Here is a 288,358-nt window from a genome sequence, read left to right as displayed (position 1 = left end):
TGCTACAGGAAAGGTAGTACGCTGGGGTGCTAAACTCTATCGAGATGCTTCTTTCCTCAAATTTGCGATGGAGGTGCGGCCGACCTTATTCATCGGTTAACCGATTACTGTTTTATATAATAACAAAAATGCCAGGCGGAACATCCATGCTCCTGTGGGGTTTTTGATTTCTATGGTGAACGGGAGTTGGGCATGCTTATGGGGATACGAGACAGGGTGACCTGGAAATTCATGCTAGTTCACTCCTCTTGTTGGTATTTCATGTAACGGTATCAATATACTTGCTTTATGTTTGGAATTTCTGTATTACTGTGCATGTATTGCTTGTGATGTTTTGCACTGGAATAAATAAAGAATTTAAAAAAAAAAAAAAAAAATACACATATTTGTATTCAGCAATGTCTCACGTGTAAAACAGTACTCCCTCTGCACAGGTTTTATGGTGTTTTGGGAAGTTACAGGGTCAAATATAGCACGTTACATTTTTCAGTTTTTTCACATTGAAATACGCCAGATTGGTTACGTTGCCTTTGAGACCGTATGGTAGCCCAGGAATGATAATTACCCCCATGATGGCATACCATTTGCAATAGTATACAACCCAAGGTATTGCAAATGGGGTATGTCCAGTCTTTTTTAGTAGCCACTTGGTCACAAACACTGGCCAAAGTTAGTGTTAATATTTGTTTGTGTGTGAAAAATGCAAAAAACTAATTTGAACCAATTTTGGCCAGTGTTTTTGACCAAGTGGCTACTAAAAAAGACTGGACAAACCCCATTTGCAATACCTTAGTTTGTCTACTATTGCAAATGGTATGCCATCATAGGGGTAATTTTCATTCCTGAGCTACCATACAGTCTCAAAGGCAACGTAACCAATCTGGCGAATTTCAATGTGAAAAAACTGAAACGCAAGCCTTGTATTTGACTCTGTAACTTTTGAAAACACCATAAAATCTGTACATGCGGGGTACTGTTATACTCAGGAGACTTCGCTGAACACAAATATTAGTGTTTCAAAACAGTAAAACGTATCACAACAATTATATCGTCCCTTTAAGTGCCATTTGTGTGTGAAAAATTCAAAAAATTTCACTTTCACTGACAATATCATCGTTGTAATACATTTTACTGTTTTGAAACACTAATATTTGTTAAATATTAATATTAAAATACACTTAGACTGGGAGGCTTCATCTTCTGCATCACACTGCAGGGACAGATCACATGGCACACAGCCAATATTTCTTTCTCTTATGTTATTCTTTTCGTTATTCCACTGCTATAATATGTTGATCTGCGGTCTCCTAATTATTCCCACAATGTTTTAACACTATAGGCATAAGTTTAAATTAACTTTTTATTTTCTCACCAGTTGTTCACTCTGACAATGTTAATATCTGCCTAACTAACATGCCTTGATTACACTGTCACAGAGGCCCACAGCAACCTGTTATGAGCCCCCTGTACCCTAACAGCAGAGTCTAAGCTAACGTATTAGTCCTATCATTTAAAGGAGCTCTACGCTAAAAAAAAAAATAAATAAATAAAAAAAAAAAATACACTTAGACAGTGTATGTGTATTTATGTGTATGTATGTGTGTGTGTGTGTGTGTATATATGTATATGATCTAAGTATATATAATGTTATTTTAAACTGTTTTAATCTTTTATTTTTTACAGGCACTCCCCCTGCTGGCATTGCTGTGGACCTCGCAATCACATGGCCCAGGAGGGCCGGATGGGCATCAGGGGGACACCCTGGGATGCCAGATGAGTCCCCCCCACCGCGATCGCCGACGTGGGATCACCTGTGACCGGGTAAGTAAATAGCATGGCGGGGACGTGCTATGCCGCCCCCCGACGTTTAGAGCCGGGTCCCCAAGGGGTTAAGCTATGTTCATGTTGGAATAATGTTATATATATATATATATATGTTATTTATATTGGGGTCATTGCCTTTTATATCTAACTGAAGGATACAGATGTGATGGGTTTTGGGGCAATCACCTGTTTTTTCTATGTTGTTATTACTATTTAATAAAAGCTTTGGACAATTTTGACCCATATACCCTAGTGTCCGTGTTTTATTGGGATAGGTATGTGGGGGGTTTGTCCAAGGTTCCGACTGCCCATATGGCGACTATACACCGGTCATGTACAAAGCTTGCATCTAGACATTGTTTTGTTGTATTGTTATCAAGAAAGAGTGCAGGGGGCGGGGCCGCCATGCTGACCGGTCGCATGGCGAAGAGGCTCCGGAGGAACCGGGTCTTTGGGACAAAATGGGCAACCTACAGCACTCAAACAGAGCCTGTAAATACTCACGCGGCAGTGGGAAGCGTAGTGGACACCGAGATCGGGAGTTTCGGACCCCCCAAGGGAGACAAGGGACTTCGGAGGCTGCGGCCTACTCCGGGTGGGAGCAGGGTGGACGGCCGCTGCCCTGCCGACCTCCACCCCACGCTGCCACAAGCTTGATGAAGGCTCACCGGTCCTGTTCTCCCCCCTCTGGGCCAGGGGGGACATCCCAGTCCACACTGGGAGGACCTCTGGCAGACTAAGGGGCGCCGGGTAAGATGGCGGAGGTGCAGCACAACCACATACCGCTCTGCCGATGGAGCTACACCAGACGCCTACACGACGCACTTTGCAGAGGACACAGTGACATCTCCTCCGCTGACCCCAGCCAAGGATAGAACGAGGAACGCCAGAAAACCCACCCGCAACGCGCGCTCCCCCTGGATTTGGAGAAGAACCGGAGGGGTTCGATGAACCCATCAACGCATGTTACAGCTGGCCGGGCGTCTAACTCGGCTGGCTACGAAGCAAAGGAAAAAAAAAACATACCAAGCCTGTCACTGCCAAAAGGCGACCCGCTGGCACCCGGAAAAGCTCATCATCTGGCTCCATGCAGAACTGCCCTACAAACCTGCCATGGACAGTAAATGACAATCTATGATCAATCTATATATGCCTAAGGGGGACAACAGATCCACACATGCCACCTAAGAACGGACACTTTTGGAAGAATCATACCTTTCTCCCTCCCCTTCTCCCCTCCGGGTCTCACAAGGACACATGTACTAGTATAGACTGCTCACTCCCAGTGGCTTTCAATCTAAGCCTGTTTCTCTTAAAATGTTGTTATATTTGCCTTCTTTTCTTTCAATCCAGCATAACCAGACTAGCTTGTAAACCTCACTTCATTCACGACTACCTAACTTGATAACATAAGCTTGTATCATAAAAAAAAAAAAAAAAAGTGGCTGCCTCGCTTAGGAGTACCATTTTTGTTATATGTTGCTCTGTAAGCTATTTACTGCCTGACTTAACTACTTAGTATAAAAATTACAATCTACAAACAGAAATAGATATGGAAAAACATAGTGTAATACGTTAAAACACCAGAAAGTGTGCTAATTCAAATTGCACTCACAGAATAAAAGTGCAATGTAGGCATATAACGATCTTGAAGACTTGACGGATATCTGTAATCTTCTTTTAAATCTTATCAGAGAAGGAGAGACACACAGGACATAGTGCACCAGTATAGTATAAAGCAAAATAATTTATTAAATTGCACTCACAAAAAGTCGGTTGAAATCCAGCATATCAATCACTAAAGGGGTTACGGTGTCGACATAGTGGATATAAAAAGCCGGGTAAAAAATACATAAAACAGAATAAATCAAACAACAAATAAAATAAAATAAAATAAAAGTTCAATAAAGTCCAATAAAGTGCTGTCGTGGTCCCTCCGCCCTACGCGTTTCATCCGAAACCGGACTTCCTCAGCGGCAAAATGAAGGTCTGTAGTTAGAAAGTTCTCCGTCCGTCTTTTAAACTGGGAGTTCATTCTCCCGCCATCTAAATAGCCAATCCCATCGCGTTATATTGGGTAATGCCGCCTGCATTCCATTCTTGAATTCCAAGCCTCTCTTGCATATTCGTGATGCGTGTAATCACTTCCGGTATCTCGTGGAACGCAAATATGCGTTCCACGATCGTATACCCGGAAAAGTCCCAAATCACATACGGAACAGGCACAAGAAAGAAAAAGATAGCAATCAGATCTTAGCCAAAACCAGATTATAATATGCAAATAACAACAAAAAAATCAAATCAAGACAATAGAAGAATGAGAAATAAAAAACAATTAATTATCTCATACTTAAAATTATTTAAAACAAATAAATCATTAAAGTCCACATATAAAAAAAGAGGGAAATTTGGCGTGGCCTGACCTCGAAGCAGAAAGGACACAAATCATAGCAGCTCCTGCTAAATACAGCAATTACAGCGAATTTTAAGGGCCAACACGGCTAATAAGCGAGACAGAAAGGCTACCCAGAGTGCGGGGACATCGGAGTGCACAAGTAGACACCAAACAAGCGACGAACAAAACCCCATACACCCAGCACAATGGTGAGGCCTACAAGCATGGCGGGCGCAGGAGGGACGGACGCTTTCCTGCAGCCATGACCGGCCAAGAATCAGGCCTTGGGCCCTCGTCCCCCCCCCTCTGGACCGGCGGGGGTTATCCTGGTCTACCCCCACATGATACCCCTACAAAGCGGTGGACAAACGACCACGATACAGAGACCCGCACCTCCCATCACAAAGGCCCCCAAAATGGCGGGTGCCGTCCATACAGCCTACCCACAAGATGCGTGGCTCACAACAGAGCTCTGGCTAAACCTCATCTTTTCCTCCTTCTGGAAGCAATTGAAGGCTCACATGCGGACTCCGAAACACAAGCCACTGACGGCATGCACTGCATCACGAAGCACCCGACGGAGTGAAGCAGAAGCTCCCCCTAACCCTGTACCCGCAACAATTCATCTCCGGCAAGGGACCACCTCGGGACCACACCTGAGCACCAGGGTGGGCAGCAAAAAAACAGGGCCTGGAGCCCTTGGGATACCCAAGAGAGGACCCCCACGGCACCCTCATCGAAGACCTGCACCGAGACTCAAGCCTCAACGGGGCAAGACCGGCCCGACACAGCGACTGAAATGGAGGGGCACAACACTCAGAGAGGCGAATGCGCTCAGAACGCACACAGGGAGCTGTCACAGCCCAAGACAGGTGAACCCAGCCCGGCACACAGATTGGAAGGCACTATACTCACTAGCCAACACCCCCCCACATGGCTCAGGGGCTCTAAGCTGCCTCGCACCGGGAGGACTGCACCAGCTGCAACTATCAACACTGGGGGCATGCATCAGCACTGGGGGCATGCCCGACTAGGCATCGGCTGACCCCAACGGGACTTGGACTCCAAGTCAGGCAAAATGCCCATTGTCACTCAGCTTCCTATGCCCCAACTGAACTTCCATGTATGTCGGCTGGCATCTCTATTTTATATATGACTTTGTTTTTTGAACTGCTCGCACAGGGGATCACAGGGGGGTATTATCCATAGTCCATCGATTAAACGCTAAGTATACCTATGCTTAGACTAGCCCATGTTCAAGCGAGTATTATACTCTTATGTTATATATATTTTTTGGGGCGGGCAATCTTATCAATATGCTGTTTAGCAGTTAGGTTTCCAGTGTTATAATTAATCTTTTCCCCACAAGCACTGCTAGAGTACTATTACAGTCTTGATCATAGAATGATTGCATTTGTCATGTTTCACCACTGTCACTATGTCACTCCTCTGAATAATCTTCTCTAACATGACCATACGTTTTACCAGCATGAATACTCTAATGTTAAATGCAAAAAAAAAAGAAAAAAGTGCTGTGAAGCTGACATATTATGTACGCTATTAGATAATCTTTCGTGATGCCCAGCGCAATGTCTCTGTTAATGTGTATATCCTGCAAAGCACCAAAAATAAAGAATAAAAAAAAAAAGGGAAATGTAAAAATTACAAATAGTAAATAAAGCTTGTTGTCACATAACAGTAAAAAACTGTTAAAAAACCCATATTTAAAGACTCCATATATAAATCTAAATAAGGGACAATTGGATGACAAAAATGAGAATTAATATATGTATCTACTAAATAAACATAAAAATGGTGATAATTATAAAAAACACACCATATCAAAATCGACATTAAGTCCTGTTGGGCTAAGGGTTTTCAAATTAAAAATCCAATAACCTTCTCTTTGCCTCAATTTTTTAACTAAATCTCCTCCTCTGTCATCCAAGGTCACTTTTTCCAAACCCGTGCACAGAAAAGTTTCTAATTTAAAATCAGGACAATTATTACAGTGGACAGGTACTGAATGGGTGGTCAGTTTTTTTCCTTATGTTATTACAATGTTCCATAAACCTAACTTTCAAGGCCCTACTTGTCCTCCCTACATATTGAATACCACATCCACAAGTTAAAAGATAGACTACATTAGTAGTATTACAATCCATATGTCCATTTATTTTGAACGATTCCCCTGTTATATAACTACTAAAAGATTGTGTTTTTTTAGGTAAAAATTTACATCCTTTACATCTCCCACATTTATAAAAGCCCTTTAGTGTTGTTGATTCAATTTATTTAGCCCTAAAGGTACTAGGGGCTAAAGCATTCTTAAAATTTTTACTTTTCTTAAAAATTATTTTAGGTGCAGATGGAATTTGTTTTTTCAATAGGTCATCTTCCAAGAGAAGAGGCCAATGTCTCTGTAAAAAAATTTTTATTTTAAAAGCTTGGGCATAGGGGGGCGTGGCCTGGACGAGCATGGTGCAGGACGCTCAGTAAATCAGCTCCGCACCCCTGGCCGAAATTAAGCTCAAAAACAGCATTAACACGGGTACTAATGGTCCGAACAAAGAAGCACCTAGCCCCGGAGACATCGGGGACCAACTCCCCGAGGAGATACACAGGCCCGATGGACGATTTTGTAGCTACACCGTCGGAGTCCAGGGAACCGCAGCATGCGGCCAAGATGGCGCCCACATCGCCAAGCTCAGTGAGCACAGGAGAAACGCTGACGGGAGACACCCAGGCAAGTGATTTTGCCCTCATCAGAACTGAACTTACCCGGATCTCTGCCAACATGCTCTCCAAAGCTGACAAGGGAGCCATAGTTCAGGAACTGCGCACAGCGCTTCGAGAGGAACTGGCTGGCCTCCGCACGGACCTTACCACGCTGGAACACCGCGTAGACGAAATGGAGACGGCGGTACAAGGTAGTGAGGACCAACACAGGGCCACGGAAGTAGCTGTGACAAGGCAAGGAAACATGCTCCTCGCCATCCGCAGGCAGGTGGAAGACCTAGAGAACAGAAGCAGACGCAATAACATCAGGGTCCGCGGCCTGCCTGAGGAGGCTAATGTACCGCTTCACACCTCGCTGACCGATCTCTTCCGGCAGATCCTGGGAACACAAGCCCCAGCCACCATACATTTCGAGAGGGCGCATAGAGCCCTGGGTCCAGCAAGGCAAGACGGGAAACCACGAGACGTGGTCTGCTGCATAGCCACGCCAGGACTCCGAGATAACATAATGGCGGCCGCGAGAGCGCTCCCTGCCATCAACTACCAGGGAGCGGAAATTTCCCTATATCAAGACTTATCCAGCCTGACGCTCGATGCCAGGAGAGCCCTCCGCCCTGTGACGAATGCACTAAGGGAAAAGAGAATCCAATATCGCTGGGGGTTCCCCTTTAGCCTGCAGGCGAGGCATGGCAACGCTTGGCTTACGGCCCGCTGGCCGGAAGATGTTCCGAGACTCCAACGGACGCTAGGCCTCCCTCAAGTAAGGGTTCGAAACTGGATCCTCGACGAAGCCGCTGCCACCAGGAGAGACCCGCTGGCTCCTGTCAGACCACCCGACACAGCGCCTGGCCGCATAGGGCAACCACAACGGAGAGGAGGCCCTGAGGGCCCTGAAGAGTAAAGTAGTCGGACCCTGACCTGGACATGGGGACTGGTGAGTGCTTACAGTGTTTTGGGGGATTAAGGGGTCCTACCGTGAATGGAGTTTGCAGAGGATTATTGAGGGGTGGGGAGACTCTTTGCAGGTTTATTGGGGAGGGGGACGGGACCTGTGAGGCAGAACCCAGAGACTCAAAGCAGGGACATAGCAGGCAGGGGAAGGGTCTGAGTTTGGAGCGACCTTGTCCGCAGGCTGTACCCCTCAACCCAGGCCGAAGCCAGCAGCCGTATTGTGTGGCCCCAATCCCCGGGGCAGGCCGTTTGGGTGGGGGGCTGCAGGGGGGAGGGGGGACAATCAATGTTTTATGAGACTAGGGATTGGGGCATGTAAGACGCACAGACCCCCAGGCTTCACAGAGATAAACACGGCTGTGTGAACGAGAAGAACTGACAGCTGCCCCGACCACCTTTATTACGGGATGGGCGTCCCCTCACCTCCCGGGCTGGCCGGGGTCATTTATCCGCATGAGGACCTCTACTTATAACGGATGCTCTGGGGGAGCAAAGTGTGGGACACGGGGCCCTGGGGGATGGGGGTGGGTGGAGCTAAGTTTACTAATGTTGTTGCTAGTTTGAATGTTTTTGGTATAACGTGCAGAACCGCCCAGTCCCCCGCTTAAGCAGTCTTTGGATGTCTATAGGGCCCCCTACCACACATGGACGGTTATGGAGAGGAGGTGACGTAGGATGAGGGAATGTGATACCGAACCAGGCCCTGTCATCTAGGGATACCCCGGAAGTTGCCCCCGTGAGACCCCCGGACGATGGCTGCCCCTGACACCCCCCCCCCAGGCGACAACTTGGAAATGCACCCCACCCCCGCCAGGGGACATACTAATAAGGGAGACGGGCCACACTGTGAGGGCAGGCTGACAGGGTTTGCTAAAGCAAGTAATAGATACACTGACCGTCCCCCTCGCCGACTCCGGGCGGAGGGCACTCCCCCCCCAGCCAAACGACAACCTGGTGGATGGACCCGACCCCTGGGACGCTGTTAGTCGCCCACCATCACCCGACAAATCCGACTATAAAATGTCTATACGGACCACATGCCTCCCGTGTCACTTACGCTCCCTCGGCCAGGGGGGAGGAACATTGATCACTTCCCCTAGGGACACGACACTAGTGATAATTACACCCTGATAGAAAGGGCTTAATACCCTGTAGTAGGATTTCTTAGTCCGCAGACAGGTATCATAACCACACCTAAGAGATCTCTGCAAACACATACCATACTCGTATACTGAACACTGTACCAGAGCCTAAAGGGCTACGTACCCCACTGACGGGCACCCCCTACCACTGGTGGGTGCAAGCCGGACTCTACCCACATAGAGACCCCGCACGACACCACCACCACAGGTGCCAAGTCTTTGTGAACCTGCTTCGAGCAGCTCACACTCCTTCCCTCTCTTCCCCTCCCTGACCTCCCTCCCCCCCCAACCCCGGGAATGGTGGGGACGGGGTTCGCTCCCGCTCCCCTCCGTGTCTGGTCGAACAATGCCCGGGGCCTGAACATCCCGGAAAGGAGGTCTCATCTCCTACGCTCCCTTTGGACAGAACGGGTGTCTGTGGCGTTCCTCCAAGAGACCCACTTTCGAGGCACAGATGGACCAAGCCTGAAGGACGCGAGATACCCGGTGGGATTCTTCGCTAATCACCACACTGCCAAGAAGGCTGGGGTAGCGATCCTGTTTGCTAGTACGATTCCGTTTGAATGCACAGCGACCAAAGCGGACGAAATGGGGAGATATCTCTTCATAAAGGGCAAAATTGCGGACAACACCTACACCTTCGCTAGCCTTTATGCACCAAACGCCCGACAATCTGGTTTCCTCCGCAAAACGTTGCGCAAACTTGAACTGTTCAGGGAAGGTTTCCTTATTGTAGCAGGTGATCTGAATGCCGCCCTGGAACCGAGAATAGATACCTCAAAGGGAACGAGCTCCCTCCCGTCTCGGGACCTCCACGAGTTCCGTAGAGCGCTCCAGGACTCGGGACTCATGGACAGCTGGAGGGTCCTACACCCGGACGAGAGGGATTTCACCTATTACTCGACGGCCCATAAGTCGTATAGCAGACTGGACTACATCTGCGTTGCCAGAGAACTACTGCCTCTGCTGCTAACGGCTGAGATCCGGCCCATGGGATGGTCGGACCACTCCCCAATAACGGCGACAATCAAGTCCCCTCTATTTCGACCCAGAGAGCGACAGTGGCGGATGAACGAGTCCATCCTTACTGATGATCTGGTTACAGCCGAACTCCGTTCGACACTAACAAGATTCTTCGAGGAGAATGAAACCCCGGAAATCCCAGCACTGACAATATGGGAATCTCATAAATGTGTGATCCGAGGAGAGCTGATCAGAATATGTACTCATAGACAGAAACAACAGCGAATGCGAATCGAGGACCTAACGTCCCGGATCGCGGCCCTGGAAACTGCACACAAAAACACCCAATCAGAGGAAAACTATAAGGCACTACTAGACGCCAGAGGCGCACTGAGGGACATCCTACAACAGAAACTCCAATTTACGATACGCAAATCGCAGCGCTTTTTTTATGAATACTCAAATAAATGCGATCGACTCCTGGCCAGGATGCTGCAAAAGCAACGTCGTAAGTACCAAATTACGAAAATACAGCATAGAACCCATGGGGTAACTCAGCTCCCAGATAGGATCACAGAAGCATTCCATAGCTTCTACAGTGACCTGTATAACTTACCACCTAAGGACGGAGATAGAGACCACCATCGGCAAGAGGAACGAATAAGTAGCTACCTACAACGCCACGTCACGGAAACCTTAAGCGAGGAGGTGGCAGACAGTCTGGAAGCCCCGATCACTCTCGAGGAACTTCAGGCGGCATTGAAGGGCTCTAAACTGAATAAGGCTCCTGGGCCGGACGGTCTACCGCTCCGTTACTTCAAAGAATTTGGAGAAGTGCTCTTACCCAAGCTTCTCATTGGCCTCAATTCCATATTAGACGGCGCAACCCTACCCAGAGATGCCCTTACGGCAACAATTGCGATAATCCACAAGGAGGGTAAGGACCCCACTAATTGCGCAAGTTACCGGCCAATCTCGCTCCTGAATGCTGATTTAAAACTATTCACGAAAATCCTGGCGACTCGAATGAAAGGAGTGGTGCCTGCTTTGGTCCACCCGGACCAGGTGGGGTTCATTCCAGGTCGGGAGGCGAGAGACAACACCACAAGGGCCCTAAATGTCATCCATGCGGCACGGAACTCCAGGCTGAGGGTCCTCCTCCTTTCCACAGACGCGGAGAAGGCCTTTGATCGGGTGGATTGGCGATTCATGTTGGCAACTCTCCGTGCGATGGGTTTTGGACCCCACCTCATAACGTGGATAGCGTCGCTATATACGATTCCTTCCGCTAGGATCCGAGTTAATGGAGCTCTGTCGGACCCAGTGTGGATCCACAACGGTACGAGACAGGGATGCCCACTGTCCCCCCTCCTGTTTGCCCTCTCCCTGGAGCCGTTCCTGGGGGCGGTCAGACGGGATGGGGGTATCAGGGGGTTTACCCTGGGAGGCCAGGAACATAAGGTGGCCGCATATGCAGATGATATGTTATTCTTCGTCAGCGAACCCCTGGCCACTCTACCGAACCTCCTGAGGGCCTTCGATGAATACGGGCAGGTCTCCAATATGAAGTTGAACACTGATAAATCGGAAGCCCTACCCGTTACAACTGGAGAGGAGATGACAACTCATCTCAAGACCCAATATGCATTCAAGTGGTGCCCCGTTAAAATCAAGTATCTGGGGATCTGGCTGTCCACCGACCTAACTCGGATGTATGCCCACAACTTCGAACCCATGATCCACAGACTACGGTCGGACATGATGCACTGGTCGGGTCTATGTGTCTCCTGGTTTGGCAGGATGAACGCAATAAAAATGAATCTCCTGCCACGACTATTGTACCTGTTCCAGACCATCCCCATAGGCATACCTCAGACTTTCTTCAAATCTATGGACACAGCCATTACCAAGTTTGTGTGGCAATCTAGGACCCCCAGACTGAAAAAGCAACACCTGCGCCTACCCAAGGCCCAAGGGGGAGTGGGGCTCCCCTCACTCTTAGACTACTACAGGGCAACCCACCTCCAACGCATAGTGGATTGGCACGTACCCAAATCCGATAAGAGATGGATACAAATGGAGAAGACTCAGATGGCTGGAACGCTACCGGCTGCGGTTTGGCTTGGGGACCCCCTAAGGAGCGTACACCTACGTGGCCACCCGCTCATTGGGGCGACCCTACGAACCTGGTATCGCATCAGGATCACCCTTACGCTTACCACCACACCAGGCCCACTAACGCCGATAACGCATAATCCGGAACTGGCGAGCGGCCTATCACCACAGGACATCGCGACCTTCGGCCTCTCGGAGTGGACGTATATGCGACAATGGTGTGGAGAGGACGGGATGAAACAACTCCAGGATCTGATGCCGGAACGTACCCCTACGGGACTAGACAGGTTCAGGTACTTCCAAACCAAAACATACTACCTAGCCCAACAGGGGAGGCGACTATTCCATAGAGCCCTCACGGAATTTGAACAAATATGTAAGGAATGTGCACATCTATGTAGAGGAATCTCGATCCTCTATGCAATGCTTCTGTCACCACAACAGCCGATACGCCTCACTCATGTGACGCGCTGGGAGGAGAGCACGGGTGTACAGTTGTCGGACCCCCAATGGACTAAAATCCACATCCTAACGCACCAGAGCTCCCTCTGCTCCAAACAGCAGGAGCTCAATTTTAAACTACTGACCAACTGGTACAGAACTCCTGCAAGGATCCACAGGATGATACCATCGGTTCCTGCAACCTGCTGGCGCTGCGGTGGAGAAGACGGCACGGACCTACACATCTGGTGGTCCTACAGAAGCGTAGCCCCGTACTGGCAACAGATACACCAGCGGATCACAGACATCATAGACCCGGATTTACCGTTCCAACCACTACCGATACTCCTGCACCACACGCCGGTATCCGTATCGAAGTACAAAAAATCGCTGACTAAACATCTGTTGAACGCCGCCAAATCTCTCATCCCTATGAAATGGAAGACAGTGACGGTGCCTTCTGCACAGGAATGGATGGCCAAAGTGGAGGAGATCCGCGGGATGGAACAGCTGACAGCATCACTACACGGAACCACAGAACGCTATCTTCAAACCTGGACACCCTGGCTAATGTACATATCTGGAAGGTAGCCGGGGTAAATGCCACCCTACGGCGAACAGTGTAGATAGGTTGAGCGACAATAGGAGATATTAAGCTCCTCCGAACGGAATGGGAAACCCGGGCTCGCTTGGCTGACTGGACGGGGAGATCTGGGGATGTAGCCCCGACCGCCATCACCCCGAGTGGAGAACCCCCCCCCTGTCCCAACCACCCCCCCCTTTCTTTCATTTCCCACCCTTACTTATGTACATAGAAACCCACATACTCCACGGTTAACCAGACCTATGGTAACCAACAATTGTATGCATAGCTGAGTTCCACGCACAACATAGTCCACATTGCATATGACTAAGGATGCGCAAATATCTCAGGCGCCAGGAAACCGCACACAGATGGACGAGGGCGCACAGGCTGAAACGGAGAGGCATGTCGAGTTCTTAGACCCCTAGGTCCGCAGAAATTTGGTAAACCAATATTTGTGCCGCACCAAATGGGCACTAGACGCCCGAGACATAGACAGTGACCCATCAGAAGCAGGACTACACCCACAGATACTAACACCTGACAAATAAGACCCCTTGTGACGCACTGAAATAGACTCCCATACCCCGGGAACAAAATCCCCACCCCGTGGATAGAGTACAGAGACTGAAGGCGAGGTGGCAGGACCTGACTTACCCAGAACAACTTCACTGTTTGTAGAAAAGGTACTCTCCAAACCCATGAGTAATGGATCCTCTTTTTCAATATAGAAATGTGTGGAGGTATTAACACCAATACGGACTAGAGTTGTTTGCCGAATGATTGCTATGTTCCAGTACACCACGATAAAGGGCTCACTCCCCATGCTCACACCATAATCTAGCAGTAGTATACAGGTTCCATACCACACTGGGGGGTAATGGGCTCATTCCAGCACACACATAAGACATAGAAACAAGCTCACAAAAGGTAGATACGCCTGCTGACCGAAGACAGGGAATCACGATACATACTCTGAATGTACACCTTATCCCAGAGAGGGAGAACGGACACGGGAAGTGGGCCCGGTAAACTGGAACCTTAGGGGATTGATGTATGACTTTTCTTGTGGGGATGTCCCAACTCCAGCTAGTAATGTCGAGCGGTGATAGAAAAGGATACGAATGACGGCTGTACAAAAGTATTATTATCATAGTTGCATACAGTATAACATGATGTATATTGAGATGGCATAATTACCTGTTCACTATGTGGAATTTGAACAAGCATAATTTAAAACGTGAAATTTCATGTATTCCCCCCTCCTCCTTTTTCTTTTATTCTGTACCCCTTGAAAACTTCTTAATAAAGAAAGATTGACTATAAAAGCTTGGGCATTATATTGGGTGACTAAAGACAAAGTAAAATCGCCATTAGAATTCTTATTTCTAACTTTATTTATTAAAAGATCATTCCTAGCGGTATTTTTACATCTATGTATTTCTTGGTCCAAAAACTTTGGGGAATAACCTTTTTCTATACATTTTTCTTTGAGAAATTTTGATTGATCTAAAAAACAACTTTCTTCTGTACAGTTTCTTTTTATTCTGGTAAATTGGCTTCTTGGAACTCCTCTAAGCCAATTAGGGTGATGTGCACTTTTAATGTTTATAAAAGAATTAGAATCTGTGGGCCCAAAGTGCAAAATCATATTTGAAGGATACCAAAAATCTTATTCAAATATTGGAGTGTGTTGAATGGAGAGATATATATGGAGTCTTTAAATATGGTGTTTTTAACCGTTTTTTACTGTTATGTGACAACAAGCTTTATTTACTATTTGTAATTTTTAAATTTCCCTCTTTTTTATATGTGGACTTTAATGATTTATTTGTTTTACATAATTTTAAGTATGAGATAATTAATTGTTTTTTATTTCTCATTCTTCTATTGTCTTGATTTGATTTTTTTTGTTATTTGCATATTATAATCTGGTTTTGGCTAAGATCTGATTGCTATCTTTTTCTTTTTTGTGCCTGTTCCGTATGTGATTTGGGACTTTTCCGGGTATACGATCATGGAACTCATATTTGCGTTCCACGAGATACCGGAAGTGATTACACGCATCACGAATATGCAAGAGAGGCTTGGAATTCAAGAATGGAACGCAGGCGGCATTACCCAATATAACGCGATGGGACGGAGAACTTTCTAACTACAGACCTTCATTTTGCCCCTGAGGAAGAAACGCGTAGGGCGGAGGGACCACGACAGCACTTTATTGGACTTTATTGAACTTTTATTTTATTTTATTTTATTTGTTGTTTAATTTATTCTGTTTTATGTATTTTTTACCTGGCTTTTTTATATCCACTATGGGAGGAAGGATGTCGACACCGTAAACCCTTTAGTGATTGATATGCTGGATTTCAACCGACTTTTTGTGAGTGCAATTTAATAAATTATATTGCTTTATATTATACTGGTGCACTATGTCCTGTGTGTCTCTCCTTCTCTGATAAGGTTTAAAAGAAGATTACAGATATCCGTCAAGTCTTCAAGATTGTTATATGCCTACATTGCACTTTTATTCTGTGAGTGCAATTTAAATTAGCGCACTTTCTGGTGTTTTAACGTATTACACTATGTTTTTCCATATCTATTTCTGTTTGTAGATTGTATTTTTTATACTTATATTAGGAAGATTAGAAGGTTCTTCTTACAATCCTACAGTTGGTAAATCTATTTTATATATTTTTAACCATTGGGGAGCACGTGTGTTGTATATATATTTTTTGTTTGACTTAACTACTTGCCTGATATTCTGTACACTGTGAATTTCTTGCCACAATAAAATAAAGAATTATAAAAAATTAAAGTGCTGGGCTTAACCTTGTTTATGATATATATTTTTTTTTTTGTTGTTGTTTTTTTAATTAGTTTGCTAGCAATCAGCAGTTTTGTCTGGCAGTGAAATATATGAGATTATTCCTCCCTACCCACTTTGGTGGTTAGAGGGGTTAATTGCCTGGACTGATAGTTGATCCTACCATTTGGGTGGTGTTTGGTTAATTGATCTGCTGTTAAAAGTCCTTTGTGTGAAGCTGCCTTATCTATAATTAAGTTCACTTAGTGGGGAGGAAACACTTAAGAAGGCAATATCATGCTTGTCATCCATTAAATCTGCTTTTCTATGTTGTCTTTTTGGATGAACTCATAAAGAATTCACTTTGGAAATATTATAGTTTCTGTGTGCCTTGGTTTCCATGGGTGCCAGGTATTATCTGTCTTTTATGTTAGAATCACCGCAGTGGTCTGCTACGGCGATTATGTCTGCATTGCATCCTGGGCACAAGGAAGCCGTATTTGTATGTATGAATTATATCATAATCCATATATGTAAGATAATACAAACATTTAAATACACTTTAGAATATTGCGGATAAAAATCTATAATATTTCACTAATTGACAGTGAAAAAGAGTAATATTTTTTACCAAATGTGCCTCTATGTAGTGAGCGTGAACTATTATGGTAAGTATTACCCAAATCTGACAGTCATTTTTTCAGGTCCAATTTAGTATTTGGTACCTGAAGCAATGGTAGGCGGCACTGGTTAAAATGTTGATCTTGTGAGCTGGAAATGTATGCCACCTTGACGTATGGTCACATACCCTTTTTTCTCCTAGAACCATGAGAACCCTCTTTTTCTTTAGTAGTTCATAAAGAACACTTGCCCATTTCAGGTGTGCTCGACAAACTTAACCGCAAATTATAATAGCGAAACAGGCATCTTACTCGTAGGAGGTGATGCCTTTGGACCACTGCCATATACCCAAGAGTCATAACACACAGCTGTTCTAAAATCCGAATTTAATGGCAACAATCATCTCATGTTTCCATAATACCAGCTAGCTCACTGGCAGACAAGGTTAGTAATTAATGCAATCATCATTGTATGATTTAGATAATCCGCTTAGTGACTAGCACATCTAAAACAATTATGTGATCTGTGAACATTTCGTAATTTTGCTAAATATGTTGTGAGAAGAATTGTTGTTACTTCACTCACCTCCAACACTAATTAATTATGACATTTAAATTAGTATGAGCAAATTGAGTGACTGGCACAAACAATGCTTTTATGTTCATATATAAAATTATTCTAAAAAGGAATTATTTGATAGTCGTTCAAGCTGAAAGGTATGCAGACAATTAGAGATTGCTGGATACTAACAGAAAATTTGTGCTAATACATTTTGCTTAGAAATTGTGTATAACAATCCATGACAGCAGACATGCTTAATATTTTGTTCTTAACTGTGTTGGACTTTCTGTTTAAAAGTAGCTCTGAAGGCAGAAAGTTCTTCCAGGGCACCGTAGTCAGAATGTGGGTGACACTACATATCAACAATTTAAAGTGGAGAAGTCACTTTCCAGATTTTATTTTGTTGAAGCACAGAGACGAAAACACTAGATTACATTTTTTAAATGAAGGAGTGAGATATGGAACTGTTTCGATGACATTGGACAGCTTCGATTAGAACTGGATGTCAGGTAATTTTAAAACAGTTTTTTCATGTCTTAAGGGGGGGCTAGTAGTAATTCCCTCTAGGGTAATGATATATAGTTCTAAAAAGGGTTGGAGTAACCATTTAACTTCCTTAGAGTTGCAATCCTGTTGTCAGCATTCTTTTTTTTTTTAACAATATATGTTACCATAGTCAGCGACAATTATAATAATAATAATAATAATATCAGCATGGATCCTAGTTTCTATTACAGGAAGTTAAAGACATTTCATTGGGACTGTGACGGTAGTAGTTTGTATCACCGTCCAATATTTCCTTTTTCCCCATAAAAGGATATTCCCAATAATCCACAGGAAAAAATATCGCTGGTATCGCCAAATAATCGACACATGAGCCAAAGCTTAATGCTGGAACAAGACTGATTTTTTTTTTTTTATAATTCTTTATTTTTCTCAGTGCAGAGTCAGTTACATAAGGCGATATTTGTCAATGACACGGCATGTATTGAACACATAAATGGCAAGATGTGCTGCACTTTTTTTTTTTTTGTAGTCACGAAAATAACAGGAATGATTAACAGGCATGTACAGTAATAGCAAATAGTTAAATAGCTAGACATGTGAGTTAAAGCATGAAACATTCAATAGGCAACTTATAGGCTAGTTTAAGGGAGAGGCTTCATTTGTTATATTTCTGTATGTCTTGCTGAGACGTTACTCGAAAAAGTAAAAGTAAACCACTGATGATAAGACTAGTCATTATAGTCTAACATTGCAGTGTGTCACTGATTTGTGGGGTGCAACATTACTATCAATAACGATCACGATTTCCTAATAGGTAAGAGAAGGGTGTAATGTGAAGTGTGCAATGTGGCAACCGCCTGTGCAGGTGATTGCGTTGTGCAGGCGTTAGGTCTAATACCAGGTTCAGCCTATTCCCCTGAGCATCAAGGGCAGAGTGCTGCCCGGTAAGTCTCTGTCCAGGAACAAGACTGATTTTAATGACCACACACTGGCTTTTATGCAAGTCCCCATGAAAGGGGACATCCCACAGGGTGGGACACAGTACAACTAATCACAGACAATACAAACAAAACACTCCCACAGTGACATCACAATCCCTCCTCTCTATCCTGGAGATAATTGGGAAGTAATCAAATTATCTCCCAGGACAGAGGCAAGACTCCATTAACCACATGGTTACAAAAAGACATAAAATTACACAATGTTACAATTACTACATAAAACATATACATGCAACATATCCCCAGATAGCTTAGATCTGAATGCACATTATTATTGAATGGTTCTCAGATCACATACATACAATTCAATCGCCATGGAACCAAAGTCTTTTCCATAATCTTTCGTTACACGAATAGGCTCCATGGCATAGCTATCTGGGGTAGCACTACTCACATACTGAAAGTCAGAAATATGCAGAAATACACAAAAAAACCTTTCTGCAGGGGAAAATACAGCTATCAGCACAGGGGCCATAGTCGGAAGGCAGGAGGCTAGCCAATAGTCCCCTCCAGGCACAAGTGGCGAAGGGCACTTCGTCACAGCGACCATAACTTCCTTTCACATTGGAGTAGAGGATGAATCAGTGGCGGATCCGGGGGGGGGGGTGCAATTGCCCCCCCCCCCCCCCGAGATTCTCCCCTTCCAGCTAATACAGGGCTGTTATTGTCCAAGTGCCAGCCCTGCAATGTTCCTGCGGATCGGGGAGGGAGATCATTGATCTCCCTCCCCGGTCCGCAGGCACTGTGCGGCAGCCGGCAGAGAGTGAGAGAGAGGACCCGGAAGCTCTAGTCTGCTGCTCCTCCAGGTCCTTCTCTCGCGAGTACAGAGCGTTGCCGCGGTTACCACGGCAACGCTCCGGATCTCGCAAGAGTGAACTCTAGACCTGCAGCTGCAAGCTAGAGTTCACTCTCACCACTGGACCACTAGGGATTCCCACTGGACCACCAGGGATTCCCACTGGACCACCAGGGATCGAGATATGTCCCCCCTCCTCCTCCTCAATAAAGGTAAGAAGGGAGGGGGGACATAAATGTATTAATTTTTATTAAATAAAAAATATTAGAAAGCCTTCCTACCCGCCTCCCCCCCCCCATAAAAACACTGCCCCATACACACACTGCCCCACAAACACTGCCACCCATACACACTGCCTCACACACACACACTGCACACCCATAGACACATTGCCCCACACACACACATACACTACACACATTGCCCTACACACTGCTGCCCCCCATACACACATTGCCCCACACACAACCCCCCATACATACAGTGCCCCCATATACACATTGCCCCAAACACACATACAGTGCCCCTCTTACACACACTGCCCCACACACACATACAGTGCCACCCATGCACACACTGCCCCACACACACATACAGTGCCCCCCATACACACACTGCCCCAAACACACATACACTGCAAGCCTCACACACTGAAACTCTCACACACACACTGCCCCCTAACACACACACTGCAACCCTGACATACACTGCCGCTCTCACGCACTTCACCGCTCACACACACACACACACACACACACTGCACATTTCACACACACTTCACCCCTCACACATACCACTGCTCCTATGCCCTATATCCCAGCATACCCTAGGTAAGTTGTCAAACTGTTCTTCAACGGTTTGACTACTTACTCTGGGATGGGATCCTGGCACTACTGGCACCATAACTACTACACTGAGCTGCAGTGGTTATTGTGCCTGGATTATTTTTTTAAATAATCTACAAGTGCCCTCCCGAGATCAGGCTCTGGATCCGCCACTGGGATGAATTGATAACTATTTTCAGCTCTAAAACAAAATGCCCTAGTGCTAAAGATGATGTGCCCTCTGTAGTCATGGTGATAGGCGCCGAAGGCACCTTGGGTCCTGGTATTTATGTAGATGTTACTTTGACACGTATCACCTGCCTAGAGATAGTTGGAAACCACATACACCCCTTTATGGCAATGGTGTTTCCTGATGTCAGTGGCCTCTTTTAGTACTCTAATGCACCTTGCAAACAAATGTTCAGAAATGGTTTGAGGAACATGGCAAAGAGTTCAAGATGTTGCCTTGGCCTCCAAATTCTTCAGATCTCAATCATATTGAGCATCTGCGGGATGTGTAGAATCAACAAACTCAATCCATGGAGACTCCATCAACCTCAAAACTTGCAGGACTCAAAGGATCTGATGCTAGTGTCTTGGTGCCACAGGACACGTTCACACGTTCACAGGTCTTTTGGAGTCCATGCCTCAAAGTATCAGAGCTTTTTTGGCAGCACAAAAGGAACCTACACAATATTAGACAGGTGGTTTTAATGTTGTGGCTGATAAGTGCATACAATGCATTAAAATGGACTGGTCAACTCCAGCCTATTGCAAGGACTGGTACTCTGGTTACATTTACACATCCTATATTTCTTTTTTTTTTTTTTTATTGTGCAAATGATTACAAACGAGCTTGTATTGCCACAACAACATGAACAAGCCCTATTCCGTCATACATTTTGAAACAATAACATGGCAAGTGAAGGAACTGCACATTTTTAAAATATGACATGAAAGAACAGTTGAGAATAAACATATGCGGTGGGGGGCGGGGCCTGACAGCCAAGATGGTCGGACGTGTTTCCCATCAGCTCCTGCCTAACTAAACTAAATATAGGCTATTATAGCCCATTAAGACGGAAAACACCTTCAACAAGTGGCAGAAGGGCTGGAGGGACCACCTTGAGCATACCATATCACGCAGACACAGCCGAGAACAAGCGACGTCCGATCATGCGGCCTACCAAGCCTGACGGCCCGGCGAGGGGGAGATGCGGCCGGTCTCCCACCGCCGGGCCTGCATCAAACACACAGCCCTGCACCCCCCCCCCTATGGACCGGTGGGGGTTATCCCGGTCCCCGTTGAGGGAGTCATCCTTCACACAAAAGCAAAGTCTCCCTCCGACCAGCACACGCCGCGTGGCAAACCTAAGATGGCGACCGAGCCGAGGGCTACACTGTCTCCGGAAGGCTCGGGAAGCCGTTGCTGGCAGACACGCTTCAACGCTCAATTTGACCGGATCTGCCAGGAGTTTTGGGCTCGCATTGAAAACCGGGGAGCCCAAGAGAGGGTAACCCCCACACAGCGACTACACACCACAGGGGTCTCACGCTCCTTGGTGAACACACGAGCTCTGGGTCCTACTGAGCGGCAGCAGAGGGTCCGCCGTCCTGATGCAACAACCACACGCTGTAATAGCCGAAGGAGGAGACCCAAAGCATCAGCCGCAGCAGAGCCAGCTCACCTGGGGAGACACACCAGGTTACAACCCACTAGGTGCCCCACTACAACGATGTCGACAGCGAGGAGGTCTGCTGGACACTGCCGACTCAATCCTGATGCGACCCAATGGCACAACTCACATCCTCGGAGGGGCCACACATGCCGTACCGAAAAGCAACATGGAGGAACTTCGCTATCCCAGGTGAAGACTCACGCTACAACACGAGCTATAATTTACCTGAGCTCAACAGCAGGGACACCCAAAGCCTCGCAGCTCTCTAGGCTGACTGGACACTCCACGGATCTGGACTATATACAGCCACAGATGGGTATTGGCTAGCCACAAATGCTTCCTCAGCCATAGGCCTCCCTCCACGCTAGGCCACACATAGCAGCATTAAAACCAGCAAGACTAGCGTTATAACTACAACACTTGGCTGTGCAGGCACTTAGTGCACTTATTTTGTTTCATTGTTTTATTTAGTTTTATCTTGTTACCCACACGGCATAGAGTTACAAATAATTTCCTCTCACCACAGTTAGCCAGGGCCGCAACGCGGGAATTCCTATATCCCCATTCTCATATAAGTATAGATGAGCCAGTGGCATCATATCTTCTGTGTTAATCTTAGTATGGTATATTATGTATTTCTTCATTTTACTTTAGCTCCTACCTAGCATATACCATGTATTTCTGTAAACGTGTATCCACTCAGATCTTTTATTTAGATCTAAAAGTTAAGCTTGTTTTATCATAATTATAAAATGTGCACATTCCTCATATACCATGACACAATCTCTTGATGTACAAATGCATGTCGCTGCCGTCATGGCATCTCAAACCTGTATTTCATCAATGCACAATAAAAATAAAGAATTATAAAAAAAAAAAAAACATATGCGGTGAAGTTTGTAGCATAACACGCCATAAGGAACACCGCATTTGTTAAAGAAAATAATTAAAGACATCATGAACACAATTCTATGTGGGTGGTAATAGAGAGGATTATATACGCTATATAATAGAACTGTGGATATTAACATGGAAGAGACTTACCACTGGGTAATTAAAGTTAACTATGACGGAGCCTCCAGTAGGGTACACGTTAGATAAGTGTGTGTTATTAAGAGACAACCCTAGATATGCATAGCCTAGTACATAATCAAATTTACAACAGACAATTAAACTGAAGTAATACACGTGGCTATGGGGGATCTGCTGTGTTATCCCAAACCATCTCAGCAAATGCGAAACAGGTGATTGAACTCCAGCATAAGCAGATCCACATGTGTAGGGGGCATCAGGTATTTGTTTGTCGGAAAACGCCACACAATGTCTGCCTTCTTGTTTAGTAGGCCTCAGTCGTCTAGCAAGCGTGTGATCAGAAAAGTCCTTGTGAGTGGACCAAGGAGTACACCAATAGGGACTGGGATAACACCCGCTAGTCCAAAGGGGGAGGGGGGGCCCAAATGAGACTGGAACAAAATTTTGGCTGAGGATCGGCCGCGTCCTCCACTTTCAATCTGCCTCGTAGTCCCCAAGACAGTCCGGTTCGGTCATCATTGGCATGGACTCTCAAAACCTGGGCCAGGTACTCAGCAGGTATTCCTCCAGTAGCTAGAGTTCTGTCAAGCTAAAGGGTCGGCAAATTAGCTGTATTACAAGCTTAATCTGAGGAGCCTCAGCCATGTGCGACCTAATCGGTTGGCCTGCCAGGCCACGGCCCCCACGTCCTATATTTCTTACATGTTGCATCAATCGTATAGATATAATCACAATATATACATGCAAGATAGCAGCTTCTCTATCTTTCCTTATTATTATTATTACATTATTATAGCTGAATATATTACACTATGGGATTTATATCTGTATATCAGGGCTTACAATTTATTATTTCTGACTTGCGTATTTGTGACTAAATGGACAGAATGGCTAGTGTCTCATTTAGACATTGATACTTTTATAATTTGTTTAGAGAACTACTTCAATATTAATGCAGATTTTTATTTATTTTTTTAGCCACAGGAGAGTAAGGCGTTCGGCATAGTCCACAATAATACTTTGTTTCTGGCTTGCCGGCAATGAAGGCGTTAAGCTAACTGACCCAAATGATGCAGCCAGCATTTTTAAAGAAGCTCAAAATTGCTTTTTAATCCTGGCTCCGGAGGATTTCCTTTTGTTACCATCTGCTCTTCACCTTGGGTACACATTTCCAGAATTAGGTCTCTTTAAACATCAGCAACAGTATTTATGATTGTCCAATGTACCAGAAAACTCTGCATGTTTCACATATAACAGCACAGCGACAATGTGTACCATTGTACACGTACATTGTATCATAGTATTCGTATGAATGTATGAAAAGCATCTACTGATGGTATACATCATACTAATTGATATTTCTTTCTTAAATTAAAAAACAAACAACTTTGTCTCCTATTGCAATTATAGGTCCACATATTTTTCCAATAGAATAGACAAGAAAACCAATCTAAATCTACATAACAAAAGCCATAAAATTTTAAAAGCTGCAAGAATCCATTTCAAATGAAACTATGGGGGATCAGTTGTAATAAAAGTCCCAATACCAGAGTATATTATATGGCCATAGCCCATAATACTCTGTTGTACCAGAGTACTTGGTTTTATTATATGATCATAAACCAGAGCACCCAGTTATATAATATGGCCATAGGCCAGAGTATTCAATTACATTATATGGCAATAAATCAGATTACTAAGTTATATTATTTGACCAAATGTAAGAGTACCCATTTACACTATATGGCCATATTAAAATTGTACTCCATTAAACTATAAGCCAGAGTAACCCAAATATGGGTCTAATGTTGATAATCCTTTAAATATCTCTTGTCATTACTTCCAAATTTCACCTCCAACCTCTTGTCTCAACTCCTCATTTTAACCTCTAGTACATTGTATAAAAGAGCTTTAATGGCTACAACCCAGCTCATGGCCATGGCCCTCTTTACCCTTTGTATAGGTCTCTGTATATTGTACTAACGTTTTACCCAATCGTATAATGCTGTAGGATATGTTGGCACTTTATAAAAGCTAGGATTAAATACCGGGTGACCAGCGATGGCCAAAAGCCAAGACTGTCAGGAGAGATCAAAGGACTCCCCAACCAGCCTATTCACATTGCAGCTTAGAAGCATTAATTGATCCAGCAAGAGTATGAAAGCATTGGCGTTAGTTATCATGGCAGTGCTCTGATACTTTCTCAGAGAGGTACCTGCTTCTCCAGGAGCCCTCGGTTTTAAACCTGTGCGGACTATGAGTCTCACGGCGGTTACAGAGGAACTCACAGAGAGGCATTCATGATATCACTGGAGAGTCACGTGACCTTCTCCAGTGCCATCTGCTGACAGGTCTGCACAGAACCTCTGGCCTAGCAGCAGAGCGTTATTTTTAGCACTTGTGGCTCAAGGTACAGCAGACATGTATTTATTTATTTATTTTACCAGGATGGATACATTGAGTATTCTCTTGTTTTTAAGTATGTCCTGGGTCCACAAAACATTGCATTGTTACAATAGGATACAATATTACAAAAATACAATATAAAAAATATATATATTTATATATATATATATATATATATATATATATATACACACACATATCTAAATTTAATACACAACAGATAATAAATATATCTAAATTTAATACACAACAGATAATAAATATATTTAACCATGACAGATGCATTCTGTGCTGAGGTATATTGCCATAGATCTCTTAAAATATTTTAGATTGAATGAAGATTTGACTCTGTCCCTGAGGTTATTCCATAATTGCGGTGCTCTGTAGGAAAAGGAGGATCGAGCCACTTTATTTTTGTATTGCGGTATGCTAAATATCATGCTAGTACTGGATCGGAGGTTAAAGGAGGTGGGAACAGCCTGGGAGAGCATTCTTCTCAGGTAGGGTGGGAGCTTCCCAGAAAAGCTCAAGGCTGGAAAGATGAAGAGTGCGTTGGGATTCCAGCGACAGCCAGTTTAGCTCTTTGAACATGTCACAGTGGTGGGTAAATTAATTACAATCTAGTATAAAGTGGCAGAATTAATTATATAACGTATTAAGTTTATTAAGGTGGGTTTGCAGTGTGGGTGCATACACTACATCCCCATAATCAATGACCGGCATTAGCATTTGTTACACAATTCGTTTCCTTACTGTAGGGCTTAGGCGGGATTTGTTTCTGTACAGGGCATCTAGTTTTGGATAAAGTTTTGAAGAGATTTTTTCAATGTGAAGGCCAAAGGATAGATTGGGGTCTAGCAACACACCTAGATATTTAAAAGAGCAGATTACTGTCAGTGTGCCATTTGTTCTGATACACAGCTGCTGATTTTGTAGTTTACGTAATTTAGGTACAGTTCCAAAGATCATTGTAACAGTTTTGTCAGTGTGACACTTGTATTGTAAAAGATGCTTTTCACCAACATTTATGAACTTTAAATTCATAAATAAGAATGTTGCCCCCCACACACATATTTCATCCCCTTTCCATATTTACATACACTACACCACAAACAGCCTCCCAGCACAAATACTACAGTGCAAACAGCTCCTTCCACACACGCAACTCCACAAGCAACTTCCCCACAAAACAAGCAACCCCGCAGACGCAATATTGCATGCAGCCTCCCTACACACACAAAATATCACAAGCAGCATCCTTTCACATACACAACTCTACAAACAGCCCACACACACAGGCAGCCTCCAAACACATACAACACCATAGACATCTACACACCGCCCCCTCTCCCAGCACTGCCCTCTGGTGTCTCACTTATTGAGACACCAGAAACGAGTTGTCTTCAATCGCTGAGCGAGCATTGAATTTACTTGCTCTGTGCAAACACAGGGCAGCTTCCCCGTGTGAGAGCTCTTCAGCAGGGCTCTGCATACAGGCTGCACTGGAAGAGCATTAGACAAACATTGCTAGATTGGGTGTGTCATTGGTGATGACACAACATGCCCCCTCCCTGACCGTGACCTAAATTCTTGTCCTGACCCAGCCCTGCTCTGTCCTTCCATTTAGCATTAAATGGTTTTAAACGATTTGATACTAAACAAGGGTCCCCAACAACCCATCCCCTCTGTGCTGTTTGGGCTAATGAGTAAGCATTAGCCTAAACAGCAATGGGTGGCTGTGATTGGCTGAGAGTGTCAGCTGGTCACTTTCTGCCTATCACAGCATCCACTGCTAGTATTAATCAGTACGGCTACAAGACAGTGCACAATCTCTGCCTTAGCCATACCTCCAGTGGGGGTGGGGCTATTGGAATTAAGCCAATAATATATTTCCCAACTATTTGGGCATCCAGTGAAGCAGGGTAGCAATAGAAGGGAGTTAAGGGGGCCATGGGCTGACCCCCATAAAAAGGGGGCAGGTTCTGCCCGATTTACTGGCATGACAGCCTGGTGTGAATGCACATCAGGCTGCCTGCCTTTCATCTAGCCTTTTGTCCAGCCCACTGACGTAGGCACTGTTTCAAACTTCAATGCAGGTTCTTAGTGCCCCGAGCTTAGCACGAGCGCATCTAATGATGCCTTTGCAGCGCTATCCTTCTTGGGGACCGTTCGTTGGTGTTCCCAAAAGTGGGATACCAGGAAACAAAGTTAAGACAGCGGAACAGGACCCAAAAATTGGGACAGTTTTGAAGTATGCAATAACATTTCCTGACTTCAGCAACATTACTTATGTTAAAATATGGATTGTGATTGCTTTGACAACTACTGTATGATGCTGGAGGAAAGTCAGAAACATTATCGCGACAGATTTACATTTTCCACACAATTTGGACTACATGACAGTATTTTAATATATCATATGTATAGGCATTTTGCTAGAGTTGGAATTGCTCATAGCTTGTGTTTTGTAATTGTAGATGAGTGCCGAATTCCTTTTTTAGTTAGATTACAAGGTACACATAATGCTTTGATAATAGGCACCCCCTTCTCCACCTCAGGGCAAGGGACACTGTACATTGACCTCTTGGCCAATGATTACATTAACCATCCCTCCATCCTGCAGTTCTGAGGGATGGAGGGAAGGAGCTTGTGTCCTTTTCACAGCATATTAACCTGCTGTGCACAGATCAAGGAAAGGATGGATGGGGAGGCCATGCCATCAATTTCATTATCCATGCCAATATGGGTTTATCCAAAGAAATTATTGTTTGTTTTTTTAGTTTGCAAACTGGTCATATAATAGTTAAACATGACTCATCTCTTGCTCTGACCTTTAAGTGAACCACACGGCTCATATTTGCAGAATTTCCAAAGCTATAAGTAGGTCGCTTTGTTAAAACATGTTATATTTACAGTTCCGGTAAAGGTCTTTGACTAGCAATAAACAAATCCACTTGTATATACAAATCCTAATTATAATCACTAGTCACATTGATAGCTGTATTGCAAAGAAAAGCAAGAGCACATAATGAAAAAATAACAACTCACACAAAATACCCCCAAAACTAAACTCAATTATAAACTAAATCAGAGAGACAATTTGATCAAAACACAAATCTGGCAAAAACAAGACAAAAGAAAACACAACTGAGCCTACATATATTCAAGCGGAAAGTAAATGATTTAGTAAGCACTCACTGAGAAGTAGCCACGAGGTATATTTTAATCTGTTGATTTATCAGAATTTCACAGGTCACAGTGCTAAATGTTGAGAGACATTCCATGTTTCCACGGATATAGCCCTTTTTTTTTTTTTTTAGTATTTTGTCCCTGTTTTCTTTTTCTTTTTTATATAATTCAATGTTTATTGAGCATGAAATAATAAAGTTGTACAGATTCCACAAATGGTAACATTAGCAGATATAAATTTGTACAGACTTAACAAATATTATTATCTAAAAACCACCAATAGCTGTAGATGTGGCTACATATCTATTATCAGTTCAATGTAAATTAACACTTGTAATCTTTACAAAGCACAACAAAATACAAAATATTGCGATTAAAGAAAAGACACAAGAAAAGAAGAAGAGGAAGTATAGGGGGAAGCAGCCGGGGGGGGGGGGGGGGGAGGGCAAGGGATATATGGTAGCCACCATGGTGGAAGGCATGTATGATATTGAGTAGTGTTCAGATGGAGACCCACCCGGAGTCGCCAAAGAGCCCTGCACTTTGTGTTAGAGATGTGTGCAATGATCCCTTGAAAATCAGATTCAAGAAGAGTCATCCAGTGTAGCCAAATGGCCTTATACCGCTGATAAATATATGTGGCCAACAGAACTAGCTCTTTAATTGACCAGATATCCTCCACTCTCGAATTCCAGTACCTAATAGTTGGAATCAAGTCCCTTCTCCAATTCATCACAATCAAGCTACGGGCTGCATTAACAAGGTGTGGGAGTATTGATCTTTTGTATTTACATATCTAGTGTAGGTGAAAGGCAACTATTGACTCTCTCTATCCCTTCAGTAGGCAAAGTGTAAGATTTGTGAAAAGTGTAAAAAGTGTTAAATTCCAACCCAGTCAAACGATATACTGAGACAACATAAGGACTACGTTGTCTCAGTATTTTTCCTCTGCTTGACACTTCTTTCACATAACTGTGTGTTTGCAAGACTCTTTCTACAGACATGTTTAAAGAAGCTTTTGAAGATAATTGAGAAGATAATGTGACACTGATTCCAGAAGTAGTTAAATAGGGTAAGAAAACAGGTTGTAAGAGGGAGGGGTAAGACAAAATAGTGTAATAGGCATTAAGATTTATGTATGCAGCAACTTAAAGATGTAATCACACTTTCCTTCATCACTTCCTGGGTTTGATATTACAACAAATAAATAGTACTTAAAGGGACATTATAGTCACCTGAACAACTTTAGCTTAATTAAGCAGTTTTGGTGTATAGAACATGCCCCTGCAGCCTCACTGCTCAATCCTCTGCCATTTAGGAGTTAAATCCCTTTGTTTATGAACCCTAATCACACCCCCCTGCATGTGACTTGCACAGCCTTCCATAAACACTTCCTGTAAAGAGAGCCCTATTTAGGCTTTCTTTATTGCAAGTTCTGTTTAATTAAGATTTTCTTATCCCCTGCTATGTTAATAGCTTGCTAGACCCTGCTGTATGTGATTAAAGTTCAATTTAGAGATTGAGATTCAATTATTTAAGGTAAATTACATCTGTTTGAAAGTGAAACCAGTTTTTTTTTTCATGCAGGCTCTGTTAATCATAGCCAGGGGAGGTGTGGCTAGGGCTGCATAAACAGAAACAAAGTGATTTAACTCCTAAATGACAGTGAATTGAGCAGTGAAATTGCAGGGGAATGATCTATACACTAAAACTGCTTTATTTAGCTAAAGTAATTTAGGTGACTATAGTGTTCCTTTAACTTTGAATTAGCTGCTGTTCCCCTGTTTTGTTTAAATTTATTTTGTATGACATTTTCTTTGTTGTCCTCTTTGAAATATGGTCCTCTGCTCAGTAAATATTTCTAATTGTAGTGTTTAGAGATTATGACATCACGGTATTCTGATGACATCACACAAGTTGTGCTTGTTTGTTTAGGCCAATATCAAATTCATCTAAAATTGTTGTCTCTTCTGATCTGTCTTCTTAAAGAATAACTTAGTAAAATCATTTAGGACCGAGAATCTTTTCTTTTTGGTTTAGTATATTATGACAAGTCATCTCATCCATGGCAAAAATGAAATTAGATTTATGTTTTGATCCTTTTTATTAGGATTCCATTACAATTATAATGATTTCATTACACACTAGACTTGTGCAGGACAAAAAATGTTGCTTCTTTTGAAACACTTTGGGTTATTATTATTACTGGTATTTATAGTATCTCACAAAAGTAAGTACATCCCTCACATTTTTGTAAATATTTTATTATATCTTTTCATGTGACAACACTGAAGAAATGACACTCTGCTACAATGGAATGTAGTAAGTGTACAGCCTGTATAACAGTGTAAATTAGCTGTCCCCTCAAAATAACTCAACACACAGCCATTAATGTCTAAACCGTTGCCAACAGAAGTGAGTACACCCCTAAGTGGAAATGGGCTAATTATTACACAATATCAGTCATCTTTGCAATGCCAATTCAGAGTTGGCAAAATTAGACTATTATATATCTGTATAAAAGAGAATGTTAAGTGAAAGAGCTTTAATGATTTATTGTCATCTTTTTCGTTTTGCTTGTATTCGTGGAAAATGGGAGCAGGAGTCATTTCACGTTCAAAATAGGGGTTTTATTCAAAAATGAAAGGAAAAAGTCAGCGGGTAATTGACCACCCATTTACCTCTTCTACTCTGACAAGAACAAAGCTTTCCCACACATCCAGTCTGTAGCATCAGTGACAAGGGTTAAAGAAAACAGTGCCCTATCATCTCATGCCAACTGTGTCCGTGGTGGAGCAGGCACGTCAAGACTTAACGTGCATGTCGAAACCACTGCAATGCATGGTACTTGCAAAAAGGGAGAGCAGCAGCAGGAGTAATTTAATATTAGTTTTTATTTATTCTTTTTTGTGTGTGTTTGAACAAGGAGATGACCCCCAGCATCACATTTTAGAATATTTTATTTCCTACAAAGAGTTAAAAAAAAAAAAAAAAAAAGAAAGACCTGCCACACTAAGTGCAGGCAGGGTAAATGTGCAGTAAACTGCTGCCACATCCTGTGTATATTACTAAGGGAAGAAGCTTGCAATTTCTAAAGCACAAGCAGTGGCATGGAAGCACACTGCAAAGTAAATTATCTGTCTCTTACAAAGACAAAAACACACAAAAATACAAATCAGCAAAAGAAATTCTAAATCAGTGAATCAAAGTGGGTGTAAGTGACATTGGCAGTTCAGTCCAAAAGCAATCTCCAATTATATTACACACTGTCATTAAATATTTAATGGATAATTGAGAGCAGAGGAGACCCCCCACAGGTGGTTCTACTGCTCTCCAAAGCATAGCTGTGATTGCTATGGTAACTCCCTAGTTTGCTAGGGAGTATAGGAACAGAGTGAGTGACATGACTTGGTTCAGGCACGCATCCCTTCCAACAGTTCTGCCAGACAGTTCAGATTGGGAACCCATTTCTTTCTTTCTTGCGATCTGTTTTTTTTTTCTTTTTGGTATCTGACCCTAAGAGAAAAAAAAAATCCCTTTACAAATTATGCCTCCTAACTGCGTAATCCAGTCCTGGATACAGAAGCCCACAAGGCTAGTCTGACCGTGGAAAGAAGGGTTACATAAAACACGTGCAAGACTAAAACATACAGAATTATACATTGAATTCAGATTGTTGGTATCTAACTTGGCAATTACAAATAGCCAAGTTGGGTGATTTCAAAAAATTTCTTTATTCTGGCCTAAATGTGAAATTACCAGGTCAATACCCAACAAGACCCAGTCTAATGAATACAGTATATATCAGGTAAGCAGGTAAACATACATATTAGATCAAAAAAGTGTCCCTAACTAAAAAAAGAGAGGAACCGGAAATGTTGGAATTACCCTTGTGAATAGAGCATATTATGAATAAGTGGACCATAGATTCTGAACGTACAACTTCAAAAACTAATTACATATTAAGTATAGAAACACACAAGTTAGAAAAGGTATAGAGGAATCTTAAAGACAACACCCACACATAGCATAAAAAGAATTGGCCGTTTTTAGACTTCCTTAATATTTATTTTCTGTTTGTTTATTGTTTTATGGGCTATTCTTTTTGGGCGCAAGAGGTTATGAGGGTATTATATCCTTGACTTGTTTAGTTTGGATTTTTTGTGGGTTGTGTATTGCCGCATGGGCAGGGATTCTATATCCCGAGGGTATTGGCTGGTTGTGGTTTAGACAGGGTCTTTTTTTTTTTTTCATTTAGATTACGTAGAATTTTGATCTCGTAATTTTCGCACCCACATCCACCTTTCCTTTAGGTTTAACAAGTGTGTAGGGATCTTTTATCCCGAGGTATTAGGAGTGTCTGTCTGAGTTTACCTCAACAGCGTTTTACAGCAAATCCGGAGTAATACTTAGGAGTTTACTTATTATAGCATTTAGGTAGGATAAATTAAGATCCACTAAGTCTCTACGGTCTACTCTCAACAACTATCCAGCCCAGCTCCTAATCAATACTTTTTTGCAAGTTGCAACCATGTAATATCCAATGTTATTGGATGTAGTAATCAAGTAGAAATTTTGTTTCAATGTCATTATAGATAAAATAATCAGCCTTTATAGGGATTCTACACTAAATACTGTCACATTGATTTTTGAGAATTTTTCTAGGTGGCAAACTATATTCCCATTTTAGACATTTAGTAGGCATACCATTCCACATTTGTCCTAGCACCAAATACCGTATATACTCGAGTATAAGCCGAGTTTTTCAGCCCATTTTTTGGGCTGAAAAACCCCAACTCGGCTTATACTCGAGTCAAGGTCTGTATTATGGCAATTTACATTGCCATAATACAGACTGGGGGGAGAGGGGGGCTGGCAGAGCTGTACTTACCTGTTCTGCAGCTCCTGTCAGCTCTCTCCTCCTCCGCGCCGTCCGTTCAGCACCTCGGTCAGCTCCCAGTGTAAATCTCGCGAGAGCCGCGGCTCTCGCGAGACTTATAGTGTGAGCTGATAGAAGGAGCTGCACGGACGGCGCAGAGGAGGAGAGAGCTGACAGGAGCTGCAGAACAGGTAAGTTACAGCTCTGCCAGCCCCCCTCTCCCCCCCACTGAACTGCCACTGGACCACCAGGGAAGGAGAGCCCCCCTCCCTGCCATGTATCAAGCAGGGAGGGGGGACGAAAAATAAATAAAAATATAAATAAAATAAGAAATAATAATAAAAAATAATAATAATAATTAAAAAAAAATAATAAAAAAAGGGGGTATAAGGACCACTGTGGGAGGGGGGGGGGGTATAAGGACCACTATGGGAGGGAGGGGGTGGGATAAGGACCACTATGGGAGGGAGGGGGGGTATAAGGACCGCTATGGGAGGGAGGGGGGGATAAGGACCACTATGGGAGGGAGGGGGGGGGGGGTAAGGACCACTATGGGAGGGAGGGGGGGGGATAAGGACCACTATGGGAGGGAGGGGGGGTAAGGACCACTATGGGAGGGAGGGGGGGGATAAGGACCACTATGGGAGGGAGGGGGGGATAAGGACCACTATGGAAGGGAGCGGGGGATAAGGACCACTATGGGAGGGAGGGAGGGGGGATAAGGACCACTATGGGAGGGGGGGGATAAGGACCACTATCGGAGGGAGGGGGTGGGATAAGGACCACTATGGGAGGGAGGGGGGGAGAAAAGGAACACTATGGGAGGGAGGGGGGGATAAGGACCACTATGGGAGGGAGGGGGATAAGGACCACTATGGGAGGGAGGGGGGATAAGGACCACTATGGGAGGGAGGGGGGGATAAGGACCACTAGGGGAGGGGAGGGGGAAGTAAGGACCACTAGGGGAGGGGAGGGTAAGGACCACTAGGGGAGGGGTGAGTCAGGACCACTGGGGGAGGGGGGTGAAGGAACACGGGGGTGGGGAGGTAAGGACCACTGAGGGAGGAGGAGGGGAGGTCAGGACATATGGGGGGGGGCAAATATCCTTGCACCGGCCCTGCACACACTGCATTCATACACTGCACTCATACACACACACACTGCACTCATACACACACACTGCACTCATACACACTGCATTCATACACACACACACTTCATTCATACACACACACGCTGCACTCATACACACGCTGCACTCATACACACGCTGCACTCATACACACGCTGCACTCATACACACACGCTGCACTCATACACACATGCTGCACTCATACACACACACGCTGCACTCATACACACACACGCTGCACTCATACGCACACACTGCATTCATTATACACACACTGTAAATAAATATTCAATTAATATATTTTTTTTAGGATCTAATTTTATTTAGAAATTTACCAGTAGCTGCTGCATTTCCCACCCTAGTCTTATACTCGAGTCAATAAGTTTTCCCAGTTTTTTGGGGAAAAATTAGGGGCCTCGGCTTATATTCGGGTCGGCTTATACTCGAGTATATACGGTAAATGATTTTCCAAATAATATTTGCATTGGGGTGTTGTCTTTAAGATTCCTATATACACTGTATTAATGAAATGTTCTATTCATAAGAGACCTTGCACCTGACCACAAGACCTGACATCACTGATTGTGTAAAATGACGCTCAAGCCCCCCTTTCCACCGAGTAAACCTCATGCTAGGGAAGATGGCGCTTGAGCCCCCTATCCCCACCCGTGTCCAAAACAATACCACCTCTCGGTGGGTGGACACTTAGCTAACCACTTAGTTTTTGAGCCAATTAATTATATTGATAGGTGGACACTAACCCAGACACTTAACAATTAATCCAATTAATGATGTTTATTTACCGATATCTTGATAATCAATGATGACGCAAAATGCCTCTTAAAAGGGCCTGCGAGCCCGTTCTTGCTTCACTTGCCAATAAATTTCCTCGAAGTTATTTTAACCTGAACTCCGTGTGTCAGTCTGAATTACTTCAGCGTATATACGCAATTAAATTTTCTTTAATTTGGACAGGAACAGATAGACATTTAAACATCTTTGTTTACTGCTAAAAAATACCATAACAACTTTAGCGCCCAACGTGGGGCACCGGGCTATGTCTGGCCGGTGAGCCGTCCTAAGGAAGACGCTGTTGGACGGAGGAATCCAGGGGGAAGGAAAGGAGACTGATCACCTCCAGGTACACGGTAGAGACTTCTGCAGAGCCACCAGTATGTTCCGGCCCCTTTGATTGACCCGTCCACGTGTCTGTGACTGCTTCCCGGGAGGACATCAAAGACAGGTAAAATCTTGCCCGGTGTCTCGTTACTCACTTGTTTACCTGCATTTAGTCTATCTGTTGCCTGGGTGTGTTTGAATTGTTTGCTTGTTTCCCCCTTTTTGGGATAAAGGGGGGGTGGACCTGCGGGGGTTTTGCCTGGGGTCCTTTGTTTGCTTGTTTTCCCCTTTTTGGGATAAAGGGGGGTGGACCTGCGGGGGTTTTGCCTGGGGTCCTTTGTTTGCTTGTTTTCCCCTTTTTGGGATAAAGGGGGGTGGACCTGCGGGGGTTTTGCCTGGGGTCCTTTGTTTGCTTGTTTTCCCCTTTTTGGGATAAAGGGGGGTGGACCTGCGGGGGTTTTGCCTGGGGTCCTTTGTTTGCTTGTTTTCCCCTTTTTGGGATAAAGGGGGGGTGGACCTGCGGGGGTTTTGCCTGGGGTCCTTTGCTTGCTTGTTTTCCCCTTTTTGGGATAAAGGGGGGTGGACCCGGGGGATTTGCCTGGAGTCCTGTTGCCTGTTTACCTCTTTTAGGAGCCTCGTGGCTGTGGCTGTATGGAAAAAGAGGGGTGTTGGATCCCCCTTGCTTGTTTTCCCCTTTTTGGGATAAAGGGGGGTGGACCTGCGGGGGTTTTGCCTGGGGTCCTTTGTTTGCTTGTTTTCCCCTTTTTGGGATAAAGGGGGGTGGACCTGCGGGGGTTTTGCCTGGGGTCCTTTGTTTGCTTGTTTTCCCCTTTTTGGGATAAAGGGGGGTGGACCTGCGGGGGTTTTGCCTGGGGTCCTTTGTTTGCTTGTTTTCCCCTTTTTGGGATAAAGGGGGGGGTGGACCTGCGGGGGTTTTGCCTGGGGTCCTTTGCTTGCTTGTTTTCCCCTTTTTGGGATAAAGGGGGGTGGACCCGGGGGATTTGCCTGGAGTCCTGTTGCCTGTTTACCTCTTTTAGGAGCCTCGTGGCTGTGTCTGTATGGAAAAAGAGGGGTGTTGGATCTGTGGAGATTGTGTGGACTCATAGTTTCCTGGGGATCCTTCTGGTGTCACTTTGATAGCCTAGCTAGCCTCATTGTGCACATAGCTCTGCTTGCAGAGAGGTGGTACCCTCCAGCTTTGAGCGCTGAGCTGGAGTCATTCCAATTGTTATTTGTGGTGCGTGGATTCGGGCAGGCATTGCTGTCTCCATCACCACGGGGTAGTGAGACTTATGAGTGGGTTCATAGGGGCACTACGAGGGTGAGGATAGAGGTGGCCACTCTTAGTGGACTGCTGTAACGAGGGAGGCTTACGGATCTCGGACCGGTGTCAGTTGTTTTCCGTGGCCGCTGGTAGTGAGACTTGAGGAAGTCGTTCTCCGAGCGGAGACACTACGAGATTGAGGGAGGTGACCTCGGTCACACGAGTAAAGGAAAGGATTACTGTTGATTTTATTTGAACTGTGATGCATGCACTGTATTTCAATTGTATTGTTGTCTTGTTTGTTTAATTAGGAGTCATTCAAACTCCTGTGTCTGTCTCTAAGGATTTCTCCTTACCTTTTTACCTTCTCTACACTTCCTATATTATTACTCTATCCACTCCTATTTCTCTTGATAGAGAAGTGATTGGTCACACACTTCTCACCTCGCTCCAATCCGTGTCTACCACCCCGGGTAGGCGGATTCAGTGACTAGTCTACGTTTTGGGAAGACGCACTTGAGGGGGGACCCACCCTTCCTCGAGTGGCAGTCGAGCATTGTAGACGTTCTTGTTCATTTTCCTTTTCTTTCCCTATATCTAGGACGCTGGTGTAGGGGGAATATGGGACAGGAATTGAGTAAGCCCGGTAGGGGCTGGCTCGCATGTGATTTAGTTGAGGACAGAGAGGGAGAGGAGATGGTTAAAGGTGTTGAAAGAATTGCTAAAGTGTGTAAAATTGCTGTGCCTTCATGTGGTAGATTGCAGCCAGAAAGCTGGCGTAGATTACTGACAGAGAAGAAAGGCAAGCTTACAGATAACGATCTATTAAAGACTGCTGAAGCGTGGTACAGAGTAGCGAAGGCTATTCAGCAGGAAGGTTGGGTTGAGGAAGAAATAAATCACAAAGGTGTGAAATTGTTTGTGTACCATAATAATTGTGTTGCTGGGGTATTCCCTCAGCCAGCGCCCCAAAATGGCGCCCAGGGGGTGTCTATCCCCAAGGTTCAGTCAGCAATAGGTGATAGCCAGCTGACTATGTTCCCCACTCCTGATCCTCCCGATGCCCATCCCGTCACCTCCCCTGTCTGCCCAGTCCTGAATTCTGATGGATCTTTCTTTTCCCCTTCCCCATCCCTAACATTCCCATCATCCTCATCCATCCCTGCACTATCTTCTGTACCTAGTCCGAATATTTCCTCTGCTATTTCTTCTCTACACTCTCTCTCCGTTGATAACCCTACCCTCCCATCTGCATCCGCCCAGCTAACTAACCCCTCCTCCCTTGCTGCTGCCAATCCTACTACACCCGCTCCGGCTCCTCCTTCTACACCCACCCCTACCAATTCCTCTCCGTCCTCTTCCGTACCCGCCCCTACCCCGGTCCAATATCCCACCTCCTTCCCAAATCCCCACCCAACTCTCCTGCCCTCCCCAGCCTGGCCATACCCTTTCCCATATCCCATGGCCCTGCCCTATCCAAATTATCCATACCCCCTCCCCCAAGCCACTCCCCAGGTTCCGGTCATGCCCAGTCCGGCACAGTCTGCCCCGGATGTGCCCACATCCAACATGGCTGCCACTTCTTCCCTTAACCCTAATGCAGCTTCCTTTCACGCCCCCAATATGGCGGCCCCCAGTCATTCAGCACCCCTGATGCCGGTGCTTCCCGGTGACTACTTATCCCAAGACTATGACCCGCTAGCCACCCCCGCATCTGGGACTCCCTCCCATCCCCCGGTTCTGTCACCTCAAGCGGCCCCCTCACGTAGAAGGGCCCAGATCGTAGAAATAGAGGAGGAAGAGGATGACAGGGTATCCCAGGACTCATTGGAGGCTGCGGGAGCCTCAGCCCACCGTTCCATCGATGATCCTTTTGGACACAAGGGTCGGGGAGAACGGGCCCCTCCTAAATATGTTGCCTTTAACCCCACTCAAGCTAGTGCTTTAATGAAATCACTCCCTGACCCAGAAAAGCAGCCTATGCCTTTCTACCGTGGGATAGTTCAAATTCAGAAAACTTATTCCGCCGCATGGCGTGATTTACTGAGCATTTGTGCTATTAAAGCAGGGGATGCATATTGGCCCAGCATGGCCCGCCACCTCAGTACAGATCTGCTCACCAGTGATGTTGATTACCCCTCCGGAGTAACTTTTTGCAACCAATTAAGAGAATGGGCTAAGGACAAACTTGCAGATCAGGCTGCTGGCCTTACTGATGTTATACAAGATAAAGGAGAATCAGTGGAAAGGTTTCATGCAAGACTGTATCAAATGTTTACAGATTTGGGGTTTGATCTTACTGATAAGATTCATTCACAAATGCTGTCTGGTGCATTTGTCCAAGGTGTTAAAGACTCTATACGCAAGGGAATAATTGCTGCACGCCCTGAATATAAGGTTGTTCCTCTGGATACTTTACTCTTAGTTGCTAGGGGTCTGGAATCTGCCCAGACCCCCAGAAGGCCCAGTTCCGCTCCTCTTATGGTGTCCCGCACCACCCCCGTTCCCAAGGGCACCAAACTAGAGGATGGATATTGCTTTAATTGCAAGGCTAAAGGACATTTTAAAAATGATTGCCCAGAACCTAAAAGAGAGCCAAGAAAGCCGTTCAAGCCTGCCCCGGCCCCCAAGGCCGAGGCAACGGTTCCAATAGTTGAGGAACCTGATGATTAGGAAATTGGCAAGCCTGTGTCTGTAACCCCTGTCATGGCAGTGTCTACAGGGGATAAGGGGGGGCCACTTGCTACAGTGACTTTACCCATTGAGGGCCAACCAACCACATTTCTTGTTGACACAGGTGCAGCCCGAAGTGTTCTGCGAGAACAAGACCTGCCAGACCCATCTTTTCTGTCAAATATTGATGTCTCTTGTGTTGGAGTGGATGGCCAGCCAAGACACAGTCCTTTAACAACTCCTTTACGAGTTGGCACTAGCCTGCTTGCTCGTTTTGTGGTATCCTCCACATGCCCAATTAACCTGTTAGGCGCTGATGTCTTCTCACGCCTGCAGGCATCTATCACCTTCACTCCAGATGGACAAGTAGAAATGTCTACACCTCTATCTGAATCAGACACCTCAGCCTTGTGCTCTCTACCTCTGATGCTGCATTTAGAAGAACCCCGTAGGGAAGCTGCAGAACCGAGGTCCAATTTCCCAGATGTGTTAAAAACACAGGTGCCTGCTAAATTATGGTCCTCAGGCCCAGAGGACATAGGTCACCTAAATGTTCCCCCTGTGGTGGTGAAGCTTATTCCAGGAGCTAAGTTACCAAGAAAACCACAATATCCTTTAAAACCAGCACAGGCTGCAGCCATTTCTATTCAAATCAAAGCACTCTTAGAGAAGGGTGCTCTAGTGAAATGTAAATCAGAATGTAATACTCCATTATTTCCTGTGAAGAAGAAAACTCCAAAAGGTGAGCCAGAGAAGTACAGGATGGTTCAGGATCTCCGTGCTGTCAATGAAGCAACTGTCCTGGACACCCCTCTTGTACCAAACCCTCACACTCTGCTCTCTGGAGTCCCACCATCTGCAAAGTACTTCACAGTCATTGACCTGGCTAATGCCTTCTTCAGTGTTCCACTGGACCCAACCTGTCAATACCTGTTTGCTTTCACCCATGAAATGCAACAGTATACCTGGACTGTCATGCCCCAAGGGGCACACAATTCTCCAAGTCAATTTGCAAGAGCCATGTGCACCATCCTTGACCCATGGCAAGCTGAACACCCAGAAGTTGTTTTGCTCCAGTATGTGGATGATTTACTGCTCTGTGGAGATGATATACCCACTACTGAAAAGTGTTCAATTAGTCTCCTTTGCTATTTGGCAGAACAAGGATGCAAAGCTTCACTCCTCAAGCTGCAATTCTGCCAACCTTAAGTAATTTTCCTTGGTCATTGCCTATCTCAAGGTACCAGACACCTTACTCGGGACCGGGTAAGGGCAGTACTGGATATCCCTCCTCCAAGGACTTCAAAATCTCTTCATGCCTTCTTAGGCCTCATTTCCTACTGCAGAGCATGGATCCCAGAAGCCTCTCTGCTTATGCAACCTCTCTATGATGCACTCAAGTCAGACCCATTCTGCCTGACCAATGAAGCTCTGGATAATTTCAAATCCCTTAAACGTGCCATAGCTTCTGCCCCTGCCTTGGGCCTACCAGACTATACCAAACCTTTCAAATTATTTGTCTCTGAAAAACAAGGCCATGCTACAGGAGTTCTCACCCAAACTAATGACTTAAGAGGCCGCCAGAGGCCTATCGGATATTTCTCATGTCAACTGGACATTGTGGCCAGAGGGACCCCTTCCTGCCTTAGGGCTGTTTTTGCTGCAAGAGAACTCATTGAAAGAACTGCAGACCTAGTCCTTGGCCACCCTCTGGTTGTTTTGGCCCCTCATGACATCTCTGCCATTATCAACCAAGTCCAGCTCAAGCACGTGTCTCCTGCCAGACACCTGCGCCTACAATGTCATCTTCTTCTGCCTGACAACATTTCCATACAAAGATGTCAAGTTCTTAATCCTTCCACTCTTCTTCCACTCCCTGAGGGGGGTATCTACTATGGTTCATCACGGATGAAACCTACATCTACCTTCTCTGTGGGTGTATCAAGAAAATGCATCCAGATTTAACATTTTATGAAGAAAAGACACCTCTCTGTGAAGGCCCGGATTATGACTTCTGTACCATGTGGTACAAGCCAAACATTACTCCTGAACCTTGCTATGAAGATGAGCTTTATCACTGGATTGATGTGAAGCTCACTGCTCAAAATCTCTATTGTGACTCTGAAGGCAATAGCATGGTCCTGATCCAACTACCTCCAGAACTCAATTACCTGTACCGTCATTGGGATACTGCTATCCCACATATCCCCGTTACCAAGTTAAAAACCAGGTCATGGAATGATCTTGGGCCCATGGCAAAATTATGGGCCACCATGGATGAATTACAGTTACAGGAAAATGGTATTGCCAAATACCCAACAACTGATCTTCTTGAAGCATGGCCACGCCATTTCCTGGAAAAGGAATTTCAAGATCTGGTCATAGTGAATGATTATGACCCAGAAACACCTCATGACTGTTTTGAACAGATGAAAATGGAGACAGTGCACTTACCAACTGTGCATGAGAATCCATTACCAGATCCAGATTTTACCCTGTTTGTGGACAGTTCAAGGTATGCTGATGAAGAAGGAAAATACCATACAGGGTATGCCGTAACCACAACAGATGAAGTTATCAAATCATCATCTTTACCGCCAGCAATGTCTGCGCAAGAAGCTGAATTACAAGCCCTGACTTCAGCATGCAAAATTTCCGAAGGAAAACGTGCCAACATCTATACAGATTCAAGATATGCTCTGGGTGTGGCACATGACTTCGGCCTCATTTGGAAGACAAGAGGATTTCTTACCACCGCCGGTACACCAGTCAAACACAGCTCTGCAATCAAGGAACTAATGGATGCCCTCCTACTCCCTGAAGAAGTGGCCGTTTTGAAAGTCAAGGCACATGGGAAGTTGGATACAGATGAAGCAAAGGGCAACCATTTGGCTGACCAGGCCGCTAAGCAAGCAACCAGAGATTTGCAGGAAGTGGATGAAGAAGTGTCCGGACAAGAAGAAGAAGTTCCTATTTTCACTCTACAAACCCTTCCTACTGATTTAAGAATTTTGCGAGAACAGCAAGCTGCAATTACCCCTGAAGAAATCCAGAAATGGAAGAAGAAAGGAGCTATCCTAAAGGACGGAATATATTACAACAACTCTAAATTCTGCCTTCCCAAAAATTTATATCCAGCAGTTGTCCAATGGGCACATGGGCCTGCACACCTGTCAAAAGACTTAATGGCCGCCCTCATACAAAAGTATTATGAAGCACCTGGAATCACAACATTGATCAACAGCTTCTGCAGGGCCTGTGTCATTTGTGCAAAATGCAATCCAGGAAAACCAATCAAAGTGCCTTCAAAACACCTGGCAAAACCCATGTACCCATTCCAGAGAATTCAAATTGACCATATCCAAATGCCCAAGAGTGGGCCTCATGAATATGCACTAGTAATAGTGGACATGTTCTCAGGCTGGCCAGAAGCTTACCCAGTGGCCAATATCACTGCAAAAACAACCGCAAGACGCCTACTTACAGATATTGTATGTAGATTCGGACTTCCAGAAGTCATTGAAAGTGATTAGGGCCCAGCTTTTACAGCAACAGTGACTAAAGAAATTTGGACTGCTCTGGGGGTGACCCTAGCCTTTCACACCCCTTACCACCCACAAAGTAGTGGTAAAGTAGAGCGCATGAACGGCACTTTAAAAGCCAGAATGTTAAAAATGTCACAAGATACAAAGATGCCCTGGCCAGAAAGCCTGTCAATAGCTTTATTCAGCGTTAGGCACACACCTAGAGGGAAGCACTCATTATCCCCATATGAGATTCTATTTGGGACAGCTCCCAGACTAGGTTGTTATTACCCACAACAGTTACAGCTTCAATCAGATGTTTTAGTAGACTATGTAACTGAACTCGCAAGTGCCTTAAACAAAATACATGCCCAAGTTTTCTCTTCAATTCCAGATCCCGATTTGGATACAGGTACCCACAACCTGCTTCCCGGAGATTGGGTTCTGGTTAAGAAATTTGTGCGGAAAAATACCCTGGAACCAAGATTTGACGGTCCATTCCAAGTTCTCCTGATCACCGCAACCTCCGTCAAATTGGCCGGCAAGCCGCATTGGATCCACGCTTCCCACTGCAAGAAGTCTCCTGCCCCAGAGGAAGCAGATACCGCACAAGCATGTACCTCTGGTACATCATCTCCTTAATTAGTTCAATTAATGCCCAGCAAGTAGCCATCACCAAAGATGTTAGTGGGTACACCTTCTGGTATAATTCATCATGTACTCACGTGGCTACTTATACCTTTGATTATTGTGACATCGTAGAATGCCCATTCCCTACATCACAAATTCAGAATATCTATAGAGATATCCCTTATGCAAAAGACCCATATGTTTGTGTAGTTGACAAACAATGGGGGCACAATTGTGACCATTGGGGGGCGGCGGGATGGAATGCCGGGCCTGCCTGGGGTTACAAACCAAAAAGTGCCTTATCTAAAGTAGATGATCATGGTAGATCCCTTCTCCAGAGAATGACTTTGAGAAAGCCTGGGGGGGGTACACCAATGAAATTAATCCTTAACATTGAGCATCCAAGTCCAACAGATGCAGACCAATATGTAATGGGAATGTATTGGAAAAAGGGTTCCTACCACAAGTTAGGGCATTTCTACCTCAAAGATATGTGCAACTCTTCTGAGTGGCAAGGGGCCACCCATATGGTCCCTAACCCATTAAAACCACACATCCAGACCTTTCAAGACATGATGGCCATTGCTAACCCCACCTTTGAAGATACCATGGCCGCTGAAACAGGTTTTAATGATGTTAACCTATGGTTAGAATGGATGAAATATAATGCTAATAAGCATAACAAGACCGCATGCTATGTGTGTGGCGGTGCCCGGCCTCACCTGGGCACTGTGCCTTTAACCCTGCCGGTAGATATAGAAGAATGTGTTTTGAGTCTTTTTGCCTATCACTATGATTTCAACAGGTCCATATGTAAAGCATGGACAGTAGAGTATCCTCTTCAAACTAAGGATGTCAAACCCCCAGATGGTATTACAGTATATAAAGGTAATTACACTTGTTATGCTAATTATGATGGAATTGGTAAATTCTTGGGTAACTTCTCTAAGGGGTATTGTGCTACCTACAGAAATGTCTCCATGAACTTGTTGCAGTTTCATACTAGGTCATTAGGGGATATTTACTGGTTGTGTGGGGATTTACAGCTAAGATCCAGAATGGACAAAGAATGGTGGGGGGAGTGTACTTTGGCTAAAGCCATCATCAGAGGCGGCTCTCTAATTAGGCGGTTTAGGCGGCCGCCTAAGGCCTCGCGCTGTGTGGGGCCTCGCGGCCGCCTAAACCGCCATAGGGCAGACTGACATGTCGGGTCCTTGAGGACCCGACACAGGAGGGGGCCCGGCGGCTTCCCCTGTATGCCCCCGGGTGCGAGGCCCCTCCTGTCAGTCTGACCGGGAGAGCCAGCCTTCAGTCTGCAGCTCCGCCGGGTGTGAGTTGCAGACTGAAGTGTCTCGCGATCTCTAGCCAATCAGAGCGTTGCCGCGGGTTACCACGGCAACGCTCTGACTGAAGATCGCGAGACACTTCACCATGTGGTCCGCAGAGCCAACTGGACCACCAGGGAGTTTGACTGCCACCACTGGACCACCAGGGAGTCTGACACCACTGGACCACCAGGGAAAAAGGTACCTGCCAGCCCACCTGTCACCCCATCTGCCACCCCCTCACCCTGTCACCCCCCTCACTCAGTCACCCCATCTGTCACCCCCCTCACACCCCCCTCACCCTGCCACCCCATCTGCCACCCCTCACCCAGTCACCCCATCTGTCACCATGCCTCCCCACCTGTCACCCTATCTGTTGCCCCCCTCACCCTGTCACCCCATCTGCCACCCTGCCACCCCCTCACCCTGCCACCCCACCTGTCACCCCATCTGCCACCCCTCACCCTGTCACCCCATCTGCCACCCTGTCACCCCATCTGCCACCCAGTCACCCCATCTGTAACCCTGCCACCCCACCAGTCACCCCATTTGTCACCCTGCCACCCCCTCACCCTGTCACCCCACCCTGCCACCCCCTCACCCAGTCACCCCATCTGTCACCATGCCACCCCACCTGTCACCCCCTCACCCTGTCACCCCATTTGCCACCCTGCCACCACCCTCACCCAGTCACCCCATCTGTCACCCTGCCACCCCACCTGTCACCCCCTCACCCTGTCACCCCATCTGCCACCCCCTCACCCTGTCACCCTGCCACCCCACCTGTCACCCCCCTCACCCTGTCACCCCATCTGCCACCCCCTCACCCAGTCACCCCATCTGTAACCCAGCCACCCCACCTATCACCCTCTCACCCTGTCACCCCATCTGCCACCCCTTCACCCTGTCGCCCCATCTGCCACATCCCTCACCCAGTCACCCCATCTGTCAACCAGACACCCCACCTGTCACCCCCCCTCACTCAGCCACCCCACCTGTCACCCCCTCACTCAGCCACCCCACTTGTCACTCTCCCCACCCAGCCACCCCACCTGTCACCCTCCTAAACCAGTCACACCACCTCACACTGTTAACTCCCTCCCCCTGCCACCCACCTGTCACCCCCTCACTTTGTCACCCCCCCTCACCCTACCACCCCACCTGTCACCCCCCCTCACCCTGTCACACCACTCACCCTGCAAACACCCCACCTGTCACCCCATCTGCGACCCCCTCACCCAGTCACCCCATCTGTAACCCTGCCACCCCCTCACTCAGCCACCCCACCTAGCACCCCCTCACCCTGTCACCCCACCCTGCCACCCCCTCACCCTGTTGCAACATCTGCCACCCCCCTCACCCAGTCACCCCATCTGTCACCCAGCCACCCCACCTGTTACCCCCCTCACTCGGCCACCCCACCTGTCACTCTCCCCACCCAGCCATCCTACCTGCCACCCTCCTAACCCAGTCACACCACCTCACACTGTCACCTCCCTCCCCCTGCCACCCACCTGTCACTCCTCTCTCACCCTGCCACCCCACCTGTCACCCCCTCACTTTGTCACCCCCTCACCCTGCCACCCCCTCACTTTGTCACCCCCTCACCTTGCCACCCCCCTGTCACCCCCTCTCACCATGCCACCCCACTGTCACCTCCTCTCACCATGTCACCCCCTCTTACTCTGTCACCCACCCTGTGACCCCCCACTGTCACCCCCCTTACGCTGTCACCTCATCCTGTCACCCCACCTCACCCTACCACCCCACCTGTCACCCCCCTCACCCTGTCACCCCCTCACCCTGTCACACCCCTCACCCTGCAACCCTCACCCCCCTCACCCTGTCACACCCCTCACCCTGCAACCACCCCACCTGTCACCCCCTTCACCCTGTCGCCTCCCTCACCCTGTCACCCCACCTGTCACCCCTCTCACCCTGCCACCCCACCTATCACCCAGCAAACCCATCTGTCACCCCACCTGTCACACCCTCTCACCCTGCCACCCCACCTGTCACCTTCCTCACCCATTCTCAACATGCCACCCCACCTGTCACCTCCCTCTCACCCCCTCTCACCTTGTCACCCCCTCACCCTGTTACTTCCCTGTCACCCCTTCTCACCCAACCTGTCACCCCCCTCACCCTGTCACCCCACCTCTTACTCTGTCACCTCACCCTGCCACTCCCCAAACAATATGTCACCCCCTCTCAGCCTGTCACCCCACCTCACATTGTCAGCCCCTAACACTATGTCATCCCCTCTCACCATGTCACTCCACCTCAAATTGTCAGCCCCTAACACTGTCACCCCCTCTCACCAAGTCACCCCCTCTCACCAAGTCACCCCACCTCACATTATGTCACCCCACCTCACATTATGTCACCCCACCTCACATAATGTCACCCCACCACACACTGTCACCCCACCACACAGTCACCCCACCTCACACTGTCAGCCCTTAACACTATGTCACCCCACCTCACATTCTGTCAGCCCCTCACACTCTGTCACCCCCTCACACTCTGTCACCCCATCACACTCTGTCACCCCCCTCTCACAGTAATGTCACCCCCTCTTACTCTGTTACCCCCTACACAATGTCACCCTCCCTCTCACACTAGGTCTCCCCCTCTCACAGTAGGTCTCCCTCTCACACACTAGGTCTCTCACCTCTCACATTATGCCACCCCATCCCACTCTCACCCCCCTACACAATGTCACCCTCCCTCTCACACTAGGTCTCCCCCCTCACACACTAGGTCACCCTCCTGTCACCCCCTCTTACTCTGTCACCCACCCTGTGACCCCCCACACTGTCACCCACCCGTACTCTGTCACCTCACCCTGTCGCTCCCCACACACTGTCACCCCACCTCACACTTTCACCCCCTCACACTAAGTCACCCACCCTCTTATTCTGTCACCCACCCTCTTACTCTGACACCCCCCTCTTACTCTGTTACCCACCTTCACTATGTCACCCTCCCTCTCACTCTGTCAACCCCTCTCACTCTGTCACACCCCTTTACTAATGTAACCCTCTCACACTGTCACCACCCCTCACATTATGTCATTTCCCCCACACACTCTGCCACCACTCTCTAGGCACACTGACACCCCTCCATACACACGGTCTCTCCCTCCGCACACACGGGCACCTCCCTTCATTCTCACTGTCAACCCTCAACACTCTGGCACCCACCTCCATACACTTTGGCACCCTCCTGCTCTTTTACACTCACCCTGCCACAGTTACCCCTTTACTCACCCCGTCTCCCCCTGAAGGCAATAATTATACACACTGTCATAAAATAGCTCCGCCATAAACTCAGTGCCAAAGGCCACAGGCAGTACACAAACATACACATGCTCAGAGAAACATACATACATATACAAGGATACTCCCTGCCAGACACACATTCTCAGGCACACAGAGGTAGACAATGCAACAATGTATACATAGACTAGCTCTCTATATCCAGTGCTGCAAGCTCCCTCTTCAATATATCTACAGCTTCTTATACACACAAATCAACTGCTATTTTTTTCAATAATGGTGTTAGTGGGGGGCCTCATGTATGAGTCTCGCCTAAGGCCTCGCCAAGTCTAGAGCCGCCACTGGCCATCATGCCCATACACATTATCTCTGACACACACCTCAACACTCATGAGTCCAGCCACACTAAGGTTAAGCGTGAAGCCCCGGTGAAAGGAAGTTTTGATCCTCACGTTTATATTGATGCCATTGGGGTGCCTAGGGGGGTGCCCAATGAATTTAAAGCAAGAGAGGAAGTTGCTGCAGGGTTTGAATCACTTTTCACCATAGTTACTGCAAACAAGAATTTAAATTGGATAAATTACATTTATTACAACCAACAGCGCTTTGTTAATTATACCAGAGATGACCTCCAGGGATTAGCCGAACAGTTGCAGGCCACGTCCCAAATGGCCTTCCAGAATAGAATGGCCTTAGACATGATTCTAGCTGAAAAAGGAGGAGTATGTAAAATTTTGCCCGACACCATGACATGCTGCACCTACATCCCAGAAAACACAGGCCCTAATGGTAAAGTTACATTAGCCATAGAAAAATTAAATGAACTCTCTGAAGAGTTAAAAAGGAATTCTGGGATAAAAGATCCCTGGGAAAGATGGTTTGGTTGGATGACAGGATGGCAAAAGGCTTTAATGCATATTGGTATAGCAATACTAATTTTTCTTTTTATCTTTGCTCTTCTCTTTTGTTGTGTCCTCCCTTGTCTGAGAAAATCCCTCATGAAGACTGTTGACCAAGCGGCACCCACTTTCACATATCTCAAAGTTGATGACCAAGATTTCCAAGATCTCAACTCACCCTGTTTACCGCTGCAAACTATCCCTTTTGTTGATAAAGTGCGAGAATTCTAGGAAGGGACCAGCTTAGGGACAGCATCTGTCAGTGAATGGTAAAGACCCCGTGTGGAGAAGTGGTGGGCAAGCCACCATGGGCCACCCATGGGAGTGAAGTGTTCGAGAGCCATACTGACGATGAGTTAGCCTATTAGGGTCAGATTTAGGGACAGACTTGCACTTTGCATTAACACCTAGCTAGCGGCCACGGGGTTTCTGTGCCTTTGGGCTAACACGTCTTCTGGTATTAACAAATAAAGTTTATCTCTTAGAATCTAACATTTCATAGGGGGGACTGATGTAGAATTATTAAAAATCTTTATTGAACTTGTATTGAATTATTGCACTAACTCCATTTTAACCCCATACTGTGACAAATCCTCCATTTTGTCCTCATAACCTGACTTCTCCATTTTAAAACTACATTACATGACAGAATTTCCCAGCACATCTAACACAATGGACAAAGACTGTATCTTCTATAAAGACATGACTAACTCAGAAACTGCTGAATTTCCCCTAACTCGCAACATAGTATAATTTGAAGGCCATGAGAACACTGTATTAATGAAATGTTCTATTCATAAGAGACCTTGTACCTGACCACAAGACCTGACATCACTGATTGTGTAAAATGACGCTCAAGCCCCCCTTTCCACCGAGTAAACCTCATGCTAGGGAAGATGGCGCTTGAGCCCCCTATCCCCACCCGTGTCCAAAACAATACTACCTCTCGGTGGGTGGACACTTAGCTAACCACTTAGTTTTTGAGCCAATTAATTATATTGATAGGTGGACACTAACCCAGACACTTAACAATTAATCCAATTAATGATGTTTATTTACCGATATCTTGATAATCAATGATGACGCAAAATGCCTCTTAAAAGGGCCTGCGAGCCCGTTCTTGCTTCACTTGCCAATAAATTTCCTCGAAGTTTTTTTAACCTGAACTCCGTGTGTCAGTCTGAATTACTTCAGCGTATATACGCAATTTAATTTTCTTTCATTTGGACAGGAACAGATAGACATTTAAACATCTTTGTTTACTGCTAAAAAATACCATAACAACTTTATCCGCACATCACCTTGATCCCACTTAGCCCACATTTTCACCATTTAGGGGTAATTCTTTTGTAGGATGTCACAAAAAAACCTTCCTCCTGTTAAAGATTCAAGTTTTTAGATGAAAGCAGCATTGTTAGCCTTGGACTCACCCATGAGGTGTTGCTTTGGCATTGCCAGGTGAGCTTACACTTTGGAAGCCATGACAGCGATGCTATAAACCTCTATTATATTATTATTATTATGTTAAAATGCCCGTTATGGTTTGGGACAGGCTAAAAGTATTTTTTTGTTTGTTTGTTTATACATCATATACTATACTGGAGCTGCAGTCAGACCTGGGGTTCTATAACAAATATCTAACTATGGTTACCTACAGCCTCCCTGCCCTGGTTAATCCCCTTTTTGTATAATGATTGGGGAATATATAGCCATAGTGCTCTGCACAGCTCTAGGTTCATGTGTGTTACAGTAATTGTATGTGACAAATATAATAATTTTTCCCTCTACATATATTCATAGAGTAGACAACCTGCAGAACACCTGGGTTCACCTTTATTACCATAGCTAAGAGCTATGTGTGTGAGTGTGTGTGTGTTTGTGTGTGTGAATGATAATGCCTTTCCTGGGATGTTCTTTTATTTCATGACTGCTTCAGAGTGTGTCTTTATTCTATAATTGTTCCCTTTAAGCACAAGATGTTCTTTGGCGTGTATTTTGTCTCTGTAGGGAGGGTATAGCAGTATGCTATTCTCAGAGCTGCCCTGCTAACCATATATAATTTACAGATTCTGAGAATAATGTCTACACTTGGCTCCCATCTAGAACTGTCTGTAGCGATCACAGGACAATGGCACAAACACACAGAATCCATGTGTGCAAAATACACAGATCAGTCATGCAAATGAAAGTTGGCGATGGTTTGCTAGTATTTTTTTTATTTCTTTCTTGTTTTCGTTGTATTTTTACATGACAAAGAATGGCAGGGAAATTATCCCAAAATAACTTAAACACCATAATCACTGGTTTCAAAAGCAGGATTCTGAGTTACTTAGCTAAAGAAAGCCACAATTTGCTCTCAGCCCATACATCAGTTGCACAGTTAATATGCAAAAACGTTCCATTTTGTTGCTTAGACAGCTTTTCCGTAATGTATACTTAATAAATAATCATTCTACAGTGTTTTGTTTATGGAGTACACAATGAAATGCACGCTGGACCTTGTTTTGAAAATCACTCCTATCGCAAGGAAAGAAAGAACGAAAGAAAAACAGGATATTTGTGTTTATGTGCAAGCAAAACACATATACAGCAGAACAAATATCTCTATGTCACAGTTTCCACACACAGAACTGTGGGTATAGACTGTCACCAGTGGCAGAAAGCATGCCTTGGGGACCCATCAGATGGCCCATGCACTAAGGGCCACCCGATGGGTATTATTGCTAAACCCCCTTCCCCAGGCAGGTCTCATCAGGGGCCCAATTCGTAGCTGCAGCCTTTTGGCAGCGTGACCGGGTCCCCTTAATGTTTGCAGAGCAGGCTGGGAGGAAGTGATTGTCACTTTCTCCCAGACTATAGACCATGGGGGCTGGGAGGAAACACTGAGGAGGAGGGAGAGTACTGCATGCAGTCGGCTTCAAACTCCCATCAGCTGCTGCCAACCCCTACAAAGTCACAATGTAAATTGTGATTTTTGTGTATGTGTAAGTATGTGTGTCACTGTCTATGCTTCAGTGTGTATCTGTGAGTGTCAATGTGCTTCTGTGTGTGTGCCACTGTGTGTAGGTATATGTGTCTGTGTGTGTATTGTGCCAGTGTGTATGTGTAGGCAAGTGTATCTGTGTGTGTCAACTTGTATCTATGAGTGTCAGTGTGTATCACTGTGTGTGCCAGTGTGTGCCTGTGTGTGTGTGCCAGTGTGTATGTAGGTATGTGTGTATCTGCGTATGTGAGTGTATCTGTGTGTAGGTATATGTTTGTGTGTTTATCTGTGTGTGCCAGTGTGTATGTGTAGGTATGTGTATCAGTTAGTGTCGATGTGTATCTCTGTGTGTGTCTCTGTGCGAATGTGCCAGTTATGTGTGCCTGTATCTGTGTGACAGTGTGTGTATCTGTGTGTGTGTATGTAGGTATGTGTGTGTCTGTGTGTATGTGCGTGTATCTGTGTGTGTGTCAGTGTTTGTATGTGCCTGTGTAGGTATGTTTGTATCTGTGTGTGTGCTAGGGGCGGCCTAAAATAATCTTCAATCCTCTCTGCAATAGTTCCGCCACTGACTGTCACTATGGGCTAATTTTAATTACCTTCAAGCACCATAAACACAGCTACAGGATATAAGATTTGTTATAGCTGTTGCATAAATGTCATATAAACGTATGTGTCTTGTGAAGAAAACAGAAGTGCTTCAAAGTTTACCTCTAAATCCTAAAAACATTTTCAATAAACGTGAAAAGTTTTTTTTCCCACTTGATTCACTAGTGACTTTTATAAGCCTAAATTGCTTTGTTAGGCCTTGATCATAGGCACTGACGGAACTAATAAAAGAAGGCACTAGTACAATTTATTGGGGCTACAAAAGTGTCCAAAAGGCAGATCATCAACTGTATTACAACTTCTAGGATGCCATTCCAGCTGGGGACCTACCATTTGCCCATTCTTGTAGGGTTTGTGAGCACTGCAGTGTCTCTGTGTGAATGTAAGCATGTTTTTTAATGAAGTATATACGTGTGAATGCAGTTGTGTGTTTGCAGTGACAGGCCTTGGGTGTTTCTATTTTGTCCTCTACTCATAATTATAAAGATCACAGGCTTCTGCTACCAGTTTCTTTAACTTGGGAGAAGGGAGTACTAGAGACTATGGCTTTGATAGATTCCGGAGCTGCTGAGAATTTTATCAACCAAGCCTTTGCTACTAAACACACTGTCCCATCCCAGTTAAGGGATACACCCTTGGCCGTTAAGGCCATAGATGGTAGACCTTTACTTGAGCCTGTTATCTCCCGTGAGACTATACCCGTTAACTTAACTGTTGGTATCTTACACGAGGAGAACTTATCACTTATGCTCATTTCGTCCCCTTCGGTCCCCATAGTCCTGGGGTACCCATGGTTAAAAAGACATAACCCTATTATCGATTGGGAGTTAGGGGAGATACTCTCATGGGGTCAGGGCTGCCAGGAGAAGTGTTTACGCAGGGTTTCCCCATTGGCTGTAATAAACACACCGGGTAGTTCCACTCAGTCTACAGAGGGACAGATACCGTTCATCTACCAGGACTTAAAAACAGTTTTCGACAAGAAGAATGCCGATACCTTACCTCCACACAGGTCATTTGATTGTAAAATTAAGCTTCTACCTGGTACTATGCCTCCGAGGGGCAATGTATATCCTCTATCCACTCAAGAGAACTCAGTTCTAGAGGAATATATTCGTGAGAATCTAGAAAAGGGATTCATTAGGAGATCCGCTTCCCCCGCCGGGGCTGGTTTTTTTTTCGTTAAAAAGAAGGATGGTACTTTGAGACCTTGTATTGATTACCGAGGTTTGAATAAGATAACCATCAGAAATGCCTATCCCATTCCATTGATTACCGAGCTGTTTGATCGTTTAAAGGGCTCTAAAATTTTCACCAAGTTAGATCTCAGAGGGGCGTATAACTTGGTGAGAATCCAGCATGGACACGAGTGGATGACAGCGTTCAATACCCGTTATGGTCACTATGAATACACGGTTATGCCATTTGGTCTTTGTAATGCTCCGGCAGTATTTCAGGATTTGATTAATGAAGTTCTTAGGGAGTTTCAACATGATTGTGTCATTGTATACCTGGATGACATACTTATACACTCTATGGAGCTTGAGACTCACCACAGACAAGTCAGAAAGGTATTGCACAAACTTCTGCAACATGGCCTATACTGTAAATTGGAGAAATGCAGTTTTGACCAGTCTCAGATAGACTTTCTTGGGTACGTGATTTCTGGGGAAGGCTTTAAGATGGATCCTGACAAACTCCAATCTATTTTAGATTGGCCATTGCCTAAGGGACTCAAGGCTATTCAGAGGTTTATTGGTTTCTCTAATTATTATAGGCGCTTTATTAAGGGATACTCTTCTATTATTGCACCCATTACCAATATGACCAAACAAGGGGCTAATACTAAGACCTGGTCTACTGAGGCTCTTGTTGCTTTCAAGACGCTCAAGGAACTTTTTGCTTCTGCTCCAATTTTGGTTCATCCTGATACGACTCTGCCGTTCCTACTCGAGGTTGATGCCTCTGAGACGGGAGTAGGGGCTGTTCTGTCACAAAAGTTAGGGGTGGACAAACCGTTACACCCTTGTGGGTTTTTCTCTAGGAAACTATCTGGTCCTGAAAGCAGATATGACATCGGTGACAGGGAACTGTTAGCGGTTATTATGGCTCTTAAGGAGAGGAGGCATTTATTAGAGGGTACCTTACATCCTGTTACTATTTTAACGGACCACAAGAACTTGTCCTATATTGGGGAGGCTAAGCGCCTATCCGCCAGGCAAGCTCGTTGGTCCTTATTCCTGACTCACTTCAACTATGTGCTTACTTATAGACCTGGTTCTAAGAACTCCAAAGCCGATGCTTTATCTCGCCAATATGAACCGTCCACTATAGCTGAGCCAGTTCTTTCCTCGATAGTTCCTAAATGTAATATCATCGCTAACACGAATCTCAGGATTCATTCTCCGTTGCTTACCGAGATCATAAAGTTACAACATCTAGCTCCTAAACAGACTCCTGGGGATAGACACTTCGTTCCTCCTGCTCTCCAACTGGAAGTGTTACGGTGTTTCCACAACAGCAAGGTAGCTGGGCATCCTGGCATTCGTAAGACGTATGCTTTAATCTCCAAAGATTTCTGGTGGCCTGCTTTGCGTAAGGATATTAAAGATTTCATCGATACTTGTGAGGTCTGTACCAAGACTAAGCAACCTCATACGCTTCCATGTGGATTTCTGCATCCCTTAGAGGTTCCAGAGAAACCATGGTCCTGTTTAGCTATGGACTTCATTGTCGATTTGCCTATCTCTAAAAAACAGACTGTCATCCTCACCGTGGTTGACAGATTCACCAAGATGGCTCACTTCGTTCCTCTGCCTAAACTCCCGTCTTCACCCGAATTGGCAGAGATATTCGCAAGGGAGATTTTTCGTTTACATGGGATACCCTCCCAAATTGTATCTGACAGAGGTTCCCAATTTGTTTCCCGTTTTTGGAGGTCCTTCTGCTCTCAACTGGGTATCAAATTGAATTTCTCTTCTGCCTATCATCCTCAGTCTAACGGAGCTGCTGAACGCACCAACCAAAAAATTGAACAATATTTACGTTGTTTTGTTTCTGAACACCAGGACGATTGGGTTGGTTTGATTCCTTGGGCGGAGTTTGCACACAACAATCTCGTTTGTGATTCTACTCATTCAAGCCCCTTCTTCATGAATTATGGCTTTCACCCATCTATTCTTCCCTCGGCTTCTCCTTCCCAAGGGATACCGTCGGTTGATGTTCATGTTGCCAATTTGAGGAAGTTGTGGGATCAGACTCGACAAATTCTTCTGCACAATTCTATGCTGGTTAAGAAACACGCCGATAAACGTAGAAGGGCGGCTCCGGTGTTTGTTCCAGGTGATAGAGTATGGTTGAGTACAAGAAACATCCGTTTAAAAGTACCTTCCATGAAGTTCGCTCCTCGTTATATTGGACCTTACAGGGTTCTGACTCGAATTAACCCAGTTGCGTATCGTCTAGCTCTTCCAACTGCCTTACGCATCCCTAACTAATTTCATGTTTCATTGCTGAAACCACTAGTCTGCAACAGATTTTCCTCCACAACGTCCTCTCCTCGCTCTGTTCAGGTGGAGGGTCAGGAGGAGTATGAGGTTAACTCTATTATCGATTCTCGAATCTCCCGGGGGAGAGTACAATATCTGGTCGATTGGAAGGGATATGGTCCTGAGGAGAGGAGTTGGGTACCTCAAGAGGATGTTCATGCTCCTCGTCTCCGCAGGGCGTTTCACTCCCGCTTCCCATCTCGTCCCGGTTCCTTCCGCCCGGTGGGCATATCTGAGAGGGGGGGTACTGTCAGGGTACCTGAAGTCTCTACCTCCGAGAGAGGTAGAGACTTGGACGTCTATCCGTCCGGACGGGCTGTTTCCTCTGTTCCTCGCGGTCCACCCGGTCACGTAAACGCCGGCCGCGAGGGAGTCACTTCCTTTTGTAGCAGGACGTCCGGAAACCGACGTCATGACGCCAGTCCGGAACGACCTGTCACTCAATCCTTTAGAGACTAATCAGATCTCGTCGGAGGCGTGTCTATCCCTCCGAGCCAGGGTATTTAAACTTGCTTCTCCCATTTGCTCATTGCCCTGTCGTGGTTCTAGCCTGTCTAGTCACACAGTGCTCTGATATTTTCTGTTATCCCTTTGGTTCCGACCCGGCTAGTTTGACTTACTCTGTTTACCTCTGTTATCCTTGACCCGGCTTGTTCCTCGCTTACCTGTCCTCTCGTTCCCTCGACCTCGGCTTGTCTCTGACCATTCTCTATACTCTCCGTACGTTAGTCCGGCCATTCTAAGGTCCGGTATACGTATCCTGTACCTGTTTGTACTCTGCGTGTTGGATCCCTGTCCCGATCCTGACACAAACATATCCGGAAAGAAGACAGAAATGATAAGTAACCTGTATAAACAAAGTAATCTAACAACCCAGTATGCAACTCTCCAAAAGCATCGGGTACAACGTCTTTATGCAGATTTTCCTTTAAAAAGAGTAGAGAGCGTAAAGAAAATATAAAGCATATATAGCAATAATAAAACCCACATTATATAGAAAAAAAGCCTGAAAAAAAAAAAAAACCTTCAGCTCCACGGATTGCCTTATTTATCGCATGCAATGTTGTTTTCTGAGCCTTTGAAAAATGAGAGAACCTTAGACGGTGATTGTGATCTAATCAAAGATTCCTCTGCTTCATAGCTCCATTATGTTTACCTCCCTGAGAGATAAGGCAGACATTGCACTGCAATCTATTGTTCTCCCTGGGGCTTCACCTAACACAAATGGCTGGGGAAAAACAAAATCACACAATCTGCCTTTCAACAAACACAAAACATATAGAATGAAAAAAGTAGTACACAAGTAAAATGCAATTATCTAAAAGTCAAACTGCACCTGGGAACCACTTACTTCCACTTGAAAATTACTAGCAACATGTACATTTTACATCTCAATATACATCGTAAATATATCTTAAGTTATGACCTTGAGGGACTTTAGATAAAATTTAAAATAATAACTTGTTGAGAGGGGTTGGGGGTTGGGTAGCCATAAGATATAAATATATATTTATTTATTTTTTTGTTTTTGTAAATCTTTATTTTTGTGGTGCATTGTGATACAAAGGAACTCGCCAAGCCATGACAGCGTTCGCAAGTACAACATACAGTTGTTCCAAAATGCAAGCTCACAGGTTCAAATCCCGGCAGGGTCAACTCAACCCATCATCCTTCCGAGGTCGATAAAATGAGTACCATCAATTGGGTAATAATAAAAAAAACATCTATTACTATTCAGCTGCCAATTTGGTTAAGTCTGAGAGCTTGCGCTGAAAAGTGCTTTGAGTTCCACTGGGAGAAAGGTGATATATAAATACTAGTTGTTATTATTATTATTATAACATAAGAAAACAATTGCATGGCTTCGATAAAACTACACTTTTTTTTTTTTTAGAAATTAACACAGTCACATCAGGCTAGGCATACATGTCTAAATTTTCCAATAAAAGAGCTTTTGCAGAGGTAAAAAGCTAATAGTGTGCGATTAAAGTACAATAAAACCACCTGCTGCTGTGTCACTCCATACAACAAATACATACAGTGTACATAAATAAAAAAATAAAAAACAGTGCAGGTGCAAGGGCCCAGATTTACAAACACACAATACTCAAATTAATGGTAACACTACCCACTCTGGATATACAAATAAAAACATGTAACAAAACACAAAGTCACAGTTTATAGTGTAGAATGCCGAGCACCAAAAAACACACAATATACAATGAATGCACATCACTCACATACTGCTGAGTCAACCAAAGTTGACTCAGACTAAAAGGCAGGAATATGAATCTCCTCTGATACTTTCCAGGACCTTCCCCAGCTTGCAGTGTCACCTTAGTTGGTATTGTTGTTTCCCAAACAAACACCAAAAGAGCTTCCAATAAAGGTTCTTCCAACTTTATTTTGGCATGCAATGCAGGTAAAACAAATACAGGGGGGGAGTAAGAGTCCAACAAGAGTGAAATCACACAGGGTAAATTTGCACAACATTTATATTTCCAGAGTGGGTAATGTTGCCATTAATGTGGGCAATGTGCATTTGCACCTGCACTGTTTTTATTATTTATTTACATGTCTAAAATGCTGAACTACACCGAAAGTGGTAACCTGTGACGACCATCTAGACATGAAGAGTATAAGAGATAAAGCAGTGGGTATGTAGGAATCACAGTAAACTAACAGACAATACTAATAGTGATGAGTGAACATATATATTAAAACATAACATGGTTCATGCCGATTGTAGACCGCTGGGATCCAACCGCAGGTCATTTGGAGGAGAGCTGCATTGCCAAGGATAGTGAGGGCTCAATGTCCACAATGTCCGTTCCAGTCCCAGACCTGAGCAGTAGCCAGTACCTCTTTGTTTAGAATTTGGCAAGCCCTGGAGATGTTTGTAAGGCAGGAAACCGGCCACATCACCTATATCGATTCCAGGCACAAGTCACAGGACGCCTCTGACTCAGATAGGCACTCATATAAAGCATGTGCTTCAGTTTAAAAGGTGCCCAAGTACATTGTACTCAATAAGTGTCTGTGTCCCCGTAGAATTTGCAGGTTTTCACCCTTTATAAGGCAGATAATCGCAATTAGGTCGAGGAGCTCCTTCAACCCGCGTCCCGCTCGATCAGCGGTCAGGTCGTGCTGATGTAGAATTATTAAAAATCTTTATTGAACTTGTATTGAATTATTGTACTAACTCCATTTTAACCTTACACTGTGACAGACCCTCCATTTTGTCCTCATTACCTGACAGATCCTCCATCTTAAACTACATTACATGACAGAATTTCCCAGCAACATTCAATACAATGAACAGAGACTGTATTTTCTATAAAGACATAGCTGACTGCGGAATTATTGAATCTCCTGTAACATGCAACAAAGTATAACCAAGGCCAGAGCCAAGGCCATGAGAACACTGTACTAATGAAATGTTCTATTCATAAGAGAACCTTGCACCTGACCACAAGACCTGACATCACTGACTGTGTAAAATGATGCTCAAGCCCCCCTTTCCACCGAGTAAAACTCATGCTGGGAAAGATGGCGCTTGAGCCTTCTGTCCACACCCGTGTCCAGAACAATACCACCTCCCGGTGGGAGGACACCTAGCTAGTCACTCAAATCCCTGAGCCAATTAATAATATTGATAGGTGGACACTAACCCAGACACTTAACATTTAATCCAATTAATGATGTTTATTTGTTATTATCTGATATTCAATGATGATGTCATTTTGCCTTTAAAAGGGTCTGCATACTCGTTTTCTAACCAGATGCCATTAAATTTTCTGAAGTGCTTTTAACCTGAACTCCATGTGTCAGTGTGAACTTACTTCTGCGTATACGCAATTTAATCATCTCAGATTTGGACAGGAACAGATAGACATTTAAACATATTTGTTTATTTCTAAATTAATCTACATCAATTTGGCGCCCAACGTGGGGCCATTTAATAATATTCCCTGCGGCTCAATAACCTCCTGTACCGGGAGGGTAGTCCTTCCCTAACACGGGGGTATGGGTGTAGTGACACGGGAACCCACGGTTATTTAGGATTAAATCGGATTGCAGGCGATAACCGCACTTACGTGCCACCATAAGATAATTTTATATATGCACACATGAAACAAATTTATACATCTGGACTGTATTAGGTAAAGGCTACCTTCTGCGTACTTACAGCCAATAGCCCAAATGTTGGATTTGTTTAAAGTACCAAAACAACTTTAGGTTAAAGGCTTGCTCCTCCCTTACTCCCCTTAAAAGCATGAAAAACTGCACTTATTACCAGCGCTGTGGTGACATCATCAAAGCTGTAGTGGTTATTGTGCCTGGATTGTTTCTTTAAATAATCTACAAGTGCTCCTCCCGAGATTAGGTTCTGGATCAGCCCCTGAACAGTAGTCCATACTTTGTCTATATCTATTAAATTAGATGAATTTTTTCAAGACAGTATCTTTATTAAAAAACAATCAATAGTGTCATCCCGAAAGTGTCCATTTACATCCCTTTAAGGGAAAAATAATCTATGTAGATGGTCTACCAAAGACCAGTTCTGCTCGATTTAAAATGTATATCTCATGATGTTTCTGACCCTTAAGTTATGAATAGACATGTGCACCAGTGAAATGTTCGTTTCGTACGAATGATTTTGTACTAAATAAAAATTTCATTTGTCAATCCCGAATTTCATCCACAAACCATTCGATTTAGAACGAAATTCGTTAAAAAATAATTTGTTTTTGTCTATTAGGACGAAAAAAGCACTGTGAATGTGCAAAAAAAATAATTAAAAATCAAGGATGGAGCCAGCAGTGCTACCAGCTTCCTCCTTGTAATAAATAAATAAATAACTATTCCTATCCCCCCGCACCCTGCATTTAAAACTATGAGGGTCATTATGACCCCCATATTAATAAAAAAGGAGGTTAAATCCTCTTGCTTGCCCCTACTTGCGGTATGCAGCTGTCATTTTACACTAAATTAAAATCGGTATGGGGGTCACTATGTCCTCCATATTAATAAAAGGGAGGTTAAATCCTCATGCATGCCCCTACTCGCAGCATGCCGTGAGTAAAGGCATTTTGTCTAAACAAATTTAAAAGTACTAGTGACTGGGCAGCTATTGCAATAAGGGAGGACCTTACCTGTGCCAGCTCCCCTGCATGCCCCTACCTGTGTCTAGTGGCTGATAGAGAGCTACGGTAAGAGTACATGTAACCAAAAGTTATAGTAAAAACTATAACAATGTTGCAATATGAAAAAGTAGCTGTTTAGCTCTAAATAGCTACTTTTTAAATGTACTCTAACGCTTCTATAGAGGATACATTTGCATCCAGTTTTAAATGACAGCGAGCAGCCAGTGGCTGCTCGATGTCATAAAACTAAATGTAAATCAGTATGGGGATCACTATGACCCCTATAATGATAAAAGGGAGGTTAAATCCTCCCGCATGCCCCTACTCGCGGCTGCTCACTGTCATTTCAAACTACTAGTGACTGGGTAGCTATTGCTGCCCAGTCACTGGTGCAATAAGGGGGGACCTGGCACAGGTCACCCATTCCCCTATGGTGAGGAACACAAAAACTTAAATAGGGGGGACATAGTGCCCCCCCCCAGATCCCCACCCATGAGCGGTGGGTGGGGACCCTAATTAATTAAAGGGGGACCTGATGTCCCCCCTGATCCCCACCCATGAGCGGCGGGCAGGGCCGGACTGGGAATAAAAAGCAGCCCTGGAAAAATGTTATACCAGCCCCATCATAAATTGTGCCAGCTGTGACAGATATACAGTTACAATTATTTAGCCAACAAGAAGGAGCACACTCACAGGACTTAAAATAAACAAAAGAGCTGTTTTATTCTAATCAGATGTGCAACATCTTACTTCAACGTTTCATCCTTATCATTTTGAAAGGTCCAGTAATGGGAATGAAACATTGACTGAATGCTGCTGCACGTCTGATTTAAATTAATCTTATTTTGGTTAGTCCTCATTCCTATGAGTGCACTCTTCGTTGTATGTAGTTTGATACCAGGGAATGAAAGACTGAGAGAAAGGCAGGGTTATCCACTAAACTAATATTTTTGTGAATGAAAATGTAAATTGCTAAATTTAGGCTACAATAGTCAAGCTGTCACTATACCCAAGTTAAAATTTTGTTTCAAATCCGCTATTTTGGTTTAAATTATGAAATTTAGATTTTCACTTTTTAAAATTAAAACTATTAGTAATAACCATTTGGCAAATGTCAAACCCTTCATACATTATATTTGTATATATGTGTGTGTGTGTGTGTAATTTCCAAGTGTATTATGCATGAAAATATTATATATTATAAACATAATAATTATTAAAATTATGCTTGCGATTTATATACATACACACATATATATATATATATATATATATATATATATATATAGTGATATAATACAATTTGTGCATATGTATTTATGCAGAATACTTTCACAAATAACATAGATAAAGCAAAGCTATATTTTATTTTTTTAATTCAACATGTCATTTAAAAAAACAAAACAAAAAACAAAAACAAGCATAAACACAGATTTTTGATTAATGGATACTCACTGGCACGGACTGATGCCCACACACTCACATACACTGGCGCACAATGATCCATACTCACACACATACAGTGATCCATACTGACACTAACACAGTAATCCATACTGATACATACATTGATCCACACTGACACTCACACACAGTAATCCATACATTGATCCACACTGACACTCACACAAAGTAATCCATACTGACACATACAATAATCCATACTGACACTCACACATACAATAATCCATACTGACACTCACACAAACATTGATCCATACATTGATGCATACTGACACTCACACATACAATAATCCATACTGACACTCACACATACATTGATCCATACTGACACTCACACAAACATTGACCCATACATTGATGCATACTGACACTCACACATACAATAATCCATACTGACACTCACACATACAATGATCCATACTGACACTCACACATACAATAATCCATACTGACACTCACACAAACATTGATCCATACATTGATGCATACTGACACATTTGGCATCATCATGCAGAGGGTGAAGACTCTGAACGTCAGTCCTGCTAAGATGTAGTGACAGTCACTACAGGTGTCCCCTTGAAACAATGTAAACACCACCTTTTCAAAGAAAACACAATATTTACATTACTGAGAATCAAATCACTCCAATGGTCTGTTTATAGTAGGGTTTCTTGACCTCCGTATTAATATAGAATGGGTCCAAATATGTTTTTAGGATAGATTGGAAATGGCACACCATATTCATCAGGCCCCTCAAAACTGCCCACAATAGTTTTTTAAGCGCAATGGATTCCTCACTTGAGAAAGTTCTAATTAAAGGAGTGTATTAAAGAGAATGGGAGGAGCTTCCATATCAAAGCAGCCAATGATTATAGAACAATCGGAAAATCTAGATGTAATCGGCAACCAGGACAAGTATTGGTAATAGAAATGGAAGTATCCTATTGGCTAATTCATAGGAGAATGTAAAATAAAGAGTACTGCAATGGTAATAATCCATTAAGGCAAAAAAGGCAACAGATCACATAATAGGTTGCCAAGGCAATTAGACAAAAACTTAGTTTCCCAAAGATCTCCGGTGATTAATTGGAATAAAGGTAAGTAAATGTAACAAAAAGCTGAGTACATTAGTTAGATATCGGTTCATAAATTGTCACATTAAGTGCAGGTAGTGATCCAACATGCTCAGTTAAGGTAGTCGTGAAACAGAAAATCTAATGATCCCTCAGTGCTGAGAACCTTAAGTAAGAAACTTGATAATGAAACCAAGACATAATTGGTTCCAATTTACCCAATAACTGCTCTTAAAGGTGACAGATTTAATATATTAATATGATGATCAATGGGGGAAAACCCATAACAGTTAACCATGGCGACAAACAGGAGGTGTCTACCATTGGCAATGAAATCACAAAAAGAGGGGAATGGTCTCATTTAAAGAGTCAAGTACAAGTAATACTGTTTAGGAAACATCATACTAACTCGTTACTTGCACATGGTAATTGTAAATAATATTGTGAGATATCCATATAGGTCTACCAGGCAAATCAAACCAGTGCTAGAGACAAAGATATTCTACAATATACTTAACAATAAATATGGAAGAAGTCATGACTAGATTATACCAATCAGGAAGATCAAAAGTGGTAGGTCGCATAAGATTGCCATTATAACTGTCTGCAGATAGATATGCTGAGGAGATGTCGTCAATACTCAAAGAATTAGATTGATTAATATCTCAAAGAACACAGAATCTAGGTACCGATTTGTTAATTGTTGCAGAGGACATCAATAAGACTCAAATAACTCAAAATCACATAAATTCCAACCGGAAGGAGAGATTGCATCATGTATCAAAATTAAAAAATAATCAGTGTACCTAGAATAATAAAGAGAGTTGTTCGTAGAAAGATGGTAATGGGGATAATTGACAACAGTATTTGCAAAAAGTATATGTTCAATTTACTGAGAAGTAAATTAAATTAAATTATGTTCCAATTAAAGGATACTATAGGCAACAAGACAGCTTTATCTTAATGGTGTTAACTTGCTTTAGAAGTTTTTATCTCCTGCTCTGTAAATGTAACTTTAATCACGAGAGCCAGATTGCCACGCTGATCGGTCGCACAACCCAACAGCTCTGCAAGAAAACTCTAAGTAATAATCCTATTTGACGACTATTGCTCCGCAGTTGCAGATTTTCAGCAGCTGGTTACCTGGCAACCCGGGAGGACCCCATGGTTGCTGATCTAACTGTGATTCATAACGAGTTTGGCAGAACTGCTGGGAGTAGACATGCAGCCTACAAGAGGCCTACCCACAGATGGTGGAAGGGAGCCTGCCGATTGCTCTGCCTACTGCATACAAAACTCACGTGGTCTCCCCACGCTCCCTTCCCTGCACCTGCTACTCAGAGTGGGGGTGCCTACAAGAGGGCACCTAAGCTGAGTATACCCAAAAGGCATGTGCCATGGAAGCCGCGATATTGTCTGTGGAGGTGAGTTGGGAGACAATCGATGTTCTGCCCACCTTTGCCGTTGAGTACTGGAGCCCTATACATGCCGGGCACCAATACAATACTTGCATTACAGCTGCCTCTTACATTTATCACAATCTGGCTACTGCTCACCGCTTGACCCTGCGGGCCATTGGCAAGTCACCATCCTGCTAGACTGTGATGAGGGGATAGGTCAGTTGACTTGTTTTCCGGGTGTCCTGTCTCTGCATTTTTCCTCTCATGTGACATTGTCACTGTAGTCACTCATCCAATCTCAGCTTATGGTATATGTGCAAGTCACATGTAGGGAGGTGTGACAAGTGATTTACCTCCTAAATGGCAGTGAATTAAGCAGTGAGACTCCAGGGGCATGATCTATACACCAAAACTGCTTCATTAAGCTAAAGTTGTTCAGGTGCCTATAGTGTTCCTTAAATGTTTATTTGCTAAATTAATTTTGTTGTTAAATATATTATAAAATAAGGATAACTAAACTAATGCTATGTATGACATTTGACTCACTGTGTATTTATTGAGTGAATTGTCAAAGTCAGTTTAATTTTAAAATCTATATCCTAATGTATAAACAAATCCTAAAATGTTAAATTCACTTTGAGTTCCTGGCAATTCACTCTTTAATGAATACCTACTAATCATGTATGAAGGTGACTGTGTGTCTGTATGAGTGCGATAAAATTTGTGTAGGACCCACGCATATTGGGGTACTATTATTATTATTATTTTATTATTTATACAGCCCCAGCAAATTCCGTAGCGCTGTACAATGGGTGGACTAACAGACACGTAATTGTGACCAGGTAAATGGACACACAGGAACAGAGGGGTTGAGGGTCCTGCTCAATGAGATTACATGACGTAGTGGTGGGCTTAAAGGACCACTACAGGCACCCAGACCACTTCAGCTCAATGAAGTGGTCTGGGTGCCAGGTCCATCTAGGGTTAACCCAGCAGCTGTAAACATATCAGTTTCAGAGAAACTGCTATGCTTACATTAGGGTTAATCCAGCCTCTAGTGGCTGTCTCATTGACAGCCGCTAGAGGCACTTCCGCGCTTCTCACTGTGAAAATCACAGTGAGAAGACGCCAGCGTCCATAGGAAAGCATTGAGATATGCTTTCCTTTAGACTGATTGAATGTGCACTCGGCACTTGCCGTCCATGCGCATTCGGCGGATGACGTCGGAAGAGAGAGAAGAGTTCCCCAGCGCCGAGGGATCCTGGCGCTGGAGCTTAACCTCTTTAGCCCCCTAGAGCCCAGTGGGAGTGGAACCCTGAGGGTGGGGGGGACCTAAAGACCCTATAGTGCCAGAAAAACAAGTTTGTTTTCCTAGCACTATAGGGGTCCTTTAACACAATATGGCCATCTGATGGAACTGAATGGCAGCACCACTGCTTAGAAATGCATGTTCTGGGTGTGCCCCCAATTGCCGTTTTTTCTGTATAAGTGCGATGTCAGAGTGTGCATGTGTGGGTGGTGCTAGCTGACAGAATGTGCATGTGAGCAGGTGTTACACTGTATACGACAAGGAGGAAAATAGAAATGACAGACTGACATTCAAAGCTTATATTCACCTGTTATTTTAATGACAGCCATATGCTTTAGTACAAATAATTACCTACATTTTTAGGAATAGGAGTGTCATTTGTCACTTTGAGACATTTACAATTACATTGTTATATTATATATTAAAATATGTTTTATTAACACTGTAACAAAGGTTTGTACTAAAATTTAAATTTAATTAAAAATTTACACCAAACTAGGCATACTGAAAAAATCGCCACATTTTCCTTTTAACTGTTCTGGCCTTAAAGGGACTTTCCAGTGCCAGGAAAACACATTTGTGTTCCTGGCACTGCAGGACCCAGCGTGAGGACGTCCAGCGTAGTTCAAAACACTTTTCATGTTCTAAGAACACGGAAGTCCCTCCAGTGGCTGTCTGATAGACAGCCCCTAGAGGAGGACTTAACCCTGCAAGGTAATTATTGATGTTTATAAAAACTGCAATTATTACACTTCCAGGGTTAAGGGTGGTGGGAGCTGGCACCCAGACCACTCCAATGGGCAGAAATGGTCTGTGTGCCTAGAGTGTTCCTTTAAATTTGAAATTCTGAACTATCTACACTTTATGGAATAACCATTTTTAAAATGTGTAAAACTAGTATATGTGATAGCAGAGAGAGATAATGTATGTGAACGATCAGGGCTGAGCTGGTTAATAAAAGGTTTTAGCTGTTCATCTCGTGCTCACTTAGCAGGTACTGCACCTGGTTTCTGCCTCAGGTACCTTAGGGCAGGTACGCTTATTGAATCTATTTATGGTAGTGTGTGGGGAGAGCTCTGTTATCTATTTCCCATTGGGTGTATCATGAAACCAAGAGATAATTAGAGAATGTCAGAAGCACGGGGCCAGCTGTAAGAAGAAGAAAAAGAATCAATGCCACTGTGTGTTTTATTATTGGTTATTATTAGTATTACTTAGCAACTGCCTTAGCAGCTGTTTCTAAAACAAAATGGCGTTGCCTTCCAGATCATGCACTAAACTGTGAACTGTCTAGAACTGAGCTATTCACTTAAGTAAGAATTTTGAGGAATTCTAAGCAAAATTCAATTCAAGTCCAAAGTAGCAGAACTGGAAGCATTGCTGACTTAGAGATTTTTTCCAGTTTGGCCATTTTGATCTTAAATTTGAAATTCCCTTTGAATTTTAACTTTCGCGAATAAACCTTTTTAAAATTCTCTTTGAATTCCTGACAATTCTCACTTTAGTAAATAACTATGAATGAGTCATTTTGTTTTTTGGCTGCTTTCACTATGAATTGTCAGAAATTTAAGGGACACTGTAGGCACCCAGACCACTTCAGCTTATTAAAAAAAATTTATTATTTATTTAGTAAATAACTTTGTGAGAATATCTATGCTGGAATTGAAGACTGAGTTCCATGGTTTGAGAGATTACCATAAGACAAGCAGGACCTAAGGAGTATGAACAGCTGCTGGGAAAAATCAAAAAGTAAATAAGAGTGGTTTATGTGTGTATCTTAAATGTTTAAGAAGGGTGTGGGTCTAACAACGCTTTTTGATATCTCATTTATAAGAGGAGGCCTTGCATTGTGTCAGAGGACTTGCATAACAACTAATATGGACCACACCCTTTCTATATATAATATATAGAAAAGATAATGGTGTTTCATTTACATATAGTTTTAATATAATGGTGTTGTAAAACATATTGCAATTACTATGACACACTTTTTTTAACTAAGATACAGCAAAGCAAATCATGATCGGCATAACTGCAACACCAATCAGTTATTTACATGTTATTCCCATTTTATTATTATTAGTATTTATATAGCGCCAGTTTATTCTGCAGCGCTTTACATTAAAAAATCTTATCTCCATGTCCCTCCCTGGGTTTTCAACTCACAGGTTATTCACTAAAGCATACCTCCCAAAATGTCCCTATTCAGGTGGGACAGTGCCTATTTTTGGCCCAAATCCCTCTTTTCTGGGGTACGTGTTGTTAGTGCATCTAAGTGCATCACAGTAATGTTTTCTTTAAAAAGTTTAGAAATCAGACTGTGTAAATAAGGTACATTATTCTTATTATAATTTACATTTTGCTGTCATAAATTGTTATTAGTAAGTCACCTAAAATGTCTCATAACATCCCATCCCATTTTAGACATTATTATTTTAGTCCCCCTTCCTAATCGCTACAAAAAAAGAGTTATAAAATACTTTCTTACTTACCTTTTCACGCCCTCCTGACTTCATGGCAGACGTCGAACGGTCCAAAATTTTGGTCCACTTGGACCATTTAGCCAGCTCAGAGGGCATGTGCACTCAAGGGGAGTGGGGAGGGAGCCTTAAAAACTAAACGGGGGGGAATAGAAAGGTCAGTGGGCTGCTGGGAAAGGAGACATAAGGCTCTGCCTGCAAGAAGAGAATCAAATTACATCTGCCACTAGCATGCAGTGCGCACTGGCGACAGATGTGAAATATGCACAGAATTGACATTAGGCCCATTGGAACAGAGGTCTGGCTGCCTAAATTACATGTGCTGGGGCTGCAACGAGCCCTGGCACAAAGCTGCAAAGAATTTGGCTGTGAATTTCAAACTGGACCTCTTTCAAAGTAACATTTACAGGGATCTCATGAATGTATCATTTATTTTTCCATTGTTTATGCACTATCTGCATATTACATATATTACAAAATAGTCAGAACAAAGTAAATGTTTACTTCCCAAGATTTTTAATATTAGCATCACTTATCCCTATATATAACAAATGTGTATTTGTGAGGTGTGGAAAAACAGTATTTTTATTTCACCTCTTCATTCACAATGTTTGTTCTGGCTTTTCCTTGTCTGAACTGGATTATGTTGTCATTTGTTAATTCTTTATTATAAATCTAAAAGAAAACAGAGCACCATGTGATGTAAAAAAAAAAAAGGAAAAAAGGTTAACGCAGGTTATAGGTGATTTCCATTGTTTTAATCGACAGTGTAAATTCTAGAGAAGTGACAGTTTCCCTAAATTATTTTTAACTCAAAACTGTTTTCATATGATTTGGTTGGACTAGTTAACATCAAAGTAAAACATTTAAATAATACATTATGTTACAATCAAGCTACGTAACTACTAAGCTTTTAAATACATCTAAGAGTGCTTTATAGTAAATATAAAAGTCACTAACAGGTAAACCCACCTAGATTCACTTTCTTAACCAATATTTTACGGATTACATAGTTACATAATTACATAGTAATATAGGCTGAAAAGAGACACATGTCCATTAAGTTCAACCTTCCTCCCATTTGTTTTTTGCTGTTGATCCAAAAGAAGGCAAAAAAAAAAAACCCAAAAAACCCAGTTTGAAGCACTTCCAATTTTGCAACAAACTAGGAAAAAAATTCCCTCTTGACCTCAGAATGACAGTCAGATTAATCCTTGGGTCAAGAAGCCATTGCCGTACAGTCGAAAAATTTTACCATTGAATATTCTGTTTTGCAAGTGTGCATCTAGTTGCTGTTTAACTCTGATAAAACCACTTCTTCAGGCAGAGAATTCCACATCCTTATTGTTCTTACAGTAAAAAAAGCTTTCCTTTGCCTTAGATGAAATCTTCTTTCTTCCAGTCTAAACGCATAACCTCATGTCCTATATAAAGTTCTGTTTGTGAATAGATTTCCAAACAATGGTTTGTATTTGCCCCGGATATATTTGTATACATGTAGGGTTGGCCACTAAGAAAATCATTCTAGTGAACAGAATAGGGAATTGTAAAATGAAATAGCTGTGGCTGTAGTCAGAAATATGTTACTTAATATTCAATTGACTACAATACAATGATTAATTAATTATCTCCCGTGTATCCCAATTCTACTCTTCCCTTATCCATCACTTTTTCATAGAACGAAACCATGGTATATGTAGGCTACAAATTTAAACATTGTACGCATGTCCTCCTTTTCAAGTGATCTTTTATGAACCATTATTAGCACTGTATATATTTTGTTCAACAATAAAAATGGGTTAAAAGTTGAAAACTGGATTTCACGTTTCCTGAAATAAACAAAGATATAGGCAGTAATACTGCCAGTCCGGTTATTAAATTTTTCATCTGCAATTCACTACTATTCTATATTTGCAGGGTGTAATGCACCACGCAATTGCAAACTTTTCTCCAACATTTATTCTTGTCAGAGAGTATGTTATTAAATCTTTCATTTTCACACACAGATCAGGCTTTCTAAAATGCATGTTTGCTGTAGCAGAGAATTTAAATACGCAAATATGTGTTACACTTAACATTAACATGTTGTATATGACAGGACATAAAATTCAAAGTCCTATGCTACTAGTCAGGCCAAATGTTGAGCTTTGGTATATGGTATATATTAACCCTTTAAGGACCAAACTTCTGGAATAAAAGGGAATCATGACATGTCACACATGTCATGTGTCCTTAAGGGGTTTAAATGGAAAGTAGCATTAGGAATATACATCTGTATTCCTAATGCGATAGTGTTCCGTTAAAATAGTAAAAAATATGTTCATTGCTATTATTCAATTCACAATAAAACAAAAAAAATATTAATGTGGGAAAAATTGCTGTGCTCAATTTTCTTATGCCATATGATTTGATTGCCAACACAATTAAAGCCACACTCAAAGCACCACCCACCACAGCCTGCCATAGTGCTTATTATTATTATTTCTGGTATTTATATAGCGTCAGCACTGGCACGTGGCACTTTACAATATTATCAAAGGGGGAGATTTAACACTAAATGAGACAATTACAAAAACTTACAGGGACAATAGGTTGAAGAGGGCTTACAGTCTATAGGAGGTGGGGTGTAAAACCCAAGAGGACACTAAGTAGCAATCAAACAAAGTGGAATAAAGCAGAGCTAGAGGAGAGAATAGAGTGCTGCCCTTTAGGAGAGAGCAAGGGACAGGTATTTGAGGTAGAGGTTACTCTGGGAGGCCATAAGCTTTCCTAAAGAGAGGCTTTTTGAGGCACTTTTTAAATTATTGAAGACTAGGGGAGAGTCTGATGGCGGTAGGCAGGCTATTCCATGGGAAGCGAGCCGCCCGCAAGAAGTCCTGCGAGCGTGAGTTGGCCGTACGGGTGGTAGCAGCGGACAGGAGAAGGTTAGGGGCAGAGCGGAGAGACCGAGAAGGGGCATACCTATGGATCTGTGAAGAGATATAAGAGGGGCTAGAATTGGTCAGTGCTTTATAGGTATGGATTAGTACCTTGAATTGACTTCTATAGGATACGGGAAGCCAATGTAAGGACTGACAGAGGGGAGAGGTGTGAGAGGAGCGACAGGAGAGGAAAATCAGTCTAGCTGCAGCATTCATTACAGACTGTAGCGGGGCAATATGGCTTTTGGGAAAACCAATTAGGAGAGGGTTACAATAATCCATGCGGGAAATTACTAGAGCATGGACAAGCTCCTTGGTACCATCTTGTGTAAGAAAGGGGCGGATGAAGGCTATGTTTTTTTTTATTTTATTCTTTATTTTTGTTGTGCAGGTAGGTACATGACATTTCCAAACGCCACAATAGCGTACATATATAGTCATATAGATTGTGCAGTGGCATGAGTGCATGCACATTTTTTATTTTTTTAAATACAAACAATATAACAGGCTTAACATTGATGAATAGTTACTGCCATATAGTGTAGCATGTGGGTGAGTTAAGGTTGCTTAGCTGTACACTAATGCAGTAAAGTGAATGCTGGGACATACAAGTCTGCATGGAAAACAAGACTGATGATTAAATCGTAGGATACAGCAGACATGAGAATTTCTTGTTAAATAGATTAGGTAGGTAGGTAAGTGAGAAATCTGGCCACACTGAATGGCCAGTACAGTTAACCTCCAAGGCTTTACACCCTTAATCATAGCTGCATTATACGTGTTAACACAGGACTTCTAGCAACAACATTGTTGGAATCAGTATGATAATCAAAGAGAGGTCTTAAACTATGAATTGAAACACACAAAAAAGGAAACATAAAATACTTTGTCTGTTATCAGGCATGTAGATGTCGGAATAAGGGTGGCATGGTCAAACAGTCCAACGCCAACATATGCCCTGGCCTGGGGAGAGATAGAGGCTGTCCATGGGTTGTTCAATATTTGGCTGTCTCCAGGAGCTGTAGCTCAGTAACGGAAGGCACTGCGGTCTAGATCGAGGGTAGGGTGAGCCAACCGCTTGGGTAAGCCTGTGTGTCTGAGTCGCTCGGTGATGTTACGTACTGTGCCTGTCAGTTGACTGTCTCCCCGCGTACCTCGCCTCATGTGAGCCCGTGCGTCATGACAGCTTTGATCCGGCAAGCATTGAAGTGGTGTGTCGCGGAGATCCCTCCTGTCAAGCTGCCTCATGCAGGTATGTGGCTTCTGCCTTGCGTGTGTAAGGGCCTGAACCAGCGAGGGAGGAAAGATGGCTTGGTTCCCATTACGAGCTAGTGGATTTGCGTTTGCCGCCATTTTAGTGGGGCCTCGTGGTCTGAGTAGTGGGATCACTGGTACGGTAAGGGCTACAGTGTGTGGGCCGGGATCACCCACACTGGCCCAAGGGGGGGGAAACGGGGCCCTGTTTGCACATCCGTGGGAGTCCAGCACGATACCGTCGGGCGGGATAGCGGGGCAGCGGCCGTCCACCCCACTCACCACCTGCGTTTTGAGGGACTAAAACAAGAATTGCAAGCCTCTCCTCTGAGCCAGTGCTCCCTTGTGCCTCAGACCACAGCTGCTGGTCGTTAATCCGGTGTAAGATCTGCTTTTGTAGGCTTAAAGTTTGAGGGTTGCAGGAGCTGTTGTTGTGTGCGACCAGTGGCGTACATACCAGGGTCGCAGGGGTCGCGGCTGCGACCGGGCCCGGCCCACCAGGGGGCCCGGCCGCCCCTGCGACCCTGTATGTACGCACTGGGCCAGCCTCTTCTCCTGGGGGGCCCTGAAGCCGGCCACCTCCCCTGAGTGCTTCCTCTTCAGCTCCCTCGCGCACCGCACTGATACCGGAGCCGGAAGATGACGTCATCTTCCGGCGCCGGCATCCCTACACGGCGCGCGAGGGAGCTGAAGAGGAAGCACTCAGGGGAGAGTGCTCCCTCGCGCACCGGCCAGCCTGACTGCCCGCCTAGGAGCCCAGCAGCACCACTAGACCACAGGGAATCCCCTCAGCACTCCAAAAGGTAGGGAGGCTGGGGGGATTAAATAAAAATTAAAAAAAACATGTGTTAGTGTGTGTGAGTGTTAGTGTGTGTGTGTGTGTGTGTGAGTTAGTGTGTGTGTGTGTGTGTTAGTGTGTGTGAGTGAGTGTGAGTTAGTGTGTGTGTGTGTGTGTGTGTTAGTGTGTGTGTGTGAGTGAGTGTGTGTGTGAGTGTGTGTGTGAGTGAGTGTGTGTGAGTGTGTGTGAGTGTGTGTGTGAGTCTTAGTGTGTGTGTGTGAGAGTGTTAGTGTGTGTGTGTTAGTGTGAGTGTTTGTGTTAGACTGTGTGTGTCTGTTACTGAGTGTCAGTGAGTGTGTTACTGTGTGTCTGTTACTGAGTGTGTTTGTGTGTGTGTGTTAGTGAGTCTGTTTGATGTCTGTTAGTGAGTGTGTGTTTGTCAGTGAGTGTATGTTTTGTAAGTGAGTGTGTATGTATGTCTGCCGCTGAGTGTGTCTCTGTCAGTAAATGTGTGTGTCTGTTAACTAGTGTGTATGCATTTGTTCGTGAGTGTGTGTGTCTTCAGCACTTACCTTTCTCCAGCGCCGGACTCCCATGGCGCTGGGGATCCCTCCGCCTCTCAGCTCCGAATGCGCATGCACGGCAAGAGCCGTGCACGCATTCAAACCGCCCATAGGAAAGCATTACTCAATGCTTTCCTATGGACGTTCAGTGTCTTAAAATGGCGGAAGCGCCTCTAGCGGCTGTCAGTGAGAGCCACTAGAGGCTGGATTAACTCTCAGTGAAACATAACAGTTTCTCTGAAACTGCTATGCTTTCAGCTGCAGGGTTAAAACTAGAGGGACCTGACACCCAGACCACTTCATTGAGCTGATGTGATCTGGGTGTCTGTAGTGGTCCTTTAAGTGTGTGTGCATCTGCATGCACTGGCGTACATACTGCGGTCAGAGCCCTGCGACCAGGTGCCTGCCGCCATGTGTTGCTGCCCCGGCCCGCGTAGAGTAAGCGCGAGGGGGGGCCCACGGATCAATTTTCGCACCGGGGCCCCATGGGTCATGTGTACGCCACTGTGTGCGACCATTCAGGTTGGAGGTCAGGCCCCGCCCCCAGGCTATGTTTTTAAGATGGAATCTACAGGATTTGGTAACATACTGGATGTGAGGCTCAAAGGTAAGACCAAAATCAAGCATGACGCCAAGACAGCGCGCTTGCAAGGATGGACTGATGTGGATACCAATAACTTGAAGGGAGAGCGAAACAGGAGGATCAGTATTAGGAGGAGGAAAGACAAGCAGCTCAGTTTTAGAGAGATTGAGTTTCAGAAAGTGGAAGGACATCCAGTAAGAGATGGAAGAAAGGCAAGCAGTGACACGTTGGGGTCTCCAACCGAGACAGGACGGGGGGAGGAGGTATCATTAGAAAAGGAGACACTGAGTGAGCGTTGTGAGAGATAGGAGGAAAGCCAAGAGAGGACAGTGTCAGAGAGACCGAGTGATTGAAGAGTTTGGAGAAGTAGAACATGGTGACAGTGTCAAAGGCAGCAGAGAGGTCAAGAAGAATTAGTATAGAATAGTGCCCTTTGGATTGAGCTGCGATTAGGTCGTTAGTGACTTTAATAAGAACAGTCTCAGTAGAGTGGAGGGGGCGGAAGCCAGACTGAAGAGGGTTAAGGAGAGAGTTGGAGTTGAGGAAGCAAGTCAGACGGGTAAAGACAAGTCTTTCCATAAGCTTTGAGGAAAAAGGGAGCAGGGATATGGGACAATAGTTAGAAGGGGAGGACAAGTCAAGAGATGTTTTTTTTTAAGATGGGTACTACAGTAGCATGTTTCAAAGCAGGAACAACACCAGAAGAGAGAGAGCAGGTGAAGATGTGTGTTAAGGAAGGCACAAGACAAGAGGAGAGAAATCTGATAAGGTGAGACAGGACAGGATCAAGCAGGCAAGTGGTGGGTCGAGAGGAAAGGAGAAGCGCAGCCACCTCTTGTTCAGTAGCCGGGGAGAAAGTCTGAAGAGTAGGAAAGGCATGATCTAGGTGTGGTTGAGAAAGAGAGGGGCAATGTGGTGAGAATTCTTTCCTTAGCTTTTCAATCTTGTTGGTAAAGTAGCATGCAAAGCTATCAGCTGTAAGGTTAGTTTGGGGGGTGGCCACAGCAGGGCAAAGAAGGGAGTTAAAGGTATTAAAAGACGCCTGGGATTGCGGGAGCATGAGCTAATGAGGGAGGAAAAGTATGACTGTTGATGTATGACTGTATGACCTTTTGTGCCAGAAGTTACCTGGCGTGCTCCCAGTGTAATGTTTTAGACTGTTTTGAATGTGACGCTTACCTGGATCCAGCACGGAGTCAGGTCTGTTTCAAGTTTTCTCGCAATGGAAAAGTAATTTCTTTTTTTTTTAAAACCAGTACACATAAAGTGGCTGAGAGTGCTCAGCTGACACTCTCCACCAATAAACAAATGCCTAAGTCGACATCCAGCTCCTCTTGCTGAAAAACAAAACAAAGGCAGGTGTCTAGACCCAGGTAAGTGTCCAACCAAAAATAGTACGACAGATTGTTCTGGCAAATCCTGGCACCGTAACCACCACAAGGAGTTGTGTGGTTATGATGCTCTAAGTGGTAATCAAAGGAAAACAATAACAAAGGCTGAATGATGTCATAATCTCAAAAGTGACATCAGTGCAGAAGGATTATGATTTGAGGAGAAGAGATTCCACAGCTTCCAACATCTGAGTTCGGCATGTATTACTCTGTAACAAAGTACCCATCTAACTTTCACAATGGTTTCAATTCTTTAGGTCTGGGCATACCTCTGGCCCCAAAAGTGATAAACTGGGACCGTAACTTACCAGTATTTTTAAAATGATGTTTACGTATGTAAGACGTGTATTTATAAGGTTTAAACATTATTTATTAACTAGAAAGCTACAATTTCTGGGGAAATTGTGTGAAGTGTTCTTGCCTCCACCAGTAGTCTACAACTGGAGTGGGCGGAGTAACTGTTATTATTTATTTATATAGCACATTTAATTGCAACGTTGTTGCCCAAAGTGCTTCACAGTTACATTAAAACATCCATTTATAAAAACATTAGCAGGTGCAAAAGGCCCTGTCTATGACATCACTTGCTGCTCCAGCCTGGCACAGGTCAGAGTATTTTGGCGGTTGCCATCTTCAAACGGTCGTATTTTAAAAACTATAAATCCTACAGTGAAGAGGTTTATATTGTGAGAATCACAAGACCAAGACCAAGACCTATGCATAGTATGTCTCCGAAGTATTAAAAATGAAGGCACAGTCGCAGTTTAGAAATTGCCCTTCAAGTTTGAGCTGGCTAGAGTGGAGTTTCAATGAATGTCAATGGACGGCGTGAGTTGCAAACAAATGGTCATATTGTGAAAACTATCAGGACTATGGCTTAGCTGTGGACATGTTTAGTGGCAGCAGGGATAGCTGAACGTTTTTATATAAGATTTGTGTAGGTGGGCTTGAAAATGAGGGAGTGGTGGCAGTTTAGAAATCATGTCCTGATTTTTCAGCTTTTGCCAGCTCCCACTCTAGTTTTGAACATTTTGCCATTCATTCCTATTGGACCAATTTCGCCACAAGAACGACGATATGCGTGAACCATTCGGCAAAACGTTCCACAAAGTAATAGCACACCAATCGGGAACAATCCGCACGTTTCGGTATATTACTGTCTATGTAGTGTAAAAACTGTGGGAGGAGTTAGGGTGGTAAATTTGGCTATAATAAGAATAATAACATATATATGTGAGATAACAGTGTGTTCTTGCTATGCAAGAACACTTAAATATAGAAACCTACACCTCTGTATTCACCGCTATCTGTCCCTTTGAACCCCTCATTTCGAATAGGGAGCAGAAATAGAAAAAAAATGTATTAGCTCCTCCAATGCAATGTGTGCCCTCACTCGACTGGATACTGATATCACTTGCTAAATAATTAATGTTCATTTAAAATACAACACATAATATCACATTGACAAATAAAAAAGCATCGCATCATTATTATTTCATTATTTATATAGCGCCATCAGACTCCGTAGCGCTGTACAATGGGTGGACTAGATGACATGTAATTGTAACCAGAAAACTGGACGTACAGGAATAAACAAGGGTAAACAGTATTTATAGTTGTTTTGCAGTATGGCGTGCCTTGATATAATAGTGACAGTTCCCCTTTAAATGGCCAATACAGTGACCTGTATTGACTATTGGGGAACATTAATAAGGCCTGCAGTACCGGAGCCGCCCAGCAGGGGCGTCAGGTCTCTGCTAATGAATGTACTCAGAGATCACCTATTCCTTTAACAGGTTCGTTTCCGGGAGGAACCATAGACGCTTTGCTCTGTAACAGTAAGGCACCTCGTTACTGCGAAAGGGTTAACGGTTGTTTTGTTTTTTTTCACCTACACAACAGGTCAGTGAAGGCGTTTCCCAGAGGAACAGGTTTCTATGCTTCGATTGGATATCTCCCCTGTCAATCGCCGGGAATCTCCTTTTGAAACCCCGCCTCCTCCGTGTCATTGGTTGGTTATCTAGCTCCTCCTTTTGTTTCGCTATCACAGCGGTACCTTCCTCTTTCGTCCTCTCCTCTGCGCTGATTGGCTGTCGGTTAAGACGTTGGCGCTGGTGATTGGTTGTTGGTGCTGTCCGTCAACTGCGGCGTCAGGTGGCTGGGCTGCCCGCGTCTCGCAGCCTGTGCTTGGCTTGGTAGTCTGTGACTGGCTCGGGGGGGACCCGGTGGATTGCTCGCCTCGACCTGCAGTGTGTGTCCCGTGCTGGCCGTGGAGCTGTCCGTGTACTCAGAGCCGCCTGTCCCGGGAGGAGCGGAGCCTCCAGGATACCTCTCCCTCTCATGGTCTGGCTGCTCCCCCCCTCTGTCTGCTAATATTCATCCTCTCCCCAGCTCACCCCCCTTTACTGCTTGTTGTCAGTTTGGGCACCGGGCGCCTGGCCTGGGCAGCTGTCAAAACCTCATCCAGCCCCCTCCCCTTCCTCCTCCTCTTCCCATTCACACAGACTCTACTAGAAATCCCCAAAACATTGACATCAGAACCCTAAATCTTACTGAATCACCCCCAAAACATTGACACCAGAACCCCCAAATATTACTGAATCACCCCCAAAACATTGACACCAGAACCCCCAAATATTACTGAAACACCCATATATTACCAAAACCACTCCAACACCTTGACATCAGCTCCTCCAAATATTCTAAAACATTGACATCAGAACCTTCAAATTTTACTAAAACACCCCTAACACTTTGCCACCAGCTCCTCCAAATAGCACCAAAACACTCCCAATATATTGACATAAGCAACCCAAAGCATTTCCCCTGCCACCCAAAGCACTGACTCAGCCATAGAAAATTATTGACATCAGATACCCCCCAAAGCACTGCCATCAGTAACTTTAAACCTTACTATTAGCCCCCCTAAACATTGGCATCAGTAACTTCAAACTTTGCCATAAGCCCCCCTAACACTGGCATTTGCTTCTTCAAACACAGCCACTAGCCCCCCCATCTTTGCCATTAGTAACCCAAAACACTGCTACCAGCCCTATGCAACACCTGCCCTGTGCCACTTAGTGACTGTGTGTTTTTAGTGGGGGGGTTGAGCAGCCTCTGACCCTGGGTTTCAGGGACTCTCTCTGCCAGGTTAGAGGAGAATGTGGAATGGAAGGGCCAGGCTGCCCCTTATTTTGTAGATCTTGTAGCCTGTGGTTTCTTTTAAAAGAAGGTTGGAGGGAGAAGTCTGTGTATTCTTGAGACAAATGTAAAAACCAACAGCATGGGGTTTTAGTATTTATTATAAAACAGAGGTCCCTGGGGGGTGGGTGGGTTGGGTTGATTTTAATTGTGAAAAGAATTGTATAGTTAGAAAGAAATAGTTAATTTATTGGCACTAACATTCTGGTCTATTGACGAGGACAGGAGATTAGATTTATTATGAGAACTCTTTCCAAGCAGGTTTAGTTCTTCTGGATATTACATTTTAATGGCCCAGTAACAGGTTGGCCCATCTGTCTCATACATTAGAGGGCATTTCTGTGAATGTCTCTTTGTGGCACGTCTGCCAATGCAAAAATGATGGCAGCGTATAATGGGGGTACGTCAGCAGCGGCTGGGGGTCACCATCATCACCACCACCATCACCTGGCCCACTTGCCCCCTCCTCACATGCACCATCACCACCATCTCCATCCCCAGCATCATTTACACCCAGGCTCAGCTGCTGCTGTGCATCCTGTCCAGCAGCATGTGTCCTCTGCCTCCTCTTCCTCCTCAGCTGCTGCAGCTGCGGCTGCTGCAGCAGCAGCAGCCGCTATGCTTAATCCAGGCCAGGCTCAACCATACTTCCCATCCCCAGCTCCTGGACAGGCCCCAGGACCAGCTGCAGCAGTTGCCCCTGCTCAGGTGCAGGCAGCTGCAGTAAAGGCTCACCACCATCCACACTCTCATCATGCTCAGCAACTGGATATTGAACCTGATCGACCTATTGGCTATGGTGCCTTCGGGGTTGTCTGGTGAGTGTTTGTGGCAAACCTCCAGATATATTTTGCAACCGTTGCACTTCACTGTCATAAGGAAATGACACACATCTACATATTGTATTTTTCTTTTATTGGTTTGGATCTGTAGTCTGAACTTTGTCCCGCTGTCTTTTTGCCGTCTGTTGTGTATTTGTTACTGATTTAATATTGTGAGCATTATGCTGAAGATCCAATACTTTTCAGTCAGTTGTCTTGACCTTTTGTGAGCGTTTCTGGTTTATTTTGAAATGTTTTTAGCAAATTAATTCTTTAAGAATTGTAACTGTTTCTCTCGAATACACCTTCCCCAACCCTTTCTTCTCTTGGATTTTTGATAAAGTATCTTCAAAGAAATGTAAAGGTTTTGGATATACCTCTTAGCTGTTTGGAACAGTTGTGGGAACTCCTTGTAGTTAAACCTTGTGGAAGGTAAGTGTATCCTGTGTAAGTCATAGAGTGCAGAGTTGAAAGGTAACACCCCTCAGTGTAATCAATGATGCTCTAAAAGCATTAGGTCCAATTTCAACCGTCGGTTAAGGTGAGCTGAAGTTAAACTGCTTATAAGCAAACTCTTTTGGGGGTATTTCTTCAAAAGTGATATGTCCCTACTTCTAATAAGGCAAATATCCCCAGCGTAGTGTAGTTTAATTATGTCTCTTCTTCTTATACATGTACCTGCCCCAGTTTCCATTTTGCTGTTGTCGTGTCTGGACATCACTCTGAGTTCTCTTTGTAAATAGGTAGATTTATTTAAGATACATCAATGTTGGAGGAAAGGAACTGTACTGATGGGTAGTGATATATAGAATTTAAAGTTATGGCAATATACATGGGGTATTGATCTTCTCCATATCTAATCTACATATATATGGTTAAGAATTTGAAGTTTATATTTAACAATATCTATTCCTAGCCAGAAAAGGTAAAAAGCAGAAGAAAGCTAAAAACAGCAATTCTTTGGTCTGGACAAATGGCCTCATCAACACGCTAATGGTACCCCATCCTTAATATTCATTCCCCTTTCCTCACTCTCCACCAAATCTCCATGACATCTGTCAGGAATCCAGAAACGGTTCTTGAGGACAGATCAAATATAGTTATTAAATTCAGGCAAGCACAGAAAATGGTGTCCGCACATATCATACCAGGATGACATTAAAGAAAGAGCAATTTTGCCTTCACTTAGTCTGTCCCAGAATTCTTTGCGATTGTGGCAGAAAGCGAATGATTCCCGTTGGGATTACACAACTTTTGTATAGCATTAGTTGCTAACAAAGTAAAAGTGTCAGCGGTGTGTGTTTCTGATGTATGTCTTGTCTCTTCACACCGTATGGAGGTGGGAGGAGTGTGCGTGCTGTTGTTGTTGTTGGTTTTTATTTATATATAGTTTTTTTTTGTTTGTTTCTTTGGTGATGCAAACTATACCAAGCATTGTAAATATACTTAAATAAAAACTATTCTGGGCCTAACTGGAATGAGAGCAAGTGCCTGTGACATGAGCTGTGATAATTACCACTACAATTTTGAATGTGGAAATCCAGAGGAAGCGAAAGCTTTCATCCACCGCTGCGTGTAGCTTTTTATAAGAGAGCGAGCCAAAGCAGATGCTCTTTGTACTCTTGAGAAAACAGATGCAAGGTAGTATCTTGTGCCACAAGAAAAAAAAAAATCTATTTTACAAGACAAATAGAATAGTGAGGATTCTACCTGAAAAATTGTTGCTCTGTTAGAGCACAGACCTCCCAGCATCCTCTTGTGACTAATATTTGTCTCCTTCACTCCTCCACAGCCAAAATGCCCTTATCTATAAAAAAAAAAAAAAAAATCTTTATAAATTACAAGCACTGCAGCATTGTCTCTCCAACAAACACATAAAGAGATTTCCATGTTGGTTTTTAATCTTTGAAATAGGGATGCCATTTTTTTTGTATAGAGATTAAATAGTTGTTCGACTGTTTTGTTACAATCAAAATATGACTATTTAGTCTACATCAAGGGGTTTATTGATAATAATGCTTTTTTTTAGAAGATATGTAAAAAAAAAAAAAAAGCTCCATACTTAAAGTGCAAACTTTCATTTGCTGAACTCGTACCCATGATATATGAATGTTAATATTCTGATTTCTGCCCAGAAGCCTCTTTCACCTTCGTTATGGCTGATGTATAAAGCCTGATAATGTTTCCACCTGGTCAGCAAATTTTTAATCCTGTATGTTAGCAAAATTGTAGGCTGTAGGGAAGAGGCTGATCTTGAATTTCTCACGTTGCAGATATTTGTGTGAATCTGGACTGAATGTGGCTGTTCTCCTCCTTTTCAGAAGCCAGTTTTTTTTTTTGTTTGTTTTTTTGATAAATGTCTTGTACTAAATGTTTTCATTTAATGTTGGGAGTAATCAAGGATAAGACTGACGGAGTGTAGTTTGCAGACCTGTCTTTTACAGTATGTTTATGTGTATACAGGAAGCTGCATGAGCAAGTGGTTTATTCGATGCTGTCTGACTTTCATTCAGTGGAATTGTTTGAGTGCATTTTTGTCGAGTTTTTGACCAATGCTTCAGTCCAGCTAATAACCAGATTGAAAGCAGCTTTTCTTTATTTTGCATGGGCATTGTGATGGCACGTCTTTCACTGGGTCAGCTGATCCCCAGGACTTTCCACCAGAGTTGTGGATGTGCCACCCTAGAGAGGGATTATTGCCGAAACCAGGTTCACGCCAGCAGCTGGTGATACTGGGCAATCATTGGCCCTTCTGCCTATGCCTCTTTCCAGGTTGTGCAGAATAAATTTTAGTTCAAGCACTCCGGGATAACAAAAAATAGCAGTTTTTGGGGGCAAAAAACAGCAATGTTTCGATCCTACCAGGTCTTTATAAAGGAAGGGAGGCCTGGCCAGCTCTGGCTTCAGAGCACCTGGGTTACTTGGTGAGTGCGATATCCAGTATGTCTTTACTATGCTTCTTTCCAGGCATATATGGACCCTCTCTATATATGCTGTTTTCCAGGTAATGGATGGACCCAGCTGCCTGCTTCATTCTTCCAGGCATGCATTCCATCTACCAAGCTGCCTCCAGGTGCACATAGGGAAAACATTGGATTGGCTGAGATCGTCTAGGAGGCATGTGGGGGCAGGGCCAAACGCCAGCCTGGCTAATCAGCATCTCATCATAGAGGTGCAGTGCATTAATGCATCTCAATGAGGAAAGGTCAACCAGACGCTGCACACACTGGAGCACTGCCCCAGGAAGCACCTCCAGTAGCCATCTGAGGAGTGGCTGTTGGAGTTGTCCCTAGGCTTTAAAGTAAACACTGCCTTTCTCTCAAAGACTGTTTGTGTGAAAATGCATGCTGGGACTGACTATACTCACCAGAACAACTACAATGAGCTGTAGTTGTTCTGGTGACTATAGTGTCCCTTTAACTACAAAAAACTTTTTTTGTTTTTTTTCCTCACCCCAGATGTTCACTTTTTATGTATTTTTTTTCCTTTACCCCAGATTTATAATATATCTTAATTTTTTTTTTAAATATGAAATCATCATAAGTTGCAAAATGTAATTTTTAGAAGGGAATCTCCCTTTAAGACCTGACACTATAATCATGTCGATATAGACTCTTCTAGGTACTTTGCTGGAACTTTGGCTTTTGAGCAGTTTCAGATCTTCTGTAGAAATATCATGTTCCCCCTCAGCTCTCACTGACGATGGCTGGGAGATATGCTAAAACGTGACGGGGAAGTTCCGCCTGCAATAAAGTTTTGTCATTTGTTGGACAAATACTAAGAATTTTTTTAAAATAGTTTTTAACATTTTTATTTTTAGAAAATATTTGCCCCTTCCTGTGCCATGCATAATTTTCTATAAGTAAATATCTAAATAAAATCATTTAACACTAGCTTGGTGTCCCGCACTGGAGTACTGTAATATCGGGCACATACACCCATGCTTTAAACCACTGAATATTGTAAAGCATTGCAAAATAAGTTGGTGCTATATACATGCCAATAATAAGACCCTAATTAGCAGCTGTGGGGGTTGATACATTCATTGATTTTTTTTTTTTCTTGTGCTTGGAGAAAACTGTCTCTGAAAACACTGTAGCTAAACAGGTCAGCTTTATGCAGGCTAATGCAGGCTAAGATAATATTGCACTTATCAAGTACCTCCAATTCAGAAATTAGGTCAACACTACCCAGGGAAGTGTAATAAGTTTTTAGAAAAGAGCAGTACACCATGGTATTGGCAGTTTGCCTTTTGTTAACATTCTAAAGCTGCATGAAATTGCAGGAAGCACCTCTAGTGGCCGTCTGACTGCACCTAGAGGTGTTACAAGGCGGCAGTGTAAACACTGCCTTTTCACAGAATTTACATTGAAAAGCCTGAAGGGACATGCTATAGACACCAGGAGCACTACATTATACTGTAGTGGTTCTGGTGACAATAGTGCCCCTTCTAATTCATTTTTTTTTTTTCCTGAACTTTTTAAAACGTAACCCATGCTCTGAAACACTTGCTTGATAAAATCACTGTAGAAAGCTGCGTTATGCATGGTCTGTTCCAGCTGTTGGCAGTGACCTACAAAGGAAGCTCCCAGCTATGCGGCTTATTGGCTACAAAGAGCTGATACCAAGGAGCAAGATATCAAACTATTCCTCCCACCTTCCCCAAGGAAAATGGAGCAGCCATCTTTTTAGTGTAATGTAAATAAAACTGCCACGGCATCTTTCTTATTTTCCTCCAGGAGAGGAGGCTCTGCAGATGCTCATCATATTTATCGTGAGGCAAGTTTAAGAGCATAGCAAGAGGGACCCTGTCAAGTTCTTTGTAAAGTTAAAGGTGGCCCCAGCACAACTTGTATACATTTTATAACTTTTGGTACAAGTGGTTATGGGTGTACATATAATCTGCATTTTAATTATGCAATTTGAATTGGTGTTCATTGACTCTATGCTCTGCATGGAGGTGCTGCACGTTCCCTACAGGGATGCATTAATTTAAAGGGACCCTATAGTCACCAGAACAACTACAGCTTATTGTGTTCTGGTGAGTATAATCATTCCCTTCAGGCTTTTTTGGCTCACGGGGACGCCATCACTAATGTATGTGGAGGGGAGTGAGGGCTTCACTTGCAGGCACGCCTTTAGGTATGCTTGAAGTGTTAAGAATCAGATTACCTCTATTGCCAGCGAGTTGAGAACAGACATTAAAATATGCACAGAATTGACATTCGGAAGACCGGAGTTACAGGGGGTAAAAGCAGCCCCATGGCACAAAGTTCCGATGTCTCTGTATGTCTCACCCGTATGTCTCAATTCCAACTCTCTCTTTGACCCTCTTCAATCTGGCTTCTGCCCTATCCACTCTACTGAGACTGCTCTTATCAAAGTTACGACCTAATCACTGCTAAATCCAAAGGCCACAACTCCATACTAATTATTCTTGACCTCTCTGCTGACTTTGACACCGTTGATCATGCTCTGCTTCTTCAAACTCTTCAATCACTTGGTCTCTGTGACTCATGGTTTTCCTCCTGTCTCTTCCAACGCCCATTCAGTATGTCCTTTTCTAATATCTCTGTTGGAGACCCTCAAGGCTCTGTCCTTGGTCCCCTTCTATTTTCTCTTTATACTGCCTCTCTTGACAAACTTATTACCTCATTTGGATTCCACTACCACTTGTATGCTGATTACATCCAGATATATCTCCCCTCCCTGGACCTCTCCACTGCTGTCCTGCAATGTGTCACTGCTTGCCTTTCTTCCATCTCTGACTGGATGTCCTCCCGCTTTCTGAAACTCAATCTCTCTCTAAAACTAAGCTGCTTGTCTTTCCTCCTCTTTCGCTCTCCCTTCAAGTTAGTGGTATCCACATAAGTCCATCCCTGCAAGCGCGCTGTCTTGGCGTCATACTTGATTCCGGCCTAACCTTTGAGCCTCACATTCTGTAGATTCCATCTTAAAAACATCGCCCGCATCTGACCCTTTCTTACGCAAGATGCTGCCAAAGAGCTTGTCCATGCTCTAGTAATTTCCTGCATGGATTATTGTAACCGCCTCCTAATTGGTCTTCCCAAAGCCGTATTACCCAGCTTCAGTCTGTAATGAATGCTGCCGCCAGACTGATTTTTCCTATCTAGTCAGTCCTCTCACACCTCTCCCTTCTGTCAGTCCTTACATTGGCTTCCTGTATCCTATAGGAGTTAATTAAAAATGCTAACCCATTCCTATAAAACATTGACCAATTCTAGCCCCTCTTATCTCTTCACAGATCCATAGGTATGCCTCTTCTCGGTCTCTCCGCTCTGCCCCTAACCTTCTCCTGTCCGCTGCTACCACCCGTACGGCCAACTCGCGCTTGCAGGACTTCTCGCAGGCGTCTCCCTTCCTATGGAATAGCCTGCCTACCACCAACAGACTCTCCCCTAGTCTTCAATAATTTAAAAAGTGCTTCAAAACCCATCTCTTGAGGAAAGCTTATGGCCTCCCAGAGTAACCTCTACCTCACATACCTGTCTCCTGCTTTCTCCTAAAGGGCAGAAATCTACTCTCTCTCCTCCTGCTCTGCTTCACTCCCACCTTATTTGATTGCTATTTCCTGTCTTAATGTGTTTTATACCCCACCTCCAATAGACTGTAAGCTTGTTTGAGCAGGGTCCTCTTCAACATATTGCTTCTGTAAGTTTTCTTGTAATTGTCCTACTTATAATGAAATCCCCCCCCCCCCCTCATAATATTGTAAAGTGCTATGGAATCTGTTGGCGCTATATAAATGGCAATAATAATAAAAGCATTAAGCAGAAAAACTGCACAGCCACATTCCTACCGCCATGACCATTTCAAGAAGCAGAAGTAATCCTAGTGATTGGAGTAACCCTTTTAATGCATTATAAAAAGAATGGATCCGTTCCACTCTAGAGCATGCAGCAGGTTGTTGGCCATATGGGCTTACCATGGGCCCTTTTGTGATTTCCTCTGCCTTTTACTTATTTTACAGGAACTGTAAGGAGTCTGCTCTTATGTGCGCTGTTACTTAATCCGTTATCTGTGTACTGTATTTATTGACACAAAGAGGGAAATCTGTAAATATGTTTTGAAAAGGGTCTTATTATTGCTGATATATTTAAAGTTCTTGAAATGGTCTAAAAAGTGTCAGCTTTCTCTCTCTCAACTTTTTGTTTTTCTTCTCCAATATATATTTTTTGCGAAAAATTATAACCTTAGGGTGGCAGGAATAATGAAAAGAAGCTCTTATCTGGCATGAAACGTGAAGGAATAAAAAAAGAAATGGTTGCAAAAAAAAAAAAAATGAGAGGAATTGGAGAAAAAAAATATAATATATATATATATATATATATATATATATATATATATATATATTTTTTTTTTTTTTTTTACGGATTATTTTTTTTACATTTGCAAATCTGTCTTGATAGATCTCCTCCAATGTGTCTTTTCCCATCTACCATATAAACATTTAAAAAAAAAAAAAAAAAAAAAAAAAACCTGCTTTGGTTGAGGAATCTGAATAATTTTGAAAGCGAATTTACGTTGATGGTGACCTGCTCAATGCTGTCTTCATATATTGTGCTACAATGATTATAATCTTACACATACAGTTATAGAGGTCTGCGTGTATAGATGGAACACACAGAATGACTACATTCTGTGATCTGACCTTTTACATTTGTACTTGTAAAGTCTAAGTCATTCTCCTACTTGTTATGTTGTATAGCTGAACTCTGGAATTTGTATAGATCTATAAATCTTTCTAAATAAAATTGATTGGTCGGTCCCAAGATGAGTGCTCCTACTATACAGAATCTGTATAAAAAATGGTAAAATGGCTTTAATATACTTGCTTTAATTACTGTAATCTGAAATCTGACTTTTTTATTTTAAAGCTCATAATCTTCAGTTCTATGACACTAATTTATGCAAATAAAATAAGTCAATACTAGGAAAATGTATTTTTTTTTTTTCTTTAATAGTATATCAGTGTAGACAAGAGGCTTGATAATCTTATGCCTGGAAGGTTCATTTGGGGATAAGAGGCAAAGCCTCAGCAATTCTGCCCAATGCAGGATTTTCAATTTTAGGTGTTCTCTTTTTTTTTTTTTTTTTTTTTTTTTTATTTACCCTGTCCTTTTCTACATGTCAGTTTACTCGGAATGGAAGACTAGTGCTTTAATCAGATAAGGGTTATCTGCAAGGTCACTGTTTAAGAGGCTTTGAAGTTCCCAGTTTAAATAGACTGCCTATTTTCTGAAGGATACAATTTTACAAGTCGAGCTAATGACTCAATATTTCCATCAACATTTCAACCCACGAAGTAATAAACACAATATTCCATCAATATTTAATAATGCAAAATGCAATAAAAATTTTTTGCCTGTGTGTGTATATATATATGTGTGTGTATGTATGTATTTCTATCCTTTGAATAAATCAGTCTATTGACACTGATCAGTTTTATCACTGTAACCTTGTGTTATCAGCTGTTTTATATATTTACTACACAATGGGATGACTATCCTCTGCAAATTTCATTCACTCTAAACTATGCATTGTAGCAATTGATCTAAATGTCAAGATTTTGGCAAAAAAAAGCTGATCTGTAAAAACTATCCCCCAAAAAGTCACCGCTAAATTTTACCATTCACATTAACAATTTTAAGAATGCACCATTGAGGGATAGACAGATAATCCGTTCCACCGATATCCAGCATTTTAACAATAATCTGTGCCGGCCTTGTAAGTCGCCGATAACTTACTCTCCACACACTGTCTTCTTCTGGAAATTCCAGCTGCCGAACATGTACGTACTTGCATATTATGTGTGGTGTCCATGGCCTTACATAATATCTGTTGGAAACTAATGAAACTCCATATGCTAACTATTCTCCTCCTATAAAGGTCATTGTGTAGCTCCTTACAAACAGGCCATACAGCTGTCGTCAGAATTTACAAGAAAGAGGTCCTGTGCCCCAGGACCTATGTCTATAGACTTGGACATTAGGGTGAGGATAATGTTGAAAGGAGGTGAAGGTTTAAGGAAAATGCAAGCAGAAATGGATTGTTTTATGAGCTCTTACCGTAGGGAAAAAAAAAATATATATATATATTATATATTCATATTTATTTAAAATTCGATGTAGGTGGAATACAACATTTCTTGCTGGAAACCTCTAAATACAGCTCACATATTATAAAATGTGAATGGCAGAATGGAGATCTGTTGGAGTTTGTGGTGCCATCAGAATAGAGGAGGTGGAAATGTACCATCAAGGTACACTTTAATCCTTGTGGTTCCATTTAAAATAAATTCCTTACATCTACTTCCTTCAACAGGTGTATGTATACCTCTAAAATCATTGGGTACATGGCTATTTTGTTTCAAGATGTTAACTCTACATTAAAGGGTTACTCCAAGTGATTTAAAGTGACCATGGTCCTTGAAGCCTGTATGTGCAGGGTTTTGCTGTGAAATGCTTCACATTCAAAGATTAACCTCTGTGCCAATGGAGGCGTAACTCCACCCAGAATGTCATTAGCCAGCTTGGAATTAGAGCCCAGGGCTGGCTAATGTTTATTTAGTACAGCTTTCATTGTACAGTATGTAATTCATTCGCTGAGAGTTAACTGATGATGCTCTCAGTCAATGAATGTTGGCCACCATGGCTTCCGGCTCTGCAGAAGTTGGAAGCTCATCACTAGACCACCAGATCACATCCGAGCCCAGTGGGGACCCAGGTGAGGTATAAAATAGTTATAAAACATTGCCAGGGTACTTCTGGCATAATAACCACTAGAGTAGGCTGTGGTGGCTATGATGCTTGGAGTAACCGTTTAATGCATTTGTGAAATATCCTAAAAGATGGAGACTTTGACTGTCCAAATAAATGAAATTGCAGAGCACCATTCCTTACACCTTTTTAAGTAGACATTCTTATTGTATTTTTTATTTTTATTTTCATATAGAAATCCTCCCTGCTGCCAATTAATTTGCAGTAACAAATAAAATACTGTAGATTTGGTGCAAGAGCCTTTTTGTGTTTTCATTTATTTAAATTGGTTTTTTTTCCCCATATCCTGGTACACTTCCTTGCACAACTGCCCATGCCAGTATTCTTGTAACATGCTGCAATCCAGCACGTGCCACTGGGGAGATCCTGTGAATCATTTGAGGGGGCCTTTTGCACAGGATTGTCCTAGACATCTGTTATGTAATAAGGGGTCTTATGCATGCAGCAGTTGGCTGAATTTCTTGTGATAGGGGAAAGTATTTAATTTAATGAGGCTCTGTCACCGAAAATAAACTTTATCTAATCTACTTCTGTATAACTCCGTGTCTGAATCTTTATTTTTTTTTTTTTTTTGGAGCACTCACATTTTGTTGTTTTTGTCCACTGACATTTTTGAGATTTAGTCGACTAAAACAATTCAGATGACTAAAATACTACTAAAACTGCTTTTTAGTCAAGACTATGATTAAAACTAAATTGAAATTTGCTGCCAAAATTAACACTCATAAAAGAAAAGTGGAGAATACGTTTCCTCTTCAATTTGAGACAACTTAATGGGTGGAGCTTAAAGCATGGTTCCATTTAAGTTGCCAATCCAATTTACCCACAATCCATCAGTAAAATGAATCCCACAGAAGGACAAACGACAGATATCCTGCACAGAGGAGAACAAAATTGATGTGCCCCAGGCATTGAGATCCGGCACAAGGAAGAAAAGATAATACATTATAAATAAAGGCAAGCTGCAAGGGAAGGAGTTTATACATTTAAATAGAAAAGGCATAAGGAAAGAAAAATCAAAAGGAGGAGAGAAAAAAAAAAAAAGAAGAAATGACCGGGCCACTAAGAAAAACCTATAAAGGCAATTTTGGAAAGTGATCAGTGCCTGCTATTGGTATCTTTTACTAAAGCAGTTTTGCTAAATTACTAATTTACTAAAGCAGTTTTGCTAATTACTAATTACTTCTTAAGTGAGAAGTAACCTATACAAACTGCTGTTCTAACTACTCTACTTTAGCATTTTTGGGGCCGAGCATGCCTCTGTAAATAATATTCAAACCTCTGAAGAAAGATTTCTTTATTAACCCAGTGAGTATGTGATCGATTTTCTATTTTTGTCTGGACGGATTTGTTTATCCAGTAGACATGTGCCACAAGAGAAGGTAAAACTGGGTGCAATGCTTTTGTTGCAATGGCAACAAAAAGCTTATTTGGAGCATTGTGGTTTTATATGTTTAACCCCTTAAGGACTGGACTTTTTTTGCGATGTTGTACATTTGCGACCAGGCATCTTTTTACACTTTTGTGGTGTTTGTGTTTAGCTGTAATTTTCCGCTCTCTCATTTACTGTTCATATACAAATTATATATTGTTTTTTTCAGGACAAAAGGGGCTTTCTTTACATACCATTATTTATATAATCTCATGTAATTTAATTTTTAAAAAATGAAAAAATATGATGAAAAATTGAAAAAAATACATGTTTTTTGACTTTTATGTGAAAAATCTTTTATTCATCTACAAAAGTGAATGAAAAAAACTGCTAAATAGATTCAAAATTTTGTCCTGAGTTTAAAAATACCCAGTGTTTACATGTTTTTTGCTATTTTTTTGCATGTTATAGGGCTATAAGTACAAGTAGGATATTGCGGTTTCAAAACATATATTTTTAAAATGTATCAATAGTGACATTGTAACACTATTATCTGTCATAAATCGCTGAATAACACCCCACATGTACATATTTTTTTTAAAGTAGACAACCCAGGGTATTCAATATGGGGTATGTCCAGACTTTTTTAGTAGCCACTTAGTCGCAAACACTGGCCAAAGTTAGCGTTCATATTTGTTTGTGTGTGAAAAAAGTAAAAAACTAAATTGAACGCTAATTTTGGCCAGTGTTTGTGACCAAGTGGTTACTAAAAAAGACTGGTCATACCCCATTTGCAATACCTTGGGTTGTCTTCTTTCGCAAATGGTATGCCATCATGGGGGTAATTCTCATTCCTGGGCTACCATACGCTCTCAAAGGCAACGTAACCAACCTGGCCATTTTCAATGTAAAAATATTTGACCCATATATTTGACCCTGTAACTTTCAAAAACGCTATAAAACCTGTACATGGGGGGTACTGTTATACTCAGGAGACTTTGCTGAACACAAATATTAGTGTTTCAAAAGTGGAAAATGTATCACAACAATTATATCATCAGTAAACGTGCTGTTTATGTGTGAAAAATGCAAAAAAAGTCACTTTCACTGACAATATCATCGCTGTGATATGTTTTACTGTTTTGAATCACTAATATTTGTGTTCAGCAAAGTCTCCCGAGTAAAACAGTACCCCCCATGTACAGGTTTTAGGGTGTCGTAGAACGTTACAGGGTAAAATACAGTGCTAGCAAATTAAATTCTTTAGACTTTTGGCCTGGGTTGGCAGGCAGGTCCCTTAAATTGCAATCAATAAAATAACTTAATTATGTAAAAATATTACATAAATACGCACGTAGAATTTAAATATATATGCATATTTATATATTTGAAGTCTACGTGTATATTTATATAATTATTTATGTCATTTTGTATATGGACATATGAATAGTTCGTATTCTTTTTATTTATTTATATATACATAGATATATATACAATTTCATTCTAAGTGTATTTTGATATAAATATATATATATTAATATCAAAATACAGTTAGAATAACATTTCGTATAGATATATAATTTTTTTTAAATTTTTATTATTATTTTTAATTTTTTTAATTTAATTTAAATTATTTATTATTCGTATTTTATAATAATATATATATACAATATATATATATAGTTATTATATATATTATATATATATATATATACGTGTGTAAATTAATTATAAGTGTATTTTTATATTAATATATGTACATATTAATATAAAAATACACTTAGCATGACATTATATATATGATATATAGACATATATTATATAGGTATAATATATGTCTATATATCATATATATATATACACATATATAATAATATTTTTTTTTATTACCTTTCACTTTAATTTTTTTTATGATTTTACAGTTGCAGGGAGACTGCCTGTCAGCACAGACAGTCCCCCTGCAGGCAGAGACTAGGACACCTATTGTGACCATGTGGTCGCCCTGATGGGCGATCACATGGCCCCAGGGGTCCTAATCCGCCATGGGGAGACTGTCTGGGCTGCAGGCAGTCTCCCCACACCGGGAGCAACGCCGATCGCCGCCGGGGGAACGACGGCGATCGGGTAAGTACATTTTAAATTTAGGACGGTTCAGGACCGTCGTCGGTCGGCAACGCAAAAATGCCGATGACGGTCCTGAACCGTCTTGCGTCCTTAAGGGGTTAAAAATATTGAACAGTTTGTATTTTTTTTGTTTTTCCTGTAGTTGCCCAAGGACAAGCGAACTAAAAGACAAGTCTACTCTCTCTAGACTAGCGTGTCAGTTGGTGCCTGGAAAACTATAGCAACTCGTTAATTACAAGAATACCTTCCCACAATGCCTGAGGTTCAATACTATAATGTTGATGGATTAGCTATCTGTGTATGCACATCAGTCACACTGTTGAAGAATTTTTTTTTTTTTTTTTAAATTCTTTATTTTTGGTGCGTGTTGCATAATACAGATCATTTGTGGTCAAATAGTCAAAATCATACAATTTACATGGCATTCAATAATTTGCACATTTTGTTTTGGTTGGGCTGTGTGGTTATATCGGGGTGACCAATGTGTTTGTAGTGTATCCCCATAGTGAGAGTGTCTCCGTTGGGAGTTCTGAGTGATGCTTGTCTGTGAGTATGCCCGCTACATTTGTTTGTGGTGTGTCATGGAGATGTTGCTCCTTCCTGATGCTCTACTTGTCTACTGCAGTGGTCTCCTATGTGGGGAGCAAGTAATGAGTCGAACGATTTAGGCTATGTTGTGTGGGGTTATTGGTCTCCATTGGAGGTGTGACCCTTGCCTCAAAGGTCGGCGTGTAAGTGGTGACCTGTGTGTGCCCCAGTGATTTCTATCCCTGTAACCTAGGGAACGGGGGGGGGGGAGGGTGCATTTAAGTGCATCCCGTCAGGTTTACCAAACCCGTGTGTCTGGGTTCCGGGTCAGTGTAGGCTCTGACGCCCTACCGCGGTTTTGTAAGTGGAACGTGTCAGCAGGCGTAAACATAAAAGAATTGAGGAAAAATAAACGGTCAAATGAACATTGGTATTATAAAGTGAGTTCAACGTATAAGTCCCAGCAGCCTTGGCTTGCAACAATAAACAGTGCGTGGTGTTCTTGGGGCTCTGCGATTGTCAGCGTCTCTTCAGGTAGTGGGTCCCTGCTTCCTTTTTGACGCTAGCGTGGTTGACTTGGCATCCGGTCCGGGGTAAGGGTGTGATGTTCCCGGTGCTGGAGTTCCAGTAGCGGGTATGCCCAGCGCTGTCAGCAGGGCTGGTGCATCTGTCGGGGCCGTAGCTTTGAAGGATTGTCCGTCCTTAGTGACCCATAGGGTGTTTGGGGGTGCCCACCTGTAGGTCAGGTTTTCCCCTTGTAATGCCCTTGTGAGGGGTTGCATGCTCTTGCGCCATATTAAGGTAGCCCTGCTCAAGTCCTGGAAGAAGGAGATATGGCTGTTTTCAAAGTTATATGGGGATTTCCCTTTAAGCGCTGCAGTTAGGCCTAGTTTGTCGGCAACAGTTTGGCACCTGAGGATGATGTCTCTTGGTGCTGTGGCTGGGGCTTTAGGGGACTTAGCTATCCTATACACCCCATCAAACGTAAAGTACTTAGCTTGTTTCGCCGGTAGAAGGGATGCCACCAGCCGTCTCACGAAGTGCGGCAATTCTTCCAGGGGTATATTTTCTGGGACTCCCCTAATCTTTATATTTTTCCTCCTGCCTCTGTCGTCTAGAGTGTTTACTTGTCTATTTGTTTCAGTCTGGGCTGTTTGTATTTGGAGTACCTTGTCTCTTAGTGCCTGGAAGTCCTGTTGCAGGGCCAGTACGTCTGCTGCTGTGGCTTGGGAGCGTGCTGCGACCGTTTGAACCTCTGTGGTTAGTGTCGCCAGGTCTGCTTTCCACATCGCTTTGAGGTTGGATTGGAGGCCTGTGAGCATCTCCTGTATGTCCTGCTTAGTGGCAGGAGCCAGTGGCCCTGATGTGCTGGCAGTCACTTGGGTGGTCTGGAGTGGGCTTTGGGGTGAATTCCCGCTCTCCGGTTGCTGGGATGTAGAGTCTCTCTCTCGAGAGGATTCTCTGGAGTCTCTTGCTGGTGGCTGAGACGTCCACATCTGGCCTAATTCGCGCTGCGTTTTCGCGGCATTCACGGGTGTCTTTTGGGACTTTCTCCCCATTTCACTGCCCGGGAGGTAGGGTGGCAGCAGGTTTGTGAAGTCCAGGTCTCCCCAGTATTCTCCCGCGGGCACTTGCGGTCGGCCGTCTGCGTGGTAGGCCTTAGAGCCTCGGTTGCGGTATTTTCTGCCCGGGGCCAGAAAGAAAGGCATCGATCGAGACCGGATGGTGCCCTGAGTATTATGCCGCCTTCAGGTACGATGCGGCTGGCGAGATGTCGCTGATATTTGCCGTTTTGAGTTGGGCACACAGGAGCTGCAGAATATGGCGACCGCTCCTGTGCGCTGTTAGGCTCCGCCCCCCCGTTGAAGAATTTCACAGAGTTTAGGAACCATGGAAAATACTCCCAATACTTTGTGTGCTCCCTCTGTACCGGTGCACTCTGTTGGGCTTTCCCCTTTGTTCATTTATCGTTGTTGGTTAAACTAAGATGACCACTTTACTCTGGTTTGTTGTACAGGTTGGCATCAAACGCCACCACAGTGTGTATGTATATGTGAGTGAGGGTGTGTATGTATGTGTAAGTGTGTGTGTGTGTGTGTGTATATATATATATACACACACACACACACACACACACACACACACACACACGATTGACAGCAGCATGAGAAGTTGCACTTTATTTTTTTGGGGGAAGTACATAAACAGGCTTAACATTTTTATGTCTAAAGCTGCATCGGGTTAGGGCAGAGGCGAGGTAGTTATGGAGTACTAGACATATATGTTAGAAGTAGTGAGTGCGACTAAGATGATATAGACCGTGTACGAACAGGATAATAACGAGAGGGTCTTTGTGTCTGTCTGGTATAGCTTCATGTGACCACTTTACTCTTTTTGCTATTGCCTTTTTGTATGCTTTTGCATATATTTTTTAATACATATATATATATATATATATATATATATATATATAACTAGCTTCCGCCTCCCTCCATTCAAAACCTGGGAGAAATCCTCCCTCTTCCACTCACCTTGCCAGCCCAATGTGTGCGGATGTGCTCTAAGCCAACAAGTTGGTCCAATCACTCTTCTTGGATGGCTTCACAGCCAAGACCTGAAAGAGCATCACTGGAACAAGGTGTAAAATTACCATTACTCATAGGGCATTTTATAATGTATTCATCTTTATAGTTGGATAAGAAAAGGTAATAAGACTATGGCGTAGCTCCAAACTCTCAAGGTTTTTAGCTGTATAAAAGGAATGCACTTTCTTTTTCCTCCTGGTGTTGGTCTTAAAGTTCCATAATCTTAAATTGCCAGAAGTAAATGAGTGGACCGCACTATTAATAAACAGACTGCTTCACTGATGCAAATCCTTCAAAGTACCAGTTTATTTAGACAAATTTATAGGTGAACCGCATAGAGAATAAAATGTTTTTTTAAAAATCGAGTAGTGCGTGCGCAACGTATGCACAAAATACAAAGAACCCAAATACCTGCATGAAAGGGGGATGGCAAATGAAAAAACCTTGCCGGCCACGAACACCTTTCAGGTCTTAGACTGACTTTTTATCAACCGCAACCGTTTAAAGCGATGGATCAATCTATTAAGGGTTTATAGCGGCTGCTAACTGGAAAAAAAGATGCAAATCGTTCCAATGATATTAAAGTCACTATAAAAATATAAATCGCCCTGAATATCACTTATTAGAAAAGAGGTGAAATGTGAGGGGAAAATAAAACTTTGTTACAGGAATGACTTAACCGTTTATTTTGTTTTTCATTGCAAGAAAATGTGACACAACACATATTGCCTTTTTAATATGAAGCTACATTGTTCTTAAAAAGCTACAATTGAGTGTTCCAAAAAGAAGCTGTTATTGTCAACAAATTAGGTTTATTTTTAGGGTATTTGCCAGGGTCCTTGCCAGTACACTGCACGATGTTGGGCTATTCAGAACAGATTCAGTTCAACATACCGTTGTAGGGTAATGGGATTAGCAAAGGCACTCTTGCATAGTCTTGAAATTTTGTGTAACTTTTTCTAAAATTTTGCTTTTACAAAAAAAAGTTGTATGTGTGTAGCCTGATGAAAAGTTGACAAATTTGTATAAATCTGCAAAGAGGCTATAATCTTCTGAAAGAGTGTGGTTCTCTTGGAAGTTGTATCATTTTGCTGGATAACACAACAGGGAAAATGATTCTACATTATCCTGAGTGCCAGGCGTACAGATTTTGAGGTGGGGGAAGACCTTTCTAACATTACATAAGATCAGAGGAAAAAGGCTGTTCCAGAGGCAATAGTACTAGACATACAATATACATCGAAGCAAACATGAATGTGTGTACAACTATATGGATATATTGATAAAGTGAGTAAAATACAGCTATGTTGGTGAGGGAGCAGATGAAAATTGTGAAACCAACGGAAATCTTCACCATTTTGTGCTTTACATAATCATTGGTACTTGTACTTAAGGCTTTAATTTGTGAAGCTCATTCTGCTAGTTACAGAAAGCAAACTACAATTTGGTTACCATATAGTTTGTTCTTAAAATCCACTGAATCCCTGTATGATTGGTATTCAGTTGATGCCCAATTGCTGATTTAGAAGGCACACTCCTAAATCCTTCAACCAAATTTCAAATTTGGACAAGGTGTAAACCAGCTAGAATCTACATAGATTCTGGTAAAAAAGGGAAAATTTGTATATATATATATATTTAGCAAAGGAGCAAACTGTGTGTTTGTGTCCTAATCTTGTTCTGTGTTTTCTTCTGCATGAGTTGTCTATAAACTTGCTGTTGTAGCATTTACTAATCCTTAAAGGATTATTTTGTGTACGCATGGAATTGATGGGGGAAGTACTCGCTACCAGCAGCTCTTGATCCTTTGCCCTTCGTTGTTAAATGGAATAATTAAAACTGCCACCTATAGATGTCATAATGGATCTGTGCAAGAAAATCATTAAACTGTAAGAAGTAGAGATTGGGTTTTGAGGGACAGGTTTCAACATATTAAAGGGACACTATAGTCACCTGAACAACTTTAGCTTAATGAAGCAGTTTTGGTGTATAGAACAAGCCCCTGCAGCCTCACTGCTCAATCCTCTGCCATTTAGGAGTTAAATCCCTTTTTTTATGAACCCTAGTCACACCTCCCTGCATGTGACTTGCACAGCCTTCCATAAACACTTCCTGTAAAGAGAGACCTATTTAGGCTTTCTTTATTGCAAGTTCTGTTTAATTAAGATTTCCTTATCCCCTGCTATGTTAATAGCTTGCTAGACCCTGCAAGAGCCTCCTGTATGTGATTAAAGTTCAATTTAGAGATTGAGATACAATTATTTAAGGTAAATTACATCTGTTTGAAAGTGAAACCAGTTTTTTTTTCATGCAGGCTCTGTCAATCATAGCCAGGGGAGGTGTGGCTAGGGCTGCATAAACAGAAACAAAGTGATTTAACTCCTAAATGACAGTGAATTGAGCAGTGAAATTGCAGGGGAATGATCTATACACTAAAACTGCTTTATTTAGCTAAAGTAATTTAGGTGACTATAGTGTTCCTTTAACCTTTTGTGTGCCAAGTGAACGGTCAGTTGCATTAGGTAGAGAGTTACGCTAACAATTATCTTTTTCATAACTGATGAGTTATTTTTATATAGTTGTTTTGGTACATATTGTGTTCCTTTTTAGTTTTTTTGTTTTTTTTGGAGGGAGGGAGGGAGATATGAGCCGTGTTAGTCCAGTTAAAAAAGGTATCGCTGCAATACTCTGATATTTTGAAAATATATATATATTTTCCCCCCGCAGCCCAAAAAAAAAGTCTCCACCTGGATTTACCTAAGCAAATAGGTAAGAGCCTCCTATTGGATAGTTACTGCATGGGCGATTATCTTTCAGCTGGCAACAAGTTGTTCAACCCCAATTGATGCAATGAGTAGCTTCTCATTTCTTAAACAACCATGTCGAAAGACACATCTTGTGGTCGTGGAAAAGATGTTAGTCTGTTTGAGAAGGGTCAAATCATTGGCATGCATCAAGCAGAGAAAACCTCTAAGGAGACAAACTACTAAAATTGGGTTAAGAACTGTCCAACGCATTATTAAAAACTGGAAGGATAGTGGGGAACCATCGTCTCTTAAGAAATTTAAGAAGAGAGGCAGGTGCACTCATCATGCCTAGTGCCTACTGTACAAGCCTGTGGGGGCAGTGCTATGATCTGGGGTTGCTGCAGTTGGTCCGGTCTAGGTTCAGCAACATTATGTGTCCAAAGAATGAGGTCAGCTGACTACCCGAATATGCGCAATGACCAGGTAATTCCATCAATGGATTTTTTTCTTTCCTGATGGCATGGACATATTCCAAGATGGCAATGCCAGGATTCATTGGGTTTAAATTGTGAAAGAGTGGTTCAGGGAGCATGAGACATAATTTTCACACATGTATTGGCCTCCACAGAGTCCAGACCTTAACCCCATTGAGAATTTTTGGGATGTGCTGGAGAAGGCAGTGGTCCGACTCTCCCATCATCAATACAAGATCTTGGTGAAAAATTAATGCAACACTGGACGGAAATAACAGATCAGAGGTGAGAATTATGGGGAAATTGCTCTGACACCCGGAAATGAAGCACACTTTGCTCCTCCACTGGTCAGGCATAGGAAACCTCCATAAGACAAAGTAGTCCCTACTTTGTCTTATGTTTTAAAGGAAATTAGAGCAGAAATGAAGAACAGATCCTGACAGAGTGAGAGAAGAGGAATCGATTGGGGAAAGGTAAGTTCGGCATGACTGCCGCTTTAATGAAGCAGTTTTAGTCTATAGACCATATCCCTACAGGCTCACGTCTCCATTCTTTGCCATTTAAGAGTTATATCACTTTTTGTTTCTGTTTATGCAACCCAAGTCACACCACCTCTGCCTGTGACTGACAGGGCTTGCATGGAAAAAAAATGGTTTCATTTTCAATTAATGTTGATTTACTTGTTTGAGCAGGGTCCTCTTCAACCTATCGTTCCTGTAAGTTTTCTTGTAATTGTCTTATTTATATTAAATCCCCCCTCTTATAATATTGTAAAGCGCTACGTATTCTGTTGGCGCTATATAATTGGCAATAATAATAATTTACATAGGTTGAAAAGAGACATGTGTCCATCAAGTTCAGCCTTCCTCACATCTGTTTTTGCTGTTGATCCAAAAGAAGGCAAAAAAAAAGTTTTTGAAGTACTTCCAATTTTGCAATAGACTAGGAAAAAAATCCATCTTGAATCCAGAATAGCAGTTGGATTTATCCTTTGAGCAGGAAGTGATTATCCTAGAGTTAAAAAATATAAATCATTGCGTTTTTATCTCTTGCTCTATAAATTGAACTTTATTTACATACAGGATGCATGCAGGGTCTACAAAGCAATTAAACGAGCAGGAGATAAGAAATTCTAACTAAAATGAAACCGTATGCAATACAGTGTATACATTAGATCTCACTTTACATGAAGTGTTTAGGAAGGCTGTGCAAGTCACATGCAGGAAGGTGTGACTAGGGCTGCATAAACAAAGTGATTTACCTCCCAAATGGCAGAGTATTAAGCAGTATGAACACAGGGGCATGATCTATACAACAAAACTTCTTCATTAAGCTAAAGTTGTTTTGGTGACTACAGTGTCCCTTTAAATATAGAGATGCATAACCTTTTTAACCTGCAACTAGGGGTCTCCATCTAAGCTCCCTGTTAATCATTGTTATAAGCACTGCCCTTTGCACTGGTCTGTCACCATAGAGAAAGTATGCAAAGAAGAGGAGAATTGAAACAATGTTTCTATTTCTCCTTCTCATATGCAGTGTGTGTCCTGGTTATTCTTAGATTGAACTGGATTGGGAGATCATTTGCTTAAAGGGACACTCCAGGCACCCAGACCACTTCTGCTCATTGGAGTGGTCTGGGTGCCAACTCCCACTACTCCTAACCCTGCAAGTGTTATAAAACTGCAATAATCGCAGGGTTAACTCCACCTCTAGTGGCTGTCTACTAGACAGCCACTAGAGGACACTTCCTGGTTTGTAGCAAGGATTTTCCTTGCTAGAGCGTCGCTGGACGTCCTCACTCTGTGTGAGGACCTCCTGCGTCGCTCAAATCCCCATAGGAAAGCATTGAAATTCGTTTTCAATGCTTTCCTATGGGGAGCGCTAATGCGCATGCGCAGCATTGCGCGGCATTGCAAAAATAAAAATTCTAGAAATAAAACTTAAACAAAACACAGAATTTACACTAGTGCAAGTATCATCAGTGATTTGAAGTGGTCATGGTGGTGAGAGTCTGGATGTGCAATTTTTCATCTTGAAACACTATATATCCAGAGATATTGTTAATTGTGTGCTGGGGGATAGTTACACATGACATTGGTGTTCCGGACTGCCAAATATAAATTCTCTGTGCATAATTTGTTATTCTGCGCATGCTGCTGACAGACATTACTGCTTTAACCTTGCATATAGTGCCTGCAAGCGGAACCACAAACTGTGCTCTAAATGGAAGCTCTGATTGGATAGTTTTTTTGCTTGCATTCTATCTGACAAACCGGCTGGACAATGGTGGACTTTATATATGCTTTGATATTTTTATTTTTGGGTTTCTGAAGAAAGTATTTATTTTTAATATTAACGTGATCCAGTACAGATTGTGAGTTACAGCAGTAGTGCAACTCTAATATAGTACTTATCCATTGGCACGCTGCAACGTTTTATATATATACTGCTTGTGAAGATTACCGTCCGCAAATGTCTTTTAACAGCTGTAAAACTACAGATATGGCCTATTCAGTGCATGTAGTCTTATCCACTACTGCAGCCATCATGGAAACTTGTAAGTAAGCTGCAAGTTAGTGGGTTTAATGTTTGGTTTTATATAGTTGAAACCTTGAACATCAGTTAATTTAGGTCAATAACAAAATAATATATAAAAAAAAACTTTCGAACGCCATGAACAATTCTAATTACTGGGAGAAATAAGAATGCTTATTTGGCACTCGGTAATGTAAAAAATTCCTGACATGTAGTTTGGTTAAGAAGAATTTCTGCTATGTAGATCCTTGAGGGAAATAGTTTTTGGTGTCCCTGCACCGGGATGGGGGTTATTAACTCTTTAAAAGTGACATGTAGAGTACATTTTTACTTTTACTAAAAAACAGATGTCATTTGCTCAAATAAGCTGTTCTTTTGAGCTTGAACTTCAAATCTTTACTCAACCAATTTTCCAAACATGTCCTTTAACATGTCTCATTTATAACTGTATTATCCTGAAAGACAGCACAACAGGTGTTTGTTGGATTTGTAGTTGTCATGAGCTGTTCCCTAATCTACAATTCGTACAGACCTTTTTGTTCCACAGTTTTTGACATATGCCGATATTGAGAGGATCAAGGTTGAACTAGGTACTGGTTTGGTGAGAGCTTACTACTGAAGCTGCAGATCTGGGATTTGCATCAATTAATACAGGATCTTCAGGCGGTGACCTGGTGTTACCTTATATACAATGTTTTTTTTTTTTGCCTATATTTTTAAAGACCATCCATTGTGTATATAATGTATATGCATAAATGTTGTTCTGTGTCCAGGCTCCTGGGCATTGCAGGAGAGGAACAGAATTAATGAGTGCAGCATAATGCATAATTAATGGCTTTTGAGTGTAACTCCTTAAATCTCAGGCCTTCCTAGATGGTGTCAACTACCAAGATTATCTATTTGCATTTCACAATCTCTAGCATTTTAAAATTCAATATGGGGAAAACCAAATGTTTTTTTTTTTTTTTTCAATACAAAGTAATTTATAACTGTGTTAGCAGAATATGTAGCTTTAGAAGTAACAGTAAAGTGCTTGACCTTTGCTCTTGTTGTCTGGGGTGTCCCCAGAACCCCTCTATGCCATAACACACACACACAAACCAATAGCTATATAACCATGCGCATTCACACTTTTTCCTTAAAATGGTCCAAGCTCTATAAACACACCTGGCTGTAGTGGTTATGGTCAAGCCTAGACTCGCCCTCGGGCAACATGGACAAATGCCCAGTGGGATGTGATGGTCATGAGCAAATTATCTTGGCAGTCAGCCGATGAAGGGCCAACGTTCATGGATTGCTGCCCCAAAGAAGGAAATATTTCCCTTCAAAGGCCAGTGGGGAGATCAAAGATGTTGAAAGTGTTGCATGGAGCCTCCAGCGGGTGCAGACCTAGTGCTCTGTTACCTTGAGCTCTGGTTACTAAGGGCGTTGCTGCAGATTACCTTGGCAATGCTCTCACTCAGTAATGCTTACTCGACCACCAACATTTCACCCTCCCATGGACGTAAGTTACAAAACGGAAAGATATTTATTTTTGAATATTAAATGTATCTACTCTAAAGCCTCTATCGCTGCGTACACTGCGGCCACCAGATATACACACACCTACATTCACGTTTGTCCTCTGGTATCCAGCTTACCTCGACACCAGAGACTATTCACCAGTAAATGCAAAGCAAGCATGCCATCCTATTGGCTTCTGCTGCCGAAAACACGGGGCACTTTCTCCAAGCAAGAACAGAGCATGGATGCCATGGTCACTTTGAGGGGGCATGTGTGTCATTGGTGATGACATACTCCATCTCTGCCTAGCCCCCTCCAATATTGCTATGCTATCTTTAAATGCCTATCACGTTCAAAATTTTGTTTAAAGACTGAAATGTTGACCTTTTAAACCGCATTTAAGTCCCTAGAGTGCAGGTTTATTAGACTGGTGTATATTTTATAATCCCCTTCCAGTCCCGCCCTAGATATGGTGCTTGAAATATTCCTTTAAATAAATGCAGTGTGTTCCAAATACTAATTTATAGCAATATCTGATTTTCTGACTTTCTCCAGAAATTGATTTGTTGTAGGTTATGAAAGCCTATATTATTGTATACTATTTATTATGTTTTAAGAAAAAAGTACAACTTAAATTACAGGACATTTTGTGCTCTGTGAGACACCCTTTTACAGTTTACACAAAAATAACGTGTTTTTGTTAGAGAAACCCCTCCTATTATTCTAGGTGATAACAGTCAAAAGCCTCAAATTTAAAGTTAACATACCTAGTTTTCCAGTGCGGAGGTCAAGGCCAAGTTCTCCCCTTTTCTGTTACACATGCATTTTGGAGAAAACAACCTAGAGGGGATGAGGGGAGATACATTGATTTTTAGAAATTAAAGCCCTTTGCATTTATGTGTGAGTGCTCTCCAAATGTGGTATTTTATATAAACTAGCAAGCAAATGTTTTTGGATGTCTTGTGAACCTATTGTAAATCCAAATTTAGTTGTTAAAATAATTGCCAGATTGTTTAATTTATCTTCCACCCAGAATGTGTGTTTAAGTATATGTATTTAAATATTTGTGTGTATATAGTGTTACACATTTTAATGTTATTGTATACATGATTGTTTTAGTATGTTTGGTTTTCTACTTATCATCTAGTTAGTACCATTTTTCCATCAGAAAATCCAGTGTTCTACACTTCATTAAGGTGCAGCAAACAGTAATTATGCAAATTAACATTTTTCAAATGCCCTGTTCCACCTCACCCTGAAGGTGCTCGGTTAGCCTGATGTGGTGGGGACTGTGCAGATCAGTTCAGTAAATGAAAGTGTGCTGTGTTAATAGCATCAGATTGAATAATGTATGCGTTGTGACAGGGCATTGTCCTTCTAGATGTATTCATCTGAAAACGCATAGACCGTGCCAATAAAAGAATGCACATGCTCAGCAACAATGCTTTGGTATGCCGAGCATTCAGATGATGTTCAGTTGGTATTAAAGGATCTAATGTGCACCATTAATTCATTGTGCAGGCCCTTACACCACCATCACCAGCTTGTACGGTTCACAGAAGGCAGAATGGTCCCACAAACTCAATTTTATAACATGACAGGAGGCTTCGTATTTGCTTATGTCTCTCTTTACTAGAACTCCACAGCAGCACAGAAAAAACAACCAATCAGAAAAAAGTTAGGTACTATAAAACTCCCCTCCCCATGCATCATTTCCTCTTTCTTTGGTGCTCCGCAGACAGTACAGGTCAGAGTACCACTGCCTCCTGCTATTAGTTGGTGGCTTTGGGATTTATTATGATTTATTTTATTTTATTTGTCATGATGTTATATCTATATTATTTATATTGTGTTTAGTCATCTTTATTTTTTGATACCATGTTATTTTGATTATATATATTGTTTGTATATTTTATGCTATGATTTTTAGTTATAGCCTTTATCCTTTTCTTATGTTTATTTGCAGATTATTTAGATTATTTTGTTATTTATTTATTATTTTTGCTTCGGGATTTCTGCCCATTTTTTGCTCGTTTCCCCTGTGTCTTTGGGGATGTTTTCGTCATGTAGCGCTATTTGGGGGGTCTCTGGGGATGCCTGTCGGTTTGTTCCCCACTCCCAGGCGCCATTCTATTAGTTTCCCCCCCCTGTGGGGCTGCGGGCGCTCCACTCGGGGTGTCAGGAGACTAGCCGCTTGGCTGCCTCCTCTGACTCCCCGAGCTCTGGTGTGAGCCTGCCGGCGCCCGGGGTTTTCTCACTGTCAGACGCGAGCACCCTGCGACCGGGTCTGCTCACACACGTGGCCGCCTCGCCGCGGCCGTTTTTTTCAGCCACGTGCATCCGACCGGCTAGAGAAGGGGCGCCTGCTCGCGGTCCCTCCTCCTTCCACGGTCGGATCTCGGCGGTAGTTTGCCCTGCTGGGATTCCCCGGCGGATCTCAGCAGGATTACCACTATTCTACAGATATGACTGTAGTTTTCTGTCAGTGTATATCTCACAGCTTGCTGTGAGCTTTAGGGCATTTTATATAACAGATTTCTTTCATGTCAGACTTCTGGGTTTCTGTGACAGTTTTTTATTTTGCTTGCTGTGTGTTTTACTGTCAGTGTATATCACAGTTTGCTGTGTGTTTTAATGACAGTGTATATCGGATTGCTGTGTGTTTTACTGTCAGTGTATATCAGTTTGCTATGTGTTTTACTGACCGTGTATATCACAGGTTGCTATGTGTTTTACTGACAGTGTATATCACAGGTTTCTATGTGTTTTACTGACAGTGTGTATCGCAGATTGCTGTGTGTTTTACTGACAGTGTATATCACAGTTTACTGTGTGTTTTACTGACAGTATATCACAGGATACTGTGAGTTTTACTATCAGTGTATTTCACAGATTGCTGTGAGTTTGGCTGACTGTGTATATCTTAGGATACTGTAAGTTTTACTGACAGTGTATATCACGGATTCCTGTGAGTTACGGGTATTATGAACTCGGATTCATGTGCTTCACAGTGTATATTTTTTCGGGTCCAGCTATGGACAGTGAATTCACTGTCCATGGCATATATATAAGTTAACAGACCTGGATCTGGCTCAAACTGGTATGGGAGACCAGTGTACGTTGATATTATACAATATTTTCAGATATGATGATGGCATCGATATTTGTGATTGAAACATCAAACAGATCTGTGTGAGCATGTGCATACCAATTCACAGTTTAAGGAGAGTATCGCTCAATGTACCTTACTTTCGTGGACATGGTAATCACTGTAACAACTTCTGCTTATACCCAATACAGCTGGGATACCGCTATTTGCCTGCTGGGCATTTAGGGACTGCCAGTCCCGGTTCAAGTTATTCACACGGCATTACGCTGTCTAAAAGGGTTGATGTCTGGGGGCCCTATGTCAGGGTGCTCTGAGGATCTACGATTTTTGGGGGGGAACTCTACCCAAGCTCAGAGGTCCCCATTATTCATTCAAGGCCCATGGTAAAGCGCTGCGGAATTGGATGGCGCTATATAAATGACATATAATCATATGATATAATATACAACCCAGGATTGGCCTGCCATGTCTGTACCCCATTGATTGGCCTGCTATGTCTGTGCCCATTAGAACGGCCTGCTATGTCTGTGCCCATTAGAACAGCCTGCTATGTCTGTGCCCATTAGAACGGCCTGCTATGTCTGTGCCCATTAGAACGGCCTGCTATGTCTGTGCCCATTAGAACGGCCTGCTATGTCTGTGCCAATTAGAACGGCGTGCTATGTCTGTGCCCATTAGAACGGCCTGCTATGTCTGTGCCCATTAGAACGGCCTGCTATGTCTGTGCCCATTAGAACGGCCTGCTATGTCTGTGCCCATTAGAACGGCCTGCTATGTCTGTGCCCATTAGAACTGCCTGCTATGTCTGTGCCCATTAGAACGGCCTGCTATGTCTGTGCCCATTAGAACGGCCTGCTATGTCTGTGCCCATTAGAACTGCCTGCTATGTCTGTGCCCATTAGAACGGCCTGCTATGTCTGTGCCCATTAGAACGGCCTGCTATGTCTGTGCCCATTAGAACGGCCTGCTATGTCTGTGCCCATTAGAACGGCCTGCTATGTCTGTGCCCATTAGAACGGCCTGCTATGTCTGTGCCCATTAGAACGGCCTGCTATGTCTGTGCCCATTAGAACGGCCTGCTATGTCTGTGCCCATTAGAACGGCCTGCTATGTCTGTGCCCATTAGAACGGCCTGCTATGTCTGTGCCCATTAGAACGGCCTGCTATGTCTGTGCCCATTAGAACGGCCTGCTATGTCTGTGCCCATTAGAACGGCCTGCTATGTCTGTGCCCCATTAAAACGGCCTGTTATGTCTGTGCCCCATTAAAACGGCCTGCTTTGTCTGTGCCCCATTTATTGGCCTACTATGTTGGTGCCTATTTGCTTGGGCAACTATTCTGTGTCCATTCGTTTGGCCTGCTGGGCCTGTGCCCTTCTGACAGGCCTGCTCTATTGGTGCCGAACCCCTTTTGGCCACAGGCCTGGGGGAATATCACTGAGGAAAAGCCAGTGCCCACCAGTGACATGGAAATAGGCAGGTGTCCAGACAAGCACCATTGCCATACTATCCAAGAGGACACCAGTGTACGGCCATCTGTATATGGTGGGAAGGGTGAAGGCCCTAGACCTCATGCCTGAAGGGCAGGGTTTCTTATGAAGACCCCGAACACACATCTGCGAGGAGAACTTCGCACAGGCAAGGACCGGTGCTCAGACACCTACAGGAGAACGCGGTGTTTTCCTTGTCTTTAACAACTAACTCCGTATCTGCCTCCCGGTATCCATATAGGTATCGGTAGTTATTTCCTGCGTCAGGTTAGCTCCGGGCCCTGTTCAGTGGGACTTACTTGTCTTACCTTCCGGCCTGCTATTTGCCTTCTATCCGGGATAGAATTTTCGTATTCACTCTTATCTAGGTTTATTAATGTTTTGTTTTCGTGACTTCTTTTCCGTTCGCTCGGGTCGTCGAGAGGCCTGACTTGCGGAGAACGTCTCCAGCTTTGAGATATATATACATATATATAGTTTTAGTATGTTCTTCAGCATGATGTTACCTCCAGTTCAGTTTAGTTCTTTGTGACATTTTTTTTGTGTGTATGTAAAATAGTAGGTTTGTGCTTGTTAAATTGTATCTTTTTCTATTGAAAAAAAAAAAAAAGTTAAAGGACCACTCAATGCACCATAACCACTACAACTCAGTAGTAGTAGTAGTGGTCCAGTGGGTCTTTGAATGATGCCCCCCCCTCATTTTTCTGTTAAATTTTCCAAGTTGTCTAGCAAAACACAAGTCTCTCTCCTCCACCCCCAAAGCCTGGTACTTCTGCACAAAGTCTGAGTTGTCCATCTAACTCTTGATGGCAATGACAAGCTAAGAAACGCTCCAGACTGATCCTTTCCGGCGCTCTGCCTTTTATTGAGCAGATAATGCTTATGTTTACCTTTTTGGTATTAGATGTTCAACTGTGGAGGGTTTTGGTCAAACTACTTTTAGCATTCAAAGGAAAACATGGAGACCCAAAACTGTAATTATAGCCAGGGGTAAAAAACCTATTGACCGGCATCATAGTGGAGATTCCAGAGTGGGCAATTGTAGTGGTTTACAAATTATGCCAATATGTATCTCTTCAAATAAAATGCAGCCTGAGACTCGTAGAAGGAATAGCGTCCAGTGCCTAAAATGTCGTTGGAGTGACACAAAGGAATGGGCAGGAACACTATCTAGACCAACTAGAGTGACAGCGCCCAAAGGCTCATACCACCATAGCCACTACAATGTGCTGTACTCCTTCAGATGTTCAGAGTGCATCGTTAAGCATTCTAGTGGAAAAATATTTCCTGCTGGTTGTTTGAAGTTAGAAGACTGTTATTTGGTTTTATCGCTGTTAAAAGATGCTGAGCGGTTTATTCTGTATTGCCATGTGGTTGGGAGAGAACCCATTTCAGACTGCCTGTGTCTGTACTATTTCCTCTCTGTGCCTTAGATAAGTTTTAACAAAAACAAGCCATTCTCTGAAGTACTAGTGAAGGATTTCACATGGCTCCCTCTCTTCATCTTGATTGTTGATTTTAACCCCCTCCTACCCATTCCCTCAAATTCAACTGGACTTAAAAATACTAATCCAGAGGGACCTGTAAATCAGAAAATGTGCATGTTTGTGAGAGGGAGACAGGTAAAGGGGCAAACTTTTGCTAAGCTGTTTGTTCCATTACTGTGGAACCGGGCCAGGTTACTCCTAACATCATAACCACTACATACCATATGATGATAACCCATGATTGGCGTTTTGGTAAAAATTAAAATATTTTGGATGGAGACTGTAGTTTATTTAAAAAAAAAAAAAATTATATATAATTTTTTTTATTTTTTTTGATGGGGTTCTTCTGATGCCCTATCACTAGGTACGAATGTAATATTAAAGATAGCTTTGCTTATTATAACTTCTGTGAAACATAAGAAAAATACCTTGATTTATTAGCTCTGATTGTTGAAACGCTTAAAGGGACACTATGTTCACCAGAACAACTACAGCTCATTGTATTTGGTATGGCGAGTAGAATCATTCCCTTCAGGGTTTTTCCTGTGAAACCAAAAAACAATATATCTACAAAAATACAGAACACAACATAAAACTCATAGTGTTGTTTAGTACAGTACAGTTTTTGCTGTAAACACTGTCTTTTCAGAGAAAATGCAGTTTACATTACAGCCTAGTGATAACTTCACTGGCCACTCCTCAGATGGCTGTTAGAGGTGCTTCCTGTGGCAATGCTGCAGAGTAAGCAGCACTGCCATTCAGTGTCTCCACCCTCTGCAGGCAGACACTGAACTTTCCTAATAGAAATGCATTGATTTAATTCATCTTTCTGAGCAGATGCTGATTGGCCAGGGCTGTGTTTGACTTGTGCTGGATCTGCCTCCTTGAGTCTCAGCCAATCCTATGTGAAAGCATTGTTATTGGCTCAGGCCACCACTTCTGATGATGTCAGCAGGCAGAGGCAGCAGCTTCAGACTTGAATACATGTAAGATTTTACTATATTTAGGGAGGCAAGAGGGGTTAGGAGGGGTAGATGGTGGCTTTAACACTATAGAATCAGGAATGTGTTTGTGTTCCTGACCCTATAGTGCTCCTTTAATGTCAAGTATGTTGTGAGCTGTTTTAAAGCTAAATATTTGTAATAGTTTGTATATTTGTAGTAAAACCACTACCTAATAAATGCATTTGTAGAAATAAGAAGCAGGGGCAGAGGGCTGTTGAAGCACCATGTCTATATGGGCTGTAGGCATTTTGCATAGCACAAGCAAAATAAAAATGCACTTGCTGGGGACATTTCCATAGCATTCCCAGATACAGGACAAAAAAAAAGTGACCTAAAGCAAAACAAAGAAATACGCTACAACAGTCATGCATAAACCTTCAAAATACACAAAAAATTTGGAAACTGCTCACAAAATGTAACAAAGCTAGAACACACAAAAAAAATTACCTATACCTCGTATATCAGAAAAAAAGTCAGATTTCTTACATTTACATGAAAAACTGAAAATAATTCACATAGGGTAATACTGTTCTTAACCTTAATCGGTGAATACAAAATGAATAAAGTGCACACTCCCCGTACAAAGAGCTACAAAGAGTTAAATATTTTTGGCTCTAAGAATAAAGGAGGTCAGTGTATTCTTGTCCTTTCTCTTTCTGTTTTCTTGTAAAATGCTTCATCCACTGGATGGTTATAGTAGCTTTTTTATTATATAGGCCAAACAGCTGCCTGATTATTTTTAATCTCATTGCATGATGTAACATTAGATCATGCAGTAAAAATTGCATTATTTGATATCACTGACACAGTGCAACATGGGATCTACCAATCTCAAAGCAGTTCGGGGTCCTACATGTCCTGGCATGCCTGAGATTGATGGGTATCGTACTCCTGGGCAGCAGCCATTATTTGCTCTTGCTAACATTAAAGGAACACTGTAGCGTAAACCTGTATTCCTAATGCTATATTGCACCCTAGTTCCTAATTAGATTTAGCCCTCATCCATGCGCGATGGAAGAAGTTGGTTAAAAAAAAGTTTCACTTGCCATTTTTTTTTTGTCATGACTCTTGCTGCTTCCTGCTCCTCGTCACACAGTGTAATAGTGGAGGAGTTGCAAATGCAACATCAACGAATAGACACACAGTGAGTCATTGGTTATAATTAACCGTTATTTTAAATTTTTTATGTAATATGAACTTGGAATGCCTGTCATGTCCCATCGTATCCAATGTTTCTGAGGATTATCTATGCAATGTTATCTGATAGCCAAAGTTATTGGTATTTGTAAAATATCAATGACATTTCTAATAATAAAATAGTTTATAAAAAAAAATTACAATAACATGCAAGATGCATAATGTTGACGTATGAATTATAGGAACATAGTAACATGTGGCTTCTGTTATGTATCATGTGTGTTAATAAAAAAAGAAAGGAAATAACTGTTGTACAAAGAGGCCACTGATTCCCTTTAGAAGTTACCAAGATATCCAAGGGCATGAACCCCAAATATGTAAATACAAGAAAAGAAAGAATAAAGTGGAGTGGCAACTCCCTCCGCCAACAACGTTTGGATGTCCACTCCACCAATGATTATTTCTTTGAATACAAAATTTATATATATATGGTATAACCTTTTATTAAGCCGAATATATATATATATATGTACAAAAAATTTAAAAACTAAACCACTTTAAAAGTGATCCAATTTTTTCTGCTTTAGAAAGTAAGTTAAAAAATAATTTGGATAGATATCAGGACTCTATAAAATCCAGAAAACACCATAAATACATGAGAGATCTAAAATACTACGGTGTGTATCTGTGTGTGTGTGTGTGTCAAGGTGTGTGTATCTAGGTGTGTATCTGTGTGTGTATGTGTCGGTGTGTGTGAATCTGATACACACACATACAGTGGCACACAGATACACACACCTTGACACACAGTGTGTATCTGTGTGTGTGTATGTATCTGTTTCAAAAAGTGTGCATCTCTGTCTCAGTGTTTCTGTGTGTGTATCTGACACACAGATATACACATACACACTGGCACATAGTGGCACACAGCTAAGAATACACACACTGGCACACTCAGATACACACACAAACTCACTGATGCAGATACACATAGTGACACATACACACGCTGACACACTCAGACACACATACACTCACTGACAAACTCACTCTTTGACACACACACTCTCACTGACAGACGCACATACTCTTGGGCAGACACACATACAAACACACATACACTCTCACTGACTAGAACAGATACATCCTCACTGACAAACACACATATACTCTTTGACAGACATACAAACTCCCTAACAGAAACCCATACAATTTTTATTTATTTTTTTAAACCAATTTTTATTTATATTTACATTTTACTCCACCCAGCCCACCTACCTTTAGGAGTGCTGGCACGGAGTCCCTGGGTTCCAGTGGGGCTGCTGAGCGGCTGGCGTGCGGGAGGCGAGGTGAGGGAGCAGCGATCTCCCTGTTCAGCTCCCTTGCGCGCCTCTTAGTGATGCCGGAGCCGAAGTGACGTCATATTCCGGCTCCAGCATCACCGCTGTACGCGCAAGGGAGCTGAGCAGGGAGATCACTGCTCCCTCGCCGTCCGCGTCCGTTTTATTTTTTAAACTTTTGGCGGAACCCCAATTGGAAAACGCTGGTCTAGCACCCAGTTTTTTCAACTCTTAATATACCAAGAAATAAACTGTTGGCATTGTGAAACCAACTTGTCCGAGGTCACTGCATTCCATAATTTATTCCTGAGGCAATAGTTCATGTGTTTCCATTTGCTGAATGACAGTGAGATGACCTCAAGTAGAAGCTTATGACCTTCAACTCTTGTGCAGTTTGTGACATCTTGAAAAATAATATTGGCAAGAGGCAATCCGTGAAGACCCTGAAGGCTTTAATGCTTTATTCTGTGAAGCCTTTTGCATTGACTGACTTGTATTTACTTGTGCAAACCCAACAGAAATGGGTCTGCTGCTCCTTAAGTATAATTGAGATTGCTTTTATTTGGTGCACATAGTGCATCAATGATTAGCAACTGGTTAAAATGTTGCTGATCAGGTTTTACACCAGATAAAAGCATCCCCATATGGAGTATATGCAGTTCAAGTGCACCCTCCCTTCCAATAAGCTACTTGTCTATATACCGTATTTATCGGCGTATAACACGCACTTTTTCTCCCTGAAAATAGGGGGAAAATGATGGGTGCGTGTTATACGCCGTTATACCATATTTACTTACCTGTCTTGAAGTGTGGGCCGGTGTTCAGCGCGCACCGCGGTACTGGAACTTCAATTTCAGGTTCCGGTTTCCGGCGGGACTGAAAGGAAGTGTGCACACTAACTTTCAGTCCCGCCGGAAACCGGAACCTGAAATTGAAGTTCCAGTACCGCGGTGCGCGCTGAACACCGGCTCACGCTTTAAGACAGGTAAGTAAATATGGGACAAGGGGAGGGAAAGGGGGGGCACACTATGGGAGGGGGGGGGGAATACTATGGAAAGGGGGGGACACTATTGGATGGGGGGGAGAATACTATGGAAAGGGGGGGACACTATGGGATGAGGGGGGAGAATACTATGGAAAGGGGGGGAACACTATGGGATGAGAGCCTCACACTATTTTTTTTGCTTTCCCCAAATTTTTTGACTTTTTTTTTTTTTTTGTAAATTGCAATTACACAAATTGCGATTTAAAAAAAAAATACAAAAAAATTCAAGAGAAAATAGAGTAAGAGGAGCATGCAGGCTCCGAAAAGGTGTTTCAGCATTTCACATATATTTTCGAATAGGATCTGTTGTTAACCATAGTGTTTCATTGTTTTCACAGTGTTTTAAAGCGTAAACCATGCCGATCATAATACTATTGAAATTGCCTCTAGCTGCGTAAGCATCAGCTGTGAGCTGCAACTTTTTGAGGAGGGGGTTTCCCCCGTTTGGCTATCTGCTGTTAGGATTCACATATATCTTAAATCAACTGCCCACCCCTCCCCCCTTATTTAGGATCAGTGGGTTCGGTGTCTACAACGCGATTAATGACCCAACCCTCTATAGTGGGTGCTTGAGGCTGAGGATACCAGAGTAAATTTTTATAGCCTTTGGGTCGGAATGCACCTTTATTATAGCCACGTCTCCCTCCGCTCACATGCATGTGATCCAGGGGTGCCTATGTCTTTTTCTTGTTCTATGGTATGGTGGCATCCCTATCAAAGAGGGTGTTGCGGACCGTTTCAGCAGACAAGGGATAAAATCCGTTTAGGCGATAATCCCCTTTCCCATAGACCAGCAGCTACTGCAATCACCAATCTCTCGAACTGCAAACTGTACGAATTCACCAACTCCCGAACTGCAAACACACGAATCCTGGAATCAGCGGAACAGGAAAAGCATACAATCCGCTTACACTCCTGGCAGTCAGCATGCAATCCAATTCCCCCAAAGAACGAGACGACACATCGCTTTGAGGGTTAAGCAGGAACTGAGGTGCTGGCACACCCAGCCTGGTTTTTATTGCAGTTGTTACAAATACAGGTCCGCCCACAGGGAGGTATAAAACAACCACTCACACATCAGTTACATCCCACATATTCCCTCCCTTATCCTGAGAGGAAACTCAATTATACATACAGTTAAAACATACTTTCTACCCAACTTTCATAACTCTAAAACCATACATCACATTCACACAAAAATACATATCCACAATCAATCCATTCAGGGGAACAACATATTAAAAATATGGAATGAATCAGACCAGGGGTTCAAAAGTTGGTAAAGTATCTTTTAAAACCCCTGCCAGCATGGCTTTCCGGCTCAGACCGGTTTTAGAGAGCCCTCTATCCTGGAGACAAAGGAGAAGTAATACAATTACCTCCCAGGACAGAGACAGACTCCATTGAGCACATGGGGACCCAAAGACAGTAAAACACTTTAAAATACATAAAGTCACCTTTTACACATAACACACAGACATTTCACATATCCCCAGATAGCTGGGATCTGAGCACACAAAACTACCGAATAGCGCGCAGATCCTATTCACACAGTTCAATTGCCATGGAGCCGAAGTCTTTAACTACACGATGGGCTCCATGGCATAGCTATCTGGGTTAACACATTCACATAAAGTCGGGTCCATAGTCCAAAGGCAAGAGGTGGGCAAGCAGCCCCCTCCAAGGACACGTGGCGAGGTCGGTTTCGCCACAGAGGGATAAGGATGAAGAAGTTGAAGATAAGTCAAGGTGAGGAGGAGAATGTGAGGGTGGACGCAGGAAAAAGAGAGAAGTGGATAAGAAGATGTATAGTGGTGTAGAAGTGTCAAGTTGATGTAGAAAGGGACCTGAAGTGAAGTCACCCGTCTGCGGGCCCCGCCCCGCTCACCCCACTGTTCTGTTGTCCGGCATCCGCGTTATACCCACCGATCCCCATCTTGCCCCCCCATGTATAGAAACCATGGTCACCATCGTTCCACATGTGTGTTGCTCACGCTCAGCAAAACTGCCTTGCTCCAACAATTGTTCCCTGCTGGGGACTACTCTTTATTTCCCCAAGTTTAAAGAGTAATCCAGACGTCGACCACTTGATCACACTGCCTAGATGGTTATTGGCTACATCTCACTTATTAGGTCTAAGAAGGCCAAAACTATCGTCTGATGACCCAAGATGAGATAAAACCAGCTTGAAATCTGAGTGGGGACCCTCGACGGATCGGCTACTTGAACTGTTGTCCATTCTCAATATTCTCTTGAATTTTTTTTTTTTTTATGTTTGCTTTCCCTAGTGGCTGTTTCCTGCTTACATACTTCTCACTCCAAACTAAGGCCTGTTAAAATCATTACTTATGCTTCAAAGCAGCAGCTTATTAATACTGGCTGCACAGATGATGTCTGCGGCCATGAGGCATTGCACTGCACAAAACAATAGCAGTTTGACGTTCTGTACAGAATATAAAAACCTGCTGGAGCCACCAGCCCTAATCCAAGGACTACTCCAAACAGAGCAATACTCAGCATGCATATGTCGCAGACAGACTGATCGCTTTATTGGGGAATCTGATCACAATTAAGTTCTCTCTCCTCCTAATATATGTCACTGTGCACGGACACAGAAGGCAGATGATACATGTTAATCATAGCACCATTATTAATGTATTTGTCCCCTAACTTCTCTGTGGTTAACTTTTTTTTTTGAAGCAGAGGTCACATTTTAATACTGACTCATCACTTAATCGGAGGAGCTTTGCTGTGGCAATTACATTTTTGGCTTGGCTTGTAGCACAGGTCAATTTTGAGCCTTTCTATAATCAATGTGAACAATACTGCTCAGCTGAATAGGTGACGTCTCTGGGTACTGTTGAGAGCCCTGTTTTTTTGGTTTTTTTTGCCAAACTGCTCAAACTACTGTAACCTAACTTATTTTGCAATTAGGATTTCAATTCACCACAATTAAGAGACTAAGGAGTGAACCCCTTAGTGTGTTTTTATATATTTCTTTTCAAATACTCCATTCAAGTGACACTTCACAAGCATTTTTACCTGTGCCGCCATCTCCAACCCTAGCAAACTTAAGGGGATTTGAAGCACAATCCTTTCATTTAATACTTAAATAGTACAGCTACCCTGCAGTGTCTATTTAATTTAAAAATGCTCTTTTTCCCAAGACTGCGAAATGTTATATGGTTTACCTTGTGTTAATGTATATTGACATTTAATCTGTTCTTCGCGTGAACAGACGTAAATTGTATAGAACATATGGAGAGATTCCTCTAATGAGCCATTATCGTTTGGAAAACCTAAAAAAGCTACTGAACCGGGTGAATCACCCAATCCCTTGTCTTAACGGATGCCTTTGGGTCTATCTGGGAACTTTAACTCTCAAACAGCATACCAAACTGATGGGAGTGCACACATCTCACTAATTGGTGTAGCTGCAGTTTGTCGTGAACACAAACACAGCAGAGGTTTTGTAAGTTTCTGTATTCAAAATAGAATGCCTACTTATGTATGCAAATGCTAAAAGTTTTTGGCAAGTGCAGTGTAGAGGTTAAATGTTCTGGTCGATAAATTGCAGCTGTACTTTAACGCAGGGTGGTCCAAGGTGTAGACTATTAACGGTGTGTATATATTGTACATTTGTGCATCACCTGCATTTCTTAAACTGAACTTTGGAAAGTCCTCCCTGGGCACAGAAACTCGAGAGATCATGTTTCCACAACAATCGCAGAGTTCCAGATTGACGTGTAAATGAATGCTGACAGTCGTTGTGTTGCGTGTCAAGCTGGGACCTGGGATAGTTGTGGCAACATGGTTTCTGTGGGCACTTTCCAAAGTCTAATGTTAGATATGCAGGTGATGTGTAACACTAATCTGCTTATTTGCACGGTAGGGAGTTTTATGGTGGTTGGCCTCACCACAATTTTTTGGAACTTGGCTCTACACTCTCAGAGAGACTATACACTCCCAGACCAGAAATGGCACCATGTTGATAATTCTCACAAGTTTGAAACTGTACAGTTCACAGCTGGCATCTTTTTTGGTTGGTTTTTTTGCAGTGCAGTGGCATTTCAAAAACAGAAGTAGACTTAATTAAAAATTAGTCATCAGATTAAGTGTGATACATATGCCGATATATGTGCACCATTTAAATAAAAAAAAAATATATATATATATATATAATACTCAGCAGTGGTAAGGTTTTAAAACTCACAATGCTCAAAATGTAACTGAAAGAAGAAGGCTAGCATAACCATTTACTACTCTATTTTAGACATTTAGAAAATGCTTACAAGAAGGACTTTGCTGGTTGATTCAGGAAAGACTACTCGTGTGCAAATAACGGTAAAACAGTATAAAACAAGTTAAAAGCAGAATAGACAAATATCTATATGACAATAATCCTGATATGGTTATCGTGCCGTACAGTCCAGGATCTCCATTGACTCGATTGTGGTAAAAGGGGTGATACTGCGCCAATGAATAGTGGAAGTTTTGGTATTGATTTATGATGTTTTGGGAAATATCTGTGGTTTCAGGGAGAGTGATCCTAAACAGCTAGTCTCCTGCCGAGTAACAAAGGGTTTGTGGTTTCAACCCTAATGAGGGTTCCCATTTGAATCCTTGTTCAATTTCAGGGGAGTAAGACAAGTCCATTGCCTGAAAGACAGGCCCTGACTCCCCACCAGCTTCAGCCGAGGGAATGTCTGGATTATTGCACTCTGATGGTTTTGCAATCTGTGCCACCACATGGAGCAGAGTTGGTGAAAGACGTCTAAGAAATGGCTATGTGGTTGCTGAGGACCATCCTGTGCCTGAAGAGACTCCAGTTCCATCTTGGTCATAATATTAGTGAAGTACATAGATGTAACAAGATCCCAAATTGAACACTTAAAGGAACACTCCACTGCCCAAATTGACAAATATAAAAACAAAAAAAATCACATGAATTTTCCATGCATGTATTAATTGGGGGTATATCTTAAAATCTGAAGTGCTTTTGGGGTGTGGAGTGGTCCATTAAGTGCTGAGAAAGTCCCAATTGAGGAACACAGATAAGAGTGCCTAGTAATATATTTTATAAATAAATATCCTTCACTGGCAGTGGGTGGAACAGGAATCAAGGTTGCATCTGCAAACACTAGGGAAATTAGATTAGGATAGAGAGGTATGCTTCCTCCTCTTACTCGTCCAACTAAGTCTGCCTTAAAGGGACACTATAGGCACCCAGACCACTTCAGCCCATTGAAGTGGTCTGGGTGCCAACTCCCATCCCCCTTAACCCTGAGCATGTAATTGTTGCAGTGATAAGTCCTCCTCTAGTGGCTGTCTTACCAAATGTAAGAAGGGAGGGGGGGGGGGGGTATAAAGATTATTTTTTTTCTCTATATGTATCTTTACCACCCCTCCACACACACAGCACCCCTCACACACACACACAGAGCACTCCACACTCGTACACACTGCACCCCTTAATGCAGTGTGTTTATTCAGCGGACTGTGTGTGTACGTGTATGCAGCGGACTGTGTGCATGTATTGTATGTATGTACTGCATTTGAGATACTAATATAAAGTTTAATTTTATCTATAATTTATATAATTATTTATAGTTTGTATCATTGAACTTTCTGTTGTGTTCTTCTTTTAAAACAAAATATGTTAATTCGTTCAGACAACTGTACTAGTTGTTTTTTCTAAACTTAAACCTCTGTATTCGGTTTAATTGCCGTGTTGGCACTTTGAGGAAAAAAAAGTTGACATTTATTGCGGTTTGGGCACCCAGGCTTAAAAAGGTTCGCCATCACTGCACTAGAGGGACTTCCGGGTTATTAGACGACTTTTTGCTCATCTAAATGACCCCGGGGGTCCTCACGCTATGCATGAGGACCTCCAGCATCGCCAGAATCTCCATAGGAAAGCATTGAATAATGGAGAGATCCTAATGCGAGCGTGACCATTGCCACGCATGCGCATTAGGTCTCCTCCACTGCCACGCGTGGGCAGAGCTGAGCCAGGGACATTGGTGCTTGAATAAAGTATGTGACATAAGGGGTTATTAACCCTTTCTGCACCACGTGAGGGGGCCTTGACAGAAGGGGAAGCTACAGTTCCTGGCACTATAGTTTCCTTTAAACTAAGCCTTTGAGCTGTCCTCTAAGTTGATGCTCCCTGAGTGTTGCTCTTGATCCTACAGGGTTGTTGTTGTTTTTTGTTTTTTGTTTTTTATTTATAATTACAACCCATGCTAAGGGTACCTGCAGAAATTCAGAGTGAAGTTTGAAACACAGTCTGTCTGTGCTCATTTGCATATCAAGCTGAGAATTCTGGGATACTTGTAGAAACATGTTTTTTTAAGTTTGTGCCAGAGGGGGTCTTTCAAGGAAAAAAAAAAGTGTGTGTGTGTGTGTGTTTTTGTATATGTAGAGACTTATTTGAGATATCTACATTCTTCTACATTGGGCTAGATTTCTTACTAAAGACAAATATAAAGTATGCTGTGCCTTTAAGATTGTGCTCACAAACTCTTGTGTATTGCAGTCAACCCCGGCAATGTACAATTTCTCAATTCAGGAAAGTGCTTGTGCTCACGGTAAAACTGTGATTCCTTGTCATAAGAAACACTATTTGTACACAATTTGTGCAAACACACTTAAAACATGTGTGTACATATTTTTGCAATAAACCTCATTAAAGTGCATCACATTTTAAAAGTGCAATATTTATACATTATACTCTGTTTACAACCAATGTGAATGTGGGAAAAAAATTTATGTGCCAATAAATTTAGTATCAAACTCACAAACTTTAACAGAGAGTTGATTTTTCCACATGTAAAAAACATAAAAGGCAGTGTAATATTGCAAACACAATAGTATGTATAAAGAGAGAGATATGTTATAGCACTCACAAACGTTGAGCAGGTAAAGAGACTGCTCAGGCTATTTGCGCTTGTTCACTGTTATAGAGTGTGCCCAGGATCTATTGCCTTAAAAGCGATGGACAGCCGAAAATAAAGATAACCACTTTATTCCACTTAGTTAAAACAGCAGGTACTCAAAGCGTGGGTCCTTATCATCCCCGTCAATGCTTTGTGCAGGATAAACACACGGTTACCAGATACCGGTATTACTGGCATCTGAAGTCTCCTTGCTCGTATCGGGAGGCGGGGTCCACAAAGTCCTGAGTCATGACGCGTTTCGCCGCTATTGGCTTCATCAGATCACATGTCTCTGCTCCTGTCCAACTCCTTTTAAATCCACCTATGTGGGTGTGTATTGGTCCTTGCATATATCCTCTGATAGGTCCTATAGTAGACCTATATGTAAATTTGTCTCTAAGTCCACAAATCTTTGACACAAAATATTCAAGAGACATAGACCGAAGAGATCAATGGAATAGGCTTAAAAAACTAATCAAACATGTAAAAGCTTCTTACGTAAATGCATCTGAAAAATCACCATATAAAATTAGCTAAACAGACCCCTTAACCCCTTAAGGACCAAACTTCTGGAATAAAAGGGAATCATGACATCTCACACATGTCATGTGTCCTTAAGGGGTTAAACAAATGCTGCTAAGGATTTTTACAAAAAACATCTCATTTAAAGGAACATAACCTAAAAATATAACATAAAATTAAACAATCTCACTGTATGGTTGCCACCTCTCCAATACTACTTTACATTTTGAATCCCTAAAACATGAAGCCTCTTGGGTCCATGTGATGGTATTTTTTTCCCCCATATATAATCTTTTTAATTGAATTTTTCATTTTAGACATTAAGACAGTGATATGTGAGCGCATTCACATTAAAACAAAGGTAGCAGCCCATATATTCAGCGTTCTATTAAACACTTATTGTCTACTCTTGTCATATAACAGAGCAAGGGCCGAGACCCGAGCTGGGTTGTTTTGTGTAGGGGTGGTTCAGTGCTAGAATGTGCCATCTAAATGTGATGCAGTGCTCATTAACTTGTTACATGTTATGGTATTTCTTCAAGTGTGCTGACACACTGTGCTGCTCATATCCCTTCCTTATATTATTGACATGCTCCGCTATTCTTTTGTGTAGTTGGCGTATATTTTGTGTAGTCCTCCCCACATACTGGAGCCATCACGGACAGATTATTAAATGAATTAGGTTTCTAATGAAACATGTAATTAAATCGCTTACATGGTATTCCTCATCCTTGTATTTAGTTCTGAATTTCTTCATCCCTTTTAATGTAACTGCATTTGCAGCCAGTTAGTAGAAACCCTTCCTTTCTGTTAAAAAATTACCATTATGGTTTTCTCTGGATTCTTCTTTAGGATAAATATGGGTTAAAATACTTTAAAATTGGGTGCCCCCCTAAAAGTAATAAAAGGTCTATCTAGTAATATAGTATTTAATTCTCTGTCTTTTTTTTTAAGTGGATGCCTATGTTAAACAATATACTTCATTTCTTTAGAATTTTCATTAACGTCAAAAACTAATGGTGCTACAGTACCATCATTTGTCAGTGTTTTTTCATTATGCCTAAATCATCTTGACGGTACTTCTTTCTTGGCTCTGAGTACCAACTCATTAGGGTACTCTTTATGTTTACATTTCTCCTCAATAATTCCAACTTCTTCCTCATAGATCTGAGTACTGCTACAGTTCCGTCTGATTCTTTAAAAACGGCCCTTTGGGAATAGTGTTTAACCATACGGTGTAATGGCCACTGTTATATAGGACATAATTGTTGGCATCAACTTTTGAAAAAAAAATATTTGTCGTTTCATTGTTCTCTATATACACCTCCAGATCTAAAAAAAACAAAAAACCTGATATCCGTAGTACTGAACTGGCTGGTTAATGTTATACTCCAGTCATTCTGATTTACTTTACTTAAAAACATCTCCAATGAGAATACAGGGCCATCCCATATAAAAATCAGATCTATATACCAATGGTTTGAGACCAGGTTCGTCCCCCATTTCATGCTATCATATAGATTTTATTACAATCTCTAACCTGTCCTCTCTAACCGCCTTTGGTCCCTATTCACTGCATAGACAAAGGCAATAAGTGTACTGAAAAATGGGTATCTCAGTTTTTCAAGTCATTTAATATTGTTGGATAAGCTTTCAAAATGATTTATTATGAAAATATTTAAAATTTGTAGTTTATCCAAAAATATTAAACAATTTTTTGAAAAGCTTATCCAACAATATTAAAATGTGACCGTTATATAAACCTTTTTTTATTTTGTCTTAACCCAGCTGTAACTACACGTTTGTTTTTTTTTCTCTAGTATAGTTCTGTTGTAGACAGAACAAAAGGCAAATAAAGTCTTTGCAGTGAATGTCTTGACAGCGCCCCTCAGAACATAGTAAGATGGCAAGCATCAGAACATGGCTGTTAACACGGGATTTGTTTCCACACAGTGAGCAAGATCTCTTAGGGATAATACTGTCATGACTTCATGTAGGGAGATAAGATATTGGAATCTCTACCAGCAGACATTTTAAACACATTGCAATCTCTACTTTATATATAGGTATTCTAGAGCGGAAACAAATGTGTGTGCATATAATATAAATTGTAATTTTAAAGGACCACTATAGTGCCAGGAAAACACTCATTTTCCTGGCACTATAGTGCCCTGAGGGTGCCCCCACCCTCAGGGACCCCCTCCCGCCCGGCTCTGGAAAGGGGAAAAGGGGTAAAACTTACCTTTTTCCAGCTCTGGGCGGGGAGCTCTCTGCCTCCGATCCTCCTCCGTTCCGCCCCGTCGGCTGAATGCGCACGCGCGGCAAGAGCTGCGCGTGCATTCAGCCGGTCGCATAGGAAAGCATTTACAATTCTTTCCTATGGACGCTTGCGTGCTCTCACTGATTTTCACAGTGAGAATCACGCAAGCGCCTCTAGCGGCTGTCAGTGAGACAGCCACTAGAGGATTTGGGGGAAGGCTTAACCCATTTATAAACATAGCAGTTTCTCTGAAACTGCTATGTTTATAAAAAAATGGGTTAACCCTAGCCTAGCTGGACCTGGCACCCAGACCACTTCATTAAGCTGAAGTGGTCTGGGTGCCTAGAGTGGTCCTTTAACCGGCAGATCATTGTTGCAAATATTGTGTAGCACAGTGACCTGACAAATTACATATCCGTAGAAGAAAGTTTTTTTTTTTTTTTAATAAATATTCATATGAAATTTCGTCACATGTAACAACACACAATATAAATCTACTAAAATACACACTTGGAAGATGTGTTTGTGTATATAATGTGTGTTGGGAAAAAAATGCATTTACATTGATATAAACTGTAAAAAACATTTAGAAGGTGGCTTGGGTTAACACTGTAATTGCTGCCCTAAAGATGGGTCATGACTGGAGGACAGAGGAGAGGAGTTTAACCTTGTAAGTGCCGAACTTGTTGAAGGCATGGGTTTAACCCAGTGATGATTATCCAGAGGTCACCGGAATGAACCTGGCAAGCCGGCTTGCTGTCCTCTCTAACTGGCTTTGGTCCCTATTTACTGCAGAGATGAAGACAACAAGTGTACTGAAAAATGGGTGGCTCACGGGAAAAGACCACCAAGTGTTTAATCAGTATTATGCAGCTTTAAAGGACGACTCTAGGCACCCAGACCACTTCAGCTTAATGAAGTGGTCTGGGTGCCAGGTCCTTCTAGGGTTAACTTATTTTTTCATAAACATAGCAGTTTCAGAGAAACTGCTATGTTTGTGAATGGGTTAAGCCTTCCCCTATTTCCTCTAGTGGCTGTCTCATTGACAGCCGCTAGAGGCGCTTGCGTGCTTCTCACTGTGATTTTCACAGTGAGAGCACGCACGCGTCCATAGGAAAGCATTATGAATGCTTTCCTATGTGACCGGCTGAATGCGCGCGCAGCTCTTGCCGCGTGTGCGCATTCAGCCGACGGGGAGGAGAAGAGGAGGATCGGAGGAGGAGAGCTCCCCGCCTACCGCTGGAAAAAGGTACGTTTTAAACACTTTCCCCTTTCCAGAGCCGGGCGGGAGGGGGTCCCTGAGGGTGGGGGCACCCTCAGGGCACTCTAGTGCCAGGAAAACGAGTATGTTTTCCTGGCACTAGAGTTGTCCTTTAAGAAATGTAATAATAATTCTGTGTGATGAAACTATCAGTTGCAAGACGGCATATTTTGTCAATATTCTGCGATACACATATCTTATACATTTAATTTTGATTATTCGGCATGAGAGAGAGAGTGTGTCTTGACCCTACAAGTTAAATTTACTTAAATGTGAACTTAAAACCTCAATATAAAAAGTACAAAATGAAGACCCATACGCTTTAGAAAATTGTGTCTCCAAATTCTTTAGAGATAAGAAAACATTTGGCACTTACCTGTATACTGTATACTCGACTTATACTCGAGTCAGTGTCTGTATTATGGCAACTTACATTGCCATAATACAGACCAGGACCGCTGGGCTCATTACAAGACCGGCGGTCCTGTTGGGGGCTGGCAGCGAGCCGTAACTTACCTTTCCTGTCAACTCCCTTCTCTCTCCTCCGTTCTGGTCAGCTCCCTTCTCCTCCACTGTAAGTCTTGCGAGAGCCGCGGGGTCAGAGCGTTGCCACTGATTACCGTGGAAACGCTCCGTGCGGCACTCGGACCGCGAGACTTACAGGGGAGCTGACCGGAACGCAGGAGAAGGGAGCTTTCAGGAGCTGCAGGAAAGGTAAGTTACAGCTTGCTGCCAGCCCCCCTCCTACACAGCCCATCCACTGGACGAAAATAAAATTAAATAATAAAAAAAAAAATATTACAATAAAAAAAATTAAAATTAAAGTTTTAAAAAATAAAATAAAAAATGTAAATATTAAAATATATTTTTTTAAATATTAAAATAAAAAAATTAAAAGTAATAAAAATGCCCTCCCTCCACCCAGTTCACACACACTACACACACTATTTACACTCATACAAACACACACTCTGCATTATATACACACACACTCTGCATTATATACACACACTCATGCAAACACACTCTGCATTATATACACACACTCTGCATTATATACACACAGTGTATGTAATGCAGTGTGTGTTTGTATGAGTGTGTGTGTGTGTGTATAATACAGTGTGTTTGTATGAGTGTGTGTGTGTGTATAAAATGCAGTGTGTGTTTGTATGTGTGTGTGTGTGCGTGTGTGTTTATATAATTATAATAATCACAGAATTTTATAGCCCCAAGTTTTACCCTCGACTTATCCACGAGGCATAGCATATTTCACAATTATTGGTCATAAAACTGCACTCGACTGATACATGAGATCGTATATATACGGTAGTCTTGTGGCATAAGATGCCCACCGAGCCTTTGAGTTATATAATTTTCCCATAATACCCAGTTTACCATTTGTACATCAGGTGGGGTGTGTATCTCATGTATTCTGAATTAAAATGAATTTTAATATTCTGAAGTTAAAAAACAAATTTAAAAAAAACTAACACCAGGAATTGTTTTAATATTTGTTATATTCACTACTAAGTACAGTTTATAAAGCAAAAAAAATGTGGAACGGGAGGCGGTGCCACAGGTGAAGAAAAACTGATTATAAACTATACAAGACACTACATAAGAGAAAATGCATACAAAATAAAAAAAGTTTGAAATATAGATAATGAATAATAATCAGGAGTCCAAAAAGGAAGTCTAAAAGAGTCTATGCCTGATTAAATAGAGCAAAACGTCCAAATAAACCCTTGTATACGAAGTCAATCACAATCTTGTCAGGGGAAGTATTCCTCAGTAAGGTATGGGCATAGGATATTCATGAGATCCATATGAAAAAAATAAAAAGACATCAAATAATGGTGCAGTATATCCCAACAGGTACTAAGTACTATTTTGTAAGAGGTCTATATGGTCCTACTCGCGTTTTCCAGAGCTATAAGACTAGCTCTAGTGTTGATGGCATACAGTGGTACAATCCCCACTTATGGGATATGTGAAGTTTTGTAGTAGGTGGACATCTTGTTGGTATAAGGACCATATAAAATATAAAAATAACAATAATAGTGCTTATTGTATAAAAAACAGAGGTGAAATAATAAAATACCAAGTGGTTACTCACATTTTATTGAGCAGGCAGACTGCTCAACGGATAAAGTTTGAGTGGTATCATTCCCACCAAGCATTCTTTGGAGTAAAATTCTCATTGGTGTCAGGTAAAAATAAATAAGAGTAAAATGGCTGACTCACAAGTTGAAAGTGGACAAAATACCACAATGCTTTTCTCCCCTTAGGGCTTTCTCAAGTGGATTAAAACATGTGCCTCACAACACTGGCTTTATATAGGCCTCGGATTACTTGATTTTGGTACCAAAATGATGTCACGTTCACGTACCACTTTTTTTTTTTTTGTATAACTTTATTATAGAACATGTTTCAGCCATATTAGGGAGGGCAATGGAAGAAAGTGGAAGGAATGAATGAATGAATAAAGCATATATGACAAGTAGCAAGTGCAAATATGGTTACTCAGACCAGGTTTTTTTTTTGTATGTTTGTTTTAAAGCATACATTTTAAAATATGATGGTAGAAAATTATAATAAATATAGATATTAAAAGGTCACAGTAAATTACAAATGTCACAGAAAAATATACATGAAGATTTAAAAGAGCATATGTAATTATAGGGTAAGAATAAAATAACATACTAGTATACTTGTATCACATTATAAACAAAACAGAATATGCAAATTTACAAAAAGGTTAAAAAGATCAAAATCAACATTTAAACCTTCAGGGGCAAGCGTTTTAATCAGGAACACCCAATACATTTCTTTCTAACCCCAAAGTGTTTTTTTTTGTTTTTTTTTTAAATCACCTCCCCTCCACGATATTTTACATTTTTGAATTCCAATACATTTTAGATGTTTAGGGTTTTTAGCATGTTTGAGACTGAGTGGTTATGGTAACCTTTGATGTTCTGACTGTGCTCTGCCCGTCTAATTTTTAGGCATCTAGTGGTCATTCCTACATACTGGAAGCCACAAGGGCACTCCAGTAACTATATGACATTGTTTGTGTTATATTAGGTCTTTTATGGGATATGATGTGTTTAGTATTATTAGAAGTAAAGTGCGTGGTTTTTGACTTGATTTGTGGGTCCGTGGTTCTGCAAACTATGCATCTGTTACATTTAAAAAAAAAAAAAAAAAACTTTTTAGATTTGGTTAAAAACAATGAATTAGTGGCAGTGGGATCTTTTGTATAGTTTTTGGTAAGAATCGTTCAAAAATTAGGAGCTCCTCTAAAAATCACGCTGGGTTTGTCTCGGATGAGTGTCTTCAATATTTCATCCTGTTTTAAGATGTGGCTGTGTTTCTTGATTTTTATTTTTTATTTTTTATTTTTTTTCCTCCAATATCTGACTTTTGTTGTTAAAGTTAAAAATGACTGGCAAAGAGGGTGGATCTTTTTTATTCTTTGTTTTATATTCTAAAAGATTCTTCCTGTCTTTTTGTTTTACAGTACTTAGTATTTTATTCAGGTTTGCTGGTGAATTGCTGGTTTGCTTGGAGGGTTTTAGACTGTTCTTGAAAATCTTTATTGCGGGAGCAGTTCCTGAGAAGGAATGGAGAGGTGTGCTGCCTTATATTTATCTCTGTAATGTCTAGTACAGGTGTAGGCAACCTTTTAGCAGCACTGTGCCGATATAGGATTGTGATGTCCCGTAGCGTGCCGGTTGTTATGACCTGCAGTGGTTATGGTACTTCGTCGTTCTATTCCTTTCCCAATAGCTGAGCATAAGTGATTATAGCTGCAGCAGGGAGTAGAGGAATAGTGTAGATGAATGCAGCTTCCAAGACGATTCTCCCCAGCAAATAGAATATCCCCCAAACATGAGCCTAGACTTCATGAAGGGTGTAACAGGAATGAAGTTTATTGAAAACACACTGGCTTTTATGAGAAATCCTCCTGCAAGAGGACATCCCACAGCAAACAAAGACAATAACCAATCACCATACAGTTTTACAGTAATACCCGCCTTCTCTCTGCCTGGGAGATATTGAGATAAGTTAAGGAATAAACCAATTATCTCCAGGCAGAGGGCACACAATTTTTCCACAAGTTGGAACACCCCTTTACCCACAAGGTATCCCCACAAATTACATATCCCCTGATAGCCCCGATCTGGGGGACAAACATATCCAAATTTCACCCAGATCAGTTCAGGGGTTCTTAAAAAGTATGGAAGTCACATTTCACCAACCACACACGAGGCTCCTGCCCAAAACAGTTCCACGAATTCAGCGTGTGCGGTCGGTCAGTTCAGAAAAAGGTAAAAAACAAACAAAGTACCGAATGGATTCTCCTGGCTCATAGGAGCGATTGCTCCCCTTGTCCATACGAACAAAACTACCGAATAGCGCTCTCCTGGCTGTTCGGCAACTAAAGGAAGCAGGCTTTCGGTAGTTTCAGCGGTGGTTCGTGAGGTCGAGTGTCCGATTTTAGTTCCAGCAACTCGACGACCAAGTCCCGCTGACTCCCCTCGTGCGAACAAGATGGCCGCCGTTTTCTATTCCACTTGGCGTTCGGCTATACGAACAGCGGCCGCCCAGGGAGCACTTAATAGACGGTTCTTTTGAAGTTAATGAGCCAGGAGGTTGGTCGGTGTTCGGTAGTTTCAAACTACCGAACCAATAGATTCAATATACATGCAATACTTGTAGGAAAAAGAACAAAGAAGAAAATATTAAACAAAAGTCTATTTTCTTCACACCAGTCCTATTTTTTTAAATTGAGGTCTCTATGCTGCCGTTTTCTATTTATACTGTAATTGCTTTGTATCTTTATATTTGTGCGTATATGAGCTATTATATAGTATATGTTCAGGAGTAGTTTGTGGTATCGTGTATGATACATATGAATGTGGGCTGTGTATGGGGGCTGCTTGTGGAATTGTGTGTGTGTGGATGGATGTCACATTGTGTGCGTATGTGTGGGGGCTGTTTGGGATATTGCATGTGAGAGGCTGCATGTGTGGTTGTGTGCATGTATGTGGATTGTTAGCGGGTTACGTTTGTGGGGATAGTTTGTATGTTTGTATGTGGACTGTTCGTATTATTTGTATGAGGGGAGGGTTATTGTGCATTTCTGTGTATATCTAGAAGTGTGGGTGGCTTCCCTGGGTTCCAGTGGGTTCCAGTGGATAGTTATCTGAGATCACTTCCTCTACGTGCTGCAATGCATAAATTGAGGATTGTCCGTAAACGCCTTTTCGTATTAGCAGATATCTGAAGTTTCACTGGGACTCCTGATAGGCCAGAGCCTGTTTGGCTCTAGCAGCCTTGAGTGCCGTGCAAAGACACCTTGAGTGCCGTGCATGGCACTAGTGCCATAGGTTGCCTACCCCTGGTCTAGTATATTAGCGCTGATACTTTGTACATATAAGTACAGTTTATCCCTGTGCTTGTGTGTTATTTTTATAGAGCTCATTGTATTTATTTTGTTTTTAATTTATTCATCTGAAAATGATCATTATTATCCCTTGAAGATAAGGAATGTTCATATTCTGATTCCTTGCACAGATCTTAGTTTGGGCTTGGTTTCATTAAGAGGTTTTTATAGGCATTTTTTGCGTGTTAAATTCTTCAAAGCTGAAGTAACACATACACCGTATAATAAAGCATTAAATGTGGGTGTATTTACCGTATAAACTTGTGTATAAGTCGAGAAATTTTAGTCCTAAACTTCATTTAAAACGCTGAGTCGACTTAACTACTGGCCAGAGCTAGTTTTGTGCATTGCATGCGGGGGCAATGTCGACTCCTGAACGTCATTCTCCTAGCTGGTCGGGAAGTTGAACCGGTAGGAGTACAAGTTTCAAGCGGGGTTCGCGGGCTTGCGTAGTAGACTCAGAGATCCATGGAATCAACGACCATGTACCGCTGCTTGTGTTCGGGAGACAAGTTTGAGCACGTGCGTTCATATATACGAATGGTGGCCATCCAAGGCAATGTTTGTTTGTGGTTAACAGCCAGACGTGGTAGGTGATTACGAGGTGTTAACAAGGGGGACCACACAAAGTCTGTTCGGTAACCGAACAGAAGAGGAACCATTCCATTGGAATGCAGAGGGATATCAGATGAAACAAGGCACACATAAGGGAACACGTACCCTCGACATATCCACGAGTCATGGCATATTTCACAATTGTTGGTCAAAAAACTTCATTTGACTTATAGACGAGTATATACGGTATTTAATCTTTCCACGCAGTTTACCGGTTTTATTTGGCATGCCATGCTCTTTTTAAATGTTCACCTGTATATCCTGCCCCATATTTATTCCCCTGCACAAGTTTGTTGTTATTTATATAGTGCAAATATATTGCTCAGTTCTAGAATGGCAAATAAGAGTCAAGCTATAACAAGTGTTAAAGTGACTCTGCCATGGTGATATTGCTTCTGAATATTTAATAAAGATAGAAATTGCTGAGCGACCAGAAGATGAAATGGGTAAAGTTGGGACTTTTTTGTGTTGTGGTCAAGTTCCAACTTGAAAAATTTGACCGAAGGCAGAGTTTTAACTGTCCAGTTTTGTCAGTTCCCACAGACATCGGTAGCTCTGGCATCGGGTATGGTACATCTTCTCACAGATTGTGAGAGCTGGTCTGGAGAGATTCCCACAGACTCCAGACATTCCAGAGACTTCAGTATTGTATTCTCCACATGTGAGTACTGGTGGATGAAGTTCGCTTGAGGGGGACAAGTTCATGTGCACCTTTTGGCTGCTCCAAACACGCCACATGGAAATGTCGCCTTCAAGAAATGCAACCCCCCTGTCCTCTGAGTTGTATTTGGATTCTGCAATGAGAGCTAAACAAGGGGATAAGTCGGAATAATAGCGGGGTAAAATAGGGTGGTCTGGAGGAGGTACTGAGCGACAACAAAAGCCATATACCTGCGGTAGGTAACCTTTGGTACTCTAGATGTATCGAACTATATTTCTCCTTATGCTTTGCTAACTTTATGAGAGCATTATGGGAAATGTAGTCCATAAGATCTGGAGTGTTGAAGGTTGCTTACCTCTGTAGGAAATTATTAACTCCAAGGTGATGGTCTAGCTCCGGCAAAGGCAACCTTCGGCACTCCAGATGTTTTGGACTACACCTCCCATGATGCTTTGCCAGCATTTTGTGTGTAAGAGCATTATGGGGGATGTAGTCCACAACATCTGGAGTGCTTAAGGTTGCCTATCCTAGCTATGCAGGGGGGGGGGGGTGACTAGGGTTCATAAACAAAGGGATTTAACTCCTAAATGGCAGAGGATTGAGCAGTGAGGCTGCAGGGGCATGTTCTATACACCAAAACTGCTTCATTAAGCTAAAGTTGTTCAGGTGACTATAGTGTCCCTTTAAGTTCGAAATTCACTGGTAAATTCCTGTCACTTTACAGTTTACTGAGTAACCTTGGATCTGTTATCTTCAAGTGTGGGAGGTGAAGGTTTAGGCTAAATTTATTACAGCTCGTTAGATGAAAAATAATGAGCTTTTTTTTTTTTTACTGTCTTATGTAAAGAACATTTTGCATAACAGAAGTGCAGTAATAATTCAAAATCAGGAAGTTTGTCTGATATCATCTCAAACTGAGTGTTTTTAATCCTTAACCCACCCAAGTATGGACAGAATAAAAATTGATCATGTGAAAGTATAAATTCCTCATTAATATGGTTGAGAAAGTGGCACTGAGGACCTCCAGCGTCAAAAAAGAGTAATGCTTTCCTATGGGCGGGTTTGAATGCGCGCGTGCGCGCCTCTGGCTGCGCATGTGCATTTGGCTCCACTCTGGAGCTGACGTCGATGAAGAGGTCACCAGTGCCGAGGGAGCCCGGCGCTGGATTAAGGTAAGCAAATAAATCGTTAACCATTTTTTCGCGACAGAATGGGGCCCTAGTCACAGTTTAGGTGACTAGGGTTCTATAGCTTTAAAAATACATGTTTGTATTCCTAACGCTATAGTGTTCCTTTAACAACCAATCCGCATAGAAACCAGTGTAATGTGTCAACATTTAGCCATTTACACCTAAAATAGCACCTGTTTTCTCTTGAAAAATCTCCCTCTAAATGTCCTATTTTTCTCTATAGTTCGTTCGTGCCTGCCCAAATGGCTAACTCAACATCTGTACATTTGCTGTATATTGCTGCCTCTTTAAAATGACATTGAAATGTAGTCTATTGGATTGACTAAATCAGAAGATGACGTGTGTGAATTATGTCTCTAAAGCTGGTGAGGATTAGCTGCTTAACAAATGTTAAAGCAAATCAATGTATTAAACACTTACGTGGATCTTGGTTAATAATTTTGTTCTTCTTAGCCAGCTCTAATTGACAGTTACAGTTTAGTTTCCAGGCAGTTGCAATGATTTCAGCTTTAATTTAATGTACATCTGATATTCCTATGTCTGTCAGTATTAAGTGTTCCATAAATGGCTGCTGTATTAAAAGCCATCACAATACATGGCAGAAAAGGGCTTTGAAGAATAATGCTAAATATTGTCCTCTGCAACTTGTGTTTTTTTTTTTTTTTAGTTTTTTAGTCCTAAGTAGGATGCTGTGACAGTGATTACTGCTATTATCATTGTGACCAAGTTGTCATGATTACGTACGTAATTGCCCTTTAGTTTCAGATAATAAATAGAGGCACATTAGCCTTGCCAAGTAAATTGGCCTTATCAGCGATTCACAGGTGGGCCTATTTTATATTGTTCATAATGCTTTGCAACAAATTATCTTCATTAGCCAGTTAAAACGTTTTTTTAAAACGCTTTTTTTTGTTTGTTTCTGTTTTGCTGGTTTTAACTATCAGTGTTTCTCCTGCCCTATAGTGTCTGTGTTCATGTTTATTGGAGGCTCTGTTTCCTGTTTCATAAGGCAGCTGCAGCCTCTTCAAGTCTGCATTCTGCTTCCTGCCCTCTTGCTGAATATTCATGACCTGTTTGGCAGACACATCTCTTTTCTGTCACCAGCAGCTGCCATAGAGTCTGTATTGATGACGGACTGCGACCCTCAAGCTGCCAGTTTCAGGCGTTTTATAGTGACATTTTGTCAGTTTTATCACACCAATATTTTTTTTTTCTTTTTCTCTCTTTGACTTTGTGATAAATTGAGAACAATTCTACTCTAACGATTTTTGTGAATATGTATATATTTTTTTTAGTTGCATGATAATTGGTCCATTTCTATTATAATATGTTGGCGACTTTGAAAATACAATAAGTTTAAAAATAAATGTTTTCTTAACTCTAAAATAATAAATGCAAGAGATATATTCACAAAGATGTGTGATGAAGAATTTCCTTTTCTTCCCAGCTTGATTATATTGGCACAAATGCTTACATCTTGAGCAGGTCTTTTTCTAAGAAATGTTGTTAAATATTTCTAGGTGCGCTAGTTAATGCTAAACTTTTTTTTTTTTTCGGTTGGGGATTGAAATAAAGTTAGCTACTAGTGCAGAACTTGACAAATTTGTTTGGAATCTAGGTGCCAGTTTTTCTAAAAACTGATTTAAAGTTTAAATTCCAACGAGAAAAATACAATTCTTAAGGGACACTATTAAACCACTACAGCTTAATGTAGTTGTTCTGGTGTCTATAGCCTGTACCTGCAGACCTTTAATTGTAAACACTGCCTTTACACTGTGCAGCCCTGGCCAATCAATATCTCCTCATAGAGTTGCATTGAATCAATGTATCTCTATGAGAAAAGTTCAGTGTCTCCATGCAGAGGGTGGAGACACTGAATGGCAGTGCTGCTCACTGTGCAGCACTGCCCCAGGAAGCACCTCTAGTAGCCATCTGAGGAGTGGCCAGTGGAGTTATCCCTAAACTGTAATGTAAACACTGCATTTTCTCTGAAAAGACCCTGTTTACTGCAAAAAGCCTGAAGGGAATGATTCTACTCACCAAAACAAATACAATAAGCTGAAGTTGTTCTGGTGACTACAGTGTCTCTTTAACCCGTTGCGGACGTACCCTGTATCCTGACAAAAACAGTTGTTAACCCTGTACGTCTGCTGCAAATATGAGCGTTGGAAGCGTTCGTGAATGCTTCCAGCCGCTCTAAGGGTATTTGTCAGGGTGGCGGTCCGGTGCCCGGGACCCAAACACTGTCCGGGCAGCAGAGCGAGGACCGGGACCCAGTATGCTTGATGTTCAGAGTAGGAGTCACTGTGTGGAGGTGGATTACCAGGGTCTGGTGCAGGGTAACTGCACGCCCCCTGGTGTTGAGCACCAGTGTTTGTGCAGCCACAACCAGAACCCTGAATCGGCTTAAGCGGATCCCAGGAACTAGGAGCAGGAATTAAGAAGACCTCCCAGGAGCTGAATAGGGAGGCTCTGCAACAGGAAAGTATCCAGTACTAGAAACAAGGCAAGACTATAGATAGGCACCAAACATGAAAAACAAGACATAACTAATAGAACCCAGAACCAGAGAAGGATAGGAAGCTAAACCCAAAACATGTACACAAGACATGAGGGAAACATGAACATAACATGGGCATGACTGGACAGGACTGTCCATGGAGGGTATACAAACTAAAACAAGATAAGATAGGTAAAACAAGAGGAGAAATAACTGAGCACTATATATGACAATCATGGGGATTTAGTCACATTATATGATCATACATTGCATAAGCCTGCCAACAACGCCAATGTACCCCATATCTGGCAGGTCCTACTCTACCTAATGCAAGCTAAACCAACCAAAGAAAACACACAAAGTACTTACCTGCAAGAAAGGGCAGAATACTTGAGCAGCTGCCTGCAGGAACACAAACAAAAGGAATGAGGGAAAACAAACGGGTGTGGCAACATAAAACAAACATTTAAATGAATCCAAGAGACTGGGAAATCCAGGGACGGAATATAAGAATGAACCCAGAAATCCCAGCATAAAGAAAACCAGACATAGAATAGAAAACCAAAAAACCAAGAAAAACTAAACAAGAATTGTAAAAAGAGTACTGGATACCAGAAGCCATTGCCAGACATCTCCACAGAACAGAGCAAGATGTGACAGTATTGCAGCGATACCTCGATGTCGAGGCTACTGCAATACACCCCCTCGCCGCCGGGTCCTTGCTCCCCCGGAGTGATAAGTTCCGGGTTGCTCCACGTGGTTCCCGGCAGTGAGTCAGAGCATTGGAAGACATCAGGCAGGCTTCCGATGCTCTGTCTGTGTGCTGAGTGACTCGAGGGGTACTCAGTAAGAAAAATGACATGTATACAAAGTAGTAATAAAGTCCCCCCCCCCCCAGTGGAGAAGAAGACCGATTGCCGGCGGGGGATCGGGTAAGTAATATGTCTGATGTCCCGGTGGGGGGTTTAATGTGTGTGTGTGTGTGTGTGTGTATATATATATATATATACATGCACACTAAACCCCCCCAGGACCGTTGGTCTTCTCCACTGAGGGAACTGTCTGACAGCCCAGACAGTGCCCCTTCTGCTAAATAGGACCACATGGGCCATGTAATCGCTCTAAAAGAGTGTCCATAGTGCCTGCAGGCGGACTCCTAAAATCACGTGTGTGTGTGTGTGTGTGTGTGTGTATATATATATATAAAATTAAAAATAAGTGTTTTATGTTAAAAATAAGACTATATATGTAATTTTATTCTAACTGTTTTTTGATATTAATATATATTTATATCAAAATACACTTAGAATAAAAAAAAAATATTTATATATATAAATATGAAATATACATAATTACATTGTAGATGCGTAACAGATTTTGGGGGTCAAAGTGTTTTGGTTTTTTTCTCACATTTTTTTCATCATATTTTTTTTATATAGTAAATTATAGAGGATATGATATGATGCAAATAATGGTATCTTTAGAAAGACCATTTAATGGCGTGAAAAACTGTATATAATATTTAATGGCGTGAAAAACGGTATATAATATGTGTGGGTACAGTAAATGAGTAAGAGGAAATTGACAGCTAAACACCGCAGAAATGTAGAAACAGCCCTGGTCCCAAACGGTAAGAAAATTCCCAGATTTTAATATTAACATGACGTAAAGTCATTATTTTACTAATGATACGGAGGCTCATATTATGCATTCTCTTTCTATTTATTTCCCTCAGCAGCCAAGAATGAGAGAAAAAAAACTTTAACTTAAAAACATATAATGTAATACAATCAACTGCCTAGGAAGAGGGCAGCTAATCAACAGAGCGTATAGTCTATAAAAGTAGTGGTCCAATCCGTGAACTTCCTCTTTATTAAATTCCGCAACCGAAGACCAGGATATCATGAACTAAACTGATACCTTTGCCCGAGAACAATCCAGAGGAGGTCAAACTGTTGAGAGAGAAAATATATGGTAATATTTGTTTATATGTCTGTGTGTCACATAAACAAACATATACTGTATAAGCTTGTATTCCACAACGAACCATAATAAACATAAACCAGTCTTAGATATATACTAACTCACACTTACCGTGAGGTATCTGAAAAACACATACCCTAGTCACCCCGGTGGGAATAATACTCGCCTTAGTGTCAATAATAAAATCATGACTTTACGTCATGTTAATAGTAAAATATTGGAATTTCATTTATAAAAAAGGAGGTTCATATATTATGCAGGTTCAAAGCTGAGCTATCACCCGAGAGGAAATATGCTCAATCGGATGGAAATAGAAATTATGAAATGTAGAGTCTTTAGACCAGTCTGCAACTTTCAGAATGTCCTCCAATTTGCAACCCATGCCAGAAGCTTTGGAAGCCATAGCATCAATGACGAAGTGTGCCGAAAACAGGGATGCATCCACTCCCGCCAGTGCCAGTAAGTCACGTATTCAACGAGCTAGTGAAATGGTAGACACCGGGAAATGTGGTGAAGAGCTAGTGATGTCCATGGGGACGAATGGAGCATGTGCGTTCCAAATAGGATTTCACACACAAAACTGGGCACAATCCAGGCTTATCCAGAAATCCTGGATAAAGTACAGATTTAGTAGAAGACTTCGTCCTACGAGTAATATCGAAAGACATTCCCTCAGGAAGGAAAACCAGAGCATCCCAATCCAACGCTCTCACATCCGACACACGATTGCATATCAGGCAGAATAGCGTGAGTAGCTTCCATGAGAGTTGTTTGAGATAACGTACCATCTGGAAACAAAGATTCCAACAGACGTAACACCAAATTGACGTCCCAGAATGAGTTATATCTTGCCCGAGGAGTTCTTGAAAACTTTATTTATTTAAATAATCTACAGACTAGTAGGTGTTTCCCGATAGGGGATCCATCGATGCCAAAATGTAAAGCAGACATCACAGATCGGAAACCGTTTTCCGTCCTATAATCCTTTCCTGCGTCGAAGATTGAAGTCCGGAATTAAAGAACCATTTTCAGAGGGGTAGTAGCTGGATCCAGTGATTGTTCCAAGCACCAGCTAGCCTAAGATCGCCATGCAGCCCGGTAGGCCAATCTTGTGCCTGGGGCCCAAGCGTTCTGGATGAGTCGGAGAGTAGACTGTGGAACACCAGGGATAGTCCAGGTACTCCTGAAACCAACCAAGCCAACGAGTTGGAGATGACCTTGATCCACCAACTTGATTTCCCATCTGGGTCTGTCAGGAGCCAAGGTATGATCGGGATTAAACGTGGGAAATCCAGAGACATCTCCAGAGAGTGCAGGAACCATGGCTGAGTTTTTTTTTATAATGGTGTGACGATCACCAGAGAGCACCTTTTCCTGCATAGGTATGTCAGGCTCCGAGGAAACCGGTTGAACGATGGAAACGCGTAGAGCCGCTTGTCCGGCCATATCTGCAGAAATGCATTCACCGCCAGCGCGTTCGGATCCGGTCTCCAGCTGTAGTAACGAGGTAGCTGAGAGTTCAGTCTGGAGGCAAATAAATCAATATCCAGTAGGCCCCACAGGCGCTCGATTGTCTGAAAGACTGAAGCATATGCAGATGGAAATCTCCTGTGTCCTGAAAATATCTCGAATTCCAGTGAGTTATCCAATCCTGGAATATGTTCCGCTCTGACTAAAAGATTTTTGAGAAGGCAAAACTGCCAGAAGTCTTTCGCCAGGTTTGCCAATAGTTTTGACTTCGTGCCCCCTAAGCGATTGATATAGCTCACTGCCGATACGTTGTCCATCTTGAGCAGGATGCAGCATTTCGTCTTGTTGGGTGCCAGACTGTGGATGGCAGAGGACCCCGCTAACAATTAGAGTCCATTGCTGTGCATCGAAGATTCCTCTGCCGACTATCTGCCTCCGGTAGAGATATTGCCGGAACACGCACCCCAGCTGTGTAAGTTGGCATCTGACTCGATAATCATGTTTGGTATAGTCCCAGAGATTCCATACCGCCATGTGGGCAAGCCACCATTCCATTTCCTCCCGAGCTTCGGAATCTAGAGTGAGGCGCGACTCGTAAGAATGGTCTGACCTCAGGGAAGAACCTTTGATCCACTGAAGTGCTCGGTAGTGAAGTGGCGCCTGAATGAAAGAGGAGAGTAGTCCTATCTTCCTCACTAGCTGTCATACCGACAAGTCCTGAGCTCGGAGAGTACGTTTGATCTCTTTCCTCATGGTTCTGAGCTTGGTGTCTGGAAGGTAGAGGAACTGGGTGACCGAATCCACGTTGAATCCCAGAAACTCTATCATCTGGGTTGGGTGTAGAATAGACTTTTCCATCGCAGGTGGGTACGTAGACTCTGGTGAGTGCGACATGATGAAGATGTCGCCCAGATAAATGATCAGGCATACCCCTCGTTCTTGTAAGAATGACACCACTGGTTTAATCAGTTTGATGAAGCACCATGGAGCAGAAGAGCGCACGAATGGAAGACAGGTAAACCTCAATCTCCTTACACGCCATGTGAAATTGAGCAGGTCCCTGTGCTCCACTGCGATAGGTACCGTCAAGTAAGCATCCTTCAAGTCCAATTTGGCCATCCAATCCGAGGGCAGAAGGAGGTCTCTTAGACAGTGAATGCCCTCCATTTTGAAATGTGGGTACCTGAGAAAAGTAGGTCCATAGGTTGATAACTGGTCAGACACCTCCGCCTTTCATGGGAAACAAAAACAGATTGCTCGTAAATCCTTGGGAGTGGTATGGAACTACTTGGATTGCATTTTTTACGAACAATTCTGCCACCTCGGAAGAGATCAGATCCTCTTGATGCCTTGTTAGCCGGGGTTTGTGAGTCTGGTGAACCTGAAATGGGGAAGAGAGCAGGTCAAGATGGAAACCCCTGACAGTCTGCCGTAACCAAACATCTAAAGACAGAGAGTCCCAAGTCTGTGTAAACAGAGCTAATTTGCCCCCTACCCCTGTGGGGAAAGAATGGTGAAGCATGGTACTCACCGTATGGTCTGTGACTCAAGGAATATTCTCTGGGGCCACAGGACCACCAGGATCTTCTGCGTGATGGGAAGAAGGGTGATTTGCTTGGTGTCCTGGAAGACTTTATGTGTATTGAAGGAACCTCTTGACACTATGTGGGCCTCTCTATCTGTCTTAACAAACAAGCCAAGGTCTTTGATAAATGACTCTCCGAAGGGCCCGGCTCCTTAGCTGACATATCAATTAATCGGGGCTCTATCTTGATCAAAATGGCCTTACGCCGTTCTACCGACAAAGCCGTGTTGCCATTACCAAGAAGGCAGCTTAACCTTTTCACCCATCCAATGGCCACATCAAAATTGAGTGATGTCTTTCCTGCCTTGGCGGACTCAAGGAGCTCCTAGAGCTTTGCCTCTAGTCCTAGTGTGTGTCCAGGATCTTGTCCTGACATCTATGCAGGGAGAACTCCAGTCCCTTCCTAGGTTTCCAAGAAATTTATGATTTGCGGGTCCACCTCAGGGATCTTACAGGCTGCATAAGGTTCCGAAGGACGTGGGCATTCCACCCGCAGCTTACTGCGCCCTTCTTTAGATAAGGTGGTGCGCATCCTAAGTGCTAGATATTGGGCTATGTGTTCGGGGGACTCCCACTACATCGAACGTGGATGGCGAAGGTCGTCCGGATTAAACAGGGGGATACCCAGCGGATCCTGAAGTTTCAACTCTACCCCCATTGGAGACAGGACCTCTCCTCAAGACACTGAGGCATCACCTAGGGTAGGCATCACGTCCCGGGGTTCCCCAACCTCTGAAACTGAGGAATATTCAAGGTCCTCTGACCCGGACTCCTCACTCTGGTCGCTGTCCGACCCTTCCTCTTGGGCCCGTGCCTGTTTCCATTTTCTGGCCGCTTTTGCCCGACCATTGGCTCTTTTCTGGGACCGCATAAAGCGTGTCAGTCAATTGAGGCAAAGCCTGATTCATCGAGTGAGGGAAGATGTGTTTCATCTTGGTCATTGCTTTGCGAGCCGTTGGTGCCGACTTATCCGCCATGATAATAGTAGTAGGCGACCCCTGGGGTATAAACAAGGCTTGGGCAAGGGTCTACAAAATAGAGAAGAACAATAGCCCCTTGGGGATGGACCCTGCCATGATGGAGTCCAGGAGAGCCTGGAACTGCTCTGAGGGCATAACCCCTTCATCACCTGCTCTAGGTGGCAGTGGGATAATGGGGGTAACGGAAGGGCCTTCGGTCTCCTTGCCTCGTGCCTGCATGGTTAAAACAAGAGCACAATTCAGAGGTGACAATAGTGAAACTCAGGGTGCAGCAGCCACTTACTCTGGGGTGGTAAACTGACAGAGTAGCAGTATAAAACAATGGGAAGGTAGAATAACCCCTACACAAATATAGAAAATTCTAAATACAGGCTGTATAGGGAAGCCCCTACACCTAACAGAACACTAAGGAAAGGGTTGAGTAACCCTGAACAGAGAACCTGCAGTAAGAGATAAAGATGGGGTGCACCGGAGAACAGAGGAAGCCGCCTTCGTGGGACACTCACAAGAGCTGAAGTCAGGCTACCGGTGGTTAATTACCTCCTCCACGCGCTTTCTGACAGTGCGCTGAAACGGCAGGCTCCGCCTCCCCCAATGGCAAGCCGACCCAGCGGTGAGATAAAACGCCGTCCCCACCGTGGATCACAGCAAAGCCGCTGAGCGGGTCGCGGCACGCGACTCTTGGACAAAGAACAGGGAGGGGAGGGAGGCAATGAAGAGACAGGCTAAGCCGGCTCCCAGGGAGGGAGATCCTCGGCTCAGTCTGCCCAAAACAGAGGTGGTTGGTGCACCCCAGCCACTGACAGACATAAAATTAACAAATAATAAACGCTATAGAAAGTTAAATAAAATATCCACAAAAATACTTAGCTGGTCTGAGGGAGCAGCAAAGAAAGAGGAAGTTCACTGATTGGACCACTACTTTTATAGACTATATTCTCTGTTGAATGGCTGCCCTCTTCCTAGGCAGTTTATTGTATTATATGTTTTTAAGCAAGTTTTTTTCTCTCTCATTCTTGGCTGCTGAGGGAAATTAAATAGAAAGAGAATACATAAAATGAGCCTCCGTGTAATTAATAAAATTGAAAAGCGGTCTGGTCACTAAGGGGTTACCTGCAATCCACCGAGTCTTCCTATCTTTGGAAAAATTCGCTAACTCTGTTGTGCTTTCAGTTATGCTACTTTGGCCTTAAATTTTAAAATCACTTTGAATTCTCACTTTAGCGAATAACTCTGTAAATGTTTAAACATATTTACTTCTACTGGATGTTTTATTATTTACCATCCGTACAATCCTATTTTTAGAAGTTGCCTATTTGTGCCTAGCTCATAGTGAGTGGTGTCTGCCTACTTAACTGCTAATTGCAGGATATGCTCTCATCACAGTGAGATAAACATTTATTTTAGTTGTATGAGATCGACTCAATACGTTCATGTGACTATTTCTGTAAGGCTATGAGTGGCACTGTTTCTGTAAGGCTATGAGTGGCTAATAGCGGCTTGTTCATTAACTGATTTTTATCTTAACAGACACATTCCACAATGTTTTTTCCATTAGTGCTTGTGTTTATGAAAATAATACATTTAGAATGATGAGTTTAGTAGTAAGACGTCTGTCTCTCTTCCCTGTCTTCTCACATTGTAAACATTGTACTGTATCCGCATGCATTGCACTTTGATTTTAGTGGCTGTATTGTGATGCACTAGTAGCTACTGTTTATTTCTATATTTGAGGGAAGAAATATTATATGTGGATAACATGACTAGGGAGGACGCGACGGTATAGTGCCAGGAAAACCACTTTTATTTCCTGGCGTTATAGTTTCTCTTTAAAGAATGGAAAATAAAATGTTTTAACGGTGTAATAACTACAAAGTAGGCTAGTAAGTACTCACTGTCTTTATAATGCTAAGGAGAGATATTGGTCAGAATGTTCCCTGTGCAGTGCAGGGCTTTAATGCTCGTTGACGGGATAAACCCTCATGCATTAAAAGAACCAGACTATTTAAATCCCTGCTGGTACCAAGAAGCCCCAGATATCATTGGATACCTGAGGGTTAAATCTGAATCTTAAAACAGGGAGCCCCAGATATCTTTTGATACCTGTGGGTCTGCCATCTGAGGCCGCAATAGGTACCTGCAGACAGACAGATGAGCTATGTGCTGCGCTCAAGGTAAGCATTTAACGCCATAAGAACCTTGGACGTATCGGGTACGTCAGACAAAAAAATGGTCCTTAAGGATGTCCGCAGCGAATTAGAGCGCTGGAAGCGATAATCATCACTTCCAGCCACTCTATCGGTATTACAGCGATACCTCCCTGTCGAGGCATCGTGCAATAACCCCCTCACTGCCAGGCCGCTTGGTGAACGCAGTGTCTTTAAGACAATAGGTAAATACCTTATAATAAAAGTGTAATTTGTATAAAACTATTAGAGCAGAGATATGCTATACCCAAAGTGGCAATGTGCACTGTGCAAAAACACTATGTGTATAAATGTGAAAAAAACACTAATGAAAACTCCTTTTCACTCACTCAGGATTATCCCACTCTGCTTGTTTCAAGGTTCCAATATGAAATCTCAAAAAAGAGGGAAAAAAGGACAAACACATAGGGCAATATGTATGCATACAAAAAATAGGTAAAATAAAATGAAATACCAAAGAAGTAACATTTTAAACATGTTAAACAGTTTTAATGCCATGTATGAAACGTTTTCACCGCTTTTCTGGAGTATACAAAAAAAATACATAGAAGGAAAACGATATGTTTTGGTTCGCGGTATTCTTTGATACATTCCATTTTATCCAATGCAGATTGTCTCCATTTTTCATTATAAAGCATGCATGATGTTTTTTGTTCTAATTCCAGTGCTCACTATCATGCTCTTTGTTAATAAATCAACTTGATACTTAAAGATGATTTTAGATTTTATTTTTCTACCCTTGAAAGAGCCTTTTTGTATTGCATGTTTTGTTTTTGTTTGTTTGTTACTGGCTCTGTTTATTTTTTTTTCCTTTACATCTGTTCTACTAATACCCAGAGCCTACCTGTTACTAATCTGCAATGCCCTCATGATCCCTGTCATTGCCACTTACTCTAAGCTGCTGTTTGTGTCTCCTTTCTGTCAATCAAGTGATTTTAAAACCCTGTGCCATATTCCACCACTGACTTGAAGTCCAACGAGTTGGTTGGTTTTCATTACCATGATGCATGTCTACATTGTAGTTAAAATGCTGCAGTTTTATGTTGATTTGAAAAAGATCAGGGATATCTGAGGCTGAGTTTCTATATAAATAGAATTATAAAATGCTGCTTCATGTATTCTATATTCACAAATATGCCTCTTTGTCTTGTCAGTTCTAATGGCACAGTAGCTTGTGTCTTGGTGCTGTAGCATGGACTCCCTGCTGAGGAAAACATCCTAGATTATGGGACAGGGGTGGGCAACAGCTGGCATTGCACAGCCTCCCCTGCTGCCATTAGTATTCAGTAAAAACTACAGTGCCAAAAACGTTTAAATGAGAGCTGGAAGTATTACTTGAAATCAGAGGCCCGTTAGCATTTTGATTTGCACATTGGGTTCTTCTCTATTAAGCTTCCATTTCCGAATAGTAATGCTGGTCTGGAAATCCAGATGATGTACACAGTTATATTTTATTGTTTCATGAAAATGTAAGGTCAGAGAGAAGCCAGTGAAACTGTGTATCTGTACAGATCTACGAATAGCCCAAAATGTATTTAGAAATTATCTCTCTTGTGATCTGTACAAGCTGTGCTCAGTGTTGTGTGCCAAGAGTTTAGCCCTGAAACACAAGCATGCATCACAGTGTGTGGCGGGCCTATCCATACAATGAGTTCAACAAAAACCCCAGATAGAAATATTTAACAACCAAGTTTAACTGCTTAATATTTTTTTTTATTCCTACCTTTGATGTGTGCGTATTTCAGCCACAACATCACAATCACTGACAGGTGAAGTGAATAACCTTGATTATATTGTTACAATGTCACCTGCCAAAGAGTAGGATATATCAGGCAACAAGTGAAGAGTCGGGTCTTGAATTTCCTTTGTTGGCTGCAGGAAAAATGGCTAAGCACAAGGTTCGGAGCGACTTTGGCAAGCGCTAAATAATGATGGCTGGACTACAGGATCAGAGCATCCCCAAAACGTCAAGTCTTTTGGGGTCATCCTGGTATGAAGTGGTTAATACATACCAAAAGTCGTGCATGGAAGGACAAGCAGTGAACTAGGGGGTGTGGGGAGGGACATCACAGTTTGCTGCGTAGCTGCAGATCGATCAGAGTGCCAATGATGACCCCTGTCCACCACTGCAAGATCTTTCAATGGGCATGTGAGCGTCAGCCTTTAAATTAACTAAATCTCCATCTGATTGAGCATCTGTGGGATGTGCTAGAACAACAAATTAGATCCATGTAGGTCCCACCTCGCAACTTGTGTCTTGGTGTCACCTGACACGTTGACAGGTTTTGTGAAGTCCATACCTTCAGAGTTTTTTTGGCAGCATACAATATGAAGTCTTATGCTACTTAAAAGTTACTTGTCACTGCCTTACCCTCCAGGAGCAAGTAGATTTCTGCTTGCCAGGGCTAAATTGTAACTTGCCAATGGCTAGTGACTAGTGGAAATTTTGCATTGTGTGTATACCAAAAGATGTGTGTGATGAGGCCAAACATGACACAACTTCTGACAGTGAAAATACAAAAATTACTCTAATGCATCAACTTTATATCTCAAGTTAAACTGAGTTGGCCTTGGGCATAGAAACTTGAGAAATCATGTTTCCAGCTTGATTGGTACAGCTTGTTCATTGATAGTTTCTCGTCACTGATCCTTACGGATCATAGCCCATGCTTTGGCTAAACACACACTTAGAAAAGTTTCTGAAGTTTCTGTGCCTGACACGAACCGATCAAGGTCCAACTTGAGTTATGCAAGTGATGTATAACTGTGGGTGTGTGGGTGTAGTTTCTCATGGTGAAACATTGTTTTGGAAGCTGGTTGAGATCCAATCAGTGAGAAGCAGAGGCTAGTTGAGATCTGCAGTGGAATGTATTCGCAGTCGAGGGGATGCTAGTCCGAAGATAAGACTGAAGAAATAGTGTTTAGGTTTGCTCCCCCCCACCACCCTATCAAAAATTATATGGGACTTAAGTTCATATATGTTTCACTACAAAAAGAGTAATGGGACACATTTAGCAAGTAGTGTTCCTTTTAAAGGTGTGTTTTTTTTGGTTTTTTTTTGTATAAAATTATTTATAAAAAAAAACGGTTTATACTGTGCTCGTTCAATTACCACATTATCCCAGAATCTTGGGGGCTTATTTAAACCCAGTACATAGTATAACCCAGGTATGTGTATCTTGTAATGCATAGGTTTCCCAGTGTTTTTGCTAGCACAATGAATAAATACAATGTATACTTACCTGAAGTGAAATTTTGTCATCCTACTATCGTTGATTACAATTTCTCTTTAACATATACCTTATGTATATGTCAAGTTTTTTTAGGGTGAAAGAAAATGTTTTGTACGAAAGAGAAGTTATTCTTTTGACAATTGCATTTTTTTTTTGTCATTTCAAGGGACACTGTAGGCTAACCAGCCCACGTCATCTGTAATTGTGAGAATTCTTAAGCAAAGTATTAATTTTCAAAGTATACATCGTTTTAGCCATATAGCTAACGTGTTCAATGATTTACAAGGGTGCAAGGTTTGCCTTTTTCTGTTTTGTGCTAATCTTTTAAAACCTCGGGTGCCTGATGTAATCCTCTAACACAGCCATTGCGATGGCCTAAGGCTGGTGTTCGTGTTTGACAATGCTTGTATAGGTTAGCTGCCTCTGGTGTGTTCTTTGTTCTCCAGTGTAAATGCCCTTGACAAGAAATTATGGATAACATGAAAAACGTTAAAACTATGATAATCATTAAATATACAGGCTGTCATTTTTCTTAATTTACTCCGTCCATAAATGAATAGTATAATCATATAATCAGTTGCTGTTGTTGGGGGGGGGGGGGGGGGGAAACAAGCAATAGCCTTAAAATGGTTTTTTTTTTTTTTTTTTTTTAGTATACACTTTATTTTATGCAAATGGTGTTAAAGCAGAGCATGTTGGTTCTGCAAGCTTTATTAAAGGCATATGTGATGGAACGCCACCACTGAGTGCCATATCCCTATGTGCCCTCTGTCTATTTCTGTCTGTGATGGATGGCCTGATTTGTTTGGCGCGGACCACAAGCTTACGGCACCATTTTTGGGAATGTTTTACATGTGCCTGTATATGCAGCTGTGGGTCAACATCAGGTCCAATCCATATTCTGTGCAGATGTTTCGGTACACAATCCCAGCAACTGTGTATACTGTTCCTGCTAACATCTTGCATCTGGCTACTAGGTGCTGGACTGTCTTAGTGGCCTCTTTAAACTGTCTGCACCTTGGGTCTTGCCTGGTGTGGTAGACTCCAGCTTCCATTGATCTGTTGCTGAGTGCCTGTTTTTGACCTAGGGGGGTCTGCCTTGACGTTGGCAGGTGGGCTCATCCTCTCATTGCCATTGGAGGTAACTAAAAAAACCTCCATTTGTTAAAAAATACATAGGGATTAAGGAGAGAGCGCAGGTAATGTGTTTTTTTTTTTTTTTTATATATATTGGGGCTGATGTGTACTGTAGTCATTTGCAGCCACCCAGTGATGGGAGTGAGCGCAGGACTTATCTTTCTGCATTTGTATCCATTTTTTGTATCACTCAGCCTTGTTACAATGCAGCCGCCCATCCCATGTGTTCCCTATTAAAGGTTAATAATGTATAGGGGTGTATATTAAAAAATACCCCTTTCTGTCTCAGTAGAGATTTTTGCCAGAGGCTCGAGGAAGCAAGGTGAATGGTTAGAGTTAGGACCCACCTAGGGGGGTCTGCCTTGACGTTGGCAGGTGGGCTCATCCTCTCATGGCCATTGGAGGTAACTAAAAAAACCTCCATTTGTTTAAAAATACATAGGGATTAAGGATAGAGCGCAGGTAACTTGTTTTTCTTTGGTTTTTACTCAACATTTCAGTAAAACAAAGCAAACTTTCTTCAGGACAATGCAAACATAAATAATAACTTGTATATAAATATAAAGGCATAAAGATTCACTTACCCACCCTGGGAAACTGCCAGTTTGGTGCGGAACCCGATTCAGAGTGAGACTCTGCACAAACCAAAAGTGACCGCCCCCTCGCTTCTTAACATCTTGCTATGGTAAACCATTTTTGTAAAGACTCCTGAAAGTGAATGTGAAGAATGCCACATAAGGCTCTCACCCATATTGAATGAATAATAGTGAAAAGTAAACCCAAGCCCAATGTAGAAAAGAAGAAATACATGTTAAATACCTTATACTGACTCAAGGGATGAAAATACTGTCGCGCCAGGGAGGAGTAGAAAGCAAATATAATTGGATAAAACAATGCTATACTATTAAGGCAATGATCCAAGACCAACATCAACAATATATCAAATGCAATGGAACTGTGCCGTATTCAATGGGTTGGTCTACTAAGGTGTGCTATCATAGCTGAACCCTATAAAGAGACCTTGTGCTTTCTAAACACCCCCATAAAGATTACAAGCCAAGGCGGAAATCCAAATCATGAAATTGAAAAAAGTTAATCAAAAAGCCATATAGCATGGAGATGGCACACAAAAAAAATATAGTTGTAATATACTCAAACCAGGGTAACCTAAAATATAAAAAGGCAGGTGGATGGAGACACCAGTATGTATGTTGATATGGTCCATGGATTTAACCATTAATGAAGGCAGCACTAAAGCCATTAAAATAATAGCATATTCTCATTACAGACACATTATACTCTAGATGTATGCAACAATTAGATTTCACAAAACCAACTAAATATTACGTGTATACATGGACAAGTTAATTTGTACACATCAAATTTTGTGGTTAATGGTAATCCTTTGCTTAATCAAGAACTTCTGTCCTGTATGTGGATGTTGAAAATCTTTGGATGGAACCATGTGGCTACAGGTGACACTGCCTAGGCATCAGTAGGAGCATGCATTGGTTAGCAGGTTTACTTGGTTAGCAGGTGTTTTTGTTCCAGAGTACTGGATCGGTGTGGACAAGAATGTTTAGATTTTTGTATTTTTTTTTTTTTTTTTTAGCGAAGTATCACTGACCATAACTTAAACATAACATAAATATAACTTGTGTATATTGAGAGGTACACATTAAATTACAAAAAGGAACAGGGCGTCCAGGAATTAGGGATTGTTAGGGCGCCATAATGGACTCACTCAGTTCCAGGATTTAGATTAATACATGGAGCAAAATTTTGTTTTATCTTTCAGACTTCCCAACGGCTATTTAAACATAATAAATGTAAATTATTATTATTAAGTGTTCTTGCATAGCAAGACCACTTACTGTTATCTCACATATATAATTATTATTATTATTATAGCCAAATTTGCCACCCTAACTCCTCCCACAGTACTATACCGATCATATTGTGAAAACTATCAGGACTATGGCTTAGCCGTGGTAATTTTTTGTGGCAGCAGGGATAGCTGAACATGTTGATATAAGATTTGTGTAGATGGGCTTGAAAATGAGGGAGTGGTGGCAGTTTAGAAATCATGTCCGGAATTTTCAGCTTTTGCCAGCTCCCACTCTAGTTTTGAACATTTTGCCATTCATTCCTATGGGACCAATTTCGCCACAAGAACGACGATATTCCGTGAACCATTCGGCAAAACGTTCCACAAAGTAATAGCAATCCAATCTGGAACAATCTGCACGTTTCGGTATATTACTGTCTATGTAGTGTAAAAACTGTGGGAGGAGTTAGGGTGGCAAATTTGGCAATAATAATAATATATATGTGAGATAACATTAAGTGGTCTTGCTATGCAAGAACACTTAACTAGAAAAGCTAAAATTGCTGGGGAAATTGTGTGAAGTGTTCTTGCCTCCACCAGTAGTCTACAACTGGAGTGGGCAGAGTAACTGGGTGGAGTGGCTTGAGGAACTGTTGTGTGGTTGGAGTGTGGTTCACTCACTCTACAGCAAGGGCAGAGAAGAGCTTTCAAATCTTTCAAATCCCTCGAACATTCCATCAACTGCCAACAGGAACTAATAGATTTCAAATAGAGCAGAGAAGAGCGGTTAAAAACAAACTGCTCCAAATTGCTCACTTCACTGATGGTTGTCGTCTTCATACGGTCGTATTTTAAAAACCATAAATCCTACAGTGAAGAGCTTCATATTGTGAGAATCACAAGACCCAGACCTACATTTTGATGTCTCTGAAATATCAAAGATGAAGGCACAGTCGCAGTTTAGAAATTGCCCTTCAAATTTGAGGTGGCTAGAGTGGAGTTTCAATGAATGTCAATGGACGGTGTGAGTTGCAAACAAATGATCATATTGTGAAAACTATCAGGACTATGGCTTAGCCGTGGACAGTTTTAGTGGCAGCAGGGATAGCTGAATGTTTTGATATAAGATTTGTGTAGGTGGGCTTGAAAATGAGGGAGTGGTGGCAGTTTAAAAATCATATCCTGATTTTTCTGCTTTTGCCAGCTCCCACTCTAGCTTTGCCATTCATTCCTATGGGACCAATTTCGCCACAAGAACGACGATATTCCGTGAACCATTCAGTGAAACGTTCCACAAAGTAATAGCAATCCGATCGGGAACAATCTGCACGTTTCGGTATATTACTGTCTATGTAGTGTAAAAACTGTGGGAGGAGTTAGGGTGGTAAATTTGGCTATAGTTTTAAGAATAATATATATGTGAGATAACAGTAAGTGGTCTTGCTATGCAAGAACACTTAAATATAGTGATAAATGACCATAACCTTTGTAATCATGACTGTGTGTACACCATTAAAGAAAAATTGATGCACGTGTTCATGATCTTTTCTGACTTTAAATAATCTCCTAAATTGTTGTAAAATAGTTTATATGCGCCATAGATGTCATAACATTGTAACTTCCTGCAGCTTTTCTTTGGACATTGCTTGTGTCTTTACAGCTCTGTCTTAATCTGCTACGAAACAAGCTTTTTGACTACATTGCTGTTGACAATCGAGAAGAATGAATCTGATCTCCTGTAACTCCTAAATTCACTGTAATATTAGCCTCTCGTTGAACTCTGTACTGTTTTCAACCTTGAGACTGCTGGGATTGTACAATTTTTGTGTGTGTTTTTTGTTTTTGTTTTGTTTTAGCAGAGAACATAATGGTGATCTTATTTAGTTAACATGTACAAGAGTATAGCGTGAACAAAAAAGTATATGTGTGCGATAAATACTACACTGCATTTAAAGGGACACTATAGGCACCCAGACCACTTCAGCTTATTGAAGTGGGCTGGGTACAGTGTCCCTATTGCACTTAGTGCCGCAATGTAAAACATTGCAGTTCCAGAGAAACGTTGCAGCACTAAATCTGCCTCCCGTGGTTGTCTACCAGACAGCCCTTAGAGGGCTTCCTGGATTGAAACGGACCTTTGGTCCGGTATCTGATGCTTGATGTCCTCACACTCTGCATGAGGACATTCAGCGTCAGATTTTTACCCATTGATTCAATGCTTTTTTATGGGGCGCATTAGCGCTCACTGGTCGCAGGATGGAGGATGGGGCAGAGCGTCAACCCAGCGCCGAAGGACATCGGCGCTGGGATAATGTAAGCAAATAAGTGTTTTTCAGAGAGAGCATGAAACTGTGACTGCTTATCAGATGTGCTTACACTTATTTATATCAGTGTGTGATCTAAGCACCATAACCACTACCGCTTAAGTGTTTATTGTGTTATAATTTGTAGAGAGAATGTTTTGTAAAACCATTCCAAAATAGTTTCAAGGAAAGCTGGCATAAAAATGCATAATCGCCAATTTCCATTTTTAGATAATTTTCTTCCTTTGTAGCAATGTTTTTAAATATGGAAACTAAATATATTATTTTAATATAAATGAATCCCTTGTCTAACGTTGCTGCCTCCACCTTTTCACTTACCATGTTTAATGCACCTTCAGTGTGGTTCTTCCATTATCTGACCATTATCATAACTATCTCTGTCAATGAATTCTGTTCAAAGATGGACGGAATTGTAATTTATTTTAAAGTACCGTTAACCTGCGCTGAAGGTGGAGAGTCGAATGTGAGAAAACCTGAATATCTGAGAACTGAAACCAATTTGCTTATCGGGAAAAATAACCCATTAGGAAATGCTGAAATATGATGACAAGTTCTGTTTTTTTTTGTGCAGCTTTGAGTGGAACAACTAAAAAAAAAAAAAAAAAAAAAACTAACTCCACATGGTAACTTCCTTAGAGTTGGTTAGTATGGTGTATAATTTACTTTTACGCATGCTACTGAAGCTTTTTGTGCAGCCATTTTATTTTGTATTTTTTGTTTTGGTTTTCAGGGAAGAGGTCAGGGCAGAGATGCATGAAGAAAATGATGTTTGTAATAACAGTTTTATTGAAGCGGGCTTATTATGTCTATATTTTTGCATGTGCTTCAGGCAGTGTGATCTTTAAAAAACACGCTGATCCTACAAATATAATGTATAGGCAGCAGAATCCAGCACATTTTCCTGCCTTTCTTAAAGGTCACAAAAAGGTACAATCTAGTTCTACCTGGCAACGTAGCTCTATATACACTGTCGAAAACTGTGCCGATTACAGGATGAAATAGGTAAAGGTTACTGCTAATGTTTACGATTATTTATATAGTGCCAACATATTCTGCAGAGCTGTGCAGTATGAAAGACAAACATTTAATTCTTACAAAACATGAATGACCTATGGGAACAGTAGGGTCGGTGCATAGGGCTCTGCCCATATGACCTTGTTTAAATCTTGAGGATCATTTCTCTTGTTCTAAACCTACAGGAGATGTGACTAGATTACTTGTGTCTTATGTTGAATATTTTGCCTTTACAGACTTATTCTTCTCAAATGCTACTTGTTTTATTGGTATTTGTATTATTGCGTTCACAATACCTGTCCCTAGCAGCGCTGTGTGATCATGGAAGTGATGTCTCCTCTTTGAGATGCACATCGACTCATCCCTAGCATCCTGGTGTCTCATTATGACATCATATGACATGGAATGTTTCTATTGGTTTCCTTTTATAATGTCTGTCTTTGTGGTGCTTTTTAATGATGTGTACACACTTGTGACACCATGGCCCTCTGTAACCAATCTCAACCCAGTACAGGGTGTATATACTTCCTAGTTGTCCTTATTTTTTTGCCCTGTCGTGGTTTCTGTTTACCCGTGAGTGTGTAATAGTTTACTTACTACGTATTTTGACACTTCTTGATCTCTGTAACCCTGACCTTGCCTTGTTTCCCATTTCTGTGTACCTCTGTAAACCCTGCCCTCTGCTTGTTGACGTCTATTCTGTTTTTGCTTACAGACTTTCTGACTTTAATCTCAGTGCTAGGCAGGTTACCATAAGTATCGTTATGCACAGCTTCTTTGCATATACCTAGGGTTGTGTGTTAATGGCTAATCAGTGTATAGCTAGTAATTGTCTGGATTAGCCTGACCCTAACAGGTGAAATAATAAAAATTGCTTATTTTTTTACGATGGCACCTGTCAAAGGCAGCAAGTGAACAGTCATTTCTTGAATTTCATATGTTGGAAGCCGAAAAATTACTTTGACAATGGCCAAATCGTGATGGCTAGATAACTCGGTCAAAGTATCTCCAAAACAGCAAGTATTGTGGGGAGTCCCTGGTATGCATTGGTTAGTACTTACTTAAAATGGTGCACAGAAGGAGAACTGGTGAACTGACATCAGGATCATAGGCCAATTGGCAGACATGAGGAGCAAAGGCTAGCTAGTCTGGTTCGATCAGACTGAAGAGCTACCGTAGCTGAAATTGTTGAAAACGTAATGCTGGCCATGATAGAAAGGTGTCAGGAAACAGTACATTGTAGTTTGCTTTGTATGCTTTTGTCTGTCACTGCAGACCGGTCAAAGTGCCCAAAATGTCCCCTGTTCACTGCCAAAAGGGCCTTCAATGGGGACGTGAGCATTAGAACTTGACCATGGAGCAATGAAAGAAGGTTGCCTGGTCTGATGAATCCTGCTTTCTTTTAAAACAGGAGAATGGCCAGTTGTGTGTAGGTTGTTTAACTGGGAAGAAGGCGGGCCAGCGGAAGCAGTGTTATGTTATGGGCAATTTTCTGCTAGGAAACCTTGGAACCTGGCACTAATGATATTTTGACACGTACCACCTACATAGAGATTGTTGCAGTCCATGTACACCCCTTTAGTAGTGATATTCCCTGATGGCAATGACCTCTTTAATTAAGATAATGCATACTGCAAAAATTGTTCAGGAATGGTTTGAGAAACATGACAAAGAGTTGACGGTGTTGCCTTGGCCTCCAAATGGGCACCAGTGGGATGTGGTGGAACAACAAATTCGATCCATGGAGGCCTGATCTTGCAATTTGCAGGACTTAAAGGATTTGCTGTTAATGTCTTGGTGCCACAGGACACATTCAGAAGTATTGTGGAGTCCATGCCTTGACGCATCTCAGCTGTTTTGGCAGAAAGAGGGGAACTTACATGATGTTAGGCAGGTGGTTTTAATGTTATCTGATCAAGATGTTTTCTTTTGGTCACGGAGTGCCTACCCTTATGCACAACGTACTGCTAGAACTGTGCAGGATATCAGATAATTATACTAGTGAGGTTAAGCAGTTTGAAGCATGAAGCTACTTAAGGTGGAGATTTTGTCCTAGGAATTATAAAGAAAAAAGGAGGAGGGCATGGTTTGACCGCCGGGTGTAATGGCCGCTTAGACAGAGAGCTCCGCACTAGAGACTCCCACAACAGCCCAGTAAACTGCACGATTCCCCGCTATTACCTACCCAAGTGGCCGGGCATTCCACGTACATACTGCAGCTCCCGATGTCCGCCTGCAAGGCACACAAAAAAACTTTCAGCAGCACCTCATCGGTAGCGGACCTGCTGGCGGCGCAGAGGCCTTCAGCCATGCGGTCCGACGATGGTGGCAGCCCCGCGCGGTCAGCCTCCCCGGGCTCCTCTGATTCCACCTATCACGGCCGGGAGGAGACACCTAGTGCTATCCTTTGCTCCCCTGCAGAAACCAAATGCTTCCAGCAGCGGAAATTGAACAGTCCGGAAAGGACGACATTCTGGCTGTTGGCCTCTGCACAGACGCACTGGAGCGTTGAATGGAGTTCAAGCGCACAATGGGGCAGCCGCACTTACTAACACCCTCCTGGAAAAGGGTTACAGAGTTAGAGATGGAAATGGAAGATGCCTCCAACCGCTCAAGGAGGAATAACATGAGGGCCAGCAGCCTCCCAAAGACTGTAAGGGATGCTGAATTGGAGGCAGTCCTTCTGGGCCTGCCAGACATCCCCGACCACCTATGGCTCATAGACCGAGAGCACCTGAAAAGGGCCCACCACGAGATGTCGTCATAAGGTGGCATTTCTTTTCCACCAAAGAAGCCATCATAAAGCTTAGCAGGCAACGCACCTTCCAGCAAGCCGGAAAGGACCAAGACCTGGCAATGGCAGACCTCATAAGGCAAAAGGACTGAAACTCGCTCCTTTAAATAATTGTCTTTAATGGCCAAAATCCCGTAGTTCTGGTGCCCTCAGCCGACCCTTACGCGTTCCTACGTGAATTAAACATTGAGGTACCAGAGGGCCTGCAACTGGCTATCAGGGGCCCAAAAGATCTGGGACTATTGCATGAATGGATGGAGCAGGGAGCACGAGAGTGAGAAAATCTCATTATGCCCGGTGGACCGAACATGCAGTGATTGGAAGGCGAAATGCATTAACACGCAAGTTGACCTGAGAGAGACAAGCTGTCTAACTTAAACTTAATTTAAGCTGTTACTTAACCTGGTTTAACCTAACCCAACTTAAAAAGGGTATAATGGCAGCACAGTGGTACTTTGAACGTGCTTAGGATTCATGTGTTCATGGAATGTCAAAAATGTGTGGTGGAGGGGATCCAGGGATGGTCCCATGGGGAGGGGGGGCTTTAGGATAACTGAGGGGCTTTAGGATACAGAGCACCCGTAAAGCCGGGATGGACACCGACAGAGGCACATCTCAGGCATAGATGGCGACAGCAACCCCTAAGGGCAAAATTTGGCACTCTTCCCTAAACCCATGTTGGACAACTCAACCACTTGTTTAAAGGCGGGATCAAATTAGGGGATCAGATGGAGGAGGGGGTGGGACTGTTAATATAATTTAAGCGGGAATTGTTTATACACCCGGAGTCTCGACGGGGTGCTCGACAGCTGGACGTCTGCCCCGCACGTGGTGATTCCCTGACGGAGCAGACGGCCGGCGCGAGATAAGAGACCATGTTCTAAACCTTAACTAAAAGTGAGCTGCGATTGGCAGCAACTATTCTTTTTGATGTTTCTCATACCCTATACTTCCGGCTTTATTTACTTACTACTGTCCCTACTATCTCCTGCCTCCCTCCCCTCTCACCCTTTCCTTGGTGAGGGGCAGGGGGGAGAAGGGGGCGCTGGCCAAAATCTACTGACAGGACGGAGGTCTACGCGTCTGTGGTGGTGCGGCGTGTGCAGGTATGCGCAGATAATTGTCAACAGCTCACCAAGCTGTGCGGCCATGGCTCTTAGGTGCATCCTTCTTAGACAACTAAGGCGTCAAAAAAAAAAAACTATGTTGCGTTTGTGCAGAAGACTCGTATGCAATGCTCGTCCGGGGTTCAAATAGAAGATCATGTATACACCAGAGGTTACGCTTCACATGCCCAAAGCAAAAAGCACGGAGTAGAAATTATCTTATATAAGAGTTGCCCTTTACAAGTGCAAACCACAAATGCAGGCTCTGATGGAAGGTACCTGGTCCTCACGGGAACAATCCAAAACATCACTTAATCAATGTCTATGCGCCCAACAACCCAGATGCTGCTTTCTGGGCCCAACTCACTACCCTCATTGCAGGTCTTCCTAAAGGAATAGTGGTGGCAGGTGGAGACTTCAATGCGGCCCCGTGTTCGGCAGTGTATCGCAATGGTAGGGATGGACAACCGAGATCACAGGGTAAAGGGGGACAGGATAGACTGCTACAGAAATTCATCCATGATACTGGATTGCTGGACCCATGGAGTCTCCAGCACCCCAGTACAATAGATTATACTTTCTATTCAGCGGCCCACTCCACATATTCGTGTATAGATCTCTTCCTGATTAATAAAATGGGCATGCAATGGGTTCAAACATCGCAAATTAACCTAATCTCATGGTCAGACCATGCAGATATAGCACTACAGCTTAAAATGCCATGAGCCAGAATTCCCTGGAAATGGAGATTAAACCATCACCTTATTAAAGATCAAACCGTAGCTAACCAACTATGAACAGAAATCCACAACTATTTCAAGATAAACTCCACGCCCGATCTAACCGTATAAAGAAATAAAAGGAATTAAAGTGGCAGACGTTGAATTTGAAGTAGTCTCCTATGCTGAGGACATTTTGCTGATGCTACGAGAACCTGATTCCTCACTTCTCCAACTATTAAACCTCCTAGAGACCTACGCAAATGTTTTAGGTTATAAAATCAATCTGGACAAATCCATGGCAATGCCACTGGGGATGGCGGTGTTGGATGCAGAGCGGCTTTTGAACACTGGATGAGAGCTAGAGATTTCTGAGGAATAGAGGCCATAGGGGTGCAAAGACACTATCAAATGTACACGGACAACAACTCATTCCGGCCATTTGACGAACTAAAAACAATGGCACCCCTGACCACCAGTGATTACTTTCGCTATATTCAGCTCAGGGATTTTGCCAGGGACTGTAGTGTGATGGCAGCGGCAAAGGCCAAAATTAATTTCTTTGAACGTTTCAGAAACAGCACCAAAAGGACTAATCACTGCAATGTACACCCAACTCAGTGCCCAAGACGGAGACGCTTAAACACTTGCATACATAGATCACTGGGAGGTTGACTTCAAACACAAATTAGAAGGGGAGGACTGGGTAGACATATGGGAGGCTGCTTTCAAAAAGCTCCATCTGTGTAACTCTGCAGGAACAAACCTACAAAATGTTGATAAGGTGGTATACCACTCCCGTAAAGTTGCACAGAATGGGGAAATGTTGGAGGGAGTGTGGAGATAAAGGAACGTTTCTGCACATGTGGTGGACCTGCCCTATAATTACTTGGTTCTGAGCTAATGTAGGCAGTCTCATAATAGAAAAAAAGAAAGAAAAGACAGGAGAATCCAAAGGGTAATGGAGTGACTCCACACCCTTATAGAGGATGGACCTATCTAGGAGACCCCGTCCTGATGTAATGCTAAAACTTAACTTTTAATAATAGCCAAAACAATGTAAACACAAAGAAATAATATATACAATTAAAACAAAAAAGTTGTGCTACCACAGAAGAGTATATATAGGCTTGTGGAAAACCACCGTGAAAAAATAATTATATACACAGTCCACTATAACCACCTATATATATATAAATAAACTATAGAGATCAAAGCGTCACAAAAAGTGACTATTGGAGGGTTGGAAAAAGGGGAAACATCCTGGGAAGTCCTATGGGATACTAAAAAAATATATAAATAAGTATCCAGGCTGTGAGCCTAGAAGTACAAAAGTATCTAGTGCAAATGGCCACACAGTAGCACTAATAACAATTGCACATAGAAACAAAGGGTCAGCTGGAAGAACCCAGAACTGTTATGCAAGCCTGGAGGTGACCGAGTGTCGGGTGCAAAATACAGCAGAAAATCACTGATGGCTTATGGATATGAGGCAGAGTGATTCTGCAAACACTAAATCTCGGATAGCACCCTAAGTGACTCTGCAGACATCAGATCTCGGCTGAAACCCTCGCCCAGTAACATATGTAGCGACAGAGATCCACTACTCGCTAGTGGATATGAGGCAGAGAAACTCAGCAAGCTGGGATAAGTATAACAGCCGTAGTAACCTCCTATCTAGTGGATATAGAGCAGAGTAACTCTGCAGACACCAGAATCCGGTTGTAGCCCTCGCCCAGTTAAATAAATGTAGCGACAGGCATCTCCTCCTAGTTAATGGAAATAAGGCTAGGAGACTCTGCAAACATCATATCTCAGCTGACACCCTCGCACAGGAAACTAGTGCAGCGGCAGGAAACCCCTCCAACATAAACCCCCAGAGTCAAAAAGCTCAATGAAGCGGCTAAACTAGCTACGATCTCAGAGAGTGGAGCAACAGCTAACTCAACTACCTAACGCGCGTTTCGGCGCTTGATTGCGCCTTCGTCAGAGGTAAAAACTTTTTACCTCTGACGAAGGCGCAATCAAGCGCCGAAACGCGCGTTAGGTAGTTGAGTTAGCTGTTGCTCCACTCTCTGAGATCGTAGCTAGTTTAGCCGCTTCATTAAGCTTTTTGACTCTGGGGGTTTATGTTGGAGGGGTTTCCTGCCGCTGCACTAGTTTCCTGTGCGAGGGTGTCAGCTGAGATATGATGTTTGCAGAGTCTCCTAGCCTTATTTCCATTAACTAGGAGGAGATGCCTGTCGCTACATTTATTTAACTGGGCGAGGGCTACAACCGGATTCTGGTGTCTGCAGAGTTACTCTGCTCTATATCCACTAGATAGGAGGTTACTACGGCTGTTATACTTATCCCAGCTTGCTGAGTTTCTCTGCCTCATATCCACTAGCGAGTAGTGGATCTCTGTCGCTACATATGTTACTGGGCGAGGGTTTCAGCCGAGATCTGATGTCTGCAGAGTCACTTAGGGTGCTATCCGAGATTTAGTGTTTGCAGAATCACTCTGCCTCATATCCATAAGCCATCAGTGATTTTCTGCTGTATTTTGCACCCGACACTCGGTCACCTCCAGGCTTGCATAACAGTTCTGGGTTCTTCCAGCTGACCCTTTGTTTCTATGTGCAATTGTTATTAGTGCTACTGTGTGGCCATTTGCACTAGATACTTTTGTACTTCTAGGCTCACAGCCTGGATACTTATTTATATATTTTTTTAGTATCCCATAGGACTTCCCAGGATGTTTCCCCTTTTTCCAACCCTCCAATAGTCACTTTTTGTGACGCTTTGATCTCTATAGTTTATTTATATATATAGGTGGTTATAGTGGACTGTGTATATAATTATTTTTTCACGGTGGTTTTCCACAAGCCTATATATACTCTTCTGTGGTAGCACAACTTTTTTGTTTTAATTGTATATATTATTTCTTTGTGTTTACATTGTTTTGGCTATTATTAAAAGTTAAGTTTTAGCATTACATCAGGACGGGGTCTCCTAGATAGGTCCATCCTCTATAAGGGTGTGGAGTCACTCCATTACCCTTTGGATTCTCCTGTCTTTTCTTTCTTTTTTTCTTCTTTACGTATGTAAGGGTTACCCCCTTTTAGGATTCCCCAGACACACTCCCAAGCGGGCTGCTTTAGGCAACTAGCTTTTTTCTTAGTCTCATAATAGAGTTGCTGAACTGACAGGTGAACCTGGAGCCATGGTCGTTCCTACTATCCAAACCCAGTGAGGGCCTCACCTCTCGAAACAGAAACTTTATAATAAATCACTCTGGCATCAAGACGCGCTGCAGCGCAGTCATGGCTTAAGACCACAGTACCCACATTGGATGAAGTTATAAAAAAAATAAAATACAAGATGTAACAAGGTATGGCAACTGTGGGAAGACTTTGTGGCCCAATAATGGACACCTGCCCATCCCGTCTTCCCCCTTGATGGTGCGTGGGGAAAATCGTGTACAGAACCTAGTAATCTTCACCAATATCTTCTATATTAAACTCCATATCCATGGTGTGGTTTATACGCTCCTGTCTTGAATAAGCTGATAACTCTGTATCGTTACAATTGTACTGTTACCCATGTGCAGATGGGAAGCCATGAAGGAGAATTGTTTGACACATGAGACGTGAAGGACAACCATTTGTGATCTGGATTACTGTGTTTTTGGAGAGCGGAGGAGAAACAAGCCACTAATGAAGACAGTGTAATGATAAACAGGGGAAGCTCCTTGTGCTACAAATTCACCTTGCTTTGGAAATGTCACGAATAGTTTCCTACTGCACTCTATAAACAGTATTTTATAGACATTGCAAGGGTTTATGGGAGTTGTAGTTCTGTCAGGTTCCCACTACACAAATGACCATAGTGGGGCACAAATGGAGACAACATCGATTCAGATGGAGGACAAGACACATTCTTCAAGATTTAATAAGAAAATAAAAGCAAAAAATCCAGAATTTAACTAACTTAATACACACATTGTACTAAAGATGGATGGTTGAAGTGGCCTTTTAAATATCTGAATCTGGTGTTATGGTTATTAATAATTACATTAAAAAAAAAAAATACATACCCGTGTCAACAATAATTCAGGTCTCTAAATGATCCTTGGGTGTTTTCTTTGTTTAATCACGTAACATTCATGTATAGTCTTATTCATCTTTTATAGCGGCTTCCAAATCAGGTTAAAAGCAATTTATATCTGGAAAAATCTTTTAGACTTGAGATCTACAGCTGGATATAAAATGTTGATGACTTTCCATTAAGGAATACAGGTACCATATTTTAAGAGTGTTTTTTAAAGAATGCAACTTTAACATTTGATGAGGGGACCTGCCAGGTCTAGGCGTGAACTGATATACAGTAACATGGTTGTTGTGACTCTTGTTAAAGCTGTACTATGAAAATGTTACTAGATTCTATAAAATATCAAAGCCTTTTTTTTTTATCATCGTTATGTGCTTGCCTTGCTGATGTGTAAGAGGTAGTTTTTTGTTTTGCTTGTTTTTTTTTAGTGTAATTATTCGTTATACTTGAGTACTTGTAATTTAGTTAATCTATTCTTCATACTGTTGGCAATAATGTGTGTTATCGTAATGTAAATGTGATTACCACGTTTAACCCCTCAACTGCTAGGCTTTTTCACATCTGTTTGCTAAAGCCATATTTATGATTTATACCTTGATGTTTTAAGTGCAATGAGTTAATTCACAGTGTATAGTTTTTATTGTGTATCTTTTGCTTGTTTTGGTTTTAGGCACATTATACAAAATGACTTTGTTTTGAAAAAAAATTCTAAGTATATAAAAAAAAGCTACACAAAATACAATAAAAATGGTGCACATCTTCATATTGTATATTGTGAATAGCATATACATCTTTTAGAAATGCACATTAGGCTTTCACATTAAAGGGACCCTGTAGGCTATTAACAGAGCAGGAGATGGAAAAAATGTAAATAAAAAATATATGTGTGTGTATATATATGTATGTGTGTGTGTGTATATATATATATATAGTGTGTGTGTGTGTGTGTATATATATATATATATATATATATATATATATATATATATATATATATATATATATATATATAATAAAAGGCGTGTCCAATAAAGGAAGTTTAAACATTAGATGTCTCTTTACAGGAAGTGTTTGGGAAGGTTGTGCAAGTCACATGCAGGGAGGTGTGGCTAGCACTGCATAAACAAGATGATTTAACTCTAAATGGCAGATAATTTAGCAGGTAGACTGTTGGGGCAGGTCCTGTGCACCAAAACTGCTTCATTAAACTAATTTGTTTTTGATGCCTATAGTGTCCCTTTAAATATATTCAGCTTTAAAAAAAAAAAAAAAAAAAAAGGCAAAATGTAACATTCTATACCATTGTTAATAATCATGATCTAACTAAATGTTTGAAGCAGAATATAATACAGTATTTATCTCCTATTGTAAACAACCGTACCAGATGTATAAAAGTCCACACTGGAAAGAGGAGTACCTCCGCTTTCCAAAATGGCGTTGCAGAGCAGCATGTAAATCCTAATTGAAAAGATGAAAGGCCTCGTCTTTTGAATCTGGTAATCATGCACCCCGTAGATAAACAGAGTGGGTTGGACGGTGGGGTAGGCGTTTTGTTACTGATCACTTGCAATCCACCTCATTTGAAATTCTGCCCTTTCTGATGAGGGCTACCTTTACCTGTAGGTTATATGGGGGAGGGATTATAGACTTTGTTAAACCCCCACTGCTCCTAATATTAAAAAGAAAAAATACAATAAAATAAACTCTATATAGATAGGATATAAATATACAGAACACAGAACAAGCCCCTTTAGGTGCAGTGCGTCTGGAGATATCACAGACAGAAGAGTGTCCCACCACCACCACACAGTGAAGTCACATTGCTTTTTGTCAATTCCTTTTAGAGTGATTCACCTGCAGTAAAACCATTAATAACCACAGCAATATGTGCTTAATACTATAGATTCATATAATATGATACATCTAGGTCCACTATGCTCCTTAACAACATACAATTATCACAGATTCATAAATTGTGGCGCAATACTTGCACACAGTTGCATATTCTTTGTACTGTGCAAACTATAAACTTCTACAGGGTCTTCTGAAGTATGATCCCACAGACGGACTCTAACTCTAAAAATCAGGGTCACTTCCTTTAAAGGGACATACAAGTCGATTTGAAAGAGTTTGTTTTTATATGCATTTAAAAAAAAAAAAAGACTTGAAATACCAATTTGAGTGTCCCTCATTAGTAACAAATCCCCTAGATCTTGTTTAATGAAGTCTGCTTTCATCATATATCAGAGATGTTTAAATCTTCAAACGTGTTATCTATTGTCCAATCTTTAACCCCTTAAGGACCAAACTTCTGGAATAAAAGGGAATCATGACATGTCACACACGTCATGTGTCCTTAAGGGGTTAAAGGAAGAAAAAAGAGGTTTGAATGAGTCAGCATGCCTATTTTAAGTGATATACAACTTTGCCTGGATAGTGTATGGTTTTGTTTTTCTGTATTTGAAGCAGATCAGAATTAGGGAATTGGAACAGTAACTACCAATTTAAGTTGCACCAGTTGATCAAACATTAATGTTCCTGTAATTATTGGTTCCACTTAAGTGACTTTGTTCATCCTTTGATGACCAAAGATAGTTCACATCAGTAAATGTAATTTAATTATATGGGGTAATCAAAGTTCTTGTTAATCTACGCCTAAACTAAAGGATCCTTGCAACACTACCTGCAAGTCCTGGACAGATCAATTTTTTAGGGAGTAGATTAACAGGAATTTGTTTGGTGCGGCTGAAAAGAATTTGAGCACAATTCTAACAGTAAGAGACCACACAGGGTTAAAATTCCAAGTCATACGCTACCTGCTAGTAAAAGTTACCAAAGCAATCCGAGAGGGCCCATAGCTAGTGGCAAATGGAAATTGAATAAATCTGTCTATAACCCTGAGGTGGCCTTATTTTTCATAATACATACTGCATCATTATGTGTGCTATGTATTGCTTGATATTTGACATTGGAGTGTTAAGGTACTGTAGGGTTAGTGTGAAGTGGAGCTGTGTTTAGTGATTGTGTACAGTAGGAGTTATGGGGAGGAATTTAGGGACTGGATGTACTTTTGTTGCCAGTGATTAGTGTGAGATGTAGTCCTGGGCAGCAGCTATATTCATTAAAATAGAGGCAGGTACTTCTTGAGAGTGTAACTCCCACTAATCTCCGGCAGACCCTGTCTGCTCTACATTAGGGCCTCCTAGTCAGTACGTTTTTACATGATGTGGAAGAGATGCTGTGTCATGGGTTTTGTTTCAATAAACACAGGGCTGGTAGACGGCCTCTGAGACCTTCTTGTGATTTGATATATCGAAGCATAGATTGTACTGATTTTTATTTTTTTTTAAATGTCCCTTTATTCTGATTAACGGACGGTGTATGTTTCCAAAACGCTGTGGATCATTGCTTGGATTACTTGACACGACAATTTTGTTGCCGTTGAACAAATATCAGATTTGTATTTTTGTTTTCCAGAGTCTAGGTAAATGTCTTTGTTGATGGCATAATGTCATTTCCTGGAAGCATACTTTGTAAACAGAAGGTGGTTTTCCTTCTGTTTGTTTATTTAGTATGCTTCTTGGAAATTGAATTGTCCAGAATAGGAGCGGCTGCAAATCCTGAACTTGGTTTCCTGCACGAAAATGAATCAAAAGTGTTTATGGAAAGGTTGTTTAATTATTTTTATGTTGCTTTTAAATTTATTCTCTTTATCATTGTTGCTGTGGCATCCATATTTATACAATGCTTCCCCCTGGAGCACTTTCCGGAATATTACAAGTCATGTGAGTGTAAACCATCAAGACGTGCAGTTTGACCCACTTTCTTTGGTGGTCTGCAATGCTGTGACACAGTGTGCCTTTATTTTGGACTCCCTGAGAAAAGGAACTTATTATGATAATGTTATTATTTATATAGCGCCATCAAATTCCGCAGCGCTTTACAATGGGTGGACGAACAGACATGTAGTTGTAACCAGACAAGTGCCTAGAGCTTTAGTGTTGTCAATATATATGTTGTATTAGGGCAGTGATGGCGAACCTTTTTGAGCCCGAGTGCCCAAACCGCAATACATGCCAACTTTTTTTCCTTAAAGTGCCAACACGGCAATTGCGTGTGTGTGTGTGTAGGGGTGCTGTGTGTGGTTGTTGGGTGCTGTGTGTGGTTGTTGGGTGCTGTGTAAGTGTATGGGGATGCTGTGTAAGTGTGTGGGGGGGTGCTGTGTTTGTGTGTGTGGGGGGGTGCTGTGTTTGTGTGTGTGTGGGGGTGCTGTGTTTGTGTGTGGGGGGGGTGCTGTGTGCGTGTGTGTGTGTGTGTGGGGGGGGGGATGCTGTGTGTGTGTGTGTGTTGTGTGTGTGTGTGTATGAGGGGTGCTGTGTAAGTGTGGGGGGGGGTGCTGTGTGTGTGTGTGTGGGGGGGTGCTGTGTGTGTGAGAGGGGTGCTGTATGTGTGTGTGTGTGAGGGGTGCTGTGTGGGGGGTAGGGGTGCTGTGTGGGGGGTAGGGGTGCTGTGGGGGGGGTAGGGGTGCTGGGCGGGGGGGTAGGGGTGCTGGGCGGGGGGGTAGGGGTGCTGGGCGGGGGTAGGGGTGCTGCTGGGGCGGTAGGGGTACTGATGGGGGGGGTAGGGGTACTGATGGGGGGTAGGGGTACTGATGGGGGGTAGGGGTACTGATGGGGGGGTAGGGGTACTGATGGGGGGTAGGGGTACTGATGGGGGTAGGGGTACTGTGTGGGGGTAGGGGTACTGCTGGGTGAGTAGGGGTACTTCTGGGGGGATAGGGGTGCTGGGGGTAGGGGTACTGTTGTGGGGGTGGTAGGGGTACTGCTGGGGGTGGTAGGGGTACTGCTGCTGGGGGGATAGGGGTGCTTGGGGGGATAGGGGTACTGCTGGGGGTGTCAGTATCCCCTCCCTCCCTCCCTCCCTCCTCCTAACCCCCTCCTTCTTAACTTTAATGAAGTAGGGAGAGGGGGGGGGGGGCGCGGCACAGCCATCCCTGGTGGTCCGGTGGTGGAAAGCACTGCAGGCTGAGGGATCTGTGAATCAGCTCCCCTGTCGTCCCGCGCGATGCTGTGTGGAGCTTTGCCATGGTAACGCTCGGCAACACTCCACACTGCATCGCACGGGAGGACGCGAGCTGCATTACAGATCCCTCCGCCTGCCTCCCGACCCGGAAGCAGAGTAGGCGCCTGCCGTTTTGGGCAGGCAGGTGCCTACTCTGCATTAATGGCGGACCTATGGCCACGTGCCAACAGAAAGGGCCCGGCGTGCCACCTGTGGCACGCCATCACTGTATTAGGGTAATCTAGTAAAAACACACACTTAAAGGCTATGTACCAAAACCACTTTAGATTAATGAGCATTTTTCCTGCTCAATTCTCTGCTGTTTAGGAGTGAACCCACTTTATTGATGCAATTTTAGCATCACCTCTCTTGTTAGCAGCATGGGTTTACTTTAGAACCTCAAATCTCCGTCTTTTTTTTAATTTTCTGCTAGTGAAAATCAGCCGATTGTGTGTGAGATCAAGAAGAAAGCAAAACTTCAGAGAAAGAAACATGAATTCTTCCTGTCTGCCCTGTCAGGAACATATTCCAGCACAGTGTATTTATATGATTTGTAAAAGATTACATATTGATGTAAAACAACACTTCCACCCCCATACCAACGTACGCTCATTTACGTTATGGGGGCAGGAGCTTTAGGGCACCTTCTTATCTTCATGGGTTTAAATAGCTGGGCAACAATTTAACACGAAACGTGTGGCTCTAATGCTCCGCATTTCTTTCTCCCAGCTTCCATTTCTCTCTGGAGTATGAGAAAGGGTTTGCTGAGTGTTAGCTGACTGTCTCAGCTTATCAAAAAGGAATTGCTAAGAAAACCTGTATACTGCAATGCAACAAATGAACAGAAGGCTGGAGACTCATGTTATGGGAATGGGAGTGCTCCTTTAATAACATATTTTATTTCTTTTTTGTTTTGTTTATATATATATATATATATATATATATATATATATATATATATATAATATATATATATATATTTGCATGCATGTGGGTTTTCTTTTGTTTTGTTTTCTCCTTCCAGAAGTATTCACTTTTGTAAGGGAAGCATTTGTTTGGACCCTACCCACTGTGAACAATAAAGTTAGCGCTTGGCAAAAAAAAAGTGTGGAGACACTGAACGTAGGCGCTACACACTGTGGACTCTGGACTAAGAATTGCCTCTAGTTGTCGACTGAGTGACTATCACTAGAGGTGTTACTAGGCAGCAATGCAAACACTGCCTTTTTGCTGAAAAGACAGTGTTTACATTGAAAAGCCTACAAAGACGGGCTATAGACACGAGAACCACTGCTTTAAGCTGTAGTGGTTCTAGTTATAATAGTGTCCCTTTAAGAATTGTATTTTTGTCATTGAACATGAAAATCTGTTAGTTTAAAAAAAAACAAAAAACTGGCTCCTAACTTTTTTAGCTGGCTCCTAGATTTCAAACAAAATTGTCCAGCCTTGACCTAAACTCCAAACTACATAAATTAGCTTGATTGATACAGCAACTGTACATACCGGTTTTTAGGAAAATAACATCAGGAACTTAAAGATGTAATTGGTACAATTATACCGTAACCCAGTGCAGAATGTAGAAAATATGAAACTATGCTGGCTGTAAGACAATGTATGTGAGTGCTGCTACGTACTAGCTGCCGTAAGGAAATACTGACTCTTCCCAAGCCTCATGCCTCAAGGCTCATGTGTCGTGGTATTGGCCCCTTGGTGACGATTAAAGAGATTCCAGATAGGTTCGCTGTGACAAGGGAGGCCCTAACGGCTTTGCCAAGAGGGAAGACAGACGATGCACTAACTATGATTTGGCCTGAGGGGTAAAATATCTCCAGAGTTGTGGTTGGCCTTGTGGATTGGCTATGTAATGGCACAAGAAGCTGAAAAATACTACCTATGGCCACATAGGTTAACCTAACAGCCAGAACATGTTCTGTAGTGCAAGTTGTTGTCCTAAGGAAAGAGGACGTTTTGTACAGTGAGCCATGGAGACTTGAAAAAAACATGAATGCAAAACCGTGAAAATGTAAACCTAAACCTAAAAGTTAATCCAGAGAATTTAGTGTTTGAAATTCAGAACTATGTTACGAACACTGTAAAAATGTGACAGAGTGATTGCCGGTAAGGTAGGTAAAGTAAGCTGAGCCCAGAACATGAAAATACTCTAGAGATACTTGTTGCCAAAGAAACTGAAGGAAATTGAACAGTATACTAAATGACCCAGCTGACCATATATGCTAAAAGTATCCCAAGATAATCAATGCATGGTTGGACTTGACATAATGATATATTCGTAACTTGTATAGATACGTCAGATAGGGAAGTGTTTAGGCATTGTAGACTGCTTTGCAATTTTATCACCATGTATTGTTGTTTGATCTCCTCTAATAGATTTTGATTAGTTGTCTATTCCAACGTTAAACCCCCAGGTTTTCCTGTATAGCTGTCTTTAGTACTTTACTAATATTCTTGGTACTGTTTGTGCAGAACTAAAACAGCTGCTACCTTGAGTTAAATGAGAACAAACTCAACATTGCGTGAAATTACTTTACTACCATTCACATTCATTAGAGCTGGCTTGTTACCAGCTATAGGCATGACTGACCTTTTGCATTAATTATGAAATGCGTCACACGTTAGTTAAATGTGGATGTGGACCTTTCCCCATATTTTCTAGCTACTTAACTTATTTTGCTAAAGTTTGCTGAACTAAAATCCATATTTCAGTTAGGACTATCGGTACTGGGGGACAAAATAATTACAGTCAACCCATTTCTTAAAACGTGGTAATTCTGGTCAGAATAAAGCATTTTGTTTTTCAGCACACCTTCCAGGGCAGTTGGTGTTATAAGCTGTGTTGAGCAAATCCAGCAATAGGATATTCAGGGAATTTTATGGATCTAAAAACTTTTAGTTTTTGTCCTAGAATTTCTCCAAAAAACTATTCCTTTTCAGGTCATGTGGGCAGAGCATGAACTGTGCTCACCCGCGGAGGCTGGCCCATAGCACTGTTTAGCTCAATTATTGTAAGTGTTTATAGTTTCTAACCCCTTAATGACCAGACTGCTTTTCAATTTTCTTACCCTTTTGTGCCAGGGCTGCTTTTACATTTTTGCGGGGTTTGTATTTAGCTGTAATTTTCCTCGTACTCATTTACTGTACCCACGCATATTATATACTGTTTTCCTCGCCATTAAATGGTCTTTCTAAAAATACAATTATTTTCTTCATATGCTCAAATTTACTATTAAAATAAAGTATTAAATATGATGAAAAATAAAAAAAAACTTTTTCTAACTTTGACCCCCAAAATCTGTTGCGCATCTACAACCACCAAAAAAACACCTGTGCTAAGTAGTTTCAAATTTTGTCCTGAGTTTAGAAATACCCAATGTTAATATGTTCTTAGCTTTTTTTGACAAGTTATAGGGCAATAAGTACAAGTAGCACTTTGCTATTTACAAACTTTTTTTTTTAATTAACGCAAGTTACATTGTAACACTGATATCTGTTAGGAATCCCTGAATAACCCTTCACATGTATATATTTTTAAAAAGAAGATAACCTAATGTATTAAACTTGGGGATTTTGACTCTTTTTCATGCAACCATTTTACCACCAATCTGTCAGATTAAAAAAAAAAGAAGAATAATAATAACTGGTGATGTTTTGAGATACAGAGCAATTTAAGAATGAATGTACTGAGAACTTTAAGGGTTACTGCCAAAGAACACCCCAATATGTGTTCAGAAACATCTCCTGAGTACAGTGATACAACCATGTCAAGGTGTGTCAGGTTCTCTGGGGGCTGAAAGACCTTATTTGGAGGGTGCGCATTCCAGTTTTCACAGCTGGTCATCATGCACCCATGTCCTATTTGGGACATTTTTGTAATTTACCCCTATCAAAATTTTTGAAAAGTAGACAACCCAGGGTATTCAATATGGGGAATGTCCAGTATTTTTTAGTAGCCACTTAGTCACAAACACTGGCCAAAGTTAGCGTTTAGCGTTAGCGTATTTGTTTGTGTGTTAAAAATGCAAAAAACCATTATGAACGCTAACTTTGGCCAGTGTTTGTGACTAAGTGGCTACTGAAAAAGACTGAACATAGCCCATTTGCAATACCTTGGGTTGTCTTCTTTTGGAAATGGTAGGCGGTTATGGGGTTAATTCTCATTTCTGGGCTACCATACGCTCTCGAAGTAACATAACCAATCTGGCAAATTTCAACGTGAAAAAAACCCCACTATAAAACCTGTACATGGGGGGTACTGTTATACTTGGGAGAATTTGCTGAACCGTTTTTAGAGTTACAAAACTAACCATACAGAGAAACTATTTTCTTGCTTTAAAAAATAGAATTATATATATATATATGAAAATATGAATGGAAAAAGCCAGCACTCTAGGACTTGTGAAAAACTTCTCAGGTTTATTCCAACAATCAGTCAACGTTTCAGTTCAATCAGAACTTTCTTCAGGACAGAAAGTTCTGATTGAACTGAAACGTTGACTGATTGTTGGAATAAACCTGAGAAGTTTTTCACAAGTCCTAGAGTGCTGGCTTTTTCCACTCATCTATTCATTGTGCAGCCGAGCACCAGGCAACACCTTAAGGCAGTGCTCCCCAACCTTTTTATCGCCGCGGACCGGTAAACATTTGATAATTTTTCCGTGGCCCGCTTGTTTTGATTTAATAAGACAAAAAAAAACCAAAGTCACATATATTAAAAAAAACACGCAGACACATACATAGTCAGAAAATCACAAACACAGTCACATAAAGACATAGACTCAAAATTGTGTGTATGTGTGTGTGAGCGGTGCAGTGTGTATGTGAGGGTGGCAGTGTGTGTGAGAGTTGCAGTGTGTGTGTGGGGGGCAGTGTTTGTGGGGCAGTGTGTGTAGTGTGTGTATGGGGGAAATGTTTGTGGGGCAGTGTGTGCAGTGTGTGTATGGGGGCAGTGTTTGTGGGGCAGTGTGTGCAGTCTGTGTATGGGGCAGTGTTTGTAGTGTGTGTATGGGGCAATGTGTGTAGTGTGTGTATGGGGCAGTGTTTGTGGGGCAGTGTGTGTATGGGGACAGTGTTTGTGGGGCAGTGTATGTAGTGTGTGTATGGGGCAATGTGTGTAGTGTGTGTATGGGGCAGTGTTTGTGGGGCAGTGTGTGTAGTGTGTGCATGGGGGCAGTGTTTGTGGGGCAATGTGTGTAGTGTGTATGGGGCAGTGTTTGTGGGGCAATGTGTGTAGTGTGTATGGGGCAGTGTTTGTGGGGCAATGTGTGTAGTGTGTGTATGGGGCAGTGTGTGTAGTGTGTGCATGGGGGCAGTGTTTGTGGGGCAATGTGTGTAGTGTGTGCATGGGGCAGTGTTTGTAGTGTGTATGGGGCAGTGTTTGTGGGGCAGTGTGTGTAGTGTGTGTGTGTGGGCAGTGTGTGTATGGGGCGTAAGGAGGCTTTTTTTAAATTTATTTAATTAAAATTAATATATTCATGTCCCCCCTCCCTTCTTACCTTTACTGGGAGGAGGGGGGACATTTCTTAGTCCCTGGTGGTCCGGTGGGGATTCCCTGGTGGTCCGGTGGTGGTGAGGTGAACTCTAGCCCAGTTACAGGGCTAGAGTTCACTCTCGCGAGATTTGGAGCGTTGCCGTGGTTACCGCGGCAACGCTCCAAATCTCGCGAGAGGAGGACCCGGAGGAGCTGCAGGTAAGAGCTTCCGGGTCCTCTCTCACTCCCCTGCCGGCTGCCAGCAATGTGCCTGCAGACCGGGGAGGGAGATCTCTGATCTCCCCTCCGGTCCGCAGGCACATTGCAGGGCTGGCACTTGGGCAATGCCAGCCCTGCATTAGCCGGCAGGCTCGCACACCCCACACCCCTGGGCGGCCCGGTACCGTTTGATCCACGGACCGGTACCGGTCCGCGGCCCGGGGGTTGGGGAACACTGCCTTAAGGGATAGCTGGAGTGCAAAATTGTTTGGTATTGTGTGTGTGTGTGTGTGTGTGTATATATATATATTGTGTGTGTGTGTGTGTGTATATATATATATTGTGTGTGTGTGTGTGTGTGTATATATATATATTGTGTGTGTGTGTGTGTGTGTGTATATATATATATATTGTGTGTGTGTGTGTGTGTGTGTAGAGGTGTTTTTTTTTTAACAATATGTGTGACAGAGAGAAATACATAAAGCTAGTTTCTCGAATAGTTTGTGCATAGCAATTTAATCCATGGCTATGCCATCATGCAGTACGAGGCTTTAATAACCAGTGATGGCATAGTGAAGGTCTCCCCCCCCCCCCCCCCACTGTTTTGCTTATAATAATTGCTAAAGATCTAAAAGCAGCAAAAATTTAAGATTCCATTTTTGAGAACACTTGACGTCTAGAATTTTTAATTACGTTTTAGCTGTTATAGGCAGGGCCAGAAGCCAACATTATTACTAGGATTTCAACTTGGCAATTACAGTAATACTCCCAGCATCGTAACCTCTTCGTGTCTTTGAAGTGGTCATGATGGGTGGAGATCTCTTTGCTCACGGTTTTACCTTTTACTTGCAGTTTTATAGTGAACCTGGGTTTCTGGCCCCCGTCTGTGTTGCCTCCTCAATGATTCTGCTCGGGCTAACCTTTCCTTGTTAACGCAAGATGCGATGGGGTAGTGATAGGCTTGAGCTTCACGTGAGTTCTCTTAGCCAGTCTGTACATGCAATGATGGGCCATGGGATACTAGTTAGATTAAGATTTCAAAAACTAAATGCTGTTTTCTAAATATTTGTCTTGAACTTCACATTCCTGTTTTTAATTAAGTAGCTGAGAAATGCATCAATATGTTGGTTATCTTCAGGCCAAATGACTAGAATATCTTCGGTGTACTGGTTTGCAATAGTAAATTAAAGTTTGGCTCGTAAGAGCTAGAAAACTGTGCTAAGAAAGTAAGTCCTTCAAGAACTTTAAAATGGGGAACAGAAAATGAATCCAAGTAAAATTGTGTTGCCATTGCAACTTTAATATGTGGAACAGGACTTGTTCAATATATCTCATCTCTTAATGGGCTGTAAAAAAGACAATTTATAGAGGCCCTGTTTTACAGATGCTTTAATGAATAGATTTGACAGGGAACTAATGGATTAAAAATGTATTCATTTTTTTTTTTTCTTTTTTGTGTATTTCTGGATGCAGTCTAGCTAACATGTTAAAGAGAATTTCCAGGAGTGAATCTGAATAAAGTTAAGGTGCCAGGGAGTCTCTTGCACTGGCTTACATTTAGGAGTTAACCCATTCATGAACCGTTTAACCCTTAAAGTCTTGAAACCAGTTTTGTCTAACTCTGCTGCCTCTCTGAGATTCTATGAACTGGAAGCCTGTGATAGGGGCACCACTGATTGGCTGAGAACATCAGTTGACACCCTAAGCCAATTAGTATCTCCCCATTCACAAAACGGCTTGAGAAACGTACGTATTTTTTTCTTAAGCTGTTTTTAAGAATTGGGAGCTACTCATTGACTTGGAGCAGGAGTAGGCAACCTTCAGCACTCCAGATCCTGTGGACTACATTTCCCCTACATGCCCAGCATTATGGCTGTAAGAGCTTTTGGGAAATGTCTATATCTGCCAAAGCTGGCTACCCCTGGCTTAGCGCATAAGCCTCCGTCTAAGGCAGGCGTGGGGAACCTTCGGCTCTCCAGATGTTTTGGACCACATCTCCCATAATGCTCTTAGAGCCATAATGCTAGCAAAGCATCAAGGAAGATGTAGTCCTTAACATCTGGAGAGTCAAAGGTTCCCCACCCCTGGTCTAAGGCATCGAGAGGCTTCGTGTTTAAAGAGTCGGAGAGCAGGGGAAGAGCTAAACAGCAGTGAATTCAAGACTTCACAAATAGTTTAACCCCTAAAGATAAAGCGGGGATGTCATTCACATGAATTGTTATAGGGTCCAGAGTGTTTAAGTATTTACTGCATGTGTCTTCTGAAACCTGCACCCAAAATGTATTTATTTCAATCCACTCCAAAAAGATAAAATGCATTGGATGTAATTGATTTGGGACTCTGCCCTCTTAAAATCGTATTGTGTAATGGTGTTTGTATCGTAGTTTACGATGCAAAGTATGCTATGCTCCTAAATAGTGTTAATCCTCCATTGAGTTCTCAAAGCTTATTTTCTATTCATGTTCATTTACTATAAAGATATAATGTATTTAATTGTGGTTTAGGTTTATTAATCTTGTTTATCATCTTTTCTATTCTGATTACCGTACTTTGAATTTGTAAACATTAATATAAGAAAATGCTACGGTTTCATTGTATGGGAGGGCACTGGGTGTATCCTTGTCTACTTTCATTGTTCAGCTACTCAAATATATTAGTGAAGATGACATTGGTCCTGCGAAATACAGGACAATTTATTAACCTTTTCTGCAAAACTTTTAAATCCAGAAATCCAGAGGCTTAGAATTTCTCCCTAGCTAATACTTACGAATACCTTTATTTTATCATTAAATTTTTTTTTTTTTTTTGCAAGCGTCAGTTCAGGGATTAGGAATCTGATAGAAACAGCCAACAATCATTTTTGTCTTTTATAGTTTTCCTGTGAACTTTCAGCAGTAAACCTTTTACAAACTTTTATTTTTTCACTTTGGGGGGCAGCCACGTTCCTTCCAGACTGCTCTGATTTGCTAAAGTAGAAATACATTATTATTCATTAGCAATATTCTTTGTGTGCAACTTTGTGAACGAATAGTAAATGATCAGGTTGTGCTAACAGATCGAAACTGTCATAAACAAACCTATGAAAGTGTATGTACTCCCTAAAAGTACTGTACAGAGATGTTTTATAGGACACTCGCAATGGTGTATCACTATTGGTGCAAAACATTTTTTTGTTTTGTTTTCCCCCCCCCCACACCTGAAAAAAAACAAAAAACTATTTGGTCTATACTTTTAGCATTATGCTCAATCATAGACATCATGTATAGACTACACAGACAGCAGCTGCATGTTCAAGAACGATCTTGGAAATCGAGTGAGCATTCCTTAACGGTATTGTTAAATCTACTGGTTTCTAGTAATTTAACCAGCACAGTGTGCTATAAGGTGCATACTGGTTGTGAACTTTATTACCACTCTAGAAATGTTTAACGTGTGTTTACATTTTATGGGATTTGTGCAAGTATTAAGCCATATGTTCATAGTAATGGTCAGAGAAAAAAATGATGAAACAAACGCTAGACAATTGCCTTTGACCCATCTAAAAATAGTGTTGTTATTGCGAGGATTTGGTCTGTCCTGATTCCTTCCTGTGTGGTGGTCTTCATTATTATACTTTGTGTTTGGTTTAGATATTGAATCTCGAATTACGCTCTACACTTTAAATGTGTATACCGTATGTTCCCTCTTCTTTCATCCTCCCTTCTAATAAAATAATGTAAAGCCACAACAAAAATACAGGATTAAAGTAAAATCCATATTTCTAGCCTTTCAAATGTTTTATTATACTTTAAAAGGAGTGTCAGGCCTCGGTACAGTCAGTATTTTTTATTTTAGGCTAAATTCCCATGTCTCACTAAATCGGCATCTTATGTCTTTTGTGGTAAAGCCTTTTCAATCTAAGTTTGATCCTTAAACATGCAGTTCTGTGCTCTTTGACACAGAGACAGATTCATAAATATCTGAAAGTTCTTAAATTTCTGTTATCTCATAATTCTGTCTTTTAAAGCTCTAGATGTTAAATTGCATTAACATCATATAGTGCACTAACATCATATTTTGACAGAATGATCTTCTTTTCATCTGTGGATTCTATAGCTATCCGTCAGCATATCGACCTGCTCGTAATTTTGAACAAATGTACGAAAATATTCGATTTGGAAATGATACAACTTAAATGCAGTGCATTTTCATTCCCTTTTATTTTCTTTTAGCCCTGATCTGTATGATTTTTTTTTTGCAAATCTACCAATTATTTAATATTCTGTTTTCTGTATTGATCTATAGCTTGTATACCTGGTGAGGTTTTTTTTGTTATTGTTGGTGAGAGGTTTTATGTCTTTTCTACTTTTCAACTAGTTTGACATGTTCTTTCTTTATTTCTTTTGTTTGACACACACAAAGAAATTGGAGAACACTAATATACTGTTTGAGATCTCTTATGGCTTCTTAAATGTGCATTTTCCTCTTTGTTCGTGTATTTTTTTCCAAATCTGAGCTTGTTCCGGTTTTACCACCGTCGCTGATTTACTTGCCATGTTTGTGTCATTTCTCATCCATTTTGGAAACTACACAAATAATCTGTTCTCATTTTCACGTTTACAGTTTTGAAGTGTAACTCTCATGGTACACACGTTTGTTTAATTTGAAAGTATATAAAATTCAACCTTGCAAAATATATAGGTTGGGATAAAAAACTGCTTTTATAATAGAGCCTTCCTGTCGGCATATGTCAACAGCTGATTGAAAGCAGAACCTTCTTGTGGGAGATTATTCTGCTTTGTGGGATGGCTGCCAGAGCACTTTGCCGTGGTTACTCCCTAGCCAGAGCTTCTAGCCCTGGCTAGTTGAAAATAGGAATATGGTGAGATGACTGTCATTCCACTCAGATGTCAACGTGTTGGCAATGAAACCATTGTGTAGACATCATCATTGAGGATTGCCGTGCATAGTGAGTGTCCCCAAGCAAGGTCAGTCCTTTCACAGTGTGGATGGAATTGTAGATAGGCATATACCGGTAGATAGGCATAGTGGTTGGTGTTGCAATATTATAATACACACATAACTATATATTCAGTGCCTATTGGAGGATTTCAGGTAAACATGTCATTACCTGTTCACTTTAAGGAAAAAGTGATATAAGCGTAAACAGTCTCAAAAACATTGCTACAGACATTGACGATCAAAAGGAACAATGCATGTTTGACCGGAGATATAATTACTGTGTCATAACAAAGACCATGATCTTCCTTTTTAAGGGGTTTGTGGTTAAATCCGTTTACAGGCAATGGTGTTTCAGCACACTTCTACATTATAGGCAGCAGTGTGTGTTTGAAATTGTGTGCTTTCACAACAGAGCTGCATACATGCAAAACATGTATACAAATGTCTTAAATCCTTGCAGTCCAACCCATGGAATGATATATGTTTAAGAATGCCACATATGGAAATTCCTGAGAGTAGATGAGATTCAAGGTAATTTAAATATTATGTTCGTTACCAAGAAGGTAATGGGTCCAAATTTGCTTTCTCTCATTCATTGCTTTTGGAAGGGTGTATGTATGTGTGCGTGTGTATTTACTTTCCTATAGGCATAAATAACTAACTATTTCTAGAAGCCCCGTCTAAGGGCTCCTATTTATTATTATAAGTAATTGTCAGACTTGATCGGTAATAAAGTCGTGCAGTGAAAAATGTTGACTTTTCACTGTGGCCATTACACACAGTTGTGACTTCTTGCAACCCCTACGATGTGTAATGCAAACAAAAACTGGTAAAGATGACAGATTGGTAAGGCTAATTCAGAGTTAAAGCCATACCTCTAGCAGAGGGTGGAGATATAGGCTCCCAGAGACCCGTAGTCAGTGTTTAACCTATATAAAACCAGTTCAACACTGAACTGTGCAAGGCGCCAAGAGATTTCAGACACCAAACCTATTTCAGTGAATTGAAGTACCTGTTAATTAGTGCTCCAGAATTATGCTATATATTTCTATATCTTTTCTCTCTCCTGAAGCTCAAAATACCAACAAATAATGAAATAAGGACAATACTACGCTCAGACAAACATTGATTATTATAGAAGACGTTACACTTTACAACCTTCTTGGGGAGTGAATATGCTTGATCCCAATGATTGCAGCTCTGCCATTTGAATTTGCGTTACATCTGGATATGTTGACGATCCGAGAATCTTTTCCTTATTGTACAAGTAGTTTCCATTGCAGTTGGCTGTTTTTGCCAGCGATGTAAAAGCCGATTCTAAGTTCATTTTGTAGGACTACACTGGTAATGGTGTTCGTTTTGACTTGTCTATAGTAAAGGTTTTAAAAATCAAACGGTGATAGAATTGTATTGACCATTTCCTGCTGGGCTCTTAAGCAATGAGATGACTGGAGAAAGCAGAACTCTCAAATGGCTAGTGACCTTTTTAGCACTTTCTGTTATCAGCTTGCTACTTTGACAGTTTTTGTAATTTCACCCTACTGGTCTAGTCATTCGGCATTGGCAGCTCCGCAAATAGAGATGAATGTTCAGAATCAAATAAGTGCAGCTGTCTGATAAAGAAAATTGACTGTGAGCTTCTATTGCTGTGCAGGTCCCCTGACGGCCATACGACTAGATACTATTATGTTTTATTTTATAGGAGTTGGACGTTAACCACAAATGCATCCACTAAAGATGCAACGAAGTGTCTCTCTCTGTAATTAGGATTGCATTCGTGGACCCTTATGACTGTAGATTAGAGGCAGAGTAAAAAAAATAAAGTGTTTCTGTACATTTATGTTTAATCAGAGTTCAATTCTCGTGCGTACAAGTAACAGATTGATTTTGCACTCTTGATAAGCAGGCTGCTGTTAATTCTGACCATCTTCTGCAATTTGCATCTTCCATCAGAGATTGAGACTTAATTCCATCTGGGTTATTCACTGAAATGAGTGAAATTCACTTTGAGTTCACCATAATTCTCACTTTAGTGAATAAACCTAAATATCAGGCAGCAGACAGATTAAAGGGAAACTATAGTGCCAGGAAGTCAAACTCTTTTTCCTGGCACTATAGCTTCCCCCTCTGTCAAGGTCCATACCCGTGGTGCCGAAGGATTAAATAACCCCTTCTGTCACTTACCTGGGTCCAGCGCAGATGTCCCTCTGCGCTGGCTCAGTTCTGCCCACGCTCCCCCAATGCGCATGTGCAGCAATGGCTGCACTCGCATTAGGATTTCCCCATAGGAAAGCATTATTCAGTGCTTTCCTATGGGGATTCCGGTGACACTGGAAGTCCTCATGCATAGCAGGAGGATGGCCTCTGTCATTTAGGCAACCCAAAGTCGCCTATCCACCTGGTAGACAGCCACTAGAGGAGGAGCTAACCCTAGCAGGTAATTATTGCAGTTTATAAAAACTGCAATAATTACCACTCTAGGGTTAAGGGTGATGGAAGTTTGCACCCAGACCACTTCATTGAGCTAAAGTGGTCTGGGTGCCTACAGTGTCCCTTTAACAGTGTTGTATCATCCTCTAGATTGTATATCCTTTTGAGCATGGTCCTAATCAACCTATTGTTCCTGTCAAAATTAGTAATAGTTTCTCATTTGTTCACTTCCCCTTTAATAATATTGTAAAGCGCTGCAGAATAGGTTGGTGCTATATAAATGCCAAGAATAATGCAGTAGAGTTTGTGGAGTATGGATTTATTTAATGTATACGTATGCATTCTAGCTGTATGGTAGCATATACTGCAGACTCATAACATTTTAAATTGTTAACTCAGCAATGTAATGGTTAAGGTTCAAGTCAGGACAAAGCCATATGTTAAAAACCAAAGAAAAGAGTTACTTGCACACTATCCCAAACTGGAGTTTTTTAGTGTCACTCAAATGGCCATTTAATTGTAAGCTCACCTGCCACATCAAGGCAAACCTCTCAGGTGAATCCTACACTAACAATTCACCTTGCTTCTTTTCGCTTCAGGTAAAAAATCTATAATGAGACAGAGAGAAGTATTTTTCTAAACCCATACGTTAACCCTTAATAGGGAACACACGGGGTGGGTGGCAGCATTGTAACATGGCTTTGTGATACAAAAAGCAAATACACAAAAATAAATCCTGCACTTAAACTCCTACTACTCGTGGGCGGCAGCAATGACTGTAGTACACATCAGCCCCAATAAAATAAAAAACAAAGAAAAAAGTTACTTGTGCACTTTCCAAAATCCCTATGCATATTTAAATAACTTGAGGGTTTTTTTAGTAGCTGACCCTGCAGGGGTCCTTTTCATAGCGCAAGCTTATGATGCGCTCATGATATGAAGGTTGGGTAGAGTCCCTGGTGTCCCCAAAAGTGGGACTATCTCTCCAAATATGAGAATGTTGGGAGGTATGGTGTTATGCTCATGTTGTATTAGCGGCCAGTTGGTATCTATTTCCCCTGTTTTATACAGATGAGCTGGTTAACGTCTGTCTTCCCACTGTGCAGGGAAGAGGAAAGTACTTATTCAGTCTTCTTGATGATGCAGAATGAGCATCATTCCTACAGGAAACCATGCAGATTTAAAAAGTGGTTTTCCTTCTTTTTGCTCCTATTAATTAAAAGCTACCAAACAGACTTACAAATGTTCAGCTTGTGGGAGATATCGAAGAAAAACAGGTTTTATTATTTCACTGGTTTCCAACTGGTGAATCTTAACGGTTTTCTGACAAAGGCAGTGGCCAAAACATGGGGGAGGTTTGGTCTCAAGCCCTAGGTCAGTATATGTTTACACATTTATGGGTAACCTTGGTGCACTTTATTGTGTGTGTGTGTGTGTGTGTGTGTATATATATATATATATATTATTATTTTTTTTATGTTTATATCTAATTTTTCATTCAAAATTTGGTGTGGGTGCACAGAGAAAGGTCATGACGAAAATGCATATGTTTATACATTAGATCATGGTACATAAAGTATTTTCATGGATATGTGGAACAGGGGTGCTTACCAGGGGCGGACTGACCACTCGGGCACATCGGTCATTGACCGAGGGCCCGTGGCAGTCAGAGGCCCGGATGCATAGACAGGTCCTCGGATCTCTCATCCGGCCCAGCATTAGATGCGGGCTCCTGCCTGTGTGGGGCCTGCAACTATCACAGTATCACCTCCCAACTCCTCCCTCTGCAGTGTGAGACCTGGCAGCATGCGTGTTCCCCTTCTCAGGGCTCTTCACTCTCTGTGCGCGGTGCAGTGCAGGCACTCTGTGTGGAGCGAGAGGAGGGGAAAGGATGTAACATCACATCCTCTGCTCTCATTCCACACATGCAGAGCGCCTTAACACAGCTACAAGAAGAGCAGCACCTGGGATACAGAGAGCTGATTGGATGCAGCCAGGAGGATACAGACCCACAAAAGGTGGGTTGGGGTGACATGTGACATAGATATATGGGTCTGTGGGTATAAATGGGGTGAGGTGGGAGACAGAAATGTGGGTCTGTGGGTATAAATGGGGTGAGGTGGGAGACAGAAATGTGGGTCTGTGGCTGTAAATAGAATGAGGTGGGAGACAGAAATGTGGGCCTGTGGCTGTAAATAGAGTGAGGTGGGAGACAGAAATGTGGGTCTGTGGCTGTAAATAGAATGAGGTGGGAGACAGAAATGTGGGCCTGTGGCTGTAAATAGAGTGAGGTGGGAGACAGAAATGTGGGTCTGTGGCTGTAAATAGAATGAGGTGGGAGACAGAAATGTGGGCCTGTGGCTGTAAATAGAGTGAGGTGGGAGACAGAAATGTGGGCCTGTGGCTGTAAATAGAGTGAGGTGGGAGACAGAAATGTGGGTCTGTGGCTGTAAATAGAGTGAGGTGGGAGACAGAAATGTGGGTCTGTGGCTGTAAATAGAATGAGGTGGGAGACAGAAATGTGGGCCTGTGGCTGTAAATAGAGTGAGGTGGGAGACAGAAATGTGGGTCTGTGGCTGTAAATAGAGTGAGGTGGGAGACAGAAATGTGGGTCTGTGGCTGTAAATAGAATGAGGTGGGAGACAGAAATGTGGGCCTGTGGCTGTAAATAGAATGAGGTGGGAGACAGAAATGTGGGTTTGTGGCTGTAAATAGAATGAGGTGGGAGACAGAAATGTGGGCCTGTGGCTGTAAATAGAGTGAGGTGGGAGACAGAAATGTGGGCCTGTGGCTGTAAATAGAATGAGGTGGGAGACAGAAATGTGGGCCTGTGGCTGTAAATAGAGTGAGGTGGGAGACAGAAATGTGGGCCTGTGGCTGTAAATAGAGTGAGGTGGGAGACAGAAATGTGGGTCTGTGGCTGTAAATAGAGTGAGGTGGGAGACAGAAATGTGGGTCTGTGGCTGTAAATAGGGTGAGGTGGGACAGAGAAATGTGAGGCTATTGATGTAAATAGGGTGAAGTGGGAGAGAAATGTGGGTCTGTGGGTGTACAATTGGGATGAGTGTGACGTGGAGACCAATAAGGTGACAGAAAAAAAAAAAAGAGAGGACAGACAGATTACATATTAAGGAAGATAGTCAGAGACACAAAAGGAAACAAAAACCTATTCAAAAGAAAAATATTGCATGCAAACACACCACTAAAGTCATGCATATGGCGACACACTGCTTCTTTGTTTTTACAGACTGATAATCTACAGGCATACCGTTTTGCATTCACACACATGCTGACACTCCTCACAAATAGAGCACTACAGTCACACACTGATACTGACTGCGCAAATAAATACAAGAACATTCTGAACATTACTACACACAAACATTCACACACCAACAATCCACTTAATTTACACACACAGCTTCTTCCACACAAATACATTTTAGATCCCTTCATATACATAGACACAAACACTACACACAAGTACACTCACTCCTGTGCATACTGACACTTTATACAAATATACTCCTGCATTTACACAACTAATTTGCATACTAATATACTCCTGCATTCACGTGCCATAATTCCCTCTAAATAAACCCTTGCATTCACAGATTTGTTTTACATTCTAATAGACTGCCTGTTTTCATACACAAACACTACATGCATATAACCTCCTGCATTTTATACTCACTGGCACTACACAAAATATTCTCTGGGTTTCACACATCTCATCAGCATTACACATATACATACTTTGACTCATACAATTGTACTTTGAGACGACATAAATATTCTTGCAGTGGACATAATTCATCCATCCATTTACACACTGTTTTTCACTACACTCCAATATATCCTTGAATTCACACATATTGATATTCTACACAAACATATACATTCATACGGGCACAATAAGCAGAAACGTCAATTCACAATGATTTTAAATGCTCAAATGCAGACATGCAATAATCATATGCATCACAACATTATATGAAAGTTATATTTAGAATTGATCAAATACATATATTAGCTTTCAAAGGGCCCAGGACCTAATTTTGCCTGCAGTCTCAAATGGCTGTCAGTACGTTCCTGGTGGTTACATGGTTCGAAACTGTGTCATGACATGTTGAGAAACAGAATAGGACACATTGTATCAACATAACAGAATATTTAAACTGGGGTGTGCAGGCCATATTCTGTTATCATGCATATTTAAGGTGTACATAGTAGCTATATTTTTTGCACTTTATTTCTATTCTATTTATGTTGTATTCTATTTGCTTCATATATTGAATATATTCAATTTAAAATAATTTTTTTTCCATGAATTGGTGTGCTGTGGGTTTTTTGATTTCTTTTTTATGAAAGTGACAAAGGAAAATGCATGTATATTCTCACGAAAATAAACAGCAAAGGCTTCTATGATAAATGTATGTTATGGTGGTGCCTAAGCTATCCATTTAAAGGAGCAGTATCTGCACCATTACATTCCAAGGTTGTGGTTATGGCACCATTAGACTGCAGGGCTGTGGTCTGTTTGCTTTGAATAAACCATGGGAATCCGCTTCCTCACTTACTGTATTGATAATGCAAACATCCCACTTCCACATTAGCAATATCATTTAAATCTGTATTTTAATACCATTTGTTGGCTGAACAGGGGCGGGCCCCTAAGAGCCCATGACCGATTTTGCCAGCGGGCTCATTCCGCCCCTGATAGACTGTAACTTTTCAAACTGTGTCTGACCCAAAATGCATGCATATGGCTGATTTTGTATTTATAAAGGATCCTGTGCTATAGTAGGTGTGTGTGTTTTTTCTTTATTTACATTTTCATTTATTGTTTTTTTATATTTCGGTATGTGCTTTTAAATTTGATAACAGGATTATTATATTAAAAAAAAAAATTGTAAGGCAATAGTTGTCTTTAATGTGCAAATCTCTGAATATATTTTAGGAGAAATATCTTGTAGCAGGCCAGCTTGAATCGATACACAGGTAGTTCAGCACTAGATTGCCAGACTGTTCACATTTTTTGCAACTCTCAAATATTGGATTCTTTAGCTGAATGATGAGTAATCTTTGGCATTTCAAATGTTCTTGGTCTCTGTTTCCCATGATGCTCAGCTATTGAGCCGGCCAAGCGTCAGGGACATGTAATCCACAACAGCTGAAGTAGGAAAGTTTATCTGTCTTTGCACTAAGCAGATGCAGCTGATCGCTTTTGTCTTTGTGTTCATTATGTTATCTTTATTTGCTTGTAAAGCTGTGTGTATATAAATATATTCAATTAAATCTGCAGCTGACAATGCATAATGATTGGAATATTTCATTGTATTGCTGGAAGTAACGATCCTTACAAGACAGTGTTTTATATCCTAGAAATAGGTTTGTTTACTATGTGTTGAGGACTGGCAAGAAAATGTACTGCAACGTGAATGGTGCATCTTAGACCATATTCAAATCATTAATAACGGACCCAAAAGCAATGGCTAGACACGGCATAACAGAATATTGTCATAAGTTGAGACCAATTTTTCTTTTTGACATAGATCCTAATGATGTGTATGAAAATGGTGGTGTTGGTATTTTATTCGGCTTACCTACTTGGAACCTATTCCAAACAATAAGGATCGTTCATTTTCTGGAATTGGTCCGTTTTGGGTCCTTCATCCAGTGGGTAAGAACCACTGAATGAAACTAGTCAAAATGAGAACACAAATACATATTTTGAACAAACTAAAAATGACCTTGTCCTTGATATTGGGGGCGTCCATAAATGTTTTTAAAGTATGTTTACCTGTCTATAATACTTTAATGGATATATACTGCTTACCTTTGGAATATATCGCTTTTAAAAAGGCATGCAGATATGGTGAATATTTCCATTGATACAAGAAATAATTACATTTAAAGATGCTTCAAACTAATGTTGCCTTTTCTTGTCTTGTAGGTCTGTAACCGATCCAAGGGATGGAAAGAGAGTTGCCCTCAAAAAGATGCCCAACGTCTTCCAAAATCTAGTCTCTTGCAAAAGGGTCTTCCGAGAACTGAAGATGTTGTGTTTTTTTAAGCATGACAACGTAAGCAAGCTTTCAATATGACATCAGTTGTATAAGTTAATATGTTAAAACTCAACACATAACGTAAAATAATCCCAGTGAGCAAGTTCACACAAACTAGTTTATGCCAAATCCTTCCAAATACAGCTTCCATAGTTTCAAGGTGATGAATGTATTAGAAGAAACAAAAAATGAAATATTTCATTGATATGGTTCATTTAAAAACTTTAATATATCCAGATTAATGATTCTTAAGAGTTCTGTTCTATTAAATGTTGATTTCATATTTTTAAAAATGATACCAACAGATGAGTATTATTTTTCAGCTAAGCTTTTCATAGTAAGTGTAACTGTAATTTCTTCTTGGATATATTTTTTTTCACTGTAGACTCTTGCTCATGAGATGACATTTTAAAAAGCCCATTGCTACATCCTTTGGGAACTTTATAATAGTCATGCATTTGGGCAGCGCCTAGTATAGCTGTACATCTCAACATTAGTAAAGGTGCATTTTCCAGGATGAATAAAATGTTTGTAGTGTAGATTTTGGATCATGGATTTTTTTTTTCATTTCTTCTGCAATGAGATACTCTCTATTTAAATGAAAAACGTTCTAAATAGATCTAGCGAGATGATCATTCACATGATGTACATTTAGGGTAAAAACTGCCTGCTTCTTGTTTTCTCAGAATTGATGATCTCCCTGCTCAGCTGCCTCTGCGCCGCTTAGTGATGCCAGAGCCCGTAATAGGACATCGCTGACCTCGGCATCATTAAACCATGCGCAAGGGAGAAGAGCAGGTAGATCACAGGATATCCTCCTTTCTTATTGCCAAAGTCTGTATGCTGAGAAGCTGGTCTGGGGAGATCTCCATAACTACCAGTGACAGATAAAGTGCTTCCTTGGCTCAGTTATGAAGTTTTAAGAACAAGATTCAAGAATCGCAAATTCAAAGATCAAGAACCTGATCTCTGTCTGCAGTTAGCTTTGAAGCCATGTATAAAATCCTATCCATGTAAATGTATACACTGGACAATTCAAGCAGATAAAATGTGTATACACAAGCAGGCTGAGGAAAATCCTGTGATACAAGGAGTCACTAACTATAGCTAGGTACTGTGGGCCAATGTCCATGGAGCCGAGCTAGATTCCTCCAATGTCCGATACTGATTTGTGTACACAGTACGAAAACTACTTTGGCACTTTGGTGTTTTCCAAATTGCTCAGCAAGGCCACACACTAGGAATAAGGCACTGTGCACTTCAGATCAGCAGCAGATCACACAAAAAAAGTATAAGTGTTACATGGCTTGGGCCTATTGCATTGTGTGCACTTGGCGTTTCAGTCCCAAAAAAGCCTTACGTTAATCTGTGTCTAACAGTAGGATCAAATTTTGGGTCCCCATTCCTACATTGGACCATATCTGCACCAACTTAAATGTGAACTTGTCAGCCACGCGATCTACCATGTAGCATAAGAAATGACAAACTGTCTTCACCACATTGAAAAATGTAATTTTCTTAATAACCTCTTGGATAATCACATGGCAGTTTCTCTACAAGCTAATGTAATTGTCACATTTTTTTCCTCTTTAATTAAACCGTGTGGCTACTTAATGAGCTTATCTAGAGCTCCTAAGCTCCCTACTAGACATGGTGTGACTATTAAGGAAATACTGTGCCGTGAATATTTTGTGAGAATCATATTACATGTTCTCTGCTGGCTCTGACACAAGCTATACATTTAAATCTATCAGATTGTTGTGGTGGCAATATGCCCAAAGAGCAATTCTAGGGTTAAGTTGGATAAATTACGGTGAAGTTTAAATGAATATTTGAGGGAGTTATGATACATTTAGCAGTTTGCTCCAGAATTGATCCTTATACATTGGCCTTTTGTCTTTAATCCATACGTCATAGTTTCAGAGAGTAAATAAATTCTTGTCAGACTAACATGAATTAAAAGAAATGGAAACCTATACAATAGTAAAACATATAGAATGCAGAAGTATGTAAGTGGCCCCTTGTAGAACTGTTCACCTAATGTTGCTTGTTTATGATGGATATAATATGCTTCAGAAACCAGATGCTGCATTGAAAAGATAATGTGATAAAGTATGCTGTGCCGCATTTTATAGTGATTTTTATTGTTTATTCTGCATTTTATTCTTTACAGGTACTCTCTGCACTTGATATTCTCCAGCCTCCACATATTGATTATTTTGAAGAAATGTATCCTACATCACTGTTGTTTGTGTTAGTTTCCAAAAAGTGTTTCTGAAGAGTGTTTTTTCTTCTTGAACATAACATTTTAATAATTAAATCCTCTTAAAGTGTAGACTTCTCCAGAACAACTTGTGAGCTGATGCATGCATGCGCTGTGTCCAACTGGGTTACCGTTAGTGACCCTGTGAACCATTTCAGGGACACACACAAAAAAAAAAAACACACACAACAAAAACCCAAATATAACCCACCTACCTTAAGGTTGAAATTAAAATGCAGATGTTAGGGAGGTTTTATTTATTGTACAACCTTCCTGAATATAATAAGCGATATATTTATGTAAGCTGCTGCTTAAAGATTTCAAACCAAACACCACTTGTTTCCTTTCCAATACTGCAGTAAGAATGTGTCCATGTGTTGCTCTTATATTGCCTGCTATATCAATTGTACACTTTAAATTGCATATTGTTATATTTTTTGCAGGTGTTGTTAGTGACAGCCAAGGCTAAGGGAAATCATAGGTTTGGGAGTTAGGTTATCAGGGATGCAGCTCGTGAGAATTTAAATGAGACAAAATATCTCTCTTCATGCTGTTCAATTCTTAGAGGAACCAAGGGAGCTTAAAAACTGAAGCCAGTCAGCTACACGAAACGCTGCGGATGTATATTGTAAAAAAAAAGGATCTCTCAAATTTGTATATAGTGATCCCTGTTACAAAGTCACATTTATCTGTAATGATTAAAATCGAATTATCTTGTTTTGAAAGTGCTTGTCTTCATAAATTGCTTTATAGAAACTCATGATTATCTGTACACAAGTGAGTGGACATCACAATGTGGAACCTTTAGTTAGATTTTGGCGCATGTGGCCTGCGCATGGGTTGTTTATCTTGTTAATTTGACATTTTAAGCTCTATTAAAATTGATATAGCCTCAATTCCCTTTTCACTAGTTCTAACGTCTTGAGTTTCCCATCAAACCCCCTTGGCCTGAACTGCAGATATAAACAGCCATTGCGAACATCCATGAATCACAGTGCACATGTCATGGAAAGTGATAGCCGCATGTTTTCTCAATCTCACACTTTGCAGTTTGTTTGGTGTTAATAAAGAATAAAGTATGTACTCTGGAGTTGTTTTCCATAAAGGAGTGGATGGTGACAGCCTCTATTTCTCTATTTTCCCGGAGTATATATTTCTGAGCTTGGCTACAGAGCAACTTGTTTGACCTTAAACATTAAAGTGATTCCAGGCAAAATATTTCCCTTTCTTTCCCCCATCTGCAAAAATATTATTTTCACAATAGTACGTTGTTCCAAATATGCTTAATTTTATCCTTGCTCATCTAATTAAATTTAATTAACCCCTTAAGGACCAAACTTCTGGAATAAAATGGAATCATGACATGTCACACATGTCATGTGTCCTTAAGGGGTTAAAGGGACTCTCCAGTGCCAGGAAAACATATCTCTCCCGCCCAGCCCCTTTCCCATGTTGCTAAAGGGATTAAAACCCCTTTAGTGACTTACCGGAATCCAGCACCGATGTCCCTCAGCGCTGGGTGATGCTCCTCCCCTGCCCTCAGCCGGCAGGGGAGACCTAATGCGCACGTGTGGCAATGGCCGCACACACACATTAGACCTCCCCATAGGAAAGCATTATGCTATGCTTTCCTATAGGGATTCCGGCGACGCTGGAGCTCCTCTTGCATAGCGTGAGGACGTCCAGCGTAGTTTAAAACACTTTTCGTGTTTTAAGAACAAGGAAGTCCCTCTAGTGGCTGTCTGATAGACAGTAGTAGTAGTAGTAGTACACACTACTTCTCCTATAATCCCTTGCTTGTCAGCAAATTATGCAATGAGATTAGTCCCCATAGGTCACAATGAGACTCTCCTGATTGGAGCTTTTTATCTTGTTTTAGAAGGAACCCACCTGGAACTGCAGGCAAATCCAGGACGTAGTGCACTGTGAACAAGTTTTGCAGTTTCAATTTTTTAATGTACGTTTTGGGCAATATTTGAATGCATTATTTATATGAGACATAAAAATAAAATGGTCAGATTTTGCTTGAACAATTCTGTTATATTAAATGTGACCATTCAGTGATGTAAATTTTAGATGTAATCAGATTTTAAAGTGAAGCTTTAATTTTACAACCTAACCCATTTGCGCCATTAAGACGTGCCAGTAAGTTTAGAACGCCATAGGCTTTAACGACCCTAACAATCTTCCACATTTCAGCCCAGCTGTCATAGCAGCATGGACCATTGCTCAGTTATTTGCCCTTAGTTAAGGTATTCTCGTGCTTGCACGAATATTCTAAGTGATTCACTCATTCTGAATGTCTTGGAGTTCTTTCACTACCAATCTCTGCTGTGGGTGTACCTGCTGCTTTTGTGCGCATGTGCTCCTCCAATCAAATGCTGCAATTTGATTCTCAGAATGAATTTTACTCGGTGTGGATGAGGAATGCATTTTTTATGCTTTTTGTTGAAATGTGAGTTTACTTGTGGGGTCTTTTGGGGTCTTTTGCCCCCACCCATAGTCCATCAGACTATTCCACATTCCACATTGAAATAAAAGCCTTTTATTCACACTTCTAATGTGGTATACAAGTATTGCTCTGAAGCTGATAACTCTAAAATTAGAATCCCATTTCATTTCACATTGTCTCTTATCTCCTCACTGTTAATGTGGCCTCAGTTTATGGATATCTGTTACTCATCTCTCTGTAAAATTGCAGATACATACATTTAAGTGGTTGTGCATGTCTACTAGACTATTTATAACATGGTTAGACGTTAGGGTTATTTTTATTTAAAGGGTCACTCTAATCACCATAACCACTTTGTCTTATTCACACAGTTATAGTTGAAATACTTCTTGCCAGGAGCCTTTCTTTTTAAAATGTTTCATTTCCAAGATAAATGCTTTTTTTTTTTTTTGCCAACTTCCTGGGCTCTGAATCATTTAGCCGGATCACTTCTTTCTGGATGGATGGAAATATGTGTTTTGTGCAACTTTTGTATCTGATGCAGTGGAAATAGGGGCAAGTGGGGCAGTGCTCCCAATGGTTTTATTGACGAAGAAAAATCTAATCTATTGGCATAGTAAGGACTAATGATAGGTATGTACTAAAAGTCTGCAAATGTTGCAGTAGGGCTGAGCAACTCATGTAAAGGTTTTGAGGATTTTCTGGAATAAAATCCTGTTCTCTAGTTACAAACCCCCAGCAGACATGTTTATCTGCTAATGAGAAGCTTTGGACTGCATATTTGGTCTCAGTGCTTCTCTGGGAAGCATTTGATTGTAAGTAAGTGGTGGGCAAGAAGGGGTGATGGTCATTAGCTGCAGAGTCAAGTTCTGCAGCTAATGAATGCTATGTTTTATATAATCTTGATCTAGATTTTTTATTTTTTTTCTGATTTCATTGTATGCATTAAAAGAATGTGTTGGTTGTTTAAAATTAGGAATTTGAAAATTTACATGTCTTGGAATTGAACCATTGTGTGAAATAGCAGAATGCATTTTCAGAATACCCACTGATCAGTTACAGATTGTTTTTTGATAAAGGTTTCATTATTTCAGCCTGAGATGTTTTAGAACCATAGACCTGGAATTGAAGCCTCTGATATAGACGGTTTCCTATGCACAGATTTTAGTAGATGGTTTGCCGTTTTTTTTTTTTTTTTAATATATTTTCAGTTTGTAACATATTTGATGAATGGATCACTGAGCTTGCTTTACAATTGAATATTACTCATAACGCTAATGTAATGTGCATAATGTGGCTGCCTTTCAAACAAAGGTTGCAAACTACTGCTTTAGACCATACATTCTTTTGTCCAGTGCTCTCGTAGCCTCTTGTTCTTTTCCCCCTGAATTTGCCACCATTTACTTATGTTTAATTTATTCCATTGCAGAGTATTGCGCTTTACAAATAACAGTAACTTCTGTTTTGTCATGTTGTTGTTAGTTTTCACAGAAGCCAACGAAAATTTACATAAGTCATAGGGAGCACCAGCCTGAAAAACCATTTGTGGCATAATTAGAAATAATTATTTCAAGTCCTTTTTTTCTGAAACCTAATATAATTACATGTGTTATTAAGTGAGTAACCTATTGCAGTTCTGCATTATATCCACGCACCAAGCACTAATGTGCTGTGCATGGCACTAATGTATGTGCTATGTAAATGGGGAATACCGGTAATTGCATCTGCCTTTGCAAACATGTATTTCTCCTAATGTTCTAATGTTTCTTTTTCCTAAACTTTACCAATACTATCTGTTTGTTGTAGTTTTTTTTGTTGTTGTTGTTGGGTTTTTGTTTGTTTGTTTTTTCATGTGTCACCTTTGAACAGTTTTTCTCTTTTAAATATTAACATTCGTTACTAGTGACTTACTATTTTTTACGGCAGGAGAACAATGTACTATTAGAGACTAATCATGTCAAGTGTTTTGGACATTTTTAAAAGAACTCATCAGGCATACCTAGTCTGCTCTAACCTGATTTCTGGTGTCACTCATTGACTTTAGATTTCGCGGTCAGATTTTGCATAACCTAAAGGACAGGCATGAGAGGGCTGTCAGTGGGTAGCAACATTATAGGGTAGAGCCGCACCTTATTAAAATGGCTACGGTTTTACAAATACATGTATTTGTAAGCCTATGGTGTTGAACGGGACATGATGTCTCATTAGGTTAGGGGTAAAGAGGACACTTTTAGCTTAATGAAGCAGCTTTGTTGTATAGATCATGCCACTGTAGTCTCACTGCTAAATATGCTGCCATTTAGAACAACGGATCCCAAACTGTGTGCCACGGCGCCCAGACGGGCACACGGGGGATCCGCAAGATATGTTCCTGGTGCAATGACCATCGCACCGGGAACCTTGCCTCCCTCTCCCCTGCTGGCTCTGCAGGACCGGAGGGGAGATCAGAAGTCTCCCTCTCTGACACGTTCACAGTGTATTGCTGGCAGCCGGCAGGTGTGAGGGGGACAGAGGACCTGGGGGAGCTCTAACCAGCAGCTCCGCCGGGTTCTCCTCTCACGAGCTCGAAGCGTTGCGCAGTTACCATGGTAACGTTCCGAATCTCGAGTGAGTGAACTCTAGCAGCTCCAGAGGCTGCTAGAGTTCAATCACCACCTGGACCACCAGGGTTCTCTACAGGACCACCAGGGATTAGTACTGCCCCCCCTCCCAGGCAAAGGTAAGCAGGGAGGGGGGATATTAAAATTATTCTTTTTTTTAAATTAAAATTATTCTTTTTTTTTTATTAAAATTAAATTTAAAAACCTTTTAATTAAAAAAATAAAAGTACCGTATATACTCTATTATAAGCAGAGTTTTTCAGCACATTTTTTGTGCTGAAAAACCCCAACTCTGCTTATACTCGAGTCACTGTCTGTATTATGGCAACTTACATTGCCATAATACAGACTGGGGGCTGTGGGGGCTGCAGAGCGTTTACTTACCTCTCCTGCAGCTCCTGTCAGCTCCCTTCTCCTCCGCGCCGGTCCGTTCAGCACCTCAGTCAGCTCCCAGTGTAAGTCTTGCGAGAGCCGCGGGGTCATAGTGCGGCTCTCACGAGACTTACACTGTGAGCTGACAGGGGAGCTGCACGGACCGGCGCGGAGGAGAAGGGAGCTGACAGGAGCTGCAGGAGAGGTAAGTGCTCTCTGACAGCCCCCCTCCCCCCCACTGAACTGCCAATGCCACTGGACCACCAGGGAAGGAGAGCCCCCCTCCCTGCCATGTATCAAGCAGGGAGGGGGGACGAAAATAAATTAAATAAAATAAAAAATAATAATAATTAAATTAAAAAATAATAATAAAAAATAATTATTAAAATAATAATAATAATAAAAAAAAAAAAATTGCCCACCCCCCACCAAGGCTCAGCTACACACACACACTGCTTTCACACACACACTGCATTCATACACACACACTGCACTCATACACATACACTGCACTCATACACACACACTGCACTCATACACACACACTGCACTCATATACACACGCTGCACTCATACACACACCCGCTGCACTCATACACACACCCGCTGCACTCATACACACACCCGCTGCACTCATACACACACCCGCTGCACTCATACACACACCTGCTGCACTCATACACACACCTGCTGCACTCATACACACACACGCTGCACTCATACACACACACGCTGCACTCATACACACACACGCTGCACTCATACACACACACGCTGCACTCATACACACACACGCTGCACTCATACACACACACGCTGCACTCATACACACACACGCTGCACTCATACACACACACGCTGCACTCATACACACACACGCTGCACTCATTATATACACACTGTAAATAAATATTCAACTAATATAAATTTTTTAGGATCTAATTTTATTTAGAAATTTACCAGTAGCTACTGCATTTCCCACCCTAGTCTTATACTCGAGTCAATAAGTTTTCCCATTTTTTGGGGGTAAAATTAGGGGCCTCGGCTTATATTCAGGTCGGCTTATACTCGAGTATATACGGTATATATTAATCTTCCCCTCTACCCCCACAGACCCACAATTGCCCTCCCCATACACACACTGCCCCTCCATACACACACATTACCTCCCATACACACATACTGCCCCTCCATACACACAAACAGTACCTCTCACACAACCTGCCCCCCACACACACACTGTACCCCTCACACAACCTGCCTACCCACACACTGTACCCCTCACACATCCTGCACCCCTCATGCACACACACGCACGCGCACTCCTCACTCACACACACACACACACACACACACTCCACAACTCACACACACACATATATAGTACCCCTCAGACACACTAGTTCCCCTATCCCCTACTACAGCCCCTATCCCGGCAGATCCCAGGTAAGTTGTCCAACTGTTCATAATCAGTTTGACTTGACTACTTACTCTGGGAGGGCACTACTGGTACCATAACCACTACAAAGTGCTGTAGTGGTAATTATGCCTGGATTGTTTCTATAAATAATCTACCAGATACCCTGCCAAGATTAGTTTCTGGATCTGCTCGTGAACAGCAAGCATTTCTGCCAAACAGGGGCCCAGTATATGCAGCTGTGCTGTACATATATACAATCTTGGAAATTATTTTAAGTTAGGGCGCCTTTGAAAGATATTAAAATATTAAAGGCACCTTGAACCTAAAAAGTTTGGGAACCACTGATTTAGACGTTAAATCAATTATGTTTCTGTTTATGTTGCCCTTCCCACTCCTCCCCTGTCTGGGATTCACACAGCCTCCATGAAAAAATTTGTTTAATTTTCAATCCGAAACAACACACTGTATGTTTACATTAGACGTTCTTCTCTCCTGGTCTCTTAATTGAGCTGTTAATCACACACAGAGAGCTGTTGCAGGCCCTAGAATGCTATTCACAGTGCAGGAGATAGGAAATTCTTAAACACAATGTGTGATAATCAAAGCTAAAATAATTTTAAGTACATGATGTTTAAATGGACATAGTTAAATGTTGGAGGTAGAGACTAATGCTACACTTTATCTCAAAACATCACCAGCTGCCATTGGTGGTAGGTGAATTCTGACAATATAGGAAATACCAGAGAGACCTAAAAAGATTTAAAGTTTGCAAAAATATGTATTTTTTTATGTATCAATAAATCGCATCCATTCTTTATCACCAGTTATTACTTAATCATTGATGACCAATATACTTGTGAGAGTGCTTTTCTATAAAAGAACTCTGGGTACCATAACCACTTTACCTCAATCAATAGATACAATGCTTGGCAGGGCCGGTGCAAGGATTTTTGGTACCAAAGGCAAAGATGCCTTTTGCTCTGTCCCTTAATCAACCTCTTGAATTTTTTTTATCCCTTTTTGTTTTTCTTCTCCTGTCTTGTCCCCTTTAGTGTATCTCTTGTCTTGCATTCCCGTTTAGTATATCTTATCCCCACATTTCTTTCTTTTGTGTGTTACTTACTTCCCTCCAGCCCCTTTGTGTCTCTTTCTCCCCTTCCTCAGCCTTTCTTTGTTTATTCCCCTTGTACAGCTCCTCATAGGCGTGCGCACCGGGTGTGCCTGGGCACACCCTAATCCCCGCGGCACGCTTATTTATTGAGACCGGCAGGGGAGATCTCAGGATCCCCCCTGTCGGCTCATGCAGAGCCAGTGCTATCCAAACGCGGGCTCTGCTCTCAGCCTCCCCTCACTGACCCACAGGCAGTGAGGGAGGCAGGAGAGGATCGGCGGAGTTCTTGCCAGCAGCTCCGCCGGGTTCCTCTCGCGAGATCTGAGCGTTGCCTGCAGGCTAGAGTTCACTCACCACTGGACCACCAGGGAAGGATGGCAGAACAAGGATCCCCCCTCCCAGGCATAAGGTAACAAGGGGGGGGGATATTAACTGATCTGCCCCCACCTCCACTGGACCACCAGGGAATGTAGCAAGGAACAAGAATCCCCCCTCCCCACATAAAGTAAGAAGGGAGGGGGGATATTGAGTAATGTACCCCCACCTCCACCCCCCACAATCACCCACACACATACAGCACCTACACACATACAGCACCTACACACATACAGCACCTACACACATACAGCACCTACACACATACAGCACCTACACACATACAGCACCTACACACATACAGCACCTACACACATACAGCACCTACACACATACAGCACCTACAGACATACACAGCACCCACAGACATACACAGCACCCACAGACATACAGCACCCACAGACGTACACAGCACCCACAGACGTACACAGCACCCACAGACGTACACAGCACCCACAGACGTACACAGCACCCACAGACGTACACAGCACCCACAGACGTACACAGCACATACAGCACCCACACACATATAGCACCCTCACACACATTACACAAACAGCACCCTAACACACATTACACAAACAGGACCCTAACAAACACACACAGCACACTACCAGTACCCTCACACACAGTACATTAACAGCACCCTCACAAGTGCACACACACACACACAGTACATTAACAGCACCCTCACACACAGTACATTAACAGCACCCTCACACACAGTACATTAACAGCACCCTCACACACAGTACATTAACAGCACCCTAACACACATTACACAAACAGCACCCTAACACACAGCACACAAACAGGACCCTAACACACAGCACACTACCAGCACCCTCACACACAGTACATTAACAGCACCCTCACACACATTACACAAACAGCACCCTAACACACATTACACAAACAGCACCCTAACACACAGCACACAAACAGCACCCTAACACACAGCACACAAACAGGACCCTAACACACAGCACCCTAACACACAGCACACAAACAGGACCCTAACAAACACACACAGCACACTACCAGCACCCTCACACACAGTACATTAACAGCACCCTCACACACATTACACAAACAGCACCCTAACACACATTACACAAACAGCACCCTAACACACAGCACACAAACAGGACCCTAACAAACACACACAGCACACTACCAGTACCCTCACACACAGTACATTAACAGCACCCTCACAAGTGCACACACACACACACAGTACATTAACAGCACCCTCACACACAGTACATTAACAGCACCCTCACACACAGTACATTAACAGCACCCTCACACACAGTACATTAACAGCACCCTCACAAGCACGCACACACAAACACCCTCACCCACATAGTACACTACCAGCACCCTCACACACACATCACACTAACAGCACACACACACACAGCAGTGTGTGTATATATACACATACATACATACATACATATACGCGGCTTGTGCTTTAGGGTGCACACCCTAATGCAATAGGCTGTGCACGCCTATGCAGCTCCTATGTGTCTTTCTCCCCATCCCCTCTGTGTACCTCTTCCCCCAGCCCCTTTTGTGTATCTTTCTCCCCAGCCCATCTGTGTGTCTCCTTCTCCAGCACCTTGTCCCTTTCTCCCCACGGCCCCTCTTTGTCATCCCCCCTAAGCCCTCTAGATGTCTTCCTCTCAAACCAAGGAGAGGAAACTGAAGATCCTCTCTCGCGGTCCATGGCTCAGCAATGCTACAAGCAGTCATTGGCAGGAGGGAAGCGCTGTCCTATGTGCACTCCTTCTATTCTATGCCTGAAGCCCCCTGGGACCTTCTAAACTTCCAGTACTAATCCATCACTCATCTAGGAGAAGTGACTATTATGGGAAAGCATTTTTTTTACTAAAGTACTTTTTGAAGTTGTGGGTGGGTGGGGGGGCTGCTTTGGTTTATCTCTTCTGGACTTTTAGTCCTATTCTGTGTTATCATACATTTATATATCATACGTTTCTTTCATAACCATTCTGTATATTTAAGCTACCTTTTGAAAGTATATTTTATAACCCCTAACCGCTATATTATAAAGATTTTTGTAATCTGGACCGTAAATATTCAGTTATTTGTGATAGGTGCTTAAAACTAGAAAGGATGTGTTTTCATTTCTTGTGTACTGTGTAAAGGCTTTTTATTGCAGCACATTTGTTTTTTTTTTTTGTTTTTTTAAGTGTTTAGCAATTGTGACTTTATATTTAACTGCAGTGATTTATGTGAAAGCAATCAGCAAGTATTATGTTTTCTTCATTGGCTTTATAATAGAAGTCTATGCTGCTGTATACGCCGCTGTTCCATTACCAGAATTCCCATGTTCAGTTGTGCAGTGCATTGTGGCTTTATATACGAGGTTGGTAAGTTTGAGACCCTTCTAATCTTTAGAAATATCATGTGCTTGGCTTACTAAAAGCTGCCGCTTATTGGAAATATTATAGGTGTTAATTAAATAGCTCAGCAGACTTTCTTTTTAACCCCTGTAGTGGAGGGATTTGGAGTAGGCAATTTCCTGTTTGTTGTTTGGCACTTAAAGGGTCTCTACAAAAGCCGATGATTGGAATTCGTCCAAAGGAACTCTTTAATAATCAGGAACCCAAATTACCAATCAGCCTACTAGAATTTCGTTGGTTGCAATCCAGCTGGTTTTGGTCTTTTCTATAATGTACTCCAGCAAATAGCATCGTGCTACAAAGACTTATCTTGGAAAACGCTTTTGTTTGTAGAATTTACAGTCCCATTATGTTATCTTCAAATGTCTCACAAATAGCTATTCTCGTGTCACAGCTATTCTGCTGTGTCAAAATGAAAAGGCTGTTTGTGTGTTTGTGCGCATGAGTACGATATGTATAGCAAAATCTATAAACCCACTACATGTCTCTTCTCCTGCTGCAGAAGTCTCTTGTCTTCTGTTACTCATTAACTGGCTTTCGCTCCTTGGTTATATCTATTTTTTTTTATTTTTTTTTTTCTACTACTTCTTCTTCTGGGTATTTATACAGTACCTACTGCTGAATTTGCTGTTCTGCTGTCTTGTAATCGGCTGAATTTGAATTATGTGAGTGATGCATAGTTACACAGGCTGAAAAAAAATGACTTGCGTCCAACAAGTTCAGCCTTTCTCATATCCGTTTCCCCTGTAAATTCAAAAGAAGGCAATCAACCCAGTTTTTCTCACTTTCTGATTTTGCAACAAACTAGGGGAAAAATCCTTTTTGACCCGAATGGCATTCCGATCTCGGCTTTGATCTAGAAGATGTTACCCCACATCTTAAAGTGTTTTGTCCCTGAATATACAATTTTTGCAAGCATTCTTCCAGTTTCTGTTAAGACTGATGAAAAAAACAAAACACTTTTTCGGGTCGAAAATTACATGTTTTATAGTTCTTACTGTAAAGAACCATTTCCATTGCCTTCGAATTATACATTTAGACTTCCAGGCAATAATTTGTATTTAACCTGAATATATTTGCATAATGCTATCATACCCCCGCACTGTTTTCTAAATGAAACAGATTTAAATGTGTTAGCCTTTCTTCATAACTATAAAATCTTCCATACCCCTTATTAATTTTGTAGCACGTCTCTGCTTTTTTTCGAGTGCCGTAAACTTTCTCATGTGAAGTTTTCCGTAACTTACTAAAAGAAGAGTTTATTTCACTAATGTACACCCGATCAGATTCACATTGATGGAACAAATTCTCCATCAACATCAGACTGCTGTTGTGTGCTTATCACATTATTCCTAATTCTACATGTAGACAACACTCCAGTTAGGTTAATATAAATGCTAAAATATATTTATTGTATTTTTTTATATTTTTTATTAAGCCATTTAAAAAATATTTTTATGATCTTGTTTATTTAGTGACAAGTTTGCTTTTTATCTGTGTTGACTCTTTCAAGTATTGCTATTTCTATTAAAATTCTAACTCTAGTGTAATACATTATAGCGTAATACAGTTATCTGCTCTTTTTGAGTACTGTGCACTAGGCAACACTGAAGAAAATCAGATTTTTGTAGTTTTGTTGTGTTGTGGGATCTCCATTAGGGAAGTAATGGAACATGAAACCAACATCATTAAATTGTCATTTGCTTCTTAAGTGCGTGAAATAATTTGTTCAGTTGTTAATCTATTGTAACCTATTTCACTGCGCTTAGACAGGTAATGTTTGCCCTCGCTTTGCATTGGATGAGATCATCCAGCGGGCTACATTGTGCTTTCCAAAGACTGTCTATTGCTCTGCATTTGCCTACATCTGGTCAGTAAACAATACATGGAACAGCTGTGCAAATAAGTTAATTTAAATGAATCACAATCTATGTATACCTCCGTCTCATCCTTAGTAGATCCCTGATCAGTTCTTCAGAGTCAGTTCCTCTTTAAGCCAGGGTTCTAAAACGGTCACTAGTGAGATTTTTGCTGAAGCTGATGGCTAACTAAAAGCTTTTAAAATGTTTATTGGAGGGGTGGGGGCATTAGAAGCTGACAAACCTGTGAGTTTATAGAGGAGTAAACACATCATGGTTAACCCCTTAAGGACACATGACATGTGGGACATGTCATGATTCCCTTTTATTCCAGAAGTTTGGTCCTTAAGGGGTTAAAGGGACACTATAGTCACCAGAATAGCTGCAGCTTAATGTAGTTGTTCTGGTGAGTTTAGTATGTTCCTGCAGGCATTTTCATGTAGCCATTGCCTTTTCAGAGAAATTGCTGCCTACAAACACCTCCAATGGCAGTCGGACGGCCACTAGAGGTGCTTCCTGGGTCATCGTGCTCGGCATGGAGATGCTGAACATTTAGGAGATGCTGATTGCCAGCACGGCCTTTGGATCCGCCCCCTGGCCTGCTTCCTTGGCTGAGATTGTCAGAATTAGCAATCTTTTCCAACTCCATGCTCTCCTATGGCTGAGATTGTCAGTTCTGATGATGTCAGCCAAGGATGCAGATCGGGAGCAGGGCCAGCACCAGCGGACCTGTTCGGTGCTGGAAAAAAGGTAAGATTTAACCCTATTGAAGTGGGGCAAGGGGAGATGGCGGTAACCTTATATGTTTTTGACACAATATGGTCAGGAATACACGTTTGTATTGCTGAACCTAAAATGCCCTTTAATATAGTATTTTATTGCTGTATCTCAAAACCTGATGAACCGTGACACCCGAGGTAGTAGTTGGAGTTACAGTGTTGGTTAAAAGAATCAGTGTTACATATTTTAATACCCAACATCTTTCAAAGGGCTCCAGTGTTTTAATAGCGAGATATTTAATGAAAAATAAATAGTACAATATTCTATTGGTTTTGTGATGTGGTTTGGGGGGGAATAGCACATGAAATCATGATTTTTGTTTGCTTTGCATAAGCTATGGATAAATGTAGACGATATGCATAAAACATACTGCAGCTGCTAAAATGCAGAAACACTGGCACGTGTACTTTTCTGTATAAACAAACTGTTTTAGTGGTCCCACTCCTAATCTTTATCTTGGGCTTGGTTTTCTTCTATCCCTTCACACGTTTTCCCTTCTCTGTCTAACCCTCTTACTTTTTTACCTTCATACATGGTCGATATATGCTATTGATGAACAACTCCATGAGCTACAATACTGGAGATCTACCATTTGGCTGCCCCTTAGGAAAGCATGCATTAAATATAATAGTTTAGTAATGTTCTGAACTATGTGAGATATGTTTGCTTATGAACTCCTCAACATTATATGGCAGTGGTGCTATATTTGATGTAATATACATGATATGCTTAGCACTTGCATTATTTTTTTAATTGTCATGAATGTGTAGTGATCCCAACATGTAAAACTAAGCCAAAGTAGCAAAGAGGTATATTAGTGGTCTTTTGGATTGGCGTATTGCTAATAGTAAAAAAAATAAGTAGAAACAAATGCCTTAAGAAGTGCGGTCTAAGGACAATAGAAAAGTAACAACATAAGTAAGCAAGTCAAGGTAAGGGTTACAAAAGACCACTATCAAGGAATAAGTCATGAGTCCATAACCAGAAAAGCCGTAAAACAGAAGTTCTTTCGGCTACAATAGGTCTTGATAGGGCACTGCTCAGACAGAGGACTAAGCTGATATAGGGCATGCAAGTATTTTATAGGTCAGCGTCTTTAGAAGTACATCTTTAAGTATGTTACTGCTGTTGCAGGAATGATGCAGGGCCTGTTATATATGGCATCAAAAATGTATAAAGATAGAGCGGAAAGACGCACAAAATCACAATGGGTGTCCGGCAATTAACATGACAGTAATGTGGAAATTGACAAGGGTGTCCATGTAATGAGTAAGGCAACTACTGGTGAACCACATTACGCTTACCCAGTTTCTTTCCTGCTTTATTCACTGTTGGCATTGGTGCATTTCTTTTTAAAGGGACACTATAGTCACCTGAACAATTTTAGCTTAATGAAGCAGTTTTGGTGTATAGAACATGCCCCTGCAGCCTCACTGCTCAATCCTCTGCCATTTAGGAGTTAAATCCCTTTGTTTATGAACCCTAGTCACACCTCCCTGCATGTGACTTGCACAGCCTTCCATAAACACTTCCTGTAAAGAGAGCCCCATTTAGGCTTTCTTTATTGCAAGTTCTTTAATTAAGATGTTCTTATCCCCTGCTATGTTAATAGCTTGCTAGACCCTGCAAGAGCCTCCTGTGTGTGATTAAAGTCCAATTTAGAGATTGAGATACAATTAGGTAAATTACATCTGTTTGAAAGTGAAACCAGTTTTTTGTTTTTTTTTCATGCAGGCTCTGTCAATCATAGCCAGGGGAGGTGTGGCTAGGGCTGCATAAACAGAAACAAAGTGATTTAACTCCTAAATGACAGTGAATTGAGCAGTGAAATTGCAGGGGAATGATCTATACACTAAAACGGCTTTATTTAGCTAAAGTAATTTAGGTGACTATAGTGTTCCTTTAACCCCTTAAGGACCAAACTTCTGGAATAAAAGGGAATCATGACATGTCACACGTCATGTGTCCTTAAGGGGTTAAAATACCATGTTCTGATTAGATCTAGTTCTTTATATAGTGTCTTCTCTTCTGCAACGTTCTCTAAAATGTTACAGTGGACAAATATTGCAGAGAACTTCTCAAACAAGCATATCTTATAGTGTTCCTCAGCCATAAGGCTATTTAATCAATGCTTTTTTTTATGGGGGATTTTGAAGACGCTGTACGTCCTCATACAAAGCGTGAGAGCGCCCAGCATTGTTTAACGGAGTTTACGTCAAGGCGCTTCCTGCATTTACAGAGTTTGTCTTAACCCTACAATATAGAAACTGCAATGTTTTACATTACGTTGCAGGGCTATGGAGACAGGGACAATGCACTAAGACCACTTAAATGAGTTGAAGTGGTCTGGATACCTATAGTGTCCCTTTAATTCACTGAACTAATAACTTTATACATGAGGTCGCTTCTTGACCACCAGTTAGGCTATCGCACATTTGATTTTATCATTTGATATTATCAGTCTATGATTTAAAATAAGTAATGTATTCCTGTCTCTTGTGATACAGCTCCAAACATATAATTTGCACTGATTAAATTTACTTATACATGGTGTTAACCCACATAAAATACAAAATATTAGCAACATTTTTCAATAACTGTAGACAAACTAATCCTAAAATAAAGGCACAGAAATAGTTGTTTAGTAGGGATTTGGGCACATCCTCAAGCACTTTTACAATTACATTCATGACTGAAATATTCATCCATTTTAGTTTTTCAATCACCCAACAAATGAAGTCAAGTGGCCTCTATTAAAGCTGAATTGAATACTGCATAAAATGTAATTGCAGCTTAAATGCAATATAAACTGTTCTAGCAATAGCATCTGGCTTTATAGTCCTATCTTATCATGAAGTGAAAGTTGGTTTAAAAGCTAAACGTCTGTAGATATGTTTTGTCTTTCAGTTACTGCCAACTAACCTTTTATTAGTGTGCATTTGAAGTCACATTTAATACTTTTGTGTGGAATGTAACAGTCAATTATCTGCTGAGCTATAAAATGTATGCATTTATCCTTGAATGTAATTTATAGTCTTAATTATATCGATCTGGTGATCATACAGTATATCCAATAAACCTTAATTGGCTGCCATTTACCCACAGAGGGATATTTTGAGCAAAGTAACTAGTTACATTTGTATATTTTGATGCAGTGTGCTCCTGGTGCCTCTAGTCTCCTTACAGCTACATCATACACACTGATGCATGCTCACAAAACGTCCAGATTTCGGTGGGACTGACCAGAGTTTGGGTTTATCTCCCAGGTTATTCCCTGGTGTCCCGCATCCAGGTACACCATGGAACTGACCTACCTAGTGCATGCTTAGTCTGTGTTTAGGATCCTAGGGCAATGCAAAGACAATTCTGCTGCTCTCTCTGGTTTCCCTTGAGTGAGGCCCCTTTTCTGGGTGCCTTCGCCCCCCCCCCCCCCCCCCCCATTCCACTGTAGTATGTGTATTGGGGATGGTGCCTACAGTGTCCCTTTAAAATGTTTTTTTTTTTTAAAAGCCCTGGCTGGGATAGTCTCCTCACTGCAACTTGTTTTTTTTTTGAGCCCTGATGACTTGTGTGTAATTTATCCTTCACATAGAAAAGTATTAAGGTCCCATGGTGCTTGTGCAACTTTTGCCGCAATCCACCAATCCAGCAACTATGAATCCACTGCTTCTTTTAGAGAAGTGCTGGAGACACACTTGGTGTGCCACATCGGCATAGTATGCTTTTTTCCAAAAGGAATATATTTTAGTCTGAAGACCCCCAGTGACCCTATCTGCATGACCACTACTAGAGGTGTGGAAATTGAAAAATGTAAACAATGTTTCTCAATACTGACACGTTTTACAAATTACAAGGGCAGGGCCGCAAGGAGACATCCGTGCCACAAAATCCCTTTCTTAAGATGAAGTGATTTAAAAAAAAAAAAGAAAAAATACTTTAGCGTTGGGAATACAAATGTGTGTTCCTATATCTTTAGTGCCCTGGTGGCAGTGTTGGTAATTGACTCCCACCTGCAGAGAGAGAAAATGTGTTGATCCAGTCTCTGTGGCTGGATAGACCTGCTTGGCTGAGAGCATTATAACCTATGATCTCAGCCAATCCATACTTTCAAATAGGATTGGGAGTCTAGTGCAGCTGTGCAGCAAAATGCCACACTGCACCAGTCAGATGGTCTCCAAAAGACCATTTGATTGAGATAGCAGATGTATTCTCACCGTTTGATTGGAAGCATCTCTAATTGCTGACCGAGTGACAGTCACTTGAGGTGTTTAAACCTTGCAATGTAAATCTTCTCATTTTGCATAATGGCAATGTTTTCGTTTGCAGGGTTAAAATTAGTGGAACATGGCACCCAGACCACTTCATTGAGATGAAATGGTCTGGGTGCCTACAGTGTCCATTTAATGCTTGGACTATCATTTTAATCCAATGTTATATGTAATCGTTATGTTTCCTGTGTGGTCAGGATTAAAACATTCAGTGCTATATCATTACTTTGGACAACACACTCTATCCCAGATATCCTCAGTATCTGAATTCTGAGATGTTATTTTAACTGGTGAAGATCTATGTCCTACATGGTGTCAAACTGTACCCACCCGCTTGTAATTGAACTTGGAACATTCTGAAACCCAGACCGTGTATTATGAAAGCTGGAATCCATATATCCTGCCCATGGTCATTTCTAATTCATGAATATCAAACTCTTCAACACTAAAAATGTACAACTCCTGCTCTGGCTAAACTTGATCAAGAAGAGTTCTCAAGCGTCTTATAAACATTAACACAGCATGTGAAAAGCCTGTGGTGTGTTAAATAAATAAGATAGTTAAATAAATAAAACTAGAAAGTATATTTGGATTATACTTGCTTTAAAACCTTTCAACTTGTCTTTTTAGAAGCTGGAAAATATTGGACTGTCTTACAATACTGGGTATTCATTGAAGTGATAAGTCTCATATTCCTGTGATGTGAAGTGTAGGAAATTGCTTGATGCTAAAACCGGTGTTTTTGGCAGTCCAAATCTTACAAACAAACTGGAAAGTACAACAATTGTTTGTTTTGCTGTAGTATATGACATTTGAACCACTGCTGGACACTAAGGTTGAGCATACACAGCTACTAAATACATATGTCGATCCACTGGTTCTACAAAATAAATTCTTGTCCACGGTTCGGAGGAATTCTGGTCGGATTCTGCTGAGTCTTTGTACATGTATTGCAAGCAGCTGCATAAGAGAAGATATCCATATCCAGTGTAGGCCATCTAATATACTCCCGTGATCTTTCCCTCATTCTACACCCTGATGTGAGCTGTGTAGTAAATTCAGTGTCAGTGTTTGCAGAAAAGTATGAATTACCTGTGAACCACTGAAAAGACTGCATGAGTCGTCATTCCTCCATGTAAAATATGGCTAACGGTCAAGGTGAACTATTTTTGGCCATCATGTTGAACAAAAGACTTAATCTCCTGTAACCTAAAATCAGAGCATGTAGAAATAGCAGTCACCTTGGAATTTAGATTCAAAGGCTGAGGAGGTGTCTCTTATTATTTGAGTAGATGCTACCACCTTTGGAAACAGATCCAGAATAGCATTATCACTGTGCCGTCTATGTTTGAGCAGTCTGGCTGTTCCTTCTCTCCATGGATACAGAAAAGGCCCATGTTTATGTAAGATGGTGCTTCTTTTTTGCAGTCATGGAAGTTTTGGGCCTTAAAGTTAACATGGACAGTTGGACTTAATGACTGGTACCTGTAGTGCTGTTAATCCGTATATGATACTTTTTGGTTAAGATATGCATGATTTTTACTGGAAATCACCTATTGCTTTACATTGCACAAAAACGGTGTGCATTAAATGCAGGCAACTAATGGCATCAAAGCTGTTCTTCATTTTTGTCAACTTGAATCAAGCGTTAAAGCCACTTGGGCACCATCTGTTTGAGAGATTGTCACATTTAGAGGAAATGGGAACATCAAACAAATCCTGCTGTCGCTCCTATTTTGATGCTCTCGTTAAATTACTCAGATACAATCAAATCACATCTTTTCAAATTAATGGCACCTCTGAGTCCCTTTCAAGTGAGCTCTATTTAATGCGCAACAGACCTGATGTAGAGCAGGTGTCATTTAGGTTCATATTTAGTTGCTTCGGTTGGCTTGGCAACACTCAAAAGGCATATGGGTAAGTATTATGCAAGAGCATGTTTTGGAAGGGTACTCTGAATGGCACTTTATTTTATTGTAAAGAGCACAATATTGTATTTGGTTTTCCAAACATTCACCATTAGAAAATTTAAAGACAAAACCAAATCCCTGTTGAATTCAGTAAATTGGTGATAAAAAAATTGTTTGTTTTACAGATTGTCAGCTGGGCAGAAAAGTGTTGTTGGATATTATTCATGGCACCTGTGTGTTCTGTTAAAATGGATCAGAATTCATTGTGTCTGTACATTTTCTGAATTTGTTTTTCGGATGTGAAATTATAATTTGTCATTTGGATCTGGCAAATTTTGCTCCTTTTAAAGGGACACTATAGTCACCAGAACAACTACAGCTTATTGAATTTGTTCTGGTGAGTAGAATAGCTCCCTTCAGGCTTTTTGCTGTAAACACTGTCTTTTCAGAGAAAATGCAGTGTTTACATTACAGCCTAGTGATAACTGGCCACTCCTCAGATAGCTGTTGGAGATCCTTCCTGAGTCATGGCTGCCTAAAATGCATCCAAACATTCAGGGTCTCCTCCCACTGCTGGCAGACACTGAACTTTCCTCATAGACATTCATTGATTCAATTCATCTCTATGAGGAGATGCTGATTAGCCAGAGCTGTGTTTGAATTGTGCTGGCTCTGTCCCTGATCTGCCTCCTTGTCAGTCTATGGGAAAGCATTGTGATTGGATCAGGCCACCACTTCTGATGATGTCAGAGGTCAGCAGAAGTTCACATGCAGAGGCAGCAGCTTCAGACTTGAATACAAGTAAGATTTTACTATCTTTAGGAAGGCAAAGGGGGGGCCAAGGAGGCTAGATAATGGGTTTTAACACTATCTGGTCAGGAATACATGTTTGTGTTCCTGACCCTATAGTGCTCCTTTAATCATTTAGACTAAAGAGCTTGCTATAGTGTTCATCTTCCAAGTTTCACATTCTTTATTTCCCAAGTCCTAAATATTTCTGAAACTTTTAGATATTTTGTATCAAGATTTTAATAACTTTATTTAACGTTTCTCTCTTTTATATTAAACTTATTTGAATAAGACAACTATTTTTTTTTTACTCTATAGCTATCAATTGCTAGAAATATTTTACATTTGCTTTTCTTCCATTTTTTGTAAATATGCTCTCTGTTTAAAGCTGCAGATTGTAATTCATTTGTAAGGTAAATTTAAAAAAAAAATTAATGTAAAAGTGTTGTTTTTTTTTTTTTCTGAAATTGTTTAAACAGGGGACGATCTAATCAATTGTAAATATTGAAAAAATCTTTTCCTAGCATTTCTTTTGAGGGCTATTAACACGCTTGCATGTAAACATTATTTCAATAGTTATAGATGGTTTAGCGTATTCTCTCTAATTCAATGTACGTGTTTCTTTGGAAGACCTTTAGTGACCTTCAATATCCTGTATTCTCCTTGACTCACATCAGATATGTTGTCACAGAATTAATGCAGAGTGACCTCCATAAGATCATCGTCTCTCCTCAGCCTCTCAGTTCAGATCATGTTAAAGTTTTTTTGTATCAGATTTTAAGAGGTAAGTTTTGCTCTAATTTTTATTTACTTTAGCTTCGTTATTTGTTTAAAGGACAACTACAGCTCACTGTAGTGGTTATGGTACCAGGAATGTCTAGGTAACCCCCTCACTTCCAATATAATGACTTCTTACCTGATATCTTCTGTGTGCTGCTTCCACTACCTCTGATGCAGGACTGGGAACAGGACCAAGCTGTTGGTTCTCCTGAGCAGCCTTGCAGGGCAGGGTTAGCACAATGGTTCTTTCCTAAAAATGCAGAAGTGAAGGCAGGGAGAGGTGCCTGCATTCCTTTAAACCTATATGGATTCTAGAACCAGACCACATTTAATACTGTTTTTTTTTGTTTTTTTAGAACACATTTTCTTAGTAGATAACAGTACAAATATATCAATATGTTAAGTTTTGTTACTTAAGTGTTTGGTTTTTCTCTGTGTTCAAAACCGAAGCTCAAATATATAAATTAGGGAAATTTTTGTTCCTTTGTCATAACAAAACAAGTATTGCTGTCAGATTATGGTTTTAAAGGAACACTATAACATTAGGAATACAAACAAATATTCTTAACGCTATGGTGACTTGCTTACTTCTCATCCTTCTTATACTTGCTTTCTCTGCTGCCAGACCCACCTCCTCGGCTGTGATCCTCAATCTAATCCAATGCTTTTCCATAGAAAGCTTTGGGAGGTTACTGTGCATGCGCTGTAAAATTCTATGCTGCACCAATGAAATGGTATCTATGAAACCATCTGAATACATATTGGGGAAGAAGCGCCTCTAGTGTAAAATATATTTATAATATATTTTCTCAACTTTGCTATTTTAACTTGTAGATTTGAAAGTTCCTTGTAATCTTTTCTTCCAATTTTCCTATTGTGCACTGTATTGTTACTACACATACTACATTACATGTATTGTGCAGCCAACAATTTTTTTCTATCATGTTTCAATTTCTTTCATTGGTCTTAAGGTCTGAAGTATTTGCATTCAGCTGGCATCTTACATCGAGACATTAAACCAGGGAACCTACTTGTGAACAGCAACTGTGTTCTTAAGGTAACTTTCTAATCGTTTTGGTGGGGCAGGGGTGGGGGGGGGGGGGGGGGATTAAAATTTACTAATCTGAAAGTAGGAGAACCTGTATAGGCAAAGTACATGTGTCTGAAAATACGTGCTAAATATAAATGTGATACTTTAAGAACAGTTGTTTTTGTGAAGCTTGGGTGGGCCCTAGTTTATATGCTGTGGTTCTTCCTTACTTAAACCATGATTTAATATGTAGTGTAGCGTTCAAAGTATGCCAGAAAAGCTTTGTAGCCTCCCAAGCACATAAGCAATTAAATGGAATAGAATATATAGTCTGTCTTCTTTGTGTTTCTGTGGATACAATAAACTTAGTACAAAGTAATTTACATATGATGTACATAGATTTATATATCTTTTATTTATAAGTGTTTTGTTCCTAAAAGTGGTCCGAATTACTACAAGGGGGAGGGTCACCATGGAAACCAGTGGATCCAGCAGGTGCATTCCATTGGGGACTTCATCCCTCTTACATTTTTGCACCAGTTTTTAGAATAGAACACTTTCAGAGTTATTCACTAAAGTGAGAATTCAAGGTTAATTCGACGTGAATCTCAAATTCTCTAAGGTTAAAATAGTCGGCTATGCTTTACATGTGAAGAATCTTGACCCCAATGCCAATGCAGATTTCAAAGAATGGGAGGGGCGGGGCCGGGCCGCCGGGCCGACCGGAGGCCACCAGCAAGAGCTCCGGCTATGAGCCTGTAAAACAGACACAAAATACCGATCCACAACGCTAGAAAAATGGATCCTCCAACATTAGTGAACAGGGTAGGACTTCGGCTATCACCGACTACCCTCATAAGACCCATCGCTTACCGGGTGAGCAGAGATGGCCATCCACGGCCTACAAGCGGATGGGAGCCTGCATGCAACAATGACCTAAACTTGCGGTTATAACACAATCGCAGGTTTTGCCTACCAGCCTCCAACTAAGCTAACCTGGTAGATAGCTATTAACCAACCAATGTGCTTAGAATAGAGGTGCCCTATCTGTTATACACGCTGCCTACTCAGGTCATGTCTTACGTTCAACATAATTTCTCAACTTGCACTATAATGTTAGGCCAGAGGGCAAATGTAATCCGAATTTCCACATATTGCAGCAAACATTATGTGAACTTCCAGATTAAGATTCAAGCCAGCAGACAATTTGTATTATTTATATTATTGGGCATATGCAACTTATGCTCACATACTGTAACCTTCCCGCCTTACCAGGCATCGACTGTGTTAATTTGATCAATAATACGCCCAGTGTTACATCCCTCTGACGTATCATTTCAATGCGAATGAGCTGTCTCACTAATACAAATATATGCTGCCCATCATAATATTTTCTAAAACAAGGGCTAAGATGTTAGGCTAGAGGGCAAGTGTATCCCAAGTTTAACATATTGCTGTTAACTTTATTTGAATTCTTAGATTAAGCTTAATGCTTGCAGATAATTCGAATTACTAATACCGTTAATTGTATGCAACCTCTGTTCATATACTTAAAAATTTTCGCCTAACCAGGCATTGGCCGGTTTAATTTGATTTATAATACGCTTTGTGGTAAAAGCCTCTGACGTACGTTTTCGATGATTTGCTTGCATCCCCTGCGTGGGATGACTGCTCATTAAATGCACCAATAAAACAGATTTAAAACAGATTTCAAAGAATGTTGTTTCTACTCATCCAGTGACACCTCTGACTCCATGATGATTCTGTAAATGTATTCCTGGTTACCAGGAAGTGGGTATAAATAACTAACTTTCTTTCCCTTTGTTTTGGTACCCATAATTTATTAAACTATGTATGTTTTTCTTCTCCCAGGAACCCCTGCTCTAATTTGCATAGCTTAAAAAGAGCGTATCATGCATAGATTTCATTCTAAAGTGTGTCCTCTTTGTATATTGTCATTGACTTGGAAGTGACGCTGTTTCTTTTTCCTCTGAGGGATGGTGTTAAGTTTATTTTATTTTTGATTATGCTCTAATAATCAACCCCTCTGTTCCTGTGCGTCCAACTTCTCTGGTTACAATTACATGCTTGTTATTCCACCCATTCTTAAGAGCTACAGAATTTGTTGGCGCTATATAAATATAATAATGTAAAAATATATATATTTTACAGACACATACTTACTATGCAGTGTTTTTTTTTCCACCTGTCACCACTGAATGTTTTTTTTTTCCAAGTCTATTTTAATTTGCTTACTATGCAGTTACTGTACAAAGCCACTTCAGTCATCAGATCAAATCGAAATAAAACTGTGTGTATGGATACAGACACAAACATGTGCCCATACACAATCTTCAGCAAATGTAACTTTATTATGTTTAAACCTCCTACCATTAGCAAAAGTTCATGACCATAGATCAGAAATGTCCCAGAGCAACAAAACTGGCTGCTTCTAGCTTTGAGGCCTTTAATGCCTAATCCACATGTGTAGCTATAGAAACACAAATTTACAATGTAATGCTTGCGCGGTTCAGTAGCTAACCATAGGCAAAACACAGGAGACCCAAATGAAATGACCTCATTGTGCTTTGTAAAGTGTACTTTATCAGATCAGATTAGAGGTGGCACAATCATGTAAAAGTCTTCAATAATTAGGTCATAAAGAGCCTGCTTTAAAAGGGTATGTTAAATAGTATGAGATTATTGCGTAGTAGGATATTAAGGTTTTTATTGACTGAATGCAAGAGAATAAAAACTGTGAGGTGAGGGATTTAGAAAATGCACATTAGTCATCACTTCTCATATCCCTTGTGGTCGGATTTCTGTTGTGTCATCGCCTGGATGCAATGTGAAAATAGTATCTGAAGTGACAGGAAGCATGGCCAGTACAACAAAGCGGCTGCTGTCCTTTTAGGATGTTTAGGCTTCAGCCATTTGTACCAAACTTAATTTTAGACTGTATCGTACTGATCAGTGCAGCCTTGTATGCTCATCTGATGTCGAAATTAGAAAGACTCTAAATCATTGGATGTCTCTAATAAATAACTGTGTCTGTGGCCTTGCCTGTATTTTGCCTTGGAAAAAAAAATTTTCTTAAATAAAAAGTATTGAGCGCATTGTGCGTGGCATTTTCACTTCTCGACGCAGCCATTTAAACAGTAATAGCATAGACTTTGCTAAAAGGAGAGCAAACAATAAAGGACTGAACATAAAATGAATTGTACCTTTCATGTCTTTTTATAGTCATTGGATGAGGTCTTTAGTCAGGAGCTATTAAATAACTCATCTGTGTTAAATATCCTTTTGGTTCTGTTCACACTAAGCCTGAAACTGAAGCCACCAGGCTATCTCAGTTCAGCTGCATTGGAGTGAATTGCAACTATTAGCCACTTCCCTCCTTACAATATGAATACAAATATCTATTTTCATTGGATGTATATTACAAAGTAATGCAAACGGGACTTTAGCCCATGAAGCCCTAATTGCCTTTTGCTCCAGTGCGGTCTTTCACCCTATAAAGAAACCCATTTCTATGCCAGATTTTCATCCCTGTAGAAAAGGAAACATAGTTACATAGTTACATAGCTGAAAAGAGACTTGCGTCCATCAAGTTCAGCCTTCCTCACATATGTTTTTTGCTGTTGATCCAAAAGAAGGCAAAAAAACCCAGTTTGAAGCACTTCCAATTTTGCAACAAGCTAGGAAAAAAATTCCTTCTTGACCCCAGAATGGCAGTCAGATTTATCCTTGGATCAAGCATTTATTACCCTACATTGAAAGATTATATCCTTGAATATTCTGTTTTTGCAAGTATGCATCTAGTAGCTGTTTGAACATCTGTATGGACTCTGATAAAATCACTTCTTCAGGCAGAGAATTCCACATCCTGATTGTTCTTACAGTAAAAAAACCTTTCCTTTGCCTTAGACAAAATCTTCTTTCTTCTAGTCTAAACGCATGACCTCGTGTCCTATGTAAAGTCCGGTTTGTGAATAGATTTCCACATAACACAGTTTGTGTGTGTTTGCATTTTAGTAGTGGTGAAGATGCCTGCAGCATGCAAAATCTCATACAGTAAAGATGTGCAGTACATTTCAGTGGTAGTCAAACGTAGCTAGATTTTTACATTCTGCAACCCCACCCAGCCTGAATAGTTCATCAGCTTTTGGGATGACAAAGCATTCTAAAAGTCCTAGTTCTACAACAGTGTAAAAAAAATAAAACAAACAGAAAAAAACGTACCTGTGGCTGCCGTGCCTATATGGTCATTGTACTATGTATGGCCAATTCCAGAAGGCTGCTTTCCCAGAAATCTGTGTTCTGTATTAATCGGCATAAATCCAATATTTACAGAGGAAAAATGGATTTACATGTCTCTGCACATTTGAAGCAGACCATCAGATCAGTCAGTTATGTTTTTAGATAAACCTCATTTAAAATGCCACATAGAGGGAGTAATAGAGCTCAGTAAAGGATGTTTTGGCAAACAACACAATTTTATGAAAACATTGCTTTTGAATGCAGTACCCCTTCAAAGAATGGTTTGTTCAAATTGAAATATTCTATCACTGGTCATTAAGAGGTTAATAAAAAGCAGGGGCATCAAATAATATCCTAAATATAAGTTTTTTTTTTTTCTTTTAAGGAGAGGAAAATAAAGTGATCAAGAAATAGATTTAAAATACTTTCCTGATTAAATATTATTTTTAACGTTATTTTTAGCATATTTTGTGAAGAAAATGAATTAAGCATTTCCCCAAATCCTCTCATTCACGATACTTGCCAAACCTTTTCTTAATGACGCATGTGACCCTGAACTTCCTAGGAAATAGAAAAACAGCCTGACAAGTTTGTATTGGATTGATTCCATGTCGGAACCTGGCTTTCATATCTTGTGGTCGTTTAGAATGTCATTAAACACGTAGATGACCCTCTATAATTAAAACCGTTCTGTCACAAAAAATAAATTTTATCTCATCTTCTTGCTCCCTGTGTTTAAATCTTTTTTTTTTTTTTTTTTCTTTCAAGCGAACTCTAGTTCACATACAAAACATAAGAAAAATGTAGGGACTACTTTTCCTCCTGTGCAATAGTAAAATTGGCAAAACTTAACAATGGTCTACGCTTAAAGAGACACTCCAGACCCATAAAACACTTTATCTTGCTGAAAAGCTTTGTGTGAAGAGTGTGTCCTCCCCACCCCCCATTTTGCAGAAAGTGCAGATTTTAACAGAAATGTACACTTTTGTGCATTTACCTGGTTATACCCCCTGGCTGCCAACCAACTTCCTTGTTTAGCTCAGTGAAGCTAAACTCAAAAGGTTGCCAAAGGCACCAGACAAGAGAAATGCATGTTTTGCACACTGTTTTAAGTATAACCCCAATGATAAATAATTAAATGCATGTTTGTGTCCATTGGGCTATATCTACTATACAGTGATTTTTATTTATTTTGTATTTCGGTAGTGGTGTGTCCCTTTAAGCAAGGCCTTGCTAAGAAGACCTGGGGAGAGCTTTTCTCTACATTTGGTGCCATGGACTGTTTTTTGCATATTTGTGAAGGCTTTGTATTCTTCCACAGTATCTGGTTAAATAAGCACTGAAATAATTAGAACTGTAAGCAACGTTTTGTGATATCTACAACAAAAGTGTTATGGAAAACACATATGACCTCTGTTGGCAGCAAAATTATAAAATAGCAATATTTTTGTGACTAATACATTTTTGTTTAATTTGGCTTTTATTTATTTTGTTTTCAGATTTGTGATTTTGGATTGGCAAGGGTTGAAGAACCTGATGAATCTCGTCATATGACTCAGGAAGTTGTCACTCAGTATTATCGGGCACCAGAAATACTAATGGGGAGCCGTCACTACAGCAATGCCATTGACATCTGGTCTGTAGGATGCATCTTTGCAGAGCTGCTTGGAAGAAGAATATTGTTTCAGGCACAAAGTCCAATACAACAGGTAATGGTGATGGTTGTAATCACAGAAGTGGTAATCCTACAACTTTCCAATGCTAGTACTGTTTTTAATAGAGCTGTAATATTCTCAGAGCATGAGGGACTATCTTCTCACTGTATTTCAACTGGTTGTACAAATACTATAAATGAGTCCATCAACATCTCTTCTTACAGAAGGGCTTACAGTGTGGGGAGGGGGCAGGGAGAGAAAGGGTTACAGTGTGGGGAGAGGGGCAGGGGAAAATGGGGTTACAGTGTGGGGGGAGAGGGGGAATGTGTCCTACCTTTGGTCCAGTGTCTCTCCCTGGTGGTCAGGTGGGTTACACCTCTGGTCTGCAGCTCCACTGGGTGCAGAGCTGCAGACCACGTGATAGAAATCTCGTGAGCTCTGAGTGTTGCCATGGTAACACCCTGGGTGATCGCGAGATCTCTATCACATGGTCTGTAGCTCTGCACTCGGCGGAGCTGCAGACCGGAGTTGCTGGGGTCTTTCTGGGCAGACTGATTGGAGGGGGCCGGCGGCATACATTGCAAGCCGCCAGGCTCCCTCTTGGTGTCAATGACCGAGGGCCTGACCAAATCAGTCTCACCGACTCCTAGGTCCCCGGCGGCCCTGGAGGTGTGGGTCAGCGCGACTCACTGGGAATCACCCGGCGATCCACCAGTGGGTCACGACTCACACTTTGGGAAACCCTGCTCTAGGGAATTAGAACTGCGAAATTTAAACACCCCAAAAGATAAAAAGATATGTATACAGAGCACGTCACATATCTCCTAACACGTTTTGTGCTAAAATGAGCACTTATTTATAGGACTAATTAGAACTGAATGTTCACTGGATGTTAAAGTATGAGTGTTCTCCCTTCACAGTAAGTATGGGAACTGTTCGCTTTACAAATAAAGCAAGGGAACTCCATTCCCATGAGTGCCGTCTGCACTAGAGCCTTGTGTTTTTGTTTTTTAAATTCAGAACCATACTGCAGTGATGACCTCATCAGTAAAATATTTCCTGTAATCAAAGGAAATTACGCACAAATAATAATTGGCTCTGTATGGTGTAGGGTTCCTGATCTCAGATATCCATGTTCCTGTTCTCCTAGATTAGGGGAAGTAACACGCTAAAGCATTGCATGTATGTATGTGTGAGTATAATTTTATTTATATATATATATATATATATATATATATATATATATATATATATATATATATATATATATATATATATATATATATGTATAAATTTGTATAACTTGTGCGTGTGTATGTTAATGTTGGCTGATGTGGATCAGATTCTGTTACACTATATACAGCACATCTTATCAACAAAATTGTATGTCAAACATTGACTGTTAAAAGATTAATTACATTTTGCATAACCTGCTCGTTAGTGTTGGACCAATTGCACACTTTCCTTCACCTAAAATATCAAAGTACTTAAGCATTTGTTCCGGCTGTGATTTCTCATGCATTTGTTTGGAGGTATAGAATAGGAGACTTTGAAATTAGATCAAAGATTCCAGATTGCATTTGTACAATTGCTGAGTACTTTTGATCTGTCACTTATTAGGCTTCTTAGAAACATTCTAAAAATGGAGAAAGGTACTGGCTAATGAACTCCTTGGTATAGGGATTCAACTATGCTCTCTCTGACTATAAAAGTGTTTGCACATGAAATTGAGCATTGACTGTTGTCTGACTTAGAGAGATTTGCTAAGTAGAAATAGTTTCTTGACAGCTAAAATCTTTTCTGATGCAGAAGTCTTTCTTGTCTTGGATATTCATCTTAACCTTTTAATCAAAGTAATTATTTGTTATGCTGCCAGATGTAAAGATGAAATTAAGTTGTTAACCCGTAGGAGATTAGTTTTGCACATATGAGATTTTTTGACGGTGCCCTGATTCCTTTTTTGTGCTTTATGTACACAGACGTTAACATTTACATTCTAAATTAGATCATTTACGAAATGTAGCAAGACTAATTACCTGATTTCTGTTACAATGCGTGAAAATTCCCAAAGCAGTGAAAAAATTCTACTACTGCTGTTATTTTGTGACTCTCCTATGACACCCAAGCCCTTTTCAATAAGATCTTAATTGCAGGGTATTCAGAGGCATTCTCTGGGAATGCAGCCTGACCATTTTCAGACTTGGAAAAAGGAGAATCGTCCATAGGGCAATATATGCCAGGAAACACAGGCTAATGCCAAGCACCCAAGGCAGTGCAGGCAGTGAGTCATACTTTGGCCACAGCTAGTAATATAAAGCATGTATGGGCTAAACATGGACACATTCTTTACAAATAAAGTCTTTAGTTTCTGTCTAATTTTTGCAAAAAAATAACAACCATTTTGGTTACCCTTTGTGTGTGCAATGTGGTGAAGCTGAGGGGTATAATAATGGGTATCATTTCTGTAGGTGCTTGCATATTTGCGAAAGTAAGAATTCATGTATTTTCAGTAATTACATGTGCATCCTTGATTAGGGATTGCCTAGCCGTAATGTTGTTTTTACAGATGTTGATAGATACAGCTCTGAAGTTATAAGGGCACTAAAGCATTTTTTGATTGAAGGGATCTCTGATTTTCTCTGGGTAAAGAAATGGGATGGTTACATCATGCAAATCTGCTAAATACAGTGGGACCTCGGTTTACAAATGCCTCGGTTAACATAATTTTCGGTTTACAAATGAAAATCCATTAAAAATAATGCCTCAGTTTACAAATTTTTTTAGCAATACAAAGCAAGTTTTCCCAGGATGCATTGCGCCTGGGAGGTTTATAGCGCCGCCCCCGTGCAGGCTGGAGTCTGTGGGTAGCACGTGGCGTCGAGTGTGGAGGTGTTGGAGCGGCTTTTGCATCAAGTTTTGGAGCCATTCTGGAAATTGTTTGCAGTTGTTTTGGGACTTTTTGGTGCATTTCTCAAGCTGTGGAAAGGTAGGGAGCTGAGCTTCGTCGTTTGCATGCCTTTTACTGTGTGTTCTGCATTGTGGGTTGGTTTCTATGCCAGCTCATTTTGACTTTTTTCTGACCTCTAGAACGGTTTAATTGGTTTTCACTGCATTCCTATGGGAAACCGCGTTTCGGTTTACAAATGTTTCGCAATAAGAAACGTCCCGGAGAACGCATTAAATTCGTAAACTGAGGTCCCACTGTATATACTTTAAACAGACAAGGTGGGGCCTCAAAGGAATCCGTGTACACGGGGAGCATTGTATATGCACAAGGGGACTGGAACATAAGCACAGCTCACCTTTACAATTCCTTAAAACCATTAAATGTATAGTGATGTAACTACACAGGAAACTGGACAAACCATTTATAAAGCTGCAGAAGAGAAAGGGATTGGAAAACGCCAATGTGAATTGTTCTATCCAGTAGCTTTAACACCGTGCATAATAAACTGTACATTATAAGGGAAAGGCATGTTTGAGTATTATAACACTGCACAACCAACAAGATAGATCATAACTGTACACATTAATATTATTAGTGTGCACATTCATGGAACATTCTTCCTCATACTTTCTGAATGACTTGAGGTATTAGCATAATGATTTAATGCGAAGATCTATTGTATTGTTATTTTGCTACTACAAGTCCCCTAAATGTACAAAATTGATTATAATCTGAATCATCCTTAGGTGTGCATGGATAGTACAAATCCCCCACTTGATAAATTCTTGCACTGTCTACCTATCTATTTCTATATTCTTTTTTTGGTACATCTGTGCATCTTGATTTGTTTTGTTTTTTAACATGTCTTATTGAAAATAGGACTGGATCTTATTGTATGACGGATAATTTTTTTATACACCAGATGTTTTTTTTGTTTGTTATTTTGCACCCCCCTAATAAAGATTTTTAAAAAAAAAATCAAATATCCTTAAAGGGACACTAGTCTACAGAACTACTACAGCTTAATGTAGTGGTTCTGTATCATGTCCCTGCAGAATTTTCAATGTAAATGCTAAGGCAGTGTTTACATTGCTGCCTAGGAACACCTCTAGTAGCAGTCGCTCAGACGGCCACTAGAGGTACTTCCTGCACAGTGTGCAGCACTGACATTCAGTGTCTCCACCCTCTGAATGAAGGCACTGAACGTTCCCCCATAGAGATTCATTGATTCTCTATGAAGAGATGCTGATTGGCGCAGCACAGCGTTTTGCCGCGCATGTGCAAAAGCCTTCCAATGCTTTTCTATGGGAAGGACAGCGCGACCCCTGTGGCATTGCAGAAACGTTAAGTAAAATCACCTTTTTGACACGGATGGGAGCAGTGCTTGTAACCTATAATGCCACATCAGGACTATAGTGTCAGGAATACAAACATAACACAACTATAGTGTTCCTTTAAGGCGCAAAATATTTCTAGTTCTTTACTAATGGTTAATTAAAATAAATAATCAAATAAAAAAAATCTCTGAAACAGCTTAAAGTGGAGTTGATTTTTATTTTTTTATTATTGTGATGAGTGTGTAGGTAAAGATTAAGGCACATCATTGTCACTGCATCGTCCTCCAAATTGAAATCATAGCATTTAAAGAACGTTCGGCTTTAAAACCTGCTTCACAATTGTTAGAGAAAATCCTTTCATCCTCGGATATGCTTTCCTCTATGACTACAAGCTGCTGCAGCAGAATGTTCTTGTGACCCTCTTTAATTGACATTTCAAGCCCTGTCGTTGAAAAGCTTATTTATAATTTTAATAAACCTACTGTAATTACCGGCATTGGCGATAGGAACCTGCCTGTAAATTTGAAAACACTCTTGATTATCTAAGCAGGAAACTGCTACACTGGATTTCCTGGAAAGTGCGGCAATTCACCATTACAAGCGGTATTAATTTTCTTTTTTACTACTTCAAAAGAACATGATACCCAGGTGAATTATTATTTTTCTGAGCATGTCACACTGAGCAGTTTTCCAGCAATTACTGCTCTCAGGGGAGAATTTGTTCCGATTAGTACTTCAGCTGCAGCATTCACAGCAATCCCTTGGCAAGCTTCGAGGACCAGGTGCACAAAACCCCTACTGATATGTGTTGAATTATACCCTTTGCTCTGCTAGACAGGTAGGGAAGTTTGCTTGTTGATGACCTGAATTCTTTAGAACCTTCATGGTTAACCATTGGTTGTGGACTAAGTTTCCCATGATGCTAAGCCCGAGAAAAGGCTTACTTTTAGCTTCGGGGAAAAACTGTCCCCATCGTTATGCATCACTGCTTTAGTATTTCCTGTGGATTCGTTTCCACACCTGCTTGGCATGGACATACTATACCAATCCTAAATCTTTAAGTTTATAGTTTCTGGAATTGGCATTCTCCTAGAATACAAATCAAGCCACAGTAAACCCTTATGAATAATGAAATGTGGTTGGTCGGTGTCCGTGGATGGAATTATCAGCTGTACAAATATAATTTAATATAATTTGACATAAGGACAGATATAGATGATCTTTCTGGTTTGCCCATTCATTGTGAAGGTATGCCTGATCTTCCCAGTTCTTCTTGAACACTATATTCTACTGTGCTCTCTTTTTGCTGAGTCACACTTTTCCTAAACTGTACCACAACTGTACAATTGACAACCTTGTTCTAGTACAATGAATGTATCTAGCTTGTGTATTCTTAGTCCACGCAGACTGATTATTCACTTAAAGGAACACCACAGTGTCAAGAAAATAACCATGTATTCCTGACACTGATACCTGTGCGTTTGTTTAGGTTCCATGGCCCCTCGCAGATCGCTCTGAAAAAGTGATTTTACTTATTTATTTTTTTCCCACGCTGCTACTAACTCCACCTGGTCCCGCCTCTTTGGCTGAGATCATTAATTTTAAAGATCTTAGCCAATCCCAAAAGCATTGGGAGGCCATGGCACATTTGTGGCCAATCATCATCTTCTCATAGAGATGCATTGAATCAATGAGGAACTTCAACGTCTCCATGGAGACAGTGAAGACGCTGAATGCCAGTGCTGCACATTGAAATAGAGGAGGGAGAAGGCGATCGAGAGCGGGGACACAGAGGCTTCCCCTTGCAGGCACGCCGCCTGTAACGGAGAAGATCATTACTTCTGTCATAAGTGTGCAGTGCGTTCTAATGGCAAATGTAATCGTTGCACAGAATTGGTATAGGGCAGCCCGGAACAGAGTTCCTGGCTGCCGAAGTCATATGTACAAAGACGTGCTACTAGCCCCTGGCAATATAGTGCAAATATCTCTGTATATGCAGCAGTTCTGCTTGAAGCTCTGCACATACAGATTCCTGACACCCTGACCCCTTCTAAAAGCAGACCTGGTCATGGTGGTTTGAGTAACACTTCCAGTCCTGAATATGTATTAATTTAGATTATTTTCCTCTTATACTTGTATACTTTTATATCCAAATATTCCAGTCCCTGCATTCTACTAGCATTTATGATATTTCTGTAAACTGTTCGACATTTTTTGTACGGGACTCAAATCAATGGAAAATAGAATTACTTGGGGGGAAAAAAACCTTCGCTTTTGTTAAGGGAGCACCAGGTTTCTTTTGAAACAATGATTTCCAGTAACAGCATAGTTAAGTTAATTTGATGATTGATGAGTGAGTTTAATAATGTTTTTTTTGTTCCTGCAGTTGGACTTAATCACAGACTTGTTGGGAACACCGTCACTTGAAGCAATGAGGACGGCTTGTGAAGGCGCTAAGGCACATATACTCAGGGGTCCTCATAAACAGGTAATATTTTTATTTTTTAATTATTATTACTATTATGGGTATTTGAGTCAATTCTATGACTTCTTAAGCATAATACACATCAATTTAAGTATTCTTCAATATAAATAAAATCAAAACACCGAGAACACTAAGACCAGAGTCCTATCTCAGTTCTCAAACTAGTTTTAGCTGACTTGTATCATTACGGACAGACTTTATAACATTTACATATCAGACAGCAGTGTTTTGTGGAAAGCCACACTGAAGACTGCTTCCAGATAGACTTTATAGATTGCTCATCCTAAGTGGTTCTGTCAAGCCCAACCAAAAAAAGATTGTAAGATCTTTATGAAATACTCACATTTACTGTATTTTGAATTTCAGAGAAATTCCAACGCAGTAAAAAACAAACAAAAAACATATCATTTACAAAGTGTGGAGCTACTCAAATCAAGATTTATCAATTTACCCAGCAATCATAGTTACATAGGCTGAAAAGAGACATGTGTCCATCAGGTTCAGCCTTTCTCACGTCTGTTTTTGCTGTTGATCCAAAAGAAGGTAAAGAAAAACAATTCTGAAGGTCTGTAAAAAAAAAAAAAAAAAAATCAAACAAGGAAAAAAATCTTCCATGACCTCAGAATGGCAGTCAGATTTCTCCTTGGATCAAAGGCGGTTACCCCACATATTAAAAATGATATCCCTGAATATTACGTTTTTGCAGGTATTCACCCAGATGCTGTCTAAACATCTATATAGATTCTAATAAAACCACATCTTCATGCATAGTATTCCACATCCTTATTGCTCTTATCGTAAAAACCCTTTCCTTTGCCTTAGACTAATTTTCCTTTCTTCCTGTTTAAACCCACACGCTTATTTCCTGTATATAGTCTTGTTTATGAATAGATTTCCAAACCATGGTTTGTATTGGCCCTCAATTTATTTGTGTAATGCTGTCATATCTCCTCTGATGTGCCGTTTTTCTTAACTAAGCAGATTTGTTAAGCATTCTTCACAACATCCTTCTTTAAAATAGGTGTCTAAAACTGCACAGCATATTCAAAGTGTGGTCTTACTATTGATTTCTAAATAGGCAAAGTTATATTTTCATTCCTAGGATAATGCCCCTATTTTATCACAATACCTTACTGGGTTTAGCAACTGCTGCTTGACATTGCACATTGTTGCCTAGTTTGTTGTCTATAACAATACCCAAATCCTTCTCGTGTGTTGTTATCCCTAATTCACTACCAGTTGCTTGTGCATTATTTACCCTTATTGCATAGCTCTGCATTTATCTTCATTAAATCTCATATGCCATTTAAATGCCCAGTCCCCCAACCAATCTAAATCTCTCTGCAGCAAAGTAATATCCTGCTTATATTGTATTACTTTGCAGAGGTTTGTGTCATCTGTAATTACTGAAACATGACTTTCAATGCCTATTTCAAGATCATTTCTATAGAGGCTGAATAGAAGCAGTCCCAAAACAGAACCCTCATGGCCACCACATGCCACTTTTGTCCAGCTTGAAAATTTACCATTAATGACAACTCTCTGGTACTCTATCTATATTTAAGCCAATGGTCTACCCAAGAACAAGTATTTTCATCTAGATTAATTTATTTCAATTTGAAGACTATCCTATTGTGTGGACCATATCAAATGCCATGACAATACACCCTGTTCTATACTACTACAACTTACTGTAATCACGTTCGTTTGACATTACCTGTGCTTTTTATAAAACAATGCTGATTATTGCAAATAACAATGTTCTTTCCAATGAATTCCTGAAAAATATCTATACACTTTCATTTTTGATTTTTGTTTTTAGAATTCATGTGCTTTTAAAAAATGTTGGGGTTTGGTTTTGCTCACTTTCTAGTTTAGCCCCTCTAATTGCACTTGTGACTCCAGTTGCATCATTGAAAACACCTCCTGAAGGTTTGCTTACCTGTCCCGATTCCATACCTCCCAGTGCAGGGAGGTACGATACAAGACTAAACTTTAATCTGTGTTTAGTGCCGTTTTGGCTGTCCGTGTATATTTACAATGATATGCTCTTTGAATGGATACCATGTCATAATTTCATGGCAGATGTCCACAAATGTGCAAGTGCTTTCCCCAGTGTGCTCCTGTTCTTAGTTGGAATAGTGGGATATACTTCCATAGCTATATAGCAGTACTATGCATGTAGTGGAACATTTTAACTGGCACTGGTTGAGAAAAAAAAAACCTTTGCAACAAAATCTCCAGCCTGAACTGGTCCTAGACTGTGTGGAATGAGTCAGTTGATATACCAGATATAAAGCTTGCTACACGTGTGTTTTTGAATTCAAAACTTTCTCCTTATTATTCTTGCCTAAGGAGTCTGTCCTTCCAATTTATTCAGGGGCTGGCTTCCATAAGCCTTTATAGCTTGAGGCCTTGGTACACACAAATGTTTTCTCTCTAATAAATGGCCCTCATCTTGTTCCCATCACGTTAGTCAAAGGGACAGTAAAGCCTCCTAACAAATCAAGGTTATATTCAGTGCTGTGTTGATGCTTTATCTCTAACAACATTTTATAGCTTTTGGCCTAAATAATAAACTGTATTATTTCTTGCACAATTTAGTATAGTTTTTGCCAAAAGAAACCAAATGTAAAATACTTATCCATATTCAAAAAGAGAAAATGAGGACTGAAATAAAGAAAAAATCCCACTCAGTGGGTGTAATCCAATCTCGTTCTCAGTTATATACCTCCAATTGTAAGTGTCACATGTAGAGAAGGGGGGGGGGGGGGGGGGAGAGGGAAGGGGTTTTTTGTTTTAAGCCTTTATTACAGTATAATAAAAATTAGCAACTAGTTTCCCAATAAGTAATAGAACCTGAAAGGTGGGTAAGTAGAGTATAGTCAACGTATTTTAGTTCGTGGAGCAACAGGTATGTCCAGGATGCAAATGCCTGGATAGGTAGTGGATGGGAGGAACGATAGTAGGAGGGGAGAGGGAAAGGGGGTATCTATATACCGAAGTATAGAGAGATGTCTGGTAGCGGTAGAGGTAGCTCAGGGGTCAATTGGAGGTATATAACTGAGAACGAGATTGGATTACACCCACTGAGTGGGATTGTTTTCTTTATTTCAGTCCTCATTTTCTCTTTTTGCTTTTGACTTTGTTTGGGGTCAAGCCCCTCTATACCTCTGGTAACCTACTCGGAGCCTGTGAAGCTAGCTAGTCTACTTTCACTTCCTCCTCCTCTTGATCTACTTATCCATATTCTCCATCTTAGCCCCACTCTTTAGTCTCACATCTTAATTCTATAATGCTTTTGTTTTTTTATTTTGTAATCACATACCCAGGTACAACACCATAAGTCCTCCATTTTTTTTCTCCAAAAACACGTATATATGTAATCAGAAAGCACAGAAAGTTTTCTGGCACATTATTCTTGCTCATTATTTTTGCATATAATTCTAGTTATATGTATTCTGCATTTAAAAATGTGTGTTCACTTCCAGCCTGTAGCCACCCTCTCCTCTTTTTATTTGTCACAGCTTGAACAACTGTGCTATAACTTATCTTATTGTGCATACTGGTAAATGTAAAAATGCAGAGACACTTGGTTATTCAGATGGTGTATAGATAGTTACTTAGGTGTGCTGTTTGTGTGTGGCCTATACAGCTAGCTTGAGGTTGTCTGCATGTGTCTATGTGGGTATAGAGGCAAAGAACGCGCATAATTGAATACAAAAAGATGTTCACAAATAATTAGAATGGTTAAGACAATTTGTGGGTATCAATGCGGCTTCTGTTAGCATAGGGATAAATCCTGCTTCAAAAATGTTTAGAAAACAGGGAGCAAAAGTACATCATGTTCACTCCAAGACAGGCACAAGGAAGAGGTCTTAGGAATCACTAGGCAGTCATCTGTTTGTAAATGGACACTTACACTGCCTGCCACCAGCCCTGATTTTGTTGGTTTTTCAAAGTGGCTGTTTTGTTTCAAATTGGCACACTAAGTGGGGTTGGAATAAGCTTCCACTGAAGATGTAAGCCTTCAATTTTACATTATGGCTGCGACAGATTTTTCAATAAGACACAGCAAGTATAAATAGATCTAGAATTTAATTTCCTGTTTGAAAAAAAAAAATGCATCTCTAGGTATTTTGTCTACTTTAACTTCATTTTAACAATTTTTGGATATGCTTTATATGCCGTACTGCACCTCTACAGCCTGTAATGAAAGCTGCTGCCAGACTGATTTTCCTCTCTAGTCGGTTCTCTCACACCTCACCCCTCTGCCAGTCCTTACATTGGCTTCCTGTATGCTATAGGAGTCAATTCAAGGTACTAATTCCCACCTATAAAGCACTGAACAACTCTAGCCCCCCTTTATCTCCTCACAGATCCATAGGTATGTCCCTTCTCGGTCTCTCCGCTCTGCCCGTGACCACCTCTTGTCCGTTGTCCGCACCTGTACGGCCAACTCACGCTTGCAGGACTTCTCGCGGGCGGCTCCCTTCCTATAGAATAGCCTGCCTACCCCCATCAGACTCTCCCCTAGTCTTGCATCTAAGAAGTGCCTTAAAACCCGTCTCTTTAGGAAAGCTTATGGCCTCCAAGACTAACCCCTACCTCACATACCTCTCTCTTGCTCTCTCCTAAAGGGCAGCCCACCTTATTTGACTGCAAACTCCTGTCCTAATGTGTTTTACACCCCACCTCCTATAGAATGTAAGCTCGATTGAGCAGGGTCCTCTTCAACCTATTGTTCCCGTAAGTTTTTTGTAATTGTCCTATTTATAGTTAAATCCCCCTCTCATAATATTGTAAAGCGCTACGGAATATGTTGGGGCTTTATAAATGTCAATAATAATAATATATTATATATGGCACAGCACAATAAGCGATGCACTCTGAGGTCTTCAACGAATAAATCAATTTTTGATCAAACATAAGTAGCCTGGTGAAAGAATGAGTCCAACCTTTAATTATGGCAAGAGTTAATAAGATTTTAAAAAGAAAACCAAAATAAAAACCATTACCTTTGTTTCCCCGGTGGGTGGAATCTATGTGAAAAATATTGATCATAATGGCAACAGTTCTGCTCAGTGTGATCAGTACACATAATACCCAGATATCCTCATATTATATCGCACTCAATTAAACATATCCTTAAAAAATATCTCACATAAAAAAAAAATCAAAATATAAAAAAAAATACTAATTATTATCCAATTTTATATTAATACAAAAATATTACATTGAGGCCACTGTTGGAAAAGTAGAGTTTATTCAGCCAAAATATTGACCTGGCAAAAATATTTCCAGGTCTTGACAGACTTTGCAAGGTTTTTAGTTTGGACTGTTTCGACATTATTTTGGACTGAGAATGCCGCGGTTTATTATCTGGTAGGTTCTAAAACTTGCTATATTTAAAAACTGTCACTTTCAAAGGTATATTTTGCAAAGACCCTGAAAGTGACATGCCCACTTATTGAGCGGTGACCCTATGGTGTCACTGAAGGTAATTATACTTACCTTGAGCTTTTCTCTGTGGGTTCCTTGATCTTTTGTATCCACCAGGTGGGAGTCTTCCCTGAAAGGCTTTTTGCCTTAAAAAAGGCAGGCAATTTATCAGTGCACTTGTATTTATTTTCCTACATTTTGCGTGCACCAGTTTTGAAATGCAGCAAGTTTTAGAGCCTCCCAACTACAACGAATACCTTTTTTATATGATTGTGCAATCAGTGATTTCTGTGCATGCTATGTACGCTTCCCTACAATACAGGTACAACCAGGCAGAATATAATTTTCTAATTCTAATACATTGAAGCTTTTTTCAATAAATACCTGGATTTAGTGCAGTAGGTCACGAAGTATGTGGAAAGATTTCAGTTGATCCTAGCACTACCATTACTTTCTATAGGAGAGCTGATTCGTCCAGACTCCTACCCAGTGAGGATCCTTGCTTTTTAGATGTGACCACAACACTGGCTTGTTCATATTAGGATAGAACCTGTGGATGCACTTTTTCCATGCACTTGTATGGCCAAGATTAAGCTTAGTTTTTCCTTGTGACATACTTTGGTTAAGGGGACTGGCTTATCGTGCACGGTTATTTTCAAACTGCCCCCTGTTAGACCCTTTTCATGGAGACAATGACACGGTGGTGGCTGTTGAACAATAACATAGGATCATATGTTAACATCCGTAGACTTTACCTGAGATGCTGTGTTTTCTGAAACATTCTATTGCTACGGCTGTGTTTCTAATGAGTGCAGTTTGAATTACCCCAATGCTAAAATCCGGAATGGCAGATATAATATTACTCATTCTATTACTAATTAGAATACTATTATTAATTGTTATTATAATTACTAGTTAATAATTATTAATAGTACATAGTACTGTAGTAATTAGTAGTAATTATAATTTGGTGTGTCAATAGGGCAAGAGCTGCACTGCTCTACTCCAGTGTGAATTCCGTTCACAAGTCCTGGGAGGAAGTGATCTAAAATAATGTGCCATAGGTTGCTGGCTCCTGCACTAGGAGTACTTCTAATAAGGATGCTGGTTTGTAAAAGGTTGAGAGTGGCAAAACTCATGAATATGCAGTGCAAGTGCACTTAAAGGTACAATAACATTTAAAAGTAGTCATGTAGTTTTAATGTTAAATTGTACCTTATTAGATTTAGGTGGTCTATTACAAATAAATATATATATGTGTGTGTGTGTATATATATATATATATATATATATATATATATATATATATATATATATATATATATATATATAGATATTGGCTCACACATACACTGCCTGGCCAAAAGAAAGTCGCCACCCCAAAAAAGTCACACACTCGAATATTTCCTTGGACTGCCTTTATCTTTGATTACGGCACGCATTCGCTGTGACATTGTTTCGATAAGCTTCTGCAATGTCACAAGATTTATTTCAGTGCAGTGTTGCATTCATTTTTCACCAAGATCTTGTATTGATGATGGGAGAGTCAGACCACTGCGCAAAGCCTTCTCCAGCACATCCCAAAGAGTCTCATTGGGGTTAAGGTCTGGACTCTGTGGTGGCCAATCCATGTGTGAAAATGATGTCTCATGCGCTCTGAACCATTCTTTTACAATTTGAGCCTGATGAATCCTGGCATTGCCATCTTGGAATATGCCCGTGCCATCAGGGAAGAAAAAATTAATTGATGGAATAACCTGGTCATTCAGTATATTGAGGTAGTGAGATGACCTCATTCTTTGGGCACATAATGTTGCTGCACCTAGACCTTACCAACTGCAGCAACCCCAGATCATAGCACTGCCCCCACAGGCTTCATACCTTAATGCGCCCATCACTCTGGACTCATCAGACCACATGACCTTCTTCCATTGCTCCAGAGTCCAATCTTTATGCTCTCTAGCAAATTGAAGCCTTTTTTTTTTTATTTCTTCGATTAGCGGTTTTCTTAAGGCTACACAGCTGTTCAATACCAATCCCTTGAGTTCCCTTTGCATTGTGCGTATGGAAATGCTCTTACTTTCACTATTAAACATGGCCCTGAGTTCTACTGTTGTTTTTCTACGATTTGATTTCACCAAACGTTCAATCAGAATTGTTTTTCCGACCACATTTCTTCCTCTAAGACGATGGTTCCCCACTATCCTTCCAGTTTTTAACCCCTTCAGGACCGCTGACGGTTCAGGACCGTCAGCGGCAAAACGTGCGTTTGGACCGCTGACGGTCCTGAACTGTCATAACGGTTTTGGGCTACTTACCTGATCGCCGTCGGTCCCACGGCGGCGATCAGCTCTCCTCCCGGTCCAGGGGGACTGCCTGTCTGCCCGGGCAGTCCCCCCTCGGCAGATCAGGACCCCACGGCCATGTGATCACTCGATCACATGACCGCAATAGGGGTCTTTGTATCTGCCTGCAGGGGGACTGTCTGTGCTGACAGGCAGTCTCCCTGCAAGTGTAAAATAAAAAAATAAAGTGAAAAAAAAAACAATCAGTGTAAAAAAAATAATATGTGTATATATATATGATATATACATGTATTATATCTATATATATAATATATGTATATGTATCATATATATAATGTCACACTAAGTGTATTTTTATATTTATATATACGTATATTAATATAAAAATACACTTATATTTAAATTACACACGAATATATACAATATATATAATAACTATATATATGGTATATATATATTATTATAAAATACAAATAATATGTTAATAAAAATAAATAACAAAAAATAAAAATAATTTTTAATAATTAAAAAAAAATTATATATATATATTCAATTTTATTCTAACAGTATTTTGATATTGATATATATATATTTATATCAAAATACACTTAGAATGTAATGATATATATATCTATGTATAAATAAATAAATAAAAATAATACAAAATATACATATGTCCACATACAAAATTACATTAATAATTTCATAAATATACACGTAGACGTCAAATATATAAATATGTATATATATTAAAATTCTACGTGCATATTTATGTAATATTTTTACCTAATTAAGTAATTTTAATGATTGCAATTTGAGGGACCTGCCTGCCAACCCAGGCCAAAAGTCCAGATAATTTAATTTGCTAGCACTGTGCTTAACCCTGTAACTTTCTATGACACCCTAAATCCTGTACATGGGGGTACTGTTTTACTCGGGAGACTTCGCTGAACACAAATATTAGTGTTTCAAAACAGTAAAACATATCACAGCGATGATATTGTCAGTGAAAGTGAAGTTTTTTGCATTTTTCACACACAAACAGCTCTTTCACTGAGGATATTATTGCTGTGATATATTTTACTGTTCTGATACACTAATATTTGTGTTCAGCGAAGTCTCCTGAGTATAACAGTACCCCACATGTAGAGGTTTTATAGTGTTTGTGAAAGTTACAGGGTCAAATATAAGGCTTGATTTTACTTTTTTTTTTTTTATTGAAATTTGTCAGATTGGTTAGGTTGCCTTTGACAGCGTATGGTAGCCAAGGAATGAGAATTAGCCCCATGATGGCATACCATTTACAAAAGAAGACAACCCAAGGTATTGCAAATGGGGTATGTTCAGCCTTTTTTAGTAGCCACTTAGTCACAAACACCGGCCAAAGTTAGCGGTTTTTGCATTTTTAACACACAAACAAATATAAATGCTAACTTTGGCCAGTGTTTGTGACTAGGTGGCTACTAAAAAAGACTGGACATACCCCATTTTAAATACCCTGGGTTGTCTACTTTAAAAAATATGTACATGTTAGGTGTGTTTCGGGGATTTATGACAGATAACGGTGTAACAATGTCACTATTGATACATTTAAAATATATATATATTGAAACAGCAATTTCCTACTTGTATTTATAGGCCTATAACTTGCAAAAAAAAGCAATAAAGCATGTAAACACTGGGTGTTTTTAAACTCGGGACAAAATTTTGAATCTATTTAGCAGTTTTTTTCATTAGCTTTTGTAGATAAGTAAAAGATTTTTCAAGTAAAAGTCCAAAAACATGTTTTTTTTTTTATTTTTCACCATATTTCATTATTTTTTTTAAATACAATATATGACATAATATAAATACTGGTATGTAAAGAAAGCCCTTCTTGTCGTGAAAAAAACAATATATAACTTGTATGGGAACCGTAAATGAGAGAGCGGAAAATTACAGCTAAACACAAACACCACAAAAGTGTTAAAACTGCTCTGGTCCTTAACGTACAAACATCGCAAAAACAGGCCGGTCCTGAAGGGGTTAATAATACGTTGGACAGTTCTTAACCAAATTTTAGTAGGTTCTGCAATCTCCTTAGATGTTTTCTCTGCTTGATGCATGCCAATGATTTGACCCTTCTCAAACAGACTAACGTCTTTTCCACGGCCACAAGATGGGTCTTTCGACATGGTTGTTTAAAAATTGAGAAGCTACTCATTGCATCAGTTGGGGTTAAATAACTTGTTGCCAGCTGAAAGATAATCACCCATGCAGTAACTATCCAATAGGAGGTTCTTACCTATTTGCTTAGTTAAATCCAGGTGGCAATTTTTTTTTGTTGGCCAGGCAGTGTATCTACATACTTAAAACACTAACTAGGGGTTATTTGCAAATTTCATGGAATCAGATTTTTCACTCCAAGAGCTGAAGTCTTATCGTAATAACGTGTATACACATCTGTTAGTAATATGCAATGTATAAATATACAGAGCATTTTTTATTCGTGCAGAAAACATATGTTACTCTCGTTCCCGTAGGGGGGGAAATGGTATATACAGCAGCATATTTCAAGCCTCATAAAATGAACAGAATATGTTTGATCCAGCGTCAACTGAAGCAAACCACAAAGGAAACTAACTTGTTTTGTTCCAACTATTTATTTTGAAAAATGGCATTCTTCTAAAAAGAACGTTCTGGTTGTAAAATTTAAGTCATTTGGCACTTGATCATTATTAACAGTTGCTGATGATTATCCTTAATTGTCGTTGTACCGGCTCCACTTAGGAGTTATTGTTTTCCAAGGTATATTTGGGGAGGGAGTGTAATCTTTAAAGCAGATGTTCCTTGATTTAATTTCACGCAAGTCATGTGGGATCAAATTGGGCTGTTCTAATGTACCAAAATCATTACATCCTGCAAAGCTTAAAACCCAGAGGTTCCTAACACCCAGACCCAATGCTTTTGTGAGCAGGTCCCCACTGATTGCAAAAGGCACATAATATTCATTTTCATCAGGCAACATAGAACAACACATTGATGTAGTTCCTCCACGTTCCATAGTGCAATGGAGACTCATTTGACACTGGAAAAGGTCTTTTTAAAGAGGTTTTTTTAGAATTAATTTTAGTGTAAGTTATTTTAAAAGTACAGTATTATACTAATTTCCCAGTTACAAAGGGTCACTAATGCTGTGCACATGAGCCTGTCATACAAATGTGAACTACTGATTTAACACACACATACGTATATACAACTGTATCCGTCTAGTGATGTAGATGTAAAATAACAGATAAAAGGTATTACAATATAAAAATGATATATATCCCACCGTATCGGAGTAGAATGCTCTCCCCAGCCGTTCCCACCTCCTATTATGTCAGATCCAGTACTAGCACTTTATTTAGTATACCACATTACGAAAAGAAAGTAGTATGATCCTCATTGTCCTATAGAGCACCACAAGCGTGGAACAACCTCCCAGACACAATTAAATCTTCCTCTACACTAAAATCCAGAGATCCCTGTCAACATATATCCATACAGAAAGCACCTCTAATCATGGTTGAGTATACTTCTTACCTATTCTGTTATATGTATATTTAAATATTACTTTTTATTTTTAATATTATACTGTGTTTTTCTAATATTACTTTGTATTTTGTATATTATGCTGTACCCTATTGTAACAATGCAGTGTTTGCGGTCCCAGGACATACTTGAAAACAAAAGAAATCTCCAATGTATCCTTCCTGGTAAAATGTTTTATAAATAAATATAATATAACATAATATAATCTACACCCCACTGCAACATGACATTAAAGGACCACTATAGGCACCCAGACCACTTCGGCTCAATGAAGTGGTCTGGATGCCAGGTCCCCCAGGTTTTAACCCTGCAGCTGTAAACAGAGAAACTGCTATGTTATACTGCAGGATTAATCCAACCTCTAGTGGATGTCTCACTGACAGCCACTAGAGGTTGCTTCCGCGATTCTCACTGGGAAAATCACAGTGAGAAGACGCTGACGTCCCTAGGAAAGCATTGAGTAATGCTTTCCCATGGGCGTTTTTAATGCGCGCGTGGCTCTTGCCGCGCATGCGCATTCGGCTACACTCGGGAGCCAACGTTGGAGGGGGAGGAGAGGTCACCAGCGGCTGGATAAAGGTAAGTGGCTGAAGGGATTTTAACCCCTTCAGCCCAGCGCGAGGCGTCCATGAGGGTGGGGGGGACCTAATGACCCTATAGTGCCAGGAAAATGAGTTTGTTTTCCTGGCACTATAGTGGTCCTTTAAAGGAACACTACAGAGTCAGGAATGCAAAACTATATTCCTAACACTATAGTGTCCCTCTGCACCCATGGTCCCCTCCTCCTCCTCCTCCCTTTGCAAAGTCTTAGGACATCCAGTGTTGTTTCACAGAGTAAAACTCAGTGAAACACGAGGAATCATCTCTAATAGCTGTCTGGTCGACAACCGTAAATTCCCCAATTTACGGTTAGTGCTGCTTACTGCTAGTTAGGGGATAACGGTAAAAAAAAAAAAAAAATTGTAAAAATGTTAAATCTGTAAAAAAAAAAAAAAAAAAAAGTTTTAAGAAAGTTTAGGAAAAAAATTAATAATCAAAAAAAAGTTTAAAAAAAATACATTTAAAAATGCTCATTACCACTACACCTGGAACAAACTAGGGACATTTTTTTTAAAAATGCTAAGGTTCAAAATATGCCTTTTGAATTACCCTAGGCCTAGGGTATATCCTTTAATAAATAGTATGTGTTTGTGTGGAAGTTCCAATAACCAACCATCTAAACTACTCCAAAATGGAACATGGGCACAGCGTAAAACTTCAAAGTTAGAAAAAAACTGAATGGCTGCGTCTCAAATGTGCCCCTTCCATGTCCACATATACCTGTACATATGGGGGTATTGCTGTACTCAGACGACATAGATGAGAAACATATGAAGTATTATACAGTTGTAGCACACATAAGGTTTGCAAAATATGCTGTGCAAACTCACTGTGTGTGTCAAAAAGGCAGAAAAAATGCTTATTACCACCACACTTGGTACAAGCTAGCGGAAAAATTATCCCACGCTAAGGTTCAAAATATGCCTTTTGAAATACCCTGGGATGTCTTCTTTAAGAAATGGTATGGCTTTATTGGGTATTTGGATTATATAACCTGGTAAAATACTCTAAAATGGGACATGTGCACAGTGTAAAAATTTAAAGTTTGAAAAAAACTGGAATGGCTGTGTCTCAAATGTTGCCCCTCCGATGTCCACATATACCTGGCAAAGGTACATACTGGGGTATTGCTGTACTCAGCCGATATAGCTGAGCAACATATAAAGTATTATACAGTCGTAGCACACGTACGATTTGCAAAATATACTGTGCAAACCTTAGGCCCGTCAAATCCATCTACGAAAATTCTAACTATAGAAACTGAAATAGCCTTGTCTCTTATATGGCACTGTAGCTTTACAGAATAGTGCCAAAGTTATACAATGGGGTATCGTTATACTCAGCAGATGTAGCTGAACACAATTCTGTGCAGGAATAGCACACACCAACTTTACAAAATACACATTACAAAAACCTTGTTATATGTGTATATGCCAAAATAAAGAAAAAACTAAATTTTAGTCCAATATTTAGCAGAGATTGGCGATGTAATGGCTACGTAAAGAGTGTCAAAATAACCTTAGGTAAATGGCCTTTGATGTCTACTTTATATAAATATATACTCTTGTGTGGCAATTGTGTTTTCTGTGATGGCTACTAAGCTTACAAAACAAACATACCAAATTCTAAAATTGTTGCAAATTGAAATTTTAGTTTAGTCCTTGTATTTTGTGACCTGTAGCTTTCAAAATAAGCTGAAATCCTAGACATATGATATACTACATAAATTAATTTATTTTGAATTACTTTTTCTAAGCTGGACATATTATGCACACGCTATTATTGCCAAAACTGTGAAAAAAATTAGTTTTTTCAATTTTTTGGCATTTTTATATAACTAATGAGAATGTATTTATGTATATGTGGCATCAAATTAAAGCCCTGTTTGCCCTCTAAAAACAATGTATAATGTGTGTTGGTGCAATAAATGACAGAGATGCAAATTGCGTTTGAATACAAACAGCAAAAAAAATGCAAAAATGGCCTTTGTCCTTAAACGTAAGACAAGCTTCTGAAGCGGTGTCCTTAAGGGGTTAAGTGATATCAGAAAGCTTTGTAGTTAATTGAGTGAGGAGAGATTTCTGCATTATGAGAGGGGTTAATCCTCCTTTTTCAGTTTTATGTAAAATGTGTGCCTTAATGGCAATCAAAGTGCTTCTACTCACATTTAGTAAGAGTTCACCTCAGGGGAACTTGATGAACTCACGTTTATCTCCTGAGCTTGTTGAACTCAAGGTGAACTCATGATCTCTTTAGATAGTTTAGCATGAATGTAATAAACAGATTGCCATAGAGAACATGTGCCATAAGCAGTAGACAGGGAACATGAGAGAATTATAACCTATTCAATATAGGGAATATTTGTTTTCTCCTACTAGACAAGAGATTGTGAGTGTTACAAATGGCACTTAAAATGTTTAAATGTGAAGCCCTTAGCACTTGGTCAAGCTGTTCACAATTTATTTATGTGTTTATCTCTTGATTCTGTTCTGTGTGTGTGTGTGTGTGTGTGTGTGTGTGTGTATTTGTGTGTGTGTATACTGTGTTTTTTTAATATCATATTGTACCCTATTGTAACGTTTGTGGACCCAGGACATACTTGAAAATGAGAGAAATCTCAATGTATTCTTCCTGGTAAAATATTTTATAAATAAATGGTTTTACCTTTTTACAGATAATTCAACCTAATTTGTAACGTATTCAATCTTGTCCCAAACAGAAAAAGCTTTCAGAATTGTACTGTTGACTACATTTAATGCAACATTGTAGGCTATTTGTATACATTTTCAAAGACCTGTTGTGAAATAGTTTGACATGATCTGTTAGTCGTGTTGATTTTGATTGGTTACCCTCTTATGTTAATTCTGCTGTACAGTTCTGGCCAAGCTTAGAGAAAATCTCACTGCTCAAGAGAGGTGTACTTTAAAATTAAACAAAGGCTTAGTTTAGTAATTGCTGGGACACAAAGCCATCTGGCACAGGTACTTTTTTAAGTTTATCTAATTATCATTGGCCTTCATCCTTTTTTATCCTAGGTCATGCTAATGGCGTGGCTGTCACTGTTTATTTGCAAGCTCCTGGCCATCTGTTCTTTCAGCTTTATTTATCTCGCAACCTTCTCTTCCTAGAAGACATTCTAATTAATTGTAGCCATAAAAGTGGTACCCACGCTTTTTGTTAGAAAACTACATTCAAACCATGTTATGCCATGGCTTTAATGAGCAGGGAGCTTAATTGGGGAGGTGGGGGGGAGTCTGTGCTAAATGGATTTAAATTTATTTCTAGATATTTTTTGACATCTAGTATTAGGATATATTTTCTGTTTCTAAAATAAAAACCATGGCAAACCTGAATATAGTCTACTGAACTGTTGCACAGTTTGTATTAACACTGTCCCGTCTTCTGCCCCAGTTATGGAGACTGTTCCTCACCAAACCCTGGCGTTTCTATTTGTACTTTCTACGGTGTCCTTCCTCATGTAGAGAATTTGAATGTGAGGCTTGTTCTTTATAAGTGTTTTTTGATTACTGGAACACACTAAGCATCATAAACAGCGAATCTGAAAATCATGGACACAACCCAAAAGCTCACAGCACCATATCTGCTATAGACTGAAAAAGTGGTATGATAAACAACATGGAAGGCAAAAACCGGCTGGGATTAGGAGGGGGCTTGCCTGTTACTGCCAACCAGGGGCGGACTGACCAGTCGGGCACTTCGGACATGGTCCGAGGGCCCGGCTGGGAGGGGGGCCCGCCGCCATCAGGGGGCCCGGCGGCAGGGCCGGATTGCCCCACCGCGGCCTCGGCATCTGTGCATGTAAGTGCCACCGGGTGGCCGGTCCGGTGGCACACTGAAGGGGCCGGCCGCGGTACATGCTGGAGCCGCCGGGCCGGGTGGCAGCCTCGCCGATCCGGCGGCACTCCTGTCAGGCTGTCAGTAACGCTGAGGACGGAAGGAGGGGAGGAGCATGTCTCTCTCACATGCTCCTTTGCGGTTCCCACAATTCCCAGCACAGGATGTGGGAACCGCAAAAGAGCATGTGAGAGAGACATGCTCCTCCCCTCCTTCCGTCCTCAGCGTTACTGACAGGAGTGCCGCCGGACCGGCGAGGCTGCCACCCGGCCCGGCGGCTCCAGCATGTACCGCGGCCGGCCCCTTCAGTCTTCTCTTGGTAAATGGGAGGGGGAAAAATAAAACAGAGAGGGGGAAAAGATAGAGGCAGGGGAAGAAACAGACAGTGGGAAAATAGAGAGACAGGGGGACGGGGAAGGAAAGAGACAGAGGGGGGGGGGAGAGAGTGACACAGGGAAAGGAGGGAGAAATAGACAGGGGGGAGAGTGAGACACAGGGGGGGAAAGAAGGGGAATAGAGAGATGGTGGAGGGGGGAGAAAGAGACAGAGGGGAAGAGAGATGTGGGGTAGGGAGAGACACAGGGAAAGGGGGGAGAAAGAGACAGAGGGGACGAGAGATGTGGGGTAGAGAGAGAGACACAGGGAAAGGGGGGAGAAAGAGACAGGGGACGAGAGATGTGGGGTAGAGAGAGACACAGGGAAAGGGGGGAGAAAAAGACAGGGGATGAGAGATGTGGGGTAGAGAGAGACACAGGGAAAGGGGGGAGAAAGAGACAGAGGGGAAGAGATATGTGGGGTAGAGAGAGACACAGGGAAAGGGGGAGAAAGAGACAGGGGACGAGAGATGTGGGGTAGAGAGAGACACAGGGAAAGGGGGAGAAAGAGACAGAGGGGACGAGAGATGTGGGGTATAGAGACACAGGGAAAGGGGGGGAGAAAGAGACAGAGGGGACGAGAGATGTGGGGTAGAGAGACACAGGGAAAGGGGGGGAGAAAGAGACAGAGGGGACGAGAGATGTGGGGTAGAGAGAGACACAGGGAAAGGGAGGAGAAAGAGACGAGGGGACTAGAGATGTGGGGTAGAGAGAGACACAGGGAAAGGGGGGAGAAAGAGACAGAGGGGACGAGAGACACAGGGAGAAAGGAGAGAGACCCACAAGGGGAGGGGGAGAAAGAGGCAGAGGGGGAAGAGAGACTGGGAAGGAGAGGGGAGACATGGACACAGAGGAGCAGTGAGGGGGAGAAAGAAACATACAGAGGGACTGGGGGAGACAAAAAGGCACACAGTAGGGCTGTATATATAATTGGTGGATCGCCCCAGCCGATCTCTCTCCCCGGTCTGCAGGCACCGTGCGGGCAGCTGGCAGGGAGGGAAGAAGAGAGGACCCGGGAGCTTAGCCTGCAGCTTCTCTGGGTCCTTCTCACGCAAGCACAGAGCGTTGCCGCAGTTACCACGGCAACGCTCCGGCTCTCGCAAGAGTGAACTCTAGCCCTGGAGCTACGGGCTAGAGTTCCCTCTCAACACTGCGACCACCAGGGATTCCTGGTGGTCGCAGTAGTGAGAGTGAACTCTAGCCCCATACACACACTGCCCCCCCACACACACACCATACACATTCACTCACTGCCCCCCATACACACACACTGTCCCCACACACACCCTACACATTTACACACATTGCCTCACACACACACATACACAGACCCCCATACACAGCCCCCCATACTAACATTGCCACACACACCCTATATGTTCACAAACACACACTGAACCTTTCACACACACTGCACCCCTCACACATTGCACCACTGCTCCTATACCCTACTACAGCCCCATATCCCAGCAGACCCCAGGTAAGTTTTCAAACTGTTCTTAAACGGTTTGACTACTTACTCTGGGAGGGGGTCCTGGCCCTCCTGGCACCATAACCACTACACAGAGCAGCAGTGGTTATTGTGCATGGATTATTTCTTTAAATAATCTACAAGTGCCCCCGTAGCCAGCCCACAGGCCAGCCAGCCAGCCCACAAGCCACCAGTTAGCCAGCCCACAGGCCAGCCAGGCCAGCAGCCAGCCACATGCCAGTAGCCAGCCCACAGACTTACAACAAGCCACAGGCTTACAGCCAGCAAGCCCACAGCCTGCCGGCAGTAGCCAGCAAGCCCACAGTCTGCCGGCAGTAGCCAGCAAGCCCACAGCCTGCCGGGAAGCCACAGCCTGCCAGCCGCAGCCAGCAAGCTCACAGCCTTCCAGCAACAGTAATTAAGGTAGGAGGAGCCAACTTGGCCTAGGTATCAGCAAGCTATGTTGTGTTGCTATATTGTAAATAGGAACCAGAGTGTTGGAGAGACCCCCCCTCCAGGCCCCCATTAGACTCCATTGTAGTCTCTAATGGGGCTCGAGTAGATTCTTTCTAACACTCTCTAAATAACACTGAGATAGCCTCTGCTAGAAAGACCCCCCCTCCATGGCCCATTAGCCCTCAATTGTAGTCTCTACTGGGGCCTTGAGGGGATTATTGCACTTTTGTTCCTTGTGTCTAAAGATTGTGTAGGGTGTGGCTGGAGGCGGGACAAGGGTGGGGCTTGCTACGGAGCATGGGTGGGGCCTGTAAGGGGGCCCTTGATTTATTTTGCCCGTGGGCCCTGAGGGTTCTCAGTCCGCCCCTGCTGCCAACCACAGATGGAAGGGTTTGGACATGTAATGCCGTTGTGTAATGCAAATTTTGGGTGCTGGGAGAGTCCTGTGTTTTGTCAAACCACTTGAACATTTTGACTTAAAAATGAGGGGCAACACCAAAAACTAATTGCACCTTAACCAATGTTTATGGTGCTTTGTGTCCCTTTAAACTAGTGAACTAACTTATCATGCCCATTTTTGCCGCCAGCTGTTTCAATAACGAATATGCTCCAACTCCTGGACCGGTGTCTCAGCAAGACCACTTCAATTCCTCACAATGCTTCTGCCATAGAACGCTTATTAAAGGGACACTATAGTCACCTGAACAACTTCAGATTAATGAGGTTGTTCAGGTGAGAACTATAGCTCCCTGCAGCCTTTCTCATGTAAACACTGTATTTTCTGAGAAAATACAGTGTTTACATTGAAAGCTAGGAACACCTCCAGTTGCAGTCACTCAGAATACCACCAGAGGGACTTCCGAGTTGATTGAGGCATAAAACTCCTCAATCCACTCAGACCTGCTGTCAGCAGAGCAAAGGGCAGCACTGTCTCCTCCCTCTGCACGCAGACACTGAACTTTCCTCATAGAGATTAATTGATTCAATTAATCTCTATGAGGAGATGCTGATTGGCCAGGGCTGTGTTTGAATCATGTTGGCTCTGCCCCTGATCTGCCTCTTTGTCAGTCTCAGGCAAGCCTATTGGGTAAGCACTGTGATTGGATCAGGCTACCACATGTCAGCAGACTGCTTGTTTTTCTGAGTCTAACAGCATGCAGATTTACAGCTTCAGGCTTGAATACAGTAAGATTTTTACTAGAGACATGAGGGGCCCAGGGGTGCTAGATGGTGGTGTTAACACTATAGGGTCAGGAATACATGTTTGTGTTCCTGACCCTTTAGTGATCCTTTAAATATTTATTAAACCTCAGAAATGCATTTTCAAGGATTCCACGTGCAGAGTCTGATCTGTATTCAGCCATTCTCTTTAAGATGATCTCCTGGCCATTGTTTTAAATAGACGCCTGTAGCAAATTATGTGACGAAATTGTATAAAGATCTTGTATGGTCCAGGAAAGGTAAATGTTGTTTAGGCAGTTTTTGATTTATAATAGTGCTTTTTAGCAGCATATTTTAAAAGGTAAAAGTTTTAAAACCACATATCTACTAAGTTCGAGTGCAGGTAGTTGAAAATAAATTGCATTTCTTCCACCATGACATGGCATTGGTGGTTCTAGTTATCGATTTCCTGTGACTGTTAAATGCTGTTGTTACTGTACTATATATATTTTTTCTCTGACCCAATTGCTCTGCTGTGCAGTATCTAGTGGCCTGTCACTTTCATTTATAATAATCTGATTCCATTAATACTCAGGACAGATAAAGCACTGCATCCATTTGGCACCTTGCCCAAACGACAATATCCCTTGCTACATACCCAGAAGCCTTGTCATAACCCAAGCATAGTTCACAAAAAACCATAGTCCCAGAAAATAAAGTGAAATCCCTTTCCCAGCAGACAAATGAAATCTCAGTATTCTAACCCTTAAGCCAAAGCTCCCATCTGTTGGGCAGCAAAGCTCAGTTACTGAACAAGCTTTTTACAAACAAATGGGTTCATAGAAGCCATTAGAGCAATACACTTGGAGTCTAGGAGAACCATTCCTACAATTTAATCAGAAACATCAAATTCAATAAGCCACCTACTTTCACTGCAACTCAGAAATGGTCTGTTGGTTTAGCAGATTACAGAAGCCACCAGGCAGGGCTCGGTTTATTATACTTTAAAATTGAACTGGCATGATGTGTTTATATGAAGCTATTACAAGGACATAAAACCCCAAAACAACCATTCTTAAAACTCATTTAAAGACTACTAGAATTTTAAGAGATGGTGCTTCGTTTACTTCAAGTTTACACTGTACTGAATTCAAATGGATAATGTAGTTCTTGAGCTAAAAGATTTGGCCCAGCAGTTTATTGTGGGATTATTGAGTTTTAAAGGGAAGCATTTCTAATAAAGAAGACTTCTAGGGGGGGAGCGGGGAGTAATAATATGAGAACACAGGTTCTTTAGGACTTTAAATTTAAACAAATCTTATCAGACAAAAAGTATACTGTGTATTTTGCATTCCTGTGCTTTAATATCCATTAACAGCTAGACCATCAAGAATCGAATGTTCTCATCCACCCTCCCCCTTACAAAATTATATGGGGAAAATATGAACCCCCAATCCAGTACCCCTGATATTAATAGTATTAATTTGAGGTTTTTTCTATGCCGTCTTAGAGATTTAAAATTAGACAAAAGTGAATATATAGATTTGAAATTGTGTGATAGATGATACACAGGGTTATACACTAAACAAATTGATGGAGTTTAAAATCCGAAGGGCAAGGTGTCATTGTGGCCGAGTAGGACAATATTTCCACATCATCTATTTTTGCTTAAGTTTTGCCATCCAGGTTTTAATTTTCCACAGTTTCAAACTTTTATTGTTGTGAAAACATTTTGGCACAGACATCCAGTAGAAGTAAATGCAGCAAGGGGTTGGATTATTACTGAGCTAAATACTTTTTTGGGTGGAGTTTGCCCCTCTGTATCCGACAAAGCTGGTTTGTTTTGGTAAAAGAATCTGTGCTTCTAACAAACCTAGTTTCTTCAGTCATAGTTCATATATTAAAGTGTCACAGTCTAGGGACTTTGCAGAATTTGCAAAGACGTGGATGGTGACTTCACCGCTGGGCATCCAGTGGCTGGGAAATGTGAGCTCTCTTTCCTGAACCTGTCCCTCGTGGATGCGGCCATCTTTTTCCAGTGGTTCCTCTTCAGCTCTTGGAGCTACAGCACCAGGAGCCGAAGTCACTGCTATACTCGCGCACATGTGCAAGAGTACAGCATTAAGCTCTATGGAGGACAGAGCCAATTCTCTGCAACTGTTACTGCTGACACTGCGTGGTAGCTCTGCCCACTGTCTAGAAGTGACAGGCGTAGGAAATATACTGAAGACAAAGTAGTTCCTATCTTGACTTATGTTTTTAGTTAGAAATAGATGAAGAAAGAAATACAGAGTAGCAAATAGGAAGAGAAGAGAATACAATAGGTAAAAGGGGAGTACGGTGTGAGAGGGCTTGCCTTAAATGTAAATAATCATCCTGTATATATTTACATTTTTTGCCATAGCTGATAAAGTGTCTGTTACACTGATGATTGGGAGTCAGCCTTATAAGATGCTGTCAAAAATCAGCGGCAGGTGGAGAACATGACTAATCAGTTAAATCAGTAAAATGTTAATTAATTTTGGGACATGCTGCATGCAAATATTGTTACAAATACATAAAATGCACATTATGTTACGTTTGTGCATTATAATCACAAAAGTGAATTGTGGCATTGCATATGTGTCAATCCATATTTTTCCCTACCTAATGCTTGAAATGGAAACTGTAGCTTTCCAGAATTTTTAATAAAACTTAATTCATGATTTTATGTAGAAATTAAATTAAATGTAGAAATCCGCACCCATGTGTTTAAATCTATTCTGGAATGGAGTCCCTTCATCTTGGCTGCCAGAAAAACATTGATATAAACTCATATTTTCTGTCATCGAATAGAGTTTGACAAATCTCCCCCAGAAATCTATTTCTTCAAAGTGTTTGGTTCTGTAATGTAAATACTAAAAATGGGGCAATCCCCGTGGAAACCATTGGAACCAGCAAGCACGTTGTATTCGTCACTTGCCCCCTTTTACAATTTTGCACCACTTCTTCAGAACAGAACTCTCTGATAAATCTCCAATGGACTTTACCAATGTTGATGTCAACTGCTAAATCTTTAATATACATTCAGGAAAATGGAGTATATAATGCAAAAAAATGTTTTTATATATATATATAATTTATTATTATTATTTATTTTATTTTTTAAATTGAACTTCCAATATGCTCAGCCGTGCATGGTGATAGAGCTACGTTGTGTTCTAGACAGGATTTAGATGCCATTGATTCCTCACTGTGATGTACTTACTGTTTTTGCTATTTATGCATAATTCGTTAGAACTATTCCTCTTGATGAAAATGCCAGGCTAAGGTAAATACATGTCATTATCCTGGGAACACTGCTGTATGCATTTATTCAGTAATTCGCCCCTAGCAGCAAAGAAATCTGCATAAACTGTGTGACTGGCAGAGAGCTGAGGTTGCAGTGCTGCTGTCACCCTCCTGACACTTAACCCTCGAAGCGCTAGATGCATGAAGCTAGAATCCGGCTATTTTGTGTTAGCAGTGATAAACTAGCTGGCAGTTCAAGGTACTCATTTGCATCCTGTGGGAAAGTAAAGAATGTGTCTGCTGCTGATCCTGCATCCACATCTTGATGAATTTTAAAAGTAACTCAAGACATAAAGGATAACAATAAAATTGATTTGCCTCTATTCTGGGAGCTCAAAGTGGCCAGATGTTTCTTCAATGCCACTCCATGACCACTACCGCAACATAACGTCTTTACTGCATTCCGTTTTGTTGGGAATTACATTTCAGATTGTCACTGCAAAAATATTATGGCCTAAATTTTGCAATTACATTTTCAACTCTTTACAGTTTAGGTTTTTTTTTTGTGTGTGTAAATAAACCCCATCATAATGCGTCTTTAACCTACATTAAATATGTATTCAAATTAGATTTTGTAAATGTTGTGTGTGGGGCTGTGATATTAACTTCATAATAGCCCACATTAAACCATTTTGTAGGAAAGAAATATTACAGCGATGGACCCATCTGTTAATCGTAATCAGTATTGCTAGAAATATAATTTGTTTTATGCCCAATATATATGTTGTTCTAGATTTCGTGAGGATGATGTTACATTATTTACCAGTAGTTGTGGTTATTCGGTTAACTAACAATTGTGGTATTATGGCGCATGCAGCACTGCTGGTTACATTTTTTTAAACCTGCTTGAAGAATTAGACACCCTAGCTCGCAGATATAGGCATGATGGGGTAACAGTCTCCCCAATGTGTAAGTGCAGTGGAGGTAAGTAGGTTTTTACTTGCCTCCTCTGGGTTGTTCAGTCTGATAAACTCTGTAATGTCAGTTAATGGGGAGAAGGAACATGGAATGCACTGAAGTCTTCTGAAGTGACAGTTTCTCTTTATGGAGGAGTGCCTCTAGTGGCTAGCTGGCTGTCTTACAGTGAGTTCTTGGACAAATGTAACACTATTGTTTCTCATAATCCACAATCAGGGGCGGGCTGGGAAGGGGGGCAGGGAGGCAATTGCCCCCCAGGCCGCTCTAAACCCAGGGCCGTCGGCATCCAGCAAAAATTTGAAAAATCTGAATCCCCTGCCTCTGGCTCAAATTTTTCAACTTATCTCTCTCCCTGCAGTCAGTGAGGTCGGCTGGCCTCTCCTGATGATGTCAGGAGTAGGGGGCATGACTTTCACTGCTCTTCTCCCAAGACCGCTGGGGAGTCTGGGAGAAGAGCAAAGGAAGTCACACCCCCTCCTCCTGGGGAGTCTGGGAGAAGAGCAAAGGAAGTCACGCCCCATCATCAGGAGAGGCCGTCCGACTCCACTGACTGCTGGCTGCTGTATGCTGGTTGCTGCTCCTGCCCACCCCTCCCTGGCCTATGGTAAGACTCAGGGAGCGGGGAAATACACTTTAGCCTGTTTTTTATTCCCCTCCTCAGCCCCTGTCCCCCCTCATCAGCCCTGTCCCCTCAGTCATTCCCTGTCATCCTTCCTCAGCCCTGTCCCCTTAGTCAGGCTCTGTCCCCTCCTCAGCCCCTGTGCCCTCCTCAGCTCCTGTCCCCTACCTCAGCCCCTGTCACCCTTCCTCAGTCCTGTCCCCTTAGTAAGCCCCTGCCCCCCTCCTCAGCCCTGTCCCCTTAGTCAGCCCCTGTCCCCCCTCCTCAGCCCCTGTCCCCTTTTTCAGCCCCTGTCCCCCCTCCTCAGCCCTGTCCCCTTAGTCAGCACCTGTCCTCCCTCCTGTCCCCTGTCCCCTCCTCAGCCCTTGTCCCCTTGCTCAGCCTCTGTCCCATTACCTTTCTTCAGCCCTGTCCCCTTCCTCAGCCCCCGCCCCCTTCCTCAAACCCTGCCCCCTTCCTCAGCCACTGTCCCCCTTCCTCAGCAACTGTCCTCTTTTGCCCCTCCCCTGTCCCTTTCCTCAGCCCCTATACCCTTATTTAGCCCCTATCCCCTTCTTCAGCCCCTATGCCCCTTCCGCAGCCCCTGCCCCCCCTCTCAGCCCCTATCCCACCCTTTCCCTGCTCCTTTCCCCCTCTCAGCTCCTGTCCCCTTCCTCAGCCCCATGCCCCCCACTACAGCCCCATAACTACAGCTCCTCTCCCCCAATTGCAACCCATATCACCCACACCACAGCCCCTTTCCCAAATTGTAGCCTTCAACCTACTTCAGCCTCTATCCCCCCCCCCCCAACATTTCCTAAACCCCCAATTACAGCGTATACCCTCCACTACAGCCCCTGTCCCCTCACTACAGCCCTGTCTCTTTACTCAGCCCCTGTCTACTAGTTTTAAAAGTGTAAAGTTTGGGTGTCTGTGTGTGTCAGTATGTCTGTGTGTGTGTGCCCCAGTATGTCTGTCTGTCTTAGTCAGTATGCCTGTAACAGTGTGTCTTTCTGTGTGTGGTCTGTGTGCCTGTCAGTGAGTGTGTGTTTTTTAGTGTGTGCCATCTCAGAATGTCTGTGTGCCTGTCATTGAGTGTCTGTTTTTACTCTCCTCTTGGTGCAATGGGCCACTTGACTGGATTTGCCCCCCAGGCCTAACGCTGCCAGCCCTCCCCTGTCCACAATGTTTTTATATATTGTTCAAGAAAAGGGATCAATGTACCAAAACGGCGACATTAAATTTTAGTAGTTTTGTTGCTTAAGAGTGTTTCTTTAACTATTAATCCCACAAGAATATATATATATAATTTAAATATTAAACCGAATTGTCCATACAATTTTAAGTATCCTAATAATGTTTTAAAAGAATCACCTTTAGTCTGTTAAAAATGAGATTGTATAGTTTGAAAAGAAACCCTTCCAAGCTTTGCTGAATTGAAGGATCTTGTATTCCGTATGGGAGCACCGTTCTCAATCCATAATTGGTTTCAGGACACCATGAATGGCTAAAAGGTAGATCATCGGCTAAAATACCCCAAATCTCTGCATGACTTACGGCTGTCAAACCTTCATCTGTTAGGAGTTCCACATAAGCTGATTACCTTTTTGCCACCACTGCAGGACACTTGGCCTGTCAAGCAATCGGTACAGGACACTATACCCATCTTATCCTTTAATGTTCTCACCTCCGTTCATGTAGTTGACTAATCACAGATGATGCGGTCTTTTTTTTTAAATTCTTTATTTATTTCAAATTTTTCAAGTTTGGTAAAATGCAGGGAGGGTTACAGAAAAGAAGGGGGGTAACAAAAAATTGCATACAAATATTTTCATCATCACGGTGGAGTACAGGTGGTGTTTATTGTGATAGGGTTTCGTATAGTTTAGGGTTCGTGTATGAATCTACACCAAGAGGGGTACAGGAGTGTGTGCGCTGCTGATTGCCCTGGTGTAGGTGAACTGGTATAGTGGTTCTTTCAGGTTGGGCGTACAGGGTCTAGTGTTGTGAGCGTTATCGTAGACGCGCATGGTCATTGCCCTAAGGGCCTTTTGCTATGTCGTTCTTTTGTGGTGTGTATCCGAGGGGAGGATTAGGTGAGGGAGAACTTGGGGTAAGTGTGTAACTTGGGGTGTGTGGTCTGTACATAGTGCCATGTTGAGGGGTGTGTGGGTGTGGTGGGTTGTATGGTAGTGAACTTTTACATTGTGGAGGAGCATTAGCTCTTTACAAGGATGATGCCTCGTAGGTCCATGTTGTGGGGTTTGTAGGGGTCTGATGCCATGGGGGGTGGGCAGTGGGGTTTCCAGGGTATGCGAATGGTGTTCCTTAAGGCGTGTTGGCCGCGGAGTTCCTTCGTAATTGGTTGGCGTGCTTGTCTGTGTGTCTTTACTAGGCGCGGGCCCTTCCACCCCCAATTGGGGGTCTGGTGGAAGGGCCGGCGCTCAGAGGTTTGGGTTCATGGGGCCATTCTGTTAGCGAGATAAGGGGGATTTTCCTTTCTATCCTAATTCATATGTTCGGAGCATATTTGTAGGGGGGGAGGGCTGGTTGTGGGGGTGGGTAGAGGAGAGGATGCGGGGAGGGTACTGTGGAGGTGTAAGGGGAGGGGGGTCCAGGTGGGCAAGGGCAGTAGCGGGCCTAGTGGGTTCAGGGTGCTAGTATGGTCCCGATGAGCCACGGGTCCCATATCTTGTGGTAGGATCTTGTGGTGTCGTGGGCGAGGGCGGAAAGCTTATCCATTTCCATCGCGTCTTTAACTTTTTTCAGTACCTCCGGCATGGATGGGTGCGTGTTCCTACCCCAGTGTTGGGCTATGGTTCTCCGGGTGGCCAGGGCAACTCTCGCCGACAGTTTGTTTTGGGCCCTGGTGAGTGAGTCGTGGGGTTTTGACAGGAGCCATATCCAGGGGTCAAGTGGAAGGTTGCTGTGTAATATTCTGTTGACTGTGTGGGCTATGTCGTGCCATAGTTGGGCTATTGGTGGGCATTGCCACCGCAGGTGTATGTATGTGCCCTGTGCGCCACAGCCTTTCCAGCACTGGTCAGAGGTGGCAGCGTGCATTTGCTTCAATCGTAGGGGAGTGAGGTACCAGCGGAACATGGTTTTGTACGCTTGTTCTTTGTGTGTTACGCATATGGAGACGGCCGCAGTGGCTTCCCATATGCTCTGCCAGTCGGATGGGTCCCCGGGTGGGCCTATGTCCCTTTCCCAGGCTGTGGTGTACGTTAGTGCGTTGGGGGTGTTGGTGAGGTGTAAGATCCCATAGATAGTGGAGATTTGTCCCCTTTGTATTGGTGTGGTCATGCACATCTTTTCAAACAGTGTATGTTTGGTGGTGGCTGTGGCTTGGTTAGTTGGGTGGGATAGGAAGCTCCGGATTTGTAGGAAGCGGAAGTGGTCGAAGGTGGTGAATGGGGTGGTGTTTGGGAGGTGTGTGAAGGGTAGGAGGGTTTGTCCTTGAAAATAGTGATAGAATCGAGTTAGGTTGTTGTCCTCGTATCTTGCAAAGTGTTGAGGGGTCATCCCGGTAAGAAGAAACTTTTGTTGCGGAGGATTGGTGTTAATGGGGAAGGGGTGTTGATTAGGGCGTGTTTTCTGGTTATTCTGTCCCAGAGTTGGATTGAGTGGGTGATTGCTGGTGTTGTGGGGGGGAGGGGGTTTGGTCTGTCTTGTTTGGGTAGCCATAGGTACAAGGAAGGGAAGTCGCGGCCAAAGAGGTCATGTTCTATGTCCACCCATAGTTTGAGTCCCGCTGGGGCGTGGAGGTTTTGGATCTGGGCTAGTTGTGCCGCTTGGTGATAGTCCCAGAAGTTTGGGGGTCCTAGTCCTCCTTTCTTATGTGGGATGTAGAGGGTTGCCCTTTTGATCCTGGATTTTTTGCCTGCCCATATGAATCGGTCTATTTGGGTCTGTAAGGTTTTGAAGTCTGGTCTGGAAATGGGTATAGGTAGGGCCTGGAACAAGTATAGGAACCGTGGGAGTAGATTCATTTTGACTGACGCTAAGCGTCCCAGCCAGGATATTGATAGGTTTTGCCATGTTTCCAGGTCTAGGCTAGCGCGTTCTAGTAGTGGGAGGTAGTTAAGTCGGTAAGTGAGTTGTAGGTCTCGTGGCATGTGTGTACCCAGGTATTGTATGCTTTGTGTTTCGTAGCGAAACGGGTATAATTCTTTTAATGTTGGTAACATGTCGTTGGGGATATGTATTGGTAGAGCCTCGGTTTTGCTGAGGTTCAGTTTGTATCCTGATATTGCTGCATATTCGTCTAGGAGGGTGAGTAGTGGTGGCAGGGAAGTGTCTGGGTTCGTCAGTGTGAGCAGTAGGTCGTCTGCGTAAGCCGCTATTTTATATTCTGTTGTGCGTACGGTGATGCCGCTTATGGTCGTTGTCTGTCTGATTTTTTGGAGGAGGGGTTCCAGGGATAGGGCGAAGAGGAGGGGGGACAGAGGGCAGCCCTGTCTTGTGCCGTTGTGGATCGTGAAGGAGGGGGGTTGGGCATTGTGGATTAGGAGGTTCGCTGTAGGGTGGGAGTATATGCCTTTTATGGTGTCTAAAAAGGATTCAGGGAAACCCATCCGTTGGAGGGTCGCGAATAAGTAGGGCCAGAGGATTCGGTCGAACGCCTTTTCGGCGTCCAGGGAGAGGAGGAGTGTGGGTTGGCGTCGGTGGTTGGCCGTCCAGATCAGGTCGTATATCCTTCTGGTGTTGTCGCATGCCTGTCGGTGTGGGATAAATCCGACCTGGTCTGGGTGGATCAGCTTGGGGAGGAAGGGGTGGAGTCGGTTTGCCAAGATTTTTGTGAATAGCTTTATATCTGTGTTTAATAGGGATATCGGTCGGAAGTGGCCTGGGTCTTGGAGGTCCTTGTGGGGTTTAGGGAGTAGGCATATATTGGCTGTGAGCATGTCCGGGGGTGGGGTTTCCCCTCCCTGTAGGGATGTGAATAGGTCTAGGAGGTGTGGTAGAAGGTTCGTCGAGAAGGTCTTGTAATACAGTCCTGAGAATCCGTCAGGTCCTGGGCATTTGTTGGGTTTTAGAGTTTTCATAGCTAGTGCGATTTCCTCTATTGTTATGGGTGCGTCTATGGCCTGTTGTCCCGCGTCCGTGAGGGTGGGCATGGGGATTCGGTCTAGGAAGGTCTTTATCGTGGCCTGAATGTGGTTTGGGTTTTGTCGTGCTTCTGGGTTGTGGTCATAAAGGGAGGAGTAGTACTTTTGAAAGGTTGCTGCTATTTGTTCCGGGGTGTTGCATGTGGTGCCTTCAGGGGTTCGGATTTGGGTTATGTGTTTGGTGCGGGTCCGTTTACGGAGCCTGTGTGCCAGGAGTGTGTCGGCTTTGTTCGACTTCTCGTAGAACATCTGTCTGGTCCATTGGAGGGCCTTTTTTGAGTCTTGTGCCATGAATTTTTGTATTTCCTGTCTGTGTGTTTGCAGTTGTGCCGTGAGGGTTGGATTTGTTTTGTGTTGGGGTTCTAGTGCTCTGAGTGCGGTTAGATGCGTTTCCAGCTGCTGTAGCTGTTGTTTCTTATGTGCCGTGGCCACTGCTATCAACTTGCCCCTTATGACCGTCTTGTGGGCGGCCCACAGGGTACATGCGGATGGGACTGAGCCTTTATTAGTAGTGAAGTACTCAGTGATCTCTGTTCGGATCTTCTCCCGGATTGATTTATCATGAAGGTGTATGGGGTTGAGTCTCCAGGACCATGTCTTTGCTGTTTGTGGGATAGTGATTGTGAGGGAGGTTTCTGCGTGGTCCGACCAGGTGATCGGGCCTATGGCTGCTTTTGTGACTTGGGGGAGTAGGGAAGGGGATATGAGGAACATGTCTATGCGGGAATAAGAGGAGTGTGGGTTAGAATAGAAGGTGTAGTCCGCAGTGGAAGGGTGGAGTATTCTCCATGCGTCGACCAGTTGGGTGCGGGAGACGAATGCCTGTAGTAATTTGTCGTTCCGAGTGGGGGGTTGGGGTCGTGTGTGTGGTGTTTGAGGTCTCCGTCTGTCAATCGCTGGTGATAGGGTGGCGTTGTAGTCCCCGCCTGTTATCAGGTGGTGTGCGGAGAATAGGCGGAGGTGCGCCTGGAAGGAGTTCCAGAATTGGGTGTTGGGGTCGTTAGGGGCATAGATGGAGGAGATGGCGTATCTGTGTGTTCCTACCTGGCCCAAGATCGTCACATATCTGCCTTGAGGGTCTGGGATTGATCGTGTAATGGTTAGAGGGCATGTTTTCCTAACCATGATTGCCATACCATTAATCTTCCCTTTGGGGGAGTTTGCCATGTAGTAGTCCTTGTAGTGTCTACTTATGAGCGGGAATGCCCGTGTGTGTTCGTAATGGGTTTCCTGGAGTAGGATGACATCCGCTGAGGTGCGGTTGGCCCACCGGAGAAGGCGGTGTCGTTTGGCCGGGTTGTTTAGACCTTTACAATTAATGGAAATGCATGTGAGTTGTGCAGGGCCGGTGTTTCCCCGGCTTTCTGTTCCTGTGGGGGGTGGTCTCTGGGGTTGTGGTGGCATTGTGGTGTGCCCAGGGGGGTTGAGTGTGGGTGGGAGGGGAAGGGGAAGGGGGGGGAGAGGGGTGGGAGGAGTGGTGGTTAGGTGTAGTGTGAGTAAACCTGGTCTTACTTTGGTGTTGCCAGGTCGTCCTGGGGGTCGGAGTGGTCAGTCCTTTTCTCGCTGGTCTAACGAGGAAGTGTGGTGAACAGGGAAGAGGGAAGGAAGAGGTGGTTCGTCCGTGTCCACGTCTCCCTTCTCTCCCAGCATCGGCGTACTTGAATACGCACTAAATCAGTATCTGCGGGTAGAGAACATTTGTTAGATAAGTAGAGTGTCAATGTGTTCATGCGGGTTGTGGTGGGGTGGTTATACATAGATGGTTATACATAGATGGTTATACATAGATGGTTATACATAGATGGTTATACATAGATGGTTATACATAGATAGTTATACATAGCTAGATAGATATATATATAGCAGATGCGCTAGATAGAGTTGCATGTCAGGAAGCAATGATCTTCGAAGAAGAGAGAGGGTTGATCTGCATTATTAACAACAATAATATCAACATCAAAAACTTTAACACCATTAATAACATTAATAACATTTTGCCTAACGCTGTTGTCCTTTGTCGCCCTGACTCCGGTGCGATAGGGGTCGTGTCATGGTCTAAGGTGGAGGGCGACTGCGTCGGTCTGGACTAGTTGGTCGGGGGCCCACACCTGGTGAGGCGTGCCGAGACAGGTAACGTTTTGGGGGTGTGTGAGGGAGTGAGAGGCTGTGGCGGTAGTACAGGAGCTTGTCTCCCAAACCTTAGGTGTTGGTTGTTGTAGTCTAGTGTCTGCACTTGGGTTCGTCTCCTTGGCCCGCCTCCTGTCTGGGGGTACCGTCCGGTTCGGTTGTGTGGCGCGGCCCAGCGTGTGTTTTTAGGCTGGTAATATGTTGTTGCCCGGTCCACGAGGGCTGCAACTGGGGGCGGCTGGGCTGTCAGGGTTCGGGATCACCTGGTTATGAGTGCCCGGTATGTTGTGGGTGGTGTGGCCCTTCTATGTGGGTCGATCAGGGGCAGGGGCCCCTCGTCAGTGGAACTGCTAAGTTTTTATGTCGCCCGCTATTCTCCCAGATCCCTATAGGTTCCCCCCCGTGTGTCGTCAAGCGGTAGGGGTTTAGGCTGTTACCGGGATATGCCATGATGTGTAGTGGGCTGCCGGTAAGTCAGAGTGGGTGTCCAGAGGGGGGCTAAGCTATGTCCTGCTGGTGTCAGCGTGTGAGGTCCCTCCATTTTGTCCTGACTCGACTTATGTCGTGGGTAGGCGACTAGGCATGGTGTGGGGCTGGGTGTTCCGGGGAGTCCATGTCTCTGGACTTGTCGTGTTATGGTAACCCCTTAATTTGGTAAATAACAACATTATACAGCATATTTGTGTCCCATACCCCACACATTAGAAGAGAAAAGAAAAGGGAGAAAGTTAGGGTACATTATATCTGTGAGGTCGGTAGTTTAGTTTGTTCAAGAGATGGCATTGGTTTTCCTTCCGTCCCCAGTCGCCATCGCCAGTGCCCACAGGCCGCAGGTTTTTTTTGGAGTGTCTCGGTGGCCGTGCCATAGGCAGGATGGATGCCAAGTACCCGTCAGGGTGTGTGTGCCTAGCGGGCTAAGTCTCTCTGCGTTGGGGTGACCGGCTGGTTGCTCGAACGTGTGGGCCTCTTTGCGATGTCCCCTCCTTACATGGGGGGTAAGTATTTAGCAGTTTCTAGGCTCGGGATAGGCGTAGTGGGCAGGCAGGGCCCTGGGAAGTGGGAAGATGTGTCTATAGGCCGTGGCCGGGACAGTTGCCCCTGGAGGGGCCCCCCATCCGGGTAAGCGGGGCAATGGGTGGTGTGGGAGAGCTTGAGTTTACTTGCCCTGTTTTGGAGCGTCAGGATGAGCCGTCTCGGGGTCTCAGGGTGCGGGCCCAGTCCCAGTGTCTAGTCTCTGTCTTCGGTTTGTGAGGGCGTTCTTTTGCGCGATGTGCGGCGTGGAGACCTGGCATATCTCTCTCTCTGGGGCCGGGTTCTGCCGCCTGCGTTCCGGCCCGTCATCGGTGGTGGTGGTAGTAGAGTGATGCCCAGTGATTCAGCAAATGGGGTCATCTCTGCCGGGTTCGTCAGAATGTAGGTTTGGTTTTCTTTGCGCATTATTAGTTTAAACGGGTGCCCCCACATGTATCGAATGCCGTGGTGGTTTAGGGTGAGGGTCAGCTGTCGGAGGTCCCTCCGTTTCTTCAGGGTGGATGGGGCAAGATCTTGGTAGAGTGCCAGTCGGGTCCCCTGGTATTGTGGCGGGGTGGTTCTGGCAAGGTTGAGGATTCTTTCTTTAATCGCGAAGAAGTGTAGTCTGATGATGACATCTCTGGGGGTGTCTGGGTTCATGGCAGGCGGCCGGAGTGCCCTGTGTGCCCGGTCGATGAGGAGGTCTTGCGCTGAGGCGTTGGGCAGAATAGTTGTGAACAGGTCAGTGAGTGTGGTGTGGAGATTTTCAGCTGTGACCGATTCGGGTAGGCCCCGGATCCGGATATTGTTCCTTCTGGATCTATTATTTAAGTCTTCCAGACTTTCCTCCATGGCTTCGATTTTTGCGTGGAGGTATGTGATATCCTGGGAGTGTGCCTGGGTGGAGGCTGTGAGCTCTTTAATGCATGTCTCCGTGTGGGTGGACCTGCTCGTCAAGGCCTCGATGTCTTCTTTCAGGCCTGAGAGCCGTTTATCCAGCTCCGTCGCCATGTGAGTTTTTATGTCCATCGTGGCTTCTTGTAGCATGCTTTTCATATCGTGCAGTGTCAGAGGGGCATCAGATGTGGTTGTGCATTCGCTACCTTCGGAATCTGTGCTATGTTCTTCCGTCTGTTGGCGGCAAGATGGCCGCCGTTGTTCTTGTTGCGGGCGGAATATTGTGGCGACCGAAGGCGTCTGATCCTTCTTTTGTTTGCCACCCCCCATCTCACCGGGTTGTTGCTGAGCGAGCGGGGTAAGCGGTGAGGGTTCTCTGAAGGGGATTTGCGGGTCGTGCGTGCGGATGTCGGCGGATTGAAAATGCTGGGAAGAGGGAGCTACAGGATTATGCTGCCATCTTCCTGAACGGTCAGGCTCCGCCCCACCACAGATGATGCGGTCTTGATGACCCTTTTTACTTTAGTACCTTAAACTTGGTAACTTTAATACGTTAATAGATCACCACTCTACCGAACAATTTTAGAAATCCCTGGTTATTATATAAAGCCTTTTTTCTCAGTTTTATTTGTTACAACTGAGGACAATGATGCATGTAAAAAAAATCGTTAATTAAAATATATGAAGTTGCTAATTGAAATGCTGTTTCCAGTTCCCTTTCCCATTTGCATTGACAATTGGTCAGATAACTACGGCTATCGTACTAAATTGAAAATAAGAGCTGCTGCATTTACTGATGTAATCCATCTATCAGCCACACTGATATTATCAGGAGCCCTTCATCATGTTAGCTCTTATCTATGATAAAATTCAAAAAAAGAATAGCAAATCTTTCTTTGAAAAAAGGGGGTCAAAAGACGATTCTCAAAAAAAATTTAGATTACCCACATATAACATGTATAACCCACTATAATTAATAAGAAACAAAATATTAAAATATAAACTTTATTAGTATTTAGGGCATATCTACATAATAGTGAAAAAGGAAAAAAAGGACAAAGTGAAAAACACAAAAGTGACTTGTGAAAGTGTAATATGAAAAAGGAGAAACCTAGGGGGAATCGTTACCCGTAGTCTTTTGACTTGGGACCCCCTTTTTTCAAAGAAAGATTTGTTATTCTTTTTTCAATTTTGTATTTTCTGGGTTAAGCCTATATTACCCATTTAGTCAACTCTTGACTTTTGGGGTAATTTTTTTCCTGCCCCTCTAGTCGTGTAATTGTTTCTCTTATCTATGATAGCACAAGAATATTCATGACTTCTGTTCTTACAGCCATCTCTTCCGGTCTTGTATACACTGTCCAGCCAGGCCACGCATGAAGCTGTTCACCTGCTCTGCCGGATGTTGGTCTTTGATCCAGTAAGTAATACTTCATGTGTTTTGGGTTTGGCTTTGTGATTTATTTTATTTTATTATTTATTAGTATATTTTATTATTAAGGGGTTACTCCAACCACCATGACCACTTGCATGGTGGTAGGAGCTTGGATGTGCAGGGTTTCTCTTTGAAACACTGCATATCTAAAGATATTGGCAATTGTGCACTGGGGGCTAGGTGCACCCCAGCACACGTGATGCAGGAAGACTGTAACTGGTCCGGGCTTCCTAATGTCGGTTATGTACGTAATTTACGTCTGTCATCAACACGCACTGCATACTGCCAACAGGCGTAACTGCTTTTCCATTTCAGGCACAGCAATCTCTCTAGTCTTCTCTCACACACTGATTTCACCCCTACCTGCCTCCTTATTCCCATCGCTATGTTTTAGTTCCCTGCTCCACCCCCCTACTCCTCTGTCCTCTTGCTGTCTCAGAGCGCATGCATGCACTCTGAGCCTGTTAAATCCTCCAATGAAAGGCTTCTCTATGAGAAACCTTTGATTGCACTGCTGTGTGGCTCCTGTCAAGTCAGACAGGGAAGAGCCAAGCAACTTAGAGGAGCTTCACCTGGCACTGTATTAAGGTAGGTAAAGACTAATTAAAGGAACACTATAATCACCAAAACAACTTTAGCTTAATGGAGCAGTTTTTGTGTAAAGCTCATGCCCCTGCAGTCTCATTGCTCAGTTATCTTTCATTTAGGAGTTAAATCACCCTGTTTATGAACCCTAGTCACACCTCCATGCATGTGACTTACTCAGCCCTCCTAAAGACTTCCTGTAAAGATTCATCTAATATTTACACTTTCTTTATTGCAAATTCTGTTTAATTTAGAATTTCTTATCTCCTGCTCTGTAAACAGCTTGCTAGACCTTACAGGAATCTCCTGTATGTAATAAAAGCTAAATTTACAGAGCCGGAGAGAAAATGTTTAAAGTAAGTAACATCTGATTGAAAAGGTAACCATTTTTTATTTTATTTTTTTTTAATGCAGGCTGTGTGAGTCACAGCCAGGGGGAGTGTGGCTAGGGCTGCATAAGCGGAAACAAAGTGATTTAACTCCTAAATGGCAGAGAATTGAGCAGTGAAACTTCAAAAGCATGATCTACATAAAAACTGCTTCATTAAGCTAAAGTTGTTTTGGTGACTTAAGTGTCCCTTTAAAAAATGCTCTTTGATCGTTTATTTTTATCCTGGGAGTCTGGAGACTGATAGCACAATGCCAATAGAGCATTATTCTATGAAAAAAACGGAAAAGAAACCCTTTAATCATAAAATATGAATAATACCTGTTGTATTTTCTATGATTCACTTTTTTTATTTTAAGCACTTTAAAATACATTTCCCTATTCATGTTTGCCTGGAGAAAGATTTGTTATTCGTGGCAGCAAGATTAACTCATGAACTTATATAGGGGGCTCAGAGCAGCACAACACGCACTTTGTGTTTGTGTCCCCTATGTGTTAGATAATTTATTAACTATTGGAATTTCTATCCTTGCATAGTTGGTTACATAGTTACACGGACTAAAAAGAGACATGTGTACATCAAGTTCAGCCTTTTGCAACAAACTAGAATATAAATCCTTCTTGAACCCAGAATGGCAGTCTTAAAATGTTTTTATTGCGCACAACTGACAAGAATGTAATATGACTTGTTGCATTATTTATGCAAACACATAGAACAACGTAAGTTGTACAAAGTGAATGAATGATAACTAGTTATTCAGTTTATTGATTTAACATACTTCTAGTGCCATCTAGTGGCCAGTGTTGTGTAATAATCGTGTAAAGTTGGCCTACTCATTGCAGTGCTATGCTTTCTTATTTTTCTATTTTATTTTTTATTTAAAATCGACTTTACTGACATTTATAGCACAAAATAAAAGGGAATTAAAAATAAAAATTGTCAGAAGTCTGTTGTTCATTGCATCTGAGTGACAAATTCGAATGAACTAAATACTATGATTGTAATGGAAGAAAAACTAATTGCACAATGAATGAATCTGTTCATTCAGTTTATCAGTCAGACCCTTCCCTGACTGTCACGTAAATGCATGATTGCTTCCATTGGGAGTATAACTACTAAACAGTAATGTTTCCAATGGAGTGTTCTTTTAAGTGGCTGTTGAGGTACTAGTACTCTGAAGAATAGGTGGTGCTGCCCACTCATCCCACTGACCAGGGCAAATAGTACATCTCGCCCATAGATGGGGAAAAAGTTTAACGATGTGATTAGTTGTGCAGCTGCACCAATATCAACATATAAGAAATCCATTCTAATTTGGCACTCTACCCATACACCACTCCAGTTTTAATGTAACATTATTATTTGAATCTAATTCTAATTTGCAAAGTATATAAATCATCTAGCACACTTCTATCGGCATAGCATTAAAATATAATGAATATTTTTGTTTAACCTAGAACAAAAATGTATTCACCTGAACCTGAAAAATATGTAGATTGGCACAGAAAATATATATTACTGCATAATAATTCTTAATTCATCTATTCTGTTTCAGTCCAAACGAATATCTGCTAAAGATGCCCTAGCACACCCGTATCTGGATGAAGGCCGCCTGCGGTATCACACCTGCATGTGCAAATGCTGCTTCTCTACATCTACTGGCAGGGTCTATACCAGTGACTTTGAACCTATCACAAATCCAAAATTTGACGACACATTTGAAAAGAACCTCAGTTCTGTACGGCAGGTGAAAGGCAAGTACAATATCTTGTTGTTCAGAATAGAGTAATTCTAGCACATTGGCCTCTGTGAAAGCGATGTAACTTTAATGGGGGGCTGGTTTCTCAGGTTTTAAATGGTCTGAAGCTGTGATTGTCATTTGGGGGCAGGGTGACTGTGCGTGCTGCTTCTCTGCTTATTCCCAGCAATTGAATCCCAGAAGGTGTCAATAACTTTTAGTCCTGGCTATTGGCACTATATATTGAATTTTGAGTCCTGGCTTGCAGACTGTGATCCTTAGCTTATGTGCTAGTTGCACCTTTTGTCTCGCATCAATAAAAGAACAATTCTGCCAAATATTAAACAAAGTGCCAGCCTGCTAAATTGTAGCATTGCCTTGATTCCAAAAGAGTGAGAGGGAAAATGGGAAAGGAGGAAAGGCACATGATCATTTATACTATGACTACTTCTCTACTTTTCAAAAAGCAAAATCATGGTTGTGACAGGTTAAAGTGTTCCAAGCAGTCTTATGTTTTAATTTATAACTCACATTCAGTGTGTTTAAATTGTCACACCAATCCACTTAATCTTTAAAGAACAAACAAACCTGTATTTCTGGTCCTGTACCATTTAGGTGACTCGCGTCCCCTCACCCCTTAACCTATTTAAAAGGTATTAAAACGTACCTTATTTCCAGTGCAGCACAGCTCTGCCGACATTGGCTCCACCCTCGATCCACCTCCCTGCTGACAAATCAGAAATTATTATTTCAGCCAATCGGATTGACTGAAATCAGCAAGGAGGTGGGACGAGGACAGGGCCAAACACCAGCTTGAATCAATGCATCTCTATGAGGAAAGTTCAGCGTCTCCACGCTGAACAGCAGTGCTGCACACTGTGCAGCACTAACCCAGGAAGCATCTCCAGTGGCCTTCTGAGGTGTGCCCACTGGAGGTGTAAACACTGCCTTTTCTCTGAGCAGGCAGTATTTTCATGAAAATGCCGGCAGGGAATGATTCTACTCACCAGAACAACAACCTTAAGCTGTAGTTGTTTTGGTGACTATAGTGTCCCTTTAAAGGTGCTTAGATAATGCCCCTGCAATCTGTCTGCTAAATCTGCTGCCATTTAGGCGTTAAACCACTATAATTGTTTTGCAGTGTTGATCCTCCACTGGCAGATGTTCATACAGCCGCAATACACGCTTCCTGAGCAAAACTGTTGGTTTGGAACATATCTAAAGTGTCTTTTCTTTAGACGTTCTTATCTCCTGCTCTGTTTAATGCCTGATAGTGCAAAGCAGAATTATGGGTCAGATTAGAGAATGTTAGATAAAACCGAAACCAACACTTCATAGGAACAAGTAATAATTGAATTTGGCACCTGTTTCAGCATGTTGGAATTTTAGTGACATTATCATAATATGTGAACTATCTAGTATTTAAATATTTTAAAATATATATATTTATATATAAATAATATATGAGAGAGAGAGAATTATTTCTGCCATCGATTTTCATATATGTTCTTATATCTTCCAAATGTGCTCATTTTGTGGACATTGCTTCTATATTCAAGGCATTTGGTTAAACAGGGCCCAACGTGAACTAGGAAATTAGTACTAGGCAAAAGGGGGGGGGGGGGGGTTCAGATTAGCTGCATAATAACTATAAATACATATTTTTCATTTTAACTACCTGGTTCAAATGTGTATTGAAAATGCACTTGAACCAAGACTTTCCCTTACAGCATAGCTACTGTTCCACATTAAAGAGACACTATAGGCACCTACACCACTTTATCTCAATGAAGTGGTCTGAGTGCAGTGTCCGTGTCCCCTAAACCCTGCAATGCAGTTGGCTGTCTCTCAATTCATTAACTCCGCTGGACGTCCTCACAATTTGCATGGTCCTGTCCAGCATGTTGAAAATCCCCATAGGAAAGCATGGACTCAATGCTTTCCTATGGGGTAGGCCTAATGCGTACGGTGCTCACAGTGCGTGGGCATTAGCTTCCCCCCAAAACTGTGATGTCGCGGGAGAAGGAGACAAATCCAGCTCCGAGGGAATTTGACGCTGGAATCAGGTAAGTGAGAGAAAGGCAGAGGAAAATTATAGTATCAGGAATACCAAACAACTGTATTTCTAACACACTATGATGTTCCTTTTGGTAGCTTCACAACAAAATATGTTGATACTGGTTATTTATATTTTGAATTGTATTTTTATGTGTGTCTTCCAGAAATCATCCATCAGTTTATTTTGGAGCAACAGAAAGGAAACAGGGTACCTCTGTGCATCAATCCCCAGTCTGCTGCTTTTAAAAGCTTTATCAGGTTTGTGCTAAATTGCTTAGCAGATTTTTATGCTGCTGGGATTTTTCTTCCCCTTTCTTCCCCTGATTTATGTCTCTCTATCTAATGTATCTCTGTGTGTGTAACGTCTCTTTGTCCTAAACATGCTCACATTATTAGGATGCTGCTGAGTCCAATTGACACATCCAGTGCAATCACTCAACTTTAAACGAACATCAAAGCCCACAAAATTTCAAATAAAAAAATATTATTTTGTTTTAAATCCCGACAAAATTAAGGGGGGGGGGGGGTTTAGTTACAGTATATGATTATACTTTGCAAAAAGCCGGTCACAATGCCAATGTACCTCATTTTTGGCAGGTCCTATCCTAACATAATGTCTGCTTTCATGTGATTAACCCATTTACTTGGGAAATCCTTTCTTGTGGGGTGCAAGGTTAAATAGGGCATTGAAATGAGGTCCTATATATTTTAGATTTAAGGACAACCGTCACCTCAAACTACCTTTTTTTTTTTATAATCCTTTCATCAAGGTTTGAAAGGAAACCAATTTTTTTTTTTTTTTTGTATATTTTGTTTTTAATTTTTTTTTAATGAAGTACCGTATATACTCGAGTATAAGCCGACCCGAATATAAGCCGAGGCCCCTAATTTTACCCAAAAAAACTGGGAAAACTTATTGACTCGAGTATAAGACTAGGGTGAGAAATGCAGCAGCTACTGGTAAATTTCTAAATAAAATTAGATCCTAAAAAAAATATATTAATTGAATATTTATTTACAGTCTGTGTATAATGAATGCAGTGTGTGTGTATGAATGCAGTGTGTGTGTATGAATGCAGTGTGTGTGTATGAATGCAGTGTGTGTGTATGAATGCAGTGTGAGTGTATGAATGCAGTGTGAGTGTATGAGTGCAGCGTGTGTGTATGAGTGCAGCGTGTGTGTATGAGTGCAGCGTGTGTGTATGAGTGCAGCGTGTGTGTATGAGTGCAGCGTGTGTGTATGAGTGCAGTGTGTGTGTATGAATGCAGTGTGTGTGTGTGTGTATATGAATGCAGTGTGTGTGTGTGTGTGTGGTGTGTGTATGAGTGCAGTGTGTGTGTATGAATGCAGTGTGTGTGTATGAATGCAGTGTGAGTGTATGAATGCAGCGTGTGTATGAGTGCAGTGTGTGTGTGAGTGGTGTGTGTGTGTGTGTGTGTGTGTTGCAGAGCCTTGGTGGGGGGTGGGAATTTTTTTTTGTATTATTTAAAAAAAAATTTATTATTATTTATTATTATTTTTATTTATTTAATTTAATTATTATTATTTTTGTATGATTATTTATTATTTAATTTTTTTTTTATTATTATTACTAATTATTTTTTTTTTCGTCCCCCCTCCCTGCTTGATACATGGCAGGGAGGGGGGCTCCTTCCCTGGTGGTCCAGTGTCATTGGCAGTTCAGTGGGGGGGAGAGGGGTGCTGGCAGAGCTGTACTTACCCTTCCTGCAGCTCCTGTCAGATCTCCTCATCCGCGCGGTCTGTGCAGCTCCCTCTGTCAGCTCCCAGTGTAAGTCTCGCGAGAGCCGCGGCTCTCGCGAGACTTACACTGGGAGCTGACCGAGGTGCTGAACGGACGGCGCGGAGGAGGAGAGAGCTGACAGGAGCTGCAGGAAAGGTAAGTAAACTCTCTTACAGCCCCCTCTCCCCCCAGTCTGTATTATGGCAATGCAAATTGCCATAATACAGACTATGACTCGAGTATAAGCCGAGTTGGGGTTTTTTAGCACAAAAAATGTGCTAAAAAACTCGGCTTATACTCGAGTATATACGGTATATGTAAAAAAACTAAAAGAAGCGCCGAAACCGGGCATAACCCGGATATGCTGGCTCCACTTTACCACCTACCCCCAGCTCCTGTCCCACCATTTCACAATTTGTTTGACATGGAGCTGTCTATACACCACATTAGGTACCATGTCAGTACCCTCTGTTTATTTTTGTTGCCTAAAGTAGCCTTTGTTAGTCCCTACCTCCCTTTATTGCCTCATGGGCCACTACATGGCCTATAATTGTTGTTTACTTGTACCTGTACATCAAAGTTATATCGGCCTTATCCCTTAGGGGGCATGAATCTCACTAGATATCACTATACGTGATATGTAAACGCACATCATGCCTCCATCTGAACGCTCATTCCCATTCGAATACACTTATGCCAATGCTAATCTTACTGTCAGTGTGGAAACTACTCTCTTCATACTTTAACACTCTGTTGTTTTAATTTTCAATCTACTCTTAACATTTAAATATTGTGCGATCACCATATATGCCATGCTGATATTCTACTCTCTTATTATTGGGCTTGTTATAGCTATCGTGGCTACCCAAGCATGTTGTTAATGCTCGTACAACAAAAATAAAGAATAAAAAAAAAAGGAAACTCATAACTATCTTTAGTATTCAATGGGATAACTCAGCCATATACATGCACCTTGAGTCAGACTGTGTGTGTGAAAACTGAGTCTCTTTAATCTTCCCTGCTTCACTCCATGAAGAGGAACTGTAATGAACAGACCACTTCTGTGCAATTCAGGGCCCTGAATCACAGGCAGAACCAGGAGAAGTGTGACCCAATTCTGTCTTTAGTGGTAATGCAGTGGTTAAAGGGGGAAATTACTATAAACATTAACTCCTACAATTCTTTAACACTAACCCCTAAGAAATTTATTTTCACTTTGAGATGAGAAATCAAAAAAACATAATCTTTAATTTCCCTATTAATTATGCTAAATATTTAAAGATTGTGTGTGAATAGCAGAACACAGTGTTTTCTTCTGAACTGCTAACAAATCTCTCTTGTCCTTTCAGTTCCACAGTTGCTCAACCATCTGAGATGCCACCATCTCCACTGGTTTGGGAATAAATGTGGTGGACATACTACTGAAGATGTTGTCATGTAGCTTTTCACTGGAGTCTGGGAATTGCAATTCTGAAGATTGATTGTGCTTGTACTGTAATTTTACTAATTAAGGTTTAACTTTTCAACCACTACATGTACTATGTATATCATATTTAAAACAAAATGGTGTACCAGTAACTTTTCCCATAAACTCAGTGGTTGTCTTTTGAGATCCCGTAACCCATATTTTAATTTTATTTTATGAATTTTAAGCAGTTTCAAGGCTCAGAACAAATTGAAGATGGCAGCAAATTTGCAGAATAAGTGAGGTTTGATTTTTGTGGTTAGGGCTTATGTCTAGAGGTTAATTATGTTTTTAAATATTGTTTTATTTATTTTAATTTCTTTTTAATAAATGGATGTGTGGATTTTTTTTCCAAAGTATAAATATACTGAGCCATTCTTTAAGCCTAATTTTTGTGTTAATACAAGCAAATTAGTAAGAATACAGAGATCATCTGAATACCAACCATGAAGATATTCTCAAGAAGAGGAAGGAACAGACCACAGGACATTGAAGTCATGTAATTTATAAGGATACGCACCTCAATGACTTCGTACTAGCACTGGACTAGAGACATATTTCTATTCAATTACTATTTAAAACCGAAGGTTTGTGGTTGGAAAGAGTGCATCTGTGACGAAAGGGATTGAAACTTTTGTTTCTTTCCCAGTATAAATATATAAAATTATATATATTTAATCTATTTTTCTTAGAATTTGTTTTCTTCCTTACCTTGTAACTCTTGGGCATGCCGCATTCATCTGTGTAAATAATCCCATCAACGAGCTCATTTCAGAAGGACCCTTTCATTTGCCGCTGTACAAAACTGAGCTAGCTTGCCCATTTTCTTTTTCTTTTTTTCATTTTTGGGGCTTTTCTTCCATTGTTTTGCCCTCGACAGTGAAGACAAAATGTGAAAGCAGAACATATTTTACTAAAATGTAACTATGTGTTCCTAGGCAAGAAGACAAACCGTGGAAGTCTTATAATGTCACAGCAGCAACATTTTAAATTAGTTTTTCTTCTTTTCTTTCTTTTTTTCTTTTTCCTTTCAATTAAATGAACACTGAATATTCTGTGTATATGTATATATGAACACAAACTGAAGGTCTCTACCTCCTGGAGTATACAGCTCAGCTTGTTTCACTCCAAATTATTATTTTTAGGTTCAGTGTGCAGACTTGAAACTTGAATGTTCCTTCCAACTTTTATATGTAAACATTACAATACAATAAAGAAAACCCACTGACTATTGCTTTTCACCAATATCAAGGAATTTTAATGGCTTAACTTTGTGTGAATTAAAAGAGAGGCTGGCGGGGGAGAGAGACTGGTATTTATAAAATGGACAATTGTCCAGTTTATTGTTATTTATTGCAGAGGAATATTTTTATCCTGAATGATCTGGATTGTACTAGGAGGACATTAAGTGAATCAATAGTTTGATGCCCCCTCCCTTTATATTATATTTTAATATGTTGGTTTCAAGTTTTATTTTTGGGAAGTTTTACTTCAATGAAGTAATTTTGTGGAAGTCAAAAAAAACCAAAAAAAAAACCTTTTTAGTACCCAAATATCTGCAATCTTATTGTATCTTTTAGTATGTTTGTTTTCTTTTCTGAAGCAAATTTTGAGACATCGGAATGAAATACCTTGAACTGAAGCAATGTGACCTTGTTTGAAAACCACAATTGTCAAGAATTAATAAAAAAAAAAAAAAAAAGAAAGAAATGAGCCACATGTTGGGCTGAGAGGCTATACCTTTTTAAGGCGGGTCAAATGAGACATTTGCTGGTCACTTTGTAAATGTAGATTTGAAGTATAGTGGTGAAAACATTAAATGTGAACATTTAAAAATATATATATGTTTTCTCTTTTTGGTACATTTCTTTTGAAAATTCAGCTTTTGCACCTAAATATGTCTATTTTTTTTTTTTTTTTTTTTGTCAAATTTTAGTTTGTTCCACATTTATATATGAATAATTTCAACCTGGAGATGTTTTGTTTTATCTGTAATTTACAGCATGTAAGTGCACCTGAATTATTAAAGGGACACTATAGCCACCAGAACAATTACAGCTTATTGAATTTGTTCTGGTGAGTAGAATCATTACCTTCAGGCTTTTTGCTGTAAACACAGTCTTTTCAGAGAAAATGCAGTGTTTACATTACAGCCTAGTGATAACTTCACTGGCCCCTACTCAGAAAGCTGTTGGAGATCCTTCCTGGGTCATGGCTGCCTAAAATGCATCTAAACATTCAGTGTCTCCTCCCTCTGCATGCAGACACTGAACTTTCCTCATAGTGATTCATTGATTCAATTCATCTCTATGAGGAGATGCTGATTGGCCAGGGCTGTGTTTGAATCATGCTGGCTCTGACTCCTTGTCAGTCTCAGCCAATCCTATGGGGAAGTACTGTGATTGAATCAGGTTACCACTTCTGCTGATGTCAACAGACAGCTTGTTTTTCTGAGCATGCAGAGCTACAGCGTCAGGCTTGAATACAGTAAGATTTTGCTATATTTATGGAGGCATGAAGGGTCCAGGGGGGCTAGATGGTGGTTTTAACACTATAGGGCCAGGAATACATGTTTGTGTTCCTGACCCTATAGTGATCCTTTAATCTTAGCCTCTCTGCTTACATGTATTTCTGGAAGGCTATTTGCTCCATCAGTTGAGGGGACATTTTTGAACATTGTGCATTCAGAATACTCTTTGTAACAGAAACCACTTGCTCACTTTGGACAGTAACCCATAGACATGACAATAGCTGCTGGACAACCAGACAGAGCAGGCCTCACATTCTTCTTGACACTTCAGTAAATCTTGTTACTTAGGTAAGCTCTAATTTCAGAGGCAATACTCTCCTTTCAGTTGCTTGGTGCTTCACTTATTCCCGCCAAAATGCCCCAAAAAACCTCTGCCCAAAATGCAGTTGCTCAACTCTATGTTGGGATTGTGCTGCTGCTAGGAGTAGCAGAAATATCCAGTTCAATCTGCAAATGTCTGTTAACCAGCATGTCTCTATTTCACTGCAAATCACCATTCATGGTCCATATAGGTTGCAATGACAAAGTCAGAAGAAGATGGAAAGTCCTAAAGAATGGGTGCAGGGAATTAGGAAGCAAACGTAAGTAGAGAACCTCCAAGGTAAAATTTTCTGAGATATTACCTTTGCCACATGCTAGAGTAGAACGACATTGGGGAAATTAGGGAGGTCAGTGTGTGGCTGAAGACTTGGGGTAGTAAAGAGGGTTTGGAGTTTTTTTAGAGCACTGGACCGATGTTGCATTTTCTTTATAGCCATGATGGCTTGTACCTGATGGGTCTACTGTGCTGGGGGCAGAGGATGGCTAGAAGGTTCAAGGCTAGAAGTAGTGGGTAGTAACACAGAAGAATAAAAGTGATAGTATAAAAAGGAGGCGGAACTCCTCTGAAACCCAGAAGGCTGGAGATGGTAATTTTAGCAGACAAAGTAATATGGTATGATATACATGTGTTTCCAAGTAAAATACAATTTAAACATGGTAACTTTAATGTCTGCTCGCTATTGAGAGAAGCTTTGTAAGGAAATGGAAGAGCTTGAGCTATTAACATATCATACAAGCAGGGCCGCCACCAGAAATTTTGGGGCCCCTAACTCAGCTCAGGGTCTGGGCCCCCTGGGGCCTGCCTCCAAATACCGCCCACTGGGTCCACACACAGACACAAACGCACACACTGATACAAAAGGACGCAGATACATACTAACAGACACACATACTGAAACAGACATACACATACTGAGACATACACACAGGCATACATAGTGACAGACAGACACATAATAACATACATACAGACACCGACATACATACATACATACACACACACACACACACATTCATACATACAGACACTGACATCCATACACACATAATGGCATACAGACATACATTCATAATGGCATACAGACAGACATACAGACTGACATACATGCAAATATACAGACATACTGACACATACATGCATACAGACATCCATACACACATACACACAGACCTACGTTCATAATAATATGCAGACATACATTTATACTGACATACAGACATACATATATACATATATAATGACATACAGACATGCATCCAGACATACATACATACAGACATATACATACATACATACACACACACAGACAGACATACATGCATGCAGACAGTCATACATACACAGACAGACAGACATACACATACATGCATCCAGACACACAGACATACATGCATACAGACAAGACATACACATACAGACAGACATGCATGCATCCAGACAGACATACATACATAGACATACATGCATACAGACATACACACATACATGCATCCAGACACACAGACATACATGCATCCAGACATACATGCATACAGACAGACATACATACACATACATGCATACAGACACACAGACAGACAGACATACACATACATGCATACAGACAGACAGACATACACATACATGAATACAGACAGACAGACAGACATACACATACATGCATACAGACACACACACAGACATACATACAGACACACACACATACATGCATACAGACACACACACAGACATACATACACACATACATGCACACACACAGCTAATTTTCCAGCCACCCTCCTGTCTCTTACCTTTTCTTTGCAGGAGGGTGGCTGGGGATGATGGGAGTCGGCGCTGCTCCCTCTTCATTGCCTGGCTCTCCCTCTTCACGGCTGGCTGGGCGGGCGCGTTCCTCCCGCGCGGAGTGAGCTGGGAGGAAGTGAGCACTTCCTCCCAGCAGCACTGGGGAGTGAGCACTTCCTCCCAGTACCACTTTTTTTTTAAAGCGGCCCGGTCGCGCTATACAACGGCCACAGCGCTGACCGGGCCCCTGAAGGAGGGGGCTCATCGGGTGGCCCTAAGTGTGTGGGCCACCCGATGGGCCCCACACGTGGGGGCCGGGCCCATGACAACTGTTATGGTTGTCACCCCCTGATGGCGGCCCTGCATACAAGGAACTGTATGATGTACTGGTGGGATAAAACACTTGTAAAGCAGTTCATTTTAAGTAGAAAAGATAGACAAGATAGAAATGGGTGGTTTTTAAAGTTTTAGGTAATCTATGTTTATATATCAAACCTTAATGGATGTCAAGTGTTAAATGGTATGAGGTGAGGATAAGGAAGGATTTATAGGTAAATATTTGCATAGGATGAAACAGGTGTTAATAGTAGGATAAAAAACCTCCAAACATTAAAGGAACACTATAGGGCCAGGAACACAAACATGCATAGTGTTAAAATCAACCACCTTTAAAGGGACACTCCAGGCACCCAGACCACTTCTGCCCATTGGAGTAGTCTGGGTGCCAACTCCCACCACCCTTAACCCTGCAACTCTAAATATTGCAGTTTTCATAAACTGCAATATTTACATTGCAGGGTTAACTCTACTAGACAGCCACTAGAGGGCACTTCCTGGTCTATAGCACAGGTTTTCTGTGCTATAGCGTCGCTGGACCTCCTCACGCTATGTGAGGACCTGCAGCGTCACTAAAATCCCCATAGGAAAGCATTGGAAACATTTTCAATGCTTTCCTATGGGGAGGTCTAATGAGCATGCGCGGCATTGCTGCGCATGCGCATAAGGTCGCATCCCGCCGGCGGTCGCGCATGTGCCATCGGTCTCCCCCACCGGATGACATGGGCGGACCCTAAACCACCGCTGAGGGACATCGGCGGTGGTCTCAGGTAAGTGACTGAAGGGGTTTTCACCCCTTCAGCAACATGGGAATGGGGGTGAGAGGGAACCTGCAGTGCCAGGAAAATGATTTGTTTTCCTGGCACTAGAGTGTCCCTCCCCTTAAGGACCAAACTTCTGTAATAAAAGGGAATCATGACACGTCATACATGTCATGTGTCCTTAAGGGCTTAAATATAGTTCTTACCTTTATTCCAGTATGCTGCTGCTGGCTCTGCCCCTGAATTGTCTCCTTGGATGACATCATCAGAATTTATGATCTCAGCCAAACACAATGTTTTCCCATCAATTGTGATGATCTCAGCCAAGGAGGCAGGCCCAGGGATCAGAGCTAAACGCCAGCCTTGCTAATCAGCATCTCCTCTTAGAGATCCATTGAATCAATGCATCTCTATGAGGAAAGCTCAGTGTCTCCATGCAGAGGGTAGAGACACTGAATGTCAGTGTACAGCACTGCTCTAGGAAGCAGCAAACTGGAAGTGGCCTTAGGCTGTAATGTAAACACTGTTTTTTCTTTGAAAATACAATGTTACTGCAAAAAGCCTGCAGGGACAGGGTAAAGACACTAGAACAACTACATTTAGCTGTAGTTATTCTGGCGACTATAGTGTCCCTTTAATAGTGATGGGGAAAAGCAAGTGCTATTTTACATAATCTGGGTAATTTTTTGTTTTGTTTTTTTGCAACACTTAATTATACAGTCAGACGTGCAATTCCACAATTGCTAGAGCCAGCGTACGAACACACTGATGTAAACAGATACGTGGCACAGGATAACTTTGCACATTTTTGTGTTTAATAGGAACATGCTGCTCGACTACACATTGTATACATTATAAAGTACAAGAGAGAGCAATGTAGTTAGGATATGTAAGCTTTGGTACCACTGGAGTGAAAGAGCAAGAATGCAAAGAGTAAAGGAAACACAGAATACAACAGCATATATCTCTGCAATGCTTAAAGAACAAGTGTAAGAGAGACACTCGGACATCCTAATCCAGGTATTATCCGAGCTTGCATTCAGGCTGTAGAATATTGCATATTCTATGTTTCTATTAATTATATATATATGGATGTGTGGATTGACATAAGTAACAGATGGTATCAATAAGTCACAAGGCCTTCTTTGTATGAGAACTCTGGAATGTGGATTTGGGGGTCTTGTCCTTATATGGCTAGAGTTATAGCCTGACATCAGTATGGGCACATATATAGTAACAGAGGGACACGAGCTCTCTCTTGGTTCTTGACTCTCTGGCTCTCTCTCGATGTAAAGATGTAAGGATGTAAAGAAGTCCAGCAATTACCATCTGCTGTCGAATGTCCATTATCCTGTAACATCATTTGTTGTTTTATTATGTATCCGTAACTAAGAATAAACCTGAAGAAACCATAAGTCAGATTGCGTAATAGTACTTTTATTAATATAGACATATATTAATATGGCGAGCATTTGGCCCAAGACTATATATACACCAAAAGACGTATATATATATATATATATATATATATATATATATATCAATCAACTGAAGACAAGAAGAAATTAAGAAGATTTAACTGTGATGATTCACAGACAGATTTTACATTGGCGAGCCAGCCAGTCTTTTATTCAAGTTTTGTTCCCACTTCAAGGGGGGAGAAAGAAGAATCGAGTTACAAAGCTGTTTTGGAACTGGGAAAACAAACAAAGAATCTAGACTGTCACAGAAGAACTGTGGTTTGTAAGAAAAATAATCACAAAGATTGTTCCAAGATTATATTCTACAACAGACAAAAGCACGTGTTAAAAAGAAAGCAGCACAAGATACAACGTGAATTCTAGAAGCAAGCACGTGGCAGAGATTGGTAAGCGTCCAGATTCAAGCCCAGAACTGCGCAGCTGTGTGGATGAAGCAACGAATAGACAGAAATAACTGATCTGGTGAGTAACATGGAATTCATAAACGATATTGCAGAGAAAAGTAAATTGCAGTTTGCATTTAATAGCAGCTATTCAGATGCTGTTTTGTGGCAATCTTTATACACACAATGTGAAATTGACAATAGTGAAATTGACAAGAAATTGTTTGTTAATAAGAAAAAACAAAAGATCAGAAATGTTATGAAACTAGTCTGTACTTACAACGCATTGATTTGGAAACGAGATGCAGGTCAAGACAATTTAGAATCAGCAGAAAAAGAAGTAGATTTGAATATGTTAACAGAAGTCAAATCAGATTTAAATGAACAGTGTAACAATGTAACATAGAGTACATGCGGTAACTGTGAGAGATTGTCAGAAACAGTCTGTGAACTACAGGATAGAGTTGAACTAAGAAATGATCTTATTTGCCATCTTAGAAATGAAGTAAAGCAAGTGTGTGTTAATACAAGAAAAATACAGGCACAAAATCTAATCCCAGAACCAATAGATACTGAAAATGTATCCTCACAGAGTGATTTGCAGAAATGTAAATTTCAAGACAGAGCTGCAAAACTTAAAGGACCACTCTAGGCACCCAGACCACTTCAGCTTAATGAGGTGGTCTGGGTGCCAGGTCCCTCTAGGATTAACCCTTTTTTTTATAAACATAGCAGTTTCAGAGAAACTGCTATGTTTATACTGAGGGTTAATCCAGCCTCCAAAACCTCTAGTGGCTGTCTCATTGACAGCTGCTAGAGGCGCTTGCGTGCTTCTCACTGTGAAAATCACAGTGAGAGCACGCAAGCGTCCATAGGAAAGCATTGATAATGCTTTCCTATGCGACCGGCTGAATGCGACCGCGGCTCCTGCCGCGCATGCGCATTCAGCCGATGACGTCGCAAGGAAGAAGGAGAGGAGGAGGAAAGCTCCCCGCCCGGCGCTGGAGAAAGAGGTAAGTTTAACCCCTTCCTCCCCCCAGAGCCCGGCGGGAGTGGGTCCCTGAGGGTGGGGGCACCCTCAGGGCACTCTAGTGCCAGGAAAACAAGTATGTTTTCCTGGCACTAGAGTGGTCCTTTAATTTGAAAATCCATGACCAATTAATGAAAATTGTGAAATGTATTCCAGTTTTTTGACACGTCGGTGGATGCATTTACTAATGCTGAAATGTTTGAGTCAAATTTGAACAAATATAGCCTAAATGACGAACAAAGGAATAGACTATTTCAAATATGGCTGCCGACTCAAATGGCATGTAGACTGACCACGCCTGTAAAATGTGAGGGCAATGATGAAATAATATATGGAAATGGGCGAGACAGATTAACACAATTAATAAAATTAACAACAGGGAATGATTTTGCAGACATTGCAAGGAGAGAAACCAATAATGAAGGGGTTAAAATGACTTGTGGAATGAGGCAGAGAAAGAAACTCAGACCTGACACCCCTCGTCCCCCTCCTCCTTCTTCTAGGACTCCTTGTGAAAGAGTGATACAGACAGCTAAGCCATTCCCAATTTACTCAACTAAAAACTGCACAGTTAACAACCAAAGACAGAATATAACTCCTAAAGTTATTTGTTTTTGGTGTAATAAACAACATTATTTAAGGTCTTGCATATATTTTATCCGAGATATCAAATCAAAAGCAAATGAGAAATTAAATTTGTTGATTGAAAATTTTGACAGAATAAATACATGTGGAGATAAATCAATAAAAGCCTTTCCTTGTAAACTGATAATCAGACAAATAAGAGCAATTTTAGCTAAATCAAAATTAGGAGACAGACAAGCAAAGCAGTGTAACACAGAAAGTTATAAGAATCCGATAACTTCAAGAGATATGATCAGTTTAGAGAATGAGCATGGATATGTGTGCCAACAGATGTACACAGGCTGATTAAAGAGTTAAAAACAGCACAAGAATATAGATCTATGTTAGTTTGTTGTTTTAATGAATTGTTAGTCTGAACTGTTTTTTCCATTGTTTTTATGTGTTATATGAAAGTATTAGGTTAATTAAAATAAAAAATTACAACAAGTTTGCAAATATGGCAGAATGAAATACACTAATGTAGCAGTTAGTTATATTGAGTGTATGCGATTATACAGTAACTCCAATCATTTTACAGAAGGAAAAAACAATGTTGTTACTTCTGAGGTTGATTTAAAATCTTTGATTTAATTCATGAGAATGAGATTTTAATGTCATGACTGATAATGGATTACTATATTTTGCAAAGCCTGGACATACATATGTTTTGATTATATAGAAGACAAAAGTTTTGATAGGATAAAACCTAGATTTGCAGATAGATTTGGTGTAGGAAACAATATGTGTTTTTTGTAGTTTGTTTCATGTGACAAAATGGTGCCAGTGTTAAGACAAGATGGCTGCTCTTGCTAAAGTATAGAGTAAAACAATGTGTTTTTTTTATTTTTTGTGTAACATCTGACATTTGATTAGGTTATACCTCCAGATTATTAAACAGTTTAAAAGGGGGGTATGATTAATAAAAAGTTTGGAAAATTAAAATGTTCAGAAAGATTTTGATATAAAGGAAATGTAAAGATTATACATCACATGGCATAAATGTAATGACCACAAGATGGTAGATCTCATGAGAAGACATGAGTATGTTTTGCATAGTCAATATAATTCAATGTTAAACTGTATAATAATAATGAGATATAAACATTGTAAGCCATTGTATTGATGCTGCACATGTTTTTGTTTTAATGTAGGTAAAGCGTGACAGATCCATGTGGCAATAAATCAGGAAAGAATTCCTTTAGACAACTGGACATCAACTGTTGGAAATAGACTTTTCATCTGATCTGCAAACTGTGATGGAAGATTCTACAGAGTTCATTTGATACAGAAGATTAACAGACGTACAAAGAAATAAAAGATTGACACTAACATACATATATATTCCTAAATATTAACGGAAAAGAAAACAGACAATGAAAAGTTATATAACAGTTATGAGTATTAATACCAAAAGAGTATTTATAAATGTGTAACACATAAAGTAAAATTACGAAATGATAGTATTCTGAAAATAACTATTACATTATTACCTATACATAGAATGAGAAGTATCAGAAGTAGATAAAATATGAAGTTGTTAAAATAAGGATCATGGTTACTTAATACTACAAAGATTGAGTGCAATAGTATTTCATAGATTCACTAGAATAAATATTTTGTTTATACTCGAGGTGAAGTAAAAAAAACAATGGTAACATAAGGAAGAAAACTAAGGACGAATCATTCATATTGATTTATATTAAGTAATGGTATACATTAAGAATGTCTTGGATATAAGAGTTCAGAGATCCAAGAGGAATTGAATTGAAGTTTAGTTAAGAGTATAGTACACAATTATATTTGACCTAAGTCTATAAAGGTATGGACTAGGGAGAATAGGTTTCTGGATATGGCGATATCCAATGAATAAGTTTATCTTGAGTTTGTAAGGCACAGACTAGGAATAAGAGTTTCTGGGCAGTATGACCCCAAGTTTATTTTATTTTATTTTAGTCAGTTGAAGTGTACTAAGGAATGCGGATTGGTCAGAACATTAGGACAATCCTGCTTTTAAGATGTATTACATTAATAAGTCATCACAATTAAGGTCTAATGAGGAGAGTGATGGTAATTAATTTATATTATTCTTTCCAAGTTATTTTAAAGTAAACTATGTTTCTGTTGAATGAAAAGTTTGTTACTACAAGGTGGAATTTTAGTGAAAATTATAATTATATAAACAAAAACAAATCTATGATAGAAAGATTTCTGGGTGGAGAATTTCTAGAACAATAAGTATTGTCAACACCATGAACATTATTTGAAGAATTATTATAGAACTTCATGGTTGATAACTTATGAGACTTATAAGTAGTGTTGATATATTTCAGGTAGTGAGAGCCTACTGAATATATAAATTAAATACTATGATTGTAAAGTACTGATACAATTATCACTAGGTGGTATTAATGGTATAGGAATGTAATTTATGAATAGAAATTACCCAAAGTTGCTAGAAACCATATGATTCATGGAAATATAATTGGACGGGATATACAAGCAATACATGTATTAGTACTTAAGTAATATCAGGTATTGAGAATGAAAATACTATACTATATATGTCTGCAGGAATATGATAGTGATACACGGTTATTATTTAGAAAGTTACGATCTTGATTTTGTTGTCTACAAAGACATGACTTTACCAGAGCAGGTAGATCTTTCTGATTGCTTTACATTGTTTATCGGATCAACATTTGTAAATATTTTATTTTATTCATTTATTATTGTTATATATATGTATATATTATATTCAAGTAGTTATGATGTAACATGGATATGGATATCAATACATAGCTGAAACAGAGGGAAATTGAAGTAAAGTAAGCAGTATGAGGGATAGAAACTCGACCTTCTAAGAACTCTCATATAATAGAAAGTTGTGACTACATCTTGTTTTATGCTCAATTAATGTGATACGAGTGATGTATGAATGGACAGGTAAGTGACATTGTGTTATGGTTTTAAGACAAACCATAAACAGAGGGAATGTAGAATATTGCATATTCTGTGTTTCTATTAATTATATATATGGATGTGTGGATTTACATAAGTAACAGATGGTATCAATAAGTCACAAGGCTTTCTTTGTATGAGAACTCTGGAATGTGGATTTGGGGGTCTTGTCCTTATATGGCTAGAGTTATAGTCTGACATCAGTATGGGCACATATATAGTAACAGAGGGACACGAGCTCTCTCTTGGTTCTTGACTCTCTGGCTCTCTCTCGATGTAAAGATGTAAGGATGTAAAGAAGTCAAGCAATTACCATCTGCTGTTGAATGTCCATTATCCTGTAACATCATTTGTTGTTTTATTATGTATCCGTAACCAAGAATAAACCTGAAGAAACCGTAAGTCAGATTGCGTAATAGTACTTTTATTAATATAGACATATATTAATATGGCGAGCATTTGGCCCAAGACTATACCAAAAGACGTATGTATGTATATATATATATATATATATATATATATCAATCAACTGAAGACAAGAAGAAATTAAGAAGATTTAACATTAACAGTGACGATTCCAACCAGTTTTTACACAGGCCACATCAGAAAGGCCCTCTGTGTGCCTCTCCTCCGTCTAACACCCCTTGTGGTCTCAACCACCCCACCCCCTGCCAACTGACCTTCTTCCATATAGCACGGCCGAGCCGCGGACCACAGTAAGGGAGTTTCTGGTTTCCTTTATCTGATCTGACAGGAAGCAGTTCAGCCCTCCCTGCGTGCATTTCCTATCCGACCAGGTAGAGGACACAGAAACTCCTCTCCCGTAGTCTACCACACTACATGCTGTGACTGGTAGGAGGGGAACACTGTGCTGTGTGCTCCGCATCTATCGGTCAAACAGATCTTGCACCGCCCAAGACGGCTGCCTATTCTACCTGGCGGTAGCGCTGGCCCTGCTTGAATTAAGTTTTTTGGGAGACTAGGGAAACTCTTCGGGTTGCCACCTGGTCGGTATTTCTCCAGTATTTGAGGATGCCTAGCCGATGTCGGTATTGCAGTAATACCAGCAATACAAATGTTAGTCTCAGTAAAACCAGAGATTATTCTGCAATACCAGTGCCGGCCAGTAGAGGTTGCTGCGTGTGTGGAGAGAGGCAGGGATAGGAAGTTACAGCATCTCCCTCCCTGCCTTTCTCTACTCACCGATCCGCGGGGGAGCAGCTCTGCACAGAGAGTCCAGACAGCAGCTCAGAGCCTGCAGAGACAGCCTCAGGTAAGTGAGGGATGGGGGAAAGGCTGCAAGGAGACATGGGGACACAGACACTAGGGAACACTGCAAAACACTAGGGGAACTGGGAGACATGGGAACACTGAGACACTTGGGGACACTGTGAGACATGGACACACTAGAAGACACTGGGAGACATAGGGACACTAGGGGACCGAGACTTGGGGACACTGAGACACTAAGGGAGACATTGGGATACTGGGAGACATAGGGACACTGACACATTAGGGGGCACTGGGAGATCTGAGGAAACTGAGACACATGGAGACATAGGGGCACTTGGGGACACTGAGGAGGGACGGTGAGAGAACCTTCAGCTCAGGTAAGGGGGGAAAAGCTGCAGGGAGACATGGGGACACAGACACTAGGGGGCACTGAGACACTATGGGGCACTGGGAGACAGGGACACTGAGACATGTCTCCCAGTTTTTTAATTTAATTTAATTTTTAATTTTATTTCTATTTCTATTTTTATATATATTTTTTTATTCTTATTTTTATTCCCATTTCATTATTTTATATCTATTATTATCTTTACTCTTTTACTTTATCTTATCTTACTTATTTTTATTATGTCCTATATTCCTATCTATTCCCATATTTTTTTTCTTTTTCTTTTTTTCTACATTTACTTCATCCTTACACTCATCTTTACACATTTACATATTTCACACATCATTTTTATTATGTCATGCATATATCATAGTATACACATATTTGTTTTATTTATGACACTTGTTTTTTGTCTATCTATCCACTTTCTACTGTGAGAGGAAATTTTTCTTTAACAGCCCTTGTGTCACTTTAAGCATCCATTTTCTCAGTTGTATGCCATTTCATATTCTGTTGAAATTTGGCACTATGCCCTGAGAGAAACCAAGATATGCGCGTCGAGATTCTATCAACTACGCCCACTCGCTATGTTAGACGGAGGCGTGACCTCTTGTGCCGACCTCCGTCTAAATACTATACTACCCAATATCTATTGCGGCATGTCACGTGATCGCGGACGATCGCGATCACGTATTTATAACTTTCTTCCCTCCCTCCAGGCTCCTCTGATGCTTTACGGTATACTATATTTCCCAAGAGGCATTAGGACATCCCATGTGATCGCGGCAGCTCGCGATCACGTGACTTCTTATCCCTGTCTTATTTTTAAACAATAATACTCGTTTTAAGGTTAAAAATAAAGGTTTTAGATATTTTTTAAGTTAGCAGTATTATGCACCTTCAACTTTTCTGATTTGTAATTTCTTTGCATTTCACACACTGTATTGATGACGTCATTTTGGCGCCCAAATTTGAATAAGCATGTATTTTCTAAGTTTATATAAGCATCTATGTACCAGGCTGATTTTTTATTATTGCCAGTTGATAAAGCCCTGTGTGGCGAAACGCGTTTTGGTTATTTTATATATTTTAATTATATTAATAAAGGAATATTGTATTTTTTACCATATATTTGCCATATACCTTTTATTCTATATTTTTTATTTACATTTTCTTTCTACCTGGTCATACATCACCGTGAAGTCGACATTCGTCAAAGAATCCTAGGTGGGGATAGTACCACCCACGTGAATATATTGAGCAGTACATCCTGCTCATTTAAATGTGAGTATTTTTATTCCTACTTTTTAGACTCATTTTTATCATATCAACAGTGAGCACTATATTTGGCTTTTATTCTTCTCTTTCATGCCGAGGAATTATTAACACCTACATCCCACCAGTGGGGGCAGACGCCACTGAATGCCAATCATATTTGAGCTAGTTTATGCTCTCAAATAGGTGAGTGAATTACCTCCCTAGTATTTATCCAACTTCTACCTATCTACTCACAGTTTGCACTATTGGAGTTTCTCTGTTCTCTCATTTTTATGTCTACCATCGAGTCAAGACTGCCCAAGTATTAGAGGATCCAGCTTCCCATTGGGAAAAACTATACACCTAAGTCTCTACAAGCCTACTGGAACCCATAAGAAGCTTATCAAGTATTGGGACTATTATTTGTATTTCTTTCTATGTTACGCTTTTAGCGTGTGTATTACATTTATTTATATACTCATTTATTTATTTTCTTCTCTATAGCGCGACCTATTACTGTGTTTTTGCCATGTATCCCAGTGTCCCTGGTGTCTCTCAGTGTACGTAGTGTGCCAGTGTCTCAGTGTTTCCTAGTCTCCCAGAGTCCCCTAGTCTCCCAGTGTCTCAGTGTACCCTGGTATGAAAGAAAAAATCTCAGGCACTTACTGTGTTAGATTTAAGCAGGTTTATTGGACACCGCAACATTTCGACCTTTACCCAGGTTTTTATCAAGTCTCCAGTGTCCCCTATGTATTACAGTGTATCAGTGCCCCATGTCTCCCAGTGTCCCCTAATGTGTCAAAGCCACCCAGTCTCCCCATGTCTCCCTCAGTGTCTCCATGTCTCCCAGTGTCCCCAAGTGTCTCAGTATCCCAAGGTTTCCCAGTGTTCCCTAGTGTCTCAGTGTCCCAATTTCTCTGTGTCCCCTAGTGACAGACACTAAGGGACACTAGGGGAAACTGAGAGACATGGGGACACTGGGTGACTTTGAGACATGAGGGGACACTGTGAGACATGGGGCACTGAGACACTAGGGGGCTGTCAGGGTTTCTTTGCTGTTTTAAACAGCAACCCTTTCTGTTTCAGTGAATGAGTTTTCAGCTGCAATTACTATGAGCTCCTTCTGCTTGTTGCCACGGTTACTCACCTGAGAGTAGTAATCAACCCTGCTGCTAATCAGTTCTGCCTATTTAAGCAGCTAATCCCAGAACCTCCTTGCCCTTGCGTGGTTTCCTGTTTCCCAGAAGTCTCCTTGTTCCTGAGTTTCCTGTTTGTTCCTGGTTCCTGACTCCGGCCTTGTTCCTGACTCCGCTGCTCTCCGTGCTCCTGATCCTGGCTTGTCTGACTACCCGCTCTGGTGACTGACCCCTGCTTGATTCCTGGACTTTGCTTTTGTTATTTATTTGTTATTTATTAATAAAGGTGTGTTTGCATCTAGTGCTGTCTCTGTCTGGTTCCTGGTCCCTGACAGGGGCACTCGGAGACCTAGGGACACTGAGACATGTCTCACAGTGCCCCAATGTCTCTAAGTGTCCCCTAGTGTCCTTGTGACATGGGGACACTTGGAGAAATGGGGAAACCGACACTAAGGGACACTTGGAGACATGGGGAAACAGACACTAAGGGACACTGGGAGACATGTGGACATAAACAATACATATACAAAGTAGAATCAAACTGTAAGTAGTTTTTTGTTTTACTTGAGGTAATTCTAGTGGGGCTGGATCCTACCTCTTACAATCTTTTCCTAACCTCATAGTTGCAAACTAGAAAAAAATAAAAGCAGAAATTCCAAAAAGCACGGATGAAAAGAATTCGCTGGACTGTAGTTTGCGATATTTATCCCTGGCACCTAGGTTGCCATGACGACCACACCTGCAAGCAGCCATGACCTCCTTCCTTATCAGTGCTGGGAGATCCCTTACAGTTTCACTCGCAATCATGGTGACAGGCTTATTGATTCTAAAAAGCTATCCTCCCATCACAATTTGTTAAAGAAAATTCTCTTGTTACCACTCAGTCCAAAATGTAGCTTATCTACTCTATTAACTTCTGTGTTTTCTGGAATGAGTAAGTCTTAGTAAAGAAACACCACACGCACCATAACCACTACATCACCCCAATTATAAGGAATGCCCTGGCACCCCTACTTTATAAGTAGACTAACCAATTTAGAATTGTTTGACTTCTAACCTGGTGTCCCGCAGCATTGCATCCTGACCCTTCCTAAGCGAATTCCTGCATTGTCTGGCTAACTTGCTTGGACTGAAGATACAACCCACATTATTCTCAGACCCCTTGTCAATTAAATCACAGTAAGCTGCTTATTTCCACCCTCCCATCCCTCCCTTCCCCCCCCAAAAAAATAGTATTCTTCTCCATTATGTCCCCCTTTTTTCTAGCACCAGGAACAGAACTCTGAATCCTATTCACAAATTGTTTGTTTTGTGATTTGATCACATGGCGATAAGTATACGTTTCGGATGATCACCAGACTGGCCCAAATTGGGACCAATTGCGGTTTGGGACAAACCGAATGCACAAGTCTAGTGATCACTCATACAACAGGGCAGCGCTTTACATGTGACATGTCCAGAAAAACAGTTACGTTCATCTGGCAGTCCTAATGAAGGCCTTGATTTAATATTTTTTGATAAGCTTTTCAAATGAGTTCATAATTTTTTTCCAAATATTTTAATATTTAGATTTTTTTTTTTTATATATTGCTATATGTTTGTTATTTTGGAAAATGGTTTTAAATGTTTATCCAAAAATATTATATAATTATTTCAGAGATAGCTAGAAGATGTATGAAATGACAGCAAATGCTTAAGTGCTCTATTAACCTTTGTACTATGGCCTATAAACAAGCCCTCTCTGTGTTTCAATTTATTTAATCAGACATTTCAGGTGCGTCTCTATGAATCCAGAGTTCAGCTGGTGACCATGAACACAGCTTTGTACATATCTGCGCTATCTCTTGGCCCTCTGCATTCTTGATAACCATTTTCCAACCTTGAAATGTTTGCATGATACGCGATAAATACTGCTTCACTTCATTTAATATATTGTTTCTTTTTGTTGTACACTGCGTTTTAAAAGAAATGATCCCTTTGTGAATAGAGCGATTCTGTGCCTTAACAACTAGCAAGGATGGTATTGTGGCTTTGCCTACTTTCTTAGTTAGTGTACCCACACATCTTGTATGTTATGTTCCAAAGGACAAATCACATGCTCTTTTATAATACTTTTTTTTTTTACTCATTTAATTTGTATGCAACTAGTGCAGGTAATGAAAAACACATAACATTTTAAAGAAACACTCCATGCACATAGAACTTCCCCGGCCCATGGCCAGTGGGTCTGGGCTATTAAATGTATAAATTGGGAGGGACATCCTAATGTCCCCTCCCCAGCCTGCACACATTTTTGTTGGGTGGGAGCTATTACTATATAACCAGGAGGTTGGAGGGCCTAATGTCCTCCACTCCAATTGCCACCTATCGGTGTTGGATGGGGCTATTACTATATAACCGGGAAGGGGACCTAATGTCCGAACCCCATTCCTCAGTCATTGGCATCGGGTGGGAGTTACTACTATATAACAGTGGCAGGGAACCTAATGTCCCAAATCCCATAGCCACCTCCTTTTTTTATAAAGTGACCCTACCTATCCACCCTGACTCAACCTAATATTAGTTTTGGGGGGGTGGGGGGACATTAAAACTAAGTCCTTTAAAAAATAATATATATATATAATTACCATCAGAAGTCTTCTTTCACAAAAAAAATTAAAAAAATCAAAACCCTGATGCAACAAAAACAAATCCATCTTCGCCCTGCGAGGGGTCCACACAGAATGGAATTTCACAGTATCTTCTTCCTCAAAAAAACTATTGGATGCAAAGTACCCCAGACCCTCTGTCAATTTCTTTACAGATCTAGCGCTTTGTCAGAGAACAGGCTGCAAATCCCAGCCTACATGCTGACTTCCTCACATCTCCGGAACGGAAGGCCTGCAGTTGCACAGGGAGCCCACTTGACCACCAAGGAATCCGCTGGACAACCAGGGAATCTCATACCTCCCAAGTGCCTATTAGAGGGGAGAGTGCCTATTTTGGGCCCAGATCATTCTCTCCTGCTTTTCTACTGTAAAGTCCTTCTCCATAATGTTGGTGTTACTGGGTGTATAACAGAGCTCCACAGCAATAATACTCAAAGTAATGTTTTTTTAAACTACAATAAATTTGTTTTAGAAATAAGTCTTTGTAAAAAGGATACATTATTCCTGTTCTAAATTACATTTTAATTGAATAAATCATTATTAGTAAGTCACCTATACTGTCCCTAGTAAAACCCCAACACACATCCCTAAAATAAAAGTGTCCACCAGGGAATGTATTTGTGTCCCATTTATAATGTAATAAACTTTCAAAAATCAAAAAGTGAAAATTTGATGACAGTTCTTTAAGTAGCCAGCATCATCTTAGCTAATGCTATATGAGTGCATGTGTTTTGTGAGTGAGTGTATCTAACATTGTGGTTGCTATATTTGACAAGTGTTACACGGGGACACGAGTGGATACGGGCAGCATGTAGGCATGCCAGCGGTGTGAAAATCTATCACTGAAATATCCCTCTGACCAAGGAGGGACTGGGACAAAAAGTGGGCCTTGGCGTTTAAAGTCATAGTACTTTGCTAACCATAATTGAATGAAAAGCTTGCTCTGCATTTGCTGGTGACTTGTTTGTGGTGTTCCTATAAGTGAAACGCTAGATGAAAAAGGGACATGGTGTTGTGTTTGTTGTCTGTGTGTGTGCGCGCGCGCGCGCATGTATGTGGAGGCTGGCTGTGGTGTTGTATGTATACACAATAAATTAAAGAATTAGTTAGGGTATTGTAATATGTCGCTACTATCACCTATGTGTTCATCCCAAAACACAAATAAAGTGCAAATAAAATCAATATAACAGTGAGAGAGCACAAAAATAAAAGCAAGTTTTTTACCCCAGGTTGTACAGTTAAAACCTATAAAAAAAAAAAAACATTAAAAAGACCATGAGGTAATACGGTAAAACACCAATATTTGATAAAACTCACATGATGCTGAGCCACTACCCTTGGCTGGCTCAGACTTTGAAGCTTGGTCAACAAAAGGATGAAGTGGATGTTCCTTGGAAATCTGTTTAGTGCAGCTCCCCACCTGGTTTCCAGCACCTCAAGCCTTATAAACTCCAGCATACAAGGTAAGTACAAGCATAACCGTTTATTGAAGCACTTAAAGTACCGGTACACTAGATTCTATAAATAAAAAACACATAGTCCACTTTACTTAACGCGTTTCGGCTAAAACGAGCTTTTCTCAAAAGTGTCCAGTGTCCTTTTGTTGTTCCATTCTTCTGTCTTTTTATTTTCAAATTTGGCGCAGCTTATCCTCTCCGTTAGCCTTATCCTCTGCAAATTTCACATCCAGCGTCACAGAAGCGCCTCTAGCGGCTGTCAGGAAGACAGCAACTAGAGGCTGGATTAACCCTGCAATGTAAACATAGCAGTTTCTCTGAAACTGCTATGTTTAAATCTGAAGGGTTAAAACTCGGGGGACCAAGCAACCGGACCACTTCATTGAGCTGAAGTGGTCTGGGTGACTATAAATGGTCCTTTAAAAACATAAAGGGAATCAACACAGTAGAGGAGGAGACTATATTTAAAAGAAGAAAAACTACCACAACAGCTACCATGTGTGCCTGATGTATATTATAGTATGTGTTTGGGAGGGGATAGGGAGTGTAGTGTGTGCAGGGGGTTGACATGGGCTGTACTGAGTGAATAAGAGAGAGGGAGAGCAAGTGTGTGTGTGTTTGTGTGCGCACGCTCTCCAGGGGCTGTACACAGAGAGAGAGAGAGGGAGATAGAGATAGGGGGGGAGAGAGAGAGTGTGTGTGTGTGTGTGTGTACACAGAGAGAGAGAGAGGGAGATAGAGATAGGGGGGGAGAGAGAGAGAGAGAGAGAGAGAGAGTGTGTGTGTGTGTGTGTGTGTGTGTGTGTGTGTGTGTGTGTGTGTGTGTGCGCGCGTGTGTGTGCGCGTGCGTGCGTGCGTGCGTGCGTGTGTGCGCGTGTGTGCGCGTGTGTGCGCGCGTGTGCGTGCGTGTGCGTGCGCGTGCGTGCGCGTGTGTGTGCGTGCGTGCGCTCACCAGGGGCTGTACACAGAGAGAGGGGGAGAGAGAGAGAGAGTGTGTGTGTGTATGTGCGCACGCTCTCCAGGGGCTGTACACCGAGAGAGAGAGAGGGAGTGTGAGAGGGGGAGAGAGAGAGGGGGGGGAGAGAGGAGAGG

General features: G+C 41.6%; 1 protein-coding gene across 1 annotated transcript; it reads left to right on the top strand.

The window, feature by feature from the left end:
• The first annotated feature begins 78,920 nt into the window (after positions 1 to 78,920).
• On the top strand, positions 78,921 to 268,185 carry NLK (nemo like kinase). The gene is made up of 11 exons (XM_063449870.1): positions 78,921 to 80,823; positions 187,065 to 187,194; positions 189,350 to 189,405; positions 210,482 to 210,588; positions 211,556 to 211,641; positions 217,374 to 217,583; positions 224,200 to 224,301; positions 258,862 to 258,948; positions 261,493 to 261,691; positions 263,898 to 263,991; positions 266,825 to 268,185. Exons 1-11 carry the CDS (start codon positions 80,351 to 80,353, stop codon positions 266,877 to 266,879), a joined length of 1,599 nt encoding a protein of 532 aa, XP_063305940.1. The 5' UTR covers positions 78,921 to 80,350; the 3' UTR covers positions 266,880 to 268,185.
• Positions 268,186 to 288,358: the final 20,173 nt, after the last annotated feature.

The sequence above is a fragment of the Pelobates fuscus genome, chromosome 1, assembly GCF_036172605.1.
Source record: "Pelobates fuscus isolate aPelFus1 chromosome 1, aPelFus1.pri, whole genome shotgun sequence".
In the NCBI taxonomy this organism is placed as follows: domain Eukaryota; kingdom Metazoa; phylum Chordata; class Amphibia; order Anura; family Pelobatidae; genus Pelobates; species Pelobates fuscus.
This window is presented reverse-complemented; position numbering and strand designations above follow the sequence as displayed.

Coding starts and splice junctions, on each gene's coding strand:
- NLK (XM_063449870.1), top strand. CDS start 80,351: ATGTCTCTTTGTGGCACGTCTGCCAATGCAAAAATGATGGCAGCGTAT. Junction 211,642..217,373: donor ACAGCAACTGTGTTCTTAAG/GTAACTTTCTAA, acceptor TTTTGTTTTCAG/ATTTGTGATTTTGGATTGGC. Junction 258,949..261,492: donor GGATGTTGGTCTTTGATCCA/GTAAGTAATACT, acceptor ATTCTGTTTCAG/TCCAAACGAATATCTGCTAA.